This window comes from Equus asinus, chromosome 6 (assembly GCF_041296235.1).
Source record: "Equus asinus isolate D_3611 breed Donkey chromosome 6, EquAss-T2T_v2, whole genome shotgun sequence".
Taxonomy (NCBI): domain Eukaryota; kingdom Metazoa; phylum Chordata; class Mammalia; order Perissodactyla; family Equidae; genus Equus; species Equus asinus.
Genome location: NC_091795.1, coordinates 99,894,786 through 100,183,143, shown reverse-complemented (window position 1 = coordinate 100,183,143; position 288,358 = coordinate 99,894,786). Strand labels below are relative to the sequence as shown.

The following is a 288,358-nucleotide window of genomic DNA, read 5'->3' as shown; positions in this document are numbered from 1 at the left end:
ACAATCAATTATATTTCTGAAACAATCAAGCATCCTACAATTAAAAATAATTGATTCATTAGCACACCCCCTTACTTGACAATTACACAAATGCATTATTTATGTAATTAGACACATTTACAGTTCATTATTCCACATTTTATGCTATTGTTACAAAGCTACGAAACTCTCCAGCTTACTTTTTCATCTTCGTTTGGCTAATACTGAGATGGAACCCAAAGTTTATTCAAATGGATCCAGTTAAAAATTGGAAGTTACCTAAAGCAGCACAATTAAGTTATAAATCAAAAGCCTGCATAGCACATCAATTCAAAAACAATAATTAACTAATTTACCTCCCATATTTTCAGAGGAAAACGTGAGGGCCCATATTAGTTGGAATTCAACAATGTATTTTACCAGTTAAGCAAACATTTTCATGATGTGGAGCTGGGGAAGGGATATTAACGAAACAAGAAACAAGGTTAACACGAGTGGCACCTGGTTCTGGGCCAGGACAAGGGGTACAATCTGTCTTTGGACCCTTTCTACCCCTCCCTTCAGGGCCCTCCAACGTCTTTCCCCCAAATAGAATGACTCATTCTGTTGGGTGACATCAAAGTTCAAGCACTTTCCTGTTCTCCAAATGCTTTCTCTCTGTCTCTCCCAATTACCCTGCCCCACCAAGTTTTCTTTTCAAAATGGTAAAACTGGCATGTGCTTTTTCCTTGTTCATTCCCAAAATTCTATTGCATGATAATAAGAACTCATTGAAGTACATGAATCCACACTACAGCCAAGACCTGGGAACTGGAGCCATAGCAGGCCAGAGATTTGGATGGCTTTCTGGAAGACAATGTAGATGAAGCTGCACTGGTAGACGAGCTGGAGCAGATGCGGCAACGGCTCCAACCGCACCTGAGAGAAACGGCCTGAAGGTGGAAGGCTTTCCTCCCACCAGGGCAGCAGGAGCTCCAGCCAGCACGGCAAGCTGCAGGGGCAACTGGGCTATAACCTGGGCAGTTAATCAAAGGAACACCTATGCCCTGAAACCACTCCTTCTGCCTACAGAGTCCCTGGCAGCAGCGGCATAGCCCCAGAGAAAACCAAAGAGCTAAAGAAATCAACCAAGCACGTAGGAAGCCGTGGATCTCCTACTTGGGGTGCAGCAGCTAAGAGAGACAAACAGCAGAGATTGGGTGAATCCCACACCTTCAAACAGACAGGTGAGAGGCCGGGGGGAGGGACGAGTCGTGTCTAGGAGGTAAGTGTTTTCAAATACACAGGACACAGCATTCATTTAGGCCATGTGCTCCCTGTAACACACCCTCCCAATCAGTTTACCCACCCCCTCCCCAATAGAGGCTGTGGTCATCCCCATCAAGGGAGAGGCCACCTGGGGAAACAGACATCAAAAGTGATGAGAGACCCAGGAGAACAATTTATATTAATTAGTCTAGTTTTTCACTTGTAAATAGAAAAACACAACCAAGGTCATCAGACACTCGAAGAAAATCAACATCAAGAAAGGAAAGAAACAAGAAAAACAAATTTCCCCAGGGGAGAAAAGAAAAGGACCATTCAGGAAACAGAAGATAACTTTTTAAAAAACACTGATTTCAGGGGCCATCCTGTGGCCGAGTGGTTGAGTTCACGCACTCTGCTTCAGTGACCCAGGGTTTAGCCGGTTCAGATAATGGGCGCAGGCATGGCACTGCTCATCAGGCCATACTGAGGCAGCGTCCCACACGGCACAACCAGAGGCCCTCACAACTAGAATCTACGACTATGTACTGAGGGGCTTTGGGGAGAAGAATTAAAAAAAAAAAATTGGCAACAGTTGTTAGCTCAGGTGCCAATCTTTAAAAAGAAAAAGCAAAACACTGATTTCATAAGAGAAATTCAACATGGTATTGCATTCATTTAATAAGAATAGTCTGCTGTGGAAAATGAGCAATAAGAGAACACGGAAATATAACTGCGAAAGTAAACAAATTCCACCAAAGACGTGCAAAATAGAACACAAAATATCACGTGGCTAAAGCTAAATTAGCTTTCTAGAAGACAGAAGTGAGGGAAAATCCAAAACACAAAACAAAAGGGAAAGATACAGAAAACATGAGGAAAAAGTCACGACATAGAGGACCAACCCAGAGTGTTTTGAAGGATGAGCTACATAAAGAGGAAACAGAGACAGAGGTGATGAAATGCCTTTTAAATATTATAATAATTCTTGAGAGTTGAATAAAGCAAGAAACTTTAGATTGAGAGAGTCTACAAGGTGCCTGAAAGTATAAAAAAAAATAACACGAGGATCCATACTTACATATATTCTATGGTGAAATTTCAAGATTTCAAAGATAAAACTTCATACATAAATTATGGTACAGCTATAAGTGGAATACTATGTAGCTGTAAAATTAATGAAAAATCTTGACACATAAAGATCTCCAAAATATGTTAAAATTAAAAAGCCATATGCAAACAATAACCAAAAGAGAGCTGGAGAGGCTGCACTTACGCCAGGCAAAATAGACTACAAGAAAAATGGTTATTAGAGACAAAGAAGGACACTTTATAATGCACCAGAATAGAAACATTGATCAATGGAATAGAATTGAGAGTCCAAAAATAAACCCTTACATTTATGGTTAATTGACATTTGCAAGAGTGCCAAAGGATTCAGTGGGGGAAAGAATAGTCTTCTCAATAAGCAGGGCTGGGACAACTGGGTATCCACATGCGAAAGAGTGAATGTGGACCTCTACTTCACATCATACACGAAATTTAACTCAAAATGTATCACACATCTCAATGTGAGAACTAAAAAACATAAAATTCCTAGTAAAAATCATAGGAGTAAATTTTCATGACCTCGTATTGGGTAATGGTTTCTTAGATATAACATCAAAAGAGTAAGTGATTTAAAAAATTGATAAATGGGACTTCATTAAAAACTGGTATGCCTCAAAGGACACTACCAAAAAAATGAAAAGATAGCCTGTGAAATTGGAGAAAATTTGCAAATCACATATCTGATAAAGGGTTGGTATACAGAACACATGAAGAACTCTTACAACTCAACAATAAAAAAACAATGTCCCAACCAAAAAATGAGCAAAAGAATGAATACAGTCATGTGTCACTTAATGACAGGGATATGTTCTGAGAAATGTGTCATTAGGCCATTTTTGTCATTGTGTGAACATCACAGAGTGTACACAAACCCAGACGGTATATCCTACTACACATCTAGGCTGTACCGTACTAGTCTTATGGGACCACCATTATATACGCAGCCCATAATTGACCAAAATGTCATTATGCCATGCATGACTGTAAATATTTTTCCAAAGAAGATATACAAAGGGCCAATAAGCATATGAAAAGATGCTCAACATCATTGGACATTAAAGAAATACAAATCCAAACCACAATGAGATACCACTTCTCATTCACTAGGATGGCTAAAATACAAAAGATGGACCATAACAAGTGTTGACAAGGACGTGGACAAATTGGACCCTAGTACATTGCTGGTGGGAATGTAAAATGGTACATCCACTTTGGAAAATATTTTAGCAGCTCCTCGAAATGTTAAAGATAGAGTTACCACATAACCCAGCCATTCCACTCCAAGGTATATACCCAAGAGAATCGTAAATATTGATCCACATACTGTACACAATGTACACAAATAGTCATAGCAGCAATATTTACAATGGTCAAAAAGTGAAAATAGTCAGCATGTCCATCACTGACATGGTCCATCCATACAACGGAATATTAGTCAGCAATAAAAAGGAATGCAGTACTGCTACATGCTACAGCATGAAGGAAGCTTGAAAATATTGCTAAGTGAAAAAGTCAGTCATGAAAGATCATATATTGTATGATTCCATTTATATGAAATGTTCAGAATAGTAAATCCACAGAAATAGAAGGTAGATTAGTGGTTGCCAAGGGGTGGAGGGAGGAGAGAATAGGGAGTGACTGCTAATGGATACAGTGTTTCTTCTTGGAGTGATGAAAATATTCTGAAATTTGTGGTGATAGTTGCACAACTCTGTGAATATACTAAAAAATCACTGAATTGCACACTTTAAAAGAGTGAATTTTATGATATGTGACTTACATCTCAATAAAGCTGTAATTTAAATAAAAGAAAATGTGGACTCTAGACAACAGAAATTGAAATATGAGTTAATAAGATACCAAACTGATAGAAAAGAGGAATAGGCTTACTTAAAGAAATAATTTAAGGCAATGAATAATGCAACAGAGGAATTAAAAACACCTCCAGAAGTATCACCAGATAGAAATAACTCTATAGAAAAATCAAATACATAATGTGGAAGGCAGACTTGGGAAGTTACACAAGGATGCATGATAAAAGAACAAAGAGCCAGAAGTGATGAGGAGGGGGATGCTGAACATACGAGACACACGTGGGAGAAATCAGAACAAAGGGAAGAGAAGTCATATGGTACCAGCAGCTGTCCTAGAAGAAATGTCCTTGAAATAAATAAACAAACAAATCTGGACACTTAATAGATATTTCACATGCCATTTAATATTGATGATAAGACTCCAATAACCAAGTCAAAATCTGGTGAAATTTTTTACTTTTGTGGATAAAGCTTCCTTCAAAAATCCAGTAAGAAAAATAGATTTCTTTTTACAAATAAGTATCAGCCTGGCCTCAATTTCCCTTCCACAACACTAAATACTAGAAAACAATGAAACAGAGACTTCAGAGTTAAAGGGAAAGCTCATGACCCCAAAATTCTATACCCAGCTAAGGTTTCAGCGCTGCCAGGCACCTGCCCTCAGGAATGCACTCTGGGCCATCAACAAAGAAATAAAGGAAAAGTCCCTCAAAGACGGGGAAGTCACAGCATAAAAGACTGGCAAAGGGTATTAAAGTCATGTCATCAAGCAAATCTGGATAATTGTTACAAATTTAGATGCATCTGTCATGCGTAATTCTTGAAAGTGAAAACACTTAATGTAAAAAAGTAGCCTCGTGACAATGTAAGGAGAAAAACACACAGCAGATAGAAGGAGAGGTAAAAGAAAATAAACGTACCAATTTCCTCAATTTATATAAGGAAGATCAATAAATATGTTTCATCCTTGATGATATTTAGACAAAATATGTTTTTCTCTTCTCTTGGAAAATTGGTCACCATAATTGAATCGATAAGCAATAGACAAAAAAGCTATGTATGAAATTGAAAATGTTGTTCAAGAATTATGTCTCACAAGGTGGCAGCCCCAGACATTGCACAGGCTAGGCTTTCAGACTGTCGTGGAACAGATCACTTCCATGCCAGATAAATGTTTCCAGAGAACACAAAAAGAGTGGATGCATCCCAGTAATTCATTTCCCAAAGCCAGCACAACCTCGAAACCCCAGCAAGCACAGGGTGCAAAGGAAACGAAAGGCAGATGCCATTTGTTACTACAGATGCAAATATTACATATGTAATACTGTAGTGGTAAATTTTTTTTCAAAGATTGGCACCTGAGCTAACATCTGTTGCCAATCTCTTTTCCTCTTCTTCTTCTCCCCAAAGCCCCCCAGTACATAGTTGTATATTCTAGTTGCAGAATATGTGGGACACCACCTCATCATGGCTTGATGAAGGATGCTGGGTCCACGCCCAGAATCTGAACCCATGAAACCCCAAGCCGCCCAAGTGGAGCACACGAACTTCACTGCTCAGCCCCTAGGCCAGCCCCTGCAGCAGTAATTTAAAGACAGCACATGTGGTACACACCCTGAAACAAGGCGAGACTTACTGCACGAACAGGATCCTTCCACACGATGACGTCGCCTCACCACAGGCACAAACCAAGAAAGAAGAGCATTATGATTGTGTCACCTGATGCTGAAAAGACGTGTCCTGAAACTTTTTAATAGGCTAAGAAAGAAGAATACTTTCTCAACATGATTAAAAATATCTACTCAGACCACACAGCTGATAGCCAATCCCCAACAGCGAGTCAGTGGGAGCATTCTCGCTGAAACCGTGGAAGAGATAAGGCAGCCCACCACGGCCAGCATCCTCCCGCCCGAGAACAAGGTAAGAAAATGGGAAAATTCAAACACATACATATGTATATGTGTGTGTGTGCATATACAAAATTATTGGGAAGGAGGGGGCAAAGTTGACATTATTCAAACATGATATGATTGCTTACCTGAAAAAAATAATCTAAAAGGACACTAATTTTTAAAATTCCATTAATATGAATATAAAAATGTTAGGGCAAAAGTGGAAAAAAAATCCTATTCACAATAGTACAATTGAATATCTAGAAATTAACCTGACAAAAAGTAGGTCAGGCTCAAATGATTAAAGCCACAGGCCCGACAGAGTGCCATGAGAAAAGAATTGAACTAATGGATAAATACAGTCTATTGCAGATCAGAAGATCAATGTTAGGAAGACATAGGCTTTCACCACACTAATTTGTGAATTTGATGCCACTCAATCAAAATTCCGATAGAATTATTTATGTAGAATTGATGATAAAGACCATATAGAAGAATGAAACACAGGAAAAGGCAAAGAAATATTTTAACAGAATAATCTCTTGGACTCACACAGGACGCTTCACGTTGAAATAAAGCTGCAATAAATAAATGGGTGAGGCTCTAGGGCGAAAATACACACAACAATTGCTAGAATAGAACAGAGACCCAGAAGTGTGCCCAAACATGTCTAAGCAGTCAGCACATAATAGAGCGTGGCATTCAAATTTGCGGGGCAGCCCACAGTGGTCAAGAGCCCAGACTGCGCCTGGCCGCCTGGTCAGAATCCCGCTTCCACATTTTAGTAGCTGCGGGACCCTGAGCAAGTTACCTAACTTCTCTTTGCCTTCTCTTCTTTATCAGTAAAGTGAGGATAATAGTACCTACCTCATAGGTCTGTTGTGAGGAGTAAATAAGTTGATGTACGTAAAGCCCTTAATAGAGGACTTGGCACATAGTAAGTTCTATATAAGAATGTATTAAATTAAACATAAGTTATATTAGGAAATTAGTTATTGGGGGGACAGTGAACAAGATCCACACACGCTCACACCACACACCTACTTAAGGGGAAGATGGGACACAAAGTTAAGTTACAAAATGTAATCATTAAGTAACTGGTAGAAAGTGTAGATAGATATATGATCTTGGGGGAGTAAAGTGTTTCTAATCTGGGGTGGGGGGGGAGAAGATGTCAGATGGTAAAACGCAAAACGCTGGAAAATTGGGAGAGGCAGCAATTCCTGTAGCCAGAAGCCCTCAACGAGCCAAGAGAGCTGAGCCTGCGTTCGGGTAAATGTGATAGGATGGAGCATCTATACAAACTTCCAGTGAAAATAAACAGGTCGGGGCAAACATAATTTCTGGCGTAAGATTAGGTACTCTACACTCTCAGTCGTTAGTCCAAGGGAATCTTTAGAAAACAAAACCAGGAAACCTAAAACGTCTCCAATAAATGTCATCTTTCTTTTATTACATTAAAAAAATTTTTTTTCTAAGAAACAGAGTCTCCTCATTACAGCTACAAAATCCACACAAATACCAAAGAATATGTTTTGTCTGAAACGAGCATGTGCCTGAACACAAAATGGCAGGCACGCTGTGATCAGCCGGGAGCGCCATCTCGGCTTTGTGCATAGCCACTGCTTCAAAGACCGGAAGAGCCGGGAATTGGGCAAATCAAACTGCACGACATGAAGCACTGTCACCATCGCACTGTTAGCTTACCGCTATCATCTGTAGGAAATATGAGGCACTAAAATTCTGACACCACATTCCTCAGAAAGAATGGCGACAAGAAGAAGAAATGGCACAACATGAATCCAGTCTCTCAAATGAGTCGGCCAAACCTTGACAATTGATTGAGTGCGGCTGTGATTTATCCCATGAGATGCTGACCCCAGAGTCAAGTAGATACCCAGACAATCCCGAGAGCGCAGTGCACGCGCTGGCAGACTGGGGACTGCAAAGGGAGCCATGCCCTTGGCAAGGACTTGAAGGATTTTTATCACCAAACAGCAGCATCCGTCACAGAGTCTATCCCCAGGCAAAACGGAGAAGCGGGAGAAGTTTGTTTCTGGTGCCCTGGACACCAGCCCCGATCGCTCCCTCCCTCAGGTCCACTCCCGCCTGAGCAGCAGTTTGCTCTCTACCCAAAATGGCTTGTTTCGCAGCTGAAGACTTGCCACTAGAACAAGGATAACTGCACGATAGGTCCTTTACGAACATTATAACCACAGCTGTCCTCAAGACACTGCCGTGGGCCCCATTTTACAGAACAGGAAATGAAAGCTCTACAAACCGGTGATTTGCCAAAGGTGGCTCAGCATCTCGCCCCAGGTTTGTCGTGCTCCAGAGCCCGGGAATCAGAGGTCTACAGAAAGGCAGGCAGAGCCCTCACCACTGACCACGGAGGAAGGAACCCATGCCCCCAGGGGCCCAGCACCGCCTGTGCCTCCAGTCTGGACCGCAGGTACACTGCCTTCTCCCTTCTGCCTCCCCCCTGCCCTGGACCTGGCAGAGACTCTCCCCCATTCAAACGTGACCATCCTCTTCCCTCTCTGTCAGGACCCCATTGTCTGTAAGATTACAGTGCCACGAAGGCTGAGGCAGCGTGGACGGATAAGGGAGTCACTCATTCATGCTGCTCACTCAGCAAGGGCCACGGAGGGCCTGGGACTAGACGGGCGGGCACTGCTCCCATGTGAAAGGGAGGCGAGGCCACGAGCTGCCTAAATTCTAGGGGACAGCAGGAAGCAGGGAGGGAGGACAGTTGTGTGTCCTAGTGTCAAAGGATTTGGACAAGAAGACTGAGTTTCCCTCTTGCCTCTTCCACCCACTGTCTAAAGATCCTGGCCTGGACAAATTACACAAATTTATTGAAACCCTTCACCTGTAAAATGGGCTGATGCCCACCCACATTGCTACTGCGGTCTCTTCTCAACAAGGAGGTTGCACAGGTCAGAGAGGGAGATTGTTCATATCAGAGAGAGAGGTTGTGCAGGTCATGAAGGTTGTGCGGATCAGAGGGAGGTTGTGCAGGTCACACACAGGGCTTGTGAGGATCACAACCTGAATTATGGGAGCCGGGGAATACGAACAGACAGAGAGGAAATGAAAGGCTGCTCCAGGTTTCGAGAGGACCGGAAACATAAAATGCTTGATTCATGCTGGAGATGGGGTCGAGTGAGATTACAATATTATTTTCCCAGAGATATGACTCTTTTAATTTCGCTGGAGTACCCAGCTTTGGACAGGAAATCAATTGTCTATTGTTATCAGCCTAGGAGAGGAAATCAGGGTCCACATCCACGGGCTGCTGTCCTGACGTGATTTATTTGAAACAAAGGCTGACTCATGGCTGATCAAGACGACTGAGTTGGCCCTGGAAGCTGCTCTGGTCTGAGCTCAGGGCAGAGCCAGGTGAGTGCCTGGCCTTGCAGGGACAGCTGAGGGCACGCGGCCTCAGCCAGGGCCAGCTGCACAGAAGAACCCAAATGCCCAGAGGGGCAGGCCCAGCATCCTTCCTCATCACACTGGGCTGAAAGCCTTCAGGCTGTGAAGTCACAAAGACGTGTCCAAACGCCTTTCCCAGAGTCAGGGATGTGCCAGGAGACACGCAGGCCTTGCAAACGCCTGGACAGAGACACGCGGACAGCTGTCGCTCTTTCTGGAGCTTCGTACAGGCACTGCCACACCAGCCAGCAAAATGGACACTTGCGGGCCAGACATCTGCCACTGTGCCCCTAATCACCACTTCATGTATACGCTCACATGGAGCAGAACACACATAAAATATACACATTTTGCAGAACAATTTTATCTGGGTTTTCTCAACAGAGCGCACGTTGTTTTTTAGCTTGCGTAATTTCATCTTTTGGAAGGCAAAAATCGTCCCTCCGCAGAATTGGTTTTTGATTTGCTAGTGTTTACCTGACAGGGAGCATTTCCCGGGAAGAAATAGCACTCTATTCCGTGCTGCCGATGTGTCTTGTCTCTCCTACATTCCAACGCATCTGCTTTTTTTAATCCCGTGGAGAGCATCCAGACGCCAGACATCACTCTACCTCTGAAATTACTCCCCGGGCTGCCTCCAAAGGAGAAGAAAACGGTGAGTGCCCGCTGCTGCGAGGGCGACGGCTGGGAGAAAGGAAACGCGTCAGGCACAGGGCGCTTGCAGGCGGGTCCCACGACGCGGCTGCAGCCACGAGCAAAGAGCCGGCCGGCATCCTTTCATTAGCGCAGACAGCTTCCCAGCTACCCACCCACTCCCCCACGGTCTGCAATTACAGGCCCCCAGGAAAAAATGAAGACCTCAGAGGAGCCAAGATCACCAAGACAGGGTCACAGCGCGGAGTGGGACCCCCACCAGCCCCGCCAGAGGCAACACAGGCAGATGAGCAGGAGATGTGCGAGCGCAGTGGGCCCGCCGCCCACCAGAGGCCAAAGGGCTGTCCCGGGGCGCGCTCATGCCCACCTGGTCTGTGGACCCTCTCCCCCTCCATACCGCCGCTAAGGAAGCGGTCCCTGGACAGGGTGACTGCATTCTGAACAGTGAGACACAGGTTTTGACAAAAAACAAAAAAGTTTCACTCGTGAATTTATTTATTTGGGACATGTGGTAAAGAGGTTTAACAAATCCTATGTATTTATGTTAATGAATCAGTTTTATTACAAACATTAAATTTCACGCAATCAGAAAGCAGCCATCCTCCGCGGCGCTCGCTCCTAGCTGTGCACGCGCCCCGGGGCGGGCCGGGGCCTCCGCGAGCCCACCGCTTAGTCCTAGTCCGGGGCTGGGAGCAGCTGGGAGCCCGGCAGGTCCACGGGACGCTCGCTTCATTTCAGACGACAGGAGCCAGGAAGAAAACAGTCGGCGCTGTGATTAGAAGGCCGCAGACTGTGTGGGTTCCCACGCCCTAACACGGTACCCCAGACAGAGCGGCTGCAGCCACGGAAGGCGTCGGGCATCCCAGTGGCGCGGCTTGGAGGTCTGCCACAAGTGCACCGGCAAGACCCCGGTGTGGGGGGCTGCGCTCCTCGCTCCGAGGACCGCTTCCCTTGCTCATGGGGTGTAGGACCCGGAGGCCGCTCGCAGCTCCAGAGACGGCCCGTGTCCCTCCAGCCTCAAAGCCAGCAAAGTAGGTTGAGTCCTTTCCACAGCATCTGACTCACCCTCCTGCCCCCTTTCCACTTTCCAGAACACATGGTTACCTTGGGCCCGCCCGGGGAATCCAGGAAGATCTCTGTCTTCCTTTCTGTAACCTTCATTCCTTCTGCAAGGCCCCTGATGCCATGGAACACCTTCACAGGTCCAGGGTGCAGCGTGGGCATCTTTGGGGCTACCATTCTGCCGTCCGCAGCAGCCACCTTCCAGCCGGCCATCAGGGAAGGGCTCCTTGGGGTCCCGTGATATTTAAACTCTGACCTGGCCGCTGACACAGAGCTGGCCACATGGGAAGGCGTCCCTGCAAAGAGACCCCCGCCCAGCCCCAGGGCAGGGTGACCCAGGCCTGGCCCCGGGGACTGGACGAAGGCCCGTGCTCGGAGGAGCTCGCACGAGAGCCGGGTAGAGCTGAGGGCAGGATGGGGGCCTGGACGCAGGGCACCCTTGGGGGGGTGCTGGAAGTGCGATCAGAAACATTAAAGGTTTTAAGCGCGAGAAGGACATGATCTGATTTATATTTTTTAAAGATCACTCCGTTATTTGACATTTGAAATGATATTTGAGAGGTATCTTGAGAGTCCAGGTAGGATTTAGACAGATGAGGAGGGCCGAGAAATGTGTTTCGGGTACACAAAGAGCAGGCGCGCAGGCCTGGAGCAGGGAACATAGGGGGCCCTAGATACACCCACACACAGACTGTGGGGGTGGAGGGGGGAGGCAGAGCTGGAAGGATGGGGACCCCAGGAGGAGGGGGCAGAGATGGAAGGATGGGAGGACCCTTGGAGGGGGGTCCTGGGTGCCAGGGAGCAGGAATCTGCAGTGACTTCGGTCCTGGCATGTGTGCAGATAGGTTCATCCCTCGTGGCTCTTTAATAAGCGATCAATAGCACTGAGGCTCTGAGCAGGCAACTTCCTTACATCATCATTAGATGCCATTAAAGAATCAATAATTGGAATAGAGCAGAATCTTTGCAAAAGGTCAGATACAGACCTGCAGGGACCGGTCGGCACTCGGAGACCCTGTTCAGGGCACCAGATGACTCTCCTTATGAACGTTCTCTGCCTGACCTGGGAGTTTAGTGGGAAGCTCGTTAACTTGGAAATCTTGAAGAAAGTGCAACCGTTGCCTTTCTCCCTGCCCTTCCTTTTTTAATTTTTCTTGTTCCCAGCATGTAGGAAATTCCACCTCAGACAATCAGCTGGTCCGTGGAGCGGCAGGCAGCTGAGGTGGCGGTTCTAAGGTGCTGGGGGACAGAGCAGGGACATGCCCGAGGCAGTGTGTGGACCTTCAGCCTGGCCCAAGGAACCCCGTCAGAAGGAGGCTCCCAAGTCTTTGTCTCTGCCTTTGGGTGTCCCCAAAACCATGAGGCACGCACACGTTCCCACTCTTGTTAGCAACCCAGACTGTGTGCTCCCGGCTGGAACTGAGTACCAGGGGGGATTTGTTAAAAGGGTAAAATGGAAAATAGAGAGAAAACGGTCAAGTGGAAATACGAACTCTGCCTCTTTGAGTCTGGTCCTCCCAGAGCACAGTCAGTATCCACTTCACACACACAGCTTACTGGACCCCCGGAACAACTCCAGTTTGCTCAGAGGTGTCAGCCATCCAGCCCCACGGTGCCCACCTTATTTGGAGAAAAAATAAAATAGGAAACCCTCCGCTGTGACCCAGAGGCTTTTCTGTACTTCGTGGAGCTCTTCACACCCTGAATGGAGTGAGCAGCTTGTGTAGAGCAGCACCTCCGAAGGCTCTGTGCCTGCCCTGCACCAGAGTGCTCCGGCTGGCGCAGTGTTTGTCTTTCTTATTAAACGGAAGGATGGAGAAATGACTGAGGACGTACCCAGTTCTCAGCAGACAAAGCAGTATTTTAACCCCTCCTTTCTTTCCAAAGACACAGACGACACCACAGCCCCAGACACTGTGTCCTTGGCAAGGGCGCTGGGACGGCACCCTGCCGGCCCCGTAGGGCGGTTCTAAGCGGCTTCCTTGCCGGGAAGTGGTATTGGCTCACTCTGCCCTGGCCTGCCGGGCCCTCGTCCTGGCCTCTGAAAGGGAGTCCAGGGCAGACTCTGCGATCCTAGTGTCAACCCTGCTAATCCATCTTCCACACATCACACCCTGCAAGAGCCATTTGTCGTCCAGGCCTCCCTGGGCCTCCCCCAGCCTGGAGGTGGGGTGGGGACACTTGGCCCTGCCACAGGGAGGGGATGGGTGTGGGCACAGGCAGGCCAGGGGCTGAAGGGTGCAACATGGGCAGCCAGTGAGCAGGGACGTCTGGGCATACGTCTGAACAAAACTGCAGTTCTGTTAGGAAGGAGAAGGGGGAGGTAAACATCAGGCAGGCAATGACTAGGATCGGCACAGGCAATGGGCTAAACTTTCCATTACAGATGGCTGGCTCAGAGCTGGCCGGCACGGGACACTGCGTGACACTCCCGTGCTCTCACGCCCATTGTCATCCCAGGGAAGCCCAGGAGCAGCGTGCCTTGCCTTTGAGGCCTCATGGGCCCTCAGTGGAGGCCTTGAGCTCACGGGGTTGATCTCAGACTACGGATCCTGGACACCTTAAGTCCTGGGATGGGGCTGTTTCAATCTTTGATTCCACTTTTAAAAAGAAAGCCAGGTCTGGATCCCCGCGCACTGCTGATGGGAACGTAAACCGGGGCAGCTGCTGGGGGAACAGTGTGGAGGTTCCTCTAAAATAGACAGAAGGACCACATGATCCAGCAGTTCCACTTCCAAGGACATGCCAAAGAATTGAAGGCAGGGTCTCAAAGAGATATCTCTTTGCACACCCATGTTCACGGCACCATTATTCACAACAGCCAAGAGGGAGAAGCAACCCACTTGTCCATTGATAAATGAGTGGATAAAGAAGATGTGGTCTAGCCATACAATCGAATATTGTTTATCCTTAAAAAGGAAGGAAAGTCTGACACATGTGACAAGATAGATGAACCCTGAAGACATTATGCTAAGAAAAATAACAGTCACAAGAAGACAGATACTGTGTGATTCCTCTTACTTGAGGTTCCAAGAGTCGTCAAATTCACAGAGACGAAGTAGGATGGTGAGTGCCAGGGGCTGGGGAGGGGGAATGGGGAGTTGCTGTTCAATGGGGACAGAGGTTCAGTTCTGCAAGATGGGAAGAGTCATGGAGATGGATGGTGGTGATGGTTGCACAACAATGTGAATGTACTTAGTACCACCGGCCTATACATCTAAACATGGTTAAAATGCTAAATTGTATTAAGCATATTTTACCATGATAAAAATACTGAAAAAAAGAAAAAGAAGCTCAGGTGTCACAAGCAGACCCATGGAGGAAGGTGCTTATGCTGTTAGAACCCTTGATCTTACAAGGTCTCTGGACACCAGCAATGAGAAGGATGTGGGGTCTGAGTCAGGTCCTGGGCCCACCACTTGTTTGTTGAGCAAACTTGGACAAGCTCCAGTTTCCTCCTTTACAAAATTGGTGAGAATCCTACCTACCTTACAGGCCTATTAAGAAATCCAGAGGATGACGTGTGTGGGAAATCACCATTATGTGTCCAGGTGGGAGAGGGCGCACAGCCAAGCCCACCACTCCCTTCTCTCCATAAAGGACAGCAGAGCATCTCAGCCAGATGCACCACCAGCTCCAGCGGGCAGGTGAGCCCTGCCATGGAGAAGGAGCCAGCTGAGCAGTGGTGGCAGCCTTTCTGCATCCACAGCCAGTCGGGAAACACCACCATGCTAGGGGTGAAGGACACATGTCATGGAACTTTTAAAGAGGAAATCTGACCGAGGACGACATGCGAATGGCCAACGAGCACATGAAGAGATGCTCACCATCGCCAGGCATCAGAGAGACACAAACCAAAATCAGTGAGATACCACTGCACACCTGCTGGGACAGCTATTATCCAAAAAATTGGATACTCACAGGTGTTGGCGAGGATGTGGAAAAATTGAACCCTCCTCATAAATTGTTGGAGAAATGTAAATGGTGTGGCGACTTCAGGAGACTTTGGCAGTTTCTTAAAATACTAAGCATATAGTTATGATATAACCCAGCAATTCCACTCCCAGTTATATACCTAAGAGACAAGAAAACATGTGTCCACACAAAACCTTGTACACAAACGTGGAGAGCAGCATTACCCACAATATCCCCAAAGTGGAGACAACTCAAATATCCATCAAATGGTGAACTGATAAGCAAATATGGTATATTCATACAATGGAGTATTACTTGGCAATAAAAAGGAACAAATGCTGACACATGCTACAACATGGATGAACCTTGAAAATATTGTACAAAGTAAAGGAAGTCAGACAAAAAAGAAGACATGTTGTGTAGCTTCATTTATATGAAACGTCAAAAAAACAAAAAGGCAAATATAGAGAGACAAAAAAGTAGATTACTAATTGCCTGGGGCTGGGGTCGAACGGGGGAATGTCTTTAAAATGCATGAGGGTGCTTCCCAGGGTGACAGCAACGTCCTAAAATTAGATTCTGGGGCTGATGTCTAACTCTGTAAGCCTACTAGGATGCACTGAGTTGTACGCCTAAAAGAGGTGAACTCTACGGTATGCAAATTACGTCTCAGGAAAGCTGTGTTTTAACAGCAATCTAAATGGAGGGGTCAGGACTGAAACGGCCCACGATTGAACCAGGTCCAGGCACACACTCCACCTCATTTCCCATCTCCTTTCTGCCTGTCACACACGACAGTTGAGATGGACGGACATGAGGACAGGACCCTATTCTTGATCCAGTAGCCACATGTTCCAAAAATTAATCAACACTCACTGGGGAATCCTTCCTCAGCTTTGACCATGAATATTTCTTGTGAACTAAATCAGGATAATTTACCAAACAAACACAAGTCTAGCAACAAGTTATGCTTCTTTTTTCTCTAGTTTTTCCCTTGATGAAGCCTCAAGAAACGAAAATGCATCACACCCTGAGAACCAGCATTTTAAATATTGTATCAAATTATAATTTTAAAACAGAAGCTGGAATCTCAGGCTCCTATATTCTTCCATTCTCCTCCGGGAGGAACCAGCCTCACCCGGGGGCGTGGGCTCCTGCACACATCTGTGAGCCTTCAACACTCAGGTCTCCCCCGAGAGCCGTCGGTGCCTCTCCCCAGAACCTGAAACGAGGAGAGAGAGCAGGTGTTGGTCACCTTCTCCCAGGTGGGAGGGGACACTGCTCACGTGGGGTTGGGGGAAGAACGTGCCAGTGCCAAGAAGAGAGAGCCAGCATCTCTGAGCACCTGCCATGTTCTGGGTCCCGCGCTCTCGGGGTTTGACATACCTTACTTCACGTCACCTCACGTCAACGCTGTGAGGAAGAGTTCTCAACCTCTCTCTAAATGGGGAAAGTGAGCCAGGAAGAGGGTGAGGGCTCCTGCAGATCCCCAGCCAGGAGCTGTCCCCCCAGGGTCTGGTCCCGGCCGGCTCTCCCTGAGTTTGAAGCCCGTTTTCCCAGGTTCTGGCTAGGTGCCCCATATTCGTTAGCCCTTATGTCCTCACCACCTGTTTCTTATTATTCCCATCTTACAGATGACAGCTGGAGCCGCTGGTCATGGGTGAAAGGACCCGACCCAAGGAAACCCTGAAAGAGCTCCAGGGAGCACGAAGCCACATGGGCAGACTGGGGGCCAGAGCAGGGGCACAGCTGCAGGGGCTCCAGCCACCCCAAGTTTGCAGGCTTTGCTCTGACAACAACCCAAGAAATACCAAAACAGGAATTTAAAATGGTGGCGTATTTTAAATGTTTACATTAATAAATAAATGTTTTAACACAAAATAATTGATTCAATGCGATAATTGTGCTGTTTAAAAGAAAACTGTAGAATTTATTTCCTAAAGTATCAACTCATAGGGTTCTGTTGGTGATGTGGCCGTTGCAAGACACACATTTAAAGCGGTGTCTGTCATCTTTCAAGGCTGCTGTGTATCACTGTGACTCGTTTTACGTTATCTGAAGATGAGAGCAACGGTCTAAATTTAAGGCCTGTGGGTGGGTCAAAAGAACCCCCTTCCCATGACACCGCCCTGCACACACATTCACATATACAGGCATGCCCACGTGTTCATATACATATTACACATTTGCACACATGCACACTCTCACACAGACATTCTCACAATTCCCACACATTCATACACACATTTTCACACACCTTCCATCCATCCACACATTTACACACACATGCACACATGCACATCCATACACACATTTATTTGCACACTCATCCACACACACATCCACACACGTTGCATTCACATATACACATCTTTACACACACATTCACTCATACACACATTCTCACAAACACGTACATTCACACATAATTTTCACACAAACACATTCACACAGAATGCACACGCTTACATTCATTCATAAAAACACATATTCACATATACACACTCATTCATAAAAATACACATGCACACATAAATCCACACACACACATTCACACATTCATATTCACACACATTCACAAATTCAGACACATTCATATACATTCACAAACATATTCACAATACACATACAGAATTCACACACCTTCACACACATGCATTCGACACACACACTCACTCATAAAAACTGACATTCACACTCAGAACACACACACACCCCTCCCCATCCGCTGCGATGGGCTGTGGGATACATAGAATGAGACAGTGCCCTCCTAGCCCCACAACAATTTCACGGGCTGCTCAGACCCGGAATTGGCCCTGCGGTGTTCAGTTCAGCCTGTTCACTTCTCGGGTGTGGGCAGACTTTGAGATCTCCAGCTGGTGGCACGTAACACACAGCTTCCTTGGGTTTTCGCTTGGTGCAGCCTTCCTGCATGACCGCAGCAAACCCGTGTGCCCTCCATCGGATGGCAGGCCTCTCTGTCAGATGGGAACAGCACTACAGCAGCAAAAACAAAGCAAAGCCAACGTCGTGAACCCACACGTCTCGTCGGATCTGAGGAGCTCTGACGAAAGTGCTGAGCTCGGCAGAATCTTCCGGCTCCAACTGCTCTCCTCGTCACTCATCATTTTCATCCTTTCTTTCTTGGCTGTCACGTGAAATGCATCTTTTATGAAAGAAGAGAAAAAAAAGTGAGTCAAAATCATGCAACTGGCTGCAGCCAGGGAACTGGGGAGGTCTGGCTCCTGACTCACAGATACGCCCTCAAAGGTGTTGAGGGTGCGGTGTCAGCAGACCCCCGCACTGCTCTCTTATCTCTTTAGTATGGCTCGCCTCTGACAGGGTCAATGCTGTAAGATTTAGATGTAGGACCACCTCTGGGATAGGACACACCTTGTGCAGCATCACTAGCAAAAGCAGACAGATCCATTAGGAAGAGCAACAAGACAAAGTATGCACTGAGTACTATGCTGTGTCGAGGATAGCACAGAGGGCTTTCCATGCACTGATTGAGTTAGCTTCATTTAAACCTCAGACAGCCTGTGCTGTAGTCAGCATTTCCCCATTTTACAGATGAGGAAATTGAGGGTTAACTATCTGGCTCAAGGTGATAAGGCTGCACTCAAGGTCAAATGCGAGTGGCGTGGAGCCTAACCTTCCGTGACGTGGCAGCTCCACATCCAGTGCTGGGAAAAGCTGAGGCAGAGGAGCCGAGAGAGAGCAGCAGGCGCTGCTGAGATGCTGCCGAAGGAACTGCTGCCTCACAAAGGCCAGGCCAGCCGAATTCCTGGGAGAGAGATTCTGAAAGGAGCAGGGACCAGACCAAGGACGCAGCTCAGCTCCCCAGCAGGCAGACGTCTACAACACTTTTAAGATGATAACGAACTACGCTTCACAAAAGGAAAAAGACCCGAAACGCTAAGACATCATAATCTAGAATTTCTTAGCAAATTTACACTGTTACACTGGGTTTCACTGAGTTACTCTGGGGTTTCAGGGTTCAGATGCTGGGCGTAGACATGCCACCGCTCATCAAGCCATGCTGAGGCGGCGTCCCACATAGCAGAGCCAGGAGGACCTGCAGTTAGAGTATACAACTATGTGCTGGGGGGCTTTGGGGAGAAGAAAAAAAAAGAGGGAGATTGGCAACAGATATTAGCTCAGGGTCAATCTTAAAAAAAAAAAAACCTGTCCCTCTTCCGCAATGACCACTGCAGACGCCTCCCGAGTGCCGTCTCAGTGAGACCTTGTCTACATGAGAACAAGCAGCTGAACCCCCTCTCCGTGGTCCTTCCTCGTCTCTAACCCGCTGCCGGCAGCACCTTGAGGAGTCTCCTGACTCACCTTGCTGACGGGACCACCCACACTGTCTGGCGTCTGACAGCCGCCTTCATTCAAACATGTGTGAAGTCCCTCAAATAACCTGCCTCCTGCTGTGAAGTCAAATGGCTTCTTAAGGAGGATCATTTACACGATTTTTTCCCCTCCCAGAGCATCACCATGGTTAGTGAACAACAACTTTAAAAAAAATCAAATAAAGAATGTTTCACTTTTCCTTTCTACGACGCAATAGTCATGCAAGAAAGCTCCTTGCTCAATAGCTCGTGGGAACTATGTCTTGCCCCTCTCAGGCACGCTTCCCACGGAGCAAGGCCACCTGTCCCTGGCGACTGGCAGGAGCTGGGAGGAGCTCACATTCCCCCGTCATGAGGAGAAGGCTCCCAGAAGCAGCCTGTGGGTGACCGAGCAGGCCCACGTGCTCTTTGTGCTTCACCTCTCGCACACGTCAGGGACAGCTTGTCATCCCTCTGGACACCCAGACACCATTTCACCTGCTCACCTCGGCCCACAGGCCCCTCAGCTCAGCCTGCCCCCAGCCTGCTTCTCCTCACTTCCCCATCTCGGTGAGTCCTCGGGCCAGAAACCCATCAGTCACACTGCGCTTCCTCGTGCCCCACACCGAATGTGACCAGTCCTCAGAAATGTCCTTCCGATCCCGTCCCTCCTCGGTCCCCTCACTGCCCCCAACTCAGCTGGGCTCCATCTCCCCCTGGGAGGTCACAGCGGCCTCCTAACTCTGGACCGAGCTGCTATCTGAGGGTTCTGAACAGCAGCCCACCGTGTGCAGCACGTGCCCCTCTGGACAGCGAGCTCCCAGGGCAGGGCTGTGTCCCCTTCATCTTGGCGTGGCTGGCACCCAGTGACAGCTGTGGTTGGTTACTGTTGCTGTCATTCTTGTAAATTCTTGCAGGACACAGTGAAAAGGTCTGAGTAAGTCTAAATAACAGGAGGTAACAGGTCTGCTCAACAATAAGTTACAAATTTATTGAAACTTCCCAAAAATACTGCCTTCATATACCATTGTATACCACCCTTGTATCATTTCCGGGGTGACCAACTTTGTGAGATGGCCGTGAGAGTCTCATCATTCAGATCGACTCCCTCAGAAGATCTTTCTTGGATTGATAACTTGAAAACCAGGAAAATGTAGTTGAGAACTGCTTAGGGAAGGTTCTCTTGAGAGGCCAGCTAGCTAAGGTGAAAAGACACCCAGAGGACCCGAGAAGCTGGCGTGGAGGAGAGCTGCCCGAATGGCTGCCCTGGCGCAGACACACTGAGCCCAGCTGGAGGACCCCGGGCGGCGGGCAGGGTGTGGCGTTCAGGACGGTGGCTAAGGAGAGGTGCGCAGGACGGCTCTCTGGCTCCCGTCCCGACCGCAGTGGGGCAGAGGGAGGGCAATGTGACATCAAGGGACCTGCAGGGCCCAGGACAGGGGACACTCCTGGCAAGGGGACTCAGGGCGGCCCCTGGAAGCTGTGGGCACATGGCTCTGGGGCATTTGTTCTCACGCCCGGGGGCCTTCCCTGGAAACCAGGTATTCAGAGGACAGAACCGCTCAGCATGGGGCCGCGTGGCAGAGAGACACGCGGGGCCCGGCTGCTTCTGCGGCTGCCTCTCGATCGCCGGCCGGGCTGAAGGGCGTCCTACAAAATGCCCCTCCTGAGATGCAGCCCCACGGACACGACCACCGCCGGCCCCCTGGGCAACTCGGGGCGCGGGCTGCAGTGGCCGGGGCAGGCTCTCTGCTGAGCTCAGGACCACACAGCCCAGGACAGTGGGGCGGAGCCACGACCCCCTTCCCACACCGTGCGTGCGTGCACACACACTCAGCACATGCCACTCACACACGTGCACACACTCACTACACACCCACACACCACTCACATGTGTGCACACACACCACTCACACGCATGCACACACGCTCACCACACACATACTCCACATCACACACACACCCTCGGGGGACACTTCTCAGCACAGCCGGGAGGGTGGTTTTCCCGGGGGAGGACAGGAGGCCTGGAGGTGGAAGGCAGAGAAGCCCACCTCTCCGGGGTCCGGGGACCTGCTGGGTTTCTGCCTCAGCTCCCTGCCGGCTCAGCAAGGATGACGACCTCACGCTCCCTGCCCCACGGATGGCTGAGGAGGAGTGGAACGCTGAGTGCTGGGAATGCCCTGTGACAGCTGAGGGCGCTAACTAGTTTCCAGGGGCTCTGGTGAAGGGACGCTGTGACCTTGGCAAGGTCGCTCCATCGTGCTGCTCCGGGAGGAGGAGCAGGGGCTCTGGAGCCCTGGCACCCAGGAGGAGGAAGAGAAAGAAGCCCCCTGGCCTCTGCCAAACCCGCTCCGTCCTCAAGAGTCAGGCTCAGCCCCCGGCAGCCACACTGCTCTATTTGTGTGGGTGTCACTGGGAAAGGGAACAAATGAAAAGGCAGTAAATTGGAGCCACCAGAGAAGATGCAGCACTGACATCTGAGTGGGAATTATCTTCCCTAGGGCTCTCATCCTTCCCCCTCATTCCAGGGTTCCCGTGCTTGCGGCAGCACACACATGTGCACCCACCACCCACACATGTCCATGCACATGCACATACACAAATGAGCGTGCATGCACACACTAGATGCACACACTAGCAGACACACATGCACTTCATACTTTTTCACGGCTGGAGAGACCCCGTCATGGCTCTCCCTGCCCTGCCCCACTGGCGGCCCGCTGCTGTGGGTGGGACTTCCTCTGCAGCCACCCAGAAGAAAGGTGGGACCATAATCACACCATTCACTGAGAGTTAACGGGCCAGGTCCTCACCCCTCTTCCTGATGAGATGCAACCGCATGAGCCTATTGGACCCAAACTCGGACTCCTCAGCCGTGATGACGAGGCAGCATCGATGGACAAAGGAAAAGGCAGGAACGCAGCCCGCGCCGGGCGTCAGGGAGGACCGGGAGCTGGTCCAATGTGTCAGAAACCAGACCTCACATTTTCCAAAGCAAAGAAAGTCTATGCTGGACCAGAGCTTCATATAAAGTTACTGAACAAGAATGGAATTGTAAACCATCCTTGCCAACCGTGTGACCTTGGCTCCCGGGCAGGTCTCCATCACTCTCTAAGCTTCTGTCTCCTCAACCGTAAAAAGGTCAATGAAATAACTGCCTTGTGGAGTTGCTGAGATAAGTAAATAAATTAGGTAACACAGCCGAGGTCCCGGCACAATTTGTGTCACGCTGGAGGTGCTCAAAGTCTCTTCCCTCCGCGTTCTTTGCAGAAACACAGGTTCTGATTCTTCCCATGGTCGCCCCACTGCAGTCAAGCCCAGTCACCACGGAGGCAGGTGCTGGTGGCCACACGAGGGGCGAGGGGACGGGAGGAGACCAGCCAGGCAACCGTGGGGGCAGATCCATCCAGGAGTGAGTCAGGCTGGATTTGGAAGAAGGTGGCAGACACATGGTGGTAGAAAACAGGGTGAAATTTTTTTTGAGATTTTCAATATGCGTCAGGCAAATGAAAAGGAGAAAAAGGTAAAGAGAAAGGCTCATGTTGAGAAATAATTAGGTAGAGAATTAGATACAATAAAATCTATGGCAGAGAGGAGGCTGAGATTGTCAACTGACTTCAGAAAACACACAAGCCTTTGAAGGACACACTGAGGGTCCTCCTTCCTGTGGCTGACCATCAGTCAGAGTGACGGTGGCCGTGGGGAAAGGAGGTGGTGAGATCAGACAAAGGGCAGACAAGGGAAGGGGTCGGAGGAAGCACAGAGCAGCAGGTGCTGGCACTGAAAACACTGGTCTGCACTCCCTCTTCTTCCCATCAGGAGCCTGGAGCCATGAAGGCACAAGTGGCACAGCCATGATGTGCTGGAGCTGGGACTGGAGCCAGCCATCTGGCTTCCAGGAACTGGAGTGATTCTGGATGGAAACATGTTCTCCCCACCTTGCGCCCCAGGCCACTGAGGACATCCCAAGACCCTGCTGCCCAACAGCAGTGGACTCGCTGGCCCTCTTGGTCTGTGGCCAAGGTGGCTGGGTGGGGACGGTGTGAAAGCACGTGCCCGTGCTCATCTGGAATGTCCACTCTCAGCCAGAGCCTGGTTTTCCACTTTTCCATGATAAACAAACAGTAATTGGAAGCTGGACTCTATTCTTTCCCTTGATCCTTTGGGTTCAGAGAAAGGGCCAGGAGGATGTGTTCTTGCTGTTCTTCTGAAGTTCCCATCACTCTTTCCAGGCCTGTGGATCTGACTTAACCTGTACTCACCTCTGAAAGCACAACCGGCCACACACAGATTTAGCCGTGGTTCTGGCCTGCTTGCCTCCGCCCCCCCATCCGGACTCTACAAGTCCCCAGCCCTGCAGGTGCGAATCTTCGGGCTGTCCTCCTGTTAGTCAACTAACAGTGGTAGGCTGGTGGCCCAGCCATCTATCACAACCACTCCACAACGTAGTGGCTTAATTAACAACCGACTATGCTTACGATGCCCTGGGTCAGGGATTTTGGCCGGGTCCACTGGGGAGGCTCGTCTCCCCTTCTCATGGTGTTCGCCGGTGGCTTCACTGGGCTGGAGGGTCCTGGGTGGCTCCCTCCCATCTGTGGAGTTTTGAAGGGATGGTCCCTGCAGCACATCCATCCTCCAGATGGCGTCTCTCTTTCCGTGTGGTGTCATTCTCTGGAGCCACTCTCCAGCAGGACAGACTGGACATTTTATATGGCAGCCAGGACCCAAGAGCAAAACAGGGCTGCCAGGCCACATATGACCGGGGCTCCAACTGACACAGCATCCTTTCCACCACGCTGCTGGTCTAAGCAATCCTGAGTCCGGCCCGGATTCAAAGGGAGAGACTTTAGGCTCCACCCTGCAATCGGAGAACAGCGTGGGCATTTGGGAACGGGCTGCGTGGGGCCACTCTGCAGATCAGCCTCCATGCTGGCCCTTCACACTGTGCATGGCGCCATATCCCCATGGGGTCCTTGTCTCCTGGTGACATGCGGCCTGAAGCCGACTGAAGACAGGATCCTCCACACGGACTCAGCCCTGGAGGGCACCCAAATGCTAAACCGCAGTGCCAGACGCACGCAATTCCCAGCTCTGCCACTTACCAGTGACATGACCTGAACCTCCGTGAGCCTCGGTTTCCCCAGCTGTAAAAGGAGTAAGACTGGATGCAGTCCCAGAGCTGTGGAGGAAACTAATTGAACAGCAGACCCTCAGTAACAGAAGCTCTCTTGAGTAGTAGTGCTGTCCCCCCACAATCTCAGCCGGCGTCACTCCAAACCCTCACCCTGATTCCACAGGGTGAGTCACTTCCTCTGTGAGTCACTTAGCTGAATAGGGTTACCTCGGGAAGGTGGTGCAGACTCTGGAGTCATGCGATGTGTGGCCCCACGTGTGACAGCCCTGTATGCCTCTGTGTGCCTCCACTGAAGATGGAATGATACCCAGCCCTTTGGGCCATCGCAAGGATGAAATCAGGTAATGGACACGAAGAGCTTAGAACGGTGCCAGGCACATACAAATGCTTCCTATGCACTTGCCATCACCTCGTCGCTGTGTAATCAGGAGGATGACAGGATGCTCTCCCTCCTCCTCACTTACCCCTCCCAGGCCTGGTGCTTCCTCACTTATCTATACCACGTTGTGTACACGTTCTCCATCCACCAAGCTGATAAATGAACACACACTCAACAGTGCCTTCATGTGCACGGACATTACCATGCACTCCCGCCCCGCAGGAGCCTCATTGATCAGCACAGGGTGCCCTCTGACCCCCGGCTCCTGACTTCTGCCCTTGAGAGGACGGATGGAGTCAGCAACTTTCCCGGCTGCTCACAGACTCTGCTGAGCCAGACCCCCGGTTCCTCCTCCCGGTCAGGCCTTCCACTCGGTTTCCATCTGGAAAACGCCACGCGTTCTGGTGATTTACTTCACTGAATCTGTCGAGCCGCCCCATAACCTTGCTCCCGGGGACTTCAATCTCTCAAAGCCTGACTCGGATGTACTGTGAGAAGTGTCCCTGGAATAGGAATTGCCTCATCACCCTTCCAGGAAGATCGATGTCCAGGGAGCTGTCGCCCCAGTGCAGACCCTCTTCAGCCTGGGCCCCGCCCAGCCCACTGGAGGCCCCGTCCCACCACTGGCTCCTTAGTGCCTTGGGGATGGTCCTTGGATGCAGGAGGCAGGGTGGCACCTCTGGACCACAGAACGACAGGATTGAGAGCCGGAGCGGATGCAGGCACCCAGCCCCCTTACAGCTGAGAAACCCAGGCCCCCACCAGGGCATGGTCACCTGCAGGGCTGGTGGGAGGTGAACCTCACTGCCCCTGTCTCACTTCCCAGATGGCCCCCAGGCGTTCCACCCCATGCCCCTGGGCTTACAGAATGCCTGCTGGCAGCTAACAGGTCAGGGCCCTTTTCCCATGCTGAAGGCCCTTCCTCTCATCTCCCTGGCACCCACACCTTCTGAGCACCTGGCTGTTGGTCCGTGCGTCCCTGGCACACAGCGTGAGGCCCAGCCCTCAGTCCCTCTAACATTCACTGATGGACAGAGGGACAGAGATATGGCAGGTGTTTTAAGGTTGATGAAAACATATGCAAACATCTTTTCCATTTTCTCTAAGAAATAATCACAGATTGTGTGCTAATTCTCCGTGGTTTCTCCCTGTTCCTGCCTTCCTTCCCTCTGGTTATCATCGCTGCTCACGGGCAGAACCTGAGAAGACTCGGGAATTTGTGGAGTTACCACAGAGCAGGACCATGGGGTCTGCATTCTTCTAATCCCAGAGGACACCCCAGAAGTGTCCCTGGAACCCTGCCCAGTCCCCTGTCCCGTGGCCTTGGGCAACCTCAGACCCATCTGTAATGGAGACAGTCGTATGCCCCATCGCACACGTTCACTATGAGGAGTAAACGAAATAACCCATGAAGAGCACGTGGTTTAGCGCCCGGCACAGACCAGCCTCCCCAGAGAGGTTTGTGATGCTGCCGGCCATCACCAGCCCGGGCAGCCCAGCCCGAGCACTGAGCACAGACGCAGGGGACACGCGGGGCTCGGCCAGGCAGGTGCCGCGCACAGAGGCTGAGGCGAGTGGAAACTGAGGTCTCTGCCTGAGGGGGCACATCCTCTGGGGGAGGAAGGAGGATGCAGGACGGTGAAACCAGGGCAGGGGGACAGTGAGTGTCTGCGGGAGAGCGTGCGACTGGTGAGGGCCCCAGGGCGCCCCGACGTCAAGCCTGCACACTCAAGACGAGCATCGCCCCAACGCTGACCCCACAGCGGTTCTAACCTCCTGCTTGTTAATCTGACCAGAACAGGGCTTTTCCAGAGTTGGTTCCTGCCTCTTGAATTTTTAAAGACCAAAGACATGTTCTTCTTTTCCATTAAAACAGCAGCCAAGTAACCTTCAGACGCACCCTGTATGCACTTTCCTGTGCTCAGGGGAAGGCCACACGTCGAAGGCTAAAAGAGAAAGAGAAAGCGAGCTTTATTAAATATGCATGTGCATCCAGTAATGATTTTCCACTCCACCTGCAGCAACACGAGCCACGGGTTTCCAGCAGACTTCCCTCACGCGCGTCCTAGCGGAAGTTTTCTCAATTAAGATCGCAAGTGCTCACTTACGTGTTCAGCCAATAGGAAGAGACTTTCCTGAAAACTTCTTTTCTTCCTCAAACTTACTTTGACTCAGTGCCTAAGGCCTGCTGGGGTCTGGGCCCCTCCGTCCTCACCCACATGTGTTCTGTGCCTCGGCCTGCAGAGCCTCACGCAGCCCCGAGGGTGCTGGCCGGACCTCAAGGTCCCTCCACATGCCCTCCCGCCTCCTCCAGCCCCGGGTCCACTCTCCCTTTCCAGATAGACCCGAACCTGCGGGCTTCTGTCCCCCACCTTTTTCCCCTGGTGACATCCACCACTCCTTTGGAGGACAATCTCATGTCACTGATGTGACCTTCTCCGCCTGCTCTGAAAGGTGACTAGAGCAGTCACAGCCTTGCTACATTTGTGAGAAAAATCCATAGGACTTGGAAGTGATCACTGACAACCATGTCATCCCACAGGCTGGCTTGCAAAGGCCAACACAACAGAAGCTGACAGGACATCACAGTCCTGGGAAGAGGGACAGAGGGAGGACCATGAGGTCGGGGGCTGCCATCATCACTGTAGTTGAGCACCGACCCCAAAGGGTGCCATAGTGACACTCCTGCACGTTGGGAAGTGTTCCAAAGAGGAAATGACTGTCTCGCAGGAGCTTACAGTTGGCTGAGGAGACGAGCAGCCATGCGTGAAACACTCAGTCCTGCAAAGCATGTGCTCCACATGCAGGAGGCCACTTCGTGGGGCTGCGGGGGAGCCTCCAACAAGGGGCTCGAGCCAGCCTGGAGGGGAGTGGGCTTCAGTGAGGCGGGGACGGGAGAGTCCAGGCAGGAAACCCGCGGCCAATGGGGAGGCAGGCCGGCGGACCCGGGCTGAAGGCAGGGGTGCCTGTGAATGGGGCTCTTCCTGGGACAGCCGAGACCCCAAGAGTGCGCAGCAGAGGGGGACACACGTCATTTTGTCCCCCAAGAAAATATTTGCCTTGATGCATAACATCAACTAAATAGTCACCCTTGTTGAGCAAAACATTAATTATAAATGGGATTTTATACCTCATTCCAAAGATACCGCAATTTTTTGTAAACTAGAAATAAGTTGCTGACATTCACATCTTGATAAATTACGAGAGCCCCTCCCCACCTCTCTTCGTCAGCTTGGCTGCCGTAACAAATTACCACCGACTCGGGGCTTAAACAACAGTTATTCTCACAGGTCCGGAGGCTGCACGTCTGAGGTCAAGGCCCCGGCAGGTTCGCTGGGCCAGCTTCCTGGATCATAGACGGCATCTTCTCACTGTGTCCTCACATGGCGGAGAGGGTGAGGGAGCTCTCTGCGGTCCCTTTTATAAGGCCACTAATCCTATGATGAGGCTCCACCCTCCTGACCTGGTCACCGACAAACACCATCACCTTGGGGGTTAGGGTCCAACCTACGGATTTCGGGGGGCACAGACATTCAGTCCACAGCACCCCCCACTCACATCTCCGGTGTTCCTCCCACCAAGTCAGGCCGTGAGGGAGGCTTCACTTCCTGAGCCAGCGTGGATCAGTCCCAGGCAGGGGCACATGGAGCGTGCAGACCCACCCTGCAGCCAAGACGCACGTCCCGAGCTGGGCGAGGCAGGAGGAAGGCCCTGCTCTCTTCCTCTGCTGGGAAATGTGCTGTGACTCTGTGAAAACCTTTTCCTGGGAGATGTGTGGTGGGCGGGAGGGAGAGGCGCCCTGTGTTTGGAATGGTGGGGGTCCTCTGGGGCATGCCTGGTCCATTAGCGCGTCAATGCATAGCCAGCACGAGGTCTCTCTGGAAGCTGCTGGCCAGGGCGTCTCGCAGCCTGTGGGAGCCCAGGACGGCAGGCAGGCTGGGAGATGCTCTGGGCAGCTGGCAGAAGGCTTTTCTGCCACAGGATGCTGGGATTGTGTGCAATACTCCTCACCTCCTACAGATGCCAGATGGCCCATGTGGCCACACGTCAGGGCCAGGACAGAGCTGTGGCACAGGCTGGGGAAGGCTGGCTGTCTACTGTTTTCAGATACACCTGGACACCGACACCCTGGTGACCAGCAAGTACGGTGGCTTCTTTCATGGAGATGTTTCTGTTCAAATGTGAGGCTGGTGACATAAAACGGGTCTGCATTTCCTTCCTCCCTGGGACCCAGTGAAGAGAATTCATTCCAAATTTGGTTCACTGATCTGTAAACATTATTTTTCCTGGTTTGGCCCTCCTGCCGAGAAGGACTCCTCACCACTTCCGCCCCTCCCCACTCTGTACCCCATCAATTTGTTTACGGGTCCACTTAAACTTTCTAAAATCTGGTGGGTGGTTGGGGCCTGGAGGGGAGCAGGAGAGGAGTGTGAGAGTGGGTGTGAAGAGCTGAACTGTGATCACTCATTATATTCCAAGGACCAACAATGACCCCCGACAACGAACATTAGGAACATCCCGAGACCAGGGACATGGGGGCCGGCTTTAATAAACAGATAAGAGAGGTGTGTAAGTCATATCAATTATTAATACCTGAGCGCCCTGCAAGTGTTAAAAGAAAACCTCTTGTTCTCTTGAGTAACCTAATTTCTAATGTTTACTTACTTAGCAAATCTTTGAGTGTTTTAAATTTCAACAAAAGCAATAAATGCACATGTTTAGCATAAAATAGTACAGGAAGGCTGATATGAGAGAGAGAGCTAAGGAGGAAGGGAAAGGAAGAGGGAGAGCGAGGGAGGAGGGGTGGAAGGAGAGAGGGGGAAGAGAGCAGGTATAGGGAGAGGGAGGAGGGATGGAGGGAGGGATGGAGGGAGGGATGGAGGGAGGGATGGAGGGAGAGAGGGGGAAGAGAGCAGGTATAGGGAGAGGGAGGAGGGATGGAGGGAGGGTTGGAGGGAGGGTTGGAGGGAGGGATGGAGGGAGGGATGGAGGGAGGGATGGAGGGAGAGAGGGGGAAGAGAGCAGGTATAGGGAGAGGGAGGAGGGATGGAGGGAGGGATGGAGGGAGGGTTGGAGGGAGGGATGGAGGGAGGGATGGAGGGAGGGATGGAGGGAGGGTTGGAGGGAGGGATGGAGGGAGGGATGGAGGGAGGGTTGGAGGAAGGGGGTGAAGGGAGGGGGAGCGGGGACGGGGGCGCTAACCTGCCCTCCCACCTCGAGACCTGCTGCTAGGAGGTAACCACTGTAACTGGTTCTGACTCCAGTTCTGTCGTCACTTCCCTCCCTTTCCATAAGGTTAAACGGCGAGTTCTTGATCAGCTTTGGCGCCGATTTTCCAACTATAATGGACAAGGACTTGGTTCCCTTCACCACGGCTGCCACCAATATGGCCATGTCCATGTTTCCCACTGTATTTTCGACGGCATCTAACTGCAGCCATAATCAATTCACTTAAAGCTCTCCCCCAATGATGGAGAGACCCCCTAACCCCCACCATGCGGGAGGGTGTCGGCATCTTTGCCTCCTCCCCGCTCCTCTCTTCCTTCTCTGACGTTGACAGCGATGCTTAGCCTTGTTAGGGCTGGTAACACCTATGTTCTATTTTTAGTCATAAGGAAGTCTCCTACGCTTTGTCTACAGAGTCTAAAAAGTTGAAAACCAATTAACCTGAATTAGTTAGCATTGCTAATCCCTGTAACAGATAAACCCCAAAACATAAAATGACACAAACAACTATTTGTTTTCCGCGTACCTGCACGTGCGGGTAGGCAGGGCCACGGCGCAGCCACTCGGGACCCCAGGTGCCGAGGCTCTGGCGTCCTGATCCTGTGACTTCCACTTCCACACCCTCCTCAGTTGTACCATTTCAGCCAGGGCGAGGGGCCAGACCCGGAGGACCCCTTGCGGGGTCACTCAGCTGTTGGACAGCACCCGCTCACAGGGACCTCCCTCCCCCGCCACCCCCACCCCGAGGCCAGTGCCTACGCAAATAATCCATAACCAATCTATAAATGAAAATTTGGGTGAGTTTATTCTGAGCTGAAGTCTGAGGACCATGGCCCGGGGCCTTTCTTCCCAAAGGAAGAAAGGGCACCAAAGAAGTGAGGTATACAGAGTGGTTATATACCCCCAAACAGGACGTTTCACATATGATTGAAATGTCCCTTTTACAACAGTCGCGAGACTGCTCTGTCGGCACGGCGATTGATGGACACAGCAGGTAGCTCTGCTGTCTCAGTGGACACAGCAGGGTGGCAGGTCTGTTGTCTCCAACTGGGTGGTCACAGGTGAGCTGGGTGGTCAAAGGTGAGTGCAGCAATCAGTTCCTAGCCTAAGGAAAGATGCTTATCCCTAAGGAAATGCCAATGTGGGGGGAAGTTGCACCTTTATCTCAAGGGCCTTTGTTCTTGCCATAGGAAATGTCTAAGCAGATATACAATGCGTGCTCAACGGCCACAGTCAGGCCCTTTTGGAAAAAACAAAATCAGGCCGAATTAGGTTCATACCAAATGTCTTCCTCATATACTCCAATATATCCTATTGCTTGCCATTTTTATTTGTCACCAGGAAGGTGGGAAGTCGCCCTGGCCGGCAGCCTCAGCCACTGGTCTCACCCACACCCCTGCATCAGCCGACAGCGTGAGCACTGTGACCGCGACGCCAGCGACCACCTCAGTGTCAGACTTTTTCCACATATAGGAGAGGGTCCGAGCGCCGGGCTCAGGTGAATTTTCCTTCTCGCACTTTACCAAGTATTCAAAAGCAAGCCTGGTCTTCACTGAACCATATTTGGGCCACGCATTTATCACAGAATTTTCTTCCCCTGGGATCTCCAATTGCCATTTCCTAGTCGAGGTAGAAGAAATCAGAACCACCTTCCCCATTCTCCAACTCTATTTGACATGCCTGTGCACTGCAAGCGTGCCGAGCCCCTGTTCCCTCTGCAGCCTGGGTTGTGCAGTCACGCTGCCCTGCTTGGACTCCAACCGGCCACTCCATACTTGGGCCACAACTCCTCATCTTGCTCTGATGGGTCAGTGGGTTTTTTCCTTCATTCCCTGCCTTTCGCAGCCTCGCAGTCTTCACCCTCTCAGCTCACTCCCAAGTCTGCTTGGCCCCCTCCCCCAGGAACATCTCTCCCAGACCCCCGGGCAGCACGCTTCTGTGTGGACAGCTGCCATCCTGCCAGCTGCATGCCTGCCACCAGACATCCCCCTGCTCGGCCTGTGGACCCCAGTACCTTGGGCTCTGTCGCTCCCTCTTTCTTTGTTTGCTGCCTCATTTCACATCCCCAGGTCACTCCTTAACAAAGGGTGCTTGGTTAATGACGCTCAATGACAGCGGTGGTGGCCAGCATGGCGGGTAGGGCCTGGGAGGCGCATGGAGCCGGGGCCTCCGGACTCTTGGTCTGGATACTTACTGCTTCCTCAGCTCAGCCCACTTTCTGCACTTTTCTGCAGATACGTTTACTACAATGAAAAAGTTCTTGAAAGTGAGCGAGGGTTTCTGGACCCTTGAAGGTCACTGCATGTCTGAAAATCATACCTGATAAAAGTCTGCATGTAGAATTCTAGATTGAAAAACTTTGTTCCCTCAGAACTTGAAAAACATCACTTTATTGTCCTCCAGAATGCTGTCGAGTTCTCTTGCTTTTCTTTGTAGCTGAATCATTCTTTTCTTTAAGTAATATGTTAGTATCTTCTCTTTAAACCAGATGTCCTGCTTTTTTTACCATAGCGTATCCAAGTACTTTTGGAAATCCACCATGCTTTCAGCAGTTCGCAGCCTCTCTCGGTTTGAACACACGACTCTGGGAAGTTTTCTAGTGTGATTTCTTTGAAAATTTCTCTCCTCCATTTTCTCTTCCTGAGACTTCCATTAGCCAGATGTTGTGTCTTCTGTACTGACCCTTTAGCTTCCTGCATCTTTTCTTTTATAATTTCTGTCTCTCTTTTGTTCTACTTTCCAGAAATTTTCCCCAGCTTTACCCTTTTTTATTGATTTTTTAAAATTTCAGCAGTTACATTTCCGGTTTCCAGGCGGCTTTTCGAGGTATAATTGTTCCTTTCTTCTAGCAAACTGTTCATGTTTTATGACTACATTACATTCTTAAATCTTTCCAAAGATATAGTGGGAGTTCTTTCCTAAGTTGTCTCTGTTTCCTCCTAGGTCACTTTTATTCTACTTGTTTATTCCGGATTTTCTTAAATGTTTCAAGTCACATTTAAGCATGAAGCTTAATAACTCAGAGCTTTGTGGGTTGTCAACAGGAGAAGGGACCTTGACATCTAGAGTGCCCCGGACCACACACGCTGCCCCAGGTTCCCCCCAGAGACTGTGCCTGACAGTGAAGCTCGGGAGCCCTCACTGCAGGCCTGACCGGGGCCAGCTGGCCCAGACACATCCGACTAAACCATGCTCAGCCCCACCATATGGTGGCTACTCCCCAACGGCCCTCTCCCCTGGCACCCGCACATGCACCCACTCACCCAGCCCAGAACACAACTCTGCTGCACCAGGGGGTCCTCCTCCACCCACAGACCATTGTCCAGAAACGTGTTTCAAACACTCATATTCCCATGACTCCTGGCCCAGCTGCTTCCACCTGGTTGGTCGTTTCACCACGTTACCGTGAAGGGCTCTTAGGAGGAGAGGGGAGAAAGCTGTGCTCAGCCACTCACCTGGACCCAGCAGGCCAGCAGTCTTCCAAACAGAACTGGCGAGGAGGCAGCCCGAGGGAGCGTGCGGGTACAGGCGGGTGAAGCTAGCCTCCTTGGGGCTGCACAGAGGCTACAGCAACATTCACGTTGGGTGGGTCGTAAGAGATGTGAAGCCCAGCTGGAGGGGAGAGCCTGAGCAGCCGGGGTCGTCCAGCTCAGGGGAAGAAGGATTTGTGACATCCCTGCTTCGCTTCTGCATAGTTGGCTCCAGACCATATTGAGGTTTTGTTGCAGCTTTTTATTGAGAGAATCTGGAAAATTGCGTTATACAATAATCCTCATCTGTGCAATGTCTCAACCCTTCAAACCCCTTTCCCACCCATCCCAACGTCTGACGCCTCCACAGCAAGACCCGTATCGTCCCCCTGTTTGGAGATGCAGTCTGAGATGAGGGAGGGGCAGTGGCTGACTCGGTCACACGCGTTTCAGCAAATGCACAGCGGTACCCGCTGCAGCCTTGAGCCCTGGGGCCCGCGCTCTGTAACGTGCTGCCCCTGAGATGGCTCACACCCCTGGGAGCCACTGATACCGTCGGTGTCCCGCCACAGATGGATGCAGCTGTCAGATGCAGGCCTTGGCAGGGAGAAGCAGGGCATCTTTCGGTTCCTGTCAGTCAAGGGTCAAAAAACTTGTTGAACTCTTCTACCTAGAAACCAAGCACTGCACTGACACTTTCATAAACTCTCTCATTAGTGCTACTGAGTAAAGGAGGGAGCGTCACAAAGGAAACAACCCACAGAGTTTGTGACCATGGGAGGAGTGATGTAACCAAGATGTGACTCTGGGTCTGCTGGGCTCCGAAGCCTGCGCTGTCAAGCACATCACAGCTGTCTCTAAGAGCACGCTGCCCCCACAATAATACCACACTGCCCCACGCTAATACCACATGCCCCAGATAACACCATGCTTCCCCCATGATAATACCACGCTGCCCCATGCTAATACCACATGCCCCAGATAATACCACACTTTCCCATGATAAAACCATGCTGCCCCATGCTAATACCATGTGCCCCCATGCTAATACCACGCTGTCACACGCTAATACCATGCTGCCCCACGCTAATAGCACGCTGCCCCCATGATAATACCACACTGACCCACACTAATACCATGTGCCCCTGATAATACCACACTGCGCCCATGATGATACCATGCTGCCTCATGCTAATACCGTGTGCCCCCATGATAATACCATGCTGCCCCATGTTAACACCACACTGCCCCATGCTAATAGCACACTGCCCCATGATAATACCATGCTTCCCCCATGCTGCCCCCATGATAACACCACACTGCTCTCATGCTGCCCCCATGATAATACCACGCTGCCCCCAGGCTGCCCCCATGATAATACCATACTGCCCCCTGCTGCCCCCATGATAATACCACACTGCCCTCATGCTGCCCCCATGATAATACCACGCTGCCCCAAGGCTGCCCCCATGATAATACCATGCTGGCCTCATGCTACACCCATGATAATACCACGTTGCCCCCTGCTGCCGCCATGATAATACCACGCTGCCCTCATGCTGCCCCCATGATAATACCATGCTGCCCCCAGGCTGCCCCCATGATAATACCATACTGCCCCCTGCTGCCCCCATGATAATACCACGCTGCCCTCATGCTGCCCCCATGATAATACCACGCTGCCCCAAGGCTGCCCCCATGATAATACCACGCTGCTGCCTGCTGCCCCCATGATAATACCACGCTGCTGCCTGCTGCCCCCATGATAATACCACACTGCCCTCATGCTGCCCCCATAATACCATGCTGCCCCCATGATAATACCAAGCTGCCCTCATGCTGCCCCCATAATACCAAGCTGCCCTCATGCTGCCCCCATGATAATACCATGCTGCCCTCATGCTGCCTCCACGATAATACCACACTGCCCTCATGCTGCTCCCATGATAATATCATACTGCCCTCATGCTGCCCCTATGATAATACCGTGCTGCCCTCATGCTGCACCCATGCTAATACCAGCAACCGGCGCCCCCTCATGGCAGCAGTGATGGAGTACACTGTAAGTGACCACATAGAGGATATTGGCCCCATAATACCAAGCCCCATGCTCTGTTCTACCATGATCTATGTCCGATCTGTTTTTGGTACAAACCCACATGAGGCCAGTGTGGTTAAATGTGCCTCTCACCAGTGTCCCAGAAGTCCCCTTTCCAAGACTGTGGCATGTGGAGACTAAATCCTACAGGGTCCCTAAACATCACCCTGGTACCACAAGAAGACTTCTGCCAGCTGCCACCACGCTTCAACTAACCCAGCAAAGTAGCCCAGTGACAGCCATCGCAAAGACACCTTCAATATTTTTAAATTTGATGATTTAATGACAGGCCCACCTTTCTCTTTCCCATTCCATGCATCGACGTGCCCCAATAGAGCACCACCATTGCAACACCCTCCTCACCACACTCTATTTTCATAGCTTTTCACCTGACTTGATTTCCCCCATGTCTCATGTATTTTGGCAAATATTTCCTTATCACATCTCTGAGTCGGCACGAATATCCTACAGTCCTGTCAACAGGGAGTCGAACAGTCCACTCAACCAAGATTTATGGAGCCTGTACCACGTTCCTGGCAATGATCTAAGCGCTGGAGACGCAGTGATGGGAAGCTCTGGTCTGGACGGTGGAGGCGGACACACAGGTGATAAAACTGCACAGAACCAAATACACACAAGCACAAATGAGCACAGACCAGCCCAGGGAATCTGACCGGTGGTTTGCATCAACGGCCACACCCTGGTGGTGAGATTTACTATGGTTTTGCAAGAGTTGTTATTGAGGGAAACCAGGTAAAGAGCATGTGGGCTCTCTCTGCATTATTTCCTACAACCAATGTGAATACGATTATATCAAAATAAAAAGTTAAAATAAAAGGGGAAAATAACCCAGGTTTCTTTGCCTTACCCTCAGAGATCCAGACCGATCGGTCTGGCTGGGGCCTAGAGCTGGGTATACCATGGACTCCCCAGGGGACCTGGGAGTCAGCCAGGATGGAGGGTCCACACCCAGAGCACTGACCTGCCGCAGCTCTCTCCTCTCCTCCCATCTGGAAAGTTAGAGGCAGCTGGTACCCAGCAACACCTTCCATAAGGCTGAGTGTGTCTCAGCTGCTTCTAATGTGATCACTCAGGTGAATGACTCCCTTCATTTCTACCACCTGGTTTCTTAAAGGGGCTTCCAAACACGGTAACCATCTCACAAATCAAAACGTGGGCAGAGCAGGCTTCCCCGTGGTGACCCTCCTTGCTTAATTAAACCACATCTAACAAGTGACACGGACAGGCCGTGAGCGCCGTTTCCTGCAACATGATGCCAGGAAATCCTGTAGACGGAGCGAGCTCCCCCCAAGCAGATTTACTTCTCAGGCTCCTCGGCTGGATCCTGACGGCTGTCACAGGCACAATGCCAGTGAGTGATGCTATTCAAGGGCACCGTGATCATCAAGAGGGAAGGTGGCAATGGTAGGCAGAAGCACTGTGCTTTTTAATTATCTGCAGATCTCAATTGCAGAAATGATACTTATGTTCTGTCAAAGTTAAGGGATGATTAATAATTTTTCTCTGGGTACTTGGCAGAGTGGTGCTCAAAATTATGATAATAATAATACCTTGTCTTTACATACTCTCTTTCCTCCAAAGAGTTCAAAATCTTCCAAAGATTGCTTCAATTCATCTTTCAGCATTGCTGTGAGAAGAAAAGAGGAATTCCGGCGGGTTAGATTAACATACCCTCCTTGATGAAAATGCCTCATCAAAAGTGCGACCTTCTGCTCAGTGGTCAAGCCGGGGGAGACTCCACTCACCCATTCAGGACTGTATCTGTTAGGAGAATGCCATCCAGCTGCCATAACAGGCATTTCAGTGTTTTAACCCAATGTCTCAAACCATTCATGTCACATGCTGATGTGGACCAGGCAGCCACCACGGACACATCCTCTCCACACGGTGACTCAGGGCTCCAGGGTTTCTCCCACGTGCGGCTCCGCCAGAGCAGCCACAGAGGCCTGCTGACCCTTCGCATTGCGCTGGCGATGAGCACAGACTGAGGTTGTGAAGGACAGCACAGGAGGTCTTCAGGCAGGGCCGGGGAGGGGCACAAACAGTGCTGCGGTCGCTTCGGGCCAGAGCTCCCTCACACGGCCACAGCTCAGCAAGAGCGGCTCAGCGATGGGGCAGACGCGTGAACACCGGGGAGTCTCTGAGCCTGAGCAGCACGTCTACCCTCTCGTCTCCATCTGTGCTGCCGGCTCCACCCACCTTCTTCAGGAAGACTATCGAAGGAGAAAGTAAAATAAAAAATCCCTCGTGCCAACCAACACGGCACCTCAAAGCGCTATGAGAAAAGAAAACACTGTCCACTTACTTCCTACCTACTACCACCCGGACTCACTTTCTTCCCTCCCTTTCTCCTTCTTAAAAAGAAAACGAACCCCTTGTCGTGCCAGCCAAGATGGAGTGGGGCCACTACAAGCCGACCCTTGCACCGTGAGAACCCAAAGCTCTGGGCAGAACACAGAAAGCTGGTGTCTGAGGACTCTGACAAGTCGGCACCAGCAGGCAGATGGGGAAGGGAAGTCAGACGTAAGGCGTGCCCAGGAGGGTGGGGGGCTGGTCGGTTTTTTCTCTGCTTTCTCTCTCAGCCTTGTCCTGACGGCCGTCAGGGCCTCAGGACTGCTCAGCGAGCAGGACAGAAATAACTCAGAGAGGATCCCCCTCTTTCCAGAGGACGTGAAAAGGGCCTCCGAGGGCCTGAGAGTGCTGGGGGAAGCACCAGGTGATCCGGTCCTTCCATTTCTCTCCTGGCCTTGCTCTGAGGCCTCCTCCAATCATGCAGCTGCAGCCATGGCTGTGGTGGAAGCTTCTAAAACACCAAGAAGAACCATCTCTCTGGTGGGGAACTGGGAAAATAGGCCCCTGTGCCCCAATGAATTTGGGGGAATGCTGCTTATTTTTTTCCTCTTGCCAATTTCCCCTAAAAACCACCCCAGTTATGTAAAACTGCAATACAGCACAGGAGGGAGGATGAAGCTAAGATTCTGAGAGAAATCGGAACTTTCCAGCCAAAGGACAAGGAAAAGGTGCCCGTGTGATCCAGAGAGTACTGGGGAAGTCCTGAGGGGAGAGAGTTCAAAGAGGAGATCCCCTCATTATGTGGGGAGTTGACACAAATCCCGGGCTCGCCTCCGGGCTGTGCACGCATGGAACGCATCCAGGGAGGCAGAGCAAGGCTTTGGAAACTGAACTGATCCTGCAATCACTTCCCACAGACGGTGAAACAGAACTTGTGGTCCGAACCGCATATTCTCCCTAAGATTTAAACAAGGGTTTCTCAACCTATGCACTGTTGATATTTTGGACTGAATATTTCTTTTCCGGGGGAATGGGGGCTGTCCCATGGACTATAGGATGTTTAGCAGCATCCCTGGAATCTGTCCACCGGATGCAGTAGCACTCCACAGTCGAGAAAAATCGAAGTGATCTCCAGACATCACCACACGTCCTCTGTGGGGCAAAACCCTCTCTGGTTGAGAACCACTGATTCAAACAGAACTCAGCACTTCGCAATAGAATATTCAGTGAATCCAGGATACAACCCAAATCTGCTCAGCATACCCAAACCAGGAAAATCCGACCGGCTCACCAGGGTAAAGGCAACCAACCCACGCCGACCTTGAGCTGGCCCAGGTGTCTGAGGTCGGACAAAGGCTTCGAGCAGCGTTCATAACCACGCTCTACGAGACAGAGGCGAGCACTCTCGAAACAAAGGGGAAAACAGACACCTCAGCAGAGAAGGAGAAACTGTAAAAAAAGAACCAAATAAAAATTTGAGAACTGAAAAATAAAATATTAGAAGTAAAATAAAAAGTCACAAGGAGGCTTCAAGAGTAGAATGGAGGTAACAAAAAACAGTCAGAGAACTCGAAGATAGAGGAGTACAAACTACCCCATCTGAAGAACAGAGAAACCAAAGGAGTAGGAAAAAAAGGACGCAGTCTCAGAAACGTATGTCTCAGTTAACAACAAAGAAAGCCCCCAGTCCAGAAGATTTCACAGGCGGATTCCGCCAGACACTTAAGGGAGGAAGAAAACCAATTCTACACAATTGCTTCCTGAAAACAGAAAAAAAGAGAACACTTTACAACGCATTTTATGAGGCCAGTATTACTCTGATGCTAACACTGGACAAAGATATTACAGTAAAAGAAAACAGCACACCAATAGCCTTCGTGAACATAGATGCAAAAATCCTCAACAACACGCTAGCAAATAAAATCTAGCAATATTTTAAAAAGATAAAAAATCATGACCAGTGGCTTTATTCTACAATGTAAGCTGGTGAACATTAAAAATCAATCCGTATGATTCACCACATTAACAGACCACAGAAGAAAAATACATAATCATGTCTACAGACCCAGAAAAAGGATTCAACAAAATTCAAACTCCATTCATGATAAAAACTCTCAGACACGTAGGAACAGAAGAGAGCTTCCTAAACCTGCTTTAGACCGTCTGCAAAACCCCCGGTCACCACCCCACTTCACAAAGACTGAATGATTTATCCCAGCATCAGGCACAACGCAAGCAGATCATATCCCAGCACTCCTTCTCAACGCTATACGGTGGGCCTAACCCCCAGTGCAATGCAGTAAGATACTTCAGAAAGAAAAGGCATACAGAACGGAAAGGGAGAAACAAAACTGTCTCTGTTTCGCACAGAACACAATTGTCCACCTGGAAAAATCCCAGGATTCTACCAAGAAAAAGGCTCCTAGAACTAATGACTGAGTTTGGCATGTGCGGTACCAGTGAAACGATAGACACATAGATCAATGGAACAGAATAGAGAGTCCAATAGTCCCACACAAATTTGCTCAATTGATTTTTTTACAAAGTTGTACAGGCAATTCAAAGGATCATCTTTTCAACAAATGCTGCTCAAAAATTGAGATGCACATGCAACCAAATGCGCTTCAATATACCTTACATAGCACATGAAAACAAACTCAAGAGGATCATAGCCCTGAATGTAAAATGTGCATCTGTGAGATTTCAAATAAAAAAGAGGAGAAAACCTTTTAGACTTTGGGTTCGGCAGTTAGGTTTCAGTATGACACAAAAAGCCTGATCCAAGAAGAAAAATTAATAAATTAGACCTCAAGCAAAATTTAAAAACTGTTGCTCTTTGGAAGAAATTGTTAAAAGAATGAAAACCAAGCCACAGATTGGGAGCAAATATTTGCAAATCACATATCTGACACAGAACTTGCATTCAGAATTCTAAAGAACTCTCAAAACTCAACAACGAGAAAACATACAACCAGATTTTTTTAAATGGACAAAAATGTGAACAGATACTTCACCAAAGACATAGGATGGAAAATATACACATGAAAAGACACTCAGCACCATCAGGCATTAGGGAAATGTAAACTAAAACCTCAAGGAGATACCTCTAGATACATACCAGCGTGGCTCAAACTGAAACGGTGGATCACAGTAATGTTGGCAAGGATGCAGGTCATCTGGAACTCTCTGCCGGTGTGAAGGCAGATGGTAAAGCCACCACCTCAGGAAGCTGGTTAGCAGTCTCATAAAGTTAAAGACACGCTTCACACACAGCCTAGAATCCTCTTCAAGGCAGGAGAGTAATGCAGATGGTAATCGCACTGAAACCCGTATGAAATGCTTACCACAGCTTTATTCATACTCACCCAAAGACAGAAACAACCCAAATGTCCATCAGCGGGTGGATGGATAACAGATCCGTCCACACAGTGGAGTCCTTCTCAGCAAAAAAAAGGAGTGAACTACTGATACACACATCGACATGGATGGATGTCAAATGCATTGTGCTAAGTGGAAGGAGCCAGCCTGAGAGGCTATGTACTGTGTGATTCTGGAAAAGGCCCAGTGTCGGGATGAAGATCCATCAGTGTTGTCCAAGGTCAGGGTGGGGATTTGACTACAAGGGGCAGTGCGAGGGAATTGAGGGGACACGGATTCTGCATTTGATTGTGGTGGTGGCCACACAACTATGCATTTGCCAAAAACTCATAGATTGGACACTAGAAAGAGTAATGCAAATATAAAAACCAGATTTTAAAAAAAGAAAACAAACGTTAAGATGTCCACATAGAGGCAGCAATATACTGGCTAAAGAAGTCCAAAGAGAGGAAATCCTGTGCATTCAAACGGTTGCAGAAGGGCCCATGGATGGGTAAAACTTCAAGGGCCTTACAAGACGAGGTACGTGGAGGCAAAGGGTGGGGGTAGGCCAGCATGAGAAAGGCACTGGGCAGAAAATCTGGATTGTGGGCATGGCCAGAAGTATGTGAGGAGCCAGTGTGCTGGGTGGGAAGTGGCCCCATGGACACATCGGGGCTGAGGCCAGCTTTAGGTCAGGACGTGGAGGGTCTTCGGTGTGAGGTTCCGGAGCGTGAGTCTTCCTTCATTCACTTGACCTCTGTGCCTATCTAAATTCTTTTGTTCTTTCTCCATCCAAACTTCAGTTGAAGCTAGCGACGCACTGCCCTTACTGGATGGGGTCCCATAGTCTGTCTTTCCACAACTGAACAGCATGTGGGGAAGGTTTTAGTGGTGGTTGTAACATAAGAACAGGAGAGCGACCCTTACAAATCCATTATCCGCTACCCCTTCAGCTGACATCACCTGCCTTCAGGGAAGCCCTCACCTCCTGTTCCATGCCGCGACCGGCAGAAGTTTGGGAACTCAACCAAGGGCTTGCCCTGGGTCCCCAGTCATCTCTCGGCCACACTGTGACTTAGTTATCACCTCAGCCCTGTGTGAAGGACCAATATAAGAATCATTCGTCCGAAATGCATTTCTATCTTTTGGAAAACTGGGTTGAGTATGTTGTCTACCATGTTGCTCAAAGTCCATCAGAGTGGAATTTAGTTGAGAGAACTGGATTTCAGTTCTGAGAATAAGTTCGTTTTTGCAAATAAATGTTTTGGTTTTGTGTTTTAATTTAATCCTTAATTAAATCCTTTAATCCTTTAATTAAACATAATCCTATGTTGTAGTCAAAGACTAAATTTCTTATCTGAAAGGTAGAAATCAGTATGTCATGATTCCTCTAAACAAGTGGGCCCTTTCACAGAGACCACAGATTTACACCAGATATGAGGAAGAAAGGAGGAAGCTGGAGTGCTAACCCCTACGACCCTCCAACCCAGAGACAGTCCCCAGCCAGGACTTGTGCTGGAGCAGGCAGACGTTCAGGGCTGAGCTGTGAGCGATGACCTGCATGGTGGCCCTCCCTGCATGGTGGCCCGGAGGGGTGTGCTAATTCAACAGCAAGTTTCGATGAGCGGAAAGGCAACAGCCTGGACAGGAGCCTCCGTCCTTGACCTCAGAGTGTCCCTGAGAGATCCACAGCTTGGTTTTCTGCAGGTAACCAGGTGAGGTCAGGTGAGCAGGGGTTGGTCTGTGCATGCCACGCAGACCACCAATCATCTGGATCCAAATGGCTCACTGTGCAGAGAGGGCACCTTGACCAAATGCACGCCCCCGCGCACAATCGTGGTTAGCACCTGCTTTAACTCATGTGGGCGTCACCTAACTTATCAGACATCCCGACAGCTAAAGGGAGAGATTCCGTTACAGTCATCATCTGGGGGTAGGGACAGGCCTGGTGGACAGGCCTCCAGAGGGAACCGTCCCAAGAACCCCCCTCAACACCTCACCTTCCAGGATCAGTAGAATACAGCTTAGTGTCGAATTATACTCAGTGCTAGGAATTCGGTAACCCCTGATGCTCACTCATAGGTCCTTGTTTCTGCTCTTCTTCCCATGGCCCTACTCTGCATTATCACTTATTCCATAGGGCACCTCAAATGCCTATGGGTGGGATGGAAATAAAAGACAGAAAGACAAGAGGAGAGAAAGAAAAAGGAGAAGTGGGAAGTCTTAGCCTTCTCCATAAGCTCAGAATACTCATAATCTGCTGGGAGAAAAGACCAGCACTTTCTGCGAGATTTCACTCTATTTTAAGGCATTTATATAAGTATGTCATATTTGACCAGCTTATTAAAACCCCCAGCTCATTTGCAATTTACTCACCTCCGGGTCATCCCACAGCAGGATTTCTATTCTGTGCATTGTGTCATTTAGTGAGTAAAACCATCAGTGGCCTGTGGGTACAGGAGTACCAGACAAAATGACCTCAGATTAAAAGGAAAACAACATCAACCCTCCTAAATGTGTCTTGACATTCAGCCCGCCTCTTCCTACACACAGGTCTTACTGCAGAAAACGGTAACGTTATTTCCTAAAAGGCAATTCTCTGGACTTTATCACCCTTACCCCTGCCCCTGTCAAACGACCAGAGAAATATGAACTGTCACCACCTTGGAGCACCTTTCTGATGACCAGCGTCCAATGTGGAAGCTCAGACATGACAGATTTCAGGGAAAAGCAGGCCACAAGCCCCCTTGCATAGGACGGGCTGCAGGAGCGATGGGCTAAGTGGTTTTCACTTAACAGACCCCCAATGCCGCCCAGCACCATTCCGAACGTCCTTTAAGCACAACTGCTTAATTTATTGCTGTTGGCAGTTTAAGTGGCCTGCAGCTTAATTTGTGGCGTGAGGTCAGCAGCGCCTCACTCTGTAATTGCCACACTCCCCTCCCATACCTAGGTTCTGTTCTTCGGCTTGTTCCAAGGCAGAAAATTAGAATTCTCTTTCCTTTATAAGAAAAAAAAATTAGTTTCTACACAGAGGAAAAGAGAAATAAATTAGAATTCTCTGTCTTCCTTACAGAAGGGGGAGAAGGGAAAGCTATTGGTTTATATATGAGAACAATTTACACTATGCAGGGAACTGTTTTGTGGTTATAATTTTAAAAGTCGCTTTAGTAAACTCTGATGACTGGGATGGCGTGGGGAAGGGGCTCAGCCAGTTGGATGATCTTGAGAGAGTTAACTCAGCTGCTTGCACAAGGTCCTGATTTCCATATATTAGAAAGCAGATGAGCATACGTAAAAGTGACATTTTATTGAACTTGAATTATTTCCTTCTCCCGAGTCTTGGCCGTAATCACCAACATCAATTATCAATGTTATGCAGATGGGGGGGCGGGGGGAGACACTAGTATGAAATTCTGACCAGCAAAGATCGAATTCTGACGCATTTTTACAGTTAACAAAAGTAGCTGAGGAGAGTGTCTCCTTGGGAGAGGAGGTCCAAGGCTTGGTTAGACAGGTTTCTCAGAGTAATTCCCTGGTATCTCCTTCTCCATCTCATTTCCTCTTCTGCTCCATGCCCAGGAGAAATGCTTCATCTCCTCTCTAATCCTACAAATGAACCCGAATGGACTAAACCATTTACCCGTAATTATTAAAACAGCTGCCTGGCTAGTCTCCTTTTTCCAGGCAGCCCTGGACGGGTGTTGAGGTGCTGTTCCCCTAATTTATGTTCCTGTGCATGGCATGCACACACACAAGAACTCTCTCATTCCCCCTCAGCTGGAGAGACCCCCGTCGACTCGCCTGCCCAGTGTCCCAGACCCCGTTAGCATCCTCCATTCCTCTGGCTGCATCTTGTGAAACTCCCCAGCTGAAGCTCTATTTCTGGCCAAACATGTACCAGAGTTATTTCTAGCGCCACAGTTTCCCAGCTTTTCAATGTCTCATTTGCCTCTTTCCCAGTCTTTCACCTCTTTTGAAACCCTTGATATCCTACCTTTATTTTAATTCTACTGAGGATTAAATGACCTGCTCACCAGTCTGCCACTCTCATCTAGTCTCAAAGAAAAAACAGAGCTGGACAGAAGTTATGGTGATAAAAAGAGATTTTATTCAAGAGTAAAGTAGGAGAAAGGAAACCTCAGGATAGAATCGGGCTCAGCTCCAAGTTGGGCGGGGGCGTAAGCACCTGCAGCCGAGGAGCAGGTGGGGCCGTGGATGGAAAACGACCCGGGGAAGCCTCAGGCGGCGGGGCTCTGGGCTCCGGGTAAACTAGTGTGGGATTCCTGCTGGAGGCAGGTCACCTGCAGGACCGTGGGGAATGTGAAGTGGGAGATTCCAGCTAAACCAACCTAGGAGGATTCTTGCTAAAACTGGGCAATGCAGAGACGAACATGGAAGCCCCAAAGTCGAGGCCTCGCTGAAAAGTTGAGGGGAGCCTGCGTAGAGCTTGGCCCTGGAGGGTCTCTGTCAGGAGACTGCGAGCTCCTAAGGACAGGGACTATGCCACATTCTTCTGCCCCCCAAGCCTAACCAGTGCCTGGCACAGGCTACCCGCTATGAATCTGTGAAGGCCTAGGGTGTGGGCTGCAGGAGCTCCAGCAGAGCCCAGAGCATGCTGTGACACGCCAGGTGTCTGTGCTCTGTCCCTTAGCTCAATGGCACTGCATCTAGTTTCCCCGACTGAGCAGGCAGGACCCACTGCCCTCCCCTCCTGCAGGCCTGGGGGCAGAGCTCTTCCACAGGGGGGCCCAGCACTGGCTGCTGGCTGGTGTTGCCCACGCTGCGGGGTGGCCGGCACGGGACACATGTTGGCGGAGGTGAATGAATGATCGCGCTAACTCACGAAGAAGAATGAAGCTAAGGTGAGGGTGGAGCGTGCAAGACAAGAAGGGTGGAGCGGAGGCCGGCCCAGTGGTGCAGCGGTTAAGCTCGCACTTTCCCTTTGATGGCCCGGGGTTTGCAGTTCAGATCCTGGGTGCAGACCTACACACTGCTTGGCAAGCCATGCTGTGGCAGGCATCCCACACAGAACAGAGGAAGATGGGCACAGATGTTAGCTCAGGGCCATTATTTCTCAGCAAAAAAGGGGAGGATTGGCAGTGGATGTTAGCTCAGGGGTAATCTTCCTCAAAAAAAAAAAAAACGGAGGAGCGGAATGGGGCCCATCTGGGAGAAGTAAGAGACACTTCTCAGGAATAGCTTGAGAGGAAGGGAAGCCGTGTCCACACATGCCTCCTGGCCGGCCCGAGCAGCAACTGTGTGCACGCCGACATGCCAGCACAACCACAAATACAAACCCACGCTTGCATCACAGCAGAGACTGGGGAGAGGCCCAGTCATTTCAATCCTGAAATAGATTCTGCTTCACAACAGGCCGGGCCATGACAGCGCCACTTCCGAGGAACCCCATCAGAGTTGTTTTATGATGCACGACGTTAAAAGCTCCAAGTGGCTGTTCTGTGAGAGGCAGGGGCAGGAGAGACCAACAGCAAGTTCTGGTAAGTGCAGACCTTGCTCAGGATGTCTAGACTCTCCCCAGGAAGAACCCTCCCATCGCACAGGGCTGTGTGGGCTACAGTGTGCTGTCCACGCCGTGCACTGGAGTGACGGCAACAGGAGGGGTGGGGGAAGTGACAATAATACTGTCACGGTGATAACTTGTAAAATAGCTACTGTTTCTTGAGGTTCTCCTTTAGGCCAGGTTATAACTCTCTTTTCATGAATTATAACACTAAGCCTGAGAACACCGTTGTATGAATAGATACTATCGTCCCTACTTTACAATGAAGAAACTGAGGCACGTGGAAGGTGCGTCATTCGCCACAACGAGCCGACAGTTAGTGGCAGAGGTGAACCCGAGGCCCAGGTCTGTCTCCAGAGCCCCAGCTCGGCAAGGCCTCTCTCAACGAGCAGGGTCTGACTCGGCGCTCACGGTGCCCTGCTAGGAGGGCAGCTAGTTTTCTCCTTCTGGTACCAATCAGAGAAGTCACACAATGAGGAAATGGAGAAGTGGACTGAAAAACAAACAAACAACAACTTCTCTCTCCGAACCCACTTGTCTCTGCTTTGTGACTGGCCCTCTTTTGGAGTGGGGCCCGGGTGGATTCATCCTGAGAGACGACTGGACTGAGAACTGCGCCTTCCTGAACTGGGACGTCGCATGCATGAGGAGGAAGGTTAAGGATAAGGATTTTGCAAAATGGCAAATGGTGTCAGATGGAACGTCTCCTCTTTAAAGCTGGTCTGCCAGCCACTTTGGCCACTGGCTGGGGACACAGTGTGAGGAGGAAAGGGTCAAAGAGCCTGAAAGAAAGAGTGGCTCAAGAGCCCCCATGCCTTAACCACCAAACACACGTTCCCACGTGCTCCTCCAGGATGCTCAGGATGCGTCTTTAGGAGGTAATTTGATTGGCTAGGCTCCTGTCCACACCTTGACAGGATGCCTGCCTCATGGTGTCCTGTAACAGATCCCACCCTTGATCGCAATACATCACTTCTTGATCCCCAGCATACTCTTTGCCCTACGGGATTTTCAAGCACTTCCAGTCCCTTCCCTTAACAAGACCACCCCAACAAGCTAAAGTTTAAAAACAGCAGTAACTCACCTTAATCTTTCTTCAGTTTAATCACACCCAACATCTTGAATATTTCAAAAGGAGCACACTTTGCAGTTTTTGAACAAGGATGCATGAGGGTCCCAGGATTTATCCCCTCAGCAGGATGATGGACTCGGCCTGACTGTCATGAAGACAGAGTGCTCTGCGCTGCAGACGCCCGAGAGGCTCCATCCCTGTCAGGCCCCACTGTCTCCTGGGGGTGGGGTCTGCACGGCCTTCAGAGCATAATGACTCTCAGATCCTCCATCCCCTCAGGGTTTTGATGGCAGTTGAGGTGATCTCAGTCATCCAGGGCATGAGAGCTGCAGGCGCCAGCCCTGGAATCTTCCGGAAGCTGCAGGGAACTGCCTTTGCTGCAGGTGGACCCACGGCAGCTGGAAGGAAGAGCAGAGCCCTGGAGCTGCACTCTCCCGTGTCCTCTCCCAGGGTCTCCATGAGGACCATCGCTGCCGGGAAATGGGGTCGCTGGATGTGAACGCCCTTCACTGACATCCCTCCTCCATTGTCTGAAGTGAGCAGACTAACTCTGTGCTCTTCGGGGGAAGGACAACGTTTCACTGCTTTATGTCCTGGTGCTTAGCACAGCACCTGAAGCCCAGCATGTGTTTGCTGGAGGACTGACCTCAGATACTACTTCACCACGACCCCGTGTGGTAGATCAGATACCACTCTGCCAGGAAGACCCCCAATAGATCAAGCTTTAAGAATAAACCTCATTGTTGTCATTCTATTGTTTAACAATATCCTCTTAAAATTTCTTACAGTTTTGTATAAGACACAGATGATTTTGGGGATGAAGTCCATATATTTATTTACTTAATAACAACAGCCATTAGAGGGCTATGGCCCAACCACTGTGCTGGGTACAGAGAATTCTGTTGGAACAGAAAACATCTGCATTGAGAAAAAAGAAAGATCTCACACACAGGACCTAACTTTCTGGAAAAGAACAGACTAAGCTCAAAGTTAGCAGAAGGAAGGAAATAATAGAGCAGAGCAGAAATAAATGAAATAGAAACCAGAAAAAGAACAGAAAACATCAATGAAACGAAGAGTTGGTTCTTGAAAAAATAAACAAAATTGACAAACCTTTAGCTAGACTAACCAAGAAAAGAAGAGAGAAAACTCAAATAAATAAAATCAGAAATGAAAGAGGGGGCATTACAACTGACACCACAAAATACAAAGGATTGTGAGAGACTATTGTGAACAATTATGCCAACAAATTAGACAACCTAGAAGAAACAGATAAATTCCTAGAAACATACAAGCTGCCAAGAATGAAGAAATAGAAAATCTGAACAGACCAATTTCTAGTAAGGAGATTGAATCAGTAATCAAAAACTTCCCAACAAAGAAAACTCCAGGACCAGATGACCTCACTGGTTAATTCTACCAAACATTCAAAGAAGAATTAACACCAATCTTTCTCAAGTTCTTCCAAAAAATTGAAAAGGAGAGAACACTCCCAAACTCGTCTAATGAGGCCAGCATCATGCTGATACCAAAGTCAGATGAGGACGCTATGAGATAAAACTACAGGCTGATATCCCTAATGCATATAGATGCAAAAATTCTCAATAAAATACAAGCAAACTGAATTCAGCAGCACATTAAAGAGATCTTTCATTGTGATCAAGTGGGATTTATCCCTGAAAATCAATAAATGATACACCACATTAACAGAATAAAAGATAAAAATCATAGGATCATCTCAATAGATGCAGAAAAAGCATTTGACAAAATTCAACAACTTTCATGATAAAACTCTCAACAAATTAGGTACAGAACATACTTCAACATAAAAAGGCCATATATGACAAGCCCACAGCTAACATTACACTCAATGGTGAAAAGCTGAAAGTATTTCCCTAAGATCAGGAGGCAAGACAAGGATGTCCACTCTCACCATGCCTATTCAACACGGTATTGGAAATCCTAGCCACAGCAATTAGGCAAGAAAAAGAAATAAAAGACATTCAAGAGTGACATCAGTATCATGGCAGAGTGAGCCATTCCCTTAGTCTCTCCCCAACAAGTTACACCCAACTGGACATTCACTAACCAACAGAGAATCCCGACAAAGTACAATAGGATGTCTGAGAGATCCATGCATCTGATACATCTGAAGGTGGGGGTACTGGATCCCTGGGAAGCAGTGGGAGGAGATGAGTGGATCCCATCCCCCTCCCCAGCAGAAGTGATCCAGGTTGCGGGTCCTCACACAGCAGCTGGCACAGGACTGTAAGAGGAGGTGGGGGAGTGATTCTTTAGAAATAGCCAACTCAATTAGGAAATGCAACATAAGGATTATAGGTATTCCAGAGGGAGAAGCGAGGGAGAAAGGAGCAGAGAGCTTGTTCAAAGAAATAATAGCTGAGAACTTCCCAAACCTGGAGAAGGAACTAGACTTACAAGTACATGAAGTCAATAGAACTCCTAATTACATGAATGCAAAAAGACTTTCTCCAAGGCATATAATATTAAAACTGGCAAAAGTCAATGAAAAAGAAAAAATATTAGAGGCATTAAGGCAGAAGAGAATAATCTACAAAGGAACCCAAATCGGGCTTTCATTATATTTCTCAGCAGAAACCTTGCAGGCAGGGAGAGAATGGAATGATACATTCAATATACTGAAAGACAAGAACTTCCAGCTAAGAATACTCTATCCAGTGAAACCATCCTTCAGATACGATGGAGAAATAAAAGCGTTCCCAGATAAACAAAAGCTGAGGGAGTTCATCACACTAGATCTCCCTTACAAGAAATGATCAAGGATCCAGCACCCATTTATGATAAAACCTCTCAATAAAATTGGTATAGAAGGAAAGTATCTCAGTGTTATAAAGGCCATATATGACAAACCCACACCCAACATCATACTCAACAGGGAAAAACTGAAAGCCATCCCACTGAGAACAAGAACAAGACAAGGGTGCCCACTCTCAATACGACTATTCAACATAGTACTGGAGGTTTCTGTCAGAGCAATTAAGCAGGAAAAAGAAATAAAAGGAATCCAAATTGGAAAGGAACAAGTGAAATTCTTGCTGTTTGTGGACAACATGATCCTCTACATAGAAAACCCTAAAGAATCCACCAGAAAACTATTAGAAACAATCAACTACTACAGAAAGTTGCAGGGTATAAAATCAACTTACAAAAATCAGTGGCATTTCTATACAATGCCATTTACAATCACAACAAAAAGAATAAAATATCTAGGAATAAATTTAACCAAGGAACTGAAAGACCTATACACTGGAAACTATAAAACATTATTGAAAGAAATTGAAGACGACATAAAGAAATAGAAAGATATTCCACGCACATGGATTAGAAGAACAAAAATAGTTAAAATGTTCATACTTCCTAAAGCAATCTACAGATTCAAGGCAATCTCAATCAGAATCCCAATGCCATTCTTCATGGAAACAGAACAGAGAATCCTAAAATTTATATGGAACAACAGAAGACCTCAAATAGCTAAAGCAATCCTGAGAAAAAGAACAAAGCTGGAGGTATTACCATCCCTGACTTCAAAATATACTATAATGCTATAGTAATCAAAACAGCATGATACTGGCACAAAAACAGATACACAGATCAATGGAACAGAATCGAGAGCCCAGAAATAAGCCAGCACATCTACGGACAACTAATTTTCAACAAGAGTGCCAAGAACATACACGGGAGAAAGGAAAGTCTCTTCAACAAATAGTGCTGAGAAAATTGGACAGCGACATGCAAAAGAATGGATTATCTTACACCATAATCTTACACAAAAATGGTAGACCTTTACCATACATGAAAATTAACTCAAAATGGATTAAAGACTTGAATCTAATACCTGAAACTGTAAAACTTCTAGAAGAAAATGTAGGCAGTACACTCTTTGACATTGGTCTTAGCAGTATCTGTTTGAATATCATATCTACCTAGGAAAGGGAAACGACAAAAAAATATACAAACAGGACTACATCAGACTAAAGAGTTTCTGCACAGCAAAGGAAACTACCATCAAAACAAAAAGACAACCCACCAACTTGGAGAAAATATTTGCAAGTCATATATCCAACAAGAGGTTAATTTCCAAAACATATAAAGAACTCATACAACTCAACAACAAAAAACAAACCGCCCAATCAAAAAATGGGCAGAGGATATGAACAGACATTTTTCCAAAGATGATTTACAGATGGCTAACAGGCACATGAAAATATGTTCAACATCACTAATTATTAGGGAAGTGCAAATCAAAAATACAATGACATATCAGCTCACACCTGTCAGTATGGCCATTATTAAAAAGAGAAGAAATAACAAGTGTTAGAGAGGACATGGAGAAAAGGTAACCCTCATACACTGCTGGTGGGAATGCAAACTGGTGCAGCCACTATGAAAACCAGTATGGAGACTTTTCAAAAAATTTAAAATAGAAATATAGTATGATCCAGCTACCCCACTACTGGGTCTTTATCCAAAGAACATGAAATCAACAATTCAAAGAGATTTATGCACCCCTATGTTCATTGTAGCATTATTCACAACAGCCAAGATGGAAACAGCCCAAGTGCCCATCAACTGATAAACAGATAAAGAAGATGTGGTGTATATATATATATATATATATATATATACATATATACAATGGAATACCACTCATCCATAAAAAAAGACAAAATCATCCCATTTGCAACAACATGGATGGAGCTTGAGGGTATTATGTTAAGTGTAATAAGCCAGACAGAAAAAGACAAACATCGCACGATTTCACTCATATGTGGAAGAAAAACAAACACCTGGATTAAGAGAACAGATTAGTGGTTACCAGTTGGGAAAGGGTTGGGTGATGGGCGAAAGGGGTAAAGGGGCACATATGTATGGCGACGGATAAAAATTAGTGGTGAGCATGATGCTGTCTATACAGATACTGATAAATAATAACGTACTCCTGAAATCACACAATGTTATAAATCATTATGACCTCAATAAAATAATTGAAAAAATAAATAAAAGGCATTAGATTTGGAAAGGAAGAAGTAAACCTGTCACTATTCACAGATGACATGATACTTTATGTAGAACAGACTAAAGACTCCAACGAAAACCTGTTAGAACTAACAAACAAATTCAGTGAAGCTGCAGGATACAAAATCAGCATACAAAAATCAATTGCGTTTCTACACACTAAAAGCAAACTATCTGAAAAAGAAACAAATAAAGCAATCTCATTTACAACAGCATCAAAAAGAATAAAATACTTAGAAATAAATTTAACTAAGGAGGTGAACGATTAGTACACTAAAAACTATAAAACACTGATGAAAGAGATTGGAGAAGACACCAATAATGGAAAGAAATCTCATTCACACATTGGAGGAATTAATATTTAAAGTGTCCATACTACCCAAAGTGATCTACAGATTCAAGGAAATCCCTAGAAAAATTCCAGCGTCATTTTTCACAAAAAAATAGGAAAAATAATCCTAAAATTCAAGTGGAACCATAAAAGACCCTGAATAACCAAAGCAAACTTGAGCAAGGACAAAGCTGGAGGCATCATACTCCCTCATTTCAAATTGTATTACAAAGCTATAGTAATCAAAACAGTATAGTACTGGCGTAAAAAACAGACTCATAGACCAGTGGGACAGAAATAAACCCACATGTATATCATTAACTAATCTTCGACAAGGCCACCAAAAATACACAATGTGGAAAAGATAGTTTCTTCAATAAACGGTGTTGAGAAAACTGGACAACCACATCCAGAAGAGTGAAACTGGGCTCAGCTTACACCGCTCACAAAAAACTCCTTGATATTGATCTAGACAATGATTTTTTGGATATGACCCCAAAAGCACAAAAAAGACAACAAAAGCAAAGATAAACAAGTGGGACTATATCACACTAAAAAGCTTCTTTCAGCAAAGAAAGCAATCCACAAAATGAAAAGGCAACCTACAGAATGGGAGGGAATATGTGCAAACCATATGTCTAATGGGTTAATATCTAAAATATATAAGGAACTCACACAACTCAACAGCAAAAAGAAAAGCCAGATAACCTGATTAAAAAATCACTCAAGTACCTAAATAGACATTTCTTCAGAGGAGACATACAAATGGCCGACGGGCATATGAAAAGCTGTCCAGTGTCACTAATGCAACTCAAAACCATAATGAGATATCAACTCCCACTTGTTACGATGGCCATTATCACAAAGACGAGAAATAACGTGTGTCGGCAGGATGTGGAGAAAAGAGAACCCTTCTACACTGTTGGTGGGAATGTAAGTTGATACAGCCAATACAGAAAGCATCATGGAGATTGCTCAAAACATTAAAAATAGAACTACCATATGATCCAGCAATCCTACCTCTGGGTATTTATCCAAAAGACCTGAAATCAGGAGCTCAAATAGGAATCTGCACCCCCGTGTTCACTGCGGCCTCATTCACAACAGCCAAGACACAGAAATAACCTAATGCCGTTCACCAAGAAACGGATAAAGAAAACGTGGTACGTACATATGATGAACTATTATTCAGCCTTAAAAAAAGAAGATAATCCTGTTGTTTGTGACAACATGGATGCACCGGAGGACATTAGGCTAAGTGAAATAAGCCAGACACAGAAAGACAAATGCTGTATGATCTCACTCATATGTGGAATCTAAAATAGTCAAACTCATAGCAACAGGGAGTAGAAAGGCGGTTGCCAGCAGCTGGGGGAGGGGGAATGGGAGAGGTTGGTCAAGGGCACAAAGTTTGAGTGATGCAGGATGAACAAGTTCTGGGGATCTGCAGTTCGGTTCAGGGCCTGTGGCTAACAACACTGTATTGGACGCTTATTCTGCTAAGACGGCAGGTCTCAGGTTAAATGCTCTTAACACACACACACACACACACACACACTAATAATAATAATAAAGGGGTAAGAGGAAAGCCTGGGAGGACTGGACGTGTCTGTGGCCTTTCTGGTGGTGATGGTTTCACGGGTGAACACTTACTCCCAAACTCACGGGGTCGTGTACCTTAGAATGTATGGTTTTACCCGTCATGCCTCGGTAAAGAGGTTTAACACAACAAAGGTTAACATAAATCAACTTGTCCTCTCTTCCTGTTTTGGTCTCAAACCTCTGAATATCAGGCAAGAAATGAGATAGTTGCTATAAACTTAACATATTAAGAATGAAGTAGAAGTCTGAATCCAAACTGAACTCAGGCACAACCACGTGCATTGCTCTGCACCATCTGCACAAACGCACACGAGGGAGGCAGCACCAACGCCCTTTGTCTTCCTGGTGCAGGAGCAGGGCCCCGGGCTCCAACACCGCCCGACTCTGAGCTAGTTAGCTGTGCGGTCTGTGCCACTCATGTCCCCTCCCAGTGTGACAAGGGGGCTGGGCCCCTTGAGTTCCTAGGTGCCTGCCGGCTTGTGGCCATGACTCAGCCTGTGTGTCCTGGTTACAGAAGGTCCTTTCCAGGAGAAAAGGGATGGAGGAGCCAGCCCCACAGATGGGTCAGTGCAGAGAAAATTTATAGAGAATGCACCAGTAAGTCAGGAGGAAACCAGCCACTTCTACCCACCGTGCTGGCTGTAGAGTCACAGAGATGTCAATTGTCGCCCCACACAGGAACCCCGAGGAACCCGGCCAGCTCAGAGCCCCACAGCCTTGTCCACATATGCACACATCACAGGGCACGTTTTTCTAAGCATGATTCTCAGGACCAAAGTGTTATTTTTCTTATCAAACTAAAATCTGCCTCCCTTTAACTTTAGACATTAGTATTTTCTGGTGTCTTAAATTTCAAAAAATAAATTCATCTCCACTTCCCAAGCAGCCCCCGAAATGAGAGGGCACTGTCTCCCCGTTCTGAGCTTCCTCTCCCAGGTCTTGGGTTCCAGTCCTTCCTTTGTTCCGGACGCGAGGCCACAGAGAAGAGTGCTCAGGTTAGGGGGAGAACCAAGCCCCAAGCATGAACGTGTGCATGTTCACGCTCGTATCGGGGGAGGTGTTAAAACAACTGGGCAGTTAGGAAACAAGGTACGCAGGGCAAAGGGGAGGGGTGGTGTTCGGCCAGCCAGGTGGGATTCCTTTCCCACCGTGGGACTGCCAAATCCAACAGCTTCTCGGGGTCCAGCCCCCACTTCCTCAACTACAAAATGAGAAAAGTGGTCTCGGCTTACGAGCTGCCAGAAGCTTTCACGAGACGAGGTATGCAGCATGCCCAGCGCGACGTCCCCTCCCTGGCTGAGACCAGGGGCAAGGAAGCGGCAGCTACTCTGATCACTTGAAGTCAGTCTGACATGTCTGAATACCTCTCAGTAAGCAAGAGGCTCCTCTGAGGAGCCCTCAAGGATGAAAATCATCTAGATGGACACGTTCGGTATCCTCAAGGACACGGAACAAGATGCCCTCCCTGCTTGGAACCAAGCGCCTCGGGCCTCAGCCCCGAGGTCCACCAGCAGGCGTCTGGGGAAGCCGGCTGCTCCTCGTTTTCTGTAGGTTTGTCCGCCTGCTCAGGGTGCTAATGCAGCAGCTGCTCATGTGTGGCTGGCCGGTTCACAATTGTGCTGGGGCTTTTCCTCGTCTGGCAGCCCCACGTCACGTCTGGGCCCTCCTGACCCAAAGTTCCATATATTGGCATGACTTCCACACGGCATACAGTCCAGCTCTCCCAGATTTCAGGTGTGCAAGAGATCCTCCTGCGGCCCACAGCGGCAGCCTCGTCAGGACACATTGGGAAGTGACAGATGGATCCCCACAGACCAGCAATAATCCAGATCTTTCCCTCACAGGTCTCACAGCCAGCAGCTGTGGAAGTCACCATTCTCTGCCACTTAACAGCCTCAGGCACTTGAGAAACATCATTTAACTTCATGCAACCACTTCACAGAGGAGAAGACTATGGCCCAGAGAAGCTCAGTGACTGTCAAGGTCCTGGGGCAGAACCAGGTGAAAGCCATGTCACAGAGTTCAAGCCTTCTGCTCTGCGCCTCCCTGCTGGGGGAGCTGGCCAGGGGGCCAGCCAGGTGGGCAGGGCCAGGTGAAATGGGCCAGGTGGGTAGGTCAAGTGAGCAAGGCTAGTTGGGCAGGCCGGGTGGGCCCTGCCAGGTGAGCAGGGCCAGGTGGGCTAGGCCAAGTGGGCAAGGCCAGGTGAGCAGGGCCAGGTGGGTGGGCCAGGTGGGTAGGGCAAGTGGGCAAGGCTAGGTGGGCAGGCCAGGTGGGCAGTGCCAGGTGAGCTGGGTGAGGTGGGTGGGCCAGGTTGCCTCGTTGCCTCCCGAGGCAACTTGCACAGAGGGAGTCCAAGCTTGTCCCTTCTCTCCACGGTATCTGGGCCTCCTGTCACCCTCATGTCACCAGATCTTCCACATGGGTTTCTGGGGGACCTCTCAGGAGTCCACAGAGGATGGGCTAGATTCTCCAGGCCAACAGAGAGCACTGACCCTCACAGCCAGCTGCTGAGCTCATGATAATACCCGGGGCTAACTCCCACCCAGCCAGAATGTCACTCCGTCACCCTGCTTGCCAGCGGGACACACTGCAGAGATAAAACGCTAGCTTGCCAGGGAGGCTGCAGGGCACAGCTCTGAGTGATGCCACGCCAGTTAATCCATGTTGCAGAGCTTGTCCCAGTTCCGTGGGGATCGTCCCGAAGAGGCTGGGGCAGACCCTTGAGGGAACTCATCCGCCTGGCCAGCTGGTCTGCCTTGCTTTCAGTGTGCACTCGGAAGTGCCCTGCACAGGACACCTGCCAGCGGGGAGCCAAGTCTGATGATCTAGTCAGGCAGGTGAGGAGGCCTCCGTCAGCCAGAGAGGAGCGAGCACACGAGTGCTTTTGGAAACAGGAAGGGAATTAGCCATTTATGAATGTCTGCTTCTGCTGGGCACCTCGTGTACGTCACGCAGTTTAACTCGCACCTTTGGGGCGAGGGCGTTGTTATCTCTTCACACATGAGGGAACGATCACCCAGAGCAATAGGGAGATGCCCCAAGTCTCCCGGTCAGGAAAGGGGCCTATCATGACTCGAACCCAGGCTCTCTGGCTACAAAACCATAAACCCCATTCCAGGCACTAAATGATGCTGAAAAAAAAAAGGTGAGGATTAAAGACAACAGCATCCTCCAGGCATGTACGACGAGCCCAAGGGTGGGGAAGCAGGTGCTGGCCGGGTGGAGCAGGCCGTAGGGTCATCACTGGAGTCTGGCTCAATTCGGGCAAGCTGAGGGAGGGAGGGCACCGCCAGCCCTGGAGGGGCAGGTGGGCCTGGGCCTGTGCTTTGTTGATAAGCAGCGTTAGGGACCTAGGCGACGTGCCCATCCTCAGCACCTGAATTTGTCGGGTGCTGCTCTGCAGTTGGCACAGTCTGTCTGATTACAAATTAAACAAAACGAATTTTCCCCCATGGCCAACTGCAGAGTTTCTCCCCCATATAAACACATGCACACGAGCCGCTGGTTAAAAACAAACCCAACTCAAGCCCTCTCCACTGCATCAGTTCAAGGGGGCAGTGAGACAGCCACCCCGGCTTCGGGAGGGTCCTCCAGGAAGTCTGTGCAGAGTCACCGCTCACCCAGGAGCAATCCAGGGGCTGCCAGAGGGAGCCAGGGAAACCCTTGGCTCTGCCTCAGGTCACTGTCAGAGCTTGGAGAGGGCAGCCAGAGGGGCAGCTGGCAACACCCTGCCCTGCACGCCACTAACTCTGAGCGCCCTGGGGGACAGGCCCAGGAGCATCCAGCCGTGAGCTCCTGGCCATGGGCTCAGGAGTCGGAGCTGGAAGAGCCTTGAGGTCATAGGTCAGCTTCCCTGTGTTGTACACAAAGGCCCAGAGAGAGAAGGGACTTGATCCATGTCATCTAGCCAGAAAGTGACCAAGGGACAGAGGACCGGGAACACCACTATTTCATGACTGCACAATGGCGACGTGGCCACATCCTGGCCATGAGCTCCTTGGCCTCTCGGAGCCTCTTTTCCTTCCTGGGTACTTCAGGAACCAGGGAGCCCACATGTCCCTGGCCCACGGCTGGTCTGCTCAGCATCAGGAACAATGACTCCATCCCTGTGTCCACATGGGCACTGCTCCCGGCCTGGCGGCTGCCGTTGACAGAAAAACCACCGGTGCATCCCTGCCTCGCTGGCTTGGAGAACATCCCTCGTGAGTCAGGAACCAGTATGAGTGCCCACACTGCAGGACGTTAATCTGCACTTTCCGGGCACCCCCGTTCCCAGTAGAGACGTGGCCGTGAGTCCAGACCCGGGCATTTACAGCAAATCATGGGCTGAGATCAAGAGTCTCTGTTCCAATGGAGCTCAGGGCCGCGTCAGAAGACAAGGCACGTGTGCCAAGGCATGATAAGGAAAGAGGGATGGATTCCAGAAAAGAGCACCCGGGATGGCCGGGGAAAGGGGCTGCATCCAGTGTGGGAAGACGAGAAACGCCGAGTGGGGAGGGATCCATGCGGGCCGGGCGGGTGGCCTGTCCTGAGCCGGACCACAAGCCAAGGTGACATCGGTCGACACCAGGCAAGGAGGGTGGCTGCTTCCACCTGGGAAATGATGTCGGCTTCGACCGAGTCTGACAGATAAATGCCCATGGAGGCTGACATTCCCGAGGGGAGAGGAGCCAGGAGCTACAGCCAACACGGAATCCCTGCCTCTGGGGTGGGCCTTATGCCCACACAGCTGTGTTTTCTGGTCTGGGGCTGTGGGCCCTGCCCGGCCCCTCTGGTGGGCACCTGGAGGGCTTCATCACTTGGGCCCAGCCCTCCCCTCAGCCAGTGCCCAAGCACAGTCAAACAGTACCAAATGACAATATTGAGGCAATTCCGACATAACGGGTTTCCACACGCTTATTAAGCAGTAAGACACAACAGGCATGAATTATTATGCAATAACTCATGCCTAGAAGCAATTTTAGACACAAAAGTCGAAAGATTCATCATTATCATATATTCAGTTCTATTTTTCTTTTTCACGCTATAAAAAAATCATGTCTAAATCTCCTAAAACCATCATAGCTACATCAAAAAGCGGATTGGGCCATCAACTTCGACAGTTTAAAATAAACCAGCTGCTGAGCAGGAAAAGCTCTTATGAGTGCTTTACTTTAGGTTTGAGTTCTGTTATTCTGTTATTGGGAGATGATGATAAATAGCCTGTTTCTCATTGCTTCTTAAAAACAAAAAAAGAAGGAAACTGCCCTCGAGGGGCCAAGTATGCCTCGGAGCAAGACCTCCCTGGAGCTGTGGGTACCTCTGCATTAAGGAGTGTGGCTCCCAGCCCATGGCCCTCTCCCACACAGACCCTTTCCTGGGAGGCTAACCATGGCCCGAGCCAGCCAGAGGGCGGTGGCTCCTTACCCTGGGCATCCTGGCTGGGGGCTGCTCTCTGGGCCCAGCTGGGAGACTCATTAGCTGGGCAGAGAGCACAGTGATGCTAGAGAAATGGGTTCCAAGTCCTACCCACCTCACAGAGAGGGCACTTGCGCCCCCAACTTGGCCCAGGCCCCTTCAACCCAGCATGAGGACCCCAAGGTGCAGAGAACCACGGCTCAACCGCAGCATTGCTGATGCTGACACCCCAGCCCCACGAGCCCCTCTGGAGCCCCCTCGGGTGGAAGAGTCTTGTCCTCTTCTGAGAAGGTCAGAGACAACCCTGCCCCCGCCCCAGAACCACCCCAGTACCAGCTCGTGCCCGCCCCATACCTGCCCCAGCGCCCGCCTCAGATAAAGGGTTTGATAAGCTGCAGTGTTTAGGGGAGGGGGGGAGTTGCAAGGTCAGATCTGCATTTCAGCAAGATTGCTCTGAGCAGGAGAGAAGATGGTTGGAGGGGGATAGAGCAGAGGGGCCGGAGATGGGGGCAGTGGGAGATGGCAGGGTGCTTTGGGGCTGGAAGGAGTTGGGGCTCCCTTGGGTGTGGGTGAAGGATGGGGAGAATCAGAATGATGCATTCACTCATCTGTGCAGTAATGGATCTGCTGGGTGCCCAACAACACGGAGCAAAGGAAACTGGGCATTTGCCCAAAGGAGCTGAGAACTTGTGTCCACACAAACACCTCCACACGGATGTTCACAGCAGCTTCATTCATCATCGCCAAAACCTGGAAGCAGGATGGCCTTCAGGAGGAGAATGCATTAATAAACGGTGGTGCATCCAGACAAGGGAATATTATTCAGCACTAAAAAGAAATGACCTATTGACCCATGAAAAGACATAAGGGAAATTTAACGCTTATTACTAAGTGAAAGCAGCCCATATAAAAAGGCCACATACTGTATGATTCCAACTACACGACATCCTGGAAAAGGAAAAACTATGGAGAGAGTGAAAAGATCAGAGGTTGTCAGGGCTTGGGGGAGGGAGGGGCGGACAGGCAGAGCACAGAGGAATTTTAGGGCAGTGACAATACTCTGTAACACTGAAATGGGGGATACATGTCATTATACATTTGTCCAAACCCACAGGACATACAACACCAAGAGTGAACCCCAATGTAAACGATGGACTTTAGGTAATAATAATGTATCAGTATCGGCTCATCAGCTGTGATGAGCTGTAACACTCTAACGGAGATGTTCATAATGGTAAAATTATTAGGGGAAGGGAGCATATGGGAACCGCCTGTACTTTGCTCAATTTTTCCGTGAACCAACTGCCTTAAATGTTTTAAATTTTTAATTAATAGACTTTTAAGTCTATAAACTGAAAAAAAAAAAAAAAAAAAAAAGCCAGAAAAATGGTGGGGGCTGGCCATGGCTCCTGCCCCAGGGCCAGAGCACCTCACAGGGGCCTGCTCATTGCTCTCACTTGTCCTCTCTGTCCTGGCGAGGTGGCCTCGGTGCATCTTCCTCCTTCTGAGGACATGGTTCCTGGGAAGCCACCCACTGCGGGGTCGGAAGATGGCGCGCCCTCTCTCCGCTGGGCATAGGGCCACCAATGGAAGGAGGCGCAGTGGCTGTGGTCCGGCCCGCGGCCTGCCGCATCCCCGAGGGGATCTGGCTGGCTGGAGGCCACAGGGCATCAGAGCCCAGTGTTCACCGCCTGCAGTCATCCAGAACAGACCTGCAGATCCTCAGGAGGTGGGACAGGCAAGAGCCGAGTGACCAGTGCTTTAGGATCACCAAGAGTGGGATGAGACCACAGTGCACGGTTTCAGTGAGGAAGAGTGCTGGGTGAGCCAGGAGCACAAGCGTGACTTTGGGTGACAAGGAGCCACACCTCCCATGCCATTGGCATGACAGGAGTGGGAGCCAGCACAATCAGCGCACGAGGACAGCCCGAGGCTGACAGAGACACCTGGTCATGAACATGGCCAGGGCTCCCCATCTCGCCGGCCCAGACACCACAGTCGCAGAACACAACCCAGGACGCAGCCTGGCTCCTGTGAGCTGTGCGCGAGTGGAGCCGGCGGGGATGGCCCCTCGGCCCCTCTTCTGGGCCAGGATAGAGAAAGTGAACAGACACCAGGTGACGAGGCCGTACAGGGGCAGAGTTCCTGGAAGAACAAGCCAGGAGCCCGGGCAGCAGTGTCTTACTCGTTTATTTCATGTTTAATCTCAAGAGAAAGGTAAGTTAATTTATGGAAACAGATTTTATTTTTGAAGTGAAACTCACAACATCCTGAAAGGAGAGAAGAGAAAGTAAGCAGCGACTAGGCAGGCACCAAGTCACGTAGCAACAGGGCCACAGCCCCAGCACGGTGTGGAGGACGATGCTTCCACGTGGAGCCGGGGGAGACAACGCAGGTGTCCGGTGTGCAGTCGGCAGGAGCTCCACCATCACTCATAGACACTGGTGCTAGAGGACGGCAATGCTGGTTCTCCCGGAGAGGGAGCCAGCTGGCAAACCGCCTGCCTCCAAACAGTGGCCTGTCCCCGAGCCCCGCCTGAGGATGAACCGGGCGGGTCAGAGCAGTATGTGATACTTCAGAGCCCTGGGCACCCTGTTGATGACCAGCCTCCCATCGTAACTCAGGGAGGCGAAGAGCCAGGGGTCGGCCGAGGACCAGTCCACAGCATACACGCTGTCCTCGTGCTCCTCGTAGGTCGCGATGACGCTGTCCTGCGGGGGCTCCTGACTCCTGCAAGGCACCAGAGACCCACGTGAGTGAGGCAGGGCGGCCTGCACGGCCAGCGGCACGAGCCTCGGCGTCCGCATCCGCAGGGCAGGAAGAACCCCAGTGGCCCATGTTGGGCTGATGGTGCACTCTGCAAGAGCACATAAACCCCCCACAGCCATGAAGAGCGGTGTTCGCAAGTGGCTGATGGAAATCCACGTTCCACCTGTCTTCTCTGGCTTTGGAGCAGTGGGTACTTGGGGGGATCTACGAGGCACCTCTTTGCTTCATGGGGCAGTGACGTTCACAGGGCTGAGTAAAGAATGAGGAGAAGCCCCTGTGACGTCTGAGCGGAAGGGAGCTTGGGGACTGGCCTGTGCAGCCCCTCAGCACGTGGAGGAGCAGGGGCCGGGCGTAGGGAGCCCGCTCAGGGCCAGGCAGTACAGAGCTGGCATGACACCTGCCTGTGAACACAAGCATTGCAGGCCTTGCCTGCCTGCTGACTGGACATGACAGGCTCTCAGTTCCGGGGCCTGACACCCAAACTGCCCAGGGGCAGGGGCCACTCTCCACCTGGCCTGGGCTCCGCGGGCCCTTTCCTTCCCATCTCACAGACAGTGTCTACTCTGGGAGCACATGGAGCCCTCCATGCCCTTGGATTCTCTGGAGGGAGACACGGCTTCTCCCTGAGCCCTGCCCACCATCCGCTCCTGCCCTGGAGTCAGCTCTGTGCTCCACCCGACCCCAAAACGCATCACCCTGGGAGGGGCCGTCAGCGTCAGCTAGGGCTTTGCTACCAACACCACATAAAATCCTCTCAGTTCTGGTCTCCTGAACTCAGTGAGACCTGTGGACAAGCCACAGGAGCAGGCCTGCAAGAAATCCGGGGACACCAGGTGTTGGTGTCATGGCACCAGGCACATCCGCCAGCCACAAGCTCCCTCCTTCTTCACATGCTTCTCTGCACCGCCTGCGTGGGGCAGCGCCCGTGAATCACACAGGTGCCACTGAGGGGCAACCAGCCTCCACCCAACAGGGACGGGACACGGACTCCGCCTGGCTCTGAGCAGAGGACAGTAAAGAACACCAAAGCCAGCTGCGCGACGGGAGACCGCTGGACTGACCCACTGCAATTCTGTCTGAATATGTGTTTCTAGGTGTTGGAACAGAAAGGCAGTTGAGTCAAAAGACACAAATTGGCAGACTGCCACCGTGGAGGGGGCTCCAAACACAGATATCTTCTCATGAAGTGATTCTGGGCTACGCTCAGGTGGCAGAGGAAGGATTCAGACAGAACGGTGGACAGAACCTCAGAAGGACAAACTCCTGCTGTACTCAGGGCTCAAATGCTCCACTTGACTGCGTTTGCTCCAGAAGCTGCTCCTCTGGAATCCGGGAGACGTGACTCCGTGGTGGCGTCTGAGCCATGCTCACTCACAATGGAGGAGGCAGCTGCCACACACGAAAAGGAATCCACTCCAGAAGCCAGCGGCATCTCCTTCCGATACCCACAGGGCCAACAAAAAGACCCCGGGCCCTCTCCACTTCTTTCTCTCACCTGGGGCAGCCACAGCCGCGCTTGGCTCACAGCCAGGAGCCCCAACGAGGGATAGGTTGCCCTGCTCTGCACTAACCAAGAGTGTGACCTGCCTGAGGCCCGAATCCCTGGGACCCCTATGTGTCTCAGGGATGCAAGCCCTGATTTGAAGAGCAAGCCCTTGAGTGGATGCAATTAGGATCGGAACACTGTGCACAGGAAAGAGACTTTGGAAAATATACAACCAGGATGGTGGGACCGTGGAAACATGCATTGGAGTTTGGCACACTCTGTGTGAGCAGACACAGGGCTGGGGCTGAGGGGGCTGGCTTGGGTTCCCAGTGCACCACTGGCCAGCGAGGGCCAGCAGGCCTCACCTCTGAACCACACACCTTGAGTCCATGACAGCAAGGAAGGATGCCAATAGTGAGCTCTCTCATGGGACTATTATGAGGATCAATGAAGGTTAGTTTTCATGACCACTCAAGTTTAAGTTTAAAGACTAGTGACAGTCTTTAAAATCTTATGTACACTGTTCAATAAGGCAATGGAAAGACATTGAATAGACACTGATCTTAGAAACCACACCAGAAGGCGTCAGCTAACCTAACCCAACTCCAGCGCCCCATGTCTGGCTGCTAATCAGCTCTAGAACCGTGACTCCGTGCCTGCAGGGGGGTGCCATCTGACCACACACCGTGTGACATCAGCCACCCGGATGCATCGACGGTTTGTGAGAAAAGGAAGCCCTGGACCACAGAGCCACCCGTGAAGGTGAGTGCTCTTACTTCTCCTCCGGACGGCGCTCCTCCTGGTCACTCAGGTCGTCGTCATCCACCAGATGGCCGAAGGGCTCGGAGGAGATGGACACCATGTTGGAAAGGATGACCCTGCTGTCACTGCTGCCGGTGAGGACGAGCTGGTCGTGTGAGTGGTTGTAGCGGACACTCCACACCCTGGAAGGCAAGGAGACGATTCTAACACACCGACAACTGACCCCAAATTGCACAGCCTGACGTGAGGTAGTTCCCAGCAGATGGGCAGGCTTATTGTCTGTTTCTCTAAAATCCTCTCTGAAATCCCAACAAACAGAGATGAGACCAAAAGGCAGCACAGACCTCAGAGGGAGAAGGAGGCTTACTGCTCAATATTCCAGACCAGCTTTCTAAAATTCTGAAAACAAAAACTGCCCAGAAGCAAAACATGGCTTAGGGATAACCTGTGCCATGAAGCCAAACCCCAGTCAGCCTCCCAGAACAGCTGCCATGGGCTCAGGAGGGCATCTCGGGGCTGGGTCACGGGGCCCAGGCTTCCTCTGACACACACGCCCAGGGAGCTCAGGGAGCAGAGTCGCCCGCCATGCAGCAGGTCTGCAGGCCCAGCGGGCAGTGGAGAGGGCCCACATAGCCTGCAGGCAGAGGCAGGGAGGGTGGGTGCTTCTCCTCGGACTGCAGTAATTACAGTAACTTACTGAATTCGTCCAAACTGTATACTAGCATTCTGGGTTTTTCAAATTTTCTGAACTCAGAACAATATCGCTTCTGGTAAGGAATGGAAAGAATTCAGAGCCGTAGACCACAGAAGGTCTATGATGTGCCCCCTTGGCCTGAGCGAGGACTCCTGAGCACAGCCTGGCTCTTACTCTTCTAAAGGTTCCTCTGTGTGCACACACACACACAACCACGCACACACATGCACACAAGCATAGACACACACACTCACAGACACACAAGCATGCACACACACATGCACACAAGCATGCACACAGACACAGGCACATATGCAAAAGCACCCACTTTATGTGAATAAAAACTGGCTCATACTATGCACACTATTCTGCGACTTGAGCCCTTCACTTAGCAAAAAGTACCCGCTATATAGTAAACATTCAGATATTTTGGGAAGAATGACTGATCTTGGGCACTCCCCATATCTGTACACATGGTTCTTCCTCATTCTCTTGCACAGCAGCACAATCCCCATTGCATGGATGTCACTGGATTGACCTAACCAATCCCCTATTGATGGGCACTCGGGCAGTTTCCAGCCTTCCTGCATTGCAAACGATGTCGCGTGAACATCTGTGCACATTTATTTTTGCATATTTGAACCAGCGCTATTTCAAGAGAAAACAGAATCTAATGTTTTTCTTCTTTTCTCACGTTTATAAATCACAAACATTCAGATTTGGAATTAGTGTTTCTTTAGGAAAAATAAAACTGGTTGATTGAATGATTCAGAGCAGCACAAACTAAGCTGGTTTGTGCCTTTCCGAATGGAAGAGTAATTAGCAAAATAAATTACATAATCCCCTCTTCCCCAAAGCAGCAGGCGAGAAGTCACTACCAGTGGGAATGCTCCTCCAGGGTCTTCACAGGCTCAGTGACGTTCCGGGTGTCCCAGAACTTCACCTTGCAGTCGTCCCCACAGCTGGCTAAGTAGTACTGCTTGTTGGGGTTGAAGTCGAGGTCCCGCACCAGCTGCCCGTGGGCGTTCTCTATGCAGTATATCTGGCTGAGGGAGAAAGAGAAGAGCACACATGGCAGGAAGTGGGTTACGATAGGCCGCCGACTCCGCAGACTCGCACATTTCCCAGACCCCACATAACGCCCAGCCCTGGCGGACCACCTGTCCCCCGCTGGCATCCAGCCGGGGGCTCCCCTGCTCAGTGAGGCTGGGCTCAGGCGCCAGAAGTGGCTGCAGACACCAGGGAGCCTGGCGCGCCATCCGCGCCTCTCGCAGTGGTGACGCAGGCTGCGCTTTCTCCCAGAGCGCATCTGTGATCCTTGGCAGGCCATGCAAGTGACGCTGGTTTGTGGCTGTCAGAAACGTGACTCGGTGTCTCAAGACTGACAGTGAGCCAGAGGGACGGTGATGCCAGGGAGAGGCAGAGACAGATTTTGGGATTGGACACCCAACAAATTTCTGGAAGGATGCAGTGAGAAGAGAAAAGAAAAGAAGAACGGACAGGGGGTAGGCAGAACACAATGCTGCTGGAAAAGCTGTAACAACAACTAAGAAGCCGGTGCTCATTATGGCCAGGCTGCTCCTTCATCCATTCACCTACCTCGGATGCCCACAACGGGGGCACCTTCGCCACACCCCAGCACAACCCACGCCATCCACATACCAGACATGGACGGGGGGTTGGAAGCAGCCACACGGCTGTTTAAGGTACATGCGCACACACACACAAACATGGGCACAAATGCACAAGCACACACATGTGCATGCACACACACAGCTAGCTGAAGCCCTAACCCCCTTGGCTCCGGGCTGCTCCTTGCAGGATCTGAACTCAGTCAGCCCGTCCACCATGTCCACTCCTTCTGATGCCACAAACCCAACAGAGCAGTGGGCCATCCGTGAGGCTGGACAGTGGCTAAAAACAGAAGCCTGCACCGGGTCAGGGCCCGCCGTCCGCCCCAGCGTGATGTCCCATCCGCACTGCCCTCTCCACTTCCTCCCTCAGGTGGAACTTCTCTCTCCCGCAATCACTTACTCTCTTCTCGAGTCTGAAGGCCATCACCGGGTGTTGCCTTCATGTTTCTCTGCTCTCCAAGGCAGACAAGCTCAGCCCCCTTCATTTTTCTCCCCCGCATTGGATTTTCCAGCCCTAAACCACTTATAAATCCTGAACCAGTTTTTATATCCTTCGCCTTTCCAATATCCTAATATTTTTTCCTAAAATAAGACACCTCAAACCTTAAGAGTTTCCAAGCGAAAAAGGAAAACGTATAAAATTTAAAATCTGTCAAAGTCCTAAGGAACTAAGTCCTAAGGCAGTCACACACGCACAGAGTATTTACTGCGGGTTACTGCATGCTTTAATACAAAAGCATAGTACATTCTAGAAGAAACATTAAAAACACCCTGGCTAAATAAAAACCAAAGCTGTTTGCAGAAGCAGCAGCAACAGCCAATGACAGGAGCCATGGCGCCCCTTTGTTGCCCATCATCCCAAAGAGATGACCAGGCACAAGGAGGTGACCACAGGACGTCACCCCCAAAGACACGTCTGTTATCTTTGTGACAGGGTCTGTGATGTCAGTCTTCGAGTTTCTTGTCTTTAGATACTGAAATTCTTCACATCCTGGAGAAATGGACTCCAGTCAGGATGCTCTTCATGGTCTGAGTCCATGGCTTCCAGCTTCTGATTGTGAAACCACACAACCCTTTGTGCACATATGTACACACTAGAAGTGGCGATTATTTATTAGCCCAGAGTTTTCAGAGGGGCCACAGAACTAAATTTAAAGTTGTGCCCCTACCCTTGAAGGCAATACGGTTATTTCATGACATCCGTCTTTGCAGCTTAGTGATAAATTATGGTGTGCTGAGGGGATAAACTGTATCTTAAAAAAGCTTGCACGGGCTCCCGTTGCCATGACAACAGAAGTGCACACCATCATTCCTCTGCCTATCAAAACCACACCTGGAACAGAAAAATCACTCTTATTTGTTCCATTAGAACTGCTGGCTGTTGCATATAATGACTTAAATGACAAACTATGATTACCCAATAGGTGTGTATCTTGAAGGCACAGAAATGGGCACAGACCACTCCACCGCCTAACCAGAGGACTGCAGCTCTCAGCTCGTGGGCGCTAACCCCAGAGACCAAGAACTGGCGGTCCCCATCTCATCGTGAGGTGCTGCGAAAGCTTGATCTTCACCCTGATTATAAACTGCCACCGCTGAAGGGGCGGCTACACAGAACATTAAACAACCACCTGAGGAATGACGGTCCCACAGCAAAGCACACACCAGCTCAAGCTGGGAAAGAGAAACAAAACAAGATTATGATTTTCTATAAAAATGAGAGGAAGCGAGACAAGCCAGGTGTCCCCAGACACATCTGACCTGCGGAAGAGGAGGGGACAGAGAGAGCAGAAGGCACCCAGGGCGCGTCTGAGGGGTTGCACCGTTCACTGACCTCATGCTCCGCGTGTCCCACCCTCGGACAGCTGTGTCGTTCGCTGTGGCCACCTGGGTGCAGTTGTGATGCGGGCTCCACCGTCCCGAGGTGAACTTCAGCTGGCCCTTCCCTTCCAGCGACGCCGAACTGGCCAGCTGGGAATTTGGTGATGTTTTCAAAGGAGGAAGAAAAGAAAAGTAACTGGAACTCTTTTCTGAAAATTTAAGAGGATATCCTGTTCTCAGAGGATATTATTGAAAATAATTACTGAAAATGATTAGGAAGCTCTGTCTTTGTTTCCTTCCCTTAAAAGGCTAGAATGTTGGAACCTTATTTGGAAAAACCTATAAAACTGGGGACAGAAAAACCCAGAAAGCATATTAATAGAGCCTCTATGACAGAGGGCTTGCGGGTGTGTGCTTGGAGGTGATCTGCTCAGACTCGAAGGCAACAAGACGACATGACTCACACATCTGGCTTCTCCCCAGGACAGAGACCCAGCGATTCCAGACAAGAGAAGGACGAACAGGTGCGACCTGATCAGACATCGTCTCACCTCGGTCCTGAGGCCTCTAAATCCGCCACAGGGAGTTAATTAACCTCACAGGTAACGAGAAGACCCCCAGACACCCACCGGGACTGTCTCGGGCAGAAGCCTCCACCTCTGCAGAGTTGGAGAGGCTCTTGGCTATACGCCTGGGAGACGAGCTCCTTCTGGATCTCATTCGTCTCCCGCCCCACCCACATGCCCACTGGGATTTTATGCACAAAAGCACATCACACTGGCTACGTCACTTCCATTTTTGGTCTGAAAACCTATCCGCATAGCAAGTTCTAAAAGCAAGGAGAGTGCTCCAGGCCTGTGCACGTGCTAGTCCCCCACACGGCCCCTCAGATCCCAGCGTACATGAGTCCAGCATCACTTCAACACTGGCCTTGCTCTTAGGAGCCCTCAGAGAGGGGACCTGGAGCAGGCCACCGCAGCTCTGGAGAGAGGCCAGAGGGACGTTTAAAGGAGTTGCTGGGGCAGTTGAGCACCCCCTGTGAGCATCCTGGGTCCTGCGGCCCCATCTCAGAGCATTATGGGGCCCCTGCAGCGCAGGGGCAGTAGGAGCGCCCAGAACCAAGATGGACAGGCCTGGGGCAGCCCCATGGAGCGGCCGGTCAGGGCAAGGGGATTTGACTAGAAACTCAGGGGAAAACATCCCATTTCCTCTCCAGGGAGTCTGGCCTAGGTGAAAAATATGACAGTGGTAACATTTTTAAAAAACGATTTTTCAGGGTGAATTCCTTTCATTCTAGTAACGTTGCAGGGAGAGATCACAGGCCAAGGACATGCTGACCGCCCAGCAGAAGAAGTGCTTCACCTCTTCTTCAACTTGTCCCAGAAAACCTTTCCCCAGAACCACCAACGTGCCTGCCTTACTGACTTAGTATATCACACAGATGACGAGTCTCTAGTCTCAGCACACCTCGGCCCTCGCTCCACTCCTCCTGCCCGCACGTGTCCCCTCTCACGGGGACTGAAAGGCTGAGGTTGATGAGAACGACGGGTGTGTCTGTGCGGGCCAGCACCTGGGCAAAGGGCAGCCACACTGGGGCATCAAGCAAGGCAGTGACAGCGTCTCTAAGGAGATGCACAGGGGGTGGCCTGAGGACTGGGCGAGGCCAGGAGTGCATGCTGACGCTGCTACCACATGCCTTCCCAGGCGCGAGGGTGCCCTCCCGGGCCCAGCCCGCTGCCCACAGCCCCACGATGTGCTGGGCAGTCAAAGCAGGTCTCCCTGGAAAAGCGGGGCTTCTGTTTTATAACACCCCAGTCCCAATGTCCGGTGCCGTTCCACAGATGAAGCGCGACTTACTAGTCCTCCCTCCACAGAAAGTTAAAGGGCGATTTCTGGTCCACGCCAGAAATATGCACCATGTTCCTGCCCGTGGGGGACACGGCGCTGGGCGTGGCGGCGACAGGGAGAATGAAACAGGAATGATCACTAGAATGCCAAGTGGGCGGAAAGCACAGGCCCAGCACCTGGGGACTGGAGGGGATCATATCCATGCCGCCGAGGACAGGGCAGCTCCCGGGAGCAGTTGTCATGGGAGACAGGCCTGGGGGTGACTGGAATACGGAAGGCACAAAAGGCAGGCAGCGCAGCAAGGGCAGAGGCAGCAACCAACAATGAGGACATGTCAGGGAGCAGAGCCCCCCAGCCCCCCGGCCAAGGACGGCAGGGTCAGTGGAAAAGTGGGCTGTGGCCATGAGCCAGCCCACACGAGTGCAGGGAGTCCTCAGGAACAGAGAGCCAGGCGCAGCACCTGCCGGGGAAGATGCGGCAGAAGTGGAGGGCAGTGCCGGAGGCCGGGAGAGATGTCAGGAAGGACAGAGCAGCTGCAGGAATGGGAAGGAGGCCACCGGCTGAGCCAGAGCCTGGGTGTCCCCAGCTCTCAGCAGGAGGACCACGGAACACGAGAACCCAGGGGTCTCAGGGCAACCTCAGGAACCACGCGCCCCAGAGCCTGCCCTCTCCTCCTCCTGCCCCTGTCCACCCACTCCAGGCCTCCTCTCACCCTCAAGGCCGCCCCCAGGCAGGGCAACAGGGCCCAGAGCACCTGAGCTTGACCCTCCAAGGGCAGCACTCACAGAAGGCAGAGCTGATCCGAGACTCACCCCAAAATTCCTCAAGAAGGACACTGACAGCTCAGCTGGGTCAGGAGCCCATCAGGACCAGCCAGCAACACTCAAGCGGAGGGGTAACAAAGAACCAGTGGGTTGTGTGGACTGTGCGGGGCAGGGCAGCATAAGAGGGGAAGCTGTGTGGATAAAATGGGGGCGGCTGCAGCCCTCTCCTCCCCAGCACCAGGTTTCACAGCTGCTCTTTCTTTGTTTTTGCAGCAGGGGAAATTCAGTCCAGGCACAGGGTGCACGGCGAGGGAAGCTTAGCCTGGATCATCACGGAGACCCTGAGTACTGGCGACTCCAGGGGAGGCCTGGTCCCGACGTGCAGCTCAGAGGGGACCACAGAGCATGCAGGCCACCACACCAGAGCCACCACCGCAGCCACAGAGGAGAAAGAAATGGCGGGGGAGCCTCATGACCTGGGACCTAAGTTGTCAGCCACAAGAGGCGGGTCAGTGAGAGCCCATCTGAGAGGAGGTCAAAACAGATCCTTCCAACAGCTGTGAGGGAATGTGGTCAGCTAAGGAGGAGGGTCAGTGGCAACATTATCTCAAATACTGACACGGTGCCAAAACAGGCATTACTACAGGCAAAGGAGAGCTCACCCCGGCTTTACCTTCTCCAACTTACTCTCAGGTTCAATGTTATAACCTCCACAGAGACAGTGAACTAAGAAATATTTTTGCAGTATATCCCCTTAAGGAACAAAATTAGTCAAACATAATTCTCCAGGTGCTATTTCAGTTTTCTGAAGACCTACTCATCAAGTTAATGACTATTCATTGATGACACCACAACACTAAAATATATATGTACAAGATCAACAAGCTGGAACATAAAACGGTTGAATAGATATTTCTAATTAATGTTCTATTAAACAAATTGATTCATTATCAAACTCTTCAGAAAGATAAAACATAAACGCCATGGCTTTAGGAGACAGGTAAGAGAAATCCAACAGAGTGAATTCTCCAAGAGGCTGCAGTGGGAAGAGAACATAAAGCCGTCCCATACTGGACAATCTGTAACCTTGAGCGCAGCAACCCACGTGACTCCTCAACAGGACGGCGCTGTCGCCTAGCTCTCTGCATTTAGATCTCCTCCTAACTCCATCGGGACTCCTCGGAGAGGTTACATTGGCAAAACGAACCACTGCTTCCAAAACCCACAGTGCGTAAAGGGGTTCTGAACTCTAGCTTGTGGACTAGGCCAGACTTCGAAACAGTAAATTAGTTAATTAACTAATCCATCAACCACTCATGCAACTAACAAGTATTTACTGAGTGGGCCACGCAGAGTCCTACGGGGGAGGGGGAGGAGGAGGAGGGCTGCACAGGTCTCCTCCGGCTCACCTCCCCTCCCGCTCACCCCCCCTCCCGCTCACCCCCCCTCCCGCTCAACCTCCCCCCTCCCACTCACCCCCCCTCCCACTCACCCCCCTCTCCCACTCACCCCCCTCCCACTCACCCCCCCACTCGCCCCCCTCCCACTCACCCCCCTCCCACTCACCTCCCCTCCCACTCACCTCCCCTCCCACTCACCCCCCCTCTCCCACTCACCTCCCCTCCCACTCACCCCCCTCTCCCACTCACCTCCCCTCCCACTCACCTGCCCTCCCACTCACCCTCCCCTCCCACTCACCCCCCTCTCCCACTCACCTCCCCTCCCACTCACCTGCCCTCCCACTCACCCTCCCCTCCCACTCACCCCCCTCACCTCCCCTCCCACTCACCTCCCCTCCCACTCACCTCCCCTCCCACTCACCCCCCTCTCCCACTCACCTCCCCTCCCACTCACCTCCCCCCACTCACCTCCCCTCCCACTCACCCTCCCCTCCCACTCACCCCCCCTCCCACTCACCTCCCCCAGCTCACCCCCCTCCCACTCACCTCCCCTCCCACTTACCCTACCCTCCCACTTACCCTCCCCTCCAACTCACGCCCCTCTCCCATTCCCCCTCCCCTCCCGCTCACCCCGTGGCTGCAGAGGCAAATGCACTCAACAAAGGAAACGCTTAACTTGGGCGGTAAAACCAAGAGAACTGGTTATCAGCCACTGCATGTTCATGTCCTAGTTAAATCATCACAGTCACATGATATACACATTAATATCCCCATTTTACAGATGAGGAAACCGAGGCACAGAGAGATTAAAGTATTGCACAATAGAAAAACAGCTAGTGAGTGGCAAGGCCAGAATAAAATAATAATGTTAAGTTTAGAGAAATTTCAGAAAAGCAAAACTCATCCCCAGCTGGAGGAACGAGAGAAAGATTTAATGAGGACTCAGAACTGGAGACGGGCGTTAAGGCTCAACAGAACTCAAGAACGAGGTATTCCCGCAAAGACAAAGGCATCAACAAAGCAGAGTGACAGGAAACACAAACACATGACTGGACGGGGCACATGCTGGGGAGTCAGAGACCAACAAACAGGCAAGGTGGTGTCGGCCGCCCGAGTCGGGCAGGGCAATTGGCAATCGGCATGTCCTGGAGCTGGGGAGTGGAGTAAAGAAAGCCGAGCTTGTGGAAGACGGACCTGTCCACTGAGGCGGCAAGAGGCAGAAGTGCCAGTGGCAGGCAGCGTCTAGAGTGGCCCCAGGGCACCACCCCTGGTCTCCACAGCCTGCACGATCCCCTCCCCTGGGTAACCAGCTTCTAACCAAAACAATTCCTCGATGCTGAGGGCGTCTCATAATTGGATTATACAAGACTCTGACGTCTGTCTCGCTGGCTTTCATGCAGCAAGTTGCCGCATACCGATGCCCACGTGGCAGGGAACCGAGGGCGGTCTCTGGCCAACAGCCCACGAAGAACCTGGGCCCTCGGGCCACCTGCATCCTGCCACAGCCTCGTCCGTGAGCTTGGCAGCAGAACGCGCCCCCCCAGGCCTCAGCTGAGACCCTGGCCCCACTGACACCCGGACCACAGCCTCATAAGAGACCTGAACTGCGCCCAGATTCCCAACTCCTGACCATCCACACAGAAGCTGAGCGATGACAAACGTGGGCCATGCGAAGCAGCTGACTTGGGGTCATCTGTTAGAGAGCAGTAGCCAGCTGACACGAGGCGCTGACCAGAGGGAAGGGGAGACCTCCACGAATCTCGACACTCACAGACAGGCCTGGTCCTGCCCCCTTACTAGATGGGGGGGAAAACCAGGACCAGAGAGGATAAGTGACTGACCCATGGTCACACAGCTAGCAGTGCAGACACAGGACCGGGCTCCTGCTGTGACTCCCTTGCTCACTCTGATGTGTGAACCACCGTGACGATGGAAACCCCATGCCCGCAGGTGCAGAGGAGTCTGCAAGGCCCATTTCAGTGAAGCCTGCAGGAGACGTGGCGTCAGCTCTCGAGGTCTACTCAGGGCAGCAGCAGGGTGGGCACTGCCAGGCAGCCAGTCCCGTTTCTTGGCTGCCTGGTGACAGGAGACAGAACTTGGCGAGAACTCCAGAGAGGGCAGTGCACACGGCCTCAGGTCACGTTCCTAGCCCTAGACGTGAACAAAAGAACACGCCTTCCAATGAAGCAATGCCGTGGCCCACGCCGCCAGGAGCGATTTGCGCAACACGTCTAGGAAGGGTCTCAGCACGAGGCTCCCAAGGCAAAGGTGGCTCTCCCTGCAGCCAAGCCCAGAGCAGCTGGCGCACAGAGCTGGGGGCACCACACGGACTGAACATGCGCCTGCTGCACCACGGGGGATGGAGGACCAGCTGAGAAATGCATGCGCCGCCTTCCCACCTTTCGAAGGAGAATAGCCAGGCCGGGCAACGGCAGGGCTGTGGTGCAGAGCGTAAGAGGCATGAAGCACCCACGCAGACAGGTCCCACCTGTGCGCCCGTGCCCCTCCACTGCCAGGTGGAAGCAGCTGGCCTGTGCAACAGCATGACCACCTCCCCAAGCCCCTCTTCCACCTGTCAGACTCTGCACAGCCACAGGCTCTGCATTGCAAGTCCCTCCCCACCTCCAGGAAATGAGACTGCTCCAGGCCAAGGATGAGAGCTTGCTTGCCTTGCCAATGACTGATTTAGGCAGGGACATGTGGTCGTGTCTGACAAGGGCACAGAGGGACTTCCAGGAAAAGCTTTCCTTACAAATGAAGGGAGACACAAGAAAGAAATCTGCTTTCTCTCTGTTGATGTTGTGGGAGTCTGGATGTGATGGCTGGAACCACTGCAGTCACCCTGCAGTCATGACAGGAGTTAGCAGTGACAAATGGACATGACAGCAGCTGGGTCCTTGATGCTGTGGAGACACTGAACTAACCAATCCTGGAGTTGCTTTATTTCCATGTTTTCTCTCACATCAGATAATAAAACCGCCTCATCCTTTAAGTCATTTCTTGTGATGTGTGGGAACGCTACAGATGTAGAACACTCCTTGCCTCTCTCAGGCTAGGAATTCCAGCCCCAGCTTTGAACATGAACCCCTTCCAGCTGTGCTTCCTCGTGAGCAACCTGACTTAGTCTCTTTGAGCCTGGCTTTCTCTCATGTAACTTCGAGATGTTACAGAACCCGCCCAGCGGGGTTATGAGAATTAACTGAGATATTATCCCTAAAGAGTCCAGACAGCCCCTGGAGCTCTGATCCGCCTCTAGGGATAAGAACAGAGGGGAGGGGGCTGCCGCTGTGTTCTGGAGCAGAAGGTGAGCCCACAACTATCTGCTGGAGTGGTGGTGGGAAGGGGATTCGGCAGGACAGCCCCTGAGACCCACTGCTGCCCTAGGACACGGGAGGACAGGAAGAAGGAGGATATGATGGAGAACTGGGTCCACCACGGCAGGACAGCTGGCTGCCCAGGCTTCTGCTCCCGGATGGCAGGAGGCGGCACACAAGGGCCTAGAGGAAAGACGGAGGTGGACACCCAGGCCCCACGACGCCCAGGGTCACAGGGACCGGCCGGCACCTTGGCCCCCAAGCGTAGCTCACACTGGACCCACAGGCCCAGTGGTGCTGGTGGGCTCCCACACACCATCAAGGACTCTGTCCACTGGGAAGAAGCATTCCAGGTTCCAGAGAGCTGACGCATGAGGGTTTTGAGGGCAGATTCAAGCTCTCTTTGTAGAGAAAAATTTATGCCTTACACACGTAACTGTGGGCTTGACCTCAGCTCTACGCTCAAAACTAGGAAGGTGGTGAGTGCAGATTTAAGTTTTGTAACCAAAACGGATGACATGACAAATATTTCTGTCACACCAATTAGAGATTAGTGATCTGCTGGAGAGACAGATCTAATTATGGTTGATTCTTTGGAGAGGGAAAAAGATCTTTTTTGAAGAATAATGAGGGCTGGAAACACTGAGAGCCTGCAGTAACTAAAGCCCACCGTGTCCTTCATGTATGAATTGTGATCACCACCAGCAGACCTTGGGGAGAGCAATTTAATTATGAAGCGAACACAGATTGCTTTTTGGTATCTCAGTTTCTCTCCTCTGTACCTCTTGCCTCTGCACTAGGATCCTACTGGATCCAACCCTCATTCATAATCCAGTTTTGAAGATCACGTATTCTAGCCTCTCCATCCCTCCTTGCATTCATCCTTCCCTCCCTTCTTTGATTTCTCCCTCCATCCCTCCATCCACCCATCCACTCACCCATCCACTCATCCACACATCCACCCCTTCATTCATCTGTCTATCCATCCATCCACCCATTCATCCATCCATCCATCCATCCACCCACCCATCCATCCATCCACCCAACAGGTATATATCAAGTGCTTGCCATGCACCAGACACTGCGGGTGATGTTGTCCTCACATAATGTCCACTGTTAAATGGTCCTACTCTATAGAGTGGACATTGATCTCTACCTTACAGATGTGGACATTGAGGCTCAGACAGGCCAAGCAACTTGCTCAAGGTCACACTGTGAGTGAGTGGCAGAAATGGGACTTGATTCTGGAGCTTGGAATGCTGCCTGGACTCCCGGAGGACTCACGGCCTTTAGCCTCTCCCTCTTATGTCTCATGTCCTCCAGTACTCCCCTCACCTTAGCCACTGGCCCCCGCCTGTCCCAGCCTATTCGAGTGAAACCGGAAAATTTAAATTAAAGGCATCATCTATACATTATAACTGAATGGCAAATTACAAAAAGTCAGAGGCTATATCTGCGCTCAAAGCTCCAGCCGCAAGTCATACTTCAAGCAGCCCTTGGACGCAGCAAGAATTCAAACCCTGGTGCCGATGACGTGCGTGCATCAAACCTCCCAGGTTTAGCAGCTGATTTTTCTTACATAGACTTAATTTTTAAGACGTATGATTACTCTTTATTACCAGAAAGAAGTCTTTGGAGAGCCTGGGATGCAAATACTCACTTGCTGGACACCAACATCTAACCAATTTCAACTTTTAATGATTTTTTCCAAGATTTAACTGCAAGATTAAAAAAATAGTAGTTGTCTTCAATATTTACAAAATCAAAAGAAACATGGAGGTATTATGCTGTGATATTAGATATGCAACTCAGTAAATTACTTACCTCCATTTTTTTCTTAAAGATCATGGCTTTTAAAAAAAAGTATCTTAAAACATAAAATGACTGCTGTCTGAAAGCTGTGGTTCTAAAGGTTCTATTTATTTTAATGATGCAGACACTTCTCAAAATGTTTTAGAATGCCTTTTTGTGAGTCTTACAAGAAAACTCTTTCATTGAGTTTTAACGTTTTCCACTAACCAGCTTTACAAAGCTTGGTTAACTATCTTATTTACCAGATTTTGCTCCAAATAACTTTTGACTGTTTCCAGAAATCAAATCTGCCCCCACAGGACAAAATGGTCCTGGCCGTCTAAGATACTCAGATACCGAGCCGGGAGTTCTGAGCAGGCGAGCACGGTGTGTGGCGCACAGGAGACCCCAGGAAATTCCTTTGTGGATGATGGGGTGGAATCAGACCTCAACTGCAGTCCCAGATCTGTCACGCAACCCATGCCACCTTCAGAAAGCCCCTTAGCTTCCTTGAGCTTTACTCTTCTGTCAAGTGGCCTTGGGGTCTGTGTCCTTGTTTAAAGGGACTACTTTAAAATTAGTGAGGAATGACGACGTGTTGAAAGACTTTATGAGTCCTGGTTACACACAGGGTTAGGTACAAGGCACGGTCTAGGTGTCGTGGGGAATCCCAATGAGCCCCCTTACTGTCTCCTCGTCAACAGGGGCCATCTGCCCTTGCTGAGTGACAGCAAATGTACAGGACAGATTCCACGCTGACCAGGCACTTAGAGCACTAGGACTTTTCTCTCTAATTAGACAGTGAAAGAGCTGCCATATTCTCAAAGATCTCAAAGATCTTCAGACACCGTAGATGGGAAGGAGGACACCTAGTGGAGGGGCAGTGACCTTCAAATTCTCTTCAGGGACGCCTGCTGCCGGGAGTGGCGGGGGTAGATGCCCTTTTCTCTGTTGCTCCCACTAAGTACAACAAAAACCCTGGACTTCATACACAAAACAAATATAAGCAGACTCTGGAGGGTGGAGAGACGGCAACCAGCGAGGGGCCTGGGGCCCGAGGACCCCCGATGCTGAGGGTCGAAGGCCTGCACCTCCTCTCCCGCACGTCCCAGACTTGGGCTGAAGAAGCCTGCAGCCCAGAAAAACCACAGGTGCAGACCCCAGAAGCTGCACAAATGCCACTCCCTCTAGCCAAGGTCCAGGAAGGGCAGCCAGCAACACAGAGAACTTCCAGACAATACCCGCCCTGCTCCAGCCAAACCACAGAAAATCGTGTCTGCACGCCACCGGAGACAGCCAACACGCCCAGCCTCCCATCCTCACCTGGCCCAGCCAGGGATGACCACGGGGATCTTCCACAAACATTCACTCAAAATGGACTGAAATGGACCGAAATGCAAAATGCAAACTATAAAACTCTCAGAAAAAAACACAGGAGAAAATCTGCAAGATCCAAGGCTACTCACAGAGTTCTCAGACCTGACACCAAAGGCGTGATCCATAGAAGGGAAACTGATAACTGGACTGTGTCAAAGTGAAACCCTTCCGGACATGGGAATATTACCCAGTGCTGAAAACAAATGAGCTATCAAACCATGCAAAGATGGGGAGGAAACGTAAACTACGGAGACAATAAAAAGATCAGTAGTTGCCAGGGGCTGGGGGAGGGATCCGTAAGAGGAGCACCGAGGAGTTTTAGTCAGTGAAAACACTCTGTATGACACTATAATGACGACACGCGTCATTAAACATTTACCCAAACCCATGGAGAGAAGACCACCAACAGTGAACCCCACCACAAGCTGTGGACTCTGGGCGATGACGACGTGTCCGTGGAGGGTCACCAGTTGCAACAAATGTTCCATCTGGCGGGCGATGCTGGTAACAGGGGAGGCTGTGGGAATGTGGGAACAGGGAGGTATGGGAAATCCCTGTACCTTCCTCTCAATTCTGCTGTGAACCTAAAACTGCTCTGAAAAATAAAGCCTACTTAAAACAAAAAAGGGCAATCAAAACTTCTTCTCTGTGAAAGACCCTGCTGAGAAGCTGAAAAGAGAAAAGGGAGAATGGGGAAAATCTTCACACGCTACTTCCACATCCCAGGAGCAGGAACTTAAAAGTGAAGGAGACGGCCTCTCATTCAGGGACACTGCCCAGAAGCCGAGGAGGCCACTTCCACCCAAGTCCCTTTGTCCAGATCCACTGTGCTGCAAGGGAGGCTGGGAACACGGCCTCTGTCCAAGGTGGTGTCACCACAGATGACAGAAGGGCCGGGCACTGTCCCTGTGACAGTCTCGACAATGCAGGGACTGGCCCTCTTGACTCCAGACAGGGACTGGCGCCCGATGCAAGCTGGTTTCCATGGCCACCCTGCAGGTAGATGGCAGGCCAACACCTGAACCAGCCTGTGAGGCCTCAGGCTTTAAGTTTTAAACTTCAACACTAAGTAAAGAGATTACACTCACTAAACAAGCCTCTTGCTTTCTGCCCTGCCACACGTCAATGACAAGGAAGCTGAGAGTAGGGTGGGCTCCAGCCTGTGACGAGGGGTGAGGGGCAACAACCAGCCCGCACTCCGGGGAGGGGGAGCAAGAGGCCGAAGTCTCTAGGGCCCCGACCCACCGCCTCCACTAGGCCTCAGGGTAGCTCAGCTTCCACCCAGGGCTCCCTCTTGTCCCCAAACCACGCTTTCATATTTCCAGGCACAGTGGACACAACTCCAGCTGCATTTAATGATCTTCCTTCTCTACTAGTTTCTCTCCCTTTTTGTGTATTTGATCCTCTTGTGGAACGTTTTAAACTTCAGATTTGAAATTTCTGAAAAACACTGTGTCCTTGCAGCCCATTCTCTTCCCTCAAAGAGGCGTTCCTGTACATACACATCTCTGGCCCTGTTCCGCGGAGTGGGTGGCACTCAGGATTCATCTTCCAGAAGCTCCTACACTGATTCGTGCGCAGAAGGAAGAGGGCAGCCGATTCGCACGGCAACCTTCCCCCTTCCCACTTTTGCCCTGCCGCTCGCTGCACCTTGAAAGAAGCTATTTATTTCCACAGCCAGTGAAAGCTGCCAGAACCAAGAGATGAATGAGCACAGATCGAAACAGGGAGGCATCCCCTCTGCCTTCACTGGGGTCTGGGACCCCATGGAACCACCCCCTCCAGACTTCCCCTGGGCTCTGCTAATGATTATAAATGGCAAAGAACCTCCAATTTAATTGCAAAAGGTAATGATGCAGTGAGCATAAGATTAGATTCAGTACAGAAGACAATATCCTCAAACGATTAAAAAAAAAAAATTGAGGAGCTGGGTGTGAAGATGGGCGAAATCGATAGGAAGGTTTTGGTATGAAATCCTGCGGCAGAGGGTCACAAAGTGATATTGACAGAACTGCTGACAGTGGATAAAAAAGGGAGAGCGAAAACTAAATTGGTCTCTGCAGAAAATAAGTTACAGATTAATCACCCCACCGTAAAATCATTCTGAGATGGCCGAGGGTCTGAAGACGCGTCCACAGTTTGATTACAGGATGGGACTGCAGAGCCGGGCCACCAGGGCCTGCTGAATTCTAATACACGCGACTGGACATTCATCTTCTGCCTGGCATTCTCCCCTGAGCAGAGCAGGGTCAGTGCTCACACGGCTCCTCGCGGCATCTTCTCAGACCAGGAGGGGAGCCCCCACCCCAAGGACCTCCCACAAGACTGCCAGGAGGCCAGGCACTTTAACAGGAAGGTGTTTCTCCCTTCTGTCTTAAGCTGACAGTTGGCAGAACGGCCCACTGAAGTCCAAGCTGGAGAAGGCGGGCAGGAGAGGGATTCCCTTCGCCTCTGACCAGACTCCCCAACGAGTCCCCCTAATGGCGGGGGATCGTGAAGGTGTCTCAACTTGGACCTGCCGGGGCCCAGGGAACAAGCTTAGGCATGAAGTTCTCTTCAAGTCCCCTGTTTTAGCCTAAAATTTGCATTCTACTCCATGATACAGAGATATGTCTTATTTTTTTAAATTTTAATAAAAATAGTGACTTTTTCCCTTAAATATTATTTATTTGCTCTGAAAATAAGCCAATTCTTAATTTCACACTGAAGCCTATGAGACTCTCTTCTGATCATGCAGAGCTGTAAAACTTTAACAGGGCACTTCATATTTTAAAAAGTCTGACTTCTATATCACATGTTGATAATGATAAATCATGATTCATGCCATTTCTTCAACTCAGAGGGGTGAAGAAAGGATTTATTAATATTGTAAGGGACCATGAGGGTTGAAAGAGCTAAATAAGCATCTCAGGAACAGATAAATATAGGACAAGGTCACCACGAAGAAATGCGTGCCCAGACACTACTCTCGACTCCCCTCGACCGGGCGCAGCCACTGCGCCTCCCTCGGTGTGACTGACATTGTGTGCTTTTTCGTTTCAAATTTATTTTTCTCTGTAAAGTTATTACTTTGGCATAAACAAATGTAATGAAATTATTAACACATGTAAAAATCACATTTTAAGAGAGGCAATTTTAAGGAATCAAATATAAAAATGTATCTCTACCAATCAATAGAATATTTACACTGTGAAAGAAAAAGTACTCAAAGCGATGAATATTTGAAAGCACGGCGGCTTCCAGAGAAAGTCACTGCCAAACATTAAACAGGCCTGAGGGTGAGCAGCCCTGGGATAGAGACGTGATCTCCCTCGGGAACTGTGAAAACCCAGCGACTCCGCGTCCTGGCTAACTGAACCCTGAAGGCGGCTCAGGGGCCGCCTGGCGGGACACTGAGATGGCCTCCCGTGGGTCACACAATGTACAGGAACAGCTGATCCGTCTGACGACTGAAACCCTTAGACCTGTGCACACATGAGTGAAAGGAAGATTAGCTGAACAGTCACCGGGTCAGTCGATCGCCATTTTTATAACTCACTTCATAACTAATGTCAAAATTCTAAACATATATAAATCAAGAAGTGTATTTGGAAAGCAGCCGAAAGGTACAACAGAAAAAGTACAGAAAACTATCACTGTGTAATTCTCATTACTTACCACGGCCTGGCTGGAGCTTTCCTGCAAATCCCACAGCAGGATGTGGTTATCCGCCAAGGAGATGACTTTCTTCCCGTCTCCCGTGGGCTCCCAAGAGACACTGAGAGAAGGAGAAGTGTCAAATATCAACATGGACAGTTGAGATTCCCAAATGTGTGGCTACGAGCTTTTACACACATCCTTCATAAACCAGCAAGGCCTTTTCCTAGCCCATCACCCGTCACCAGCAGTGTTTATCAACATTATTCGATGACACTGTGCAGGCAGTGTTCTCTCTGCTGAGGACCGGATGTCTGTGTCCTTCCCCAGATTCACCTGGGGTTAGGAGGTGGGCTTTGGGGAGGTGATTAGGGTTAGATGAGCTTGGGGCCCCATATGGGATTACTGCTCTTATTAAGGATCGACGCCAAAGTATGAGAGCTCTCTCACTCTCTCTCTCTGTTTCCCTGTCTCTCTCTCTGTTTCTCTCTCTGTCTCTCTTTCTCTCCTCCTGCCATGTGAACACAAGCAAAAAGCCACTGTCTGTAAACTGGGAAGAGAGTCTTCACCAGAACTTGACCATGCCGACCCCTGATCTCAGACTTCCAGCCCCCAGAATTGCGAGAAACAAACGTTTCTGTTGTTTAGGCCCCCAGTCTGTGGTGCTTTGTGACGGCAGCCCAGGCAGACTGAGACACTCGCCCATCTGTCTTCCCATGACTGCCTGAGGAACGGAGAGCTGACCAGTTCCAGACAATGAGACGTGAAGGGGCCTGTGTGGGCTGGGTCCTAAGGAGGCACAGGAGAGATGCTGCGATTTTGGAGAGGATGCCCACATGTTCTGTAGCCACCTCCTCACCAGCCCAAGGATGCGGCCAACGTCCTGGTGGAGATGGGAGGGCAGAACTGAGAGCAGAGCAGAGAAGGAGTGTCATAGCCCCGAGGTACCAGGCTCAGAGTCGGCCTGCCTGTGCTATCACATAATTTCCTTACATTTCAGCCAGTTTGAGTCATGTTTCCCATTATCTGCAGCCAAAACCATCCTAACTGATACAATGCATATTTGAATAACAAAAGACCAAAAATCATAACACCTCTGCAGTAAAGCTGTGAAGAGATCAAGAAGTTTTCAGTCTGGTCACAAGTATGGATTTCTGTCTTCCTTGATGAAATTCTTCAAGCGCTTATAAAGAGGAGAATTTCATTTCATGTACTCGAACCCGTGAGTCACTGAAGACATCAGTAAGGACCCGCACGACTTCTTTTTCAAACAGAACACAATACTAATTGATTGGGGGGCGTCCTCAGGTGCACCTCCCTCATACCATCTTTTCAAGACTGTCAATGGAGCTATTATTACTTTTAATCACAACATTAATACAATTCAAAACCACAATTTCTTTCTCATTTATAGTTTAAGAAACGCACACAGAGTTCATAGCACTATGACCACAGGTACATCACTCCTACATCAGACAAAGAGCTTACTCTATCTTTCTAATAATAGCAATGAAAAACGACAACATCCAGGAAACAAAATCAAAACACAACACCTGGAAGAGAGGTCAAGAAGTTTGGTTCTGAAATCTGCTGCTCCTATTTTGTTAAAATAACAGCCAATTCTAATTTTGAAGTCCTCTCTTTAGAGGGAGATGAGCAGACGTCTCTCAGTAGCCTGTTTTCACAGGTACACTTACTCGGAGTTCAGGCCGCCGACAAGAACACCCCAGGGAAATGCAGACGGGGGAGGAGGAGGAGGACAAGGGCAGTCTCGTCCTGGAGAGGACAACGTGTCTGCCTGACACTTTCTGTCTTGGCCCGCTCAGGCTGCCATAACAAAATACCAGGACCAGGCGGCCTGAACAGCGGACATTGATCTCTCACAGTCTGGAGGCAGGAAGTCCAAGACGGAGGCGCCAGCACAGCTCTGGGAGCCCCTTCCTGTGTTCTCACACGTCAGAGAGCAGGGAGAGGAAGCTCTCGTGTCCCTTTGATAAGGGCACCACTCCTCGCGAGAGATCCACCCTCGTGACCTAATTACCCCCCAAAAGCCCCATCGCCAAATTGGAGATGAAGGTTTCAACAAGTGAATTCGGAGGGGACCAAAAAATGCAGTCCATACGCTATATATTAGGGGCAATAGATTTAGACTGGTTTATAGGCTTCTCATCAGGTCTCATTTAGAAGTTATGCACGCCCCCACCCCCAACACACACACCCGAAACCAGGACGAGGGATATCTACAAGGCTATGGCCATGAATCCAGGGACAGCGAGTGCCCAACACAGTGTGAGCAAGAGTGCGGTCATTGCACGGATACACGGAATTTTTAACAGAAACTCCAGAAAGCCAGAGATTCCCATGTAACTAACAAATCACAGGATAAGAATTAGCCAGTTTGATGACAAAGACTGAAGACCTACTTGTGAAACAAAGTGAACAGCTTATGGATCATCCACGCCTTTCCCACAGACAATTTTTAATGACGCACAAACATTCATCTCGGCTACCTTCTTTGGTACCATGAATATCTGAAAACGGCTTCTCCAGCCGGATTAAAGGACTCTGGAGGGTAGAATCAATTTATCAAAACTCCTATATTCTCCACAGTGACGAGCAACATTTCGGGTCCATGGCACTTAACACTTGCTCATGAATCCTAAGGGAGAGGGAAGAATTCCATCTAAGATTAGAGAAGCTGCATTAAAAAATGAGACCACTTAAGTACATTTAGTTAACCATTAGTAAATTAGGGTTTGGAAAATAGCCAACAACCCTAAAATAAGAACAATGAGAAAAAGCTTTAAAGACTTCTGAACAATCAAACTCCACGCAAGAAGGCTCAGGTGCTGGTTTCGTATTTTAAGTCGCAGCATCCATCAAGCTGTCCTCAGAAGTTTCCTTTACCCTGCCATTTGCCCACAGTTCTAACATATTTGGTTATTTGACTTCTAAGTCTACAGGAGAACAAAATCGCGGATTGTAAGAGGAGAGGGGCTGTTTTAAGCAGGAATGTGGGTAACGGGGCAGCCGTCACACCTCTTTGCACCCTGCTTACATCCGTGCTCTTGGCTTGGAAGGACTCACAGAAGGAAAATGTCCACACTTCCTAAAGCAACCTACAGATTCAACACACTCCCTATCAAAGTCCCAGCAAGACTCTTCACAGAAATAGAACAAAGAATCCTAAAATTTACATGGAACAACAAAAGACCCTGAATAGTCAAAGTGATCCTGAGAAAAAAGAACAAAGCTGGAGGTATCGCACTCCCTGATTTCAAAATATAGTACGAAGCTACAGTAATCAAACAACATGGTACTGGCAGAAAAGAGACACAGATCAATGGAACAGAACTGAGAGCCCAGAAATAAAACCACACATCTACAGACAGCTAATTTTCAACAAAAGAGCCAAAAACATACAATGCAGAAAGGAAAGTCTCTTCAGTAAATGGTGTTGGAAAAATTGGACAGCCACATGCAAAAGAATGAAAGTAGATCATTATCTTATACCATACATAAAAATTGATTCAAAATGGATTAAAGACTTGAATCTAAGACCTGGAACTGTAAAACTTCTTGAAAACATAGGCAGCATGCTCTTTGACATCAGTCTTAGCAATATCTTTTTGAACAGCACGTCTACTCAGGCAAGGGAAACAAAGAAAAATAAAGAAATGGGACTATATCAGACTAAAAAGCTTCTACACGGCAAAGGAAATCATCAACAAAACAAAAAGACAACCCACCAACTGGGAGAAAATATTTGCAAATCATATATCCAATAAGGGGTTAATTTCCAAAATATATACAGAACTCACACAACTCAACAACAAAAAAACAACCTGATCAAAAACTGGGCAGAGGATACAAACATTTTTCCAAAGATAATTTACAGATGGCCAACAGGCGCATGAAAACATGTTCAGCATCACTAATTATTAGGGAAATACAAATCAAAACTACAATGAGATATCACCTCACCCCATCAGAGTGGCTATTATTAAAAACATAAGAAATAAGAAGTGTTAGAGAGGATGTGGAAAAAAGGGAACCCACATACACTGTTGGTGGGAATGCAAAATGGTGCAGCCACTATGGAAAAGAGTATGGAGATTTCACAAAAAATTAAAAATATAAATAACATATGATCCAGCTATTCCACCTCTGGGTATTTATCCAAATAACATGAAAACACTAATTCAAAAGACATCTGCACCCCTATGTTCATCGCAGCATTACTCACAACAGCCAAGACTTGGAAGCAACCCAAGTGCCCATCGACAGCTGACTGGATAAAGACGTGGCACACATATACACAACGGAATGCTACTCAGCCACAAAAAAAGACAGAATCGTCCCATTTGCAACAACATGGACAGACCTTGAGTATATTACACTAAGCAAAATAAATCAGACAGAGAAAGACAAATATCATATGATTTCACTCACATATGGAAGATAAACAAACACATGGACGACGACAACAGATCAGCGCTTACCAGAGGGGAACGGGTGGGGGGAGGGTGAAAGGGATGAGGGAGGGAAACCAGGTGATGGTGGTGAACATGATGCAGTCTATACAGAAGCCAAAGTATAATGATGTACACCTGAAATTTATACAATTATAAACCAATGTGACCTTAGTAAAATAAAAATTTAAAAAGCCATTTCATGGCAGATACCCAGGCTCTGAACGTCACAGGAAGGGCGACAGAGGCAAACACCACGCACACTGCCAGCAGGCAGGATGGCCTCTCCAGCCCACTCCCAAATCCCCACAGGCCCCGCTGGCTGCCAGGATACATCCCCAGGAGAGTGGGCTCCACCACAGCTGAGAAATCCTCTCCCTCCACTCCCAGACGGTGGGGGGTTACACCCTCCAACCCCCTGAGCAATGCCGGAGACATGGGGGGTCAGGGGCACACGTACATGATGGCCCAGGTACATTCTCAAGCATTTATAGAGTCAGGTGCACATGCACACAACAGCCGTGGTACATTCAAGAGCATCTGCACTGAGTCAGGTCCACGCGCACGTGATGGCCCCAGTTCATCCTAGATCATCTGTGGAGAGGCAGGTGACATGCACATGACGGCCCCAGTACATTCTGGAGCATGTGTGACGGGGACTAGGGAGTTTCAGGTCAATGCCAGGTGCCCACGAAAACCCGTTTCCTCTCATGTCTTTTTGCTTAGTAGGACGCATGCATGCACATTTGCGTGACTATCGATTCCAAAGTTATAGAGAATCCAAACTGATTCACACGCTCGCCTCCGAAACCAAATCAAACAGCCACAGACGTTCTGAGGAAGTGGCGTGCTTCCACCAACACTCTTCCTCCAGACACAACCACGGGCAATTACACCTTCTTCCCCCGACTCTAAGAAAATGGGTCATTTTCGTCTAGTTTCGTTCCAGGAGTGGAAGGAAAGGAGTGAAGAGGGGGTAAAGGATTTCCCTCAGGAAATCATGGTTCTCTATTCCTCTCATTTTCTTTTCTCCTCATCCAACAGATTTTCTTTCTGCTTTTGAATGGGCCAAGGGATGTATTTCTCTGAGAGAAAGCTTATGCTTCTCAATAACATTATCAGAGGAAACAATCAAATGAATTTCAAGTGGCTGTGGAAGTAACTTTGTATCTAAAAAGGGAAAATATATAATAATTCAAAGAGAAGCAAAAAAAAAGCTTAAAGAACACAGGAGATAACAGTGATTTGCTTTAGAAAATAACTTGGCTTTAAGTTCTTACAGGTGAAGATTTTAAGAAATGCTTCATTTCCGGGGGAACAAAGTTTCTTGCCACTTCTGAAGGTCACAGTGAATATATAAGGTTGTAACAACAACTGCAAGGAACACAGGAGAATGGAAGGTAAGGTTCTTGGGAGGCACCACCTGCGACTTCTGGCCTGAGGCCCCAGACCACCACACACTGAAAACCCGGGGCCTGGGGGCCTGGGGGCACAGTGGTATCACGGTTGGGGCCTTTGGAGAGACCGGGTAAGACTTACTCTTGCTAGCGGTCTATGAAACCAACTGCCCAGAAAAGGTGTGCTGAGTTTCCAGAAAAACAGTCAAGTGTGGCTATGTGTTTTCAGAGTGGTAACAGGCAATTCCCTAACAATCACGGCTCTGTAATGCCCAGTTTCCCAGTGGAGATGCATGTCAGGCAAAGAGGGGTGGGTCCAGAGAGAAAACTCACAAGGACCTGAACACGAGAATATTGGGATCCTATGACTTCCAGCAACCTGAGGCTGCAGGAGGAGGGCTATCCTCTGCAAGGACCAGGGCTGAAGCTGGAAGCACTTCAGTCTCTTCAACAAAATAAATTGTCTGTGGATTAGGGTAAAGAGATACAGGCTTCTGGAAGGCAGCACCTACTTCTTACTCTACCTAGTACATCCGTTGGGGCTTCACTGAAACACCACTTCCTCCAGGGAGCTGTCCCAATCCCCTAAGACCACACGGACTGCTCCTCGTCTGTCACAGCACCAGCCTGCACTGCCCCTCATACTTGCTGCCTACTGGTCATCAGTCATGTCTGGCTTTCTGGCTAGACTATCAATTCTCCATGAGCACAGACTCTCCTGCTGGGACATGCCAAGCACCCAGCACAGGATCTGACCGGCACTTGAGAGGCACATGAGAGGCACTCATTAAACAAGTGCTGAAAGAAGAATTAATTATGGTTCCTCTTAGTGTGGGTCCTGTGCATTCTATAATGCATGAAATATAAAATTGGAAAAAGATTCTATTTATCAAGTATACTCAGTGAAGATTGGTCCATTGTAGAACCCATTCAAGAGGGTTTGCTACTTAGTATCAAAAGGACCTCACTATGAAGAGGTCTTGCTTGTTAATCAAGTCTCGCGAGGACCGCTGAAGACAGATTAGAGCACTAAAGCGGAGCACAGAAGGAGCCTCCGCAGACGCCCTCTCTGCCCGTTGTTCTCTCTCTCTATTCATCCTGACCCTCTGAAATCCACCCACTGCTGTCTTTGGGCAGGAAACCGCACCGCGGCGACGAAGCCACAACTGAAATGTCCAGCTTGGACCCCCGTGCCACGTGTACCGCCAAGGGCTTCTCTAACTGTATGGCCCTTTCACCCTAAACTCTAAATGCACCAAAGAGAATGCCGCTGCACCCTGCCCCATCTTTTCTGTCAATGGTGTTGCAATTCTCCTGGCAATAAAAACTCTGGAGTAATTTTTTCACATTTCTCTATCATTCTCAAACTCTATATACAAACCAATAAAGCTTGTTGAATGTTATGTCTAAGGTCTCTCTGACTTTACTTCAGTCTAACCCACAATTTGCCCTCGGCTCATTATTTTCTACAGCTCGTCTGAAACAGTCTTCCTCGGTCCACCTCCAAGCGTCTGCCATATGCCAGGTTTACACAGGACACTGTCACGTCCACCCTATTTTATGATGTGGTCACTCAACTGGAAGGATTCATATTTGGGTTGTGAGCTCTTGTCTCTCCAACCAGCCTCTGTTCCTAACCGTCTGGTGGGGGCGCTCAGTGTAAAGGGCTGGACCGCAGTGGGGAAGGATCCAGGCCCTGCTGGCAGTCACATGACCCATTAACAAACCTGCTGTGCATGTGAAACAAAAGGGTGTCACAACACAGAACCCATCTGGCGTGCACACCGAGGCCATTCTGCCTGCTGCCTGCTCGCACACACAGCCCTTCAGCTGGCCAAGTGTGGCAGCGCCCTCACTGACAGTCAGCTCCTGAAGTCAGTGCACGGGACCTGCCCACTCACAAGACCCCAACATCAGAGGTCCCAAGTCCTTAGGAGCTGGCATTGCCAGCATCGTGACTCTCGAGACCCCTTTCCTCCATCAGGAAGGTGGACTTGCCCACTCTGAGGGTTGCTGTAAGAGTGACACGACTTACTCCTGAGTTCCAGCAAATCAGCGCTCCTCAAGCGGAGGCTGCAATCCACCAACGGGCCACGAGGCCACCTCAGGGAGCGTGAGCAGAATGGGGTAGACACCGTGCTGGCACGTTTTCAGGGTAAACAGTGCTGTGTGAGACTTTCATTTCAGCCATGTCCATATATGTTTACGGGGGTCATGAGGTGAAACTCTCTCCTTCTGTAGGTGCCGCCAAGAGAAATCTGGAGACTAGTGCTGTCAGCCACCGACACTGGTCTGTTTTAGTTATTTAAGCACTTCGACTAGAACTTCCTTTAGAGTGCCTTGCATTCTTTTTGCCTTTTTCGGGAATGACTGAGCACACAGCCTGCCTGATGACCCATTCCCACACTCTGCTCCAGCACAGGGTGCATTCACGCTCCTCCAGGGATACAGAGCTGTTGCTGCGTGAAATGGCCCTGAGTTGTTGGCCTCTTTTACTGGGGTGGGCTTTGTGATAACGGAGTCTGCAACAGCGCCGACGGCTGTCTACTACCCCTCGGCTACTGCACGTGTCCTGGCAGCACCGGCCTCACTGCCTTGTAACTGAGCTTGAGCAGCACGTCCACTCCTGACGGACAAGTATTAACAATAAGTAGTCCTACGTGGTCACTGGAGGAGCAATCCTGAGTAAAATACACGAAGCCATAGCCCTTGCCTTCGTGAAATCTTGTTTTAAGCTGTATTATTTATATTCTAATTTAAAGTCATATATGCTCATTAGAAATTTTTAAACTTTAGAAAATCCAAAGTCTCTTGTATTCCCACCGAGTGGAGATAACTGCTGTCCAGGTCTTTTCTACACACAGACTGACATGAGTAATAGGATCATAAGTGTTACTTATGGAAATGTGGTCACAAGACTGCAACTTGCCTTTTTTACTTAAAATATATCCTGAGTAACTTTCCATGTCAAATAGATCCAACTCTTTCCAAAGGCTACACTGAATTAATTAAAGGATTTCCCTGACTTTTTAATCCAAGCCCCGGCTGTCGGACATTTCAGCTGCTCCCAATTGTTCACCACGAAACACATGAAGCCCTGGGGTCCTGGAGGGTACTTCCGGCGGGGGTTAGGATACCCTCTTACAGCAGTGACTCTGGGTCAAAGAGAACACATGGTCCCAAGCGTCTTCCCCAAGAGCACCTTTCCCCACGTTCTCATTGGCGCTAGCTTTTAGCCATAATTGGATCTTGGCCTTTCTGACAAGAACTCCCCACCCCCACCCCAAAGGCCTATCTCTGATGCTTTAATTTGCATTTCCTTGATGTACATCCTGGCAAATGTGAATTGGCTGCTACTATTTCTTGTTCACCTATGACATTTTTTGGAAGTCAAGCTAAGGAGCCTTCGAAGGAAAATTTGCTGACTTAAAACGACCAGTTCTTCATCATGTTCCCTCTGGTTCCTTCCAAAACACGAGTCCAGGATGGGGGAAGAGGGACAGTCACCAGAGAAATCACTGACTTTTCATTTAGAACTTCATCAAATATACTGAAATGGAAAACAGACTCATAAAATTACTCACAATATTAAGCAAAATACATCATTTGTCCAACAAAATTTAAAAATTTTCATTAAAGTCAGGAGTCAATATTCTAAGCACTCTGAGCAGGCGTCAGCAAACTTTTCTGTAAACGGCTAGATATACGGGCCATTTTAGGGTGAACTACTCTGCTCTGTCATGTAGCACAAACGCAACCACAGACAAGACATAACCACGTGGTTGTGGCTGTGATCCAGAGAAACTTTATTTACAAAAATAGACAAGAGGCTGGATGAGGCCCAGGGGCCATGGTGGGCACAGGCCGGGTGCTGGCCCATGTTATTGCTAGACCAACAAAACAACATTAGCAGGAATGAGGAACCCTTCATTTATTTAGAATGACATATTTTTGTTGAGTCTTTTACCAATAAACTGTGGTTTATGCTGCTGAGAGTCAGACTGAAAGTATCCAATACATGGTAAATTTATTCTGAAACTGAAAAGCTGATTCCACTCTAACCCACTGGCTCCAAACCTGTCCACCGCACCATTCAGAATCCCCACTTTTCCCTCTATTGTCTTTCTTTATTTAACGACTGGCGTGGATGCCCAAAGTGGGCAGGTGCTCCCTGTGAGGGGAAGATACCACGTGGGAGGTAGTGTAGCACAGTGCCACCAGCCAAGGCCATGTATCGAGATGCTCAGATCAGGGTGGAGAATCCCAACATGAGGGTCACAGAAAGCCAAGGCCCAAAGGCAGCCTGTGACCCAGTCTAGGGACAGGATGGTCAATGCCCAAGATGGGAGAAAAGAGAGGGCCCCTCCGTCACCTTGCATCACACTTGGTCAACCCTGTACAAGCGTAATGTGTTGTAGTAAAAATAAAAACTAAGAAAGAAAAGAAATTTTAAAAGGCAGCGTTCCCAAAGCCAAGGCTGCTCCCTGTGAGCAGAGCTGAGAGCCCAGCGTCTGCAGCCTCTTCTCAAGTGCTGCCTGTGGCCGCTGAGACTCCCACCTAGGAGAAGACAGCTCTGGGTATGGAAACCCAGGGCCTGGGAGAAGGGGTCACTCCTGCAGCCAGAGGTCCACATGCTCCAGAAGAGAGCCTGAAACCTCAGAGTTTAGCTGACCAGCAGGTACCTGGCCTGAGAGACTTGAATCCTCATAAAAACAGCTTTCTCTTTCATAAAATGTGAGCTAAGAATTTCAGCAAAGTAATTCTTATGCAATTTAAGTGCATGTATGCTTTGTTTTGTTTTGTTTTGTCTCCTGCTGAGGAAGATTTGCCCTGAGCTAACATCTCCTGCCAACCTTCCTCTTTTTTTTGTATGTGAGCCACCACCACAGCATGGCCACTGACGAGTGGTGTAAGTCTGCGCCCAGGAACTGAACCCGGGATGCTGAAGCAGAGGGCACTGAACTTAACCACTAGGCCACTGGGGCTGGCCCACATGTATGTTTTCCACTGGCAACTTAGAACATCTTAAGGCTGACACACGAATCCAAAATTCAGCTTGGGAAACGTCAATCAAGAAAGGAAAAAGAAATGAACATCTTTGATGACCATTTACCTGTTAATAACTCACTTCTCTCTTCAAAGACTTCCAAGCAAACTGAGCATCACAATGACTTTTAAAAAGCCGGCACTTCGGGCACGACAGGCAGCATCCCTCCGGCTCTTCCTTCCCATCACCCCAGCCATTCTCCGTCTGCAGACCAGGAGGTGCTTGCACCTGCGCACCAGCAGGTGGTCCTTAGTTTACACAGCCTGTTTCACCAAAGGCATCCTTTACACACACACACACACACACACCAAACAACAAAACCTCTCTGTGACTTGTGGAGGTAACTGGCAAGAGGCTTGAGCGGGAAAGTTCTTCGGGTTCCTGCCACGGAACTGCCTAAATTTTTAAGGTACCTGAGAAGAATAGAAAACTTCTAGTGCTTCTGTAACTAAAGCTCTTCGAATTAGGCTCAAAATGGACTTCTTGTTTCAGGTCCAAGTGATGGCAAATTTTAAGTAAAGATTTGATGCATTATAAGGTAATTTTAAAAGGTTTATAACAGACACAAATGAACAAAGTTACCAGAAAGTAAATAAAAATCCTCTTTTGAGCAATAATCCTTGGCATCAGCCAGAATTCCTGGTAGACACGGCCCACGTCGGCCTTTGGTCCACATGTACAGAACGCCCACCGGAAAAGGAAGAGCCTTTTGCTGCTCTCATCTGACCCACGCACCCGAGCTGAGTCTAAGGCTGGGCTTTCACAGCAGACCTTCCTCTGGCGAGAACTGGGTGAAGACTTGTGTGGAGGAAAGGCCCTCTTTGCCAGATGAGCACTGGGGATCGGTTCGGCGACCCTGCCACTCCTGGGACGTGGCCGTGGAGCTCCAACAGCGCTGCAGGCAGCTCGGGCCATGCTCAGCAGGTGCAGCCCTGGCGAACCTTCGCGGGCACTCTCCTCCCCACTGCACCAGAGCCGACCGACAGGTGGGCCCTTGTGCCTTCCTCCATTCACAACTGGGAAACAGACATGGGAAGGTGAGCAACCTGCCCAAAACTGCATGGCTGCAAATGGCAGAGCCGAGCGTCAAGACAAGGGCTAGACTCTAGAACCTCAGATCTTAATAAGGCCTGAAAGTTCATCAGTTTCAAGAAGCTTCTTAGCTTCAGTATCACAATTAGGCAAAATAAATAAGGGAATGTTATCTGACACCGTAAGAGTTAAGAGCAGCTAATGATACTGACTATTGCTATGATGACACCTTTGAGAAAAGCACAGCCAGGTAATCGTTATTTCCTTCCAGTGTCTTGGCCCCTGTGACTGCCCTTTATAAAGACACATGCAAATGCATCTGAGAAGTGGTTCCATGAAGCGATCCCTACGCACACCCACAGGGAGAAGGAGCTTGAGGAAGAACCTCCCAGAAAGGTAAAGCAATGAATCATTAGCCCAAAGAAACAACATCTAACTTTCCAGCATGAAGAGATTTTTAGACTAAACACACTCACACATGCAAGTAAAAACCCGAGTGCATCTAAGGTCGACGGTCGAGAGCAGTGACATGTAATGGATCAGCAAGGTCTGTGGCTAGCTTGCCAGAGTCTGAATCCAGCTCTTGGTGCCTTAATCCTCATGCTCTGATTTCCTCCTCTGTCCAGTGGGGATCATAGTCGTGTGCCAACATGATAGGTTTGTGAAGATCAAACGAATCAATATTTAGAACACTGCCTGCACATGCCATAGGTTTTATTGGATGCAATCAGATCTGTGCTTCTGAGAATGGGCAGGGTGCTGCCCTGCAGGGGGATTTGGGAAAGGGGGGGCATCTTCTGGTTTCCAGTGACTGGGAGGGCAGTATGTTGGCAGGTGCAGGCTAGATGTCCCACATTGTGCAGACAGTCTCAACAATAGACTTGTCCCATCCCAAATGTCAACAGCCTTCCTTTGAAAAACCACCAAACCTACTTCGAAATTTGGCTGGAACATGAAAATTTCCACCTTCACATGCACCAAAAGAATTCCATGGAGATTTTATTTTAAGAAACAAACCCTCCAGGAGAAGTCAGAAACTCGACTCTATCTGCTCTGAAAGGCATCAAGACCTCCTCACGTTTTGTGTCCCACCCACTTCACACCAGCAGCTTGGCTCCGGGATCGGCAGCATTCCTTTCTGTAGCACTGGGTTTTCCTTTGGTGAACTTCCATCCAAGTTACCAGGCCTTACAGGACTTCCCCCCAGAGGTCTGACAACACTCCAGAACTCAGGACTTACTGCCACATGCGCCAGAGATTCGGCTCCAGAACCCGGTACCCCAGGGCCTGCGGATGAGGTTTCTCGCTCTGGATTGTTTTTAAGGTTAACACACAAAATGGGAAACCTGCCTCATGTTCTCATTCTCTCTCTGTCTCTTGCCATCTTAGTCCCAGGGACGTTAGGTCCCTACATGGCCGGCCAGAAAGCATCTGATCAGACGCTGGCCTTGGGGTGCGGCAGCGTCGGCCTCCTCCTCCCACCCTGGGCAGGACAGCCTTGCTCAGGGCATGGTGCTGCTCCCTGCCGGGCACGCGGGACAGGGTGAGCGTCAGAGACTGAGGCAAACCCCAGAGGAGGGACCTTAAGCCAAGCTTCAAAATAAGCTGACGAAGGAACAGATGAGGACAAGTCGGGAAGATGCCAGTTTACTGTGAAGCTCGCTTCACTGGTTCCCAATGACACACACACACAAACAATGATGCCAGGTGAGCTGGAGCTGAAGCCTTTATCTGGAACCTAATGCCACACGTGCCCGAGAGTCGAGCCTTCATGCTCAGCGTCCTCTGTGCTGTGAGGAAGGTGCTATGAAGAATTTTCTTCTTCTCAGAGGAAATGCCCCATTTGGAAAGTTGACTGAATAACTTCAAGACATGAACTAAGGCATGTCTTTAAATATTTGCTATTTATTTCCAAGGCGATTTAAATTTGTAATCTCTGATTTATATGAATTTACAGACAAAAGGAACAAACTCGCCTTTTACACGTTGCAAGAGTTAATCTTCCCATATTTATTAGATGACCCAGAGAGTCCTAAAGCAAAAAAGAGGAGGAAATACTAGGTACCTCAGAAAACTTAGATTAACCTGTCTCTAACAGTCTGTTAGCTTGCCTTGAGAAACACCAGATGAAGGAGAAGGCCGCCAAGCATCCTCGCATGATGACAAAGTCCACGGCTATTTCCCTCTGCGGTCAGTCTCAACTAGGTTTAGGATGCGGGCAGAGCACCGAAGGAGAGTTTGGAGAGGTTCTAAAAGGAAAAGACAAAAACCAACACAGACAGCACACAAAACACACTGTTTCCAAGTGAGAGACACAGTCTAGTCTCTCACCGCCACCTCACACCCTCACTTTCCACTACAGAGCAATGAGAGATGCTACAAGAAGACGAGCAATGGGGTCCAGCATCTACACTCGTCTGCCTCACACCCTCACTTCCCACTACAGATCAATGAGAGATGCTACAAGAAGACGAGCAATGGGGTCCAGCATCCACACATGTCTGCCTCACACCCTCACTTCCCGCTACAGAGCGATGAGAGATGCTCTAAGAAGACGAGCCATGAGGTCCAGCATCTGCACACGTCCGCCTCACACTCTCACTTCCCACTACAGAGCGATGAGAGATGCGATAAGAAGACAAGCCATGGGGTCCAGCATCTGCCTACTTCTGGTGAAGGCTCTGATCAGGACACGCATCTTCCAAACCCAACACCACAGGTGAGTCTGGCCAGCTCACTATTAAAAACTATAAGAAGAGCAAACAAAACCCCACACGTACAAACAAAGAAGAGTGGATAAAAGCTGCCATCAAACAAAAAATAGGATTAGAGGATCTACAAGTAAAACCAGAATGCCCAAGTGTACTTTCTTGGCCATTACGCGAGGTGACTGCATGTCCTGATCTGCTGGACAGGCCAGCAAGATTACCACCACACCCCTTTTGCTCGTGATTTGCTCCATATCCCAGTCCCCGTGCCAGCCTTGGGCACGCCTTCCTGTCTGTCAACCTACCCTTGGCTTCCCAGCTCTAGTTCTCTCACCTTATTCCTTTCATACACTTGCCTTTTGTCCTGTAACTTATATTCATGTAAGATGCTTCGATAAACAAACCAAGTCTTTTGTTTTCTCTAGGGTGGTGTAAAACCAAACACTGAACAAAGCTCCCTCCTGAGGAGAAGCATTCTAAGACGCTCACGCAGACTGTCTGTAAACGAGACTGCATACTGAGTGGGGGCCCCGTCAGCGAGGAAAGCTACCATGCATGGGGGCCCCATCAGTGAGGAAAGGTACTGTGGATGGGGGCCTGTCGGTAAGGAAAGCTACTGTGGATGGGGCCCGTCAGTGAGGAAAGCTACTGTGGATGGGGGCCTGTCGGTGAGGAAAGCTACTGTGGATGGGGACCCGTCGGTGAGGAAAGCTACTGTGGATGGGGGCCTGTCGGTGAGGAAAGCTACTGTGGATGGGGCCCGTCAGTGAGGAAAGCTACTGTGGGGAGGGCAAGTTCCCTGGTATCTCATTATCTATCCACAGTGACACATCTGAAAATAACCCGTTACTTTATGGTAGCAATCCTACAACCACATGCGTCTGTAACAGACCTTGGAATAACTGGAGTATGCAAAGTGCAATAAAAGGAGAAATTCCATTTTATCATGGATCATCACCATGGAACTAGTGCTATCAACACAAGAAAATAACCTAGAATTCTGCCATACTGCTACTCTAAACTAAGTTTATTTCTTTGTTCATAAAAATCATCCACTTTTCTACTTTCTCACACTCCACCAGTGAATTTGGAGGACATAAAATTATATTAACAAGTCAAGACCAAGCAGCTATAGCTAATATAAGTGTGCTATGTTCCTTCAAAATCACTGAGACAAAAATCTAAGAAAAGGGACGGCTCTGTAAATAAACCCGAATAAAAAATCTAAACTTCTTTGAGGCCCGTAATAGCAGGAACAATGGTTCTAATTTGGCAGGTTTCACGCTGATCAAACAAAATACCTACTTCTTGTCTTCAGTTAAATGACTCCACAATGAAGGATTCACACTCTGGATTCTGGCACCTGGGGTGAGGACGGCTCGACGGACACTAGGAATTCTTAAAACAACCTCAATGTGGAACTAATTTAAATTCATACAATCTGCCCATCTTATCTATTGCCCACAGCCTTGTAGGGTGGGAATGGGGGTGCCTTGATTCCACCAACAGGGTGGTACAACTCCTACAACGATGGAAACCACCACAACATGACACGCACGAGGCAGCTGCTTGAAAATAAACATTTCAGTACAAAAGAAATAAATGCTCATGTTGAGATGATTCGCTCCAATTCCATTCTAAAACTCATCAAGTTTACTATTTTACTGAAAAAGGGAAAACCTTAAGGAAGAAACATATCTATTAAGTCATTGGTGATTAAGTCCCTGGTTACCAGTCAAATTTTGAAAACCATCTAAAGAAAGAATGTAACAAATTATTTCCCCAGCTTATATCTCCCTCTCTTAAAACATACAGATATGGCAATCTAGTTAATTTCTTCTTGCTTGAAAATTCACAATAGAACGCAGGATAGCCTCTCACGAGTGCCACACAGATTACGAAAAAAAGACTTTCCCTGAGTTCCACCATTACATCAAGAAGCATACTGATCAAATCTGTGGATGTAAAAGTTCTTGGTGGCTGTGCCATGTGGAAGATTTCCAGCGACAACTGCGCTATGTGCTTCCTGGTACCCCTTTCTGAGATGAGTCTCTGCAACTTTTGGCCCTCGGTGACTTAGTTATTAAAAGTCTGTGTTTATTCTGACATCTCCCACCTGCACAAACTTGCAGCTCCATCAACCAAATGACTCTATTTACAGTCAGACAAACGGCACAGGGCAGATTCAGGCTGGACATGAGGGGAAAGGTATTTTTTTCTTTTGGGGGGAGGCTAACATCAGTAGTTAACAGGCTAAGGGAACGCTCTGTGGTGTATGTGCACAGCTCCACAGAAATAAGCACTGTGACATCTGGAATGCAGAAGTGGAAAGAGACCTGTTCATAGAGCAGAAACACAATGGCGCTCACCACCGAGACCTCTACTCCTCAGAAGCTTCCCTCCGGTGGGAAATGCTGGAGGGTCGGCATCTATCGCAATCTTGGGGCAGATGTGGGTGGTGAGGGACACACCTGTACTGGCCAACCCCCGGAGCAGAGCTCCGTGCCAGAGCCACCACTGTCCTGTCCTCCAGCCCTAGAGACAGCCAGGGCAGAGCTGGGACCCAAATGATGAATTTGGGTCCTCTGAATGATAAATTTGTGCCAGCCCTAGTCCAGAGGTCCCAGCCGCTCCTCCTCAAGGCAGACGTCATCCTGACCCATGGAGGAGAGCAGGCTGACTGCCCACAAGCTCTGCACCCCTCTCCTCGGCCAGTTCAGCAAGTGCAACCTTCTGCTCCCTGGGTCTTCCTGGCAACTCAGAGAGAGCTTGAAACCAGAATATCTTTTGAAATAAAATTCTGAATAGAAGTTGGGGCTTTCCTCTTCTTCTCCTCCTCCCCACCCCTTGGTTTTTAAACAAAAGAAGAAAAACCAACTATAGTCAAAAATTCTCATACATGGAGTTAGTACACCTTCAAGTTTAAACTTTTAAAATTATTTAAACCTCAAGGTTAAATAATCACCAATAAAACCTTACAAAACAAATTCTCCTAAACTCTTCCATTGGATACACTGGTATGTCTCTCTGTCCAACATGTTCTGGGAAACACCCATGTGGTTCATAAGAGGATTGAATGAAACATACTTTGAACCATATTATTTAAAGGAAAGGTGGACTAAAATCTTAGAAAAGATATGAATTTCTCCTGTAACATAAATGACTATCTACACTTTCTGCACCGTACGTTCAGATTTTCGTATCTGAATCTTCCTAGAGTAAGTCATATCTGCATATTGCATTTTACTTTTTTCCCATCATCACCCTTTCTCACTTAATTTAATAACATTTACATAGGGCAAGGGAGACTCTGACAACCACTCCCCATTTTACAATGGAGACTTTAAACAAACTTGAACGAAGAAGACATTTTAATATTATCCTATAATACCAGAAGATTGTTCCTTTCCTACACAAAAGAAGGGATGTTAGGCATCCTTCTGGGCTTCTTTAAAGCTAATGGACAACTTCAGTGGTGAGCTAGGACCCAGGGAAACCGCTGCTGGGTGCAGTTTTAAAAACCTCACATCTTCGTACATCTAGGCTGGGTGAAAGCAAAGAGCACATCCACGAACCTTGTAAAGTCTGATAAATCTTCAGAGATGGCGCTTCATAATCACTGAGAATTGTCTACCATCATTAACAGTAGAATCGTATCAAAGGGTCTCTGAAAACTTCAAACATATTTTCTTAATTATCCTCAACGACAACTTTCGCAAGATGTCAAGGATAACTATGAATTTACTCTGTAACATTCACCTAAGTCAATTTCCACTGTTCTATCCTACTGAACTAAAAAGGAGGAAGACAAAAAGAGACATGAGGCCAAATCCTTTTTTTTTTCCTGGACAAAAGACCTCAAGTATTCGGTGGACCCACACTCACTGCTCTTCTTTCACCTCCTCTCCAGTCTCAACACCACGGTTTATGCCGTTTTCTTTCTTCTAATCATAATCTTAACAGGTACACCCACTTTCCCAAGTATCCCTAAATACCTCAGACTGCCTAGCATTTCAGTTTGATATTTATCTCTACCTACAACAAAGAACTTTCCCCTCAAGAGCTGGCTTAGGAAGCAAGGTCAGCCGGCCACTGTGTGCAAGTGTCATGGGCATTTGGAACGCCATTAGAGAAATACTCAGTGTGTCCAATGCAGTGGGGCTAACCCCAGCCCATCACGGGCTCCTCCACACTCTGGGTGGTGGCGGTGTGAGCGGGGAGGAGGCTGCAGTGGGGCTAACCCCAGCCCATCACGAGCTCCTCCACACTCTGGGTGGTGGCAGTGTGAGCGGGGAGGAGGCTGCAGTGGGGCTAACCCCAGCCCATCACGGGCTCCTCCACACTCTGGGTGGTGGCAGTGTGAGCGGGGAGGAGGCTGCAGTGGGGCTAACCCCAGCCCATCACGGGCTCCTCCACACTCTGGGTGGTGGCGGTGTGAGCGGGGAGGAGGCTGCAGTGGGGCTAACCCCAGCCCATCACGGGCTCCTCCACACTCTGGGTGGTGGCGGTGTGAGCGGGGAGGAGGCTGCAATGGAGCTAACCCCATCCCACCACGGACTCCTCCACACTCTGGGTGGTGGTGGTGTGAGTGGGGAGGAGGCTGCAGCTAACTGTTGTTAAATTTGTTTCCATCCCTTGAAAGTCTCATTTTCGTAACTTCTCCTTTAAAGGAGATTTCCATCATCCATGAAACACAGCAGTTCGTGCGACTACTCTCGATGCACCACTTGGGCAATGGAGCACACCAAGAATATACTGGAGTTTCTATTATTTTGACTTTGCTTCCACTTGCTGGCAGGGAGCATTAATCCTCAGCTAAGGTGCATCACTCTTTAACAGCTGGAAAGCCTCTTCATCATCAAAGGGCGATGGAGAACCATAAAATTACCCTGTTGTGGCTAATCAGCCCTGGAGCCAACAGCGATGAGGGTGCACTGCGGAGACTCGACCTCACAGCCTCACGGTGAGCTGACACAAGAGAACGGCACTCTCAGAGAATCATTGTCTCCTTCCTCCCTCCTCTGTAGACTTCCTAGAAACTTCTCCTTTATCAGGGCTCCCAAAGCCGCTGGTATGCAGAGGAGACAGTACGTGCAGTGCCAGGGGGCAGCAGAGAATCTGGTGGGCCTGCAGCCCCCTGCTCACTATCGATGCACATACCACATATGTTGGTAAAACGCATTACCTGTCAGGCTAATCACCGACCCACGGAGAAGCCTACTCCTTTACAGAATGACCACACAATGCAAAAGGGAGAGCTGTAGAAGGCTCTTCAGAGTCCTTCCTCACTCACTCCTGAGAAGCAAAAGTGTCAGCTACGTGTGTGACACGGGATTAACTCTTCTCCCCCTTTTACCTCAGCTTCTTTAACAAAATAAGGTAGAATTTTATTAATTTTACTTACTCATCTAGATCTCATCTTATTCCAGAAAGAATTTAAGGCAGCTAACAGATATAACCTGAAGTACGATGGGATGGACACACTGAAAATGGCTGAAACACCACAGTTTGGTAAAAGCATCCCCAAGGTCAGTCCAATGCCCATGCATCCAGCCGTGGCTGAAGGGATGTCACCCCAGGAGGCCTCATCTGAATGATGCCACATGGCCATGTCCCAGGTGAGGTGCTGCCTGGGCAGAGCAGTGGTGCCACTCACTTCAGTGCTCAGGCACAGCGCACAGAGGGTCACGAGTTATTACATGGTTTATTAAGGAAAAAGGTATGTGGCACTAAGCAAGTACGAAAGAGAGGCCCTGCATCTAATGAATTTAGAGCTGGAAAGAAGATCTGAGATCCCTCACCATCACCCCCATCTCACACATGAGAAAACAAGGCCCAAACAGACATGACTCGCCCAAAGACAGCGAGAACAAGCTACAGATCTGCGGGCAGGGCCCAGGCCCACCTTTTCTTCCACAGTCACCACACACTGCCCCAAGGAGCAAACCAAGAGTGGAGAGGAGAGAGGATGCTAGAACATAAGGTGGCTTTGTTATCTGAAAAATGAGGAATTCTCCTAAAAAAGCACAATTTATTTATATCATCCAGAAAGAACTTGCTAGGAGATGTGTGAACATTCTTAAAACGTATTCTGGTGAAGATGTGTTTATACTCCCAAATCAGAGTGTGATGACTACAAATGGGTCCTTTTGCTTATTCAGAAGGGAGGTAATTCTGGGGGCATGTGTGGGGTTCTGGGGTCAGACCGCCTGGCTATGAATCCCAATTACACCATTGAGGAGGAACTAACCCTGGATGCATTCTCTTTACTCTCTCTGGACTGCAGGTACCTTATCGGCAACAATCCCTACTTTATAGGGTCATTGTGGGAAATAAACAAGGAGAGGCATGTAAATCCTCAGAACGAACCCATAGTCACGGCTCAACATCATTACTGTGGCTGCAGTTCATTCCTTGTCTCTCTCAAACACACAAGTGCCTGCTGTGTGCCAGGCACTGTCCTTGGTGCTGAGGATGCAGCCTGTAAACTGACAAGGCCTCCGCCCCAGGAAATCAACCTACAGAGAAAGAGAGCATGAAAGCAGAGAGTGGAGGGTCAGGCAGTGATAACTACCATTAAGAGAGATAAAATTGGGTAAAATGACAGGAAGGCGTGGGTGGGGTGGAGCAGTGATTATTTAGAGAGAATAAGAAGTGATACTGAGCCAAGACACTGACAGCTCTTTCATCATCACAGGAGCTAGGTGGCGCGGGCATGGAAGGCCCCTCTAATTCAGCCAGGGACCTGCATCCCCACAGAGTAGAACTGAGAGAATTAGGCCAACAAGGGGCTGAGAAGTATGTCACACCCACCCCTTTGCTGCCTTATTTTTATTACGTATCCTAACTAATATGGTAAGTACCACAGAGATCCTGCCATGGGACCATCATGACAACTGTGCAACATTATCTCCTTTTCAGGAATAACAGAAAGAAAAAATAAACAAACAGGACTACATCAGTCTACAAAGCTTCTGTAAGGCAAAGGGAACCATCAACAAAATGAAAAAACAATCCACCAACTGGGAGAAAATATTTGCAAATCATCTATCTGATAAGAAGTTAATTTCCAAAATATATAAAGAATACATACAACTCATCAACAAAAAAACAAACAACCCAATCAAAAAATGGGCAGAGGATGTGAGCAAACATTTTTCCAAAGAAGATTTACAGATGGTCAACAGGCACATGAAAAGATGTTCAACATCACTAATTATCAGTAAAATACAAATCAAAACTAGAATGAGATATCACCTCATGCCCATCAGAATGGCTATAATTAACTAGACAAGAAATAACAAGTGTTGGAGAGGATGTGGAGAAAAGGGAACCCCCATATACTGCTGGTGGGAATGCAAACTGGTGCAGCCTCTATGGAAAACAGTATGGAGATTTCCCAAAAAAGTAAATATAGAACTACCAAGAGATACTCTACTTCTGGGTACTTATCCAAAGAACATGAAATCAACAATTCAAAAAGATACATGCACCCCGATGTTCATCACAGCATCATCCACAATAGCCAAGACATGGAAGCAACTCAACTGCCTATCAATGATGAATGGATAAAGATGTGGTATATATGCATACAATGGAATGTTACTCAGCCATAAAAAAAAAAAAAATCCTGCCATTTGTGACAACACGGATAGACTCTGAGGGTATTACGCTAAGCAAAATAAATCAGATGGAAAAAAGGCAAATACCATATGAGTTCACTCACATGTGGAATATAAACAAACAAACATATAGACACAGAGAACAGACTGGTAGTTACCAGAGGGGTAGGGGTGGAGGGAGGGAAAAAGGGGTTAAGGGGCACATATGTATGGTGATTAATAAAGAAACTAGAGTATTTGTGGTGAACAGGATGCAGTCTATTGCAGAAACTGAAATATGATGTGCATCTGAAATTTACACAGTGTTATAACACTTTGAACAATGGCAGCAATTCCAGAAAAACAGCATTCCAAGGTGAATTTGAGAAGGACAGTTTAATTTGGATGGTTTAAATATCAACAATTAGTTCCTAACAAGTTCATAGGTGTGTGACACAGGGATATGATCAGACGTAACATTTCCCTCTGACATTCATTTCCCTGAAACACACATGGACAGGCATGGCTTGCTTTTCTGAAGGCACATTTGATGGAGTATTTGAACCTAAGTGGGCAGTTGGGCAAGCAGACCAACAGCCCCTCCCGTAGCTTTGCGTTCATGCAGAGAGTTCCCTCCTCTGAGCACACACATGCTCTTGCACCCAGACACATACACGTGCAAATGTTTGCTAGGAAATGACGTTACTGTTTGAAACGTGGAACTCTTAATAGTGTCATGTCATTTGCAGGGACATGCTCTGCACTCAGGGGGTCCAGACAACCCCACCCAGGGACTGTAGGACTCTTCATCTGCGTGCCCTTACTCTGCAGGATGGTGCCTGACACGTGGGCAAGGAGAACTCACCACTGCCCTAGCGGCAGTCTGACAATCACGAGCATACACCTACTACAAACTAATACACAAAAGGCCTTCCAGAGCCACGAACCACATGGGCCTGCGGCTCTGCTCTCCTCCATCACTCAAGACCCACAGCTGGTGACGGAAACTGGCATCAGTCCCAGCTCCAAATGTCACCTCCTAAGTGAATCCCTCTTCAATTCCTCTAGTAAAAATTAATTACTCCTTCCTCAGGGGGCCTGCAGCACACAGTTCATAATGATTTCAGTGAATGCACAGCCTACCCTGTGTCTCGGTTAGATGTTTACACCATGGGTCTCCCACAAGAGATCACGACTCCTTGAGGCCGGGTCCCCCGACCTGTCACCTTGGCGTCCCTGGAGCCTGGCAGGTGTGAGTAGCAGGTGCTTAATAAGTATCTGTTGGATTAAATTTATTTAATTGGTAGAGCTGACTATGACAGAATTGACTGTAGAGGAGATGTGGCTCTCTTTCTCATGCACACACACACACACAGAGAAATGTTACTGTATTAAATGAAACAATAATCACTGTTGTATTTGTAAACACCCATAACAACATTATGTTTCCACAGTCCCTTCTAGAAAGCACGGCTTCTTGAATTTGCTGAGGCTTCAATGACTTGAGAGATGAGCTGTGAGCGTTCTGAGGAGGGTCCCTGGGTACCACAGTGGGTACAGCAAACCCTCCATCACAACACACAGGCAGCGACTGGCCAGGGAGCCCTAATGAATGGTGGTGGCATCTCTCTGCCCTCGATACTGCACGTGACATTTGGGGGAAATAAATACAAGATGAAGACATGGCAGGACTGGGGACAGCAGCACACATGCACAGTGCATCCATATTTAGTCCACAGAAGAAGAATTATAAGCTTCCAGCCTGAAGTCACAGTGTCTTTACAAGCTAAGAAGCAACCTGACACAGCAGTGCCGCACAGGGCCCGCCTGCTGTCATCCTGGCAGGGACTGGCGCAACACTGACTCTGGAAGAAAAGGAAAACGGACGCAGGCCCTTCACTATACATGCAGCAGGGTTTCTGTAAATGTGGCGAATCTAGAAAACAACTGGGACTACAAAGAAAAGCAAGCAAGCAAGCAATTTATACCACCATTTTAAAAGAAAGGAGAGGTTTCAGTGTGCACCACGGCTTCTGCAGTGTGAATCTGCACAACTCCACACTGTCTAACCTTCAGGCTCGTGCTGGGCGTATGAAATATGCAGAAGCCTACCAGGCCATGCTGCCGTGGGCTGTGTTGTCAAGGTGACAGAGCAGCTCCAGGGTATGCGCAGTGCTGGATGAATCGTCAGGGGACTCGTGGCTGCCTGGTTCCAATTCCTTCGGCATCCTCCACACAGCCGCACACGTCAGGACTTTGCTGTCTGAAGCTAAGCAACAGAGGATAATGTCAGCAGAGCATGGTGTGCGGCACATTCCGCAGACAGCGCACCAACACCCACCCAGATCCAGAGGCAGGGCACATCTGCTCTGTAAAATATCTAACATTGCGGGGAGCAGAGAGAGCAGAGAGAGGGCCATGGGCCCGGGGTCAGCCAGCAGAACATGCACTGCTCACAGTCAGCGACCGCTTAACCTGCTGCTTCCTTGTTTGAAACCATCTTTCTGTTTCAGAAGAAAATTTAATTTCCTCAAAATCGATTTCCTTTCATTCTTCTTCAAACGTTTTTCAAAACAGCCAGCAAAATGGGAGAAGGGGTGCACTAAAGATATACAGTCATGCGCCGCTAACAACTTTCCGGTCAACGACGGACCACATACACGACTGTGGTCCCATAAGATTGGTCCCACACAGCCTAGGTGTGCAGTAGGCTATGCCATCTAGGCTTGTGTAAGTACAAAATATGCTGTTCACACTATGATGAAATCACCTAACAACGCCTTTCTCAGAACGCGTCCCTGTCATTACGTGACGCACGACTGTAGTCACCACAAATGCAGCTCGGGTCAGTCTAAGGTTGGCACTGAACGGATTTTTCCTTACGGTTCTGTGAGAGCATCGTACACAGGTACTAATAAGCACCCTGAGCAGCACTCCCTTTGGAAACAGTGTCCAAGGTGGTGAGTCTACAAGGCCCCGCAGGCTGAGCACGCATGGCGGTCTGGCCGCGCCCTGCCTTGCCTGGCAGAGAGTAGCCCAGTGCCCAGTGTGACACTTTGCACTGCTCCACCAGCCACACAGGCACAGCGTCTCCTCCAAACATCAGTATCCTTGCACGCTCCTGCTGGTGGCTGCCCAGTAGCCCCTCAGAGTCCTGATACTCTTGATTTTTAAGATGTTCTGGGAATATGTGCATTCTTAGAGCACCCTGAAAAGCCACTTCATGGATAAAGAGACCAAACTTAGATGAGAAAGCCTGGGGTCACTTGTTTCCAGGGAACGGGCCAGGCTCTGGGTCTCTGTCCCTCTAGAAAACTTTTCAATAAGACAAAAAGACAAAGACACAAAAATCAGATTTAATATTAGGTGATAAAAACTGAATCATAAATTCCTAAATCTAAATGCTTTCAAGTTTGCTTTCCAGTTAGTTCCAAACTGCATATGTGCTAATAAACATCTTCTCCTTTTAAACACGGCATTAATAAATGACGATAAAACAATGAACAGTTTTCAACGTTAAGATAAAAAGAATTGTAGAACAAGAAAGAACACCTCGTGAGTACTATTTCCTACACACAAAATAAGAAACAACAAGGGACCAGACGCTGCATTAGAAAACGCCCCACTTATTAGCTACAATGTCCTTCATTCTGAACACCAACAAGTCAACCAGGAAATACGGCAGCAAAGACCACGGGCAAAACTCCTGGCTTCACGGGTAACATTATTATTACTGTGATCACCACGACTATATAACAAGTGGAAGGATAAGGAATTCAACCGTGGCTTCCGGATCCAATCTCAGTGCTCAGGTCATGCACCTCGTAGGGTCTGAACGATATGGAACCGTGGCTAAAAGAAAAAGAATCACGTGTGCCATATATATACACTTAATGTAACATTTCCATTTTAACTATGAAAATGTAGCACACAATGGCTTCTGTCTACATGAGAAATTAATTTTTTGCTGAAATTTTCAGTTACATAGTCTTTTTGCAGAGCCTCTGAGATTGGCAATGGCACTCTCAAAAACATGAGAATAACCAAAGAGAGAACTGGCAACTTTGAGTGGAAAGAAGAAATGAATGCCGGAAACTTTTACCCAACAGATGCACAGGTTATACTGATCTTCCCAAATGACAAAAAAAGAAATGTCTAATCCGAAAAGTGATGGAACTAACAAAAGTGAGACCTAAACTGTGGCTTTACTGCAAAATGAATGAAATGCACAAAATGACAGAAGGTATGGGATAGTAAAAATAGCTATTATATGGAAAAAATAACTAGTGGCAGATTCCCCTTGAACAAATTCCTTCTTTGGAGAATTTGGTTCAGGTGTCAGGAAAATAGCTCTCTTCATGTAACCGCCTGCTCCCCCAGCAAATGTAATAGTTAAAGGTGAAATATTAAATGCTTTCCCCTTGAGAAGAGGAAGGAGACAAGCACGCTTTGTATTACCACTTCTAGCTAACATTATACTAGAGGTCCCAAAGACTTCAGGATGGCAAGGAAAAAAAACAAAGGTATAAGAATAGAAAAGGAGAAATAAAAATACCATAACTTGCTAAGGATTCTGTGTGTAGAAAAGTTAAGATAATCTAGACTATACTATTAGAAATAAAACGGAATTTAGCAAAATTGTAAACACAAAGGTGATATATAAAAATCAATTGCATATTCGTAGATTAGCAACAAAAACTTAGAAGATGAAATTTGAAAAAATATCAATACTAGCATTAAAAAATCAAATATCCAATAATATCTCAAACTAAAGATGTGAAAGACCTGTACATGGCAAAACATGCTGACAGACAGTACAGACCAAAATAAATGGACAGGTATACCACGTTCATGGATTGGAAGCTTCACTACTGTAGAGCCCGTGAGCCTCAATCAAAGTTCACCAAGCTCTTGGGTAGAAATCAACAACCTGCTTCTGAAGTCGTAAAATTTACATGGAAGTGTAAACTGCCCAGATAGGCAAGAGAGTCATGAAGAAGAAGACTAAAAGTGGACGATTTACAGATCCGGTGCCAGTTTAGCACTGGTACACAAATAGATAAACAGCCCAGAGAAAGGAAAGGAAGCCCAGATAGACCTTACAAAGACGGTCACTTGATTTACAAGGAAAATGCCACTGCATTAGAGTGGACAAAGGATGGTCTTTTCAATAAAAAATGCTGGATAAATTATATATCCATATGAAAAAATGAATTTGTATCCTACCTCACAACACACTCAAAAAATCCAGATAGACTGAAGATCAAAGTGTAAAAGATAAATAACACAAACTTTTTCTAGAATACATAGTAGAATATCCTCACAACCTCGGGAGAAGCAAAGATTTCCTAAACAGGGCAGAAAAAACACTAATCACAGAGGAGAAGATTGACAACATAGGCCTCATTCAAATTAAGAACTTCTATTCACCAAAAGACACTAAACTGCATCAAAATTAAAGACTTCTGCTCTTGGAAAAACATTGTTTAAAAAATGAAGGAAAACTGGGAGAAAATATTCATAATACATATGTCTAACAAAGGATTTGTATCCAGAATATTTAAGGAACTCTTACAACTTAATAATAAGACAAATAACTCAATTTTTTTAAATGGGCAGAAGACTGAATCAGACACTTCACAAAAGAAACATATAAATGCTCACAAGGTCTGAGACCTAAAGTGTCATCACACCCCGTTAAAGTGGGGACATTTGGGGGCTAGCTAATAAATGAATTCCTGGACAAAGCCTGGTCACAGTAGATCCACTGGGTCTGTGGATCCAGCAGGTGGTCATTTCCATGGTCCATGAATGCAAAATGGAACCGACATATGGCAGGTGGCAAAATGCCCCTATTGGGTCCGTGGTCTGTGGGGTTAGTGGGAAGGTCACGTGGTAGCCTCTGACACTGGCCTCCCATCCTCACCCTGTCAAAGAGCAGTGGAGACACGTGCCTACTTTAAGGGTCTAGGGCATGAAGGGCTGGGGCCTTGTTTAATTCGCTGTCTGGCCTCTGCAGAAAGTGACTGGGTCCTGGTCAATGACTGTGAGCTGGTATAAACTCAACTCAGTGGAGGCCCCACTCACAGCTGTGGCGCCAGGAACCAGATATTCCTACATGGTCCTGTGTCCCCAACAGGAGAACACATGGCCCTGGGAACCAGATACATCCTACGTGGTCCTGTGTCCCCAACAGGAGAACACATGGGCCTGGGGTCAGGGGTGAGAGTAGGACTGAGCCCACTTATCACCATTCCCCAGGACCCCCAGGGCTCTATGTTTCCTGTGTCCCCACTCCTGGGCTCTGCAGGGTTGGAGGTCCTGATCCCCAAAGAGGGTGCCCTTGCCAGGGACACAGCAAGGATCCCCTCAAACCACAAGTGACAACTGCCACCTTGGCCACCTCTTGTCCAGGGACTGCAGGGAGTGGAGTCCCCACCTTGGTGGAGAAGAGGCTGCTTCCCGACAAGGCAGAAAGTGTGCAGGACGCAGGTGTGCGCTGAAGCAGCTTTTGTCTCTGTTGCCCAACCACGAGTGGGCCTCAGAGGGTGTGTACAGTTAACCAGGGCTCAGGCTGGGGCCCCCTAATAGGAGGACCACTGAGAGCAGCAGAGGGGACAGCTGAGGGAGGGGGGACTTAGGGAGGACAGTGGAGGAGAGGGATGATGGGTCCAGCTGTGGTCCTGAGGCCAACTGCAACAGTGGGCTGTAGCTCACGCCACTCACCTCCTCCTGGTGAGTCCCCACTCAAGAAGAGAGGCCCCTGGGGCCCTGGAGGGACTGAGAGGAGAACAAGGTCTGAGTGGCATGAGGGTTGACTATGGCAGCCATGGAGGTGCCCCTCAGACCTCCCCTCAGGAAAGGACATGCAGGTCAGCTGCAAGCAGTGCTGCCAGTGGACAGCCTCCAGCTTCCAGCCCAGCAGGATCCCCCTCCCTTTCAAGCAGAGGCCATGCTCTCCCAGGCACCCCCACTAATGGCCAGGCGTGGCAGACACAGCGACGCTGGCTACAGCGGCCTCCGCAGGCAGCGGAGGCTCCGTGCTGTCTGCATTGGGGTCTGCAGCTCTCTCTGCCCACCCCGCCTCCTCTACTTCCATCTCTCCCAGCCCGGCCAGCCAGCAAGCCCACTGCACCCCACCCGCCTCAGCACTGTTTCCCCCCACAATGAGGGCGATCACTGCCTGGCACTTTAGACACATGTTTTACTCACATTTTATCATTTGTTTTAAGAAATAATCTTTTATTTTCAATAAATAACCTCAGTCTCAAAACTTAAAAACAGGGCACCACTCTCCTTACTTCATACTCCTGCTATACGCTATACCCATGCCCTTTGCCACATGACTACAGCCCTTCCCACCAGGGGGAAATGCTTCTTCCCTATTCTTGGCTCTGGTTTAGGCCCTACTGCTCGCACTGCCAATGGGATGTCAGCAGATGAGAAGCAAGCAGAGAAAATGGCCTGGACAGCCACTGTCCACAGAGGAGGGACCCAACTTGCAGCTTGGAACTAAGCCCAGACACGTCCAGCGTAGATCAACCAACCTCCAGCCAGCTTACAGATAGTAAGAGAGAAATAAATGCTTCTGGTGTGTCCCTGAGGTTCTGTGGGTGTCTGTTATGCAGCAATAAAGTGACTTACAAAATCATCCAGCACTAACTATAGTCATCTGTGTGTGTGCTTGCCTCCATTTGGTTATGAAAACACACAAAGTTGAGTCAGATACAGACGCTGCCCACAGGATGCAAACCCAATCAGATGGTTAAATCACATGAGGTCAGGATTGGAAGGTGCCCAAAGAGAGATCCAGGTACAATCCTAAAGCAAAGAGGGGTGCCTTCCCTTGGGGAGAGAATTATGAGGAAAGAGTGTAGGGAAGAGGCACCATTTAACCTAAGTTCCGAGGAAGATCTGGGCACATGGAAATGGACGCAGAGGCATGCCAGAAGTAGGATTAAGGGCCCAGAGGTCTGGGAGGATAAAGAATGGCCAAGAGTTCAGTCTGGGATACAGAAAGTGAGGCCATAAGAAATGAGACTGAAGCCCTCCTAGAACCAGACCGGGAAGGGTCTTGAAGACCAGAGGGGTGATGTGGATTAAGGCTGCCCCAGGTAGAGAAGCCCAAGGTGACCTGGCCTACATGCCGATCTATACCACCTGGTAGATTTTTATGGTATGAATTAGGGCTGCCCCAGGGAGAGAAGCCCAGGGCATCCTCACCTACATGCCGATCTATATGACCAGATTTGTATCTAAAGTCGTACGACCACACAATAACCAGACCCCATCTGCACTGAAACCATTTAATGACTTTTTACATCATCTTTTCTTTTTCCAGTAAAAATAAGTCACGTACCCATGCCTTATAAATTTAGCCCTAACCCTCAACTCAGGGCAGCAGCTCTTTACTGCCCATGGGTCCTGTCCCCATGATATTCCGTACTATTGTCTAAATAAAAGAGCACTACTGCCAGACCTTGAGAGTCCAAGAAATCTTTCTTTCGACTCTTCGGCTCGCCGTCCCCGCATCATGGGGAGTGTGGAGTCTGCTCTGCATCATGGTGGGGAGGGGAGGGAGGCTGGTAATTTTGAACGAGGACACAAGTGTCTAGCAGAGAGTAAGAATTCAGTCAACGCAAAAAAGAAACAAAGGCTGAGTGTCGTCTTTTAGACTGGACAATCTGGCGTCAGCAAGTAAGATGGACTGAATCAGAAAAGAGGCTGGCAGAGGGGACACAAGCCAGGAGCACTGACCATGGGCAAGAAGGGATAATGCTCAGGAAAGCACAAGGTGGACGGCTGGAGAAGACCCTTCATTTCTGCATTCTAGAACCCCTGAATGCACACTTTGCTGTGTGGTCCCCATGACACGCGTCTGGCTCCCATGTTTGCTCAGAGGGGACGTGGCCTCCAGAAGTCCCTTGGCTCACCACTGGGAAGCACAAGGCACGTGTCCTGGATGACCTGGATAAACTGTGAACAAAGACTCTGTGGGGTGGGCACACAAGGACACCCTGAACATGACTGAGGGCACCAAAGGACAGAGAGGCCAGAGGGGGACCCCACCGAGCAGTCGCATGCAGACAAACAACGACCATAGCAATGGAACCGTCATCTCTGTCAGCAACGGACGAGCTCATGTAACAAAAACAAAGACCACACCAGGTATGTTTGCAAAATGTAGTCAACCAATACATTTTTCTAAAAATTGGTAAATAAAAGGAAAAAAGTTTTAAGGAGTTTCTGGCGTACAGAAAATTTATTTGGATTTTCTGAAAGATTATAAAACTTTCTTTCCAGAACTTACTCTGACTTCTTGGTAGGTACAAGGTGAGTCCAAAGTCTCTCAATGAAAAACATATACACTAGAAGTCACCCTGAGGAAGACCCAGAAGTCAGAGCCATGTGCACAGAGGAGGCTCCCGCCAACATCACCAACCTAGAAGTGTGCAAAGATGCAAAACTTGCTGAATAAACAGTGCGCTTCAGGTCCAAGGAATATGGTAGGCATTATCAGAATCCCTCCAAATCTTCAGAAGCAGATGAAATTGAAGGTAAACAGTACTGAATAAGAAATGCAGGAATATACCCATCGAGACATGCTAATTGGTTCTGAAACTCTGAGGATTTCCATATCTGTATGAATCTCAACAGAGCATTCAACGCACATCCAGCAGCTATCAAAGAAACTAAGGTGCTTTTACGAAGGAAAACCCAATCTTTAGAAGGAAAATGCTGTAATAACCAGTGAGGCATCCTTCTTTTATCTCTGTTTTTAAAGCTATCCTGAAGATCAGTCCTGTAAGGTAACTGCCTGTGCCAAATGTGTGTAATGACGGGAGCCCGCAAGGGCAGGGCCCGTGGCCTCCACGTGAACCAAGACAACAGCAGAAACCGCAGTGCAGCTTCACCCAGCAGAGTCAGAGCCACGGACATCCGAGCTAGAAGGGCACGCAGACATCACCCGAAATGAACCGCACCCCTTCATCCTACAAAGGAGGAAACTGAGGCCCAGTGAAGTGAACTGCCTTCCCCAAGCTCACACAGCTCATTAGCACCAGAGTCAGAAATGAAATGAAGTCTCTTGACTCACATAACAGTCCATTGCTTTGAAGGAAAAAATACCAAGTTGCGTCTTTAAGGCCAATTTGATGCCACTGTCTTTTACATGTTACCACATAAGCTAAAGGCACTTAATGAGATAAACAGATAATTGGGGCAAATGAATGGAAGAGGCATCCTCGGGGCTGCCAGCTGTACCCTCAGAGCAGAGCGTGCTGCTGCTGTAAGGGATTACTGAGTCCAAGGCTTAGAGGAATTCAAAGGAGATTAGAGCCTTTGTAAGCCTGAATAGCCGCTCCAGTCAGCTCGCTAAAGGGCTAACAGTGCCCTGGCTGGGGACATAATCTGATCCCCAGCTGGAGGGGGAGGAGGCTTCTGGGGGCACTGCAACACAGACAGCACATTCAGAATCCGAGGGCTATTTTTAGAGACTTCAGCCATCTCTGAGTCTGGCACAGGCTGTGCAGGATGAATGAAGTGCAATCCAGTCCACTGGCAATCACCTGACGGGGGAGAACTCGGTGTGCACAACAGTAAGCCGAAGAGCTGTGCCTAAAAGTGCTTTTCCACACAGGCCTTTCAAACGCTTCAGGACAGCATCGGGTGCTAATTATACAGCCTGGTGTGCAGCAAGTCGAGGCTGACTACAGAGAGGGAACAAAGACGAGAGAGGCCTCTCACCGAGCAGGTCCTGCCTGCCGTCTCATCTCCCAGCACTCGTGCAGGGAGCCCCTGCACCCGAGAAGCTCTGAGGGCGGTGGCAGGGGAGATGCCATCGCCAGAACAGGCTCCCTGACTGCAGTGACAAGGATGGATGCAGGGGACCGGCCACGACCTCCAGAGACAAGGCAGGCGTGAAAACGATGCCAGTCAGAACGTTCTACCCAGGTGTACTCTGGCGATGGTTAAGAGAGAAGAGATCAGGGCAGGTACTCAATAGTCCTGCTCTACGTGACCCGCACGTCTCAGGCCTGGGGTGGAAACCTGCCTTGAGTCACAACGGTGAAGAGTCAGGGCCTCTCAGTCAGTTCCTGACCTAGTTCAGACTCAGAGCCCCCTGATTTTAGGAGCACCCCAGTCCCCTGGGGAAGGACCCTATAACAACGCCACAAGAATAACAGTAAGTCTTCCTCGCAGCCCTCCCTAAAAGGACCCAGGAACGGTCTAGGATGGCTGCATTGTGGGGAAAGGGCAGAGTACAGACCTGTGAGAGCTGATGCTGAGCCCGGGGAGCTCCACGCACCACCCGGTCTCACAGCCACACCTGGAGTCGTGGCCCAAACCTGCCTCCCGGAGGGCAGGGCTAGTGGGCCAGTGTGTCCCAACTGTGATGACCTCCCCAACTCCTGAATGTGTAATGGAAGGGACAGACTAGGCCCTGCCAGGATCCCCACACAGCACCCACTCCATGGGCAGCAGGGCCAGCGATGACACGAAGGAGATGGAAGCCTCTGGAAGTCCCCTTCCTTATCAAGACGGCAAGCCAAGGCAGCACAGCCACACTGCTGGGAGGGGAGAGCAGGGATGCCAGCAGAGTCTTGAAAGGCACTGGCCTGCTGACTTCACCAGATCCCACTACACTCACCGCCCGGCCCGGGTGGCAGATCCCACTACACTCACCGCCCGGCCCGGGTGGCAGATCCCACTACACTCACCGCCCGGCCCGGGTGGCAGATCCCACTACACTCACTGCCCGGCCCGGGTGGCAGGCCAAAGGCTCCTGGAGAATGACAGGGACTGTCACAGACTTCACCAGGCCCACGACGCCAACTGTGCTGCTATTTCTGATGTGCTGCCGTTACAGAGGCATAACAACGCAGCCCCTGGCTTCAGACACGCACAGATTGATCCAGCACTTTCAGTCACAACACCAACCTGGAAGGGTCAGCAGCACCAGCCACCATCACCAGCAGGGACAGGGGTTCACAGCCCCGGCAAGCCCACATCAGCACTCTTAGCTCTCGCTCCCCATCAGAATCTCGTCCAGGGTGGGCACACCCTGCCGCTGGCCAAAATGGCCCACTGCCTATTTCTGAGCAGCCCTTGAGCTGAGAACAGTTTTGCATTTTAAAAGATATGAAAGGGGGGCCAGCCTGGTGGTGCAGTGGTTAAATGCACACGTCCCGCTTCGGCGGCCTGGGGTTCGCCGGTTCGGATCCCGGGTGCAGACATGGCATCGCTTGGCAAGCCATGCTGTGGTAGGCATCCCACATATAAAGTGGAGGAAGATGGGCATGGATGTTAGCTCAGGGCCAGTCTTCCTCAGCAAAAAGAGGAGGATTGGCAGCAGATGTTAGCTCAGGACTAATCTTCCTCAAAAAAAAAAAAGATATGAAAGGAAACAAGGAAGAGTATGAGAAAGAGACTGTATGGCGCACAAAACCTGAAAGAGCTACCGCCTGGCCCTTCACAGAAAACAACTGTGCCCCTTCCTGTCTCGGCTCCGAATGCGCCCTTTACACCTGCTCTGTGACAAACCACCCAGTCCTCAAGCATCTCTCCATACTGACCTTCTCAGTCAAGGACTCTGAGGGGCACTGCAGGAGGAAGGGGCTTCTGCAGTGGGGTCCCCTGAGAGGTGTGGTGTGAAGGTGTCCAGTGAGCTTGGACCCCGAATAGGCCCAAGACCCCCATCCCTCTGTGATCCCACTGCCTGGGCCTGCCAATAACCTTTCCATGGCCCTCTCAACACAGAACCCGACACCCCGAGGCTTCCTGCCCACACCAGCTCCAGAAGGCCCCACACCCAGGCCAGCATTCTAGTTCCTTCTGTAGGCCCCTGCATGGCCCATCTGCACCCTGCCCACAGCCCCGAGGGTTCCCATCCCTTCCGCCCTCCCAGGGCACACCACACCACCGCCGTGACCTGCACTCAAGGGTGGCCGACTGCCTGCCCAGCAACTGCAGACCAGCTCCCGCCTGGCCAAAGCAGCCAACCTGTCTGCTGACCAGCGGGCTGAGCCACACTTTCTCCAACATGGTCTGCCCCCCTGCATGTCCCCCTCCTTGAGTGCCCCACTGAGTCCTAGGGACCAGAGTGAGCTGCCTTCTGTCAGGTATCAGTTACTCTTCTGTCATGGTTAGTAATTCCCTATCCCAAACTTCCCTACTGGCCCTGCTGCCTGGTTTCCAGTCCGTGACCCAGACCACACACCATGACGGCATCCAGACACCGGATCACATGAACAGGACAGCCTGCTGCCTGGGCCTGCTGGTTAAGAAGCATCAGGAGCCTCAGACGCCCGCGTAAAAGGAGGTGCAGGGGTGCGGAGCAAGGCCATGGAGGTCCAAGGCCACTGCTCAGTGACATTCCCCAGGCTCTGGCTGGTCATCTGGAGCATGCTGGGGTATCTTCGTCACTGGCGGCCTAACGCTTGGTGGCAACATACGACACACTGACCATGGGGCTCTAACCCAGCAATCTGTCAGGTTGCCAGCTGAGTGGAACTTGGATCAGGAGAGGTTCTGCTGCAGGTCCAGGCATTAGGCACCCCCACTGGTACTCAGAGTGTCTGAGGCAAATAAGATTGCTGTACGGAGCCACTGACGACCCCGGGTGGGAGGGTCACAGGCCAGACCTAGGGTCTTGTTGCCAAGCAATGCCTGTTTTGCATATAAGTGCTCTGCTGTCAGGAACAGCTCCTGGCAGCTCCTGAACCCCAGTAGGCACGAGTGGACTGCCTAACCATGGGACACAAGTACTACACACCCTGAGTACAGCGCATCGTGAAATGGGGGTTGTCCAATCCACCAAGCCATAAGGAGAGGCAGACACATCTAACACCGAGGGGGAATTTTGTTTATTCCAAACAAACTGGGTACAAACAGGTCCTGAAAGCACAGCAGGTTCCTAATCCAGTGGCCACATTGCCTCTACTCTGGGGATACTCTTCTGATCCCATAGGAGGAACATCAGCCCTCAGCTTACAGATGAATCTGCCCAGACACCGCGCCAACCGGAAGTGCCTTACACAGAAGTATCTGAAAGGAGACGAAACCCTGAGCATGTGCCTGGTGGTCCATGTTGCCCCAGGGGGTAGATGGTCAGAGACATGATCAGATTGGCGTCTGGAGAGTGGCGTCCATCCTAGCCATGTGATCCGGCTTGGAAAGATGGAACAGAAGCAAAGCAAGGAAGGATGCAGGTGGACTGCTCAGAACAAGTACAGAGCATGAGTCTATCTGCTCCCATGAAGGCATTTCGTCTACAAAGGAGGCTCCCAAGAAGACCTACTGTAAGGGCACCAGCCATTCCTCCAGCGCCCCAGTGTGCAGTGTGTGCTGCGCAGGGCTCCTTCAAGCTCCTGTTCCAGTAACATCCCCTGTACCGTCGGACCCTCCACGTAGGGATGGAGTCACTTCCGTAGTAACCAAGATGGATGTCACGTCAGCACCCCCCTTGCTGCCTGTACCCCACTTTGCTGTAGTGAATCCCCTCTCCCAAATACCTGATGTGGTTTCTTGACCCCGACTGATAAACTCACCCAGATGTCCACAGGGATGGCAGTATCACTCATCAAAACGAGTCATTCAGAGGAAACCACAGTTTAGACTGTGCTGCTTTTGAGATGCTCAAGAGATATCTAGGTGAAATGGCTACTCAGGTAATTTGATATTTCTATCTGAAGCCCAGGATGGAGGTAAAGGTTTAAGATTATTTTTCTCCTCCAGTATGTTCATTAACATTTCCTTTCATTTATCAACTTAACAGAGTCTAGGACTTCCGATTCTAGCAGTGCAGCTAATTATACTTTCTGAAAAAAGTTATACCTTCTACAAAGTACTCATATGTATTTTCAAATGCATAGCTATGTTTTCAGGAAAGTAAAGAAGCAGGATGCAAATGACCAGGAGCAAAAAATAAAGCTGTTGTTGAAACCAGAGCAGTAAGCTACAGCTGCCCTTTCCATATTTGTCTCTACTAGAATCTAAAGACGCCATATAGAACAGGAAATTAAGCTTTAGGTGCACAAAAGGTAGAGAATTGGAACTGAGACCTGTACAAAAATCTAGGCTCCAGAAGGGCCACACTCGCATTAAAAGAGCAAGCTGAAAAAAATTATTCTCCAGCTGGCATAGGGACATGCCAAGAAAACTCGTTTATCTCAGCTACGGGTCTGGGCAGAGAAGAGTCTACCCCAGGAACCTGTAACCTGCCTTGGTCCTTACAAAAGTCTGGGTTTGAATTTACACTACCAGCTTGTTGTTGTTAGTGCCATCGAGTGGATTCTGACCCCTAGCAACCCTCTGGACAGCAGAGTGGAACCCTGCCCAATTTTTTGCACCATCCTCTCATCTTCTAGCACTGTACCAGACACCGCTCTGCTGCTGTTCATAGGGTTCTCATGGCCAGGTTCTTCTTCCTAATCTGTCTTAGTCCAGAAGTTCTGCTGAAACCTGTCCGCTATGGGTGACCCTGCTGGTGTTTGCAATCCCAGTGGCATAGCTTTCAGCATCACAGCAACACACAGCCGCGACAGTATGACAACCGACAGACGAGAAGCGTGGTTCCCTGACCAGGAAACAAACGGAGGCTGTAGCAGTGAGAGTGCTGGATCTTAACCACTAGACCACCAACACCAAACCTGGTTTGGTCCAGGAAATCCTAAAGCAAGCATTTAACTTAAAGAAGTCCCTGAATTGCCAAGTGAGATTTTGTTTCGACAATCATAATGTTTATTCCTAGGCATCTTATTAAGTCCCGTCGTTGGCAGCCCCAGGCATTGTCCGGACGATGCAAATCATCTCCGGAATAATGCACCCACAGCCCAGCCCCTCAGGGTGCCCACAGGTTCAGAGCAGCCCAACAGGAGCTTATCATAAAACAGGATAAAATTCACAAAGACAACAGTGACTCTGAGTGAGAGGTGGCCAGAAAAACAAATCACAGAATTACAATTCCAATGACTTCAGATATTGGAATCTTTAGAATGTTTAAAGAAATAAAAGTTGGAATCAAAAATATGAGCAAGCAACAGAAGACTATCAAAATTTACCACCAATATTTTCAAAAGAACAAAATAAGATAGCTAGAAATAAAAATTATGATTGTTAAAATAAAATCTCAGTTGTCAATTTAATACTAGATTAGAAATAACTGGTAGGAATTAATCATTGGACTAAAGATGTAAAGAAAGTACCCAGAATGCAGCACAGAATGACAAAGACAGAGAAATATGGTGGAAAAACTGAGATGGCCCACCATACGTCTAGGTGAAGGAGCAGAGGGAAACAGAGACTACGGATATATAACATCTTAAGGGAGATTATAAACAGGGGGCATCCAGACTTCTTCCCTCCAACTGGGCCACCTGCAGACAACCAGAATGGTTCGCCCATTTCTGAAACCCAACTTCGCACAGACTCAGCTATTTCCCGAAGCTGTGGCTGCATGCCTGTGTCAGACCCAGCGCCAGCACCCTGAGAACTGCCAAGACAGAGGGGGCCTGCACAGCACACCACCCAACCTCACACCTCAGCCTAATGGCCTCATCACCAACCACCCAAGGTGCTCTGGGACCTAATGCATTGCTGACATGTGCATTACCTTGCACTCTGCATGCAGCCACCCATTGCACCTACTTGCTTGACACCCAAGTGTTTGCTTTCTGGACAGTGACCCATCCATGTTCTCATTAAAACAGAGAACGCGGTGATTCATCAGCATTAGTTGGAGCAAAAACAGCATGTGTCACCTTAAGAGATGGGTTTTTTTAAAATCACCATTATAAACTACTCTGGCACCCACTCACATCAGAGTGCAACAAAAACCTTCATACCTTCATCTTTGATAATCTAGTAATTTGCTGATTGATGTGTTTAGGTTTCTAATATTCTTCTCCAGGCTGAAACATCAAAAATGCCCACCTATAAAAATATCCAGTCAACATGATTTATATATAAAAGCACTTTTTTGAGTCAACACTGGGGAGGGGTGGGAACAGTCTTTACATTAAGAGCCCAAGGAGACAGCACAGGGTCCACGTGGACGTCAGAGCAATGCTGAGATTCTGGCAGGCTACTTAGAGCTGTGCGACCTGGGGCGGGTCATTGCTGAAACCCTCAGCCTCAGTCTCCGTAGCTGTAAAACGGAGACAGCCACCAAAGCCCAGCTTCTGGGGATTCCGAGGTTAAATGAGACGGAAAATGGAGCATATTTATTGCAGAGTCCATAAAAGACGGCAATACTGGGTGACAGATGTGAATCTGCAGAGGCTGTAGGACAGTGATCGAGCTTTCCAGGCGGGTCGGTAAACAGGCTTCAGATCCCGTAGAAAGGAAAGTCCCTTGTTTTGCAGCTGGTACATAAGGCTGTGAAGTCAGTCAGTGCCACACAGTTTTACATACACGACTCGGAAAGTTTAGATTTGTGTTACGTCACACGCCACATGATTCACTGGAATGAAATACCACCTCTTGCTGGTCTCAACCTCTCTGGCTAAAAGAAGTAACAGGATCTCGCCTGGCTTACTAGTCGTCATGAGGTGGCCTGTGGTCAATCAGCTAGACTTCTGCAAGTAGCTTGTTGTAAGGAGGGTGAGAAGAAAAATATCCTTTAACTGATTCTAGAAAGTCCATCCTGGTATCCTGGTTCACCATTTCTTAGAAATTACCTTAAAATAGGAAAGGGAAGTGTTGTGGTTTATTGGTTCGTTCTTTTCTTTCTTACTTTTTTAACTTTCAGGGGGGTGAGGAATGAGGGAGTATTTGGCCATAATTCCCAAACTTTTTCTTTCCACCTGAGGTGGCAAACTCCCCTTTCAGCCTGTCAGTACCCCAGCATTTGCAGAGCACCCTCGTGCGTCCATCCCTCTGTGCATTTTGTACCTTTATCACCCATGTCTGCGGGTAAGTTAAACACTTACCCGGGACCCCCCAGAGGGACTCGGACCCCGCTCCTAACTCTGCATGCGCCCCTTCCCCTCCCCACGCTGCCTCTAGGCTGCAGCTCAGGATTGTGAGCTGCCAGGGCTGGAAGGAGCACCAAGGGCCGCAGATGGATGGGCAAGCAGTTAACTGTGCACCATCTCCCGGCTTATCTGCCCTTATGACCAGGGTTTCTGCTGGAGAACTGCTTTAATGTGTGGACCCTGTCTCACTCATCTGAATCTGAGCTCTGGAGAGTAGGGCTGTGGCTGTCTGACTCACCCCTATATGTGGCTGGTAGGCAGTAAGAACTCAGTGCATGCTTGTTGGATAAATGAGTTCACTTTCCAAGTGAGGGCAAATGTCCCATCTGATTTCAATATTAGCAAGCAAGCCCTTTTGGGGAGGAAGGGGGGCGCTCTTTTTTTTCCGTTAAAGGCCACCTGGTGTGGCTCCTTGAATGAGACTGCTCAGTAGAACGACCAGACACGCTTCCTCCAGCCCCACAAACAAATCCAGCACAGTGTTGCATGCAGGGCCGGAGTGCTGAGGACACAAGGTCTCTTTCAGCTTCCCAGTTACTGCAGCCACTGCGCGCCCCCTAGTCATTCCTAAGAGCAGCCTGCAAGGCTGCCGCTGCCCCCTTTCCTTGGCTCCTTCTTCCTCTTCTGCACTTTCTGCAAAAATCCACTCAACCTGAAAACATGAGAAGTCAGATTTCTCTGCTTTGCCCCTAAGTGTCCTCCAGTTTGCAGTGGGCTTGCCCCTGCTTCTCAGCATCCCTCCAGGAGGCAGTGGGTGTCTGTGAGCATCACCAGCCAGAGTGCACGGTGGTGAGGAGGAAGGAAAGGGTAGAAAGCAAGTCTAAGAAAAAGAAACCTTCATTATGAAAGGCAAAACAGACCTGGAACTAGTCACTAGAAATGTTTTTTTTTTTTTTAAAGATTGGCACCTGAGCTAACATCTGTTGCCAATCTTTTTTTTCTCTTCTCCCGAAAGTCCCCCAGCACATAGTTGTATATTCTAGTTGCAGGTCTTTCTGGTTCTATGTGGGACACTGCCTCAGCATGGCCTGATGAGTGGTGCCAAGTCCGCTCCGAGGAGCCAAACGGGTGAAACCCTGGGCCACCGAAGCAGAGTGCACCAACTCGGCCACAGGGCTGGCCCCCAGAAATGTTTATATCATTTTTATGAAAAGAAAAAATAAAACAAAACAAAATGATGAGAAAAGGCAAATGGAAGGGAGCAGTTCAAGTGACAAGATGAAAAAATGAGGAAAACTTCAACAATTTCGTAAGTTCTTCCAAACGTCACTCTTACCAAATAAGGTTTGTGAGCAACTCTTGTGTGTACAGACGGCCTTAGCAAACAGTGCCCTTTCAAGTGATTAATGAAAGTTCTCTGTAGATGGCCAGTTCAAAAATACAATCTAAATTCACTGTTACAACACTTACTGTTGAATAATTCTTATTTTTACCTGTCCAACCACTCCAAATTAAAATTCCCTGTTGAAACCTGATTCCAAAATAAATAAATTAATTGAATTTTCAGTATCTTTTCAAAAGTAATTGTGATTATTTCAAATTCCTACAGATGGGTCAAAAAGGGAGAAAAAAATAGAAGCAACAAATACTTTTAACAGAAATGAGAGATTAAAACCAAAAATTCTATGGGACTGTGCAGGGCCCCTTTATTAAACACCAGAGGATCTGGTACTAATTAAATCGAGTTAGTGTCAGGTGGAAAGGCCAAATTCAAATACTAGAAGGCTTTCAAAGGTGAAATGCTTGAAAATGGGATTTTTATATTCAACGTTGCAAGATAAACCAGTGAGAGCCAGTGGTGCAGCATCATTTGAAGGGGGAACTCCCAGCCAAGTCAACCAAGTAAGGTTATGGAAATTCCAGGACAAACCCCAGAGACACTGTGGTCCATTGAGCCGCGTGCTGGACTTGTGTGAGCAGCCGTCACCACGGCCCGCTGGCCCTTCCCACTTTCATCCTCTGTGCATGAGCTGGGGAGACCCTCCCCACACAGCCCTCCTGTGGTGGCCAGGCCAGGCATGCCCTGCAGCCACGTGCAGCTCATACAGCCCTGCACAGGGCTGACAGCTGCTCTGGATCAAGTGTGCTTTCACCCTGGACAAAGTGAGGGAGTCGGTTCTCTCTGCCTTTGTCTGCAGCAAACTTAAAACACCATCCCACAGGCTCCAACAAGCTATTGTGCATATCTAAACATACCCCAAATCGCGGTTCCTGTCTATTTAGTGCCCTCATTCATTCCCTCGTGTTTAACCTTGAAACCTGATTGCAAATGCTCCGACATCAGAGCCTACAGACGGTCGCAGGCTGCAGCTCCCACTCCTTGCGGGTGTGCGCTTTGATGGGCTTGCTGGCAGAGCCAGCTGGCTGTACAACGCCGTTGCCCGGGGAACGGCCACTGAAGTGTGTGCTCAAGTCCTCACACACAGAGGCCCACTGCAGCCTGCCACGGCCGCGGCCGTGCATGGGAAGCCCAGCTGGTGCCCATTAATGCTCTTGGTCTGGTAGGGACGAGGAGCTAGTCCCAGAAGCCTTATTCTTCCACTGACAAATAGGCTTCTCTCGCTGCCTTGCTAATGAACATGGCATCCTCACCCATCCAAACTAAACACAGAGCATAAAGAAAGAACTATCTCAAGGATGTGCTCTTACTGAATAATGCGTCGACTACAATGAGAGGGCAGCCCCACAGCCCCAGGAAGTGGTCCATCCTTTTACTTGCTGTAAACTTTTCTCTTTCCTCTCTTTATTTTCCTTAAAATGGCTCAAAATGTAGGAAGCAGGTGGGAGTGGATTCTGAATACACAAAAGTAAAGGACTAATTTTAAACATATCTATTTGATCATCAATCTTTTTAAAATGCTAGGGCAACTGTTCTGAAATTCTGGATCTCTCCACGAACTGTAAAAAAAGAAAAAGTTACTTGGGGGGCTTAATAACATTCTACATATTTATAGCACTTTTCATTTGACAATCTCCAAGTGCTCAGATCTTTACAAATACCAAAGGTGGCTGAACTTGGTCAAACTGTGCAATTTTCATTTGATGGCCTGCCAAAAAGCCCATGAAAAGGAGGGGTCCCAGGAAGTGGGCTGGGCAGCTCATTTTGTGTGCAACAGATCCCAAAATAACATTGCTTCCTCCACACCTGACCACCACAAGCCAGATAAAACACAGTCATGTTACAAACTTTCCATACGGAATTGAAGTAAAAGGCATAATGCAATGGGAAAAAACAGACTCTGAAGCTGGACAGACCTGAGTTTGAATCCTAGCTCTGGTTTAGTTGCTCTGTGATCCTAGGAAAGCATCTCTCACCAACAGAATGAGAATAACTTCTCCTGCCCAGAGGGAGATTAAGTGGGTTGAGGACCCCAAAGTGCAGTCACGACACAGAGATACGTGAAGATGAGTTCCAGGCCTTCCTGGTGCTGTGGTCTGCAGGGTGGATGCTGGGCAGACGGTGCCAGCCTCAGGCCCACACCCCCATCTCGCACCAGTCTGTGCGCTGGTGCATCAGCCTTCACTCTTGCTTTTCCTTGCCCTGTCTTCAGGGCCTGCCATCTCCTTCCTAACCTGGGTCTTGGGGAGCCTCTGGACTCCATGGAGCCCTGCCTCTGCCTGCTCCCTTTCCACATCCTCCTCTGTGGTTTCCGGTTTCTTTTTCTTCCCCTCCTTAACATGTGGCAGTCTTCAGTTAGTATTGCTCATGGGAATCTGGTTGTCCATCCTGTGAGCGATACCAGCTCAACACAAGGTTGACATTAGGGAAGCCATATTATAGAAAGGAAGCCAAGTGTAACTTTGAATGACCTCTGATTAACTAACCCAGCTGGATCTGCACCCTCCAGGAGATATACATGCTCTGTAGATTTTACGGCCCCTGCTTGCATATATACCTCCCGGCTGCAATAAGACAATAATTGTTTAAGTCCCCTAGGAATGTAATGGCCCCCGGATGGAGAGTCTACACTAGTATCCATCATCGATGACAGTTGAAAGGTCTGGCGTGGTGACTCCCAGTCTGCAATGCCAGGGGGTCAACATTGCTAACCCCCTCCTCTATAGCCCACTAGACCTGTCTAACTGCTTCGAAAATCTGTACACCTTCAAGAAGGTTCTTTAGGACGCTGGTTGATCATCTTCCAATCAGCTAGCTCATGACTTATTAAAATTCCTTTCTCTATCACCATCTTGCCTCTTGCCGGATTGGCTTTTGTCTTGCAGTGAGCAGATCCGGCCCTTTGCATGATAATATAAGCATCCTTTATGGTTGGGGGAGCCACAGGACTCATTTGGCCAGTGTGTGGTGAGTAAAAGTGACATACATCCCCTCTGGGACAGGACCTCTGGGCAGGACCTCTATCCCCTGTACTGCAGGTGACACCCCAAGCAGTGGCTTCTCTCAGCTTGGGCAGCAGGATGAGGAGACAGGAGAGGGCCCAGATAACCCGCAGGGACATGCAGCCTGAGCACAGGTGGCAGGAGAGAGAAGAAGGAGGAGGGACATGCAGCAGGACCAGAGGGATGGGTCCCTGCGCTCCCACCGTGGAGAGACTGAGCGCCCGCCACGGCTACATGAAAATACCGAGACCTGGGTTTCTTCCTCGAGAAATTCATCCAAAAGACTAACTCAGACAAGAACAAAAGACGTATATGTACAGATTTCCAATATAGCTCTGTTTATACGAGCAAAATATTGAAAATAAATGACTGCCAAAGGAGAACTGGTTAAATACACCAGGACACTTCAAACCAACACTGAAAATGACCTGGTAAGAGAACCATTTCTACCTCCCATCCAGTTCTACAAGCAGGTGGTCCTCCTATGCCTCCCGGCTCCATGTCCGTCTTCACACACGCCAGCGACCCCAGCCCAGAAAGGAGGGCTGCGGAGAAGGGGAAGAGAGGAGCGGGCTCTAAGCACACTCTGGGATTCAGGGCAGACGGGGCCAGATGATGGAGCCAGAGCCCCCAACACAGCATGACTGCTGAGATGGGCGGGGGGCAGCAGTGCCCTCCACCCGCTGACCTGCATTACAAACACTGCCCTCAGTCTCAGCCTGAGTCAAGACTCGGGGTCAATTGGAGCCCAACATGGGGGGCTGAGTGCTTCCACCTCAAAACAGGAGTTTGCCTGTTTCCTCCCAGAAATGCTCCGTGTGAACTGAAAAAAGTGTTCTGAGTTCCAAAAGAGAAAGGTTGCTGCCAACCACAAGGAAACAAGGTTTAGGAAGCTCCGAGCTTCTGTCCTTACACAAATGCTACCAATCAGAGCTCTCAGAGGTTAACCTGCTCTTGGTTCTCTCACTCTTGGAACCTAGCGCATGGCGTGCGGAGCCGAGCAGCCATGCTGAGGGACCACAAGTGGGTGCTCTAGCTCCTGTGGTTCAAGCCTTTCCAGTCAAGAGCCAACACCAACTCCTACACATAGGAGCGGATGAACCTTCCGGGGATCCCAACTCCCTCCTTCCAGCCCAGCCTCCAGGGATTATGGAGTAGAAAGGAGCCAATCCTGCTCTGTCCTGCCTGATTCCCAACCCAAGAACCCACACACATGATAAAGGGTTGTTTCCACTACTAAAAAAAAGTCAGCCTTATGTACAAGCCAAAGGGTATTTTATAACTGCTGTCATTACATATACCTGCATATGATGTCCATATGCACCCCAATGACACTGAAAATGCTTTCCCATGGTGGACTTTCTCTCAATCTCCAGCTGGTAGATGCTAAACTTCAGAAAGCCCTAGGAGAGGAGCACAGAAGGAGCAGGACAAAGGATCTCCAGGAGTTCGTCCTGCCAGGTGTGTCCCAGGAATATGGGAAGGCCTAGAGGTGAGGGACATTCTGGTGTTCAAATCCAGAAACGCCGTGACAGCCAAGCTTCCAGTGTGCGTCCTCTGAGATATATTTTCACTTCAGTAATTCAAGAAAGTATTTCTGTAAGCATATATAAAAGGCAGCGTGCTCCGGGGAGCAGTGGGTGCCCTGTATTCCCAGATATCCCCCAGAGTACCTCACAGAGCACAGGCACTGAAACCCCACTGATTATAACCGACAGAGCCCCCCGGTATTATTGTGTCCATCTGCCCAGTAGTCCCACGGCCAGGTGATCAAACTCACGTGCAGGTAGGGAAAGCAAAGCTCAGACAGAGGCATCCTGCCCAAGGACACACCAGCAGCGAGGAGCAGATCGAGCCCAGACCTGACTTCAAAACCAAGCTGGTGACACCAGGTTCCAGGGCCTCAGCACTGGGTCTGCTGAAGGGCAGGGTCTGGGCATGGAGGCCACCCAGTGAAGAATCGCTGAGCTGCTTCCACTGAAATGTAAGCTCCCTGTGGGCAGGGGGTCTAAGTAACTCTTGTTTTCCCAACACCAAGAGACTTGCCTGGCATATGGCATATACTTGATGGTATTTGTTGAGTGGATGAAAGGACAGATGAGCAGATGGACAGATGGACAAATGGACAGACTCATGCTCTGGTACCCATCCAGCACGGGATCACTGACTGCCTGACAGTAGCCAAGCTTTCTGTTTTCCTAAGGGGAAAAGAAAACTAAGAAGAGCCTTCCTGCAGGGTGTGACTAGGAAGGTGTGAAGGACTTTCGTCTCCTCCCCAACGACTCTCTGTTCCCCCCCAGCTTGGTTTACTTGCCCCTTTCTTTTAAATATTTCCCCTTTTTCTCCCCAAAGCCCCCCAGTACATAGTTGTATATTCTTCGTTGTGGGTCCTTCTAGTTGTGGCATGTGGGACGCTGCCTCAGCGTGGTTTGATGAGCAGTGCCATGTCCGTGCCCAGGATTCGAACCCACGAAACACTGGGCCGCCTGCAGCGGAGCACGCGAACTTAACCACTCGGCCACGGGGTCAGCCCCTACTTGCCCCTTTCTTGATTCTCCAATGCATTATCTGCATTCTCATGGCCACCCCTTAGTCTCTTATTTTTCTTTTCCCCGGGAATCATTCTTATGAAGCTACCTGCACATGTCTGTGGGGTTTATACAGGATGCACTATCTCCTGGGGGTCGCTCAGTGGTGTTCCTCATGGAGGCTTTCTGAGGAGTGCATGCCTCTCTTCTCCTGGCTCCCACGTGGTGCATGTTGGACATGATTAGAGACTCGGGACATGAGAAGCAGTGCCCTTGAGGAGGAGCAGGCAGGAGAAGCAGGCCTCCGCGACCTGGAGCCGCTGCTTTTCTGTCTGTCTTTTGGGCTCCTCACTGGGAAACGAGGGGTGCTATCTGTCAGCCACTCCTACTTCTATTAATGGGCACAGAGGTCCTCTAAAATACACATCACTGTCTCATCTCAGAGCAAAACAATCAAACACTGAATTTGAAGTGTATTTTGGGACCCTTCAGAAGTTTCAGAAATTTTCATTAAAATTATTCAACTCCCTCGAAAGTTAGCCCAGGGTAGATAAACGGATGACTGTGAAAGGCCAGAAGTCATGGCTGAAGAAAACTCTTCCCTCCTCCAGTCTGCCAGGGCGTCTAGGCAGGGCTTTCACTTATCTCACTGGCAGTGTACATAAATAACAGTCATTAATGATGGAGGAATACTAACAATAAAAAACAAAAAGTACTTCCCATTGCAAAGCCAGGCCATCCTTGCAGTCCTTGAAAGAACAGATGCAGACTGGAACCCGTTGCTAAGCAACAGAGCCCTCCCCGCCCTCCCTCTCCCCCTCCTCCGCTCCTTCTCAGTTCCTCAGGTGTCGCTGGTGGACCTATCAGCCAGTGTCAGGGGTGGCAGCCACTTGATGCGAGTCCAAATGTGCGGTTCCCAGTGGACCACACCGACCCTTCACTGTCTCCAACAAAAGCTTCTGCCCAAAAGCGCGGCCAGGCACCACAGCACAGTCAAGGCATATGTTCACGTTGGCACACCCCACCTTTGAAAATACATGCGTCTTATTCAAAACACGCAATGTAGGGATGTGCACTCACTGAAAGTCTACGAGGAGGGCGCTTTTTAAATGAGACTCCGGTCAGGTGGTTCTTCTCTCACAAGGCGGGAGCATGGGCACTCACAGACGGCTCTCAGGGGAGCAGCTGGCTGTGTCCAGCAGCGTGCCACCAACTTCATCCCAGCCACACGGCCAGCGTCTGTGTGCGCAGGAACACCAATGCGCCCACTGCTAGGGCACGGTGCTTTCTCCAAGTGCTTCCACATCCATGATCCCCTTCCACTAAACAGCAGTCTTTCAGATCCATGATGTTCACATACTCCTTGGCTTTCTGGAGTTTTAACTGCCCCCTCTGCTTCCTTCCTCGAAGTGTGGCGAGGAAGGACGAGGGAAATCCGTCTTCCTTTCACTGGCAGATCTCTGCTCTCCTCCCTGGGCTCTCGGCTCACTGTGTTTGTCTCCTCTGTCTCCATCACCCCTGTCACTCCCTTCTTCCATCAGGATTATCTCCCAAATTGCAGTTTTAAACAAAGAATGCCAGCCTCAGAACGTTCTTTCCCTGTGCAGACAGAAGCTGTGGAGTGACATGACCCGGAGATCCAGAGTCTCCTCTACAACCAACAGCAGGAACTGAGAAAGGGGATGGAGGGATGGCAAGGCCGGCGAGTCCCAAGAGCAACCCTCGGTCCTCGCTCACCCAATCTCAGGTGACCCGGGACACGGGGAACCAGCCCTTCCTGCTCCCTACTCTGCACCGGCTTCCTCAGTTTCCCCCAACCCGCAGGCGCTGCAGCCTCGGCTGATCATGACCCCTCGACTCCATGAACAGCGAGTCCAGAGGTGAGTCCCTCAGCTCTGACTCCCGCAGAAATGCTGACTGCACCCATTTCCATCCGCAGGATCTTCCTGCCCTCACGCCAGGCTCCCGCAGCCCTGCTTGCCCAGATGTGGGACAAGCAATTCACACTTTCACGTGCAACCCTGAACCCTCATCTCTCCCTGCCTGGTCCTCTCGGTCTCCTTGGCGTCCCATCGCCAAGCACCAAGACCACTGTGGCTGCTCTCCTCTCACACGGGCTATCACATACATCCAGAGCAGTGCCATTTCCCGCTGCCACTGGCTAGTACCCGCTCAGGCTGCCACCACTTCTAAAAGGACTGCCCCAAAGGCCTCTGCCAGCCCTGCCACAGCTCTGCCCTCTGCCAGGGTTTCATCTCCCCTTCTCCCCAGCCCACAGCACTGACTACAGGCTGACACGTGCCAGCTGACTTGTGGTTGAGTTCCCCTTGGGTCCCCTGCCTCTCAAGACGGCAGGCTACGAGGGCAGCGCACAGTGCACAAATGTGGTGCACGCACACACACACATACACACACAACGCACTCGCATTTACGCATCCTCTGTTCTGCAGGTACTCAAAGAAGCCTACCCCGACTAAAACAGCACCCTGTGCTCATAGTATGGATGCCTTTAACTTGCCTTAATTTTCCCTCATAACACTCTTCTCTACTCTCGCTACATGATGTATTGTTTATCTTCCTCCCTCGAATGCAGCTCCATGAGGGCATTGTCTGGTTCACTGCCGTGTCCCAGGTCTAGAACGTTGCTGGCACGCAGTCAAAGCTCCATGACAGATGCCGAATGAATGACTATGACATCATATGAAACACACAGAAGATGAGATGCAAAATACTTTTTAAATGCAAAAGGATACAAACTCCCTTATTAAAGATGCTAATTTACCACTAATGTGATGAGAGGTTGGGAATAGAGGGTTGTAATCTGGGAAGTCAAATGTTCCAGGAACCTAAGCCACAGTCAAGAGAAAATCTTTGCCCCTAAGACCCGGCCACAGCAATCAGCTACAGCTTACACTTCTTCAGGAATTTTTCCTAAAGGTTATTAATCCCGACTCAGTCTTTATAACAGCTCCTGCCTTCTGGCCATTTGTACTGAATTTAAGGTGCCCCAGCACTCCCCAAGGAGGAAAGGGATGAGGGCAGAGAGCAAATCAGGACAGAGGGAAGGAGGAAATGGAAAGAGGAGGACAAATGTCCTCAAAATGCAGGGGCAGGCGTGTTTGGAATGCAGAACAGATGTCCCCCTCAGTGGGAGCGAGCAGATCGGCAGTGACAAGGAGAGGCACGGTGGACGTGGGGCATGGGCCATTTGGGGTCCTTCTCTAACCAATCAAGCTAACTGCCATCGGGTCACATGTATCAGCAGGTATAGATGTGGTTCTGGTTCTGTCTGAACAAAGCCAGGGGGATACAGAGAAAACCTATCTCATCTACTAGTGCTGTAGGCCAGGCCCAGGAGCTAAGAAAAAGGCCAGAGCTGGGCGAGCTGCTCCACACTCTAGGAGCCAACCCTCAGTCTTCTGATCAGGAAGAACAACAGGTTTAAACTTTGGCTCTGCCCAAGTTCCTGAGAGATTCCCCAGCCCTGGCGCTGATGAGAACACCTGGTGGACCTGAAACCCAAACTCCATGTCAAGGAACACACCTCCAGCCAGGTCTGAACACCAGCGCCCAGGTGAACTCCTGTACGCACCTGAGCGCCAGCCCCTACCTAAACGTCAGGGCCCACCTGAGCACCAGCACCCACCTGAGCACCAGCCCCCACCCCCGAATGTCAGGGACCACCTGAACGCCAGTTCCCACCTGAATGTCAGGGACCACCTGAGCACCAGCCCCGACCTGAATGTCAGGGACCACCTGAGCGCCAGTCCCCACCTGAACAACAGCGCCCACCTGAGCAGCAGCATCCACCTGAGCAGCAGCATCCACCTGAGCAACAGCACCACCTGAGCGCCAGCACCCACCTGAGGGCCAGCATACACAGGAGTGAGGGATGGCTGGGAGCAGGAGAAGACCGCTCAGAGTGGAGTCACAGTCACACCCAGAATCACTATACAGACACTTGGAGGTCAAGAATTCAATTTTTTTGTAATTAGGATTCATACCGATGCAAAATGGGATGTCATCTTATGTGAATAGTACACAGTTCATTACATACCTGAATGCTTTCTCCGTATCAGATTCTGCTAGGCTTTGAATATTTATAATTTATAACCTATCTGCTTTCAAAAGGATCGAGGAAAGATGGCTACTTGCTAAATGCATTATGATGGAAATCAAAATTATATTATAAAAAATAAGATACGTCATATTTAAAAAAACAGTTTTATCTAAATACAATGCATATCTGCTAAGACAATAGTTTTAAAAATAACCAGCATGGATGATATTTAGTAGGTAACATTTAAAACGTATATAGGGTGACACCATGAGGCATCTGGGCACAGAGCTGCACCACGCACTTTCCATACCTTCTCTCGTTTAATCGATACAACAGATCTGCAAGCTATTACCTTTTTATATCACGGTATTATTATCATTTTATAAACAGCAAAAACAAAGTTCTAAAATATCAAGCATTTTCCAGACTTTCTTGGAGGGAATAAATATAATTGGACATTACACAGGAGTAGATGACCGGCTGCATGCCCACAGCCTACGTCGCACAGCTAGTAAGGGGCACAGGCAGGATTCAGATGGATCTCTGCCGGACTCCAAAGCCTGTCTGTGCCCTTGTCTCATAGCCACCCCAGGGGCACCATCCCAGGCCCCCACTGCCAGACAACGCGGGAGCCTTGGGCTCACTGTGTCCTGCTCTCTGAGAAGGTCTGAAGTCAACAGTTTCCGTTCTGGCTACCTGTTAAAATCACTCAGGGATGGTTTAAAACTCCCAATGCCGGGGCCCGCTGCTAACAGTCTGGTTCAAGGCAAGGCCAGGGCATTGGGACTTGTACAAGGAACTCAGGGGATTCCAATGTACAGCCAGGCTGAGGACCTGCCACTTATTTTATGTTAATGGTTTGTCATCTTCAAGCGTGCTCCAAAAACTATGCATCCAGTAAAGGTCACGTGCCGACTCTGTCCTAGACACTCCTGCTTACCACGATGGCGAGGATGACAGCGTGCCTTTGTTTACAGCTGGCCTCCTACGCGAACCCCCACAAGGACCTCCTTAGTCTCTATGACAACCTGTCCAAGGAGGTATTATTATCCCTCTTTTACAGAGAGTGATCCTAAGCCTCTAAGGACCTAAGAAACTTCCCAAGGTCACACAGCCTCATGAAGAGCCGGGATCCACACCCAGGTGGGTCTGATTCTAACACCTGCCCTTCCTCTGACATCGCCAGCCTCTGCTGGTGCACAAGTAACAAGCTCCAAGAAGCCCTCAGCTGCGTAACAGCAACTTCTGCCAAGATGCTAACAACGGCAGGCGGAAGATTGAAAGAATGCCGATTTCTTCTTTATAATGGATTCTACATACCGAATGTTTGTGTCCACCTCCCCAAATTCCTATGTTGAAATCCTAATCCTCAAGGTGAGGGTATTAGGAAGTGGGGCCTTTGGGAGGTGATCAGGTCATGAGGGAGGAGACCTCAGGACGGGCTTAGTGCCTTACAGCAGAGACCCCAGGGAGCTCCCTCGCCCTCCCCAGGGAGGACACAGCGAGAAGACGGCCGTCTGTGGATGAAGTGGGCTCACAGACGCTGAATGTGCCAGCACCTTGATTTGGACTGCCAACTTCCTGAACTGTGAGAAATAAATGTCTGCTGTTTGGAAGCCACCCAGTCTGTGGCATTTTCTTATAGCTGCCTGAATGGACTAGGACAGGACTCAACTCTTACTGAAAATAATAAAATATGAGGCAGAAATGGAAGGGTCAATGTTTTGTCAAAAAAACGAAAACCACATATAAACCTTAGTGGCTAGATCTAGAAAAAAGTTGCCATTAGTAGGAAAAAAAAAACCCACAGAGTCATGTTATCACATTAAATAAGATAAGCCATTCTAAACCAAGATAAAACCTTTCAGTTCAAGTGCAGGCTTCCAGGCTAATAAAAGTCATATTATTCTCCAACTGTGTGAGTCTTCCTAAGTCCCCTCACCCTTTCTCAGTGCTGCTTTTGTTTCTTTTCATCTCATCACAGAAACAGTCTTTGAGAAATTATCACATCACAAATCTATGGACTGATGACATGAACTGCTGAAGACTTGAGCTCAGAACATTCTAGTATACACATGAGCCTCGCCACTAGCCTCCATCACAACCAGCTCACCACTCTAACGGGAACTCCCAGGACGGCTCAGTGGACACTCAGTAGAGGGGCCATAACTGGGGCAGTGGAGTCCTCCACCGTGGGACCCCAGCAAGGCCTTCGGAGGGCCCCGCAGCCTATGCAGGCCTGATGAAGAGGATGCTGGCGAGATTAGAAATGTCCCCCAGGCTCTCTATTGCACGGCAAGGCTGCGTGCTCCAGAGCCAGCACTGCCTCCCGGGGGCCCTGACATCAGAAACAGCGTTTGGGCTGCAAGAAGAGCAAGCACAAAGCCCGCTGCAAAGCCGAGTCGATCGCGGCTGGGGGACTGGTCTCCACGCACCTCAACTCTGCAACCTCCACTCGGCCCCGTCCCACGCCCCACACACTCGCTGTGACACCCTCCCGGGCTGACAGGGAGGTGACAGTCCTCACAGGTGTTAGAGGCAGGTGTCTCCAGGCAGTGGGTAGACCTTCTTAATATACTCCAGGGCAGACCTACGCGCAGAAACGAGAAATCAGCTGCTATTTTAAGGTAGGGATCGAGTCATCTTCACCTTCCTCACAGGCAACTGCAACTTTGCCCAGAACGCCATCATTCTGCTATCTCAAGACCTCCTGTGATGCGGTCTACAGTAACAAACCGCACAAACTGTTTAATGAGAAAGATGTTTCTTTGAATTTAATCAGATGAAATAGTGGCTATTTGAACATGACAGGCTCAAAACACTTGGACAAATATCAATCTTAATAATTCTTTGATGATATCCAAAGTACAAATGAAATTTTCACTCTTCTACTTTAAAAACTCAATAAACAAGTAATTAATATACCATTTGACAAATATTTTTTAAAAACAAATAAAAATTAATATTATTATATAATGGTGATTGTTTTCATCCATCTAGTGTCGACCACACGAGGGACCATTATAACCATACGATTGCTTTCAATCAGCTCAGATGACCTTGTTGACCTGGGTTTGGCCATCACCATGATTTGATCTGTGGCCTCCTCCCTCAGACACTCACACCCTCCTCCCTCTGAAACTCACTCCCTCCATCCAGGGCCCCCGACCTTTGTCCCCTCTCAGCTTTCTGGGTCCAAGCCTCTCGCAGTCTCTGACTTCCCTTCCTGGGGGGCTTCCAATTTGGGAACCAACTTTGTTCTTCTACCTGAACCACAGCTGTCAGCCTCTCCCAGCACCGTCTGGCAGGCAGAGGGTGGCAGTGAGAATGCCCTTCTCTCGCGCATTCCCTGGGTGGGAGTGCAACAAGCTCGCCTTGTCCATGATCCTGGGACGGCAGGCACCAGGTGGGGCCTTACTGGTCCCTATGACCACAGCATCTGGGTCAGTGTGGCCCACACCAGGAGCTCAGCATGTATGGCGACAATAAAGGAAGGGGTGTGAGAGATGTGGGAGGACAGAATCTGTGGAATCTGATAACTGAATAAAGGGGTGGGGTGACGGGAAACAGATGACACTGGAAGCGCGGGGAGAGGGTACCCAGGCCGAGAGCCAGACTCACCAGATTCAGGCCCCAGGTGCACACCCACTGAGCACTGCTGAGTACGTCCGGCCTCGCTCCCCTAGCCCACCAGGGAGATCACCTCTCCCATCGCACACTCTCCAGGGGACAGAGGCCAGTGAGCCATGGGTGTTCAACAAACAACAGTGCCTGCCCGCACAGTCACAGCAGGGGTCCTGATGAGCTGGTCCCTGCAGCCCTTCTGCAAGGGACAGTCTCCTGCCATGTGGTGAGTGGAGCTCTGGGCTGCTCACCCTGAGTTACTGGGATGGGATCAACCTTCCCGGATGGCCTCACACATGTGAGGAAAAACCAGACTCTCCCTTGCCTTCTAGTCCAGGGACAGCAAACTTTATCTAGAAAGGGGCAGACAGTAAATATTTTTCACTTTTTGGGCCATACAGTCCTTGTCTCAACCAGGACAAGCCACTGTCACTGTAGCACGAAGCAGTCATGAGACCACGTGAATGCGGCAGTGTGGCTGTGTCAATAAAACTTTACTGACAAAACCAGGCCATGGCCAGATCTGGCACGTTGGCTGTGGTTTGTGCTGTCCTAGACCATGAAAGAGTCTTGTTTTGTTTTGAAGTAGACCCAGGGCAAACCCTTCATTCATCTGCTCATTCGCTACATGCAACAAACATTTTTCCAGTGCCAACTATGGGCCAGGCCCGCTCACATGAGTGGGGCCACGCAGCGGGTAACACTGAGTCATTTGCCACATCAGATGGCAGCGGCTCATGGATAACTCTCTGGGTGCCTTGCTCTATTGACATCCATAACAGATGCTGCTGGCAGAGAGAGGCCGCGTGGTCAGACTTCACAAAGCCCAACTTCTGACCAGATCAGCAGCTCTGGTCTTAGCCATTTTACAGATTGGGGTTCCTTGTAACATGAGAAAAAGGGCTCTATGCCTTTAAAAAAGAAAAGCCTGAAAATAACTGTCTGGACTAGATATTACCATTTCACTGGTGGCTGGGTGTGGTGACAGAATCCACATCAGATTACATCTACCGTTCCCTGATCTATCTATTAGGCCTCTCACTGTGTCACAGGACACAGAATTAATCTGAGGGGACTTAACAGCTTCGAAAATCATCCTGGTATTACACAGGGTCTCACCATCTTTACAGTGTTTGCAAACTGGTTCTGTAATAATGATTCTCCCTGGCTGCATGTTCAAGGGCCACAACAAGCACATTCAGTGTCCTCAGCATAGCTTTGTGGGTTCCTTGACCTGCTCTACTAGGAGCACACTCAGATGTTCAAACTGCATCACACTGTGACTAACCATGGCGGCAGGGGACAAGAGGACCCCGACAAACACACTCCATCCACCACGAGATGGACACCCCCCTACAGAGGGCATCCCGATGTCCATGTGAATGCGGCATGTGAGAAGATGCACACTGCTTGGGGGCAGCATCAGGGTCAGGCCCGTCCTCACGCAGGACGTCATCGAGCTCGGTGTCAATCGCTCCCTCCCCGGCTGCATCCCAGATCTTCCCTCTGAGTCAGGAAGGGAAGCCCCAATCGTCTTCTGCTGAACTTCAATACACTAAGACCCACCACAGCGCTATTAGCAAGGTCCCAACACTCAAACACTTAAAGTGTGGGCTCTCCTTGTTCAAAATGGACGGGATGAGGGGTGAGCACATGGAGCTGCCTGGCTGGGGGTCCTGGCGCCTGAAGCCTAGACAGCCACACTGAGCCCTAGTCGGCATTGTCCCCCACTGCAGTCACGGAGTTCTGTTGTATTTGAAACAGCCACCGCATCTCTTGGAATGTCCTCCCCAGGAAGCTCCATGAAGCTCCCCGCTTTCCTATGGTGCTGCCCCTGAGCCAGTGCCACCCACTGGCCCTGCTCTGAGCCGCTCTGGCTACACAGCACTCCTCCCACAGCTCTGCAGGCTGAATGCCACAGACGGAAGTGATCTGACCAAGTACTTCCTTTGTTATAAACATTTCCTTTTCTTAGAATAGGGCGCCAAGATCATATTAGCTTTTTTTTTAAATAGGCAAATCATATTGTTTTTACGCTATGGCCAGTTAAAATCACCGTGTGTGCGTGCTTTAAATTTCAGAAATGAAATTCTCCCCCTCCCTCCCTCCCTCCCTCACACACACACACACACACACACACACACACAGGTTGCAGCCATATGTATAGCACAGCTCTTCTCTGGTCCTGCCACCTCATGAAGGACAGACACTCAGACAGTTTATATGAAATCTTACATGTCCCTCGGATGTCATTCAGCAAGCAGTGTTCCTCACTTTGACAAGCTGTCGCAAGTTTGGTTCAGCGTGGCTCCTAGAGCAGTGACAAAAAGGACCTGGACCCCAAAGCTCAGCTCCAGCACTCACGGTCGATGACCCTGGCCACCCTCAGGGCTCAGAGCCCACGTCCCACACACACAACAGACAGGCCAGACACCATGGTCTCCACGGCGCCTTTCGACTAAACTCCTCCAACTTACCAACACCAGACGAAGCCTGAGGCATGGCCGCGCACCACCTTCAGCTCTTGGACAGTTTCGGCTGGAGCACTAAATGAGCAGTCGGAACCACATGAAACTGCCATTTATACAGATCTGAAACGGTCCAATTTCAGCAATTTCAAGTGGTTCAACCTATTACCTGTGGATTCTCAACCAAGACCCTTCACCTCTCAGTTTTCACATCTGCAAAATGATTACCCTGGATTAGGCTAAGGCAGTTTTAAAAAGTCAAAATTCCAAAATCCAACTTGGTCTGCCCAAAAGACTGTCATCCCTACAACACATGCATCTTCTATTTGTACACGAATGGTGGCTGACAGTGTGAATGACTGACTTCAGGTCATCCTGCCAGGGTTTCTTTGACCTCCCAGCCACCCCTCTCTGCCCCTTCTCCTTTCCGCTAGCGGGCTCAGCGGCAGGCACATCCCCTCACTCCACTCTTACAGTGTCTTCATAAGCGGTTCCTAAAACCTTGCCTGGGTGTCATCCACGGTCCAGACCTGTATCCTTCCCTCAGGCTCTCTGAGGTGCACGTTTTAACTACTTCCTACAGATTGGCGTCAAATGGACTTTACATATTTACCTAAAGATCCTGTCATAGCCCCTGCTTGCCAATACCAAGTTCCATGAAGAAAAGAATCAAGCAGACAAAAACAAGAAGCTGAGTACCAGCCTCTCCTTCTAGGCCTACGGGAGAAAGTCTCACACAAACATCTGATGACCCAACAGTGTGCGTGTGAACCAGTCATCAGCCAAAGCACACGCCCATAAAACACAAACGGCCTAGGCTACAACAACGAGTGAGTGACACAGCCGATAAACCCGTAACGTAGTGGCAAGCCCTGCAGACTTGCCCCAGAACATTCATCTGTATATCCTTCACTGTGAGATCTTGGTCTTCAGGGCACAGTTGAGTTTTCAAAACAGTCAAAAGTCTCAAAGTGCAGCCTGACGAACAAGAAAGGCAATTAAGCAGGACAAAACCACCAGGAGCCAAACACTATTGATCACGTCAAGAGAAAGATTTTCTCAGGTGGCATGAAGCTGACTCTTGAAGCAGTTCCCAAACAGGGGTTCCAAAAATGCCTTGGGCGTGGTGTTTTCCCGGGACAAGCAGAGGTCAGCACGCACCGGATGTGCAGGCTCTGCTTCACCTGTTTAAGAGAATACAACTGCCTTGTTTTGTAAGCACTCCTCTGGGACTGGCAGCTCGGCTTCTAGAAAGATGAGTGGATGACGGCGGACACACGCCTCCTTCCTCACCAAGCACTCGGACTCTGAGGAGCACCGGCCTTTGCCCCGAGCGCTGGCCAAGGGACCAACACTGAAACATCAGGGACCCCCCCTAAGCCAGGCTGCTGGGTCAGAGACCGCTTTACTCCTCCCGGCCGGGCTGGGCTAATCACTGAGTAACTGGTAATGACCTGGGGACGCACAATGGCCAGTGTGAGCAGCGAGTAAACACATCTGAATGGCGTTAGCCTACAAACAAAACTTTGGGGAAAGTAGTTCTGCTCTTATAACACTGGTCTGACAACTCACACTTTACTTTCAATTCAAAGATTGACCAAACGGAAACCCAGAGTGATAAAATAAGATGACAGGATAACAATACAGTTACAAGTGGCGAGGAATGATCTCGGAGCTTCGATCCCGTTGGATCCTCAAATTCACCCTTAAAACATCCCAGGTGTTGGATGTGACAGGTGTTTCCCTCAGGAACACAAGGGAATAGGAACAAACACAGAAGCTCCCGTATGAACTCCTTGCTCTGAAACGAGGGGGCAGAAGCCACACCACTTGGGACTTCACGGGCCCTCATGGGGGCTGAGGGGAGAGACAGCCAGGCTCACTAAAGCAGAACCCAAGGAGACCTTTCAATAGGGCTCCCGAGTCCACGCCAGCCGCAGCAAAATCTCCAGCGTGGAAAGGAACTCACAAAAACCCTTGCAAAGAATATTCCCACAGAGACTTGAGGGGATTCCACATCCAGCCATTGGAAAACTTCTTGGCACACAGCAAAATCTAATTTCCCTGAACTGGGTCAGCATTGAGTTTGGCGAGGGGACCAGTGGACAAACCTCTAGTGAATGCATCACAGACCTGAGCCCTAGAGGGGACCTCCACCTGTCACTCTGCAACTCCTCGAGAAGCACAGCGGTGCAGCTCTCTTGAATCAAATAGAAGGCTGATTTTAAAAGCACAGAAAAAAATTAAAATTAATATTTGGGAACTCTTTTTCCTTGGTTATTTCTAGAAGAATCTCCTTTCAAGTCACTCACAAAAATGAGCTATTAAAATGCGTAATAAACGGGGAACTGTGGTCCACAAACTTCCAAAGAAACCAGAAGGCCTCCCTCTCCTGACTTAGAGCCCCTGGGCTTTGTCAGCCCGGCTCAGCCCGCCTCCTGGCTCTTGGGTCTTCTTTTTCTCTCCCTCGATTTTTTTCTATGTGGACTTCTTCTCAGAGCACCAACTGGCTTTAGGAAGTCTGTGAAATGACGACACACTAACTGAAAGAGCAGCGAGGACAATGAGACACGCCAGTAAGGACAAGAAGCAGGAGGCCTGTGCTTTGTCAGCGTCGCTGTCAGGAGAGCTCAGTGCTGGTCCCTCAGGGACTCATCCAATCTCTGACATTCCTCCCCTCACCACACTTGCCACGGGGCCATGTCACTTTGGGTGGATCTTAGTTTAGTGTCTGTCTTCCCCAACCAGTGAGAGCTCCTGAGGGTCAGGCTCTTCCTCGGGACACCAGCACAGGGTCTGGCACATGATGGACAGGTAATCAGTACTGTGGGAGGGAGCGAGCAAGAAGAGCTGGACTGCCAGGTACCCAGGGCAGGAAGGGAGAGCCAGGGTGGACACAACCAGGACATGAACCCACAGTGTGCCTCAGTTTCTTCACCTGTGGAACTGGGGTAATAAGTGGAGATGAACTATCAAGGCTCACAGAAAGCGGTGCAGCACCGGCTCGGAGACGCCCTCGGTCAGTGCTGACTGCTGTCACATCATGCTACCTGACATAAAGATGCACACTTTGGGGTCTTCTACAGCCCAACATCGTGCACATCCATCACATTTCACTCACAATCCACAAAAGCTGACTCCGCTGATTAAAAGAGATGATTCTAGGATACAGGGGAAGGAGAGGGCATGTCTGTCGTGCCAGAGAACCAGCTAAGGCTCGGCGTCTGGAAAAGTGCTGGAAACCACACCAAGGCCCTGGCCTGATGGGAAACTCTGTGGGCCCCGCCAAGCACCAAGGAGGCCAGCCCCACAGCTGCTGCTGCTGTGCTTGGCCACTGGTATGCAGGAACTTTCCACCACCTGGAGGTCACCACCTGGAGGTGACTGCACTGCCACCACGACTACTCCCTCTCCAAAGCAGACAGTACTGTAACCACGCACACCAGCCACGGTGGGAGCCCCCACTGTCGCCTCATGTGGCCAATTCTGACTGGCGGGGCCTAGGCCACATACTGGGTCCTTGTCACAAGACAAAGTAGAAACCTCAATTCTTATTTCCATAATGGGAAATGGGACTAATAACCTAGGAATTTCCCCCAAATATAAAGAGGCTGTCCAAAACATGATAAGCAGCCACAAATAAGTCAGATGTCCCGGACTTGATTTGAGTGTTCCCCCAGGCACACTGAAAACAAGGTGAGACAGTGATTAATACCACGGCCTCAGAATCCCACAAAAGCTTCGCCCTCTGCTGGCTAAGCACACCATTCCATCACATCACCAGAAGGCGGCTTTTATTCTTCTTCAAAATAGTCTGACTTTAGCCAACACAGAAACACAGCTATAATTAATAATAGACAAGTATGAGACCCAAATACTGACTGTTTGTAAGTGAAAGATTTTTTAAGACCGTATATAATTACATTAGCTTGAATAACTGAGATTCATTATCATAAAATCCCATCATTCGAAATTGTGATTCTCAGAAACTGTTTCATGGTTTAAAATAAAGACTTGTGAATTGTCCTACCTCCCCCATTTTGTAACTCTGAAACTCTGATGTGAGCAAACATACACTGTACCCAAGCGTGCAGGTGAGGACATCAACCCAAGCGGCTGAGGAAGCCCCAGGGATGAGGCGAGGAGCACTGGAGGTCGAGTCAGATGACTTTGCTAGACTGTCACGGAGCCCACGCAAGGCCAGAGATCCCAGGGAAGAGCTGTGTGTGGCAGGACATGGTCTGGACAAACCAGAGTGAGACAGACCGAAGGACAGAGTGTCCACTGTTGCCCAGGATTTCTCAGAATCACCTGCCCCTCCAGCCTAGGTCAGTGATCCTGATACCCGCAATTCAACTTCCCATTCCATCCTCCCCCATCCACTAACAACCGGGGCTGGAGTCTGAGGTCTAGCTACCCCCAGGCAGGGGCAGCCCTCTGAAAAGGCTCTATCACCATCGACAACACCGACACCATCTTTCCAACAACCAGGCTGAAAATGATCTGATGGTTTCCATCCATCCCTGGCCTTTATTTCTGCATCCAGACTATATGCTAAATGTCTGCCATATCCACTCTTGTAAATTCCCATTCCCTCTGAGGTGATGCAACTCGAGCCTCCTCTCCTTGTCCTCATCTATTCCTGCAGGATGACTCTTCCTTAAATATTCCCATCATCATGCCAATTCTACTACCAGGAAACTTCAAATTGTTCTTTCAGACTTTATATGGAGTCCCTATGCAGCCACTTGGGTACAAGTCCACCACAATGCAAAACGAAGCCGTTTATAAATGGAATTATGCAGAACTCACTGAAGGACCAGAAAATGAGACTGTGGTGAGCAGTGCTGGGCACTCATCCAACCAGCCTAAGGGACAGAGGCCTATAATCACCAGAATATTGGAACCAGCATGGGCCTGAACCCTCCCTCCCTTGGTTCTCTGAAAGGTGCTTTATGAGCTTCTTACATCCTTACTGCTATGGACACTCCATGTGAGCTCCCCAATCCTTACTGCTATGGACACTCGGTGTGTGCTCCCCAATCCTTACTGCTACGGACACTCCGTGTGAGCTCCCCAATCCTTACTGCTATGGACACTCGGTGTGTGCTCCTCACATCGTTACTTCTATGGACGCTCAGTGTGAACTCCCACATCCTTACTCCTAGGGACAGTCAGTGTGAACTCCCACATCCTTACTTCTACTCATACTCAGTGTGAGCCCCACACATCATTACTCCTAGGGACACTCAGTGTGAGCTCCCCAATCCTTACTTCTATGGACACTTGGTGTGTGCTCCTCACATCGTTACTTCTGTGGACACTCAGTGTGAGCTCCACACATCCTTACTTCTATGGACATTCAGTGTGAACTCCCACATCCTTACTCCTAGGGACACTCAGTGTGAACTCCCACATCCTTACTTCTATGGACACTTGGTGTGTGCTCCTCACATCGTTACTTCTGTGGACACTCAGTGTGAGCTCCACACATCCTTACTTCTATGGACATTCAGTGTGAACTCCCACATCCTTACTCCTAGGGACACTCAGTGTGAACTCCCACATCCTTACTTCTATGGACACTTGGTGTGTGCTCCTCACATCGTTACTTCTGTGGACACTCAGTGTGAGCTCCACACATCCTTACTTCTATGGACATTCAGTGTGAACTCCCACATCCTTACTCCTAGGGACACTCAGTGTGAACTCCCACATCCTTACTTCTATGGACACTTGGTGTGTGCTCCTCACATCGTTACTTCTGTGGACACTCAGTGTGAGCTCCACACATCCTTACTTCTATGGACACTCAGTGTGAACTCCCACGTCCTTACTCCTAGGGACAGTTAGTGTGAATTCCCACATCTTTACTTCTATGGACACTCAGTGTGAACTCCCCACATCCTCACTTCTATGGACACAGTGTGCATCTCCACACATCCTTACTTCTATTGGACACTCAGTGTGAACTCCCCACATCCTTACCTCTATGGACACTCAGTGTGAACTCCCCACATCCTTACCTCTATGGACACTCAGTGTGAACTCTGACATCCTTACCTCTATGGACACTCAGTGTGAACTTCCACATCCTTACCTCTATGGACACACTGTGCACTCCACACATCCTTATTTTTATGGACACTCGGTTAGATCTGCTCTCTTTCCCTTTCCATCTCTCTAGCCAGTGCTTCCTGCAGGACACATTGTCTAACCTTCCTTTACTTTTCCACATTTACTAACTTCTGATGAACCCACATATTCTTTGTTGTTAAAACTTCACTTCCCCTTGAAATTACTTTTGTTAGAAAGCCAGCAACAGAACCTTGTACTTTTCCCATATTTGCTATTCAGGATTTATGTAAGTTTTTGGTTTCAACTTCCCTATCTCTTGACACCCGAAATTGGAGACTATGAACGAATACCAGGCATCAAAGACTCCAGACGCCACCTCCCAGCTCCTACCCTGCCGCCCCTACCCCAGGGCCCCCACCCCACAGCACAGGGTGGCCTAGGTAGGTGCTTTCCTCCCTCGGAGCACAGGCCCTGCCTGAATGCCCAGCCCCGAGTGCAGGCATGCAAGTGCTATCAGCACCCCACGCCAACCTAGCCGTCCCAGGGAAGAAGGCTCCACCCCGTGGTTGGCACTATAAGGATAAGTGGCAGTTCCAGAGACACCAAGAAAGGAACCAGGCCAGAACGACACTGTGAGGGCCCCAAAAACGGATTTCTACTGGATCCACATTCCATGGAAGTAGGCCAAGCCCTCTTCACTAAACCTAAACAGGGTGAGTTCCTGTAAAATAAGATCCAGAGAGGCCGGCCCTGTGGCCAAGTGGTTAAGTTCGTGCGCTCCGCTGCAGGCGGCCCAGTGTTTCATCAGTTCGAATCCTGGGTGCAGACATGACACCGCTCATCGAGCCATACTGAGGCAGCGTCCCACATGCCACAACTAGAAGGACCCACAACTAAGAAGATACAACTATGTACCAGGGGGCTTTGGGGAGAAAAAGGAAAAAAATAAAATCTTAAAAAAAATAAACAAACAAATAAATAAGATCCAGAGTTTCCCCAGAACCAGGAAAATCACAGTGTGAGTAAGGAAGACAATCAACAGACGCCAACACCAAGATGAAGCAACGCTGGAATTGTCTGATGGGGTTTTAAAGCAGCCATCACAAAAATGCTTCAGTGAGTAACCACAAATACCCTTGAAACCAATGAAGAAGAAAAAAAAACAGAAAATCTCACCAAAGAAATAGAAGATATAAAAAAGAACCAAATGGAAACAATAACTAAAAAGATAAATAAAAATTCAGTGGATGGGTTCAATAGCAGAATGATTATGACAGAGGAAAGAATCCATGAATTTGAAGATACAACAGTAGAAAATACCCCGTTTGAACACCAGAGAGAAAACAGACAAAAAAAATAAAACAGAGTCTCAGGAACCTGTGGGACAGCAGCAATGAGCTAACATTCATCTCAGTAAAGTCTCAGGACAGGAGAATGGGGCTGAAAAAGTACTTAAAGAAACAATGGCTGGAAACTTCCCAAATTTGGTAAAAGACACAGCCTACAGATTCAAGAAGCTGAGAAAATCCAAATAGGATAACCCCAAAGAAATCCATTCCAAGACACATCATAATTAGTCATGTGAAAACTAAAGACAAAGAACAAATAAAGAAAGCAGCGAGAGAAACAATGCATTGCTTACAGGATCACCAGCTCCAGTTACAGATTTCTCATCTGAAACCATGGAGGCCAGAAGGCAGTGGCACAATACTTTTCAAATACTGAAAGAAATGAACTGTCAGCTGTGAATTCTACATTTAGTGAAAGTACCCTTCAGGAATGAAGGGAAAATAAAGACATTCTCAGAAGGAAGACTAAGAGAAATTTGGCCAGTAGACCTACACCTAGAGAATGGCTAAAGAAAGAAAGAAACAGAAAGAAAACGATAAGAAAGAGGCTTGGGACTTCAGAAAGGAAATTAGAACAACAGAACGGGTAACATCAGAATATAATGGACTATCCTTCTCCCTAAGATTCTTAAATCATGTTTGATGGTTGACGAAAAAACTGTAAGCTAGTACAGAGGGAAGCCCACAGGAGGACACAGAGAAGACGGCCATGTGCAAGCCAAGGAGAGGCCTCAGAAGGAACTAGCCCTGCTGACACCTTGATATGGGACACCTAGCCTCCAGAACTGTGAGAAGATAAATTTCTATCGTTACGCAAAAAAAATATAATAATATATATATAAACACCACCTCTGATGGTCAATGTACATAGAGAAAACACTTAAGATAATTCTATTTTAAAAGTGGGGAAGGGAAAGGTTTCTATACATCTCTCAAAGTAGACTTAGTAAGTTCTGTATGTAAATTGTAATATCTAGAGCAAACACTAAGAAACTATACAAAGCAATATATTCAAAAACACTGTAAATAAATCAAAATGGAATTTTACAAATGTTCAAGTAACTCACAGGAAGACAACAAAAGAGAAGCAGAGCAACAAGAAACAAAGAGAACAAACAGAAAACAAATAATAAAATGGCACAATTCATCCCTACGTATCAATAATTTAAATGTAAATGGTCTAAATACATCAATTAAAAGAGATTGGTAGAGTGAATAAAAAAACATACACACACATACAACTCAACTATATACTGTCTACAAAAACCTCATCTCCCAAAATCCGCAGCGTCCTGGCTAAAAGAGGCAGGGAGAGAGCATGCACATGGCTGGGGCCTGCCCAGGACCAGAGGAAGACCCCCCCAAAGGACAGACATCTCCAACCGGGTGCAGAGTAAACGCATTGGCTCACACCTCCCTTCTCTTCTAATAACGCTTGTACTACTTTTTAACAGGAGGTGAATTGTGATGGAGACGGTGGAAGCAAACCAGGAGCAGATCAGGAAAGAGTCTACAGCATGAGTGAAAGCTTCCACACGCACACACACCTTTAGCTTTAAAAGTCTGCTCCCTTGAACTGGCCTTAAGATGTGTGACCGCACATTCTTGTGGTTGCAGCTTGCCCACCGGGAGGTCAGAGAAGCTTCCTGTGATTCCTCAAACTGGAATATTCTGTCTTTAGCACAGCTCCTCTGGGAAGAGGGGAGGACGCAGCTACCACCCTATACAAGTAAAGGTGTCCAGTGAGGGCAGGTGTCAACCAGCAGATCACCACATTCTGTCAGAGAGCAGGAACGAGGAGTTATTTTGATATTAGGAGTACGTCCTTAGTTCAGAACTAAGGTCAGAAAACAGCATTTCAGGGTCACTGAAGACTGACTACAGCAAACCAGTGTGTGTTATGTTTTCTTCCCAAGAACCCAAAGAAGACAAGTGGCTTCCAAAAATTAAGATATTTAGGATATCGTAAAAATCTTCTCTTTTTAAAGTTTTCGATAGAAAGAGCAGAAATATCAGTAAGTCCTCAAAGGCTTTTAAAAGTCTTGATAATTAAAAATAAAAAATTAATACACACTCTATAGTAAATTTGTAATTCATTACATATAACAAAAAATTGTAGGGCACACCTGCACTTGGGTATGATGTCTCTCATAGTTATACAAATATTTAAAAATTATTTTATCTATTAAATTTCGATGGCCAAATTTTTTATTATTCTTTCCCCCCCAAAAATCAGATTTTTTTTCAAATAAACAAATGAGCCTAGTTTTCTATACATTAAGGGAAATAATCACTGGGGGGAAAAATAGTAGATTTCTCTCGGAAACTTGATTCTGATAAGTTATCTACAAGACCCTGAGCAAATGAATTCCTCTGAACCTCTGTTTTCTTATCTATAACATGGGGCATATGAAAATGTTACACTCAGAAGATGACCAGGAATATCAAGTTGAAACAGCTTGAGGAGTACTTTGAAAACTGTAAAACACTATGAAATGCAATAAGGTTGCCATCTGTGTATAGGTACAAGGGTGTCTACCTTATATGCTTTAATCTCTGAAAGACCAGATTAGTATACTAATTACTAATTCTATATCTTTTAGGAATAACTCTTCCCTACACACAGTTTATTAATTCTTTAGATGAATAATCTGGGCTCTGTAATTTATATAGATTTTTACACATAATTTATATAGGTTTGGAAAACCTATATAGATTTTTCCCTGGTGCCATTCCATTTGAGATCAGGTCCCTTCAACAGTCAAGGTGTCTATCATACATAAGACTAATTAAGCAAGATTCTTTACTGATTCTTCTTTCAAAATCAAATGGAAAATTCATGCAGAGACCCCAAATTCCTAAATTCTTCACCATATCATCAATTTCATATGAAGGCAACTTGGCAATTCTGACATAGGTCGGTAACCAAAGGCATGAGTTATGAATATGGCAACCTCAACATACTTTCAACAATTGGGGATTCTGGAAATGATTTGTTTTCACATTAAAAAAAGATTTTTAGAAATTAATTATAAGCAAGAGGAGTTTTTTAAGGGGAGGATGTAACTAAAAACAAAGCCCATGAGGTTGAGGACTTTGTTTTGGTCACACTTAGAACATACAGGAGGCAGTCAAATATTTTAAATCTGGAAGCGATCAGACATTCTCTTATAAGAGTTTCTTTCTCTTCCTTCCACTTACTTAATTCAACAAACACTGAGACTGAGGAACAGGCAGACAAGTCTCCCACTAACTCATATTTCACCACCACCCTCTACAAAGAACACGAGTAGGCTCACCATGGAATTGCAGAAACCCAGGGCTGGCTAGGAATGAAGGACCACGGGGTCCAGTCACCCGACAGACACAGGACCCCTGCAGCACTGCTGTGAGTGGCCATCAGCGTCTGCTGGACATCTCCGGAGGAGCAGAGACCCAACTTCCTCAGGGGTGGTCCACAGTATCTCTGGTGCAGCAGGAACTCCTCACCCTGTAGCTTTCATTGATTGACCTGAGATCACCCTGCTCGGGGCCATGAAACACAGCCATTCCCTCTCAAACACCTGAACAGAGTCCCATGACCCTCCCAATTCTCTCTCAGTTGGCCCCTGCCCCAGTCTGTCAATCACGCCATGCATGCCAAGGACTGGGGCCATTTCAGTCTGCTCTCTGTCTGCTCTGTGGCAGCGGACGTCGACATCCCAGGTGTGCTCATCCCAGGTGAGCAGACCTTTCGTCCGCCATCAGCAACCACATCCTGGGCAGTGGCTAAGCTTGCACCATGGTTAGGTGTCTGCAGCATACAAGGAGATTACTCGAAAAGATGGCCCCTAGTCACGCCATGTCCTCGCTAAGGAGAGGAGGCTTATTTCTGGACCCAATCACAGTACTTTCTGGGAATCCCCTTCAAAATGTACTGTCATATTCCAACTCCAGTTTTCCAAGATCCTCCCAAATGCTAACCTCTGCCATTCAGCACATGTTCATCCTTTTCAGTGCATATTTTTAACATACTATTAGATTTGAAGATTTATCCCCGGCATAGGTGAAGCCCCCGGGGAAGGATGAGAGAGCCATTGGATCTTGGGGTGGAAGAGCCGGAAACTTAACCCCTTCTAGACGCCAAGGCAAGTCACTGGACGAGACAAAGCACAGCCTGGTGGCACCTACGCAGCAGCCTCCTGTCAGAGGGGGACAGCACCCCTCAGAGAAGTCAGCTCCACCCTTCACAAGTTAACTGGGGTGAACTTCTCCACACCCTAGACGTGAACACCAGCACCCCGTCCACAGTGAGGCCTGGGGGGGGGGGCGGCAGGGAGGCTGGCCTCAGGTTACACAAGAACAGAGATCCTTTTCCTTCTGAGTTTTCCAGGGTAACTCCTTGCAAGGACTCCAAGGGAAGGCTTTAATGAGGACATGTCAAGTATCCAGGGCAGATGGCGGTGGGGTCTCCTGTTCACCTTACATCTCACCACCTCCTTCCCCACCTGCCGAGCCCTGGTCTTACCAGAGCTGTGGAGTCATGGGAAAGTGCAGAGTTCTGTGGGTTTTGTTCTTGCCCACATACTCAGACCCAACAACATGCACCCCACTTAAAGTCTCAGGTGGAATGAGGTAGGTATCATTCTAGAACCAAAAATGCTTCTTTCACTTGCATATTCATTTCCAGGTGTAATAAAGCATTTTATTTGTAAAATATCTTACACGCTCTATGCATGGTTCTATGTCCTTTCCAGAACACTGGCATACAAGCTGACACGGCTACCTTAGATTAACCCTACTCTGTAACTCTGAATTACTAAAATCCCGGGGTAACTGGCTGTCTCTGGGAGGGAACCTACGGGTCTGGTGGTTAGGGCTGGAGGGAAGATTTAATTTTTATTATATAGCCCTCTGTGCAGTGTGATCTGTTAAGCAGGTATATGATCACCTTTACAAAAATGCATTTTTACATAAAACAAAAAAACCTAGACATCAGGGCCTCTCAAGAGCCCTTCCAAGGTGAGTGCCAGTGTAGCTGCCTGTCCAAGTGGAGGCTGAGCAGCTCCAGCATCAACAGGACCACGCCCATTCAGCCAACAATGTCTGTCCCTGGATGCAGGGACACAGCACTGAGATGGGACTCCTCCGTCAGGGCCCTCCAAGGAGTAGGGGAAACAGGCAAGCTGACCGCCAACTCTAGGCAAGGGGGACAGGCGATAGAAGGGACAAATTAAATGGTGCAGATGGGAGAAGCAGGCCAGCCTTGAGACGCGGCTTCCCCAAGGAGGTGCCTCTGACTGACAGAGGGAGCCGGAGGCAGGACATGCCACTTCCTGGGCTCTGGGAACACTGCAGAGGGGGAGGGGACTTCTGCCGATTATCTCAGCTGGATCTCTGGTGCCCCAGGCTTAAGTTGCTCTGGCCACCTTTCTCAGTCAGATGGAGGATGGCATCTAAGCCTTGTGTTCGGGGCATGTACTCTGACTAGGTTTGCCAGATAGAACAATAGAAACATTTCGCACAGGACATACAACACTGAAAAGTATTCCTTGGGTATCTGAAATTCAAGTTTAATGAGATGTCCTGTGTTTTCTCTGGCAACCCTACTTCTGATGTACTCCCGTCTTAGCTTCATCGCAAGTCAGTAAGAAAGGTGAATATACTCCCTCTCTGCCCAGTGGAGACCAGTGACCCAGGGAGGCGGGGGGACTGGCTCTCAGTCACAGAGTCTACAAGCGGCAGAGCTGGAGCGAGGGCTCCACCCGCGGGGGCCCACAATGGCCCCTTCTGCACACACACAGTCCGGTGCACGCTGGAGGCGAGGAAGAGCGTTAGTGGGGACAGTGAGGATGAGACGGGTGACAGGCGGGTCCCTGAAGGATGAGTAGACTGCCAGGCAGAGATCTGGAGGAAGAATGTTTAAGGCGGAGAACGCAGCATGAATTGTAAAAGTGCACGGAGGAACTCGGGGTGGAAACAGAGCCCCAGGACCTGGAGCGACGCAGCAGGAGATGAGGGCAGAAAGGCAGCCGGGGCAAGCGCACAGAGGATGAGGACACGGTGCCAGCACTCTATACATCAGGGCATTTAACAGTCACCGCAATCCCCACATTAGATTCCCAGTGTGACAGAAACAAATGGAGGCTTAGAGAGGTCCATCACGGCTCAAGGTCACAAAGGCGGTAAGTGTCAGGGCCAGGACACGGCCCCACTGCCTAGACCGGGAGGCACTGCCCTGGGCTTTGTCACCCAGCTCACGGGGAAGCCCCACTGGCTTCTAAGCAGCAGAGTTGAGAGCCAAGATCTGTTTTAGGGAAATCAGTTGTAGGAGGGGAATTATAACAGTTGAGGTGAGAAGCTGAAGGCCCAAGCTGGGGCCTGGGCAGGAGAGCATGGAGAAAGTGCACTTCCTATGGGGGGGTGGGGGATGTGCAGAAGTCCAATCACCCTAGGGTCTTAATCAGCAGGGACCACAGAGCCCATCCAGCTGCCTCCCACTCCCGCCCCCACACAGCCACAGCAACAGCCTGGGCTGCCCCACACGGCGGGCCTGGGTCAGTGGCCCTGAGCCGCTGGGACCCAGGAAGGCTCCTGCTCAGTGGGGGAGCTGAGCTCCAGGCTGCCTGGGAGCAGGAGGATTCAGGAGTGCAGGGCAAGCACAGGGCTGTATTTCACCGCCCCGCTGCTCTGTCAGCTCTTCATTGTTCTAATTTCCTGAGGACCCTGTGCTGGCGTGATCTACAGTCTTCCTGACATTTCACCTTCCTCTGCTGAAAAATTCATCCCAGTCCTAATGTGGGATGCTCTCTCCTGAATGCGGGGGCGAGAGATTGATTCCGGCTGCCGGTAATACCAGCTGCCACTCACCCACCCTTTCATGGGGTCAGGGATGAGTCAAGCAAGTCACCAATTACAGAAAAGACATCTACAAATCTTAATTTATCAACCCTTCTGCCATATCTTTTCACCCTTATTCTCCATCTTGGGTTTATGTTTATTATTTTTAAAGACCCTCCTTTGGTCTTCCTGAGATTTACCAGCATACTGAGGCGGCTTTCTCATTTTCAGAGCACTTGCATGTTTTTTTAAAGATTATTTTCACATACTTCTATGTCTAGTGAGTCAGGGACCATGGAGAGACAAGAGTGACACTGACGGGCAGATGAGAGGCAGCAGGGCATCCGCGAGCAGGGCTTGCCAAGGCCCTCAGTGCTCCATAGCCGGCGAGCCTGTCCCCTCTCCTTGATCCCCTCTCCGCCCCTCGGGGATCTTCCAACCCTGAAACTCCCCTGGCTGTGGGGCTGATGAATTGCTCCGACCTGCCCTTTGAGTTGCTGATCCCCAGCCAGCTCAGGCTAAGGGATCCTAACTCCAGCCTTGGCCTGAAATGCGCCCCCCGCCTGGGAAGTCCTGCTCTTTCCGGGCCCCGCACACCAAGTGTGTCACCGCCCTGGCCCCACTGTTCAGCCGCTGCCTGCACAGCACCTGTCCCCCGCGCTGTACCAGCTGCATGCCCCCCACACCCCAGCCTGCTATGTTTTTATCCTGGAACCCCCAACACCTCCAGCAGAGCAGGCACAGGACAGAGAGCTGCACATACTTCAGCCACGTCCCGGTCACACCCGGACCATGCCTCCCCAGGCCACGCCTCCCCAGCCACGCCTCCCAGGCCGCGTCCCAAACAAGGCCTCAACAGTGAGTGACTCAAAATGCTTTGGCAAAATAAGTCACAGACCTTTAAGGTCTCACTCAAAGTCAAAAACACAAATGCAAAGTGTGTGCCAGCTTAGGGTCTACTGTGCTGCCTTACAAGGTGAACTGAATGACGAAACAGCAGGAATATATTACGTGATAGCAGGCTGGTTACCTAACATTTGGTCTGAGAACCTAGTCAAGATGGAACTCTCCCCAAATCTCCTGCAGAAATAAACAAATCAAAGAATCCATAACTGTTATGGGCTGAATTGTATCCCCCCAAAATTCACATATTGAAGTCCTAACCCCCAGCACCTCAGAACGTGACTGCATTTGGAGGTGGGGCCTTTAAAGAGACGATTAAGTTAAAAGGAAATCACTAGGGTGGGCCCTAATCCAACAGGACAGGTGTCCTTACAAGAAGAGGACCTTAAGACACAGACACGCACAGAAAGAAGACCACATGAGGAAGACCACATGAGGATACCGGGAGAAGGCGGCCTCAGAGAAACCAACGGTGCTGACTCCCAGATCTCGAATTTCCAGCCTCCAGAACTGTGAGAAAATACACTTCTATTGCCTAAGGCACCCCATCTGTGGTATCTGTCATGGCGACCCGAGCAGAATAAGACAACGGCTGGGCACCTTTATGCAAGATGCACAGCAGCTCAGACACAAATCACTGAGGCTGGGACCTGGCCTCACAAAGACACAGCAGCTAACTGCTTCCTCTCTGCATCCCCAAAAAGAACTGCCAGGCATGGGGAGAGGGCGAGGGCCAAGGGCAGAGAGCAATTCACTAGGCCGTGGAAGAACACAGCAAATAACACATCGGGGTTGAGGGAGGAATCTGGCATAGAGCTTTTTACAGTCTTACTGGAAAAATTAATCCAAATTGGGCTTTGTCTAAGCACCCCCGCGTGGCCTGAAAACCTGGAGAAAGGACCATAAAGCAAGCGCCTGATAAACGACAGGAGATGAAGCTGTGGGGAGGTGTCCAGCGGGTGCTCTGAGGATCAAGTCTTAGTTAACATCTTCATTAGTGATCTGGAAGGAGCAGTAAACAGCACATTAATTAAATTTCCAGATGATACTAAATTTGCAGGTGCTACAGAAAAGTCAATGAGGACAGAGAAATGATACAGATGGGATCCAAGGAGGTTAGGAGTATAAGAAACAATGCAGGATTCAATCTCCAAAAAGAGAAGCTAATTAAAAACTTTTCCTATATTCTGGAACTCCATCTAATTTCTGAGATGACTGTATAGGAACAAGGCAGGGGTCCCTTGTGAGAACTCTCGCTATGCAAGCCCTCAATATCCAAAATCAGGAATCTAACAGATTCAGCAATGCTCAGATGAACTCCTTGGCAATCAGAATTCTCCTTACCTGCTATTCAAAACTCAGAAGCCAAAGCAGATTCTGGTATGGTACACACTGATCCTCAAACTTGCAATCCAAACTCGAGAAAGGTGCTCATACAGATAGGCACCTCTGAGCTCATCTGTGACGCATACAGCCCAACTGGGAAAGGGAGAAAGCCAGGGTGCAAAGTTTACAGAGACAATCACGGAACTCTGTGCCGAGAGGAATAATGCCAAAGGAATGAGGACACTTGGGACTTGCCCAAGCAACAAAATATTTGGGTCCATAAAATATAATTATATTTCTAAAGAGACAAAGGGGACCTGTGCTTAAGATCTGTGATCTCACTGGCCTCTAAACTCCTCTGAACGTCATTACAGACATCACTCAGAAGTGGTTACCGTTATATCTCTATTCTTCGTGACAAAAATCAATAAGAAAACATTTTTATAACCAAGTATATTTACAAAATTCTTGCCCCAGAAAAAACATCCTTGAAGCCTAAGAATGTATGTCAGATGCTCTGGAACCGAGCTACAGGTTCAAATCCCGGCTCCACTGCCAACTAGTGCTGCTCGCCTGGCAAACTGCTTCAACAAACTCCTTGTTGGGAAAACGCAAATAATAACAGGGGATTCAACTAGATACTCTGCTGCACCCCCGTGTTCACTGCAGCATTGTTCACAACAGCCAAGACATGGAAACAAGCTAAGCGTCCACTGACTGACAGGTGAATGGATAAAAGAAATGTGCACATACACAATGGAACATTATTCCACCATAAAAAAGAAGGAACATTTTTTTTCATGTTTGCAACAATATGGATGGACCTTGAGGGCATTATTTAAGCGAAATGAGTCAGAGAAAGACAAATACCATATGATCTCACTTATATGGGAAATCTAAAACAAACAAACAAAAAGAACAAGCTCATAGAAAGAGAGAACAGATTGATGGTGGCCAGAGGCGGGGCTGGGGTTTGGGAGAATTGGGTGAAGGGGGTCAAAAGGTACACACTTCCAGTGTAAGATAAATAAGTTCTGGGGATGTGATGTACAGTTTGATGACTAGAGTCAACAATACTGTACTGTATATTTGAAAGTTCCTAAGAGAGTAGATCTTAAAATTTCTCATCACGAGAAGAAAACATTGTAACTATGTGAGGTAATGGATGTTAACTAAACTTCTTGTGGTGATCATTTCACAAAATATACATACATCAAATCATTATGTTGTTAAACTAATGTTAAACTAATACAATGTTATGTCAATTATATCTCAATAAAACTGGGAAAAAAATTTTTAATAAATAAAAAACTAGATAATTTGCATAAAGCGCTTATCCCAGCACCAGGTACGTAAGCACTCACTGGTAGACGTCATTATCATCATCATCATCACATTTCCTCATGTATACAATAGGGATGATGATAAGGATGGTGATGAAAGCCAAAATCGCTAAATGACTTGCCCAAATACCCACCATTAGCAATGGAGTTGGGGCCTAAACCCAAGTCTTCTGAGTGTGTATCTCCTGCTCCCTCATCACGCCCCACGCCGCCCAGCCCTGGCCTCCATCCAGGCTGCGTCATCTACGCCAGGCCCTCCAACGGATCACACCGCACCCTGCACACCCTAGGTCCAGGCCCGCCAGCAACTCCGCTTCCTCTTCAGCAGGAAGGCAGGTGTGTGAACAAGTGGGAGGTGGGTAGAGAATGTGTTTCTCTTTGCTAGGCTGCCTTGTATTTATTACTAACAAATAAACCATTAATTGGAACAGGCAGCAAAGAAACTTGCACTTTTTGGCAAATAAGACACCCTCCACACACTTCACACACAGCACACACACTCCACACACTCCACACACACTATACACACACAGCACACACACTCCACAATGCATGCACACTCCACACACTCCACACACACTATACACACACAGCACACACACTCCACATGCACTGCACACTCCACACACTCCACACACACTATACACACACAGCACACACACTCCACATGCACTGCACACTCCACACACTCCACACACACTATACACACACAGCACACACACTCCACATGCACTGCACACTCCACACCCTCCACACACACTATACACACACAGCACACACACTCCACAATGCATGCACACTCCATACACTCCACACACACTATACACACACAGCACACACACTCCACACACTCCACACACACTATACACACACAGCACACACACTCCACAATGCATGCACACTCCACACACTCCACACACACTATACACACACAGCACACACACTCCACACACTCCACACACACTATACACACACAGCACACACACTCCACATGCACTGCACGCACACTGCACACACTCCACACACTCTACACAGAGCACACACACTCCACAATGCATGCACACTCCACACACTCCACACACACTATACACACACAGCACACACACTCCACATGCACTGCACGCACACTGCACACACTCCACACACACTATACACACACAGCACACACACTCCACATGCACTGCATGCACACTCCACACACTCCACACACACTATACACACACAGCACACACACTCCGCATGCACTGCATGCACACTCCACAAGCACTCCACACACTCCACACAGAGCACACACGCTCCACACACTTCACACACACTCCACATGCACTGCACGCACACTGCACACACACAGCACATGCACTCCACACACAGAGCATGCATGCTCCACACACGTCACACACACAGCATGCACACTCCACATGCACAGCACACAACTCCACATGCTCCATACACACAGCACACATGCTCAACAGACACAGCACGCACACTCCAAAAACACGGCATGCACATTCCACACACCTCACACAGCACACACATACAAAGCATGCACACTCCACACACAGCATGCATACTCCACACACGTCACACACACAGCACGCACACTCCACATACCTCACACGGCACACTCATAATTCACACACACAGCATGCACACTCCACATATAGCACACACATTCCACACGCACAGTGTGCACGCTCCACACACATTGTATGCACGCTCCACAGGCAGTGAGTGCACACTCCACACACACAGTGCACACACTCCACATGCACTGCGCACACACTCCACTGCTGGCCTATCCAGGCTTCAGCCTCCAGAGTGAGACCGTCTTCAGCTGAGACTCTGCTCAGCGCAGAGCTGTTGCAGCAACAACAGGTCCATCATCTCTATTTTTGTTAGTCACATGAAATACGTAAGCTAAAACGGAATACAAAATGTTTTCATTTCAAAACAAGTTGTGTGTGTACGGTATGGAAATGAAAGATGGACTGGCATGGTCAAGGGGCTTTTACATAAAGGGGAGGGGTCTGACCAAAGCTTGCGTCAGGCAGTCACAGGCAGCCATGCACCTCCCCACCGGCCGAGAGCCCCTCGGAGCTGCTCCACAGCGACAGGCTCCTGCGACAATCTCCCAACTCCTTCTTCACAAGGTGCTATTTCTTGGCACCAGGATCATGAGAAAGCTTAACTCTCACCTTTCCCAGCTGAGCCCCTATACCCTGAAAAAAAGAAAGCGCTCAATCCTTCCATATCTGCACAGAAGACACAAAGGAAGTTTTTTTTTTTTTTTAAAGATTTTAATTTTTTCCTTTTTCTCCCCAAAGCCCCCCAGTACATAGTTGTATATTCTTCGTTGTGGGTCCTTTTAGTTGTGGCATGTGGGATGCTGCCTCAGCGTGGTTTGATGAGCAGTGCTATGTCTGCGCCCAGGATTCGAACCCACGAAACACTGGGCCGCCTGCAGCGGAGCACGCAAACTTAACCACTCGGCCATGGGGGCCAGCCCCGACACAAAGGAAGTTTTAACCAGAGACACAGCCAGTGTGTTTCAGAGCCAGAGGCTTCTGTGGGCGCAAAGCATTTCCCTGGTTCCATTCTTTAATTAGCAGACCACTTGACACTGATTTCGACGACTTCTCATTTTCCTCCCTGCCTCTCATGCACTCCATTCTTCCGAGGAATCTCAATCATTTTATCTCAGAAATTATGGTTTCATAAAGAGGGGCCTTAAAATAGTTCTTTTCCAAGGAAAACCATCTCCTCTCTTAGTTTATTTTCACAAAGTAACCATTTAAACCCCAAAATGCAATTTTCTTCTAATTTGGTGCAGAGATAACGGGAAACTGCAGCTTTAAACAGAAACACCGCACCCTGCTCCACTGCCACAATCAGAGAAGCCTAGACTGGCAGCTATGCAGAGTCTCAGGAATCGTCTAGCTCAGCATCCCAACACAGGCGACACCGTGAGGTCCCAGAAGAATGTAAAAGGTGACACCTGGAGCCAGGAGGGCTCAAAACATCACCTGACAGTTCCCAGGGATGGCGGCTGGCGCCCAAGGAATGGAACGAATGGAAGCCACACTGATTAATTTACCTATCCAGAGTGAAAATCTCAACAAAGCCCCACCACGTCATCCTAGGCCATATTTCACGGAGTCCTCATACAAGCACAAAGGATTCCTCTTAAAGGTGAAGTGTGTTCACAGGCAATCACGGGCAGTATCCATATTCCAGGGAGCCAGCGGGGCATCCCACCCTCATTTATGGGAGATGTCCAAAGACCCAGCCGCAGGGCCGCCCACAGTGGGCCCAGGCCAGGGTCAGGGATCTGAGACCACCATGGTTCCTCTCCCTTTCCACTGCTCTCCTCCATGCCTGGCTTCAGGACTGGCACAGACTTCAGACTGTGCACACACTGAAAGGATCTTGACATGGCCTTCAGCTGCACTAACTGAACAGGCTAATGTCAGTGTTGTCTCTGTGTCTGTCCCCATGGAACATGGTTCCTGGAGTCTGGTATCCTGTCTCTCATTTTTTCATCCTCAGCACTTAGTGCCATGTCTTAAGCACAACAGAAATTTGAAAAGTTTATTTATTTATTTTTTTTTTTGGTGAGGAAGATTGTCCAATCTGTGCCAATCTTCCTCTATTTTGTATGTGGGATGCCACCACAGCACGGCTTGATGAGTGGTGCTAGGTCCATGCCTGGGATACGAACCTGTGAACCCCAGGAAGCCAAAGCAGAGTGCACGAACTTAACTACTACACCACCAGGCTGGCCCCGAAAAAATAACAGCTTTAAAATGTGGAATGAGAATGAGCCTCTAAAGCTGGAAACTGGTGGTAAGTTGGTCCTGGGCCCCAGCATCAATCAGGTAGGTTTAAATAGCCCCTCTTGTAGTGCTGAACTCTGACTGAAGAGAAGCCTATCTGGCACAGTTAGGGGCACAGCCTGGAACTGGAATCCATGGCCCAAATCCCATATCTGCCCCGTTAGACATGTGACCCTGAGGAAGTCACTTAGCCTTCCGATGCCTCAGTTTCTTCATCACTAAAGTGGGAACTCAGTGAGCGAGTGCCCATCAAAGTGTTCAAACAGGGTCTGACACCCCGTAAGCCATCTGCATGGCAGCCCCTGTTGCTTCCATGGCTGCTGACAAAGCAGGGGTAACATGGCTGTGAGGATTTCCATGAGCTTTGATGCAAGTCACCACCACACCACACCAAATCTATATCCTAAAAGTGGCAAATGTTGTTAAAACACAAGAACGGGGCTGGCCCCGTGGCCGAGTGGTTAAGTTTGCGCGCTCCACTGCAGGCGGCCCAGTGTTTCGTTGGTTCAAATCCTGGGCGCGGACATGGCACTGCTCATCAAGCCACGCTGAGGCAGTGTCCCATATGCCACAGCTAGAAGGACCCACAATGAAGAATATACAACTATGTACCGGGGGGCTTTGGAGAGAAAAAGGAAAAAAATAAAATCTTTAAAAAAAAAAAAAAAAATGCTTCTTTAAAAAAAAAAAAACACAAGAACGTTAAAGCCCACATAACCTCTGGCTCCTTCGGGGGATTGAGAAACTGGTAGATGAGCTAAAGTAGCCACAGTTCCATTCTAGGTCTAAAACAAGGAAGAAAAGAAACCCTAGGCACCAAAGACCACAAATAATCTCTCAGCACGATACAATTTCATCCCATAATTGCAAGAATTCTATATGGGCTTGTCAGGAAGTCTGAAATGAAAAGTTTTAGGCCTAAGAAATGGCCCCCGACCAGACCAGTGGTGCACTGGGTCAGGTGCCCTAGAGACAGGCCACCACAGGAAGGACGTGGGAGCCCTGGCTTCTCGGGACAGCCCACTACAGAGCTGACCTCCCAGAGGAACCTGAGTGCTTCCTTGTCTGTCTGCATTTTCAGCTGTTTCATCACTGAGGGTAAAGAGGTCCAGGAATTCACTCCTAGCACCAGGCCCGACACTGCCCTCATGCTGCATTCTCTCCTTCCAGCCTCAGGGCACTGGTCTCCTGATGAGCAAGAGAACAGGCTCACCCTGCTCCTGGCTGCCATGAAAGGGGACAGAACCAGTCTCCCCCCAGTCGCAGTTTTCTCCTGGATGCTGGGTCTGTTTAAGTCCATCCTTATGGAGAGGGCAGAGCCATGTGTGAGAGGGTCTGGGATGGCCTCCAGGAGGGTGGCCTCCACCGCCAGTCCACCAGGGCGAGTCAGGTGACCTCTGCAAGCCTGTTTTCTCATCTATAAAACGGGACAGTGAGAGTCTGCCTCTCAGTCTTGCTGTGAGTTAGAAACCATTGTGTAAAGAGCCCAGCACCGTGCTCAGCCCCTGGAAAGTGCCAGGTGATCACAGCACACAGGATGGGTCAGCCTGAACATTCTCGCCAGATTTGGAGTCAAGGCACAAACACATAAGAAAATCAGATTAACAGCACGAGGGCTAAAACAACAACGGACAGAAAAACAGTGTAAGAAACCACGTAATAAAAATATCATCACAAATCCTACAATTCTCCGGGCCTTCCCGGTATACAGTCTTCCTATGAATCCCAACAACGCTGTGGACAAGGCAGACGAAATTCCTCCCATTTAGAGATGAGAAAATGGAGGCTTGGAGACATTCCACAGCTGTGCTGGCAACACATGGTGACAGGGAAACCAGACACAGGCCTCCTGGCCCCCAGCTCCCAGGACCCTTCCCCCACAGCTTGCTGCCGCTGGGGATGTGATCAGATGCCCCTAAGAGGGATCCTCCGTAAGCGCCAGAGACAAGCATCATGAACCACTGTTCCCGGACCGTTTCCAGCCTCACCACCTCCTTGAGGTGCAGCGGACCCAAAATGGAGACATTATTTCAAGTGTTTACACTGAGACTCTGAGCATTTCCAAATATTCTTCCTCCAGGCTGGAATCCTGGGCCACGCCACACAGACCAGACATCTTTACACAGCTGTCTGCAACCTCTGGAGAACTCCTCCCTTAGATTACAACCAAAGCTCAGAGCAGGCCAGCACCTCAGGGTACCCCACACTGATGCATGAAATTCTTCTTGCTCACAGGGACCCCCACCCCCACGCTGTCCATTCACTCAGCCATGCTGCAGACAGTTTCCGACTGCTTCTCTCCTGACCGGACTGGGAACTGCCTCCATGAAGCACTCCAGGACCCTCTCCCTGCTATAATTTACCAGGTCCGCCTATGTCCCTCAGGCCCAGAAATGACCTCCATCAGACTCTCTTGTGGATGCTACACCAGGAGACCCCTCAGGTCCACCTACAGTCAGGCCCATGGAGCCCAGAGTCAGGGCAGGCTCCTGAAGGGGCCCACTTGGCTACCGGTCACACCTGCCCTGTGCCTTCTGGAGGCCACTGCAGGTGTGAGGGCACCTGACTCTCTCCAGGCCAGCGTGGTGGCTCTTGGTTTCAAGGCCTCCCACCTCTCAGGTGCCCACCACGACAACCACTTCCCCCGAGGGACAGGACCTGCTGGAAGAACTGCCCCCACTGGGGAGCCCAAAGAATGGCCCATGGGGTTACAGAGCCGGACGCCCCCGTCAGATGCAGTGACCATCGGGTCACTGTTTTTCACCACAAGCAACAGTGCCTGGTAACACATTTGAATACGGCCCCCATCTGAATCCCAAGTACTCAGAGCCAGAAACGTAACCAGAGGCCAAACTCTCCCGCAGACCGGCTGACAGGTGAGGTCGTGGCTTGAGGTTGACAGCACTGCCAGGGTGCTAAGATCACCCTGGGATCCCAAAGTGAATCACCAACATGCAGTCCCCAAGACGACCCACCGAGGGCCTAGTGAGCTGTCGTGGCTCATTCACAGGGGTCGGGCAGGACGCTGATCCACAGACATGGTGGTTCTCTCAGAGGAGAGAGAGGTCGAGGCAGAGAGGAGGCCGGGCTCGGGAGAGGAACGCCACCTGACCCACTTGGGGCACTCTGGATTTGACCAGGCAAGTGAAGGCAGGTGACGGTGCCGGGGCGCCCAGCGGAAGGGCCTCTGTCATCACGAAGTCTTTCTTGTTACACGAAGGCTTCCTATGTACCCCGTCTCTCAGAAGAGAGCCTCCACCTTCATCTTCACTGGGCCACGCCAACAGCCAAGCAGAGAGCGCACGTCCTGACAGGTGAACGCACTCTGCAAACTGCTACGTGTCCGCCTAACAGCATCTGGGGACATCATCTGAAGGGACCCTCAGCCAGTCTCACGTGTTATCATGAGATTCATGTGAATTTTGCATTCCACTTGAGAACAGATCTACATCCATTTTAGACTACACGAAACGCTTTCATCAAATGAAACTGACACTACAGAAAGACAGCCACATTCATCCTGTGGCCTCAAGCACACCGGCTCCCATCCCTGAAGGTTCTGTACCCCAAACTGAGAAGCTCCGTGTGACAGGAAGGCTGGAGCGCTAAGCTGTGAGTGGCGACGAAGTCTGTGCTAAGGCTGTGTCTGAGGAGCTCGGCTGGCTGGGTGCCCGAGCTCCTACGGCAGCTGCCTGCCAAAGAGCGGCCGCAGCTGCAGCCAGGTCTGGGCACCGCACCCATCCCTGCAGAGCTGGGCCAGGCGAGGTGCACTCAGGACGCGCAGTCTCCTCCATCTGTGCCTGGGCACAACTCCGGCTCTGACCGCGGCTGCAGAGGGCACAACTGCCACACTCACACACATCCTCTCCCAGGGCCCGAGGCTCCTCACGCTTTCCTTTCCAACAGTCGCAAGGGTCCAATCGTGCCCGTTTTACAGATGACAGCCCCAGAGGTTACTGAGTGGTCCAGGATCAGAGAGGCGAGGAACAGCAGGGGAAAGCAGAGCCTGAGCCTGGGCTCCCTCCACCACACCGTTCCTGGCAGGAGAGCCGCCTCTCCTCGCCACCGCTGTCCCTGCTCCACTGAGAAATACTGGAAAATGGCCGGGGACAATCTGGCAGAAATTACTGGACCATTCTGTATCTAGTGCGCTTTTTAATTTTTCAATGCACTTTGACACTGGACCTCACTAACTCGCACACCACCTACCACAGAAGAGAAACCTTTTTGGGGTCACATCCACCTCCTCGCCTCCAGAATCCGCTCTTCCATGGAGCGCAAACACTGAGATTAATTCGGTGTTCGGCACCACGTCAGCTGAGGTCTCCTCCTGCTGACCTGCTCATTACATCTCAGCATCCTCGCTCCTAAGAAAGTCCACTACGTCGTTTTAAATCTCACTGAGACTAGCATTTCAATTCAGTTTAAATTAGGCAACTCCATCTGTCAATATTTTTGAGTAGCTATTGCACAGCTATGTGACTTACCTCCCACACGGGGCCATTTCTAAGGAAAGCAGGTACCAGCTGGGAGGGCGCCAGGACAAGAGGCATAGACCTCACCATCTCAGCAAGGCTGAGCACTCAGGTGCAGAGGTAAATGGCATACGTGCCAGGGCCCTAGGGTGTCCAGTCCGTAAGGGAGAAGCCACGCAAACAGAGGCAGAAATGTCACGTGGGTGAGACCAAACAGTGAGTCCGGCTGGAGGCTGGGCGGTGGGAAGAGAGGGCTTGCAGGAGGAGGCCTTCTCAAGGGTAAGCGAGAGCTCGGGGTGTGTGGACAGGAGGGAGAGTGCGAGAAGGACAAATACGTGGGAAGGCAGGGCACAGAGGTGGCGCGTGCTGGGGAAGCAGGGTAGTTCACGCACTGGGCTTCATACCCTGGGACTCCGGGATCGAGATCCAACATCCTGCACTCAAGGCTTGTCATGACAAGCACCCTGGGGGGAACACATGGAGATGTCCCCCTGTAAGGACCCTTGCTCCTGGGTCCCCACTGTCTGCTGACCACAGGGCATCCACAGTTATCCTATCACTGGGGTCCAGCCAGGCTCCCCGCCACATCGGGGGTCCCAGGGGCTGAGAGGGTCCCACTGGAGCCTGGGTGCGGGGGTCAGGAAACTGAACTCAGGACTCACGCCCCCAGAGAAACCCACAGACCACTGAGGTAGGACTACTCGTCCCCTAGGTCGTCTTTGCTAGAGGCCAGCAGTGGACCCGATTCTGTGATGTGCTTTCAAGCAGGACGTTGGTGTCCGTGACAATGTTTAGAGAAAGGCCTCAGAAGTGGAAGGAAGCTTTCACAGTGGCGTCAGGCTAAGGAAATGGCCACAGGGACCCAGGAGGGAAGGAGGCGGGAAGGAGCAGAGACAAGGCACAGAGGAGGACGCTGGTGCCCCCTGCTGCCAGAGAGCGGACACGAGGGAGCATCGGCCACCACAGGTGCATACACACCAGACACACACGTGTGACAGACACACGCACACAACAGACACACACACACCACATGTGACACACACAACACACATGATGGACACAGCACACAGACACACAACGGTGTGAGTCAACACAAAAACAGACACTTTAATTCAGAAAAAAAGGAAATTAAAGCAGCAAAGTCATAATTTTTAAGAATAACCTAACTACTAGCATTCATCTGAAGCATACTTTTTTCTCAAGGAACCTTGGAAACTGTGTGAGAGGAGTCTGAACGCGGGAATCGGATGTGTACAGGAGAAGCCCATTTTGAGAAGGAGCACCGTGGGGCAGGAGGAGATTAACACCTGGGAGCCCCAGGGGCAGAACTCGCGTGGGAAATGTAACCCCGGGGTGGGTTCCTTGAGGGAGCAGGACACGTCCAGGTCACAGCAACACAACCTTTCAGGGGCGAGCAGCAGGGCAAGAACCGCTGGTTCTGCTCTTGGTGACAGTATGTACAGGCCTTCTCCCAGGGAGGCCCCGTCACCCGTCACCAGCCCAGCGCCACATCCGACCAGCCGTGTGCCCAGTCGCTGCACAGACCCCCGCTGCCCCGGGCTGCAGGGACCACTGAGACAGCCTCCGCCCGCCCACAGGCCTCCATTTTGCTTCTGCAGTGATGCATTTTCCTTTCAAAATCGTCAGAAAGAAAAGCTAGAGTTTTTTAACATCTTCATCCACATAGAAAAAGTTCCAAAAGAGCTTATTGTACATACAGCTCCCCTCTCACCACCCTGACTCCGAGGACATATTTTTCACAATTGTCACAGGTGATGGCTACTATCAGATCAACGGCAGTTATAGGTCTCTACCAATGATCTGCGACAACTGTGTCTGTTCCTTGCTCCTTGCATGACAGATACGTAAGCCAGGATAGATGAGCGTATAGTTTGATCTGAAAAACAGTCTGAATTTTCAGGTTACTTTAACCTACCGCAAATTCACAACCATTTCTAAGACAATGTGAAGACAATATAACTCTGCGAGAAGCTTTTTGCCCGCGAGGAGTTGCTGCTTAGGCTGTACAGGGGATTTAACACTGCCTGTACGCACTGTGCCTCCTAAGCACGACAATAAAAGGTAGAGGGGGAGGCTTTCTCATTTGCATTTTCAGAAACAAGTTGTGAGTTAATCCAATTCTCCATAGTATACACAAGGCCACTGTGATATTTATTCCAGTGTGTGTGTGTGTGTGTGTGTGCGTGTGTAGGCACAGAGTTCTATCACAGGGCAGACTTCCATGAACTTGTAGAGATCCTTTTGCACGTTGCAATAAATGGATATAATTTAAACACGGTGGTTTAGAACAAATATGAATTCCATGAATTTCACAATGTCTCAAGAAGAGCAGACCACTCAAAATGGATTTTTTATAAACACTCCACAGAGAAGCCCACTTTTCTACGGTTCTTTTCTCCTTTCCTCCCAATAAGATCCATAAAGAAGAGTTTCAGGACACATGTGAAGGGGGACACGCAAACAGCTCTAAAAGAGGACAGTTCTCTGATGGAAGTAGGTCCCTCCTACAAGTCCCCGGAGGTTGGTCCTAGGACCTGCTCCACCCATCCACCCTCCTTCCTGCTCTCTGCCCTCGGCAGCCCCTCCACTGTACAGACATGGGATGTGAGACACAGGGTACCACTATCCAAAATATCATGCAAATCAACGGAAATGAAAAGAAGTATGGGCTGCGGCAGAGCAAGGACCCAGGAAACACACGAGGTGCATCAGGAGCGTCCTTGCCACGCTTACAAACACACACCAGGAAACGAGCAGGACGGGGAGGACGTGGCAACCCCTGCACAGAGCCTGCACCCAGCCCAGACCAGCAGGGGAAAAGCACGATTCCAGAAAACACACAGGAAGGAAGAGGACACAGTGAAATTCTGGTCTTCACAAAAGGATCTGTTATAATGAGACAACAATTCAAGCCATACGTTTTAACTTAAGTTTGTGATGCTTTGGGTTTAGTTCATATATAGTTTACTGTAGTGTGGAAACCTCACGATTGGTGGAGAGCTCAGTGCAAAACACAGACCACAAGTACCCGTTTGCAAACTATGTTCAGTTGCTCTAAAACGTCCTTTCTGCGTGAAGGTATGTGTGGTGAGTGTGGATCTTTAAGCTTTTCTGGAGGCACCTGAACTAGAGCAGTCTGGGACCTGTGACCACCTGGTGCAGATCAGGTGTAAAGCATGCGAAGCTTCAGAGGGCGAGGAGCTGAGGCAAAGCCCAGCAGGCGCTGGGCAGCTCCCTCCAGGTCAGGGAAGGCAGAAGAGCTAGAAAACAGCCTTCAGTGCAGGACCAAATTCCTTCAGTTCTGCCTGGGCAGGAAGAAAGTGGAGTTCTTAGAACTTAGCCACAAATGCTACGAAACTATCATATCTTTCTTCCTACAGAGGTTCCTACAGATGAGGAAAATTTTAAGAGGAGGCCTGTGCTGCCTTCAAAGGCTGGTGGCAAGAGCGAGCAGGGGGTCTCTGGAAGCCCTGGCTGGAAATGAAGCGATGCAGGGTAACTTGAAGGAAGCTGTGGACATCAGAACAAGACTGCCACAAGCTTGGAGGCTTAACCCACGCCCACCCCCAGCCTCCAGGAGCCAACAGCAGTCCCAGCTGACAGCCAGCAAGCACAAGGGGGCCGAGCCCACAGCCCGGGACCGAGTTCTGCCACCAACCAGCGAGCTTGGAAGAGGACTCAGATCCAGATGGAAGGTAGCCTGGCCGACACCCAGGAGGCAGGCCTGAGACCAGACAGAGGACCCCACTGGGCCGTCCCAACCCAGGACCACTGGGATGGTGAGAAAAGAGGAATGTGTTGTTTTTAGTCACTGCATTTATGGTACTGATAAATAAATGACAAGCAATAGGGTATACTGAGTAAACGAGGAAGCCATTTGGTGTAAAACTAATTCGTCCTGAAGTCGTTTTTCCAAAGGACCTGACACAGCCGTTGAGCATGCACTGTACATCTGCTTTAAGTATTTACTGTGTCCCAAAGATCAGAACAGTGCCCTTAAGGATAAGGATGTCACTTCCCCCATGTCAGCATTTCGTTAAAGATTAGCATCTCTCCCTAAATTAAGGATTGATTGTTGACTTGCTGCACTCACCTTGTGACCACCCACTTTGAGACCACCGACCTGCTGTGTGCACCAAAGTGCTGTGCTGGCAAAGCAATGTCGTGACTATTGCAAAAGGGGCATTCCAATCACATGTGATATGTGCTCTCTGACGGTATATAACCACTGTGTACACCCCACTTCCTTGGAGTGCTCCTTCCTCTGGGAAAGGACTCCCCTGGGCTATATGGTCCTCAGATCTGGCTCATAATAAACTCACCCCAATTTCAATTTATATAGATTGGTTACGGACTATTTGCATTGACAGTACTTTCCTATGCAGCATGTAAAACTAAGATAGAATCAGGTGCCTAGAAGGGGGGTGCAGCTGTAACAAATTCCTAATGTGTGGGAGCGGCTTTGGAGCCAGGCAGTGGGTGGAACCTTCAAGAATTCTGAGGTGCAAGATAGAAAAGCCTCGTCTGCCCTGAAAAGACTGTCAGAAGACACAGGAACTTAGAGGATGCTGCCAGGGAAGGCTCAGAGTGAAGGAGAAAAGTTCTGGAAACAGGAGGACGAGGGTCCTTGCTATGAGGTGACAGAAGGCTAGCAGAACAGGCCCTGCAGTGCTGTGGAGGCAGAGCCGTGAGTGGTGAAATGGGCTGCACACTCCAGAGACCACCAGGCAAGAGGGAGCAAGGGGGCGCCCAGCTCCTCTCTCACTGCTGATCTCAGAAGGTGAGAGGAGAGAGGAAAGTTGAGGAAGATAGGGTGAGCAAAAAGGAGCCTGGACTCGATGACTTCAAAACCCTCCACCTCTCCAGATGGCAAGAGATGCTAAAATTAAGAGTCACTGGCAGGAAAGGTGCTCTAGAGAAAAGGGCAGGTTGGCCTCAGGAAGATCAAAAGGTCAGAGTACCAGTTTGAGGAAGGGTCTGTTCCACAGTTGGAGCGAGTGCCTCTCATGTCCTCAAACAGAGCGGGGGTGGGGGGTGAGAGAGCGTAAGGGTCAAGGTGAAAGGGTGAGGGTCAAGTGTAAGGTCCTTCCCATCCCAGCAGGAGCCAAGGTGGAGAAGAGACCATCTCAGGAAGACCTATGCGCACAGCTTTGTCTGACGGAGCAGACATTCATGGAAGACCTACGAGATCCCTGAGGAATCTGTTTCACAAGACACTGCCAGCTTGGCCTGAGGGGCGGAGAGAGGACCAAACTCCGTGGCCACACGGCCTACACCGGCCCCCGCAGGAGCGGCTGGCAGCAGTTCGCGGCACGCACGCACGCCTGCTGCTCCACGAAGAAGGGAGGACGACTCAGAGCGGAGCCAAGAGCCGCAGGGCGGAGACCCACTCGAGGCACTCTGGCAGGGTCTGCCTTTCAGCATCGCCATAGCCGGGGGCTCCTCTCTCCACCCAGTCTCCCCTTTTGGGCGGAACGTCTAAGGCAGTTACCCCTGTCCCACCACTGTGTGGGGGTGTGTGGGGGCAGATGACCTCACAGATGTAGAGGAACTGGCCCGAGGCGCTGGCCTCAGAGCAGATTTCGCCCCGAAGCCGGGTGCACACCTGACTCGGATGAGGAGCTGATGCCATCGTGGGCTCAGACTCCACAGCGGCAACGCCTGTTCTGCACTGGGGAGGGACACAGCTCCCGGGGCAGCCGGTGCTGCTCAGACACTCTCCAGTCTCTGGCCGTCACAGCTTTCTGCAGTCTCCTCCTCGTGAGTGCAGGCAGGACTGATGACCTGCTTCGAACCGACAGAATGTGGTCTAGGGGACGGGCTGTCATCCCGTGATTTGCTGTTACACGGCAGAGAGGAAGGCATTCTGAGCTGGAATCAGGTCAGCTGACCTTGAGTTAACCTAAAGGGCAATCGGTCAGAAAGTTTTAAAGTTGCTTTTCTAGAAGAGGATACCTCTAATTTCACATGTAGGAACTTCTGGTCATCTCCAACCAAGGCTGCCAAGCTCCCTAAAAGGGGGTGGAGGTAGACACGCTTAAGGCAAGTGAGGGCAGAAGAGCCAGCAAAGCCAGGCCGTGGGGAGCGTGTGCAGGGACAGTCGACCTTACACAGAACAGCATGGTGGGGGATGGACACTTACATGACAAATCAGTTAATGTTTACTCTTAGCTGTTGAACAAATAGTTATTTATACAAAAGTATAAAAGTATTTTACCACCCCAAGTATGCTATGGGAAGATTTAGGGTGGAACCACGAGGCCGTCACCATCCACTGGATGGCAGCTGACTTTCCTCAGAGATAAGGTGACAAAGAAGAAAGAAATCTCGCCTTCACGAGCAGCTCTGCTCTAATGCTGATGACAGGAGTGAGAAAAGAAAGTTCAAGGGGATTCACTGGAGGGCTCTTCTCAATAATTGGAATAACGCAATTAAAAGCTAAGAATAAGAGATGAAGAACATAGCAGGGAAAAGACTTTCCAGAAAATAAATTTTTTGCCCTGAAGAAGAGGAGTGTTAAAAAAGGTTGGGGGGTGGGGCATGGGCAGAGGCTGGCCCGTTGGCGTAGTGGTTAAGTTCACGCACTCCACTTCGGCAGCCTAGGCTTTGCAGGTTCGGATCCCAGTGTGGACCTAGCACCCCTTATCAAGCCATGCTGTGGCAGCGTCCCACAAAGAAGAATAGAGGAAGATGGACACAGATGTTAGCTCAGGGCCAATCTTCCTCACAGAAAAAAGGCGGGGGGGGGGGGTGGTACATGTGAAGTTAAAGTAGAAACATGCAGAATTCTGTGAAAGCAGAGAGTCTAATCACCAAATTCTAGAAACAGGGCCCCCTGGTAACCAAACTAATAACAGAAGGAAGATGATCCCTACATAATAATACTTTGAAGCTAAAGTATGAAAGGAAAGATGAGATAGAATGTGTCACAACTAAGTGTCTAAAACTTTTAGAATGCTAAAAACATCCCAACATATTGGATAAATGAAAGAAACATTTTAGAAACTACATAGCAAAGAAATACAAAGACTTTATTCTGGCTTATGTAACGGAAAAAGATAGAATGTGAGGTTTTTCCCCAAAGCCAGAATTTAAACACTGATTACTGACAATGACAGAGAAAGGAGAATTAAGGAGGATGCGTGGCCAGTTCAGTGTGACAGAGTTTCACTGACACAAATGTAAAAGGTCCCAGGGACTGGAGAGCGAAACAGCAGGCTGGGACGAAGGGCACTAAGGAACAGGAACATCTCACACGTGTCCGTGGAGAAGCTGTTACTAAGGAGTACTGAACGATCGCAGACTCTCCCGATCTTTCAACTAGTATCACACATACTTACAGGCAACGAGAAAGAGGCAAATCCAGCTACCCGCCTGAGTGGTGTGCTTGAGTAGCGGATGAGGACACCTGTGTCCACCATTCGAAAACCTCGGGCACATTCGCTCCCACACCCTAAGGGGTCACAGTTCCCGGAGGAGCTGAGCGTCCAGCTTCGAGCCTATTAAGTGCTGCGAGCATCCGCCGACAATATCACAACTTCTCTGTGAACGCAGCACCTCCATTGATCAAACCCTATCAATCATGTGTCAAACCAGTAGCAACATACGACCCATCTTATGCTAGCCCTCCAGCTGGTGTACCCGAATCCCTGCGAATACTCACTGTTATTGTAGCAGGTGGCCAGCACACCTCTGTCTGCAGGACTGGCACTAATGTGCCAGATTTCACCCACTTGATGCAGGAGGACATTTTTATTTATAATGTTATTTTCGTCATCAAAATCTATGATGTGGATCTACAAATACAATAAAAGAGCACATCAGGATCGTAAACTCTCTCCAGGTACCTTAAACAGTGACTACAAATAAGCAAATGCATCTTTAACAGCTTTACTGACTGTTATTATACTAACAGTACAACCTCTGTAAGGTCATCTTACTGTGCTCCTCTCAGAAGACAAGCAGGAAACCCCTGTGGAGGACTGTTAGACTGCAAGCTCTGTAACACTGCCCCGGGCCAGATCCAGTCCGCAAACTGGACACCAAACCAGACACCAAAGCTCTGTCCCCAAGCGGCTCAGTGAGGCCACCGCCGGTGTTAGGGCCAAAGGCGACCAGGGTTGTGTAAGTCAGCCCCGAGCCTCTCAGATCTGTGCGAACTGTGGGGCGGAGAGGGCGGATGGCGCAGCTGCCCGAGAGGGACAGGAGTGACCACACGGCGCCCACTCCGCAACAGGCATTCCTCAACTCACACGTCAGCAGGGCCTGGTGGGAGGGAGGAGCAAGGACTGGGCGTGAACACATCTTTTAACACTTTAAAAATGAGACCAACAGCTGTCACCAATTATCATCATGGACTATTAAGGAGAATAGTATCACATTTTAGCCACTAAATGAAAAGTTAAATATCCTATGTCCACGCTTTTCTGGAAAATTTTTAGAGGAATTAAAATGATGTTCACATTCACTCTCTTACCAGTACCCAAGTCAATGAGAAAAATAAAACACTTATTTTAAAAATAAATTTATACTAAGAAAATATTCATGGATCTGCAGAGAGATTTATATCTCAGAATGTTCACTATGTCATTGATTACCATAATGAAAACTTTGAAGTCACCTAAATTTCTGATAACAGGGAACTGTTCAAATAAACTGTAGTATCTGCCTGTAACATAACCCTACGGAGCCATTCGATGTACTAGGAAAGACCACTTCGTACCAGGAAAAGGGTCCACAGTATACACCGAAGGGGAAAAGAACAAAGAAAAGAGCTGCGCAAATGCGACATGACTGTTTCTTTAAGGAGGCACGCCCGTCCAAGGAGAGGACAGTGGAAGGCGGCCGGTTCTCTCTGGACAGCAGGACTGCAGCAGCTTACCTCTTTGTGGCTCATTTGTACTTTTAACATTTTTTCATGATTAATATGTATTACTTTGCAATCAGAACAAACACTAAATGCTATTTTAAAAAATGTCTCCATGATACCCAAAAGCATCCACACTGGACGAGCCTCAGAGGCTCCGGTTTGAGTCCTACGGCTCCTCTTGCGCAGTGTCTCTGTCGGAATCACTCCAGGCCCCTGAAGGGGTCGCTTTGGACTCAGAGTAGAATTCAAATCCCACCACTGCCACTTGAAACCTGTGTGACTCTGAACCTCAATTTCCCCAAGTGAAAGATGAAGACAAAGGTACTGTCGACGAAAATAATGCATAACCAAACTATAAATGAAAATTCGGGAGAGTTTATTCTGAGCTATAATCTGAGGACCATGGCCTGGGGCCTTTCTTCCCGAAGGAAGAAAGGGCACTGAAGAAGTGGGGTGCACAGAGTAGTTATATACCCCCAAACAGAACGTTTCACATATGATTGAAATGTCCCTTTTACAATAGTCGCGAGACTGCTCTGTCGGCACAGCGATTGATGGACACAGCAGGTAGCTCTGCTGTCTCGGTGAACACAGCAGGGTGGCAGGTCTGCTGTCTCGAGCTGGGTGGTTACAGGTGAGCTGGGTGGTCAAAGGTGAGCACAGCAATCAGTTCCTAGCCTAAGGAAAGATGCTTATCCTTAAGGAAATGCCCATGTTGGGGGAAGTTGCACCTTTATCTTAAGGGCGTTTGTTCTTGTCATGGGAAATGTTTAAAGCAGATATACAACACGTGCTCAACAGCCAAAGTCAGGCCCTTTTGGAAAAACAAAGTCAGGCCGAATTAGGTTCACACCAAATGTCTTCCTCATATTCTCCAATATATCCTATTGCTTGCCATTTTTATTTGTCAGTAAGAATGTCCTAGGATTAGGAGAAACCAAAAGCAGTGTGGGGGAGTGGCATTGGCCACCCCAAGATATATCTCTTTGGCATGAGGATTATTTGGGGCTGGTTACTTTTAATAAACTGGGACAGGGAAGGAGGCTCTGAGGAGTGGAACTTGCTTACCCTTTGTTAAGAAACATTTACATTTGTAACATTTACTGTAAAATTGTCTCCCTCTGTACCAGGAAGAAGGGGGATGACCTTATCTCTAGAAACTCCTATCAATACAGAATGCAAGGACTTAAATCTGCATAATAATCTCATTCCTGTTTCTGGTAACCTCCTGTAACTGACTTCCCCCACCCCCAACATCCTCCTTTGTCTTTAGCTGGATATGATATTTCAGGTGGGGGCTTCAGCCATTTTGGTGAGTTGCTCAGCTTGCCTGAGCCTCTCCCATGTGTACATGTTATAAAGCTTTGTTTACTTTTCTTCTGCTATTCTGTCTCATGTGAATTTAATTCATTCTCCAGCCAGACGAATCCAGAGAGAGTAGAGGAAATGTCTTCCTCCCCTACAGCAGGAACACACAGCTTCCCATAGGGTAAGAGCCTGAAAACACTGTTACACCCATTCTCTTCTGGGGAGAGATTAAAAATCATTACTATTATTTTTACCTTTAAAACTATTTTCAGTGAGTTTCCCCCAGCACTCACAGCCCAATGCCCTTTCACACTGGGTTCAGAAATACTCCTTGTGGGCAGCTTCGACATCACAAATTACGTATCTAAGAACTAGGCGACTATAACGTGGCACTATTTTTAAGTGAAGGTTTAATGTGCTTTTTCCTTTCCCTATGTGAGGGGATTTTACCTGTCAACCGCCTTTCCCTCTGAGACATGCTAGTCATTTAAAAATCTATTGATAATTTATCATTAGATGATTATTGAGAAAAATATTTGGCAGTACTTACTAAAGCTAAACACACATATGTCCGATTGTCACTGGCTAATTGCCCCAAAGAACGCAAGGGTGGGTTTGGAAGCATCTAATTGTTTTTCCAAATTGGTTTTTTTCCCTTTTGTTATGTCAAGGAGATCCAATCACCAACCACCCTGAACCAGACCGAGCCTCCCCACAGAGCTATGTCTATGACCTTTGCCTTATTTTAAATGCTAAGATCACTTCAGGAGGAGCATAGGCCTTATTACCATCAGCCGCAGTGTGTGTGGAAGCGTGTTTTCCAACTAAGCCTGCACAAGCAAATATCCACCTCTTCCTTTTGAATATTCATTCCCCTCCAAAATAAAAGGTCCCTGCTTCCCTTTGTTCAGGGACACCATGACTTTGGAAATGATTCCTCATCGTCTCCTATTTGCTGCAAATACATACTTTATTGTGTGAGACTACTTCTCGTGGAGAGTCTGATTTAATTCACCAGGAGGGAACCCACTTCGGTTTCGGTAACACGATGACCCAGCAATTCTACTGCTGGGTACGTGCCCACCAGACACTAAAACAAAGATGTGCTGCTGGGCACATACCCAACAAACTCCAAAACAAAGACAGGTGCAAGGATGTTCATAGCAGCCTTATTCATGGCAGCCAAAAATGGTACACAGCCCAGACGTCCATCAACAGTAGAATGGGTAAATAAATCGTGGGCTATTCATAAAATGGCATACTTACAGTAATGAAAACTAACAAGTGACAGATACACAGAACAATGGTGATGAAACTCACAGACAGTATCGAATGAGAAAAATCAAATATCAGAGCCACATATGGTGTAATTCCATTTATACAAAGTTAAAAAGCAGGCAGAACAAACCTAGGGTGAGATAGCAGTGGCCACCCCCAACGGGGACTAGGGCTGGAGCTGGTTCAGACTCGGAGACTCTCGAGGGGCTGCGGGTGCTGGAGTTGACGTTGACAGCAGTTATACGGGTGTGAGATGGGTGTGAGCATGGGGGGATGAATGTGTGAGGGTGTAAACACGTATCAAGCCGTATACTTTAGATACGTGTACTCCAACGTATGTAGCAAAACAAAAGTGAGGAAATTCATTCTGTATTATAACCAATGACTTAAACATTTAAAAATAAGAATTCTGTGATGCAAATTTCTATTTATTACATTAGCCAACTTTTTTAAGTGGTGACAACTTTCGACACAAAATAATCAATAACTATTCTACAGATAAGAGAAATCGGGTGAGTTTATTATGAGCCAGAGTGAGGATTATAACCCGGGAAGGCCTTAGAAAGCGTTCCGGAGAAGCATGGGTTTCAGTACGGTCTTCCATCTTTTTAGAACATACATTCAACACACCCAGGATACATTTTCATGAAAGTTTCAAAGAAGTATTTAGTTGCAAATTAGCCAGTCAACATGACCTGGGTGTGGGGAAAGGGACGAATCCAGGGCATTACCAATAGGGCGTAGGAGAGGAGTCTGCATTCTTATCTCAAGAGAGTGTGTTCTTTCATTCAATGGTTAAGCAGACCTACAATGTGTGTTTGATAGGCCGTAAGTCAGGCTTTTGAATTCAAGCCGAATCAGTTTTGAACCTGAATAGTTACCCTGTATACCTCAATATGTGGAAATCTCCAATACTGGCAAGGCTATGGTAAAACTGGCAGTTGTTATGTGCCGTCAGGTTGGCTCCAACTCCTGACAACCCTATGAATGAGTGACGTCCACAGCGTCCTGTCTTCAACAGCCCTGCTCAGCTCCTGCAGACTCACGCCTGTGGCTTCCTTTACGGACTCAATCCATCTCGTATTTGGTTCCTCTTTTCCTGCTGCTTCCACTTTTCCCAGCATTATGGTCTTTTCCAAAGAATCCTGCATCTCACGATGGGCCCGCAGTAGGACAGCCTTGGTTTTATCATTTTTGCCTCCAGTGACAGTTCAGGCTCAATTTGCTCCGGGACCCACTTGTTCATCTTTCTGGCAGTCCAGGGTATCCGCAGAGCTCTCCTCCGATGCCACATTTCAAGTGAATCCGTTTTTTTCCTGTCACTTTTTCATTGTCCAGCTTTCGCACCCATACACAGTAATGGGGACTACGACGGTGTGGATAACCTTGGCCTTGGTCTCTAACAACACCTCCTTGCACCTGATGATCTTTCCTAATTCTTTCATTGCTGTTTCCCAGTCTCAGTCTCCTCTTGATTTCTTGGCTGCAGTCTCCATTTAAATTGATGACTGAACCACGGTAAACAAATCTTTAACAATTCACCTTGGTTCGGTCATCAATTTAAATGGTAAAACTGGTACACATTGTAAATGTAGGTAATACTTTTAGAAGATTTCTTATAATATGTAAATAAGAACTACATAAGTGTTAAAATTGAAAGAGTAATTTGATTTCTTGAAAGTTGTCCCAAAGAATAAATGAACAAAAAAAGTTATGGAATTATTATGTAGCTTTAAAAATCATGATTAAGAGCAATTATAAATACCAAAAATGCTATGAAAGCATTAAATTTTAAAAGCAGAATATAAAATGGCATGCAATTATATAAAAGTCACATGTGAACACAGACTAAGAGGTAATATACAAAATGAGGAATAATTTTTGTGTTGTTAGGATGAACAGGGAACTTCTTCAGTGTTTGACACCCTCTCTACTTGTCAGGTAATCCATCAACACTGAACAGAAGCACTTAAATACGCCAGTTTTCTGTTCCCCAGATCCATCCCCCTGCAACGCACTGAAGCATGAGGAGCACCGCAAGGTGGGAGCACTAGAGCTCTGGTTTCAGAATTCCTCACTTGCTGGCTCTGCCGACCCATCCATCAAGAAAGCACACCGTCCTCCCTGCATCCTCCCCTGCTCACCATCCTCCCCGCTCACCATCCCCCTGCACATCATCCTCCCTGCTGTCATCCCTGCAACCTCCCCTGCACACCATCCTCCCTGCACCCTCCCATGCACATCATCCTTCCCACTCACCATCCTCCCCGCTCGCCATCCTCCCTGCATCCTCCCCTGCACATCATCCTCCCTGAGCACCGTCCTCCCCGCTCCTCGTCCTCCCTGCACACTGTCCCCCTACACACCATCCTCCATGCTCACCGTCCTCCCTGCATCCTCCCCTGCACATCATCCTCCCTGCTCGCCATCCTCCCCACACACCATCCTCCCTGCACACTGGCTCCCCAGCCACCCTCCAAGCCTGACCTCTCCCTCTGCACAAGTCCCCGTACCTGTCCAGTGCTCCTGCTGTGCCCACATCTCCTGCTCCCCCAGAGTCCTTGCTCTCATCTGGGGGAGAGTCTTTCTTCTCTCCACTTTGACAGAAAGCTCTTTTCTTTCTTGTGCAGACACAAGCGCATGCTGTCCAGCCAGGCTCTATCACTTGATCCAAACAGATCTTCTCTAGGTTCCTTCCTTGCCCACTCAGGCATGGAAGCCAGCCTCCTCCCCGCTCAGTAGCGAGAAAAGAGGAGTCTAAGACCCCCCCAGTCCCATCTCTCCTAAGCAGATACACTCTAATAATGTGCCTCTTAACCTTCATCTTTAAGTTTGTGAGTCCTAAGATTCTTCCGTATATCCTCACTTACAGCAGGTTCACGAACAGGTCCAAAGGACACATCTTCATGAAGTGTTATTAATTAATCTGGGTGTGTTACACCATCGTGGCACGTGGAGATCCCCACCCTCCACAACACTGGGCTCTGCATTGCAGCAGGTTAGCAAAAGAATACCAGAGAGTTCCTGACTCTGAAGAAGGAGACTGTATCTTAACTGTCTATTCTCAGGCAACCATCTTTTGGCGCCACTCACCTAAACAGTGATCTTTACTATACATATTGAAGATTTTATTATTTTTATTTTTAAACTAAATCAGGGTATGGGGGTTGCTGCAGTCTCCGATGCATATCCAGTAAAACAAAAGACTATCAGGAACTAAGACCAGACGGCTGCCCCAGCTGGAGACCAGCCCCCTATATAACTGGCCTGCAGTCTTCGTTCTGTAAGTTGTTCTTTCAGACATGAGTTGGTCATCTTCCCCCTTGCTAGCAAGCTGTAATAAAACCCTTTCTCTCCTATCACCTTGCCCCTCAAGTATTGGCATGTCTTGCCACAGGCAGATGACCCCACCTTGGGCAGTAACACACCTTCCACCCAGCTCACACTGGAAGTACAAAGAAATGTTCTGTTGAATAAATATATGTAGTTACAGGCCTACTACAAAAAACAAGTGAATACAATGGAGAAAACACTATAATTCAGGTGAGTACAAAAGACTATAGGGGCACAAAAGAAAGACCAGTTAATATTGGCTCAGAGGGTCGGGAAAACATGTGGTCGTCTGGGCAGTGCTTAAACGTTGCTTTAAATTCTTCATGCCATGTCTGAGTTTTTGAAATGTTTTTAACAGCTTATAATGAAGATCAAACTCATATATTTTGAATTACCATTATTAAAATTTTTAAAGTTGGACTTACCAGTGGAGGTCTATAAAAATTTAGGAGTGAGAGTTATAAAATTTATTAGGAAGCCCGTAAAGATGATGTTAATCAATCCTCCTCACTTTCCTGGAGAATCAGGGCTGAGAGAGAGGTGTCCCTTGTCCACAGCTGCCCCCACTCCTCAGAGCCCCAGGACCAGGTTTGAGCGCGTGACTCCACTGCCCTGTCTTTCCATTTCATCTTTCTTATTGAAGTGAAGGTAAACAAACTCTTGAAAATTCAAAAGAAAATGTGGATAAAATCAGAAATGGAAAATCAAAAGCTCCCCTCTTAGGGGAAGTTAAAGATCCAACGGCTTCCCCCTGGGCAAGATTCCTCTGGCCACTGACTGCAGCCCTCCCCAGGGTCACTGGACAGCCCTGGCTAGAAGATTCTAGGTCCACAGCAGACTCTAGCCCATGGCCTCACCTGTCCTGGCTTTATTATCCATCCAAAAAGTACCCTTGGGCTGGCACTTCCTTAAGAGGAATCCAGACTGCAGGCCGCCAGATCCTGGCGAAGCCATGCTCAGGGGCTCACATCAGCAGTCTTCTTCTTCACCCCAGTCCAGGTGGCATCCCTGAAAACTCACTCTCCATGCAGCCGTTTTGCTTCAGCGTGATAAGCCAAAGGCAAAGTGATACGGGGTCAGGAGGCCTGGGTTCCAGTTTTGGTGCTGCCACTTCCTGCCTGTGTTACCGGGGGCAGGCCACTAACTCTTTCTGGGCTCCTGCTTTGCATCTATAAATTCAGGGAACGTGATTGCTAAGATCTCTTTGTTCTAATTGAATCACATACTGGTCCTTCAGCTAGGACTTTAAACGGCAAGCAACAGTGCTGTTATGAAACGTGCTACACATTCCAGTACTTTTATGCCCAGAGTGTGACTACCGTCTACCCATCCATATTCGCACTCTTCACCTGAGCAAATAAGCCCCAGCACAGGAACATCCATGAAGCCCAAACTATGTTTGGCAGCCCAGGAAAAAAGACCCCATATTCCACATTCCACAGCTCTCAGCGCCCAGCGAGGGCATTTCCTGGAACAGTGGTGGCTTAGTCCATTCAGGCTGCTATAACAGAACACCACAGACCGGGTGGCTTATAAACAACAGAGATTTACTTCCCACAGTCATGGGGTCTGGAAGTGCAAGATCAAGGAGCTGGCAGACTCTGCGTCTGGTAAGAGCTGCTTCCTGGATCACAGACGGCATCTTCCCACTGTGTCCTCACAAGGAGGAAGGGGAGAGGGAGCCCTGTGGGGCCTAACAGAGGAGCGCTAATCCCATTAATGAGAGCTCCACCCTCACGACTGAGCAGCTTCCAAAGGCCGCACCTAATCCCATCATCCCATCACCTTGGAGGTTAGGGTCCAACACGTGAACCTGGGGGAGACGCGCACTCGGACCACAGCAAGGGGACAAGATGGAGGCTCCCCTGCAGCATCGCGTCAAGGGCCACGGAAAAGCTGGAACCTAAACAGGTCACTGGAATGCCACCAGCTTCTCTTTATCATCACACTTCTGGATATAAATCTAAAAAGTAGAAAAACACAATGTAGAATTCTATTTTTTAAGAAAGAAAACTAAAGGGCATGTTCCATACCATAAGAATTCTCAGACAAAGAAGAGGAGAACAATTCATAGAAGCAAGAAAGGAAGGACACACATGCACGAGGGAGGCGGCACTCGGTCTACTCGTGTTCATGTTCATCTTCACAGAGGGGCACCCCTCTGACTCGCTCCAGGCGCAGGATTCGCATGAAGAACAACCAGCACAGTCAGGAAGGTGCTGCAGGGAAACCCCCGTGAGACAGACTGTCGGGAAAACCTCTAAGACACAAGCACAAGCACACCTCTCCCGGCACAGTTTCAATCAGAAGCAGAGACGGACACCCGCCATGAAACCGCAGCAGGGCTCCACGGAAGGCTCCAGGCATCTACTTCTCATGATTCCAGCGGGATAAACTGGCAAGGGGTTTTGATCTGATTCTCCTTGATATCCAGACCAACAGATCTGATGGAACTTACCTGCACAAAAACAGAATTGGATGCCCAGGCATGGGATTCGTGAATAGCATAACTTCTTTAGACAGAAAAAAAACCACCAGAAGAAATATGGTTTGTTTGCCTGAAGATATAAGAGGATACCAAAAAAACACATCACAGGGCATCATAACATTCCCGTGTGAAAAGTAAGTGCATCTGCTAAATTGGACCTAATTATTGCAAGGCTTGTGACCTTCCTTAAAATACGTCCATCCAATGACAACCTACTCAGGGCCAGACATCAAAAGGACCCAATGGTGCCTGGCCCTTGTCCTCAGAACACTGACAATACACATCGGGGATGGAGAGGCATAATAGTAACTGGGAGAATAAATATAAGATGAAAATAACTGGAACACTATGCATTAAATCCTACACAGAGGTACGTGTTCACAGAGACAGACAAGAGTGGAGGAAAGAGGGCAGTTACTTCCCAGATGGGGAACCAGAAGAAGGGTGACAGGAAGACTTCACATAAAAGCTGACATGAGGGACTGGCCCAGTGGCGTAGTGGTTAAGTTTGCATACTCAGTTTTGGCAGCCCAAGGTTCACAGGTTTGGATCCAGGCAGGGATCTACACACCGCTCATCATGCCACGCTGTGGCGGCATAACATATACAAAATGGAGGAAAATTGGCAACAGATGTTAACTCAGGGCCACTCTTCCTCACTCAAAAAAAAAAGGTGCCGTGAGCCACATGTGGGGGAGAGGAGTCTCAAAACATGCCCAGAAGAGTATCAATTTCACCCCAAGCCTGAAGAGTGAGCACCCCAGCCAGACTCCTCCTCACGCCATAGGGAGAGATTTCAGGGATGCCCACCAACCTGGCAGTCACACCTGGGCTGCCAGAGAGTAGATGCCAGGGACACATGGACCCCAGAGAGCGCCTTGGGCAACTCGCCTTTGACGCTGAAAAGAACATACTAGCCTCCCCAAATTCAGCAGGCCATCTGGGACCCACCGTAGAAATAGAGGGCCCCTGAGGGTAAAGCCCACCCTGAAGAAAGTAAAATACAGAAATGAGAAGGATGGGTTCTCAGCACTATTGCTGCGCCACCAACCCAGCCTCACCCAAAACCACGCTCCTCGAGAACCTTCTGTGACATGAATTCCCGTCATCATTAGTGGGGTGGGTAGGGGAGGGAAGAAGGGAAGGGAGGGGGGAGAAATGGAGGCTCAGTTAGTCTGGAGTGGGGCCAGGAATCTGAATTTCTAACAAATCCCCAGGTGATTCTGAGGGCAGCCAAGGAGGGGACTTGCAGGCAGAGGGGGCACATGACAAAGCTATCCTTATCAAAATACAAACACAGAACAATGGGGCTTACAAGTTAAAAAGGAGAACAGCTCCGAGGGAAAGAAGCCAGCTGTGCTGTCACCCCCTTCATGACCTTGACCACAATGTCAGGGCTATGTTGAGAAAGAACAAGCCATAGTCCTCTTTGTCACCCTGGCATTCACCCCATCAACATAAGAAATAGGGGGCTAGCAATAAGCAAAGAAAACCTGCAGGAAAAGCACAATGCGAAAGCAAAGAAATCCCTCGGATCTGGAATCCCCGGTTCCCAGGCTCTGCCCAAGCTTCCCCACAGGGCCACCAACAGCACACACCTTCCAAGAAAAAAATGCACCTTCCTCATGAAGGAGAACCCAGGAGAGGACAGACTCCAGAAATGCTCATCCTGCTCCTAACACAGACAGAGTCCTGAGCAAAATTAAGGGCACAAAAAATAGCGCGCAGTTCATCTGACAAAGAAAGGCCAGCAACTGTGACAGCTCCTAAAATTGTCAGTGAAATGGCGCAGCTGAATTAAGTAGTAATGATGCAGGTGCCAGGCACTTTCTAGGGAATTAATGACTGCCTGGGAGGAGCTGATGGCCTGAGGCAAAGCCAGGGGCCATTAACCCCAACCAGCCAGCCATGATTCCCCAGGAAGGGCCAGGGAGCTCAGGCACTCAAACGGGGAGGGGCTGGGGCTTCAGAGCCTGCTGGAGGAGACAGGATTCTATTGTCACAGTCCCCGCATGCAGCACTGCAGCCACAGCCAGCCATGAGCAGTACCACACGGCAGGGGCCCCAGGCTTGGGCCTGGGCAGAGCCGTCCTGATCTTGGGACATCTCTTCTCACAGAGATGCTGCATGGCAAGAGCACTAGCACCCCGTCCGCGTGGGTGTCTGCGCATAAGTGTAAACAGAGTAGGTCTTTAGGGCACACATTCGTACTGTAAAAGATGACACGAGTAGAGCCATATTAAAACAGAGCCAGGACAGCCATTTCAGAGGAACTGCCTTGCATGTCTTGTTTCCCTTATCTTCCAAATTGGACCAAACCACCAACACGCCAAGAAGTCAGTAAAGACAAGAATGCCCTTTTTTTTGTAAGGACTGATGAAACTGGACTTCTCTGATGATGGAATCTCCTGCCAATCTGTGAAGTACAAACGCAGCCTTACCTCACCTAGCACCCATGAACTCTTCTTTAATACAACTCACCTCATCTTCCTCCCTTTGTCCCATAAAAACTCTGAGCCCCTCTCCTGTAACTGGGACACTATTTGGGTTTCTACCTGAATCTGAGCTGCCTGAACTCCAATCCTTTGATCCCAAATAAACATTTTGCGTCTTAAACCGGTTTCTGGTTTCGCAGGTTGACAGTACCACACATGCTCATGGCTAAAGTGCAAAACGAAACAAGATGAGGAGGGAAGAGAGCAGCAGTGTGTTATGGTCACAGTTCTGCCACATTCCAGCTGGGTCACCTTGGGGAAACCACGTGACTGCTTAGGGCCAACTGCCTCATCTGTTTAGAAATGGGGTCAATGAGCACCTGTTCTGTCCACTGAGGTAGCAGTTTGGGAATTGCCTGGACCCGGCTGACCCCGGGGTGAGTTGCCTCCTCCAGCCAGCTCCCCCACCCCCACCCTGGACACGTGCAATGACCTCTCTGGCCCTCAGTCCCCTGGGATCCCGCCTCATTCATCTCCACACCAGATCCTGGCTGTCAACTCGAAGTGTGCTCCGAAGTGGGTCCTCACCAGACAGCTGCTAGAGAACCACACCAGTCACACTGCCTGGTGGTGACACAGACACCACCGAAGACAGAGGCACCAGAGGGGAATGCCTATGCTCAGAGGCTGTCAAAGAAGAAGCTGGAGTCTGGTCACCCTCACTGGAGACAGGTAAGCTCAGGAGGGCCTAAAGGAGACGGGTAGTCAGTGACGAGTTTTTCATCACTTTACAACACACTTGATAATCATATAATAACGCTGCTGCAAAACACAGGGACACTGCACTTCTTCTGGAGAGAGCAGCAGAACTGCCAATGCCGTGCTCACCCTCCCAGGGTGGGGGTCTCCTACCCACAAGGGGACAGTTACCAGACCCAGGACAGGACACAGCAGGCACCCGAGGCAGCCTAGCTGACAGCGAGCCTCAGGAAACGTGCATGTCACACGTGGGAGGAAACACGTGTGTCACATGTGAGGAAACGTGTCACATGTGAGAGGAACACACATGCCACATACAAGAGGAACACGCATGTCAGGTGTGGGAGGGAGCTCACGTATGGCATATGAGAGGAAGCAGGTGTGCTATGTGTGGGAGGGAGCACTGTGTCATGTGTGAGCAAGGTGTGTGTCAGGTGTGAGAGGAAGCACACACCACTTATAAGAGGAACATACGTGTCACAAGAGAGAAAATGCATGTCTCATGTGAGTGAGAGGGACTTACGTGTCCTCATGTGAGGGGAAACATGCATGTTGAGTGTGAGGGCTGACTGTTTCCAGAAGTACATGTGAGCACAGCATGCATGTCTGACCCTCCTCCTTCCTCTCGCCTCTCCCTCCTCCCCAGGGCTCCCCGCCCAGGAGTGAACCAAAGGACTATGAAAACACAGGGTCATCGGCAAGTGACACACATTTCATCGGAGTCTGAAGGCCTCAGCTCAAATGCCACCTTCTCTGTGACGCTGGCCCTAATGCCACTAGGAAGAAATAAGTGCCCCTTCTGGTCACACACCTCTCTTACAATTATTACTGCAATTATCTCCAAGTCTGTTTCACCGTTTCACTGAAAGCTCAACTTGAGCGTGAGTGTATCTGCTCATTTTTTGTGTATCTAATACATAACAGAGCGAGGGGAATTAGAATCAGAAATGCTACATAAGCATTTGATGAATGAATGAATGAATGTCCCAACAAGGTCACACACCCTTCCCAGAAACAGAAAAGGAAACACTAGCACTTGGAAAACACTCTTTCATACCTATCATTTGGATTCACAGACAAAAGACCACGACAGGTGAAGGGTGGAAACAGGAAGTTCTAAAACCCATCCTTTAACTCAGCCATGGCTAGGAAAATGTAACTGAGGCCAGGGGCTGCAAGCCTGAACTGACAGTTTAATGAGGAAGTTTGAAAGGAATGAGACAATAATGCAGCAGTTCTGCAAGAAAAGCACTCGAGCAGCAATTACATATTGGAGGATATGGAAAAGGTTTCCAAATGGTTACATACTTGTTACCATAAAATTTAAGCTGGATGTATAACTTTTCTATACCTTAGGACTGGAAAGTTGAGTTTCTAAGACTGATTATTAAGAAGGTCAAAAGTTGGGTGCCAGCCCCGTGGCCTAGCGGTTAAGTTCTACGTGCTCCCCTTTGGCAGCCCGGGTTCCCAGGTTCGGATCCCTGGCATGGACCTACACAAAAAAGGGAGGAAGACTGGCACAGATGTTAGCTCAGGGCAAATCCTCCTCAGCAAAAAAAAGTCAAAAGTCTCTAATATAATGAGAAAATGTCTCTTTCACTATGTCCAATGACTGATGATTTGCATTGTAGAAATGAAGACTGTTTGCCCCAAGAAACCAAATTTGATAAAGCTAGGTAGAGAATTGCAAACTACGTTTATCCTGGAAGGGTGACTTCACCAGCCCACCTGGGATAACTACAGCTCACTACGACAGTGCCACTCATGGCCACTCAGCAGGTAGTCCCGAAGCCTGCAAGAAATGCAAATGATTGGGCCCACACCAGCATTATCTTGCTCAAAAAGGATATAAGTCAGGTCAAGGCACTTTTCATTATTTGGAGCTGATCCTTTCATAACCAAATGGTTTGTAATTTTGGCTGATAAAACCAGGTACAATGTAACATTAATAATGCCTTACATTGCCTCATTTTGTTTTTAATTCATGTGTTTCTGTTAGCTTTTAATATTTTTTGAGAAAAATTATATAAGTATCTCTCATTAAATAATCATAATGGTAATAATAATTTCTTCCTTATTCTCAGAAAGTTGAAAAACTGATGCTCAGGGGCCAGCCCAGTGGCACAGCAGTTAGCTTTGCACATTCTGCTTCAGCCATCCAGGGTTCACTGGTTTGGACCCTGGGTATGCACCTATGCACCGCTTGGCACACCATGCTGTGGCAGGCGTCCCACACATAAAGAAGAGGAAGATGGGCACGGATGTTAGCTCAGGGCTGATCTTCCTCAGCAAAAAGAGGAGGACTGGCAGCAGATGTTAGCTCAGGGCTAATCTTCCTCAAAAAAAAAAAAACAAAACAAAACTGATGCTCAACCAAAAATGTCACTGGTACAGCCTCAGAATTGGGTGAAATTAAAAAGCAAGCAGACGAGAAGAAGGCTCTTAGAAGCCTGGGGACAAAGCCAGGTAGAACACTCTAACACTGCCCTGTGACAGATTCTGCACAAAGCCGATCACCAGACAAAAGCCCCGTGCCTGACTTCAGACTCCTACCCACTGGGCTCCTTTGTGCCAGGCTTTGTGGTCGGGGCAGGGGGGCATGTTGTGGGGGGGCTCCACACTGCGGGCGGCTGAGCTGCCTCAGGGGAAGCAGCTGTGCCTCCATCACCAGCTGTCTGTGCTGCCACCTGGTTAGTCTTCCTCCCTCTCCCCTTCAAGCAGCATCCCCCAGGCGGCATGGTGTCATTATGGGGACTCCTCTTGGCCCGCGAGACAGCCACTGGTAACTATTTTTACAAATCAACCATTCTCACCTGACATTTCCCAGGAGAAAAGTAACACAGACACACAGACACACACACGCACACGCACGCACACGCACACGCACGTTCAGAAAACTGAAAACTAGAAACAAAACAATTTACATCACAACCATTCACGTCACCTGAAGATAACCATGGCTCAAACTTGGAGCCCTCTTGACCTAGTTCCTTCTAGTCTTTATTCTACGTAGAGATTCAATTTTATACTTTATCTACTTTTTTTTATTGTGGTATAACTGACATTATATTAGTCTCAGGTGTACAATGTAGTAATTCAATATTAGTATATATTGAAAAATTATCTTTTTTTACACAATAGTCATCATATAGTATACACAGTTTTAACATTTCGCTGAATCACCTAACAATTCTTAAGTTGTGATGTTTATGAGGACTTAATAACTTATAATGAGCACAGTGTGTGAATACTACTCCACCAACAGTAACCACAGTCAACCAGGATGAGTCATAGGAACCTGCCATTATAAACAACAATTTCATATTATCCAAACTGTTATTTGCACATTTTGACTGCTTCTAATTTTTTACGATTATATGCACCATTATAATACTACTCCTTGTAAATAAAGGTTTTTCTATGTTTTGGGCATAGGAATTACAGGTTAAACAATATGAACATTAACTTATAAAGCTCTAGATGTATATCACCAAATTAGCTGCCAAAATGACTATGCCCATCTAAAACCCCTCATCAACATATGACAGTGACAATTTCATCATACTCCATGCAGTACCGAATATTCTCTGACTACTTTAATGTCATTTCCCCTGTGTGACCATGGTAACTGGGTAGGGGCCCTGCCCCATTCGACATGGCCTTATGTGCATCTCCCCAGGGTCAAAGCCAGTGCACACCTTCACTACACCCACTGCACCTGTGGTGTACAGAAAGTGCACGGCTTTATCCCTATTTTAGCGATGAGGAAAATGAAGTCCAGGAAGCTTAATCCATTTGCTCAAGGTCACACGCTTACGTCAAGCATGAACTAACCCCCAATCTCATGAATATCCAATATTCACCCAACATTCTTTCTATGACAGTGGCCAGAACAGCAAATGGGTCACATCCTATATGTCTACCTGGATCAACTGGCAGTGACAGCCTGGAGCTCTCTGTTGACACAGGACTATGGCCTCGTCCAGGCTCAGCTACAGAGAGTGCTGAGAGCTCTGAAAGAGGTCATCCACTGGCCCGGGGAGATGGGGAGGCTGCCCACGTGCCCGGATGCCTCTCAATCACTTACAGTAAATCCTGTACACGCACAAGACCAAAACAGAAAACTACGACAGCACTGCTACGCAGAGTAAGTTTAAATTGTGGAACTCAATCAGTATATACAGTTGGATATTTAAATCCCAACGAAAGTTTTATTTTGTTTGTGTGGCATTAATCTTCTCAAATGTTGCTTCAAAAACCAAGAGCAAAGTGGTTATAAAACTAAGAATAGGCTTAGTAATTAACATGTATACATTTGTCAAAAATAGTTACCTGATTATCATATTTAAGAGACTGCGTCCCAACCAAAAACCGAATGGCATCTGTTTCTGCAGTCTGAGGTGTAAGAGCACGTGCCTGCAGGAGAGAAGGAAAATACACACCCATTTATGATGTTAGATTTAACAGACAAATTAAAAGGGCAGTTACCTCCTCCATGCTGATGGAGCATCAATTAGCACAAAGATCTGCAAGGCAATTTAGAAATATGTATGAAAAGCCTTCAACTTTTGTACACTGTGTGACACAACGATTCCACTTCAAATGTGTATATGGAAGCAATGTAAATGGGCACGAAAATTAAGCGATAAAGATGTACATTGTGTTTTTTAATAAAACCATAATTTTCAACAGTAATAGACTGGTTGAACGTATTATTCTTCAACAAAACAACAGAAAACAGCTCCCAGCAATGGCAGAGTGGGCAGTTTAAACCAAGTCTGCTGCAGGGGCAACTGGAAAACTAAACAAAACACTGAATTTGTTTCAAGGCCTCAGAAAGCCACCACAGCAATGAAGAAACACCAGGATCTGGGGAAGGAAGTTTAGAGAGGCACGGCCGACCTCTGGCCCACGTTCACCCAGAGGCATCCATCAATCTGGAAAGTGCGGTGAAGCAGCTGAGGCAGAGACAGCGTCTGACAGCCATGGGCTGGGGCACAAACACAAGGGGAAGAGCCCACCTTGGAGAAGGGGCCAGCAACACATGAGGCCTAGGAGTGAAGTGCACTAGAACGAGACCAACGGCATGACTAACGCTCCAACCTTCTGTCCCCAGTCAGATTCAAGGCCATCTGAGCCGGCGGTCTCCCGTTCCTCGCCCACTCTGCTTTGGCTGCCTGTGGCAGATGTTGTCTGCCCTCTTTTCTCACACCCCGAGTGCAACCAGCCCTATCTTTCAGCAAAAAGCTCACCTCACATTCAGCAGGGAAACAGCCATCCAGGCCTCCTGCCTGGAGGAGGAGCGCTCCCTGGCTCCCCAGCTCCCTGGCTGGCCTGCGGCACAAAAAACCCGAGCCCTCTCTCTCCGTTCCCTCTCCTCTCCTCTGGTTCTTCCCTTTAATGGGAAAGGCAGCCCACATCTCCCCTTGTCCTGTGAAAACATCTTACCTTGACTCATTTCCCTCTCAAGCTACTGCCGGATCTTTGTTCCTCCATTCACTGCAGAACTTAACAGTGGCGTGGATACAGAAAGCCTGCCTCAACGCCACCAGTTCCTCCCTCTGCCACCGAATGGCACAGCCCTCCCTGTGGTCAGACCCAAGGGCCTGCCTCCAGCCCCCCGCCAGAGCTCCATACTCCCCTGACACAGGACCCTCCTTCCCTTTGCCTCAAGGACCCCTTTGTGTCTCAGCGCCAGTCCTCTCCCTGCCCCCTCCTCAGGCTGTGGGTTCGCTCCCATGGTCCCTTCCTTACTCTTCTCAGTCCACACTTTCTCCCCAGGCAAGCTCCCTTTCCCACAGGTACACTGTCATGGCTTGGCTGATGATTTCCAAATGTGAATCTGGTGCCCACTAACCAGCTCCAGGCAGTGCTGCCTAACCAAACTGATCCCGAGTGCCCTCCACACACCTGCTCACCTTTCAGCTAACAAGGCCCCTGCCACCCTCCTCTCCTAACCCATCCCACCTAGTAACTGCACATCTGGCCTTCCACATCTCCTCTCCATCCCCCTGCCACACCTCCCCAGTTCTCCCTTAAATCACATTTCCACAACCTCTTAAGCAACGTTCCTGACTTTCTATATTCCAGCTCATCCTCCACCTGGCCACCTCGTCAAGTTACTCTGGACCTCAGGTTTTCAAACAGTGGGCTTAACAATTCATTTCTCTCTTCCCAAACTCTGGGAAATCATACAAAGCAAGAAGGAGAATGAAAAGCAGAAACATAGACTGTCTTCAGTGGAACGCGGAAATATCTATAACCCAGAAGCACAATACAAAAAGTCTCAAAGATGGAGAAGATTTGGGGCCAGCCCGGTGGCGTAGCTGTTAAGTTCACGCATTCCACTTAGTTGGCCCGGGGTTCTCCCGTTCAGATCCCAGGCACGGACCTACACATCACTTAACAAGCCATGCTGTGGCAGGCATCCCACATATAAAGTAGAGGAGGATGGGCACGGATGTTAGCTCAGGGCCAATCTTCCTCACAAAAAAGCATACTGTAAAAAATAAATAAATAAATATCAACAAAAACTTCGAAGTAAAATATTTAAAAGAACCCAGCAGAGTCCTGTTTCATGATCAAATGGAATTCTTCCCAAGAATGCATTTAGAAAGTTAGGTCCAACATTTAAAGTTAGGACTACAACTGACCAAAGAAATCAAAAAGAAAAATCATATGATTGTATGATCAGTTCCATGGATACCAAAAGCATTTGAAAAACTGAATCTCTCTCTTTGACTGTAAACTCCTAACAGGTAAACCCTGTGAGCCCTCCAGAGGTGAGCCTGGTGCCACAGGGATTTCCTGCCCTGGCAGCAGGCAGACCCTCCCCTCAGCCGGCGGAGGGTAGAAAAGCCCGGAGCCTGCTCCTCTCCCGTGGCTGCACTGACCACAGGACTCCAGGTGAACCTCCAAGACCACCAGGCAGGTACCAGGAAGCCGGCCTCCCAGTCGCTCCTACCTTTACATGGCTCATGTAATTTCCACTGCTGGCTTTCTAGCCTGGTAGGAATTCCAGGGAAAGTCATCATTCTCGCCAGGCTTCAAACCCACATGGTCCTTTCTGGCCTTGCCGAGGTCACATCCTTAACTTCTAAGAAGGGCAGCACTGGGCTCAAATAGGAGCCACGGGACATGCCCCTACGTTGTTCACACCCCTATTGCCCCATCCACAGCACTGGGCACTCTAAGTCACATGCCTGCCTCTCCCACCTAGGTATGCAGGACGCCACCACTAGCTGAAGCCACACTCCTCCCCCTATGCCCTCAGAGCTGACACAAGGGATCACTCGGTGTGTCTGTTAAATTATTAGTGGCCCTCACAACTAATGAAGGTCTTCAAAGGTTCAAAGAAATAAGCTTGCAAGAGAGAAACAATTCTGGAGAAATATTTATAATAAAGATCATAATAATTAACAAAGAACAATGTATATGATATTTGAACATGCAAAAAATCTATAAAATGAAACTATAAGATGGCTTTGTGCTGAAATGCAATGTCTTCATGCATCAGTTTGGAAGCAGCAAATCCATTTACTGTTTGATCACGGTTACTGTAAGTCCAGTAAAATAATTCTCCTCCCTTTAAGAAAAAGAGTTCTGAAACTCCCCCAAGAAATGATAGTATTACGTGTCTTATTAACGTAAACAGATTTTCAGCCATCCTCTTGCAAGGCAAACATGATAGGAACGCCATGCCCTAGATCACCCAGCCATGAAAATGGAGACACACACACTTAAAAACAGCGCAGGGGACACGACGTCAGGAACTGGAACCCCCAGAAGAGAAACCTGCACTTTACAGGGACACAAATAAATCATATATACACACACATACATATATATCCATCCTGAGCCATGTATGTTTTGAGGAAGAAAAATAAAAATGAGAAACGCAAGCAAGCGAGAGCCAGCTCTGATGGCCTAGCAGCTAAAGTTCAGTGCACTCCACTTCGGCAGCCCTCATTTGGTTCCCAGGCACGGAACCACACCACTTGTCTGTCAGCAGCCATGCTGTGGTGGCAGTTCACACAGAAGATGCAGAAGAACTTACAACTATACACAACTATGTACTAGGGCTTTCGGTTGGGGGGGGCAGGAAGGAAGAGGGAGGAAGATTGGCAACAGATGTTAGTGTAGGGTGAATCTTCCCCTGCAAAAAAAAAAAAAACCAGCAAGTGAGTAGTAAGCTAGAACCAAAAACATGTCTGAGGTTTCCAACTAAATCTACAACATAAACAAACAAATAATAATAAAAACAAAGCATCAAAATATTCTCCAAATTGAAGTTACACTTTTATTTCACTTGGTTGAACTCTCTGGGCTTCTCCTAAGCCTTGCTATTTCCCAGGAAAACATTCAGATCTATTTCCTTTAACCACTTAGGCAAACGTATGACATTCACTTGAAGACCAATCCCTGTCAGGTGCCTGATTCATATCACTAGGCCCCACGTTGAATTTACATGGTGTGGCCTTAAAATTCATTTCTCTCTTCCCAAACTAGGAAATCATGCAAAGCAAGAAGGAGAATGAAAAGCAGAAACATAAACCCTGTCTTCAATGAAACTCGGAAACATCTATAATCCAAAAGTACACTACAAGAAGAAGGCTCAAAAATGGAGATTAGAGCTGAGAGAAGACGCTGAAGAGGACGCAGGCGGTGACATCCCCAGACACAGGCAGAGGAGCACAGTTCTCTGAGTCAAGTGTGTGCCTGGAAGGGCAATGCCTAAACAATGCCTGGGACCTGCTTGTGACTAAGACTGCAGCCTGATTTTGGTTTAGGCTGCCCTGCTCCCATCTTCCAATTACCTTGACTGACTCAGTGATCCAACAAACAGGTATTATGCAGCTTCTAGGGGACAGAAGAGAAATAAGATGTCTTTCTCAGCCCTGCTGTCCACCGAGAGGAAGGTGGGCCTGCTCTTGAACGTCTGCTTCTGACAGCATCAATACTCTAAATGAGGACCTAAACATGTAGGAGCCAGGGGGTCTTGTTCTGAACAAAAGGACTCACAAAGCAAACAGAGCACTGATCAGGAGGAACCCAGGCCTGAAGCAGCTTCTCTAAGATCCACAAGAGGTTTCACTGCTCTAAAGCCAAGTGTCCTCAATTTTTAAATGGGAAAGAATAATACCCACTCCCAGGGCTGTTGTGACAATTAAATGCCCTGTCATATGACTGTCACAAAGTATCTACTCAGAAAAATCTACCAAAATGAAACAAAAAACAAAACCGGACACAGGACAAAAGCTGGGGTGGAGAGTTTGTGAGAAAGCAGAACGGAGTGGAGCAAGAAGGGAGGGGAGGGAGCCCCAGGAGGGATGTTTCCAAGAAAACAAAACAAGAGAACTGATGAGTAACGGGACAGGTCAACCTCACAGAAAAGCATCTCGCACAGCATCTACAGAGCTGTTGATGGGAAGGTCAAGGCTCACGACTACCACACAAGCAAAACTAAACAAAGGAAAAAAGGAGGCATTTAACAACTATGGGAAAAATGAAAAGTTGCACAAGAAAAAAAATGAAATCATAGTACCCTACTTGAATCAGCAGTCAACAAAATTCATACAATTACAAAAACGAAAACCCTGAATACGGATTTGGCAAAAATTTGTGATATAACTATACTAGGAGTCTAAAGGAAGGCAAGGAGAGAGCATTAAAAAAGCCAAAAATCCTCGTGTGACATGACATGCAGTTACCAGATTACGTCCAAGAGATAAAAGCAGGTAAGGTAAAGACTAGAAGAAACCATTTTTAAAAAGTTGAAAGTGCTTGTTCCCAGGGAATCAGAATAGATGGAAAGGGAGTGTTTAGAGCCTGCTGATTTTAATCAGATTTTCAGGAATTTTACTTCTTAAACGACTCAAAAGAATTACTTGGGTTTTTAAAAAGTTTTAAATATACAAAAATAAAAAGAACCAAAATTGTGAACACAAGTCCACAGTCCCTTCCTATGAGCTCAAAGATGGCAGTCATATGATCCCCAAATGCCCATAAACACTAACGTGCTCAGCATTTTCTTCTTTTATTGAGCCCTTTGTGCGGGTCTTCTGCCTTTTACTTACTGTAGTAGCACCTCACTTTCCCCTCCAAACCTCATCACCCCCAGTCAATGGTCAACAGTCAGACCCCCGTCGATCTGAACGGCACTGAAACCAAACCTCCACTATAATTTTCAGTTTTTGACGTTTACCTCAGTAATGGTTCTTCAAACGCAAGAAAGTCATGGCTCGCGAAGTTGTTTAAAGAACTACAAAACCAGCTACTTCTCTCAAGATAAAGAAATTCAGATAAAATAGTTGACGCCCAAGGCAAGGATCCATTCCATCGATTTGTCAAATCCCAGGAAACAACATTTAATTATCTCAAAGATCCAACCCTGAAGATCAAACCCTCTGGGTTATTTAGGAGATTTCTTAAGGAGATCAAAAAGTTAATAAGTACACAGGCGAAAGATGCACCCACCTGTGTCACGCAGGACCCCAGCCCGTCCTGGGTGACCAAGTGATGTCACCCAGGACCCTGGCCCGTTTTGGGTGACCAACTGATGTCACGCAGGACCCCGGCCCGTCATGGATGACCAGGCCCTTTAGCCCCACAAAGCCCCAGTGTCCTCGGCTGCGCAGAGGGAACCGGGGACCTCGCTCTGCAAACCGCGCGACGCCGTAGGGCCCTCCTGTGACCCACCTGGAACTCCAGCCCGTAAATCACCGGCGCGTCGTCCTCCATGCTGCGGCCGCTCAGACGCCTAAGGTCAGTCCCTAGAGCCGACACACCCCTACCTCAACGCCCATTCATTCCCTCCCGGCCAGGCGGCGCCGAACCAGATACTTTCTGGCCCATCCCACCTCCCGTAGGGCTCACTTCCTGTGTTTTTCTGACGCGTCATCACTACGCTCCTCGCCGGCAGCCAATGGCAGCGGCGCCGGGCTGGTGAGCATGCCCAGTTGGCTCCCATCCGGGCTCCCAACTCCGCTGACCCTGGGAGAGGAGGACCCGGCAGGGAAGAGCTGGGCGGGGGGTGGGGGCCACGGCCTTCCTCGCTTCGTCCAGGTTGTCGCTCCGCCCCCAGGTTGCAGTTACGGGCCCTCAGGTGTCTCCTGCTTGGAGGCCTCTCTGCTCCATGGCCGGAGAGAATCGCTTACCTAGGCTGTGACTCTGTCGTTTGTTATCGTGGGTACTTTCCCGAGCGCCGGGACAAACCCTTTCCATGCGCTGTCTAAAGTTCTTCGGTCCAACCTTACGACTAGGGTACCACACTTCCATTTCACGGAGGAGAGGCTGCAAAATTCAGTAACGATAGAGGGCGCGAAGATAGTAAATTGGGGAACTAGGATGTGTGCCTGATCTGTCAGACTCAATTTGGCTCAGCCCAGGATCCTTATGTCAGAGGCCGTGTCAATTCTGTCCGCAGGCGCCCAGCTCTGTGTGTAGCAGAAGGATGCACTGCAAAAGCTGGGGTGATGAGGGCCGCCTGGCACCGCACTGCTGGCGGTATTTGACCAGCATTTGACTCTGAATGGGAATCTGCTGGGAAGACCCTACGTTCCCCTGAGGTCTCCAAGGACTGTCATGATGGAGAGGTTGACCCTCTTAGGCAGTACTCCCCAAGTGCATGCCTTGACATTAGGCAGTGCCCTTGGCAGAGAGGAATGACATTGCATGGAATCCCAAAATGCCATAGCTGACCCCCTTCACTAATCTGGGTACCCACCGGGTTCCAGGACCACACACCTGTCCTCTGTGTGATTGTTTAACTTTTCTCTATACCCTTAATCCATCTTAATGACGAATGGCAGAGTTTGGAACACATATGTGAAAAGATGCTCAACATCACTAATCATCGGGGAATGCAAATCAAAACCACAATGAGATATCACCTCATACCTGTTGGGATTGCTATTATCAAAAAAGTCAATAGTGTTGGCAGGATGTGGAGGAAAGCAAACCCTTATACACTGTTGGCGGGAATGTATATTGGTACAGCCACTATGGAAAACAGTATGGAGGTTCCTCAAAAAATTAAAAATAGAACTACATTATAATCCAGTAGTCCCACTTCTGGGATCCAAAGGAAATAAAATCACTATCTAGATGAGATATCTGCACCCTCATGGTTACTGCAGCATTATTCACAGTAGCCAATACATGGAAACAACTTGTGTCCATAGACAGACGAGTCGATAAACAAAATATTATATATATGTATGTACACACACACAATGGAATATTATTCAACCTTAAAAAAGGAAAGAAATCCTGTCGTTTGTGACAACGTAGATGAACATGGACAACATTGTGCTAAGTGAAATAAGCCAGACACAGAAAGACAGATACTCTATGATTCCACTTACATGTGGAATCTGAAAAAAAAAGGTTGAATTCATTCTAACAGTAGAGTGACCATTACCAGACACTGAGAGGTGGGGAAAAGTGAGATGTTGTCAAAGGATACAAACTTTCAATTGTAAGATGAACAAGTTCTGAACACCTAAGGTACAGCATAGTGACTATAGTTATTAATAATGTACCCTGTACCTGAAACTTGCCAGAGTAGATCTCAAGTGTTCTCACCACACACACACACAAAATCGTAACTGAGTGGGGTGATGGTTATCTTAATTACTTCGATTTTGGTAATCATTTCACAATGGGTGTATATATATACAAAAAATCACATCATATACATTAAATACATACTATTTTTGTCAAAAATGAATAAAAATTTTTAAATCATTTAAAAAAAGAAGACAGGAATGGTCGGGTTTGGTTTTGCTCAGTTGAACCCAGTGCCTAGCGTCATGCCAGGCACAGAGTTAAGGCTTCATGGATATCCTTTGGATGAATGAGGAGACCTCACTGATTGATTTGAAATCTAGCAAGCAGAGGCACTGACATGAGCATCCGTTTGCCCGAGATTAAGTTTTGGAGTTAAGAGAATGCAGGATCTTCATACTGCTACATTTAACCCACCCACTTATTATTGATATTATTATTACTACCATCTTTATCATTAATGTTATTATTACACAAACACTACAGATGCGTGGCAGGAAAAGTAGAAAATATACATAGGCACAGAGAAAAATCTAAAAATAAATATTTTGGGGGTGCTTTGGCCAGGAAGAAAAAGAGCCTAACCGTCACTCTTCCACCGGCCCCTCTGTCAGATGTTTGCGGGTAGCCTCTGAGCGTCAGAATAATTTCCCCCTCTGTTCCCAGTGATGGGGGCGGTTCCCCGCCCCCTTCCCCGCCCCTTCCCCGCCCCTCCCCCGCCCCCTGTCCGCACCTTGGGGCTCTGGCCCCGCCCACCGCGGCACGAACCGGAAACACACTGGGCTGCCGGCTCCCCCACTGGGCATGCGCAGGAGCCGGCGCGCGCAGGCGCAGAAGCTGCGGGGGCGGGGCGGGAAGCGCAGAGCCGGGTATCTTTTTCCCGGCTTCCTCTACCTTCTCGCCTGACCGTGGTCCTGGCCACAGGTGACTCCTTCCCCAGCCGCAGTGGGCGGGTGGCAGGTGAGGATCGGGATCCCGGCTGCAGGGAGCGGGGCGTCCCTCACCGCAGCCCCGCCGGCCTCAGCCGCAGCCCCTCGGGGCCCCTCCCCGAGTGGGCTCCTCTCCGGGCCTTCCTCTCGCTAGTTCCTCGTTGAGCTGGTGTGGGCTGATGTTCACAGCGACCTGGCCGACGAAGCTCGGTATTATGGGGTGAAATGCCGTGGTTTGTGTAAAAGCTTTGAAGTCACGGTGGAAATGTTGGCTGTTACGCGTCCTGATCCCTTAGAAAGCGACATCCAGGACGGAACTGATCGTAGAGCATGTATACTGGGAAGAGTGAAAATGTGTTTATTTAAAAAGAAGCGTCAGGCTCAACGATGTGTTCTAAAATAGGTCTGTTTTTCTCAGTCTCCGCTGCAAGAGTTTAACCCCAGTGAAAGATTTCCTTGGACCTACAGTTTCTACCTTTTTTTTTGGCTGAGGAAGATCGTCCCTGAGCTAACATCTGTGCCAGTCTTCCTCTATTTGTATGTGGGTCATGGCCCCAGCACCACCACTGACCAGGGGTCTAGGTCCGTGCCTGGGGTCCCAACCCGGGCGCTGAAGCAGACAGCACCAAACTTAACCACCAGGCCACAGGCGACCCCAGTTTCTACCTTTTTATGGCTCCTTGAAGACGCTATATCTTTTAGGTTGAAATACTGTACTTCCTGCTTGTTTTCATAAATTCAGAAGATGGTCTTGAGTGGCAGGCAATGAGCCAGGCCCGTTATGACTGAGGGGGACAGGGAGAGGGGATGCAAATAGGAGAGTATAGTCTCAGCATTATTGTTTAAGTCGTCACGTTCTGTGATTTCTAACAGGATCTTTGCGGGTCCAAGACACTGTGTTACCACTCTGCTTCATCATTAAGGTTGTAATTGCTATGCTTGAATATGTACAGCTCAGCACAGTTTAAAAAGTGCCTGTGCATCAGTTACTGTTTAATCCTCATTATCCCATTTTACAGACGAGGAAACCAAGAGTAAAAGATGACGTCATTTTTCACAGGTGATGTTGCTTAGTAGTGAAGCTAAGATTCAAGCAGTTACTCAGACCTGCCTTCAGGGCTCCTCCTGTCGCCCCTGCTGCTCTGAATCATCGTCCATCCTAGCAGCCTAACAAGGGGAGCAAAACAGGAAAACCTGCGTTAGGATCCTGTCAACATCGAGTATTGACACTGTGACTTTGGCCAGATCTCTTGGCTTTTTCTGCTGTACGGTGGAGGTAGTAATACTTTATAAGTGGGTCCTGAGGATTAAGTGGGATAATACTTGTGAAATGCTTGATCTGCAGTAAGTTTTCCTTTGTAAATATATGCTAATTAGATTTCTACTACATGACATAGTACTGTCATGGAAATAGTGTTTACGTTATTGCAATCTGATAAAAGATTTGTAATTCCAAAGCTTTATGTCCAGAAAGGGAACCGGAACGGCTGTAGTTTTAGTTGTCCTTAGTGAATTTAAATCATTTAAAGTTAGTACTTAAAAAAATTTTTTTTTTAAAGATTTTTTATTATTTTTTTCCTTTTTCTCCCCAAAGCCCCCCGCCGTTACATAGTTGTATATTCTTCGTTGTGGGTCCACCTAGTTGTAGCATGTGGGATGGTGCCTCAGCGTGGTTTGATGAGCAGTGCCATGTCTGCGCCCAGGATTCGAACCAACGAAACACTGGGCCGCCTGCAGCGGAGCGCGCGAACTTAACCACTCGGCCACGGGGCCAGCCCCAGTACTTAAAAAATTTTTGAGGCATTAATTAATCTCATTGTGCAAAGCACTCACCTGGACAGAGAGAAAGATTTCTTTGCTAGCATTTTGACGATGACATGTTTAGAATCATATTCATGGTATAATAAAAATCATTAAGCCAATAGTAGGAGGCGTAAAGATTTATGTCATACACAAATGAAGAACAGATGTGTAAAGACTGCATGTAACATACATGGAAGAAAAAATATCACGTGCAAACCCAACCCAGTCTTCTCCCACCTGCGTAAGATGTGGACCATTGCCAGCGGCTTTGAAACTCTTCATGGGTCCCTCCCCAATCAAACCTTCCCTTGCTGTCACCAGCTGAATTGGGTATTATTATTATTACCTTGTTTTTGTGTTTGTATTCCTAAAACAATATATTGTTTAATTTACATGTTTTGAACTTTATATAGAGAATCATACTGTTTAATTTTCTACTCGTTCTTCATGAAAAATTAGATTTGTGAGAGTCAAACAGATGAATGCATTCCATATGGGATGGGTTCATTTGTTTTCACTGCCACTTCATATTCCAGTTTTGAATGTACTGCTATTTATTATTGTGTCTATGGCAGTAGTTGTTTACAGATTTTTTATTTTTTGGCCTTTGGACGGGGGGTATTTTGTTTGGATTTGCTGTTTATAAACATTCACGGTCATAGCTTATGGTGCCAGTGTGCAGAGTTCCTCTATGACACATAGGTAGTGAGACTGTTTGTTGTCTCAACCAGGGCTCTTGGGAGAGTGAAAAGAGGCGCTTCATTTTACTGCAGCCATGGGTATAAAATGGAATCGTTCTGAACCAATGAAGATGTGTGGCTTTTGGAATCGTAGGATACATGCGTGTGAAATGTGTGTCCCTTTCAGCCTGTTCAAATCTTTGTTCTATTTTTCTTTTTTTTTTGAGGAAGATTAGCCCTGAGCTAACATCATGCCCATCTTCCTCTACTTTCTATGTGGGATGCCTGCCACAGCATGGCTTGATAAGCAGTGTGTAGGTCTCTGCCCAGGATCCAGGCCAGGCCGCCGAAGCGGAACGTGCGAACTTAACTGCTGCACCACCAGGCCAGCCCCCTGTTCTGTTTTTCTATTGGGCCATTTATTGTCCTATTGATTTGCAGGAATTTTTTATACATTCTTGATATGAATTAAGAAGTCTGACACTATCAAGTGTATGTGAGTGTGTTGAACAGTAATACTTAATCCATTGTTACTAAGTTTTAAACTGGTACAACCACTTAGTAAAGCAACTGGGCGTTCTCCAGTAAAGATAGAGATGTTCTCTATTATCCAATACACGTACACACACACTTGTAATAACATCGTGAAGACAGCTGCACCTGTGCACCAGGAGACACGTACGCGAATGTTCGTAACAGCGCTGTTTGTAGTACCAGAAACCAAATACCCACCGACAGTAGAATAGATAGGATGTTTTGGCGCCATCACACAAGAGAGACCATCACCAGTGAAGATGACTGAAATCTTGCTTCACACCACTTATAAGGTTGAATCTCCAGGTTAACAGTAGGAAGGGAAATAAGTCAAAAACTGAAAATGTAAGTAACTTGTTTGAGGAAATCCATGTGGAAAATTAAAGAAAAATGAGTATGACAAATTTCAGAATATTACCTCTGAAAGAGGAGGGAAGTAGGTACTAGGGTGTATTGTCTTAGCAACAGGTTATAGATATTGTTTTGTATCCACTCAGTATTTAATAAAAACTGTTGATGGAAAGTGCACCTTTAGGAGAGAAGAGGGAGAGTAACGAACTTTCTAAGGTCTTCTAATGAAAGAAGTAAGAAAGCTTACATGTGATTTCCACAGACTCTCGCTTTCCATCAGGAGTTGGTGTGTCATATTTCTACTTAGCTCTGTGTATGTGTTACAGTTCCTCAGTTTCTTCTCTGCCATTCCCTGACTGTGGCTTGGCTCCTTGAGAGCAGGATGATGTTGCCTTATCTTGCTGTCTAAGGCAGTAGCTCTCAGCAAGTGGTCCCTGGTTTGCAGGACATTTCAATCCAGCTCTTTGGCAGTGGCTTTTAGTAAACATGTAGTTTCTATTCAGAAATCGAGATTAACTATACTTTTTATCTGAATTGGGCAGCATTTTTGTAAATTTTATCACTAGGAAAAGGTAGAAGTTTATTTTCTAAATTGTATTAGAAACAGGATTTCTGAAGAGAATCAAAACATAGTTACAAATAAGCATTGACTTGAGAAAATGTTGCTCTTTACTTGGCATCCTTCCTATCAGAAGATGATTTCTTTAAAAATATATTTTAGGGACTGGCCCGGTGGTGTAGTGGTTAAGTTCACATGCTCTGCTTTGGTGGCCCGGGGTTCGTGGGTTCAGATCCTCGGTTTGGACCTACACACTACTCATCATTCATGCTGTGGAGGCATCCCATGCACAAAACAGAGGAAGATTGGCACGGGTGTTAGCTCAGGGCCAATCTTCCTCACCAAAAAAATATGTGTTTTAGGTAAGTCGGTAAGCACAGAGTTGCTCTCAGAGAGTTTTTCCTTTGTCTGCAGAAAAGTTACATTCCCATTATCACTAAATAAATTTTCCCCCAAATTCCCTATGAACTGTCACTTCTAAAAATTTTTGCCTGTTTCATAGGCCGGATAAAAAAATGGTCATTTTCCCCTGGGTTTCTTTGAGTATGGCTGCAGCAGTCGCTCCTTGCTGTAACCATGCGCTCCGCGTACCGAGTGGGTCTTGCGCAGTGACCCCCTGTCCTCCCCGGGTCCTGTGGCTATAGCTAAGGGCCATCTGTGGACAGCCTTCTGGGTACCCTCATTTTAGCCCAGCTTCCCACGAGTGTCTTGTAATACAGACAAGTTAACCTCAACTGGCAGCTATTTCTGCTTATTTTAAGAGTAGGCTTTTCTCTACCTACAAAGAAAACACTCTGATTTTGCCAGTTCTGATGTTCTTTACCTTTCCTGTAATTGCATGTGTTGGAGCTTTTCTTATAGCCTGTATCATTCCACAGTTGTCCATTACTGTAGTGTTGGAATTTCTGGAGTTATCATCTGGACTGTTCTTATTCCGAGAAGGGCTTGTAAGCAGCAGTAGTTACTGGCATCTCCCAGGTACCAGGCACTGTGCTAGGGGCTCGCGGTACTTCAGTCCTCAGAGGTTTAGTCAGAAGGCCCGAATTCATCCCTGGCCGTGTCATTTACTGGCAGCGATTTGACACGAGTCCTGTCACTGCTCTGATCCTCAGCGTCCTCACCTGCAGAGTCAGGCAGTTGATACCTGTCTCGTTCAGCTGTTGTGGAGGTTCAGTGAAGGCAGTCTTGTTGTTTCCATGGCATCATGCCCAGGCTCCGTTTCCTGCAAGGGGAGGACCCGGGGGCGCATCCACTCTGATGTTCCTGAGGCAGCCTCCACTCTGGACTCGCTATGAAACAGTGCAAGAAAAAAGGCTTTTGTTCCTTTTCATTGTATTTTTGACTCATTTATAACTAATAATTGTTAGACAAATATGTATTAAATGGGGAGTTAGTAGCTAACTGTCCTGGACGAGACAGTTCTCCAAAATGTTTCACCTTGATGATGTACTTTAAAATAGTCTTGTTTTTGGCTCTCAGAGTGATCCAGGCTATAAAAGGGATGGATGGCCAATTTGGAGTACTGTGACACAAGTGTTGACAGCGAGGAAAACGTAGTCTTACTGAGAAATCAGCTTAAGTATAGCTTTTAAAGATCAGAAAGGTATTGTTTTTTTCTGGACAAACCCTCATCTTTTATCATAGTCTTAGTTTCTTTAACTTGAATTTGTTCACTATGAGAGTAGAACTATATAAAGTAACTTTTTGCTCCAAAAAAGGTTGTTTGAGAAAAGGAGCAAAGGGGCCAGCCCAGTGGTGTGGTTAAGTTCCCATGCTCCACTTGGGCAGCCCAGGGTTTGTAGGTTTGGATCTCGGGTGCAGACCTGCACACCACTCATCCAGCCATGCTGTGGCTGCATCCCACATGCCAAGTGGAGGAAGATTGGTACAGATGTTAGCACAGGGCCAATCTTCCTCACCAAAACAAATTTTTTAGTTAAAAACAGAAAGTGTTAATAAAAAGAAAAGGAGCAAATAATTTTTTTTAGAGTTCAAACTCCTTGTTTCATTCTGTGGCCTCCTCCAGCCAGTGTCAACCCAGGATTTCAGCTGTAACTGTCCTGGTTTCTCAACTGGCTGTATGATTTTGAGTAAGCTACATAACCTCTCCAAGCCTCAGTTTCCTCATCTGCAAAGTGACAGCAATGGTAGCAGCCGGATCAAGGGTTGTTCTGGGGATAAAGTAAGGAGAAACTTAGAACAATGCCTGCTACAGAGTAAGTGCCAGTAAGTGTCATCTCGCCCCTTGTCGTCAGCCTCAGCCATCAGCCTGCCTCAACAAGCGTGCCTTGGCTTTCTTACTGTTTCTCTTACTCATGCCGTCTCTCTGTCTCAGATTCTCAGAATTAAGCAAACAACATTATAAGCTCAGGGGAGGATTCAGAGATATTATAGGTTGGAGTGTCTTGGGAAGGCTTTGTGGAAAAGGGGGGACTTCAACTGAGTCTTAAAGAGTATGTAGGGTTTAAAAGGCTGGAAACCTCACACTCATCAGGGTGACTATGATCAAAAATACAGAAAATAACAAGTGTTGTCAAGGATGTGGAAAAATTAGAACCTTTGGTGCTGGTGATATATGGTGGGAATGTAAAATGGTGCAACCACTATGGAAAATAGTTTGGGTCGTTCCTCAAAAAATCTAAAATAGAATTACCATATGATCCAGCAATCCCACTTCAGGGTGTACACCCAAAAGAATTGAAATTAGGGTCTCAAAGAGATAGCTGTTCACCCATGTTCACAGCAGCAGTACTCACAATAGCCAAAACGTGGAAGCAACCCAAGTGTCAATCAATGGATAAATGGATAAGCTAATGTGGGATCTATACATGATAAAATATTATTCAGCCTTAAAGAATTCTGACATATGCTACAACATGGGTAAACCTTGAGGATATTATGCTGAGTGAAATAGGCCAGACACAAAAGGACGAGTACTGTGTGATGCCTTTTATGTGAGGTACCCCGAGTAGTCAAATTCATAGTCATAAAGTAGAACGGTGGTTGCCAGGGCCTGGGGTTGAGGAGGGAATGGGGAGTTGTTGTTTAAGGAGTACAGAGTTTTCAGTTTTGCAAGGTGAGAAGAATTCTGGAGATGGATGGTTGTGATGCTTTCACAACAACACGAATATACTTAATACCAGTGAACTGCACACTTAAAAATGATTAAGATGGTAAATTCTATGTGTCCTTTACTGCAATAATAAATACATAAATGGCTGGAGAAATGGAATCTTTTGAATTTTGAACTGTTTGTCTATATAGCTAATAAACATTTTTTAATAGACTTTTATTTTTTAGAGCAGTTTTAGGTTCACTGCAAAATTGAGCAGAAGGTACAGAGATTTCCTGTATAGTCTCTGTCTGCCACATTATCAATATCCCCCACCAGAGTGGCACATTTGTTACCAGTGATGGACCTACGTTGAAACATTATCATCACCCAAAATCCATGGTCTCTATTAGGGTCCACTCTCGGTGTTGTGCATCCTGTGGGTTTGGGCAAATGTGTAATGGCATGTAATTACCTTAAAATGACATGTATTCACCATTTTTATAAATTAAAAAAACCAGATAAAATCAGCTTGATAGTAACTGAGATAAAAAGCTGATGAGGTTGACTTAGGTTTGTCTTTGTTTCAGGTGACCATGGACAGTGCTGCAGGTGCCAACCAGAGCACGACTGAGTCCCCACCCACCGAGGGGCAAGTGGAGAGCATCGCTCGGCAGTTGCCTCAGGAAGAACAGGGGCCACTTCTTTATCATGAGGAAACCATTGATCTTGGTGGAGACGAATTTGAGTCTGAGGAGAACGAGACCATATCAGAAGATTCTAATAATTTCATAGATAAACTTAATGAGCACATGATGGAGAGTGTCCTCATTTCTGACTCTCCTAATAATAGCGAAGATGACGCGGCTGACCTTGGTTGTTTGCAGGATGTCTCAGAATCTACAGAAGGCAACACTGATCACAGGCTGGAAAATATTGTAGATAAAGGAGCAGTTGACACTCTGAGTAATGACAGTGACAGTGACGGAGAGGAAACGACCAAAGATGTCTCAGACATGACCTCTGACAGAGCGTCATTGAAGGAAGACCCAGAGCAAGGAGTGAAAGATGTGCCCGCCTCTGAAGATGAAGATGCAGAGGACTCAGGCCCCAGGGACAGAGACACTCCCCCAGAGGGGCCGTCAGAGCTGTCCTCCAGACAGGCCTCTCTCAAAGACGAGCCGGTACCCGTGTGCACCATCTTCAGCCAGGCCCAGCCCGCACACTCCCAGCCACCCCTGTTTCCACGGGATGGCTTTGAGTCTCAGATGGTGAAGTCTCCTAGTTTCAGCGGCACAAGTGAGGCAGCAGCCAAGACCCCTCCTCAGGTGGTCCAGCCAAGCCCCAGCCTGAGTAAATTTTTTGGGGATTCAACCAACACTAATTCCTTGGCCTCAGACTTCTTTGATTCCTTCACAACTTCCAGTTTCATTTCCGTCAGTAATCCCAATGCAGGCTCTTCAGTTCCAGAAAAACTGTCTTCTCTCGCTACTCCGATAGGAGAAAAATCCCCAGGTTCTGCTGACCCTTCTTACTCCCCAGGAATTGAAAGATCAGAATCCGATGTTTCCACGGCTTCTGTAGAAATTCCTCAGTCTCCAAAACCGTTTTCACAGATCCAGGCTGTGTTTGCAGGGAGCGAGGACCCCTTTGCCACCGCTCTGAGCATGAGCGAGATGGACAGGAGAAACGATGCCTGGCTTCCCGGGCAGGGGACCAGGGACGTCTTGATTTCAGTAGCAACCCAACAGTACAGCACAGTGTTCGTAGACAAAGAGAACCTCACCATGCCTGGCCTTAAGTTCGACAACATCCAGGTAAGACGGAGTGTTTTTAACGCAGATGTTTGCCAGCAGAATTCTTCTCAATGAAATAGATAATTCTAGGTCCACATCTCGTTCCTTTTCATCTATTTCTGTTTTATATATATATAAAGACCCTTTGAGGGTTAAAAAATCCTTATTTTTCAGCAGTTCCTGAGATTCTGATTCTGAGATTTTATGATATTATGTCACTAGGTCATTTGGAACCCTGTTGATTTCCCTAATATAATGTATTTAATATATTAAATAATTAATGTATTTAATATAATGTATTAATGTATGTAATTAATTTAATTTAATATAATGTAATTAATCTGAATCTTAGAACTAAATACCAGTAAGGTAGGATAGTTACATCATAATTCTCTGAAGTAGCTCTAAACATTGTGTGATCCGTTTATTTGTGACATTTGAGTTCCAGCAAATGTTAAATACCCTATTCCTTTTTTTAAATCTGGAAAATATATTTGTATTACATATAACATGCTTGATGTAGAAAGAGTTTTTATAGATTCGTTAAGAAAAATATGAACAGCCCCCCAAAATAATAAATCACAAAAATGTGTTATATATAGTAAATAGTAATATAGAAAAGTTCAGTCTCACTAGTCTTTTATCAAAGATGATGAAATTATTTCCATTTTCCGTTATCTAATGAGTTTTATTTATAATTATTTCATGCTTATTTAGAGTGTGGGAAATAGCCTGTCTCATGCAGCCCTGACAGGACCATAAATTGGTATAGACTTTTTTAAGTAAAATTTTTAAATGCTCATCTACATGTGCATATCTTTTGACTCAAAAATCCCAGTCTTGGGAATTTTTTATCAGGAAATAATCTCACCAGTATACAAATACCCAGGTTGGGATGTCCATCAGAGTGTGGTTTATAACTGTAAAGAATCTGAGCTCATTGTCAGGGGTCTGGGTGAATACATTTGACTCATCTTTACAATGGAATGTTTATGTAGGTATTAAAAATGATGATATAGCAGAATTTTTAATGAGGTTCACATAGTATTGTTAAGTTTGAAAAACTGGATATAAGATAGCATGTAACGTATACTCTGATAAGCATTTTTGTAGATATATGTATACATGCCTATAAAATGAATTCATTTGCATGTCATTTGCGCCAGACTGCAGGTAGGATCAGGGTTTCTGTGGCACAGTGCATGGGGGCACCACTCTGACCAGCCTGCTGGCCTCGAGGCCTGTGCATGTCTGTCCTCCTGGAACTGAAAGTAGGACCTGCCGTCTGCAGCAGCCCCTCTTGGAGGAAGGATCCACCCTTCCCCCTCACCCCCCCCCCCCACGAACCGGTCAGCAGGCCCGCTGCCTGGAATGACCATTGTCTTTGACTGTCCACTGGATCAGGAGGCTGCTCAGCCCTGTGAGGGCTGGATTCTGTAGAAAAAGAAAAGTGATAGGCTAGAAAAGTGAGGTCGGTTAATTTTTCTAGGTAACTGAAGTGTAAGCCTGTAGATTTTGGATACTTTGCATGGCAGCCTTTCAGCATATTCATTTACTAAACGTGTATTTATTGTGGGCTTACTGTTTATCAGACATTGTTCTGGGCATCCTTCTCTACCCTCTTTTTTTTTATTTTTTATTTTTTTCCCTTCTTCTCCCCAAAGCCCCCCAGTACATAGGTGTGTATTTTGGTTGTGGGTCCTTCTATTTGTGGCATGTGGGATGCCGCCTCAGCGTGGCCCGATGAGTGTGGTGCCAAGTCCATGCTGAGGATCCGAACCAGCCAAACCCCGGGCTGCCGAAGCAGAGTGCGCCAACCCAACCTCTCGTCCACGGGGCCGGCCCCTTTCTGTACCCTCTTAAGCAGAATATACTGAACATAAATTTACCTTTGTGGGATCTTTTTAATGAATTCCAGTTATGAACTCTGACTTCAGGGGATCTTGGGTGTTTAGGATTTGGTTTATGTTTTCACCCCCTGCTTAGCTGACCCTCCCTGGCCTTGTCTCCATCCCCTGCATCCCGACCTGCCTCAGTGTCCGCTTCACATTTCCTCCCTTCTCTTCCTTCCCTCCCTTCCTGGGGCCTTTGTACTCTGCCATTACGTTCCTTCACCTCAGGGGTCTGGCCCTTAGCACTTCCTTTCCAGACTATCTGTTGTTGGCAGTTTGCTTCCCCCTCTGACTGTAGTTCAGCGGAAAATTGAAGGTTGCTGTGGAAATGACTTAACCTCGTGGGTCCCAAGAGGGTGCTGGGGCACAGGGGTTCTAGGGGTGCTTCTCTTTGGTTGCCGAAAGGGTTGGGTGAGCACATGACACTTAGTGGGTGGGTCCAAGAATGCCCAATACCCTGCAGTGGCTGGGTGGTATCCTACAATAAAAATATCCGTCATCCTTGAGAAACACAAGTGGTCGGTTAACCTAGATTGAACCATAGAAGGAGGCCCTGGCTGCAGGTGAAGGGCATCGGCCTGTGGCAGGTCTGCTGTGGCTTTACAGTCTGTTACTCACCTCCCCACTCGCAGGCGGCTGAGATGAGTCGGGCGTCCTGAGAGTCAGCAAGGACAAGGGAGCGCCCATTGCAAGGACAGAGCATGTACCTAGTGGCCAGCCAGAAGAAGTGTTTTTTCTTCTTGTTTCCTTTAAGTCCTTAGGTAATGTCTTCCATACCTCTTGCAATTCACAGTGGTTGTTTTGGAAACCTCATGGTAGATTGAAATTTGAACTAAGAATAGTTCCCCAAATACCTTTGACTTTCCATCTAACAAATGTAGTAGGCGTGCGCTCACTCGTGTCTCTTCACTTGTGTGTTATCCTCCAAAGAACCGTTCATTCCCAGGACGGGAAAGAAAAACTGTGCAGTTAACCTTGACTGGAAATGCCATGTTGATTTGCAGGAGGACTTAAGATTGGTAGAACAAAGAAGAGTTTCTCTATCAACTCTCTGTGCACAGCAAGCTTTTAAGATGTCAACCAACCATTTCTTGGATTTATCTGTTAACATGTTTCTGGCTGTGCCCCTGTCACTGTTGCAGTGTTATTCCTTCTAAATCAGCTTTCTAAAACACTTACATTGACATTTTTCCAAGTTGCCCACCTGCTGGTACCTAATGAAAAATTCCCTGCCTATGGAATAAAATTTGAAAAAAAAATTAAATTGTTTCTTTATAGAATGACTTTAATGTCAGTCTAAATTAAGTTAGAGACCTTCAAGGTGAATGTGTAACATTTCACCCAACTACAGTAGCATCAAAAGCAGAACATCGGCATTTTCAACTAATTGCACTTGTAGATGGCCTGTGTTCCTGAGAAGTAAACAGAAAGTTTGTGGGGAAATGATAATTCAGAAATTTTCAGAACCAGGAAAGAATGGAAGTTGGAGAATTATTTGTATGAAGCGTGTTCAGTAGAGAGAAAGAGGGAGAGAGGGAGAGAGGCGGGAATAAGTAAAGTAGAAGCAGCGGGAGTTCAGGACTAAAGGTACTGCGATGGGGCCTCATCTCCGGCATCGGAACCCTCTGGCCTGCACTGGTGGATCTAGAAACCTGACGTACAGACTCGAAGGCTGGATCTGTCCACACTCCTTTCTCATTCTGTTCCCTAATTCTCTCCTTCCCCCTTGCCCTTCCCACAGTTTGGATTTGACACGAGTCCCGTCAGGGAAGCCCACACAGTCTATGTTAAAACCACGCTCCTGGGCGTTCCAAGTCCTTGGGTCAGAAACCTCCAGAAAGCCAAAAATGTGCCTGTTACTTCAGGTCTGCTAGCCACAAATTCTCTCAGCTTTAGTTAGTCTGAAAAAATTATTTATTTCATCTTCATTATTAAAGGTTGTTTCTGCTGGATGTGCAATATGTTGACAATGTATGGAACTCTAGGTTGACAGTTTCATTTCCATTCGGCACTTCATGTTTGTTTTTTAAGATTGGCCCTGAGCTAGCATTTGTTGCCAATCTTTTTTTTTCTTCTTCTTCTCCTCCCAAAGCCCCCCAGTACATGGTTGTATGTTCTAGCTGTGGGTCCTTCTAGTTGTGGCATGTGGGACACTGCCTCAGCATGGCCTGATGAGCAGTGCCATGTTCACCCCCATGATCCAAACTGGCAAAACCCTGGGCCGCCGGAGCAGAGTGCACAAGCTTAACCACTCGGCCACAGGGCCAGCCCCCCCGTTCAGCACTTGAAAGGTGCCCTTCCATTGTCTTCTGGCTTGTATCATTGCTGATGGCAGGTCTATAGTAATCTTTATCTGTGTTCTTCTGCCTAATGAATATTTTGCCCCTGGTTGGTGTTAAGATGTGATCAGCGGTTTTCAGCGGTTTGGTTCTCATGTGCCTTCGAGTGGTTTTCTTTCATGTTTTTCTTGCTTGGGATTCATTGACCTGATTATATCTGTGAATTTATCGTTTTCATCAGTTTGGGAACATTTTTAGTCAGTCATTACTTCTTCAAATTGCTTTTCAGTTTTTACCTCTCCTCTCTACTTCTGGCACCTCCTTGACGTTGCTAATTAAGTTACAGAGGATCTATTTTTGTTTTTGTTTTCAGTCTTTTTTCTCTCTGTGGCTAAGTTTGGCATTCTGCTGTGTCCTTCAGTCCCTTTATCATCTTTCCCTCTGCACTTTGTAGTCTGCGGCTGATGCTGTTCACTGAAATTTCTCATATTTTTTGTCTCCAGAATTTCCATTGGTTCTTTTTTATATCTCTGTCTTTCCTCATTGGGTTCAAGTTTTACTTCAGATCCTTGAGCACATTTATAATAGCTATCTTAAGATTCTCTTCTGAGAATTCCAACGTCTCTGTAATTTCTGGTTCTATTTGTATTTAATTTTTCTCTTGGTTATGAGCCACATGTGCCTGCTTTTTCACATGCCCAGTAATTTTTGATTAGAGGCTGGACATTGTGTATTTCATGTTGTTGAGTGTCTGTATTTTGTCATCTTCCTTCAGAAAGACTTGCACTTTGTTCTGGCAGGTAGGTAAGTTATATGCAGATTTATTTGACCCTTTTCAGGTTTGTTTTTAAGCTTTTTGGGGGTGAATTTAGAGTAGCTTTGACTCCCTGTGAGCTTCCTGAAGTCTGTACTGAAAGCCTCAGTGTTCAGCGAGAGCCCCCCACAACAGCTGGCCTGCTCCACCTCTCCCATTGCTGCTTGCGCAAGGGGGTGGGCCAGCTCGTACTCCCCTTTTGTTTCGCGCCATTTTCTAGAGCTTCCAGTCTCTGCGAGTGCCGCTTGTGCTCAGCAGAGGACTCGAGGCTCCTCCAGGGATTTCCAGAGCCCTTTCTTTGCAGAGCTCCCCCATTGCCAGGACTGCAGCCTGCAAATTCCAGCCACCTCGACCTCTCGGACTCCCAGCTTTGCCTCCTCACCTCAGCGCATTCACCATGTTCTGCTCGGGACTCCCCTCCTGTGCTGTGGTCCACAGAGTGCCTCTGGGTTCAGGAGCTCAACTCATTTTTTCCCTTCTCTTAGATCACAGTCCTTTTCTGTATGTGCAAGCTGTTGTTTCACCTATTTTTCCCAGCGTTCTAGTTGTTTACATTAGGACAAAAGTGGACTTGACTAAATGGAAACGTGAGACGGAAGACCTGGAGAGGCCAGCCCAGGCCATTTGTGACAGTCCTGCAGCTGATTTACCTGTCAAAGCACTGTCCTAAATTCTTTTTTTTTTTTAAAGATTAGCACCTGAGCTAACATCTGTTGCCAGTCTTCTGTCTTTTTTTTCCCCTTCTTCTCCCCAAAGCCCCCCAGTACATAGTTGCATATTCAAGCTGTAGGTCCTTCTGGCTCTGCTATGTGGGACGCCGCCTCAGCATGGCTTGATGAGCAGTGCCATGTCCACACCCAGGATCTGTACTGGCAAAACCCTGGGACACTGAAGTGGAGCCTGTGAACTTAACCACTTGGCCATGGGGCCAGCTCCATCTTAAATTCTGATTTGTTTAGGACATCTTAAGAAAAGGGGTTTAGGATTATTTTTGTTTTTACAGCTTTACTGAGATTCATATAACATACAGTCCACACATTTAACTTACAAGTCAGTGCTTTTTAGCATTTTGAAAGAATCGTGCAACCATCACCACAGTCAATTTCTAGAACATTTTCATCACCCCAGAAGAAGCCCCAGACTCTTTGACATTCACGTCCCATCTGCCCCACCCTCACCTCAGCCCATGGCAACCTCTAATCTACTTTCTTTCTCTACGGATTCTCCTGTTCTGGACATTTCATACAAATGGAGTCATACAGTATGTGGTAATCCATGACTGGCTTCTTTCACTTAGAAGAACATTTTCTAGAGTCATCCACGTTGTCACGTATATCAGTCCATCATTCCTTTATATTGTCAAATAATATCCCATTGTGTAGACAGTCCACATTTTATTTATCCGTTCATCAGTTGATGCATATTTGAGTTGTTTCCACTTTTTGGTGGTCGTGAATAATGGTGCTGTGAACATTCATATGCAAGTTTTTGTGTGGACATATGTTTCCAGTTATCCTGGGTACACACCTAGAAGTGGAATTGCCCCGTTACATGGTAACTCTGTGTTTAGCATTTTGAGGGATGTCCAGATGCCTTCCAAAATGGCTGCACATCTGCATTCTGCCAGCGATGTGTGAGGATTCTGATTTGCCACGACCTTGAGTTTGGAGTTTTGTTTTTCTTCATTTGTATGTTGTTGGTTCGTTCACTCTGTTTCACTTCCTCTGGGAGAAAGCAAACACCAGAGCGAAAAGATCGAATGCTCCTGGGATAGGCAGCCGTGTTTCTCCAGTGGAACTGAGACGGGAAGCTCTGCGCATCCTGGGCGGGTACAGGTGCTGCTGTCCATTCAGCACCTCTGCGCTGTGATCCCTGGCCAGTAGGTTTCCCAGGCAGAAAAGCCCATACACTGTGAGTCAGCCTCTGAGTTCTGTTTGTCTGGTCTGTCGTTCCCATACTGTAGAAGGGGCAGCAGGCCCATGACCGTCTGCGAGCTGAGATCCAGCCACTTGCTGTTCCATAAACGCATCTGACCTGGGGAACAGGAATCCTCCCCGTAGCCAGACTGCGAGTGAGTGAGTCCCGGCTCATTCACATGGTAGCTCACCACGACCCTGCCGTGGCCTCGGATACAGTAGGCCCTCACCTGAAGGTTTGCTGAGCTGAAGGAATCTACTGGGTTCCAGGGGGATCCCATCCCAGGTGCAGCAACATAGCTCTCAGACACCCCCGGGGGGAGGAACTGGCTCCGCTCTCCCCAGTAACCATGGGAGGGTCTGCAGTATAGCTGCTCTGACCCCCGTGCCCTCATTGCCTTCAGCTTAGGGACATAGCAAGTGTTAGGTTTATATTAAGACGTGTCCCATCTTTGGGCTTTCACAGGTGAGAGGTTTGTTAGTCATACGTATGCTCCTGTCTCAGGAACTTCCTGTGGTAACTGAAACATTCACTAACGGAGAATTTTAAGGGCACCAGATTTCTGCAGGGTGGTCCAATTAACCGAGAATGTTGCAATGGAGGGGGAGTTAAATTGGCCGTCCCTCCACAGCATTAAGATGTGATTTTGCACTTTCCTGGTTCAGGCTCCTCTCGCTCGGATAGAGCTCTTGTCTGATAGGAGTTGCATCGTGCAAAGCTTTATGGAGCCATGTGGCTGAGCCCTTTTTATGCTGCGCTCTAATTATCCTCCTAGATCATGAGCTGCTTTTGTGGCTCTGGCACTGGAAATATGTCACCTTACTCTCTGAAAGTAAAACCCCAGAACTGCTGCCTCTAGACCTCTGTCCCGCATATTGAGAGGTGTGGCTTGGCCCCTTGAGCCCCAGGCTTCGCACCCAGGCCAGAACCAGGTGTTTGGTCCAGTGTCCCTCCACCCCACGGTCACTCTGCCCTCAGGAGAAGGTGCAGCAGATGCAGCAGCAGCCCCTGTTCCGCATCTCCTGCTCTCATTGTCTGCATGGTGGTGTGTTTTTTAAGTGTGACCTTTTGGGATGATAGTGAAAGATTAAAGCAACCTTGCTTATAAGTGGAACTACTCTTTGCCCTTATTTTCCCCAAAGAAGAGTAGGAAAACCACAGGGAGCTGAGACAGTGGTGGAGTCTGTGCAGGACACATGCCTACATCAGTTTCCTCTCCATCCTCAGTCTCAGTCTGCTCCCATGTCCCTTACAGTATTAGCATCCACCGGTCTGCGACTCATGGAGATGGAGAGATGTGGGCCTTGTTTCTCACCAGCCCTCAGCTTGGCCTAGGTTTTACTTCTCCCGGCAGCTCACCGGGAAGTTCTCGGGGGGCCTTTGTGCTATGCTCCTTAGCCATGGGGGTTCTCTGGCCCAGTCCTGCTGCCCCACAGGACCCCAAGAGCGTGTCAGAGAAGGCGAGGCCGGCTTTCACTTCAGTGACCTCAGAGCTGCTGGTCTCGTCCCAGCGCCTTCCCCAGGCAGCGGTACCCTAAAGGGAGAGGGGTGGTTCAGAGCTCTCCCCCAGCATAGCTCCTTCCCGGACCCTGGGTCACCCTGCTTCGTTGCTGTGACCTCTGATGACTCCTTGGTGGGTGGGCCTCACAGCAGTGGGCTCAGGCCATGGTGAGTGTTCCCCGTGCTGACCTCAGCCTGTGGCACAGCTACCAAGCAGCTCTGAGTCCTGCCAGTCTTGCTGCTTTCTCAGCATGCATCTGTCCTGGGACCCCTGTTCCCACAGTGGTTGGACTTGGCGGCCCCAGCTCAGATAGGCTTTGCCCTTCTTCACCTGCAGGGATTGTGCTGGCAGACACCCTGAGAGCCTGAGCCTCTGTCCTTGGCTCATCCCCATGTCTCACCAGCTTAAGAGGTTTCCCCTGGTCATTCCTGGCCATTGATAATCCCTTCTTGCTCTGTCCTTGCCAAAGCCCCTTCTCCCCTGCCCCTTGCCCTTCCATCTTCTCTTTAAAGTAACATGCTTCGGATTCCACTTTTAATATCCTTCAGCCCTGAATGCAGGCGGGTCTAACCTGAGGAGTCAGGTTGTGAGACAGCAGGTCCCCATGCAGAGGCTCGTGTGGGCCCTTCCCTGGCGAGCAGCGTTACTCCCGTGAGCAGAGGGCCTGGCCGAGCAGGGTTGCAAAGGATGTGCAAGGGAAGGGACTGTTCCGTTTTTCTCCAGCTAAGGAGTGACCTTAGCATTGGAAGGAAGGTGGCACCCTATGCCACTGGGAACTTTTCTAGGTGGGACCTAGAGACTTTTCCAGAGGCCCAGGCAAGCTGGCAGAATCCTGGGATTTGAGCAGAGCGCTGCTCAGGCCTGCCCACCTCAGCTTGGGTACTCTTCCCAGTGACTGCCAGTCCCTCGTCCCCAGCGGTGTCACCGCACACCTAAGAGGCCTCCCCAAGCCTCTCACCTGAATCCCCTCCTGGCTTGATGTGCCGCTTATGTAAGCCTGGTACAGGTGGTGGCGATTTACCACTTCCTCTCCAAAGGAAAGAGCTATTCTAAAATACGCATTTTGTTAAAGATCATGATACTTTAGTACCTGGTTAATTGAAGTTTTACTGTACTATAACCACATTTTAACCTCCATATACCAATGAAGAAAGAAGAAATTTTGGTTAGTTATGGGTTCCAGTTAGCTGAGTTTAATTAACATTTTATTGTCTTGATATATTTTTCTTATATTCTTTTAAGGGAGATGCAGTTAAAGACTTAATGCTCCGCTTCCTGGGTGAAAAAGCTGCGGCAAAGAGACAGGTCTTAAATGCCAACTCAGTGGAACAGTCTTTCGTTGGACTGAAGCAGCTAATTGTAAGTAACAGTGTACGTGATTTTCACGATTGCTGTTTTGTAAGTCCTGCCTTCCTTCATAATATTTTCCCTAGAGTTAATTACTTTGAATACATTATCCAAAGCCCTTGCACATCGATAGAATTTTGTTGGATTAGATAGGAGTCCTGTGCAGCAAAAAGCATCACATTAACATACTTTTAATTTTAAGTCCAATTAGTTAAAAAAAGTTATTTTAAATCATCAGATTACTTGAAGCAGCAGCATATACTTGATTAAGTATGCTTCATCAACTGTAATAACTAGAGATAAATAATTTTATGTCGACTTTTTTTAAATACCCTGTTTTCTCCACTTGGTATAGGAGGTTTGTTAGTGAATGGGTGGGTCACCAGAAGTGCACATAGCGGTCTGCCTTATTTGTTAACGGGAGTGAGTGGGAACCGCCAGCAGAGGCACTGCCCTGAAGTGAGGCAGGGAGCTGTCTGCACTGCAGGCATTTTCACAGGGTGCACGCAGATGCTTCTGGGGGTCTGCGCGCTGGAAATTGTATACCCCTACAATTGTCTTTTTTCTCAGCTGGTTTTATTACAGAAGGGTGTGTCCTCAAATAGATAAATAAGAAGAAGCACTTGCTTGCGTGGTTAGCAGACATTTTGTGTGTAAACTGATTAAAATTTAATGTTCAGTAAACGTAGATCAAATGCTTCATGGAGTTTCTTTTACTGAAGTGATTCTAGAATTGTTCCTATGATTAAGAAGCTTTGGGAAGGAAAGATCAGGAAATGTTCTGTTTTTATAAGGGAGGAAGAGCAACTAATTTTTAAATATCTGTATATCTTGTCATTTGCTCATGAAGTTGTAGGTCTTAGAAGGTAGCCGTTTCCGTGGCCGTGTGAGACTGGTGCAGTGAACAGACTCTTCCGTTGTTTGGAGGGTTGTCATTCCCTTTATCTGGCCTTGAAACACCTGTTCTAATGCATCATCAGGAGTAAAAGGCCGTGTTTGATGTGTGATGAGTTTAACAAGGACACACACGGCCATACACAAACAAATTGTAATTAATTTGTTCCACAGGCTATCTTTTTACCTTCTCTGATTATTCCTAGTGTTACTAAATATATACAGGTTTGATTTTTTCCATGCACCAAAACTACTTGAGGCCAGTAGAGATTTTATTACAGTCCTAATAAGGAGACCTGTTTAAGGTGGGAAATGTATTTATAAAAAGATCGTTGCCTTGCCCTGGTATTTTAATTATGTCCCAAAATAATTCCTGTCGTCTTTGAGACTAGGAAAGAGTGTCTAAATGTATTTTCCTAAGTAATGTCAGCGTGCTCTAAGATTGTAATTTACAGGGAAATGAGTGTCGTAGCCTGTGGAGAAGGACATTTTAATCACTTTAATGGTGTCATATATAGAATTAACGATTCCCTTTGAGTCGTAGATGGGGAAAAGTTATAGATGTACTATTAGTTACTTGAGCGATTTTTATTGGACTATTTTTCTCATCTTTTGAAAGTTGTTGAATGTCTACGTGCAGTTTTTCAAATAGAGTCTATGTCTTTTTTATTAGTTTAAAATAATAATATTTATTTAAATTTGGGTCTTTTTCTCATATCAAACTGACTTCATTATCGGGGTTTTACATGTCATATACACTAATTATGAGATTTTTTTAAAGATTTCCTCCCTGGAGCTTAAAGTTTTACGTGGTATACTTTAAATTCTAATTTTAAAAATAATTTCTTCACCAGACATTTCTGACTTCTGATATTGAAAATGGTGGTCCAGGAAGAGGAACTAGAAGGTAGAAAACAATGAGATAAAAATAGCAAGAAACACTCTGAACAAATCTAATTATAATTTCAAATAGCAGCGGCATGCAATCCTAAGCTCTGGCGCTCCAGGCTGCTGCAGCGAGGTTCCGCAGCTCAGAAGGAAGGGAGTGCCTGGCCTTGCAACACGACACCCCGGCCTGTCCTTCACCCCCCTCAGATCTCCTGTCTGGCTCACCAGTCAGGCCACAGAGCTGTGCAGGTAGAGTGGAAGGAGGAGGACACAGGACAGCCCAAGTCTCCTCCGGCGTTTTTCTGTTAACAGAGAGGCCGTGGCCCTGCTGGGTCCACGGCACCTCTCAGGCAAGGGCGAAGAGCAAAAAGGACCATCAGAAAGCTGAAGGCCATGCTCTTTCAAGGCTGGAGAAATAAACCCACCACAAACACACACACACGCGCACGCACACACATGTTCACACATGTGCGAACGAGGAAATGTTCCCTATGTCTTCTAATTGGAAGTTCATGCCAGGACAAAAGCTGGGGAAGGTGAAATGAAACAGGAACCACTTACTGCCACAGCAGAGGACAGGAACCAAAGGCAATTACAGCCTGTCCTGTCCCCACAACGAGCGGTCAGGTCAGAGGAGGAACAGGGACCATATTGGCACAGGGCGGGTCATGGGGCAGAGTGGAGCCTGAGACACACACCTGTGTGGAAAGAACGATCTTACAGGTTATCAGGGAGAGGATGAGCCCAGCAATGAATAGCACAGAATTAATTGGATATTCAAGTGGGAAAAATTTAAAAGATCTCTACCTCTTAGCACACACAAAAATAAATTCCAAATGAATTAAAGCAAAATTTCTTAAATTTCAGAAAATAGTGGAGACTCTTAGCCACTCAGAGTAGAGAAGCATTTCTTAAACAAGATACGAAAGACTAAACCTTTCAGGAAAAGATTGATAAGTTTGACTACTTTGAAACTTAAAACTTCAATACAACAAAAACACCATAAACAGCATTAAACAAGCCACAGAAAGAGAGAACAGTTTTGAAGTACACATTAAGACTTTCCTCTAATTAGAAAGAAACAGAAATAGCCCAATAGAAGAACAGGCTAAAGGTATGAAGAGGCAGTTCACGGAAACCAAATAGCTGATAAACGTGGAAAAATAATGTTCAGCCTCATTGGGAATCACAGAAATGTAAATAAAACAAGAATGTCCTACATTTCAACTGCATCAAATTGGCAACACCACATGCGGACAAGGGTGTGTATGGCAGCATGCGTCGTTGGTGGGAGAGTGCATTGGAATAACCGCTTTGCAGAGCAATTTAACAATAATTGATAAAATAAATGTTGGTGTCACCTTTGATCCAACAGTTCCATTTATGATTATATACTTTAGAAAAACCCCTGTACATGTACCTAAAAAGACATGTTTAAGAGTGTTTGTTGCTGAATTATTTGTATTAGCCAAAAATTTTATTAAAAACCTTACTATCCAACAACAAGAAAAAGAAAATTATATTACACTATCAATTAAATCCTCTGGAGCAAGTGAAATACATGAACAAGAGCCACATTCAACACGGATAAATTTCCAAAGCAGTGTTGAACAATAGAAGCAAAGTGCGAAGCCTGCCTGTAGGGTGCCAGCTTGCACTGATGCTTGAAAACAAGCCACAATCCCTCAGCCAGGATCCCTCAGAGATCTCAGTCTCTGAAATCCAGGGGGGCCCCGAAAACTGGAAGTCATTTTTGGCAGCAAAATCTGGCCTGACCAAACTCATCTGGCGCCTGCCCCTGACGTTCTCCACGCTTCTCTCTACACTCCTCCTTGCCTGCCCTCGCCTCCCGCCCTGCTCCCGTTTGGAGGGGAGGCAGCGGGAGCTCCCTTCCTCCGAGACCCACAGCTCTCCTGCCAGCTGTCACCTCTGGCCTGGGCACACTGATGCCTCGCTCTCTTGCCAGGCCTTGGGTCACCACTGTCCCTTTGTGGTTCTCCTGTCCCTGCCTACACCTTTGCAGGTAGCGCCTTCACCCAACTCCTCAGGCGCCCCTGGGAATGGTTGGTAGCGCAGTGCCACCAGGCCCCTGATGGAGAGCCAGTGACAATCTTTGTTGACCCCACCGGGTGTGAAGGAAAATATTCCTGTGCCTGGAAATGTTTGGGAAATACAAAATAAACTGTAGCCAAGTGAATATTTTATGTTCTCTCATCAGGAAAATAAATTATTTGGGGTAAGTATAAACTGTAAATGGTAAACTTTTCTAACAACTTCTTTGTGCTCTTTACTCTCTTCTTTTTAAATTATGATACATTATTATGAGACATCCTTGTCTCTCTGTTTCCTCTGCTAGCTTGTCTGACTCTCAAACCAGAAGATAATCCGAATCTACCGTAGGGATTAGAGGAGCTGAGTCACCTCTGGTCCTGCATGGCAGTGGCCCTGAGTGGAACAGAATGAATTTTGGGTCTGAGCCTGGCTTCGTGTGTCTACCCCATGGACCCGTGTCCTCAAACAGGGAAGGAGGCACCCAGACTCCCTGACACTTACTGTTTTGTTAGTGTCTCATGGAGTTAGGTCATCCTGACTTGTAGAAATGTGGCTGTCAGGTTAGCGTAAGTTTGTTTAGATATGACTACGTGTCATTTATAGACCAGCGATATTATCATGAAAGGGCTTAGTACTGATGGCGCACACAGTCCACAGTGGCAAGTATCACAGGAAATCTTTTATATTCAGTCATCTGTGAGAAAATTATATTGGGAGAAACAGTAAGAGAAGCATAAACATTTCTACTTTCTATTTTCAGTTAGGGAAGAAGCCACTTTTTAAAATATTTACATTTACTTAAAAGATAATTAAGATGATAGGTTTTACTTCATTTTTAATAGTGATCTGGTTTGAAATATAGAAAACACATCTTAGTATGTGAAATCATAGCAAGGGCTGAAGGCTTTTTATATGACACATTTTTCTATTTTTAATCATTTATGGAACGCTTCATATTTGCAAAGTACTTGCAAATAATTTTATTACACATTTAAATGTTTTATTAGTGGTGGGTATCTATACATAGTGGATATAAAATAAGATAGGAGTCTTACTGTATAATAAGTATTTCTTATTTGTTTCAAAAATATGCAGATGTCCATGATCAGATTTTCTGATATATATTTTTTTCGCCCGCACACGCTCTCTCTGCCTTTGAGGTCTGTCAAATAGATCAGCAGTGGGGCTCCCTAGGGGTGTACCGTGTCAGGGCGCTCCTCATCTACTGTAGCTAAATCTTTATTTTTCTTTCTTTTTTTTCAGAAGAAAACCTCTTTCCTCATGGTTTAACTGTCATACTTAGTAGTAACTTACACCTTCATGCTTGGTAAAAAATAATGTCTTATTTCAACAAGCATTACTTTGGCTCCTGCGTATCAAGCACTGCTCTAGTTAAGAGACAGGGTGGGTGTCCCCTCTGGGGCCCCCACTGCGTGGATGCAGGTGGACATGCATGCCATCCGTTTGCAGACAGCCAGGACAGAAAAGCCTCGTCTGCAAGCAGGCTCTTCCCGTAGGTGTGCAGCCCGCCCTGTAATTCACAAACCGCTGTCTCCTCACTTTACGAACAGCATGCTCTTACTTCAGGAATACTGGAAAGAAATTGTTTATGTAACCACTGTGGGTTAACATTTTAGTATGTGTGTCTGTATAGGCGGTTTGTCTGTGTGAGTATGGATAGATAGGTATGTATTTGGGTATATATATACATAAAACTTCATATTATATTTATTCATAATTTTGTATCTTTTTATTACGTAACATCATATCTGAAGCATGTTCCAATATTAAAGTCTTTAAAAACATATTTTACTAGCTGTGTAATCTGAAACTGGTATCAGTAATCTTGGGGTGAACCATTTTGTACAGAAATCTTTTCTATGTATGTGATGATTTCTTTAGGATAAATCCTAGGAGGAGAATCACTAGGTAGAGTATGGACAGTTTTGAAGCTATTAAAACACACTCGGTTACTTTTCAGAAAGGTTATGACAGCGCACATTTGCCAGCAGCATGTGAATGCACTTGCTTTTGTGTTTCCTGTGCGCCCTGATGTATATCTTTTTTAGAAATTGTTTTTTCTCGTTTCTTAGGCTCAGGATGGCGTTTGCTTTATTGTTGTTGTTTTTTTGTTTTGGCTAGTGAAGATCACCTCACTGGTAAAGTGCATAATTTGTATTTCTTTCGTTACTAGTGTAGTTAGCATTTTTTTAATGTCTTTTTGTAGTTAGATGAATAAACTATTTCACAATTTTTTGAACATCTACACATGATAGATGCCATACTAAGTAGGTACTTTTAGAAGTTAAAAGACCATACACTGGGGCTGGCCCCGTGGCCAAGCAGTTAAGTTTGTGTGCTCTGCTTTGGCGGCCCGGGGTTTCACCATTTTGGACCTGGGTGCGGACATGGCACTGCTCATCAGGCCATGCTGAGGTGCCATCCTACATAGCACAACCAGAAGGACCTACAACTAGAATATACAACTATGTACTGGGGGCTTTGGGGAGAAGAAGGAAAAGAAAAAGATTGGCAACAGATATTAGCTCAGGTGCCAATCTTTAAAAAAAAAAAAAGCAGTGTACTACATAAGGTCATTGCCCTGAGAGCTTACCCAGAAGGAAAGAAGGACACTGTCACAGTTCAGAGTTAATTTGGATGCCTCAATACGTGTACAGAACAGATGAGACGGATCGTCTCCCAGGGCAGTATTTCTTAGCCCGTTTTTCATTATTGGCCCCCTGAGGAGCATTTTTAGACAGCTTTTCCTAATTGCCCGCTCGCACCCTTAGCCCTGCATCAAATTAAAAACTAAGGAGGAAGATTTTGTTGGTTAGGGTTAACCTTTGGAGGGCAACTAATCATTGTTGTCCACCAGGAACCAAATTCCATCCCCTCTGAGAATGTGTGCTGGGGGAATAAGAATAGGGTGCCTTCACCAGGGCGGGAAAGGCATCATTATGATCAGATGTGAGCTGGGTTTTGAGGATAGTCATCTTTGCAGGCATTTCTGGCTGGAGGCATTGTAGAGTGAGCATATGTGACAGGTGTGAACACAGACAGCTGACTAGGGGAGAAGGGTAATAGGAGGAGAGATTAGTTATATCTTCATCAAAAGCAGATTGCACCAGGGGCTGGCCTGGTAGTGTAGTGGTTAAGTTCCCATGCTCTGCTTCAGTGGCTGAGGTTCACAGGTTCAGATCCCAAGTGCAGATCTATACCACTCGTCAGCCATGCTGTGGCGGCATCCCACATATAAAGTGGAAGAGGATTGGCACAGGTGTTAGCTCAGGGCTAATCTTCCTCAAGCAAGAAATGAGGAAGATTAGCAACAGATGTTAACTTAGGACTACTCTTCCTCAGAAAAAAGTTTGAAACAGAACATCGCACTCTCATTTCCAGCTCTGGGGCTGCCAACTGCCAGACTTTGAGGTTACATGAGATAACTGAGGCACAGGTAGTAACTTGCCTGAGGTCGCATGGCCAGTAGTAGCTAACGAGCATACCTGAGCATCCTCTGCCAAACCTTTGCCCTCGTCTGATGACCTCAGCATCCGCTGAGATGGCCTGATCAGCCCCACAGCCCTCAGTTCCTAAAGCCCCTCGTCTCCACTGACTGTCTCTCCTGGACTCTGTTTCAGCCGCTTTCTCCCGTGGCCACAGTTAGAGTCTATGATCGGCCACACCACCCCACCTCCACATTCACTAATTGCCACACACCGCCCTCCTGTCACAGCACCCTCTTCTGCCAGCCAGCATGTTTGGCCACTCCCACAGCGTCATTCTTCTCCTTGATTGCACATCCAGCCCATTAATCCTGCTCTCATTGTGTGTATCAAAACCCCATTTCTTCACTTCCTTCTTTGTCAAGCTTGGTTTCCATGGTCCACATTTCAGAAATGCTCTTGTCAAAATCCCACCCAAGCTTGCTCTTTCATTCTCTCATGGCATGTGTCTCAGAAAACCCCGGCTTGCTCTGTGCTGACACCCAGGCTGCTGAGCCTGCTGGAGAAGTCCCACATCCAGCTTAGTGCAGCATGGTGACACTGTAAACTTAGGGTTATCAGCTTCCGGTGGGCCTTCAGCCCTGCAGGACTGTCCATCCTGCTGGCTTCCTTGCTTGCTCCAGTGCCTTTTAAACTCTTTACTTCTTTCAGACCTCACACCCTACCCCTCCTCCTCGCCCATAAAGATGAATGACTTTCCCCCAGCTCGAGAGCAGAAATGGAGGCCTCACGCCCAATGCCAGATACACCTGCTGAGGTTAGTGTCCAGAATCCCTCCCTGACACTCCCCTCAGACTTCGTTCCCTCCTTTCTTCCTGTCATGCAGTAAGCCTTTTTCCAGCCAGATCCTTCTCCTTTGTTTTTTAACACACTCAAGTGTTTGGTTAGAAACGAGCTCTTAGTCTCTCCCTCAACAGCTGGGTGACTCAGGCTTCCCTCTCCTTGATTCCATGCATTTCATTCAGCCGGCCTGCCCACCCAGTCTCTCTGTGGGACGAGCTCTCGATGAGGCCACTGGTGATCCTCCTGTTGCTCAGTCCACCTCGGCTGGCCTCTCAGCAGCACGGCGGCCTCCTCCTGCCCCCGGGACACACAGCCGTCCTCTGCTTCTCACTCCTCGTCCTCGTGAGATTCCTCAGGCTGCGTGTCCCGACAGTCTCCTCTTCGTCCTCCAGGCTTTCATCCACGCCGTCTGCCCCTCGCCCTCCATGCGCACGCTCTCCCACATTCCGTCTCAGGCACAGGCCTCTTGCAAACGTCAGTCCCACGTGGCCAGCTGTTTATTTTTCTTTTTTTCTTGAATATCTCAAAGGTCCCTCAAATTCAACATTGTCCAGAGTCAGATTGAATCAAATTTCAGATTCCAAGCTCTGATCCTTTCTCCTCTTCCCTGTCTCAGAGCTTGCGTGGGATTTTGACAAGAGCACCTCTGCCACCTGGTTGCGCAAGTCAGACTCGAGTCTGTCCTACAGCTGGCTGTCTCCCCACATCAGAGCGTCACCTGCCTTGTCACTCCCCCACTTCTGCACTGCTACGCTGCTGCACGCCACCTACAGCGATGCCCTTCAAGCTTGGTGCTGGAGGGATGGGGACTTTTTAAAATTTTCCAATCCTATAGCCTATTGAAACTTGTGTAAAATTCCACATAAATTAACTAATAATGAGGAAAATGAAATGAGAAACGTGTACCAAGCACAAGCCACCTCTTTGTTATTATTGTATGCAACAGACATAGAATACTCTGTCAGATTGCTATGGCAGTTTCTCGGTTTCTAAGCCTTTCTTATTGTGGACCAGTCTCAAGCCTTTGAAGGGACATCCCGCTTGAAGTAGAGGTGGCCAGGCCCAGGTGGCTGTGGGTCCTCTCAGGGCCCAGGGGAGTATCTTAGGCCTTGTGGGCCACGAGGTTCTCTGGGGCAGCTCCACAGCTCTGCTGTGACCACCCACCTCTTCTGTGGGAGCCCAGAACCAGCCTTAGACAACATGAAACGAGGGAGGGAGGCTGGGCTCCTGGCCTCTGTGTGCAGCCCGGGCACTGCGCAGATCTCCAACACCAGGCCCAGACGGCTGGGCGTCTTCCTCATGCTTTGTCTACATCTGCTCAGCCGCTCGGACTCATTTTCCGTCTCTGCAGGGGACTGATGATTCTAGAATGTGATCATGACACGTGCATGGTCTTGGGAGCCTGCAAAGGCTGACCTGGCCTTACCTGCTTCCTGCATCCTCACCTGCAGGGCCCACCCCTGCCTGCCCTCATCCTCACCTGCAGGGCCCACCCCTGCCTGCCCTCATCCTCACCTGCAGGGCCCACCCTTCTCTGCCCTCATCCTCACCTGCAGGGGCCACCCCTACCTGCCCTCATCCTCACCTGCCGGGTCCACCCCTACCTGCCCTCATCCTCACCTGTAGGGTCCACCCCTACCTGCCCTCATCCTCACCTGCCGGGTCCACCCCTACCTGCCCTCATCCTCACCTGCCGGGTCCACCCCTACCTGCCCTCATCCTCACCTGCAGGGCCCACCTTTCTCTGCCCTCATCCTCACCTGTAGGGTCCACCCCTACCTGCCCTCATCCTCACCTGCAGGGCCCACCCTTCTCTGCCCCACCTCTCCTGTGCCTCTGGCCGATGTGCACCAGGGCTTTGCACACAGGAACTCCCCTCCTGCCCTCTTCACTGGATTCTCTCTTACTTGTCCTCAATTTAGGTCATTTCCTGGGAGGAAGACTGCCCTGAGAACTCTGTTTAGAAAAGCCGGCATGTGTGGCCTATGCAGTCAGGGAAGAGAGCAGTAATTCATTGCCCCTGCATACAGAATCTGCTTAGATCCATACACAGAAGTGGTTCAAACTTGGCAGAATATCTTTCCCTCTCACTTTTCTACATTTGCAATTCAAGAAGAATATGCATAGCCACTTTTATTATATAAAGTGATTATTGTGTTGAATGTAGACCAGAGAAGGCATTTGAAGATAGTTTTAGTAAATTATCTTAACCAGCCTAAAAACATTTCTGAGCTATCAACCAGAACATGGAAATCCTATATTACTTGAAATCATTGCTGTCGCAATTTGGACTATTTGGGGGAAGTGGCTCCAATTTCATCTTCATAGTTGACAGGCAGCTCTCAGACTTGTTTGAGGGACTGCAAACAGGATAATGAAGAGCACAGACTCTCAGTGCACGTGGATATCATGCGGTCTAAGGACGGTTTTACTAGCAAGAAACCTAACCGTAATATATGTGTGCTCGTCTCCTCAGCTCAAGAAAGAAAAGCCACGAGATATATTCTAAGAAATCACATTTGTGTTGTCCTATTGTATTTGCAGTTCTGGCATGTGTTGTGTAGCTCACTGTCAGGCTGTAGCAGGTACAAGGATAAGAGGAAATATTGAAAAAAGTCCATCCAACACAGAGACCACTACACACCTATTAGAATGGCCAAGATCCAGAACACTGACAACGCCACTTGCTGGTGAGGATGTGGAGAAACAGAACTCTCATTCATTGCTGGTGGATGTGCACATGGTACAGCCACTTTGGAAGGCAGTTTTTCGGTTTTTTACAAAACTCAACATACTCTTACCATATGATCCAGCAGTCGTGTTTCTTGGTATTTACCCAGAGGACTTGAAACTTATGTCCATACAAACACCTGCACGCAGATGCTTATAGCAGCTTTTTTCATAATTGCCAAAACTTGGAAGCAACCAAGGTTTCCTTCAGTAGGTGAATGGATGAATAGACTGTGGTTCATCCAGACAATGGAATATTGTTCAGCACTAAAAAGTCATGAGCTGGAGGCCGGCCCTGTGACCAAGTGGTTGGGTTCACACACTCCACTTCAGTGGCCCAAGGTTCGCTGGTTCAGATTCTGGGCATGGACCTACACACCGCTCATCAGGCCATGTTATGGCAGCATCCCACATAGAAGAACTAGAATGACCTACAACTAGGATATACAACTATGTACTGGGGCTTTGAGGAAGAAATAAAAAAGAGGGAGATTGGCAACAGATGTTAGCTCAGGGCCAATCTTACTCATCAAAAAGCATTAAAAGAAAGCCATCAGCAGTTGACCAGGAGAAGACCTGGAGGATCCTGAGATGCATGTAGCCAGGGAGGGTTTCTGACTTGCATCAGGTCACATGACCTGATCATCCTTGTTTATCGTCCTTGTTCACTTTTCATTGCTTCCTAGCTCGCACTGTGCTGAATGCTTTCCTATACGTTGTTTTATTTAATCCTCACAGCCATCAGCTGGGATAGTTCCCTTCAGCATTTGCCAATTCGAGATGTCGTGAGTCTGCCAGCCCCTCAAGGTTAGCTGGCATGCCAGCGCTCTTAAAAAGTAAAAGGCTGGCTGGGGCTGGTCCAGTGGCATAGTGGTTAAGTTCACACGCTCTGGTTTGGTGGTCCTGGGTTCAGCTCCTGAGTGTGGACCTAGCACCACTCGTCAAGTTATGTTATGGCAGCTGTCCACATAAAATAGGGGAAGATTGGCAGTGATGTTAGCCACCATCTTTCTCAGGCAAAAAGAGGAAGATTGGCAACAGATGTTAGCTCAGGGCCAGTCTTCCTCACCAAAAAAAAATAAAAAAGTAAAAGCCTGCGGCCTGGCTCCCACTCTGCTGCAGCTGCTTCTCCAGCAGAGCGTCTGCGTCGGCTGTGCCCCAGGGAGCTCCAGGTCCGGGCCTGCGGGCCTGTGACAGTGGAAGCTGAGAGTCAGTTCCCTCTCCAGTTCTCAGTAACAGGGCCAAGTTCTGTGTCCTCACACTTGGGACTCTGCCTGGCAGGGGGGAGGTGCTGGCGGAACGGTGCATGAGGAGCAAGTGAGTACCTGACGCACTCTGGTGTACATCTGTCAAACAGTGTCATGTCCATCCCCTGCCTCAAACCCGTCTGAGGCTTCCTGTCACCTGTGCAGTGGGGCTGGATCTCGCGGCTGAGGGCCTGCCTGCGTTTTCAGTCCACCTCCTCATGCGCCCTCTCACCGCCCGTCTCCAGCCACGCTGGCATGCCCGTCACTCACACTCCATCCTTGGAGGCACCCCCGGGACTCGTTCATGCGGCTCCTCAGCTGGAGGGCCTTCCCCTCTTGACCCAGCTCTTCCTCTTCAGCTCTCAGCTTCGCACACTCCCCTGAGATTAAGTCAGCCCACCTGGTGACATGCTCCCACAGCGTCCTAGGCTTCTTGTTCAAGAAGCACTTTGCGGAGTGACATCAGCATCATGGCAGAGTGAACTTGTCCGGGATTCACTCTCCTCCAACATACAACAAATAAGGGCAACCCTACTCCAACAGAGGACATCTTAACACAACACGAAAACCTCGGAGACCCACAGCAGCCACACGACCGAGGGCAGAGAGGCTGGAGCCCCCATCGGAGGAGCTGGAATGGGGTAAGAGAGAACTGCGCTCCCTCCCCTAAAGACTGCAGTTGCTCCCGTGGGAGGCTCCATGAGGGAGGGAGCAGGGGAGGGGTCGCTCATTCGCAGGATCACCAAGGACGCCGTGGGGCCCTTGTACCCTAGAGGGAAGCCCTCTAACGGGGTGAAAGCTTTGGCGCAGGGTGACCTCATCAAGCCAAGACCCAGGAGACCAGATAGCAAGAGCAGAGCGAGAAAACCTTGAGCACACACAGGAGATAGCGCCCCTCCCCACACCCGCCTTGTGCCGCCCCACTGCTTGAGATCTCGGCTGAAGGTGGAGGGCCCAGAATATGCTGCTCTCAACCCCCACCCAGTGGTGATAGGCAGTAACTACAACCGAATAGTCTCAGAATGAGAAAGACCTGACCTACCTCCTCTTAACAACATCAGACACTACATCAAATCTCCAGACCGGAGAGAAAATGACAAGTACCCAGCATGCAGTCCTGAGGACACAGAAATATGTAAGATAAACAACAATGAATTCAAAACAGCTATCATCAAAAAACTCAACGAGGTAAAAGAGAATGTATAGAAGCAATTCAACGAGTTCAGGAGCTACTTCACAAAAGAGATGGAAACTATAAAGAAGAATCAATCAGAAATATTAGAGATGAAAGACACAACGGAAGAGATAAAACAAAATGCGGATTCCCTGAATGCTCGAGTGGACGTCATAGAGGAGCATATCAGCATTAATCGAAGATAGACATGTTGAAATGCTCCAGACAGGGGAGGAGAGAGAACAAAGACTAAAAAGAAATGAAGAAAGTCTCCGAGAAATATCCAACTCAGTGAGGAAATGCAACATAAGAATTATAGATATTCGGGGCTGGCCCCGTGGCCGAGTGGTTAAGTTCGCGCGCTCCGCTGCAGGTGGCCCAGTGTTTCATTGGTTCGGATCCTGGGCGCGGACATGGCACTGCTCATCAAACCACGCTGAGGCAGCGTCCCACATGCCACAACTAGAAGGACCCACAGTGAAGAATATACAACTATGTACTGGGGGGCTTTGGGGAGAAAAAGGGAAAAAAATAAAATCTTAAAAAAAAAAAAAGAATTATAGATATTCAAGAAGGAGAAGAGAAGGAGAGTGGCACAGAGAGTGTGTTCAAAGAAATAATAGCAGAGAACTTCTCAAACCTAGTGAAAGAAAGGGAAATCTATGTGGAAGAGTCTTCCAGCTCTCCTATATTTGCCAATGTAAAAAGACCTACTGCAAGACATTCAGTAGTAAAACTGGCAAAAATGAATGACAAAGAAAGAATACTCAGGTCAGCAAGGCAGAAGAAAATAACTTACAAAGGAACCCCTGTCAGGCTTTCAGTGGATTTCTCTGCAGAAACCTTACAAGCTAGGAGAGAAGGGAACAACATATTCAAATCTTTAAAAAACAAAAATCTTCAGCCAAAAATACTCTATCCAGCAAAAATATCCTTTAGATATGAAGGAGAAAAAGCTTCCCCAGACAAACAAAAGCTAAGAGACTCCATAGCCATGAGACATCCCACACACATGCAAGAAATCCTCAAGAAGGCCCTCATACCCGAAAAAAAAAAAGGGAGAAAGGTATCACAAAACAGAGTAAGGAGATAAAAAGATAGACAGGATCAGATTAGGATAGCAAATACTCAAGTATAGCATTAAGCTAAAGGGAAGGAAAACACCAAAAACAGATAATCCTCTCATTTTAACCACAAACTCACAACACGAGATGGAATAAGATATGAGAAAAACAACTTAGGAGGGGAGGAGGAAAGGGACTGAATCAGTTGAGACTAAGGAAATGAGACCATCAGAAAATGGACTATCTTGTACACGAGATTCTGAAAACAAACCTCAGGGTAACCACTAAACAAAAAAGAACAGAGACACAAAGAATAAATAAGGAGAAAACAAAGAAACACATCATAAAAAACTACATAATTCAGTGGGTAGACCAAAACACACAGGACAAGACACAAAGGAAATGCAGGAAAACTGGAAAACAAATGATAGAATGACAGACAGCATTAAGCCCTCATATACATCAGTAATCACCCCAAATGTAAATGGACTGAATTCTACAATAAAAAAGAAACAGAGTGGCGAGGTGGATTAAAGAACAAGACCCAACAATATGCTGCCTCCAGGAAACATATCTCAGCTCCAATGACAAACACAGGCTCAGAGTGAAGGGATGAAAGATGATACTCCAAGCCAATGGCAATAAAAAAAAGCAGGTGTCACAATACTTATATCAGACAAAGTAGACTTCAAGATGAGACAGGTAAAGAGAGACAAAGAGGGGCAGTATATAATGATCAAAGGGACACTCCATCAGGAAGAAGTAACACTTATAAATATCTCTGCACCCAACACAGGAACACCGAAGTTCATAAAGCAACTATTAACCTAAAAGAAGATATTAATAATAACACAATAATAGTAGGGGACCTCAATACTCCAGTCACATCAATGGATAGATCACCCAGACAGAAAATCAACAAGGAAACAGTGGAATTAAATGAAAAGTTAAACCAATTGGACTTAATAAACATATATAGAACACTCCATCCAAAAAAATCCCAAATACGTAATCACAAATTACACCCAGCTCAATTAGAAAAAGAAGAACAAACGAAGCCCAAAGTCAGCAGGAGGAGAGAAATAATAAAAATCAGAGCGGAAGTAAATGCTATTGAAACAAAAAAGGCAGTAGAAAGGATCGGTGAAACAAAGAGCTGGTTCTTTGAGAAGATAGATAAAATTGACAAACCCCTAACCAGACTTACAAAGAAAAAAGAGAGAAAGCTCAGATAAACAAAATTAGAAGTGAAAGAAGAGACATAACAGACACCACAGAAATACAACGGATTATAAGAGAATACTACGAAAAACTATATGCCAACAGAATGGATAATTGAGAGGAAATGGATAAATTCTTAGACTCTTACAACCTCCCAAAGCTGAATCAATAAGAAACAGACAATCTGAATAGACCAATCACAAGGAAAGAGATTGAAACAGTAATCAAAAGCATCCCAAAGAATAAAACCCCAAGACTAGACAGCTTCCCTAGGGAATTCTACCAGACTTTCAGAGAGGATTTACTACCTATCCTTCTCAAGCTATTCCAGAAAATTAGGGAAGATGGAACACTTCCTAACGCATTCTACAAGGTCAACATCCCTCTGATAGCAAAGCCTGACAAGGGCAATGCAAAAAAGGAACACTACAGGCCAATATTGTTGATGAACATAGATGCAAAAATCCTCAACAAAATTTTGGCAACCCGAATTTAGCAATACATCAAAAGGTTCATACATCATGATCAAGTGGGATTTATAACACACAGCAGTGGTTCAACATCTGCAAATCAATCAACGTGATACACCACATCAACAAATTTAGGATTAAAAACCACATGATCATCTCAATAGATGCAGAGAAAGCTTTTGACAAGATCCAACAGCTTTTATGATAAAAACTCTTAACAAAATGGGGATAGAAGGAAATTACCTCGACATAATAAAGGCCATATATGACAGACTCACAGCCAACATCATACTCAGTGGGCAAAAACTAAATGCCATCCCCTGGAGAATGGGAACAAGACAAAGATGTCCACTATCATCACTCTTATTCAACATAGTACTGGAGGTTTCAGCCGGAGCAATTAGGCAAGAGACGGGAATAAAAGGAATTCAAATAGAGAGTGAAGAAGTGAAACTCTCACTGCTTGCTGACGACATGACTTATATATAGAAAACCCCAAAGAATCCATCAGAAAACTAATAGAAATAATTAACGACTACAGTGAAGTTGCAGGGTACAAAATCAAGTTAGAAAAATCAATTGCTTTTCTATACTCCAATAGCAAATTTACAGAAAGAGAACTCAAGAATACAATTCCATTTACAGTCACAACTAAAAGAATAAATCAAACAACCTGATCAAAAAATGGGCAGAGGATACGAACAGACATTTTTCCAAAGAAGATATACAGTTGGCTGATAAACACATGAAAATATGTCCAACATCACTAATCATCAGGGAAATGCAAATCAAAACTACACTAAGATACCACCTTATGCCTGTTAAAATGGCTATAATCACTAAGACTAAAAATAACAAATGTTGGAGAAGGTGTGGAGAAAAGGGAACCCTCATACACTGCTGGTGGGAATGCAAACTGGTGCAGCCACTATGGAAAACAGTATGGAGATTCCTCAAAAAACTAAAAATAGAACTACCATATGACCCAGCTATCCCACTATTGGGTATCTACCCAAACAACTTGAAATCAACAATCCAAGGTAACATATGCACCCCTGTGTTTGTTGCAGCACTATTCACAATAGCTAAGACATGGAAACAATCCAAGTGCCCACTGACCAATGATTGGATAAAGAAAATGTGGTGTATATACACAATGGAACACTACTAAGCCATAAAAAAGACGGATTCATGCCATTTGCAACAACATGGAAGAACCTGGAGGGAATTATGCTAAGCGAAATAAGCCAGACTGAGAAAGACAAACACCAGATGATTTCGCTCATATGTGGAATATAAACAAACATATGGACAAAGAAAACCGTTCAGTGGTTACCAGGGGAAGGGGGGTGGGGGTTGGGCACAGGGGGTGAAGGGGAGCACTTATGTGGTGACAGTCAAGAAATAACCTACAACTCAAATCTCATATTGATGTAAACTATTATGAACTCAATTAAAATTTTTAAAAAGCACTTTGCATACACACAAAATCATTTAATTAATTCTTGAAAAAAATACTGTTTAATGTCTACCTTCTTTGCTAGATCCTCAGAGTAATGTGTGCAAGGATGTGTGTTCACTCGCCACTTTGCCCATGGAGCCTGGTCTCTGCCATGGTCTGCAGAGACTTCAAGCCCATTTGGCGACTGACTATATAAACAAGTACATCTATAGCGTCCAAAAGTAGTGCCTGTTAAATTGAGACAGTCTATATTGAGCATCTACTTTTAGCTTCTTAAGGGGTTTGTACATTCTCTGTGATAATATTTTCCCATTCATTTGCCTACCAACGCTTCTTTGTTTATTGCATTATGGCAAAGATAAACACAGTAAGCCCAAATTGGTGAGCCAATATGTCAATGTCAGCCAGGGTTTCTATGGTTCAAGTTGTAACATGAAATAATATGAAAGTACGCTGTGTGTTGATAGACTGGCTTATAAAATGTCATGCTAGCATACTTCAGTGATTTTTTTTATATTGATAAAATTGAATCACCTTAAACATACAAAACCACTTTTTTATGTATTTTGTGTGTGTGTGTGTGAGAGGAAGATTGGCCCTGAGCTGACATGTGTTGCCGATCTTCCTCTTTTTGCTTGAGGAAGATTGTCGCTGAGCTAACAACTGTGCCAAGCTGCCTCTATTTTGTATGTGGGATGCCACCGCAGCACGGCTTGACGAGCAGTGTGTAGGACCACACGGAGCATCTGAACCCTCACACCCCAGGCCACCGCAGTGGAGTGCACAAACTTAACCACGACGCCACCAGGCTGGCCCTCCAAAATGACTTATTTATACTCACATGCAGATCTTACAGATACAAATAAATGTATTTAACACGGCATCAAATTAAATTATTGATTTTAAATTGATAAAATTCACAAGATAGAGTTATCTTGCTAAATAAAAAGGAAAGCAGTCTTATAGACTTAAGGGCAGGGGAGAGTTTTCCAACAAAAATTCTCCTCCCCATGTCCTCTCAGTTGTTAAATTTTAGTGGTTTGATGATTTGCTTATCTTGAACTGCACCTCATGCTTGGCATCCTTCTTGCCTAATTGCACATGCAACGTTGACGAAAGGCATTCTCGGTGCTGGCAGCTGTCTGGCCTCGTCCTTGTCACAGATGGCAATGGAGCTGCGTCCAGCACAGCGAGCACCGCGTGTTTGGGTGGTGGTGTTTTTGGTTATGCGTTCCACTATGTCTTACAGAGCTGCAGAAACTGGAGGGCAGCAGTGGACCTGTGCGGGCGCCTCCTCACGGCCCACGGCCAAGGCTACGGCAAGAGCGGGCTGCCTACCAGCCATACGGCAGACTCACTGCAGGTACAGCCCCTGACCTGTTCTCTGGGTTATCATCCTTTGGGGAATGGAAGGGACCATGGCCTTTCATGCCAGTAAGAACAACTTGAGAACAAAAAGTGGATTTTCGTATCCCAGATTTAGTCTCAGCCTGAGATTGCTCTAGTTCTTCCTTCCTGACCAACCTAGAGTGAACTAGAGTTCTCACTCCGCCCTGTGGCCAAGTGGCCTCCACACCCCAGAGGCTCAGCCGTGCTCATAGTGAGCCCACGAGGGGCTGCCCTTGTGATGGCGAGGACCCTGAGCTGTGAAGGGTTCCAAGGCCTGTCTGGGCCTGGAGAAACAGTGACAGGTGCCACCCACGAGGGGATGGGCGCTGGGCCATGTGTCTGCGCTCCCCAGTCGTTGTGATAGCACTTGCTCTTAAATTTAAAAAAAAAAAGGAAGGTAGGAAATAGAGTTGTGAGTGAAAGGAAACCCTCTGACAGGGAGGAAGAGCTGTAGGAATCCTCCAGTTCTTCCCTCCAGGGGGAGTTTTCTAAGTGTTACTTTGACTCACCCGGGAGCCTCCAGACTCCAGAACCAGGAAGAGCTTGGAGAGGACTGACTGGGTGCAAGCTCCTGTTCCCCCCACTTCTGCACCGCCATGACCGTGGGCGGGGGTCAGAGGAGCAGCGCCGACCGTCGCTGTGCTGTGTCCTCCTCACCTCTCCCGCAGTGGGGCTAAATCCTAGCGGGTTTTCCTTCCACATCTCTCAAGCCCATCACTACCCAGTCCAGGCCCTCACGGGAGTGTTGCTTCAGCCTCCTGCGTGAACTGGATTCAGCCTCTGTTCACAGTAGTTCAGTAAACTGCCGCCAGAGTAATCTTCATAGAGCACAGCTTTGACCCCCCCACCCCGCTGTCCTGCTCAGAACCTCTGAGCAGCTTCCCGTTGCCCGCCCACTCAAATGTAGTCTCCTCGCCTGTGACAAGCCCTGACAGAGGGCTCTCGGCAGCAAGGCGTGTCACAGAGGACGTCTCCCTGATGCCCACCTCCAGTTCTGCTCCAGGCTCTGTGATCTGGAGCAGCCCCTCTTGCTGAGCCTCGTTTTCTTGTTAGTAAAATGAGATTGAGCTGGGGCATTTCTGAGGCACCTTCTGGTTCTCAAAGGCTCTGATTCTGGAACTCTCTCCTTTGACTTCCGTCATTTCTTGAAGGTGCTCTGTGTTCTGGCCGCGTGGAGCTGACTGCTCACACACGTCGACTTCCTCTCTGCCTGCGTCCTGCCCCTGTTGCTGCACGCCCCTCCTCGGCCTCTGCCTTTGGAGATTCCATACTCTTCCCCGGCCCTTCCCCAGACACAGCCCTGTCCACTGCGCTCGTGGCCTTCCTTGCTGTCCCTTCCCTCCCTGCTTGATTCGTTCCTGTGTCCTCACTTCACCATCCTCCCCACCCCCTACATTGTACTCTCTTCTGGGGAGGGGATGGTCTGTTCTTACCGTCCTGATACCTAGCATAGTACTTTGCACACACACCCTGCTCAATAACTATTGTTGAATTAAGTTGAAGCAAACAAAATCATTTACGTTGTTGTTGTTAAGCTCGAGTATTTTTATAAACAAGTAGCTATGCAAATGTGCAAAGAAAGTTACTTTAGCCCTGGTTTCAATATATTAGAAATCTAGCTCTGATAAATTAACAGGAAATAAGAATTTCTGAATGTGATGTACATGGATAACCTGTTGTTTCCATTATGTTTTGTGTTTTCAGCTTTGGTTTGTGAGGCTGGCACTGCTGGTCAAGTTGGGCCTCTTCCAGAATGCCGAAATGGAGTTTGAGCCTTTTGGAAATCTAGATCAGCCCGACCTCTATTATGAATACTACCCTCACGTGTACCCTGGGCGCAGGGGTAAGACAGTGTTGGTTGTCTTTGTGCCTTGGCATGTATTTTGCTTTCCTTTGCACATAATTCAGTATCCTCTGTTTTCCTTATTTGTCCAGCCCTGAAAAATCAAATACGTGGCTTAACAACAAGACTGACTCCCAGAATGACCTTGCTCAGTTTTCTAAATACACCAATCAGGATGTACTCACAGACACATCCATTTGTCCTTTAACAAGCGTTTCTCAAGCACCTGCTGTGGAGCAGCAGTGGGATTTGGTATAAGGGCTGAGCGGTGGACGTTCAGACTTGTTGACTGTCCTCCAGAGTGAAGAAGAATCTTATCTCCTGACTTAGTACAAATACACTCACAGAAACGAAACAGAAGCAGCTGTGCAGCAATACTTGTTCTGAGCCTTTTTCTGCTAGTCTCTGTTCTGATTTAACTTACTTAAAAGTCTGGTTGCATCCCACTAACAGGTCACGCCACTGTTTGGAAACTGAGGCTCCAGCATGGGGTGGTTGTCGGAGCGTGGCAAGAAATAAGGGGAAGGGAGAGGGCTGGGTATGATGGGCCTCCTGGGGTGTAGCAGCTTGAGGTAGAATGAACGTCTCTCAGTGGAGAACTTTGTAAATATGTTTGAAACCCATCACATGTTTGTATGAAATAGACAGCAATTTTGGAAGGACTTGTGCTGAGAGGCAGCATCAGCAGCGTTACTGAAAGCTGGTCTTTCAGACTTCCGGGAGATCCTGGAGGCTCCACTTTTCTCGTGTGGGACCTGGGCAGGCGATTCAGCATCTCTGTGCCCCAGTGTCCTTGTCAGTATAACAGGGGTGATAACGCCTCCTTCCCACGTGTCCGGAAGGTTACACGAGGTCACGTATGTAGTTGCTTAGAGCCGTGGTGGGGCGCAGTAGTTACTGCATTGGCTGTTTTCTCATTCTCTTCTTACTCATCAGTAACATGCTATAGAGTGCTGCCGTCTTTCGTAAGATCAACTGGTCAACATCTGTGGGCTGCAGCAGCGCAGCTACAAAACGGTTCCTGGTTGTCAGGAAATGCAGAGCCTGTTCGAGGCAGAAAATATGGAATAGTACAATCGAGTACAGTCCTGATTAATAATAAAGATAATAATTGTCGTAGAAGTTTCAAAAAATAAGTCAAGATCTTAACTTGGTTGATGTTAGTAGGTAAATAGAGAAGACTGGAAGTAAAAACAAATTTCTCAACTTCCTTTTGTGGTGTTCTTCCTTAAAATTCAGATCCCGCTTCTGCGGAGGGAGCATGGAGCGGGGAAGCTCTCTTTCTTCTCAGCGCCTTGTTCCGCAGCACCTTTACCTTCACAGGTGGGGCTGGCAGGCATTCTCTGCGTCACCTGGGCTTTCCCAGACTTGAAGGAGGGTTTTTAGCACAGGGTACTCCTAGACCTTTAGCCTTACCACTATTAATATTCTGTTTATTCCTTCTGACTGAGGGAACTTACTCCTGTAGAAAAAAAATAGAAAAAGGTAGATTTTAATCCCTAAAACAGGACAGAAATCAGAGCGATTATCTTGACTGGGCTGCGTAATTGAGTGGAAGTGAAGCAGCGAGGCAGGGTACACTCAGGGTCAGGGCCCTAGTCCTGGCTTCGTGAAGCTCGTGGCCGCCCAGTGGCTGTCAGGTGCAGCTAGCCTCCCCAGGAGGAGGGGGAGGGCCAGCACACCCAGCCTCCTCGGCGCGGCCCCTCAGGTCGAGGGAGTGAGTTGGGGGCTCCCAGGCTTGCTCGCCCAGCCTGGCTGCTGCTGCTCCAGGGGTCCAACTTGTGTCTGCTTAGGTCAGGTAGACACATCTTGAGCTCCTCTCTCAGAAAGTTTCTCCTCCCACACTGCAGTCCAGGAAGCCCCCAGGGGGTCCTGAGCTCGGTCAGTGGGGTGTAGGGCTGGGTGCATCCTCCCTCTTCTTGAGGACATCTCATCTGTCCCTAGGCATGTGGGTGAGTCCCACGTCCACCTGCGCACTGGAAATGTGAAATGTGGCGTGTGGAGAGGCACAGCCATCTCCTGGTTCTTCAGGGGATACTTCTCCAGCTCATAAATCAACGGTGTTCCTTTCTCATATCACTTTCTAGCCTTGGAGGTCTACCCCTTCCATAGAAGGCGGTGGGCAGACTTCCGCCCCAGAAGGTTTCTTCCCTCTCTGCCTGACTGCAGCCGAGCTCCCCGCCACCCCCTGCCCTCCCGCCTGATCCTGCTCGAGGCCTGGGGGGTGGCCCCCAGCACTGAGGCTATTTTGTCTGCTGCTGACAAAAACTCAGACCTTTGAGCACACAGGCCCTTGTTTCAGTGGCTCTAAACCAGCAGGCACCTAAGCACACAGCTGCGCGAAAGGCTCTGGTTTCTCTCCCTGTTGCCATCCACCTGAATCGTAGGCTCAGAGTGACTATCCATACATCAGCTGCTTCTGAATTTACCACACATGTTTTAAGAATGAATAAGAGACTCAAAAGCAGGTATTCCCTGTGGCCCTCGCTGATTTCTAACCGTTGCCACTCAGAACACCTAACATCACCTGGTCAGTCCCATTTTATGATCCTGTACTGTGTGTGTGATAGGGTCCTGTAGACTCTGGCGCACTGTTCACTCATCTGTAAGGAGAGAGGTTTGATGGAGATGATGCTGAACTTCCTGTAAAATAAAGAATAAAATCACTGGATTCAGGTATAGAATTCCCTGTCATCCTTCCCAACTCTGAGGACATTTTTTTCCTAAGGATGCTCAGACTAGAAAGCGCGCTTCTGATTCCACCTGAGATTAAATTGCATTGGGATACAGAGAAAGAGAAGACAGTAGCCGTGTATCATTAAGCAGCTAATTTAAATTATGAAATAGACACAAATCATACATATACTTTAGCTAAAGTGTGTTAACATTCATCCACAATGCTATGCTGAATGTTTACTGATTTTCTTCTCATTTTTTGTGTAACAAGCATCAATGTAACATTTTGATTCATTCATTTCATTTTATTTTGTAATATATAAGCTCAGCAAGTCATTAAAATGTGCTTTAAAAAGGAGGCTATAACTATACAAATGAATAAATAACTTTTATGAATGAGCTTTAATATATTTTATTTAAATATTGGGCATAATTTTTACCCATTCAGAATATTCATAATGAGACATGTAATGAATCTTGAGTAAAAATCATGAAGTGTTTTGTTTTTTTAATTTTCATCCAAGAGAGGAATTAGTATTGTGGTATTATGTATTTCTCTGACATTTCCAGCCATTTCCTACAATTACTTTCAGCCTCTCTCAGAGGACAAAGTTGTGCGTGTTTCCACATGCACAGCACTGTCTTTTTTTTTTTTAAGATTATGATAGTTAACAACCTTGTGAAATTACAGTTGTACATTATTATTAGTCATGTTGTAGGTACACCACTTCACCCTTAGTGCCCTCCCCCCACCCACCCTTTCCCCTGGTAACCACCGATCAGTTCTCTTTGTCCATATGTTAACTACCACCTATGAGTGGAGTCATACAGAGTTCATCTTTCTCTGTCTGGCTTATTTCACTCAACATAATACCCTCAAGGTCTATCCATGTTGTTGTGAATGGGACGACTTTGTCCTTTTTTATGGCTGAGTAGTCTTCCATTGTGTATATATGCCATATCTTCTTTATCCAATCATCAGTTGCTGGGCACTTAGGTTGGTTCCATGACTTGGCTATCGTGAATAATGCTGCAATGAACATAGGGGTGCATGGGACTTTTGGAATTGCTGATTTCAGGTTCTTAGGATAGATACCCAGTAGTGGGATGGCTGGGTCATAAGGTATTTCTATTTTCAACTTTTTGAGGAATCTCCATACTGTTTTCCATAGTGGCTGCACCAGTTTGCATTCCCACCAACAGTGTATGAGGGTTCCTTTTTCTCCACAGCCTCTCCAACATTTGTCACTCTTGGTTTTGGATATTTTTGCCATTCTAACAGGTGTAAGGTGATATCTTAGTGTCGTTTTGATTTCCATTTCCCTGATGATTAGTGATGATGAGCATCTTTTCATGTGTCTATTGGCCATCCGTATATCTTCTTTGGGGAAATGTCTGTTCATGTCTCCTGCCCATTTTTTGATCGGGTTGTTTGATTTTTTTGTTGTTGAGCTGTGTGAGTTCTTTATATATTATGGAGATTAACCCTTTGTTGGATAAATAACTTGTAAATATTTTTTCCCAATTAGTGGGCTGTGTTTTTGTTTCAATCCTGTTTTCCCTTGCCTTGAAGAAGCTCTTTAGTCTGATGAAGTCCCATTTGTTTATTCTTTCTATTGTTTCCCTCATCTGAGGGGTTATGGTGTCCGAAAAGATTCTTTTGAAACTGATGTCAAAGAGTGTACTGCCTGTATTCTCTTCTAGAAGACTTATTGTTTCAGGCCTAATCTTTAGGTCTTTGATCCATTTTGAGTTTATTTTTGTAAATGGTGAAAAAGAATGGTCAATTTTCATTCTTTTACATGTGGCTGTCCAGTTTTCCCAGCACCATTTGTTGAAGAGACTTTCTTTCCTCCATTGTAGGCCCTCAGCTCCTTTGTCAAAGATTAGCTGTCCATGGATGTGTGGTTTTATTTCTGGGCTTTCAATTCTGTTCCATTGATGTGTGCACCTGTTTTTGTACCAGTACCATGCTGTTTTGATTACTGTAGCTTTGTAGTATGTTTTGAAGTCAGGGATTGTGATGCCTCCAGCTTTGTTCTTCTTTCTCAGGATTGCTTTAGCAATTCGGGATCTTTTGTTGCCCTGCACAGCACTGTCTTTAATCAGTTGTTTGGAATTCCCCCTCTTGTTCACAAGGAAGAACGATGACAGTGAGCACTGAACAGACCCAGGCCCGCCTCCCTGAGTTCTGAGTGGTTTGGGGGAGTCCACAATGCCACTGAAAGCCTGAGGACACAGGCCCTTTAATCTGCTCTTGTCCTTTCTCATCCCTCCCCCTCTGTCCTCCCTTTGCTTGTGCTCTTCTTCCACTGCATGTATTGCTTCCTCCCTTCTTAAGCTGTGTGTCCATCCCTAGTACTCAGGGTAGGAGCTGCTTGCATCAAGCTTTTGCTCAGACTTCATACAGTGGGGTGAGAAGAGGTTCTTCAAAGCTCAGATTCTTATTTAGAAAACAGCAGGCAGTGAGCCGACCGCCTGCATCCTCTCGTTAACTTGAAGGCCCCCACGCCTTCAGGACACCCCTATGGGACACACCGCAGATTTGGCACGTTAGGTTACACTTGGCCGCTGAGCTTTTCCACCTGTAATTGTCACACATCATTGCTGGCTGTGCAGGTAGAAGGTGTCAAAAGCACAAGAATGGAACTGGAGCCTCAGTTGTACAGCCCAGGGAGTGTCCAGCCCTGTCTGGAAGCCTACAGCCACCCCAACTTCCAGGGTAGGGGTGGGAATGGCAGGGGGTCGTACACGCCAGCTTTTTTCCCAAAATTGAGTGTTTTTGTTTTTCCTTATTGTTGACAACTTCAGAATTACTGTTCTTAGGGCTTTAAGATCTTCCTCCAAACCCTACACGTTGTTTTCCTTTGGAGAGTCATTCTTCATATGCCTGTAATAAATAGCCTTCTTTCTTTAATTTTAAGGAAAATTAAACTTTTAACTTAATTATTTTTGATTATGTAATTATCACGCTAGAACAGATTGCTTCTTCCCCTGTAGGATTTGTATTCACGAGAAGTGTTGACAGGGATTATATCCATGGATAATATTGCTAGATCGTTCATATATTTTTTTATTAACATTCTTGCTTTGGTGTCATACATTTGTTGTTATATGGATGAACCAGTTTTGATAAGTTATTGTTAACAAATGTTCATAGTTTACCTTCAAAAGATAATGAAATGTCCGTTCCTGACGTAGGTAGTGTGTCCGTTCCTGAGAGCGCTCATTTCTGTCTCTTGTGGGACAGTTAGATTTTCCCACGCTCCCAGCACCATCTTTCTACTCTGTTGTTTGGAATTCTCTCTCTTGTTGCAAAGAAAAGACAATGATGAAAGTGGGCATGTAAAACTCATGTAGTGCTCTGGATTTTCAGAGTACTGCTCTGCATTAAACAGTTCACTTCAACTTTCTGTGCCGCTCGAGCAAAATCATGAAGCCAGAAGATCTTTCCGTTGGACATAAAATATGTTTTGATTATCTTCAATATGTTGTTTAAGAACTGCATTGCCTCTTCTAATACTAAATTCAGATCTGTGTTTAGTTTAAGTTATTAGAGCTATAATGGTTTCATGTGAAGTGTTATTTCAGAACTTAATCCTTATGGATTACCAAATCAAACTAGAATTGATGAGACAAACCCTTTAATTGGATCTAAATCTCCACCCTTCCTTCAGTTGTCTGCTCCTCTGTTTCAGTAAAGGTTGATTGTCACTGAGTCTATATTCCTTTTCTCCCCTCCCTCCAAAATCATGTATTTCTCATTTCTAGTTCTCAACTAAATTTGGAAACTTTTTATCAGCACGTAATCACACATGATGCTCAAAATTAAATGTTCATATTTCAAATGTCTTATTTTCTTTTTGTAGGGGAGGAAGACATTTCGTTTACCCGCTGTGGGTTCTTTTGGCCAGAGAACGAATTAAATTCATATGAGACAGAATAACAGGAGAAAATTAAAGCTTTTTAACATGTATACATGGGAGAGGCTCAGGCAAACTGAGCAGCTCACCAAAATAGCTGAAGCTACCACCTTAAATATCATCTTCAGCTAAAGACAAAGGAGGATGTTGGGGGCAGGGGGGAGTCAGCTACAGGAGGTTACCAGACATGTACAGTAAACAAGAGTCAGGTTATTATGCAGACTTGAGTCCTTGCCTTCTGTATTGATGAGAGTTTCTAGAGATAAGGTCATCCCTCCTGCTTCCTGTACAGAGAGGAGACACCTTTACAGAGGGAGATTTCCTTTACAAATGTAAATGTCTCTTAACAAAGGGTAAGTAAATCCTACTTTTCAGTTTCTTTCCTGTCTGCAGTTTTTAAAAGTAACCAGACCCAAATAATCCTCATACCAAAGAGACATATCTTGGGGTGGCCAATTCAAGTCCCCCACATTTTCCATTACAAAATTAATTCACCTCTGAGTTAACATGTTCTGCTAAGGTTACATTTCCAATTTACATTACTCTGTGCCAGAACTCTTAGGCATTTATCATTTGAAGCATATTTTCCTCAATATGAGAAGACTAGTTAGTTAATCTTACTGCTCTTCATTTTGCTCACCATTTTTATGAACTTTGACATTCCAGTCTTTTCTTAGAACAGATTATTAAAGATATGGAAATGTTCTGTTTTGGGTTCCATGTCTACAGTAGAACACCCGAGTGGAGGCCTCTTCTGAACCTGTCTACACGAGAAGCTCTGCACGGATCAGTCCTTTACCAGCCGTGCCTTCTGAGACGCAACCGTTTCAGTCGCGCACAGAGGCAGTGTGGTCCAGTCCTAAATTTCCCGTCATGCTTCGTAGCTCTAGGAGCTCCCCTGAATTGCCCCTTAAATAATAAGGATCTGGGATAGCTTAGGGTTCACTCCGTCTGTTTCTGTCTTACACATGCAGCACTGAAGTCGAAGGTAGTTTTGGTGAGGGCTGTTTCCAGCAAAGGTGAATGGCACTGTGTTCTTCGTCAGGCACAGACGTCCGCTGACCTGTGTCCTGACGATCCAACGATACGGCACCTCTGTGGCCTCCCATGCACATCAGAGAATAGGGAAAGGCGTGCCGAGACCAGCAAGGCAGAGGGAGGTGTCAAGGGAAACAAGTGCAGAGCTGTGGTCCCAGCAGAGCATCCTCCGTGACTTGGAAGTGAGACGGGCAGGCCCGGGCACACTGCCTTTGAACGTGTACCTTGTGGGGGGAAGAGCAAACCTGTTAACATCGGCAGAGAGTCTGTGGGGTCGATCCTACAGCATGCCCCCTGCTGGTCAAGGGTCGTGTGCCATTGCCTCAGCCCACTTGGGCCTCACGGCAGCGTGGCCATGTCCCAGTACCCCTGCCCTGTTGTGCTGGTGACAGAAAAGATTCAGAGAAGACGCCATCCACCCAGCACACACAGCGAGGATGTGACGGAAGGCCCAGACTATCTCCACACTACAGAAAAGTCCTGCTCCTGCTGAAGAAAGTGGCGTGCCCCGCTGAAGTTAGGCTGAACTCGCTTCTTTTTTCTTTGGTTTTTCACTGCCCCACGCGGAGGCCTGGTTGATTTCTCTGCATCCCTCACTGACTCTCTGTGCTTGCAGTGTGGATTTGCAGCACTCCAGGGGACTGTATAAAATGAATTTTGTAGGAGTATTTTCATTTAATGTTTCCTAAATGATTAATGAGAACACTTCTACAGTATTCATACCAACCTAGATTTTGGCAGGTCATGACTGTATGTGGGAACTTTCCAGAAAAACAGATCCGCTAGGAATTATTTTTTCTTGCAGATTTTGACTAGCCCTTTTTTTCAAGCCGTGCTCTCCCTGCAGGAGACAGGCCCCCGGGCTAGCGTGAAAGCTGTGCATATTTCATCTCGCTCGAGACTCCTTGGCATTAAGGATTTCACTGACTGCCCGTGTGACTTCAGACGTGGGGAGGTGCATTTGGCAGGTCCGAGAGAATTAGTTTCAAGGTACTTTTATTTGCATTTCTTAAAACAAACAAACAAAGCTAGGTATATACAGCATTGTTAGGAAAAGCCTGGATTACGTTGAAGCAGGCTCTGTCTGTATTGAAGGTGTTGAGCAGTTTGTTTGGGGACAGTGGTCGTATCGCCTTCATTTTGTATACCCAGTGCCTCACCTCGCGTTTAGCAACTAAAACCCGCTAGGTAAATGTCTGTTAACTGAACGTGTTCAAGCTGCAGTTAATGGGCACTGCTTCTGCAGCTGCTTCTCCTCTTGCTTTGACTCTGTGCACAGTGTATTCCTTCCGGGAAGGAGTGTTTTCTCTCTGATGGAACTTGTTTCATTTCTCTTTCACATGAGACTGCGTGTGCTTGCCTCTTGATTTTCTTTCTTTGAGATGTTCGAGCTGTACAAGACCTTTTCAGTGCAACCAGGAGAGAAGGGAAGGAGGCCTTTGTCCTCCTTGAGTCCCAGCTTTCTTCCAGATCTCTCTGAGAGTCTCAGGAAAGACGGTGTGTTTGAAGAAGAGGCTAGCACTGGCTCTTTCTCACCCACACTCTTTCTGTTGGCAGCTGCCTGGGTGGAGCCGCGGGGAGGCACTTTGGGTGTCACCTGCCACCTGCATGTGTTCTGCATGCATGCCGCCCGGAGCTCCCCATGGGCACTCTGGTGCGGGTGCTGCGGAGGGCCGTGTTGGCAAGGCTGAAGAACGGCCCAGGGCTGGCTCTCTGCCTCAGACTATGCACGCAGAGAAGACCCCGAGAGGGGCCGGTGCAGTCAGCACGGGGAGCAGCAGTGCCTCCCCACACAGAGCTCCCAGCAGATTCTTCCAGGCTTCCCTCTTCCACCTAGACAGGAGAACCGAAGGGCTGAATGGAGGAGCAGGAACAAGGAATCCAGAAGTTTTGTGGAGTTTCAGCTTTTTACTGTTACATCGGGGGCTGGGGAGGACACCTTAGTATTTTAAAAATAACATTAAATATTTTTCTTTTTTAAAAACATGTTAAAATTTAATTCTAAACGAATTTCGCTACATTAATATTAGTTGTATTTGTGATTTTATTCACCATGTCCCCCCATCCAAGGAAGAAACGGGTAAATTTTGTTCACCAATATAGTTTCCCTCCTGAAAAGCAGCAAAGAGCTGCTCTGCTCCCAAAATCGAAGGGAGCTGAGAAATCTTGTGTTGAAAGAAGTGTTGAACCACGATTCTTCTCTGCCCGCCTTGGGCTTCTGGCAGGGGCTGTTCACCACTGTCCTCAGCAGAGGCAGGCACAGACTCAGCTGCTTCAGTTTGCTTTCTCTTAGCCCCGATTAGTCTTGAAGTGCCTGTGTTGTTTTAAAAAGGGTAGGAGATAGCAAGGAAACTGTGTGCAACTGAGGAGGGAGGGTTTTCTCACATGACACACAGTCCTCCCTCCCTCGGTATCTGGGGGTTGGGGACATTTGCTTCAGGACCCCTGCAGATACCAAAATCATAGATGCTCAAGTCCCTTCTACCAGATGGCATAGTATTTACATATAACCTACTCACATCCTCCCGTATACTTTAAATCATTTCTAGATTACTTATAGTACCTGATACAATGTAAATAGCTGTTATACTGTATTGTTTAGGGAATAATAACAAGAAAAACATCTGCATGATCAGTACAGATGCAACCATCGTAGACCTTTCCATACTCAGATGCAGAACCCACTGATACAGAGGGCTGGCCGTCTAATGAATATTCTATATAACACTGATTCCGAGTTTTAATTTGATCCTGATGAACTAGGTTACACATTTTGAGACATGTTTATAAAACTATAAATCATATTGCTTGAGAGGCTTTGGCTTAGTAAATTTTAATTTCATGTCAGTGAGGTCATGGTTCAGAGCAGTGCTTCTCAAACTTCAGTGCGCTCACCGTCCCCCAGGATCTCGTCAGGTGCAGGCTCTGGTGTGCTCCATCTGCATGGGGCCTGAGACTGCATCTCTGGCGAGGTCGCAGGGGTGAGGTTGCAGCTGCGCAAGGACCACTTTGAGAAGCGAGGTGTCGGATTCCGTAGCATTCCCTGTTATCTGTTATCTCTGAGTTCACCTTATGTGTATAACTGCTTTCCAAAATTTACTGGTATCTTCCTCAAACCCCTTGTATATTTTTATGCAATTAATTAAAATAGCTTTCCTTGAATCTACTCTTCATCTCTTTTGGATGAAAATAAGTATTTCATTCAAAGCTGTGAACTTTGAAGCCATACATACCATATAGAAAATTCTGTTTTTATAACATCATCAAACTACAGAGCACTTTTCCATGGTTTAACTGAACAAACCACATGCTCTAAGTAGTAATATTCCAGCAGTTCACGTACGGAGTAGTTGGTACTTGGAAAGTATTTTCCATAGAATTAACGCTTACACAGTTAAATCCTTAGGGCAGCTCACAGAAGCCTATTTAACTATTCAATGTACCTTGGATGCAGTATTAATATTACTCTTTCAGCTATAGCTGGCCACCATATTTAATATTTCTAAGAAAAAAAATATTTTAAGTTCCAATTTGAGACCACAAGAACACAATTCTTTTTTTTTTCCCTAGGACACAGATCTGATTTTATCTTTTTTCATGTGGCCATCCACATCTGCCAATAGTGCTTATTAAAAATTACATTTTCCTTCCAATAATTTGGGGATACTGTCTTTGTTGTATGCTAAATTTTATTTGTAGTTGGGTTTATATTCTCTTTCTTTTTAATTAATATTCTTTATTTTTAAAACTCTTTCAGATTTACAGAAAAGTTGAACACGTACAGAAAGGTGCATATACCCTCTCTCCTCCTACACACAGTTTTTGTTAACATCTTGCATTATTAACATCTATTAACATTTTTAATTCATGTGGTACATTTGTTATAATAGACGAACCAATATTGATTGGCATATTATTGATAAAATCCACAGTTTAGAATCTACTCTTGGTATTGTACATTCTGTGGGTTTGGACAAATGTATAATGATATGTATCTGCCATTACTGCATCATGCAGAGAAGTTTCACTGCCCTAAAAATCCTCTCTGCTTTGCCCGTTCATCCCTCCCTCCCCCTGACCTCTGGCAACCTTTGATCTTTTTAGTGTCTTCAAAGTTGGCCTTTTCCAGATTGTCTTATTGTTGGAATCGTACAATATGAAGCCTTTTCATGCTGGCTTCTCTTACTGAGCAATGTGTGTTTAACGTTCCTCTGTGGTTTGATAGCACTTTTCTTTATATTATTGAAAAATAGTTGTATGGACGTTCCACAGTTTGTTTATCCATTCACCTATTAAAAGACATCTTGGTTGCTTCCACTTTGGGGCAATTATGAATAAAATTGCTATAAACATTCTTGTGCAAGTTTTTGTGTGGACGTAAGTTTTCAAGGTACTTGGATAAATACCAAGGAGCACGATTGCTGGACCGTATGGTAAGCCTATGTTTAGTTTTGTAAGTAACTGCCAGGCTATCTTCCAAAATGGCTGTACCATTTTGCATTCCCACCAGCAAGGAACAAGAGTTCATGTTGCTCCACATCTTCACCAGCATTTGGTGTTCTCTGTTTTGGATTTTAGCTAGTCCAGTAAATGTCCAGTGGCCTTGCATTGTTGTTTTAATTTGCAGTTTCCTGTTCCCTAATGACCTATAATATGGAGCATCTTTTCACAGTCGTTTGTGTGTCTTTGGTGAGGTGCCTGTTCAGATCTGCTGCCCATTTATTAATTGAGTTGTTTGTTTTCTTATTAGTGATTTTTGAGTTATTTGCATATTTTGGATACAGATCCCTTGTCAGATATGTGCTATGAGTACTTCCCCCAGCTTGTGGCTTGTCTTCTCATTCTCTTAATAGTGTCTTTCACAGAGCAGTTTTTAATTTTAATGAAGTCCAATTTTTTCTTTCATGGATGTTGTTTTTGTTGTTGTACCTAGAAAGTTATCACCAAACCCACATCACCTAGCTCTCCTCTTATGTTCTCTTCTAAAAGTTTCATAGTTGTTTTTTTTTTTTTAAGATTTTATTTTTTCCTTTTTCTCCCCAAAGCCCCCCGGTACATAGTTGTGTATTCTTTGTTGTGGGTTCTTCTAGTTGTGGCATGTGGGACGCTGCCTCAGCGTGGTCTGATGAGCAGTGCCATGTCCGCGCCCAGGATTCGAACTAACGAAACACTGGGCCGCCTGCAGCGGAGCACGCGAACTTAACCACTCGGCCACGGGGCCAGCCCCATAAAAGTTTCATAGTTTTGCATTTTATATTTAGGTCTCTTATCCATTTTGAGTTAATTTTTGTGAAAGATGTAAGGTCTATGTTTAGATTCATTTTTTTCCACGTGGCTTTCTAGTTTCCTCAGCACCGTTTATTGAAAACTCTATCCTTTCTCCATTGAATTACCTTTACTCCTTTGTCAAAGATGAATTGACTGTATTCTGAGGGCTATATTTGGGTCTCTATTCTGTTCCATTGATGTATTTTTCTTTTCTTTTCCCAGTATCACACAATCTTTATTACAGTAGTACGGGTCTTAAAGTTGGGTAGTGTCTGTTCTCCAACTTTGTTCTTCTCTTCAGTGTTGTGTTGGATATTTATGGTCTTTTGCCTCTCCACATAAACTTTAGAATCAGTATGTTGATATCCAAAAAATAACATGGGAATTTTGATTGTCATTCCTTTGAATCTATAGATCAAGTTGTGAAGAACTGACATCTTGGCAATATTGAGTCTTTATATCCATTAACGTGGATACCTCTCCATTTATTCAGATCATGCCTGATTTCTTTCATCAGAGCTTTATAGTTTTCCTCATATAGATCTTGTGCCATATTTTTCCAGATTTATATCTAGCTATGTCATTTCTTTTAATGTTAATATAAATGGTATTGTGTTTTTACTTTCAAATTCCAGTTATTCATTGCTGGTATCTTGGAAACCAGTTGACTTTTGTATGGTAACCTTGTATCCTGTGACCTTTAATTGTTTATCAGTTTAGGAGTTTTTTTGTCACTCCTTTGGGATTTTCTACATACACAATCTTGTCATCCGCAAAGACAGTTTTATTTCTTTCTTCCCAATCTGTATACCTTTTTCCTTTTCTTGTCTTATTATTATGACTTCTGGGATGATGTTCAATAGGAGTGGTAAAAAGAGGACATCCTTACCTTATTCTTGATCTTAGGGAGAAAGCATGTAGTTTCTCACCGTTAAGTATGTTGTTAGCTATAGGTTTTTGTAGATATTCTTTATCAAATTGTGGAAGTTTCTCTCTGTTTCTAGTTTGCTGAGAGTTTTTATGAATGGGTGTTGTATTTTGTCAAATGCTTTTTCTGCATCTATTGATATATCATGTAATTTTTCTCCTTTAGCCTGTTTGATGTGATGGGTTACATTCATTGATTTTTTTTAATGTTGGACCAGCCTTGCATACCTGGAATGAATCCCACTTGGTCATAGTGTATAGTTCCTTCCATACACTCTTAGATTTGGTTTGCTGGTGTTTTTGTTGGATTTGATTTAGTTGGATTGGATTTGATAATTTTGTTGATTTTTGTATCTATGTTTATGAGCCATATAGTTTTCCTTTCTTGTAATGTCTTTGTCTGGTTTTGGTATTATGGTAATGCTGGCCTCGCAGAGTGAATTAGGAAGTATCCCCTCTGCTTCTGTTTTCTGGCAGAAATTGTAAAGAATTGGCATCATTTCTTCCTTAAATGTTTGGTAGAATTCACCTGTGAAACCATCTGGGCTTGGTGCTTTCAAATAAGCTTCCAAAAAAGGAAGGTTGTTACCTATTGATTTAATTTTTTAAATAGATATTGGCCTGTTCAGATTATCTATTTCCTGTCATATGAGTTGTAGTAAAAGTGTGTTTCAAGGAATTTGTCCATTTCATCTAAGTTATAAAATTTGCAGACATGGAGTTGTTCATAATATTTCTTTATTGTCCTTTTAATGTCCGTGTGATCAGTAGTGATGACCCTTCTTTCATTTTTGATATTTGTAGTTGATGTCTTCTCTCTTTTTTTCTTGGTCAGCCTGGTTAGAAATTTATAAATTTTACTGATTTGTCAAAGAACCAGCTTTGGGTTTTGTTGGTTTTTCTCTGTTGATTTCCTGTTTTCAATGTCATTGATTTCTGCTCTAATTTTTACTCTTTTCTTCTGCTTTTATATTGCTTGTCTTTCTGTAGCATTCTAGGGTGAGAGATTAGAGGGTTGATTTTAGATTTTTCTTTTCAAATATATGCTTTTAATGCTGTAAAATTCCCTCTTAGCACTGCTTTTGCTGCATCTCACAGATTTCGTGGAGGTTTTTTTGGTGAGGAAGATTGGCCCTGAGCTAACATCTTTGCCAGTCTTCTTCTATTTTGTATGTGGGGTGGAACCACAGCATGGCTTGGTGAGTTGTGTGTAGGTCCATGCCAGGGATCTGAACCTGCAAACCCTGGGCCAGCGAAGCAGAGCACGTGAACTTAACTTCTACACCACTGAGGTGGTGCCCCCACAAATTTTCTTAAGTTATATTTTCATTGTCATTCAAAATATTTTCACATGCTTTTTCATTTTGTTTATTTATTTAGCTGAGAAAGGTTTGCCCTGAGCTAACGTCTGTTGCCAGTCTTCCTCTTTTTTTTTAATGTGGGCCACCACCACAGCAAGGCCACTAACACATGAGTAGTGTGGTTCTGCTACTGGGAACTGAACCCTGGCCACCAAAACAGAGAGTGCCAAACGTTAACTACTAAGCCATCAGGGCTGGCCCTTTCAGGTGTTTCTTTTTAATGCAGAAGCTCCCCAGGTCCATGGGCAGTTGCCAGGGTAAAGAGCAAGTAACTCTCTGCCACTTTGTTGTATATTCAGCTCATTTATAAATTGGGTGTTGGAACTTCCAGTAGAAGTTTTGTTTCTGTGCTTATCTTTTAGAGCTTAAGAGGTTCTAGAAATATTCTCTCCCTACAGGTAAATTCTAAACCATATAGGGACCGTTATTGCCGTTATTTCTACTTGAAATGTAGGGATGAAAATGACCAGCTTATGTACAACTTACTGTGTTAGCCTAATCCCATGTTTAGTGATGCTGACGGTCAAGAAATTTTTCTTGAAGGGGATGGGGGGATGGCAAAAGGGGTAAAGGGGCACGACTATATAGTGAAAAACTAGACCATTTGTGGTGAGTACGACGTAGTCTATACAGAAACCAATATATAATAATGTACACCTGAAATTTACACACTGTTGTAAGCCAATATGACATCAATAAAATTTTTTTTTAAAGTTCCCCTTTCTCAGAGAACTGCCCTCATTCCCCTTGGCACACTGATGGAGCTGGAAGTACCTGGGAATCGTTCTCTCTGGGGCAGCCCTGGGGGTGGCATTTTGAAGTCCAGCTCCCTTGCCTCCTGTTGGGACAGCTCTCAGGTAGAACTTTGACTGCAGAGTGCGCATGTGTGCACACATCACCGAACCAGGTTGATGCTCCGTCCTCGCGACCTGGGCCTGAGATGCTCCCTTGCTGGATTTCCTCCCCTAGTTCTGCATCCCCACGCCCTTGCTTGCTCACAGATCCTCCTTTCAGGGTTTCCGTCTGGGGAACCCAACCTGAGCGTCCTTCAGTTTGAGCTTGCCATACCAAGGAAATGTAAAGAACCCATGAGTGTTCTGTGTTTTCTTTTATTGGAGAAAGGGGCAGTCTCTCTACCTTTTCATTCATTTTGTGATAGTTTCTCCATGATTGAAGCATAATTACGGAAATAGTCATGACAGCCACCTGTCTCCTTTGATAATTGCCTAGAAGATACGTACAGCTTTGCAGAGAAAACTAATATAGCCTGCACCACTGCATCCCTTTTAGAGGGATTCTGTCATCCCTTCTCCTAGGACTTCTGCAGACCCCTCCGTCAAGTGCTAAGTATGAAAGTGTGTCTAGTTATAGCAAACTAACTCACCTTTGACTTGATTCCAGGCTCCATGGTGCCCTTCTCAATGCGGATCTTACATGCGGAGCTTCAGCAGTACCTGGGGAGTCCCCAGGAGTCCCTGGACAGGCTGCACCGAGTGAAGGCCGTCTGCAGCAAGGTAACAGTCGCTCCAGGTGGCCTGCTCTGCCGTCTTCCCCGGGATGGAGAATGCATTCTTAATTTCCTTCTCTCGCGAGAAGCATACCACGTTGCTCTCTGCCCATCCCACCCCACAGACCATCATCACCACTTCCTCCTCCAGGAAGGCTAGGTGACCTGATTCGGTGTGACCATGGTATTCATTGTTCTCACTGAAATTATTTTTGGGGAGGTGGATGGTTTTTGCAAAGCTTGAGTCCTGAAATCCTTCTTCCTTTGTATGATTGGTAGATCAAAATCAGGAAGGTTTTTTCTTGGGTAGAAATCACACATGTGAACATGTGCCCATACTGCCAGTGGAAGCCCTTCAATGTGCCAGACCACTCACACGTCCTCCAAGGACTGTACACACCTGCTGGTGTCAGAGAGGCACGGGAGCAATCTTTAAAGGGATAATGGCTTCACATGTTCCAGAATCAAAGCAAATTGTACTGTATCATGACAACTGTCATCATAATACTGACCTTGAAGGCAGATGGGCTCAGAAGAGCCTTCTGATTGATTCTTGGTTGTGAAGTAACACTTGTATGGGAGGCACCAAACTGGCACATCAACAGAAGACGAAGTTATCCCATGAAGTGATCTTAGGGAGAAATGTGGGAATGCGAGTCTCCGTTTCCCACTAAGTAATGTTAGGAAGAAACATGGGATTGCAGGTCTCTGTTTCCAGGCTGTGGACAACCCTACCCTCTGATCCTTCGTCTTCAGAATGGAAGTAAAACCACCTTTCCTACTTGCCTCACAGTGTTGCTGTGCAGGCCAAATGAAGTAATGTCTGCGGAAGTGCTTCCAAAGCTAGTAACAGGCAGTTAGGAGCCACAGCGTAGTATGATTTTTTGAATTAGATTGTATTTGTGAGTTTCCTCCTTTCAGGTCAGCTATGCTTGATGGAGGTTTTACGGAGTTTCAAGTTGTTGTTCTCTGTCTTCCCAGCAGGGAAGCAGGTGCGCTAGCTTCCTGTGCACAGGGGGCCTTGCTCACACATCACAGCAGCCCTTCCTGGACACCTCACACCCTCAAGCTTCGTATCAGCTTCCATTTTTTATGTCATAACTTAAAAGATAAAAAGAAGAACTGTTTGCTTTCTTGTACTTTGATCAGTTGATGGGGAAATTGTGTTATCAACTTTTTTAGATTCTAACACTTTTTTCCTTAAATCTTAAAACATGGTTAAAATAATTATTTTCAGAAGTAGGAAACACATAACTTGTTATTGAGAAATGCCAAATCAATGATTTTATAAACTGTACACCGATGATCTTTTAATTATGTTTTTTACCTCCATATCACATTGGGGGAAGTTTTTATGTATTTGAGAGAGAAAATTCTGAGTTTTAGGATCTCTTGGGGGTAGAAAAGTCAGGTCGGTTGAAACAGCTTTGCAAGTCAGTTTTCCTGGTCCTAAATTATTTCGTACCTTCAGTATTAAGCTCCTTAAATGCATAATACAGCATAACAATTAGAGATGAGAGGTGAGAGAGTGGAGTATTCTCCCCATTAGTGTTCTGGCCACTTGTCCTCTTCCTTCTTAAATACTGTGTCATGTTCATTATGAATTAGCCTCTGTCCCTAAGCATTTTTCAAGTAACTCATTTAATTCTCATAACAGCCCTATGAAGTAGGGGTTATTATCCCAGTTCAGTTTACAGATGGGGAAACTGAGTCACAGAAAGGTTAACTGACTTGCCCAAGGTCACGTGATTGGGCCCAAGAAGCCTGGCTCTGGGGTCCCTGCCCCTAATCACTCGCCTGCACTTGTCACTGTAATGCGTCCCGATTTAAGTGAGAAAGACCTAGGAGGCTCTCTCCTCTTCCACCCTGCGGCAGCGTCTGTGCTCCGGCCATAGGAAAGGGTCTTGCTGTGTTTGGTGGTGGATCAAACAGACTCAGCAGATCCCTGTGATGAGTATCTGACATACCCGCTCCCTGTGCTCTGTTGGACCGGGTCCCTCCTGAGACTCATGGGTGGTTTCATCCCGAAGCGGCAGGTGGTGACAGCTGACAGCTCGGAGGCGGGAGGAGAGAGAAACAAGAGCTCTAGTGCAGTCACATGACAAGAGCGTTTCTCTCCGGCTGACTTGGCTTTACAGGGAGATGAGAATGTAAACATGCAGGGACCCACTGACAGTGTGCGAGCACGACTTGAGTCTCTCGAGTGCTGCCTGCTTCTCACAGTGTGAACCTGTCACCACAGGTGGTATAACTGCGCCGTGTATGGGTAGCTGTTTTTCTTATGGTGTGACCCGAATGTAAGCCAGTCCCTCTCGTGGTGCTTAGTGGGCAAAACGGAAGGAAAACAAGCACTTGGTGCTGGAGGAGACACTGTGGTCTCCAGCTGAAAGGGTTTTCCTGGATAATTTCAACATGTAATTTCTGTGTGCTCCTTAATGTGTGGACTTAAAACTTGGCCCTTCTGCAAAGAAAGGGTTAACCCCATGTGGCATGACTAGTTGATGCTGAAAGAGAGAAAGGGAAAGACCTGGAGCAGGAGCGTACCTGGAGCTTCCTCCACTGTTAGCCCTGAAAATAAGAAATACAGGCCTTGAACCTCCCTGCTATCTTCCTGTCACATTGGGGCCCCATGGCTCCCTTGGGGGCGTGGTTACCTTCCCGAGCTGCTTCCATGTTTATTTAAAGCTGGTTTCAGCTGGATCCCAGTACCTAGCCTTGTGAAGCACGGAGAGGCTTGTCTGCCCCACAGGTGTCCTCTCAGGACAGCTCTATCTGGGCTTGTTCATTTGCTCGTGCAGCAAATTTTTACTGAGCACCTGCTGTACCACATGCTGCAGTTCAGGGGCAAACACAAAACTGCCCGTGGTGAGTGTGCGCTTCAGTGGGCAGTGCATGTCTCCCCCAGTTGTTTTCTGTTTGAGTCGTTCATCAATACATCATGATCATCCAGAATTAAAAAATAGAAAGTTTGTGTTCATGCTAAAATTTATTTACAAATTGCAAAATCGAGAAATAATAGAAGCTGGCACACCACTCTTGTGACAGCAGTGATTTGGTGGCTTAAAAGGAGAGGCCTGGATATGTTACTTCCACGCAGGTCTGCCCAGGGGCATGGCTGTGGATCCTCTCTGCTTTCCACTTGTAAATGAGAGGTGGGAGGATAGACTGAAGAATTCCATGGTTCCGTCCAACACCAACATTCTGGGTTTTTGAGTCGGTCACAACAAATGGGAAACGCGAGGAAAGCTTGAAAGCTAAGTCTGTTTACCAAGACCTTTCCCTGCATTGTCTATACTCCCTCCTGTATCATTCACACACTTGGCATGCCTGCCCTCACGCAACTGCAAAGGCAGTTCTGTTCTTGACTCGGCATGCTGGACGGGCAAATACTGATGGTGGTGCTGAGGGAGCTCGTGAGGGTCGTGGTGGTAAGGGTGGTAAAGGTCACCATCAACACGTGTTTGATGCTCGTACTGCAACAGGTGCCGTGCGTAATGCTTGCGTTAATTACCTCCATCAGTGCTCACAGCAGCTGTATGAGGTGATGTTACCCCCAATTTACAGATGAGGAACCTGAGCCTCAGAGGAGTTAATATCACCAGCCTACAACGGTGAGGCCGTGGAGGAGCTAGATGAGAACGCGTCACCCAGCTCCAAAAACCTGCTCCCTAACTGCCACTGCGCAGCTCTCTGTGGAGTCAAACCACCAGTCATTCCTTCTCTCCCAGATACAGTACATTCCCTGATGCTGTGGGAAAGCAGCAGTCCTAAACTCCAGTCTCATGTTTCACTTTGACAGCACCAGGAATTGTAGTGAGTCCCTGCTGCACTTGCTTCCACCAAAAATTCGTCTCAGAAGGTACAGGAAACTGTAACTCACACTCGTGAGGAGAGTCCAGCCAGGGAGGAAACGAGTCAAGAAAGTGAAATAGTATCTCCTTGGGTGACGTTTTCCAGCAGTTCCTTCTCCCTCCATTTTCCTTCCTTGGCCTGCACCCCTGTCCCAGCCTCCTGCCTAAGCCCACAGGTGGCGGTGTTGCACTCTGGGTCATGCACTCACCCAGGCTGCTCGGCAGAGCCGCTCAGCGAAGCCATGGCAAGCACAACTTTGCCTGGTGTCCACTTGCACATATTGAGCTGGCCACACCCAGACCACTCTCTCACGTGTTCCGAGGGGGACTGGAACAGGCAGGAGACCGGCACAAAGGCTGCACTCTGTGGCCGCCGACTGGCCAGTAGCCTGAACATTGATCTGAAATGCTTAACTCAAGGACATTCTCCGAAACCAGAGTTGTTTCCAGAAAGAAGGCAGAAGTTACGTGGTTCGTGTTCCCAAAGAGGTCTCCATCCCATTTGTTTTCATTGCTTGCGTGCCATTAGTTCTTGGTCTTCAAGGTCGTTTTTCCAGGCTGGAGGTCAGGAATGATTGTAGAATCAGATGCTTTGGAAGGGGCTAGATAACAGAGCAAGAAGCCAAACTGGGGTGGTGGAATGTTTTCATCCTTTAGTAAGAAAGTCAGCTGAGGCCTTTCAGGATGCTAGAAAATGAGCCCGCGTGCCATTTTTGTAGACGTGCTCTGAGCCCTGCTGTGTGATAATTGCTGCTCCAGCAAAAGTCAGATCTTGGCAGTTCAGTCCCAGCACGGATTTCCCAAACAAAAAGAAACAACCTTATGTGACAGCTAACGTGGGGTGCAGGAGGGGGTCCGAGAGCAGCTGGGGGCAGATGAGGAGCAGGACACTTGCCAGCCAATAGCACTCAGTCCACTTGGCCCCGTGTCCTCCCTTCAGTTTTGAGCTCTGTCGCCCAGCTTCTTAGGGGACATGCCGAGATACAGGTCTCCTGTTTTTTCTAGTCTGTGCCACCCTAACCAAAGAAGCAGGGCACCAGACCTGGGTATCCCAGAGCACCCGTCCTGGGATGTCGAGGCATGATGTGGTTTCCTAATGGTTGTTTCAGCTCCACTGCCGTAACGTGGAGGATCTTTATGATGCAATATTAATTTTCAAAGCCAGCCTACAGAGTTATAATTACAGTATGATCTCAAGAAAGTAAAAAATATGCAGTGAAGGAAAAATCCAGCAGTATGTTAGTGATGTGGATGATGAGATTAAAGCCCTTTTTATTCTTTTCCTTTCCCAGGTCTTATACAGCACATGCATGAGTTTTATAATTAGACTTTTTCCTATTGAAAAAAATTAAATGAGGTCTGTGGGGCAAAGGGAAGATACGGTTAATACAGCAGGACTGTTTGTAACGTCGGAGGTGTGCCAAAAGCAAGTTTGGTGCTGAGACTTCTGGGACCAAAGCAGAGTGGGAAAACAGTTGGTTGAAGAATTCTTGGTACCTGCAGACCGGTCATTTGTTCAGAAGAAGACGAGCTTTTCCTAACGTGGAAGGTTTGCCAAAGGATGACTAGAGTCTGTGTGTTCAGCCGTGAAACTTAGATTAGAATGACGTTGGGAATTTCTACATGGGGCCCAGTCTTAGCAGGGCATCACTCACGATCTTTACGAAGTGGTCCTGGCTACTGGTTTCTCGGCTATCTTTGACTTAGTGGGGGACAAGAAAGAACCTTGTAGTGAAGTAGCAAATGTTTGGTTCACATGTAATTGTATCAATGAAGAGTAAAAAATACTACAGTTTAAAATAAATTTCCCACGCTGCTGTGGCTTGGGAAAACTATGACCCTGACACCAGGGAGCAGATGCATCTGTCCTCTGGTCCCTGCTGCTCTGGCTTCTCTGCAGGCTGTCTCCACCTCCAGGTCCCAAGAGAGCTTTGGAGACCAGGTGGGAAAGAGCCAAGTGAACTAATTTCTGAAGGTCATTTGCATAAACAGATAAGAATCTGTAAATCACGATGGCAAATTAGCTTGAGGTTTGGGTCCTCGCTGATATGGACGTGCCCAGCGTGGGCTTCAGTTCAGCTCTGTCCCACCCTATAATTTAATTTCGGTAGTCTCACCTGCCCCAGGGTAGCCTGGCTGCGGGTACCAGGTAAAGAAGTGCTTCTTTAGAGACCCCTGCACCTGAAGGAGCCAGAGGGTAATTTTAGTGTGCTCTGGAAAAGAAATATATTCAACAATGTCGATATGGTTTGTTCTCTATCAATGATTGCTAATAAGGCAGTGATGAGAGCTTTGTTTCCAGGAAGGGTTAATATTTTTCTAAAAAGGATTTCAAACACTTACTCTATTTCACTCGTAAACAAAGTTAAAAATAGGAGAGAGAACAGCCCTTGTTAGCCCTCTCACTGGCCAGCTGCTCAGGGAAACACTCAGGTAGGCTGGCCATCAGCATGCTGACAGCGGCCACTGCCAGGCCTTGCCTGACCCAGGCGGTTCAGCTGCCCTGCTCTCCTGCTGCTCCAGCAGAGAGCAAGTTGACTGTGGCTTAACCAGATAAGATGCGAGTGATTGGCAAGTGGAGAGAGGTAATTGAAAGATTAAGGATCGCTCTTGCTTCCTTGGTTGAGGTGGCGTCTCTACCCTTTGCCACTGATGCTCATGCTCCTGGGCCTCTGCATGCTGAGAGTGTACAGCGGGAGGAGACGACAGAAGTGTCCCCATCATCAGGGATCAGGGTGGGAGAGGCTCACTCTCCTGGGTCTGTGCGTGCTCAGAGTGCACAGTAGGAGCCCACCAAGCATCCTGTCATCAGCGTTTGCAACAAGATTTGTATGTTGACTCAGCTCACAGTGGTAATTCACACCTTTAGAAACTCTAGATTGCATCGTGCAAATCTCAGGACGTGGACTTGGGATTGTCAGCCGTGCCCCTTTACAGCTCCAACCCAGTATAAAATCTGATGCACCAACGGTGAACCACAAGGTCACAGAAGTTAGCAAACAATCCAGCCTCGATATGTGCCTGAGAGCCCAGCAAAAAGTGGGCCCTCGATGGAATAAGGACATCTGGAATTCTGCCGTCTTCGCCTTAGCTTGGCAGTGTATATTCTCTTACTCTGTGATCTGGTAGAAAGAGCGTTTTTTCTAGGTGTGAAGTCCCAAAGCACAGTCTCTCCTCAGGCAGTGGTTGGGAGGCGCTTTGGAGTCAGGCAGACGAAATTTCCGTCTCCCATTCTGACACTTCCTGGCACTGTGACCGGCCTGTGGAAGCCTCAAGCTCCCCACCTGTGCTGGGGCGTGTTGCCAACTGCCTCTGGGCTGCCATGCAGGTTAGATCAGGGATGCAGACAGGCGACTTGGCACAGGGAGTACCTGGTCTGTGGGAGTGTTTAACCTTCTCTAAGTGGCTGGGAGCAGCTCCAGAAACCTCTTCACTTTGGACAGCCTCTTTTGCAAAAGGTCCACTAAAAGACTGTGGTTGGGATGGGAATGTCCCAGGACTTTCCAGAGACGTCTAAGCCCCTCTAGGCAGACCTGTTCTCCCCTTAGTCTGGACTCAAGTAGGTCATTAGTGAGTCCTCGGGTCCTTGAATTGGGGCCAGCGCCCTGTGGTCTGTACACTGATGCCTCGTACGTAAAACCCATTCCCTAAACCTACCCAAGCCCACCCCACCCACAAGCTGTAGCAGCTCACCAAAGGGACAGGCACGAGGCTCCTTCTGCTAGAGCTCTCCTGCAAACCATCGTCTCCAGACATCAGCACTCGTGTCACCTGGACCTCGTCAGAGGTCAGGGCTGGGCTCACACCCCAGGCATACAAATCAGAACCTGAAGTTTAAAATGCCAGATTCCAAGGTCATGTGCATGCACCAATGTCCAGGAACTTGTAGGATTTCTGGAGGCAGGTGTACATGTATTCCTTGTGGCCTACTGAAGTTTGCCAGGAACGCAAAAGTGTTTGTAACTGAGCTAGCAAAAGCGTCAGGTATTCGGTTAGAGCTCTCCCACCTCCTCCTGAGATAGCTGCAGAGGATTCAGAACATGGATTTTGGCATGTCTAAATGTGAATAGGTTATAAATTGTCTTTTTAAGTACTGTTTGAGATGAAGTGGTGTTGGTTACGTGTGGAATCAGACAGATGGGATGTTTGACAGGGCATATAGTTTTCTTTGGACAAAGCACAACCAAGCTTGGCTCTTGAATACTCTCCCTTCCCTCCCCGCTGTGCAGGTGTTGGTGCTTGTCTGCACCGCGGGACTGAGACTGCCTGTCTCAGAACCAGTCCAGGATGCACCCCGTCCCCACGGTGGGGGCTGAGAGGCAGCCTCGCCTCTCCGGTCACACCCGCCCACTGGCTCGGAACAGCCCGAGTCCAGAATCCTCTCCCAGCCCCATGGCCATTACTTTTGTTTCCCTCCTGACTCCTCCCCATTCATCTCCGAGCAGCCTCTTCACTCTTTCAAAACCATTGTTATTTCAGTATTGCAGCTGCTTTCAGAGAGGAGCTCATGCTAAGATTCCCAGTGAGAAACCCATTTCGAAATGTCCAAATTAACACTAAACGCCAAGGCATCTCGGTATGCCAGCCTTGGCGCACTGGCTCCTCACAGGGAGCCTTCAGTAAGTGCTGCTAACTTTGACTGACACCTGCGTGTTAGGCATCTGTGGCTGCATAACCAGCCACTCCAAACTCTGTGGCTTAGAGCAGCAATGATTTATTGTCTCCCCATGTCTGTGGGTCAGAGTTGTGACTCTGGGCCTCTCATGGGGAGCAGTCAAGGAGTAGGGGAAGCTGCACCAGCAGAAGGTTCGACTGGCGCTGGAGAGTTGCCTCCCCAGGAGGTCCCTGTACGGCTCACACACTGCACACCTCATACCTCACACACTACACACCTCATACAGTTCACACCCCACACACCTCATACAGTTCACACACCACACACCTCATACCTCACACTATACAGCCCATACCTCATACCTCACACCACACAACTTATACCTCACACACCACACACCTCACACCCTATACCTCATACTTCACACTATACAGCCCATACCTCACACCTCATACCTCACACACCTCACACCCTATACCTCATACCTCACACACCACACACCTCATACATCACACACCATCCACCTCACACTGCACAGCTCATACCTCACACAGCTCACACTCACACACCTTAGACACCTTACCCCTCACACACCAGACACTTCACACGTATGGCACACCTCACACAGCTCACACACCTCCATGACATGAAGGCTGTCTGCATAGTGTGAGGCAGGCACACAGCGGTGCTCAGCAGCGTAAATGGAAGGAGAAAGCGGAGGACACGCCCCAGGAGCACAGAGAGGAGGATGAAGGAGCCCCTGAGGGGAGGCCTGCTGGGAGCCCACAGAGGAGGGTGACAGAGCCGCTGAGGGATGAGTCCGGGGAACCTGCAGAGGGGGGACCAAGGAGCCCCTGAGGGGAGGCCTGCTGGGAGCCCTCAGAAGGGGGAAGTCACAGAGCAGGGATTGAACCCACGGGAGTCAGCCGTGTCAGGATCATAGGGCCGAGGACCGTGGAGAGAAGGCACAGGTGCATTTACACTTCTCAACTGAATTTTTCATAAGCATATTATTACTTTTTTAACACTAATTAAAAAAGAATCACTGCCAAGACACTTTGCTTGTCCTCTGCTGTCCTCTTTGAGTCTCCTGTTGGCTGCAGAATCCACCATTCGCTGTCAGACCTCGAAGACTTCTTGTCTGAGGCCTTTCTCTAGAGGATTAAAAACACTGATCTGTTCACAGGACTTTGTCTTAAAAATACATACTATTTTTTCCATTTTTTAAAATTACAAAATAACTATAGAAGTCATACATTTCCTACCCTACAGTTCACGATTACCTGTTGCACCTTGACAGCTTACCATCGTCAGGCCGAGTCGTCAGGCAAAGCCAGCCCAAGGGGGAGCCTGGTCTCCTCTGCCCCAGCGCTCAGCTGGCAGCCCGATGTTGCCCCTCACGGCTCGGGACCCAGCAGGGGACACTGGCGCTAACCGCCGCCTCTCCAGGAGCAGTGTATGCTCTTCAGTCGCTGAGCAGCCCTCCTGCATCAGAAATGCTGGGTGCGGGGCAGACAGAGAGGGGTGAGGCCGCTGGGGCTGGCGGTTTAGTGAGGGGCACAACCAGTCTCCGTGCCTCACGACTGGGCGTGCTCAGCCATAGTGCCCCGTCTCTTTGGGCCGCGAAGTCCTTTACTTAGATTTGGTGGAGCTGAGACACCCTGATGGCTGGGGTTCACACCAAGTAAAGGAGGAATGGCAGCGTCTCCCCCTTTGCCTGGGTGATGTCATTCTGCTACCGCAAGTTCAAAAGTGTGCCTCTACTTTTGGGAGCATCTTCCAGATTGAGCAGATGGTGCAGCATGACTTCATAGCCCTGGGCAGCAGACCTGGGACTGCTCATGGGTGTCCGACCTGGACTCAGACCTCAGTTGTTTCATCTGGGACAGACAGACGGGAAGAAATGCCCCACACCATGTTTGCAAACTCAGCAGTTCAGGCTCTGGGTTGGGAATGTTTCTGTCACTTTCCTTTACGTAGAAATAAGCTTTTGTAGATCAATGTACTGTTACTTTATAAAGCCAGACAGCTGTCTCTAGATAGACAGCAATAGAAGTACTAACAGTGAGCCAGCATTTCTGCTCAGGGCGCTCAGGGATGCGCTGCCCAGGCAGACGGGACCTATGAATTGATGTCATGAAGTAATGTACCCTAGAAATAAGACACAGACACCAAGGATCAGAAAGTTGTATTAAACATGGTCATGCTCACTTCTGTCACATGCTCACTTCTGCCGTTCCTTGCTGTCCCTCTCTGGCAGTGCAGACATCCAGGCCGTCCCTGTGCGTCCCTCACCCAAGCTCTTCTGTTGTGATTGGTTTTGCTCTTAGATCCCCATGCCTTCCCCTGTGTCCCCTCTGTTGATCTTGGTCATCAAAGCCAGGGTGCGCGGCCATCTGAGCTTGTGTGGGCCCTGCTGGTCAGGAAGACACCAGGCCACCTGTGTCTGTTCTTCAGTAACCCTTATCTCTTCTCTTTTTTTCCTGTCCTCCCTCTGTTCTAGCTGAGGGGATTTAATGGTACCATCAAGACTTTCTTTCCTGGTCAGTTTCTGTTTTTATGATTATTTATCAGAAGACAGGTTAGCTAGAAATCGCATTTAAACTGGTTTAGACCAACTAGATAATCTTCACGGTTACAGTTTTGAACCCCAGTGTGTCCTGAGTCATCACGGTAGGACAGGCCTTCGTGTTCCCAGCAAACCGTTCTCGAGCTTGCATGCAGCAGTGACTTGCAGCTGAGGAGGCTGGTGAGGCTCTGGCTGTGTGGACGGGGCCCAAGTGGGTGAAGGCCCAGGCAGCTGCTGCTACGGGTTGTGAGCTTGCCTCTCGGGGCCCGTCGTTCGGGAAGTGCTCACTGGCACGGTGATCTAATGAGTGAGAAGGTTTTTCCCCAAAGCATGTGGCCTCAAGTCAGTAATCACAGAACTCGACGTAACCTTTTTTCAATTAATACTTTATTTTTCTCCCTAAGCAAATAGTCTTTACACTTAAGACTTTTTTTCCTGCTCATGTAGCCCCTCAAAAAAATACATTCTCAGGGCTGGCCCCCTGGCCGAGTGGTTAAGTTCACGTGCTCCGCTGCAGGCGGCCCAGTGTTTCGTTGGTTCGAGTCCTGGGCGTGGACATGGCACTGCTCATCAAACCACGCTGAGGCAGCGTCCCACATGCCACAACTAGAAGGACCCACAACGAAGAATATACAACTATGTACTGGGGGGCTTTGGGGAGAAAAAGGAAAAATAAAATCTTAAAAAAAAAAAAAAAATACGTTCTCTTCCCAAATTAACAGTGGCACAGCTTCTTTTCTTTCAAAGAAAACCGAAATACAAAAGAAGCAATCCAAAGTTATTAACAAATGATATAAACTGTGTACACTGACAGTTCAGAATTTATTTGATATGTTAAAAAAGGCCACATAAATCATGCTGCCCCAGAGGAATAAGACGGGTATTTTCAGAGAAGTTAATTATCATCCTCATGTGTAATGTACTTGATGCTTTTCTTAAAAAGAAGCAAGACCTACCCTCTGTCTGATGTCTGAATGCTTTATGAGCGTCATACGCCCAGACGCCACCGTCAGCTTCCCCTCTGCCACCATCACCTGCATCTCTACTAGCTGCGATGTTTAAAATGTGTCCGTGTGAAACATCCCTGACAAATTGCTTTTTGTACAGAGAAATCTGCTTCTCCAAGAATATATTACGACCAAGTCTAGAAGCAAATTCATTTTTTATGACTTTGTGTTCTTACTTGAAATTACTGCAGATCCTAACAAATTTGGAGCAAGGCTTAGCCGAAGACGGGAGCATGAGCAGCATTTCACAGGAGAACAGACGAGGTCAGTGGTCCGCCTTTCCTTGGTTAAATGATTATCGAGGCTTATCAAAAGACTCAGCCTCAGAAGTTTCGTCTCTGTCTCATTCTCTCTTTCTTCTTACACAATAATGCGTTCGTCCTCTCTTGCGTTCATTTCCTTATTCTTTTTTTGGGAAGCAAGCACCATGCTTGGCGCTGTTGATACGTGAAGAGCAAGATTAGACATGAGACCCGCTCACAGGGAGCCCCGTCAGGTGGAGAAGACCCACCCTGCCCAGATAAGCCCACAGATCCATGGGGGCTCCCGCGCTCCAATGGGTGCTGTGGAGGAGAGGAGCCGGGCCTTGCCCGACATGGTCCTGTATTGGGGACTGCCCCCCGGAGAGCAGCAGCCTGTGGCAGGAAGGAGGGTGAGGCCATGAGGAGCCAGAGGGGAGAGGAAGCTGGGCACTGCATGCCTTGGGGGCCAGGCTCACGCTGTGGGTCTCTATGCTGAGTCCTGGGCTGACACAGGCCAATTTGCATTTTGAGAAGATCATCGTGGCTGCAATTTCTTAAGAACATTAGAGAGATGAACTTCAAAACCCAGCTCAGTTGGTGCCTCCTAGAGAGGCCCCCCGCCGACTCATTCCTTAGGGCAGCACCTCTCCACATAGGCCTGTGGTTGCCCAGTCATCTCCTTGTTCCCAGAGCCTCTGTCCCGCTCTGTGTCACCTCCTGGGTCCAGGGGCTCGGCAGTCTCCACCTCCGTGTGCCTGACTCAAAGTAAGTTCTTGGTGACTGCTGGCTGGCACAGATTATGCTGGAAAGCATGGTCTTCCTCCAAAGTCACTGTCTGAGGACACTAACGTACCAAAAGCAGAAGAGGTGGCCTGGAGAGGGAAACGCTCCAGGTGGAGAGCTGTGCAGGACCTCAGTACAGGGAGGCCCCGGCCCATACACCCCAGACGATGGGGCTGGGGAGAGTGACATGGGCAGGAGATATTTGCCCTCAGGAGCCAACAGAGCTGGGCTGCATTTTTGTTTGAAATACAGATTCCTTTGTTTGCAAAACCCCAAATGACCACCAGAGTTGTAAGTGTGCCTATGTGTACCCGCATCCTCCTCAGTCATTAAGTGCAGACAAATTAGCAAAGTCTGAAGGAGGGAAGTTTCCACTCACCCTTGGACATCCCCTTCTCCAGCACTTTCCACACCCTGGGGCACCTGCTGTAGTGGGAATGAGCAGATAGTTATTAGATCTCAGAAAGCAGTTTCTGGAAATCTAGCAGAGTCACGACAGATGAACAGATTTATAAGGTGACGAAGGGAAGAAGGAGAGCCAGAAAGAAGTCTGGAAAGATGATCAGAATGAATCTGCAGCTCACCGAGACGATCCACAGTTTACATTCATTAAGAAAAGGCATTGCTCAGAATGGTCTTTTCACAAAAATGATGTTATAGAGAGAATATAAGCAGCTAATGTATTTTTAATTGCTGAAAGGCAAAGTAAGTTAAATTCTTAATTCTAGCAATTAAGTGTTTTGTGTTGTTCTTAAGCACTCCAAGATAAGCGTAATTTCTATGTGGTTGTTATCCCAAAATACCGTTGTCCAGGCAGCCAAAGAAAGGTCAGTTTCAGCGAGGGGGCAGGTTGGTGTAGGGCAGGCTCACCCGATTACCATCGTTCAGATACGAGAGGACCTGCACGTCCCTCATCCTCAGCTGGATGGCCTTCACATCTGCCTCTCCCTCCCGCTGTGCTCCCGTGTCCTCTCCACTCTTGCCTGCTCCTCATCCCACTGTGCTCTGTGTCCTCTCCACTCTCGCCTGCTCCTCATCCCGCTGTGCTCCCGTGTCCACTCCACTCTCGCCTGCTCCTCATCCCGCTGTGCTCCCGTGTCCACTCCACTCTCGCCTGCTCCTCATCCTGCTGTGCTCCCGTGTCCACTCCACTCTCGCCTACTCCTCATCCCGCTGTGCTCTGTGTCCTCTCCACTCTCGCCTGCTCCTCATCCTGCTGTGCTCCCGTGTCCACTCCACTTTCGCCTACTCCTCATCCCGCTGTGCTCCCACGTCCACTTCACTCTCACCTGCTCCTCGTCCCACTGTGCTCCCATGTCCACTCCACTCTCACCTGCTCCTCGTCCCACTGTGCTCCCGTGTCCTCTGCTGTCTCCCTTCTTCCTCGTCTCACTGTGCTCCATGTCCTCTCCACTCTCCCCTGCTCCTCATCCCACTGTGCTCCTGTGTCCTCTCACTCTCCCCTGCCCCTCATCCCACTGTGCTCCCATGTCCTGTGCTCTCTCACCTGCTCCTTGTCCCACTGTGCTCTGTGTCCTATGCTCTCTGCCCTGCTACTCATCCTGCTGTGCTTCTCGTCTCTTCCCCACTCTCATCTGTTCCTCATGCCGCTGTGCTCCCGTGTCCTTTCCACTCTCACCTGCTCCTCATCTGGTAGTGCTCCCTGTGTCCTGGAGTTTCTGAGTCTTGGATGCTGGTTCCTCTTGGAGGAAGTAGCAGAGCAGAGGAGCACTGAAGTGGGGTCAGGATGGACAGCCCCCTGCCCTCTCTGGGCCTCAGCGCATTAATCAACAAAATATCGGGTTTAAAATCAGCTTGGTCTCCAAAGCAGACCTTACTCCTGACAATCCCACATATAAACAGATGAAGGGCAGCCAGGGGGCAGGCAGGGAGCCATTGGTCAGCCCGCTCTTCTCCACAAGGCCCCTCCTAGGGAACCTTCAGGCTGGGCATCAGCAGAGCAGTGGCTGATGCCTCATGGAGAGACGGGAGAACGGGGCAGGGCCACGCCAGTCACTGTGAGTGGCGGCGGATGCTCCAGGGAGAAAGCAGCTGCAGAGGAGTTTGGAAATACCCTGGTGGGGTATGTGTAACATCATGCCACCGTAAAGCAGACGCCCCACAGGGAGTCAGCTTTGATCTGTATTGTCCTCCTCACCACCCTCGCATCTCCCAGGGGAGGGTGCTTGGGACCTTTTAGGTAGCACTTCTGTGCCCTTTTGCCTGTTCAGTAGGGAGGATAGGCATTACTGTTTCCATTTAGAAGGTCAGGAAACTGGGGCCTTGAGAAGCAGACGGCAGTAACCATGGCACAGCCTGCTGACCTCCAGGGGAGTGAGCTGTCCACTAGCCCTGCAGCCGGGAGGCCAGGGAAGGCCTTGTAGCTACTGGGTTTGCCACCCCCGGGCAGGTGGTAGGCACCCCCCCGGGTCTGCTGGAGAAGCTGTCCAGCTACCCTGGCAGTGGCCCTCCCACGGATTCACTTTCACACCATTAGGTGACCCAGCTGCAGACCAGGGCTGCATCTTCATCAGATTCGCTCATTTTATTAGGTTGCTAACTTCGGAACATGGCCTTGGTGGGTTATGAGCAGTTACCCTCCTGTTTTCACTGCTGCATCCCTCTGTAGCCATTGTCTTCCCAGAGCCAAGAGCACGGGCCTGAGGTTGTGTGCTCAGCAGTGCAGTGACATCTGGGCAAGGCCTGGCCGTGGTGACAGGGCTCTTCTAACTCAGAACTCACGTGACCCGTAACTGACTTCTGTGGTGCACCTCCGACTCATGCGCACACTCACTGGCCTCTCCTCTATTGCAGCCTCCATCCAGCTGTGGAGGTCCCGCCTGGGCCGGGTCATGTGCTCCATGGCCAACTGCCTGCTCCTCATGAAGGTGGGTGTCACTGCAAACTGCACAGGGACCACTGGGACACTGATCGGAAACGCCCCATGGTCAGCGGGAGGGATCACCCAAGCAGAGGGTTCAGTGACACACTTGGGGCTAAATTTACTTTAATTTCTACTAAAAGAAATTTCAACAGAATGTAGAATTTACTTTGTCAAGTTTAATTGTTCGAACACAGGTCTAGATGATTTAATTAAAATCATTATTCGTATTCTTGTCTCTTGCTCCCCCGCTCACGCTCTCACTTTTCTCTGAACTCCATCTCAGAAAGGTCGCCTTTGTTCTCCCTGTGTGAACGGGTGTTTTTCCTCACCCTGGTTTGACTTGACTGATGCTCATGGCATCTGACGACCTGCTTCTCAGGGCCTCACCCAGAGCTTTCAGCCCCAAGGAGACAGCTGATGGATCAAGAGTCTGCACTGAGGGCCACGGTCCTTTGTTCTGGTCCATTACCCTCTAGCAGCCCCTCTCTAGCTTACACAGCAGGGTCTCCAGCTTCTCCCTTTCTTGGGAACCTGCAACACCCCAGCCCAGCTCAGTGCTCGCCCAGGGCAGGGTGACCGCGTGAGCTGGTGGCCTTGTTGCCAGCTGCAGGGGCTGAAAGCTGCTGCAGGAATCAGTTAGCTGCTATTATCACCTTCTGGGCTATTGTGAGCCAGGCGTAACTCCCCCACGGGCTAGCCCAGGGTCCTTCCTGAACTCGACCTGCCGCGTGCAGAAATGTGCCTGCGGGCTCTGTGTTTAACCTGACGTGGAGCCGGGTTGCACAGTGACCCACCCCTGTGGGAGGGTCGTGTCCTAGGCATGGCGCAGGGCTTGGGTGCAGGGGTAAGTTCATAGCCCTAAGGAGCCTGCCCATTTGGTCAGGAAGACGTATGGCCTGAAGTGGCTTTAGAGCAGCCCACACTGGGTGTGCAGGCAGTTCCCGTGCTGGTGGCCTGCCTTCTGTGCACCCGTGTAGTGAAACAACACTGGGGTACACACAGTGACCTTGCAGCACCCTGTCACTTTCCTGAGCTCCAGGCGCCTCCTCTAAGACAAGGCACATGCTGGTCTTTGACGTCCTCCAGCTGCAGCGTTCACACAGCTCTCTCCTCTCAACACACTAGATGGCAGACGGTAGGGGATTAAAGAGCTCTGTGTTTCACCCAGAGCACTTTTTCCTCTGATATCCACATCTAACGTATTTCCCACATGGCAGCCTGCCCCTGTAGCGAGCGTGTCCCTCATCCTCTCACACCTTAACCCTGTGCCTGCCCCGGGCACACGCTTGGGCAGGAGGGAGGTGGTTCCCCCAGAGCAGGGGCCTTGTCCCCTCTGCCCCTCCAAACAGGCCTTTCTCCCCAGCCGCCAAGCAATGGTGGCCTGCTCAGAAACCCCCACGGTCCGACCTCCAGCCCTGGGGCCACTGTCAGCCAGACCTGAAATTCACCTGCACTTGCAAAGAAATGAAGAACAAATTGTGAATTCATAGGGCTGATGTTTCGTTAATCATGGGGCTAAAACTCCTCAGAAAGGAAGTTCCCTGTTCCACTGGTGGGTTTTCATTTGCGCTTTTAAGACACAATAGAAAATTATGGGATAAAAATGCTTTCCTTTGTCGTAATGTAGTAGTAATAATACCACCAGGCCCCCAGCATAAGTCTTGCACCCACATTGTTGGGGCTCAGTACAGGACATAGTATTATGTCTCAAAAATACTTGTATGGTGAGTGCAGTTTAATTTGAAATTTTAGATTGATCTTCCATTATCATGAGTTAAAAAAAGGAATTGACAATTTTCCGGTCAAGGCCACCACAAGTGTGTGCATTCTGTTGCCACCTAGTGAGTGTGCCCAGCATTGCGACAGTGTGGTCTTCACATGTGAGGTAGCATGTTAATTAAATTACGTGTATGGACTAACAATGATGATTTAATCAGCCATTTAATTATTTTGAATAACATTTGTATTACAGTGAAATAAATATTAATTTAACTTTTTAATGATGAGAAGTCTGTTCATAGGCTTCAGCCCCGAACATCTGCATAATACAACCAGGCACCATTGTGTGTTACAGAGCCTGGGGCATCTCACCAGTCCCGCTCCTTCAGTGTCGCATCCTCTCCTTAGCCCACAGGAACCCCAAGGCACCGGCCGGCAGACCACAGGGATGCAGGTGCTCACTGCCTCAGTGCCTGCCCTGGGCCTGGAATGCCCCCAGCTCCCCGCCCTGCACAGGCCGCCAGCTGTGGCTTCTCCTGTCATTCAAAGGACCCTGTGCCACTAAACCACCTTCTCTCTGGCTTAACTCACGCTGCATAAGGCCTTTCTGTCGCAGGTGGTTGTGAATCTAGTTTCACAGCTACCTGGCAAGCGTGGCTGCTGACAGGACAAGGGTAAAGATGGAGTTAAAGTAGGTTCGTCCCTGTAAGCAAGCCATGCTGCTCTTTGCAAGGTCACATCTGTGTGAGCTGCAGAGTGGGTTAAGCTCTCTCTGAAGAGCTCATTTTAGCCATTTGCCTTACAGAGGCCAGGTTTCCTCCACCGCCAGTAAATAAACAATTTCATTAACTAGCAGTCAACTTATAGAAGCTCTCTGACACACTCCTGCTGTGGCTTATTTGATGAGAGGCTCCTTGAAACCAGCCAGAGTCCCTCCCCATGGCTGCAGCAGCTCCTGGGCCGTGACCACAGCTGATCTTATGGGGGCCAAGTGGCTGCCCCATGCTCCTTCCTCCTGTCAGACCCCTTGCCTAGAATCTAGCTTTCTCTCGTGGCTCCCATGCCTGCAGATCTGCCCAGAAGTATTCTCCTGGGAGAACTGTGTTTTAACAGATCTCTAGTAAAATAACTGTCCATCAAGGATCATTGCTGAATTTTTTAAAATCTGTCCTTTCTATATCGAATTACCTTCAGCAACATTGACTCCTGACCATGAGCACTGGACAGGAAATTGTAAGGCAGTGACAGTGGCAGAAGCCATCCTGGAAGGGAGGCTGCCATGGCCTTGTAGCCAGGTGTGGACACATCACTGCCCTCCACATCTGGTCATCCCTGGCCTCTTCGGTGCTGGCTCAGCCAGGAGCGTCAGTAAAGTGGGTGACGCAGGGGCCAAGATTTGGGGTACATGCACTGGCATGACCCAGTGACACTTGAGTGATAAAATCAAAACTCCCTTTCGTTCACTCTGAACCAAAGTTAGGGGTAGGTGTTAAATTATAGCAGGTGATTCCCAGTGTGACAGGTGCTCCAAGGTGCCCCCCACCCCCCGGAGCTCAGGCCATGGCCTAACCCCACAGCCCCTGGGCGCCCCGCCCCTCAGCTGGGCCTCAGCTTCCCCAGGGTTCTGCCGGCCACCAAGCTGTGGGAGCCACTGCCTCCTCCAGGAGCGGCGCCTCTCGGCGTGCACTCATGCTTGCACACTCGTGTGAGCATGGCACACACAACACTGGATGCGGCATGGCCCTGCCACCGGCAGTGGTGACAGGCAGTAAGAAGCCATGGGGAGGGACAAGGCAGGTGCTGTCAGGCTCCCATGTGCATCACGCCTTTAATGAAATCCTTTAATGAGCTGCACTTGAAGGTGTCACACTAGAGAGCGCTGCTCATTTTTTCCCTGCTGAACTGGAATTTTACTTGTCATCTGTCTTTCTTTGCAACATCCCAATTAGCAAACTAGTAACTCCAGTTCCAGTTTGGATGAGATTGAAAATGTAGAAGAATAAAGAAAGAAAAGTCCCTTCTGGGTGACCTGCTTTCTTACCCCCGATAGAGGCGCCTGGTTCTGCCTGTCTTGCTGGTGGACCAGGAAGGCTTTCCTTACTCAGCGTCAGCCGAGTGCCCACAATGGTGGCGCTGGCCAAGTGGGCAGGGGACTGTGGAGGTCAGTCATATGAGGGCAGGTGTTGCCCAGTCACTGCAGGGCAGAGTGGAGGGCGCCCCACTGAGGGCACAGGAGAATCGAGTGGGTGAGTGAGAGGCAGAGGACTTGGCGCCGTAGCTCCAGAGCCTTTCTCAGCATCCGTGTGTGAATGTCTCTAAAGTGGTAAGAACTTCTGGTGTCACAGTTGAGTTCTGCTGTTAGTCTGACCCAGAATCTTAAGCTCACTCTCTCAGCTAAGTTGTTTTGTGAGTTTTTTGTTCATTTACATTTGAAGACTTTACCTGCGTTTCTAGCATAGAAAATGTTTAAGAGATGCTGTTAGTAAACTTGGCTTATGTATTTGGTTGCTGGAGATGACAAAATTCGCCAGTTCACTTAATAATTTTGTCAGGAGCAAGAGAGAGTCCAGGTGAAAGACTGATTGCTCCTTAGAAGATGTAAGCAAGACCCTCAGCCTCATGCACGACTCCCAGCCTCAGACAGCCCTCGGGGACCGGAACCCGTCCCTGGACTAGTTGCACACAGAACTCAGGTCGTGGTGGGCGCTCCCCATGGCCAGTGTCTGGTGCTGGGCGTCCTGCCTCCACCGCCCATGTGTCCACGTCCTCTCTGCACACGTGAGTCTGCACATGCTCCAGCTCTTCCAGCTGCGCAAAACGGAGAGTGATCTTTTGAACTCTAAGACGTTCTTTGGGTGCTTCTTCCCGCAGGACTACGTGCTGGCCGTGGATGCGTACCATTCTGTCATCCAGTACCACCCCGAGCAGGAGCCGCAGCTGCTGAGCGGCATCGGCCGCATCTTCCTGCAGGTGTGTGCGGCGCTGACTCTCGAGCTTCGGGGCCTCCTGCTGGGGGCCCAGGACTGAGCGTTAATTCTGGTGATTGCAGAAGTAGCACAGAAGTATCTCAATTCAGATGTCTGTGCCTGTTGAAAGGTTTGGTTCTTTACAGTTGTTCTGGTTTGTATTGAGTATTTCATCTGGCTGGCTCCAACGTGATTATGAAGCCAATTACTAAATGTGAATTTACGTAGATTTTCATTGGTGACACGCGGAAACACTACTTTAGAAACTGTCCTGTTGCTGTTAAAAAGCATTGACGAAACCATGAAGAATCTTACTTCAGCTTGGCTGATAATATAGTAACTCACTGACATTTTGCTGGGAGGAGCACTTGACTCCACGTGGACTGGACAGAGGAAGTCCAGCTTGAAGCAGTGGTCCCAACAGTGCAGCAAGTGAGGGACAGCGCCCATCTGCCAAGAGCGACACCGAAGCCGGGATGCGTTTGTGTGGTGATGGGGAGTGACGCGCCCCCTCCTCACGGCTGTCCTCCAGGATGGTCATCTTGCGGGCTGAGCCTCATTGGCCTCTGCCCCTCCTGCCTCAGCCTCCGAGGGCTTCTGCATGACGTCCTCTGTCCTCCCGTGGCTCCTCTGCATTCCTCTGCCGGTGCCCTGGGGCCGGGCGGTCTGTTCAGCAGCCTGCCTGGGACGTCAGAGGACACGGGCCGGAGAAGGAGGGCCTTCCTGGCAGGGCAGTCTGCCCACCTGCCGTGGAGCAGGTCTCACACCGTCGCGGCTAGGGTCTAAAGCACGGGTCTCCTGGAGGAGCAGCACAGCACCTAGAATCCACGCATAGTTCCAGCTCTTTCTGGACCACAGACATGAGGAGCCAGTCCTAGGGTCCCATGGTCGGGGCACGGGATTCGGTCCACATCTCGCTCCCCCAGCTGGCCGGACAGCTCTGTCCTGAGGTGAAGCCCGGTCCCTGAAGCCCCACCCTGCCCTGCACCTCGCCCACCCCAGGAGCACCCTCGCCCACCCCCCAGGCCCGAGACCTGCTCCTGCCGAGCTGCAGCTTCTGTAAAGCTGCTCCAGCAGGCAGCTGAGGGCACCCAGGTTCGGAAACGGTCCTGGGAAGCGTCCTTGCGTGCCTGGGGCCAGCCCTGTCCAGGCCCATGTCCCCCCTGAGGACCGACATGCCTTGGCATCTGTGCGTCCTCCCCTCAGAGGGCACAGGGCGGCTGAGTGTTCATACAGCAGCACTGCTGGCCATGTCCCCCCGTTTCCCTCGTCTTCTCAGCCTCAGGCCTCAGCCTCAGCCCCCAATTCCCCCCAGACCACAGCGTTGGCCTCCTAAGTGCAGCTCTGTCGTGTTGTTGTCGGGCAGAGTTCCTGCGGGCCCTCATGGCTTACCTGTCAGGTCACCCCACATCTGGAGCCCACGTTCAGGGCTCTCCCAAATTTCGCCCTAGCCTGTGTCTTCCAACCTAGCTTTCTCTTTGCTTCAAGCTCCTTTTCCTCCCTCTGCCTGGCCAATCCCGCCCATCCTTCAGGGCTCGACAGAAGATGCCAGTAGGGTCGCCCTGCCCCTCGATAAGCTCTCTGCTCCCTTCTTTCCCAAGTCTTCTTTGGGGATGAACGCACAGGGCTCAGGAGCTGGGCTGGAAGGACACAGAGCCCTGGCTCAGGTTATAGAACCTTGCTCAGCCTCAGTTTCCCCCTCTGAAGAATGGTTCTAATCACAGCATGTAGAGGGTTTTTGTAGAGACTAAGCTAATCCATTAAAATATGTTGCACAGTGTGTGGGACAGAGCAAGAGCTCAGGAAATGGGACTTACTGGGTTTCCCCACATCTCACCCTTCTGTGGGACTTGAGGAACAAGGCGCACTTCATCCCGTTCCCACAGGTCCTGGTGGAAGGCTACACCCGGAAGTCCAATGGCCAAAGCCATACCCGGTCCGAAGTGCCCTTGAAACCCCTAACCACGTGCAGTCGGTGTTCAGCGCGTAGAGAGAAGCCGAAGCTCACTGGGGTTCTAGAGCCTGTGAGCTGGATGGTAGTAGGGAACAAAAGGAGTGTCCACATGCAAACTTGTGGACGTTCAGACCATGCTGCCCAGTCCCAGAGCTGTCCTACTGGGTGGGCTTGTCCGTTTCCAACCATGGGTCTCAGCACATTGAGTTGAGAGGAAAGGATCACAAGAGATGGCAGATTACATGGGTTACAGGATCACATAGGACAAGGCAGGGTGTGGTGTTCTGCTGTGGCGGCCCTAACAGCCTGGTAACCGTGAAGGAACCTGATCTAAAGGAACCACGACAGCACTAGGGACGGTCGAGCTGAGTGGAGATGAGGTGAATGAATGGGCGTTAAATCTCCAGACAACGCCACCCCGCTGGTATAGAACCTTGGCACTGCCTCGCTGTGTGTTTCAAATTCTGCATTGAATTCAGTCTTTAAGGTTTTCCTAAAATATTCTGTGAACTAGAAATAGGAGACGACCCGTGCTTCACAGCAACAGGACCGTGATGCTGGCTGTGAAAGAAGAGACGGGCCAGTGTGCAGAGGGCCCCCGTGGCCCCACTTTGTGCGAGCCCTCCTCATAACAGACACGTTCAGTATCTCAGAACCGAGTCTATGTTTGGAAAGCTGCCTCATTCTTTCCAAGAAGTTCATAACCTAATTCTGGTTACTGAGCAAAGGGTCGCCTATTCAGTCTGCACACCGTTCCCATCACAGGTGGAAACACCAGACTCAGACGCGCAGCAAGTTAAAGCACGTGACAGACGCGGTACCAGACAGACAGGAGTCAGTGCGTTGCTCACCACTGCCTCGGCTCACAGGCATGATTTCTTCTATCTACATGCGCACCCGCTGACTGCCAGGCACCCACAAACCCGGACCAGCGTCCATTTAGAAACTGAGGCCTGCTGGGGCCATTGCCACAGTCCTTGTCCCCTCGCCCTGCGGGGCGCCTTACAGCGCCTGCGGCCCAGCAAATGGGCGGCCGGTTAGGGGAGGTTCGGTTAGGGACGGCTCAGACGGAGCGGGATTTCTGCTTCAGAAGGGACGTCTGTTCTGAACAGGATTGAAGTGTTTGTTCTGAGGGAGTTTCTTGGAAACCTAAATTAAAGAAGGGCCGAATGAGCCAGATCTGTAAACCTAGAGAGGCCTTCACTTCTCCTCTTACACTTACTTCTGCTGACTGAGATCCACCCCTCAGAGGCTTTTTTGCCTGTGTTTTTTTCTGTCTTGGAAGCTGAGAGAGAATGCAAGGGAGCAGCTGGTCTGGGGGTTGTCCCTCATGCCAGGAAGGCAGCCTCTTGTGCCATCATGAAGTCCAGGGTCGAGTGCATGAGGACGACCTAGGCGGCTCCATACCACTGAGAGCGGCGGCTGGTCTCCACTGGACCACAGAGCAGGGGCCTTCACATCCTGGCCGGAAGCAGGACCCAGGCAGTGGGCAGGCAGGAAGCCTTCAGCACTGCAGGGGAGAGGAGCTGCTGGGCAACACTGGTCAGCACGGACCCAGGGGAAGGTGGTGCTCAGTCGTTTAGTTTTGCCCCTGAGGGTGTGGCCTATCTATCCTGGAGGGTGCAGAGGCAGCAGGGAGCAGGACTGGATGTGCTCTGGGCCGGGTGGAAATGCGGGGTTGGAGCCTGGAAGGCAGGTCGGGTCCAGAAGCGTGGTGGAGGGGGCCTCTGCAGGGGGCCACCTGATTTACTTATCCTGCCTCCTTCCGCTGGACCCGAGGTCCTGCCAAGAGCAGCTGAGGGAGGGAGTCAGGAGGAGAACAGAGAGCCAAGATCAGAGTCTTAGGACTTGTACATCCGGGACGTCCCAGGGGATGCTGGAGAGAGAGAACTCGAAGGAGGAAGAGAGAAAAGAGGAGCCAGGACACTGTGTAGTAGGTTACTTTTATTATTTTATGTATATTAACCAGGGGGATTTACCATTTGGAACATATCAGCTCATCTGATAAATTTCAAAGTATGAAAATTTTTATATACAAAAATTTAAGCTGATTTTTCTGTATGAATTTCAGGCCTATGTTTTCATAACTAAAGTTTATTGATAGTAAATATGAAAAGAACTAGGATTTTTAGCTGACTACAGATTTGTTATAAGCTAGTGACCTGCTGTGCTGTGCTGTCTTCAGATGCAGTTAACGTAACCTGATGCCACATCACAGAGCGAGCTCGTTCTTGCTGGCCTCTTCATCGAGCAGCTCACAACTGCAAGAACAGCTCACAACTGCAAGAACGTATAACATTCAGTCCTGAGAGGTGACCTCTGGTGGCTTCAGGCCCCTAAGCAGGTGAAGGGTCAAAAACTGCGACACAGGAGGAACAGCTGACAGAACTGAGAATCTTACCTCTTGTGGCAGGAACACGACCCAGGCAGGGTGGACTGAGAGCCAAGGGCCCAAGGTCCTGGGGCCTGAGCCCAGACAGCGGATCGCAGTCCAGCTCTGTGGGTCCAGCCACTCTGGGGGCCGCCCCCCCTGGAGTCTCTGCCCTCCCTGTGGCAGCAGGTGGGGAGGAGTGAGCTCACACCTGGTGCCACGGCCCCACCGAGGCTCTTTTCCAGGAAGGAGGGGAAAACAGGTAGTGAGAATTCTTGGTTTCTGCCATGGAAATACACTTAGGATTTGTTACTCCAAAGGCCAGAACTAACAGGTTGGCACTCCCTGGGGAGATTCCCTGACCTTGGCACCTATAAGTGAAATTGGTCTCAGGTTGTGCATGTGCGCATGAGCGCCCTTCTCAAAAGTGTTTGGCATCTGTTTTCATAAAAATAAGTTAGACGTGGGGCTGGCCCAGTGGCGCAGTGGTTAAGTTCACACGTACCACTTCTCGGCGGGCCAGGGTTCACCAGTTCAGATCCTGGGTGCGGACATGGCACCACTTGGCACGCCATGCTGTGGTAGGCATCCCACATATAAATAGTAGGGGAAGATGGGCATGGATGTTAGCTCAGGGCCAGTCTTCCTCAGCAAAAAGAGGAGGATTAGCAGTAGTTAGCTCAGGGCTAATCTTCCTCAAAAAAAAGAAAAACAAGCTAGACGCTTTCCTTCTTTCTCTGTTCACTAGAAAATTTTGGCTGTCTTGGAATTATCTGTTCCTTGAAGGTTTGAATAATTCACCTAAGAAATGCCTGTGCCAAGCTCTGGGGATTTGTGGGCAGGACAATGACCATTTTTCATAACTTATTGTTATGAATCTGCTTTCGTGTTATATGCTTGAAGATTTTTCTCCGTTTCTGGGATCAGTTTTGGTAATCAGCATGTCCTAGAAAATCACCTGTTTGGTCCATGTTTTCCCATGTATTTGCAAAGAGTTCTATAAAATGCAATCCTCTTTTATAATTATTTCAATTTCCTTTCTACCTATAGTTATTTCTCCTTTCACATTTATAATTCTGTTTGTTTATGCTTTCTTTTTCTTGATTTAATTCATCCACTTATTATCTGTTTTCTTCAAATAACTAGTTTGGGTTTGTCATTTATTTACTTACTAGATATTCTGCAATAATTTTAATTGCCTTTTTCTATTGTCTAATTTTTTAAGTTGCCTCTCTTACAGAATGAGTAGGATTTTTCAATCCTAACTACATTTTAATAATTATGAAGATGCAAACTTACTTTCTAATCACAAGAAAATCAGTAGGTGGCAAAGAATATTCCAAGATTTCTCTATTATCTTCGAATAGAAAAGTAGTTTCAGTCCAGCCCCACATCAGCCCCGTGAGACCTCGTGCACAGAGGGCCAGCACGTGGTCTGGAGTTGGGCAGACCTGGTTTTGAGCCTCGGGCTGTTAAATGTGAGCTGTGCGACCTGAGAAAACTGCCTAGCCTTTCTGAGCCTCATTTCCCCGTCTAGAGCATGAAGATGGTAAGAACGTCCACTTCACAGGTGGTGGTGTGAGCCGTGTTTGAAGCACTTGGCACAGGACCCTGCGTAAATGGAGGGCTCGACAGAGCTTTACTAGCGATAGTGATCTCCAGTGTACCCAGCAGTGTTCAGTGTGGTCCTCTTCAACAGGGCTTTAGTTGACGTGAACACACTGCAGGAAATTCACATGTCAGGCTGAGGCGTGGCACTGAGCCCACGCAGACTAGAGTTTCTTTCTAGGCAGTTAGCAAGTGAAAAGCCTTGGCATACTTCACACTGCTCCAGCTGTGCGTCCAGGAAAGGAGGCATGGATAAATCCATTGTTTTCTTCGTGTGTGTGTGTCTTATTTGTATGTTTTGTTTTGTTTTCCTTCCTCCTCATGTGGTATTTTTTTGTGGGGTCGTGTCAGTAACTGGGAAGGGCCTGAGACTTTCCTCCTTGCAAGCTGTGACATTAGCTGCCAGTTCATCGATGCTGACAGAAGACTCTGGATTCCCGGACCAGAGACACAGGATGTTTATTACTCACAGCAATAGCAGTATAGCCAGAGCGTCATTTTTGTCACCAAACACCGAACCCTGATTTCCCTAGGGTAATGCGAAGAGGGCCTGATGAAACCTGCAGTGGGTGCATTGCTGGAGATCACCTGAACTTCAGGGACCCACATCTTTGCTGCTGGACCCTGAGCCTGCGTGCCCTTGGCTTGAGAAGGAGATAATGTGGCCTCCAAAGCTGTGCACACCTCCCTGGGAAGACCTGTGGGACAGAGCAGTCAGTGCCTGACTCCCTGTGTCTCCCAGCAAGTGGCCGCAGAACTCATGCGGGTTTGGGTTCGCAAGTGACAGATGCTTGCCCCAAAGAGGGCGAGGTAACTAGTGCCCTCAGCTCGGCTCTAATTACTTGAATGCGACAGCACACATCCACTCGTCTTAGGATAATCCTGTGGACAAAGACAGTATTGTGTAGGGTTCTTGCTGTTTCTCTAGGCTAGCCCTGGAACATGTGGACATCTGTTTTTACCTCACTCTTGTGTGTAAGGTTTTGTTATAACAGGATCCTTCTTAATTTTTACGTATTTCTCATCATAAGCCTTGGACCTTTGATTTCCTTCCGTATGCTTTTGAAGGCAGAAAGAGACCCGAGTCTCCCTGAACAAAACCCCAAGCTGCAGCTCTCCAGCGATGGAGGGGCAGGAGATGTTAAGCCTTCAGGAGTCCCTGTGGATCGGCTTTGTTTTATTAAGGGAGCGGAGCGGGTTTTTCCTTATGTTTGTTTGATATGTCTGAGAAGAGTAGGGTGTGGGTGTTTTACAGAATTCTTTATTATTGAGTCAAAATATAACTTTGAAATTTGTAAGTTTGATGAACTCTATCATTTTACTGGTCACAAAAAACAAAATTGATTTGGGGCCTGCCATATTATTCCAAAATGTAATTTTTTTAGTCATTCATTTTATTTTATTTATTTATTTTGAGGAAGATTAGCCCTGAGCTAACATCTGCTGGCAATCCTCCTCTTTTTGCCAAGGAAGACTGGCCCTGAGCTCACATCCATGCCCATCTTCCTCTACTTTATATATGAGACACCTACCACAGCATGGCTTGCCAAGCGGTGCCATGTCCACACCCAGGATCTGAACCAGCGAACCCTGGGCTGCCAAAGCAGAACGTGGGAACTTAACCGCTGCGCCACCAGGCCGGCCCCAGTTTTTATTTTACTTAATGCTATGCCAGCATTCCTTTCAAAGGGTACAAATTAAAAACTTAAGACTTTTTTGGGGGCCAGCCCCATGGCCGAGTGCTTAATAAGTTCACGTGCTCTGCTTTGGCAGCCGAGGGTTTCTCCGGTTCAGATCCTGGGCGCAGACATGGCACCGCTCATCAGGCCATGCTGAGGTGGCGTCCCACATAGCAGAGCCAGAAGGACCTACAATTAGAATATGCAACTATGCACTGGGGGGCTTTGGGAAGAAGAAGAAAAAAAAAGGAAGATTGGCAATAGATGTTAGCTCAGGTGCCAATCTTTAAAAAAAAACAAAACTTAAGACTTTTTAACATGGCATGTGTATTAACAACTTAGTTTCTCACATATGATGTTGACATCCCACTATATCCTAAATGTGGCTCTTTTTTTACAAAAAGTAATGGTTAGTGAAATGGTTACCAAGGTTTGCCCCTGCCTGATCTGTAAATGTCTTATATCCTGACATGATACTAGGGAACTATATATGTAGATTTAATATTCCTTTTAATTCGTTACCTGAACTGACTAAACAATTTTGTCAAAGCAGATTGGAGACATAAAAACAGCTGAAAAGTATTTTCAAGACGTGGAGAAAGTAACACAGAAATTGGATGGACTACAGGGTAAAATAATGGTTTTAATGAACAGGTATATATTTTAAAATTGAATATTTTGTCCAGTTTCCCAAAAGAGTTTCAACTTCTCAGTGTGAGTTCTAAAGCCCGCTGGAGAAAATGCTCCCCTTCGCCCTTCCTCCTGTCCTGTCTCTCAGAGCTGACTGAATAAATCATAGACCCCAGAAGTATCCTGGCATTGTCTCGAATTGCAGTCGTGTTCTTCTAGTCATAACATCTGATTTAACATTTTTCCCCCTTGTTTTTCAAAGTACTGCTTATATGCCCCATTTTCAACATAAATTTGCATAGATGCTTACTGTCTCTGGTGCACCAGCCATTTTCAGGTCCTCTGTCTCGGTGCTCTGTGATTGGCCTGTGAGTAAAACGGTGCGGCACCGTGAGGCTCTGTGTGTGTCTGTTTATTACAGCGAAGCCCACACCCAGACAGGAAGCGTGGATGGAGCGGGTATCCGTTTTCATGACAGGAAATCATTGTAGGTGCAGTTATGTCTAAATCAATACAAAGTAGACCTACTTAATTTGCTAGCCAGATGCATAATGAGGTTCAGTCCAGGGAAGTGTCACCCGCTCCCTCTGGACAGCATGAGCACCAGACTGCGCAGAATTAAATGCTTGAGGAGCAAATGGCGCCCATGCCGTCTGGGTGGTTTGGGGGGCTGCCCTGTCAGTTTGGCTGGTACACATCAGCCCCTTGACTTTTCCCGGCTGACACTTTACATGTCGCTTACATTCCAGAGCTTTCCTTCACCTCGGTCAGAATAACTTTGCAGAAGCCCACAAGTTCTTCACAGAAATTTTGAAGATTGAACCAACAAATGCAGTGGTAAGCTTCCCCAGCAGCTTCAGCTCATGCTGTGCCTCTCCCAGGCCACTGGCCTCAGGCCGTTGCAGGGGTGGTTGGGGGAGGTTTCCAGCCCGGCTCAGCCCCCAGGCCCAGAGCCAAGCCAGGGCGCGCGGGGCCCAGGCCTGGCCCGGGAGCGGCAGCCGGGGCCGTCTGCCCAGTCCTGCGCGTGCGTCCCTCTCCCCAGGCCAACAACAACGCTGCGGTGTGCCTGCTGTACCTGGGCAGACTCAAGGACTCCCTGCGGCAGCTGGAGGCCATGGTGCAGCAGGACCCCAGGCACTACCTGCACGAGAGCGTGCTCTTCAACCTGACCACCATGTACGAGCTGGAGTCGTCCCGCAGCATGCAGAAGAAGCAGGGCCTGCTCGAGGCTGTGGCCGGCAGAGAAGGGGACAGCTTTAACACGCAGTGCCTCAAGCTGGCCTAGGCCACGCCTCCGGGCCCGGGCTCTTTGTGAACTGTGCGCATCGGAGCTGTATGTTAGTGTGACTGGCGGACTCATAAAGCCTCTTCCACTGGTGTCTGAGAGCCTGTCCCCTTGACCGGAGCCCTGGCCGAGGCCGCTCGGCAGGTGCTGAACTGCAGCCAGCTGGATGCCCGCAGCTCCGCCGCGCGTAAACGCCCCAGAACGGCGGCCACCGACGGGAGAGCCGCGTGACGGGTCGGGTCCCTTTCCCTTCCTCCTGGAAGCCACTCTGCTTCATTTATTAATTCTGAATATCCTCAGAAAAGCTGGAAAATGTGATATAAACCATCCCCACTATATGCCTGAATGTTCTAGAGGGTTTCCATACCAAACCTGGTTGCCATTCATTCCCTCATCCCCACACCCCCAAAAACGTCCATTTTATTCATCTGAATCTTTTGCAGCCGGTGCTGCACACCTCGGACAAGCGTGGTGACGGTGAAAGAATCTGTCATGTGCATCGCAGGCGGGGCGGCTGCATCCAGGGGAGTCAGCAGAGCAAAGGGGCGCTCCCTGCCCATGGGGGGATGGGGGCGGGGGGCTGGTGCGTCTGCAGCGGTGCCCACGCTGTCTGTCTGCTCATGTCTGAGTGTCAGGACATTGCTGTAAGGTGTACAACGTCATTCCTGCTTTTAAAAAACCTAAGGTACCTGAAAATTTCTTCACTTTTCTAAAGATCTTTTGGCAAATGTCCTTTAAATAGCTAGCTAGCTCTCCTAAAACATTCATTTTAAAGACTCTGATGTAAACATCTATTGCATAAAGCTAAGTGAAGCTATACTTCTATTCATTTTCATTTTTGTAATAAAGTAAAAACACAAACACAGCAACTACCTGACAGATAGTCTCAGCACATTTGTTGAAATTTAAATTACACATTAAAATAGGAGAAGATGAGATGACCAAAAGAACTGCTAGATACCAAGGAGGTTTTAAAATCTTTCTCTTCAAGAAGAAAGAAAAATAAGAAACGTGTTTCAGGAGCCAAAATATCTGATGATGTCATTTGAATCCCTTCACCTTGAGGGTTTTCCTGCACATCTGGCTTCGGGGTGAGACAAGGCCCAGCCTCCAGCTGGAGCCTGGCAGAGGCCGCGGGGGCGTCTCGTGGGGCCTGTCGTTTCCAGGTCAGTGGTTCAGAG

At 48.2% G+C, this 288,358-nt stretch overlaps 2 protein-coding genes across 17 annotated transcripts; one reads left to right on the top strand and one right to left on the bottom strand.

The window, feature by feature from the left end:
• Nucleotides 1-62,576: 62,576 nt before the first annotated feature.
• EIPR1 (EARP complex and GARP complex interacting protein 1) lies at nt 62,577-198,471 on the bottom strand. Of its 6 annotated transcripts, XM_014866799.3 has the most exons (9): nt 198,269-198,471; nt 191,903-191,986; nt 174,764-174,896; nt 108,070-108,226; nt 83,722-83,821; nt 69,584-69,720; nt 66,994-67,161; nt 65,436-65,603; nt 62,577-63,134 (listed from the first exon to the last, which is right to left on the bottom strand). In XM_014866799.3, exons 1-9 carry the CDS (start codon nt 198,308-198,310, stop codon nt 62,960-62,962), a joined length of 1,164 nt encoding a protein of 387 aa, XP_014722285.1. In that variant the 5' UTR covers nt 198,311-198,471; the 3' UTR covers nt 62,577-62,959. The 6 variants fall into 6 exon arrangements, with proteins under 6 accessions (XP_014722285.1, XP_070368767.1, XP_070368769.1 ...); XM_070512666.1 differs by lacking the exon at nt 174,764-174,896 and having other exon boundaries at nt 198,269-198,452; XM_070512668.1 differs by lacking the exons at nt 191,903-191,986; nt 198,269-198,471 and adding an exon at nt 175,022-175,350.
• A 2,486-nt stretch (nt 198,472-200,957) lies between these two features.
• TRAPPC12 (trafficking protein particle complex subunit 12) lies at nt 200,958-287,515 on the top strand. Of its 11 annotated transcripts, none has more exons than XM_014866796.3 (12): nt 200,958-201,097; nt 208,636-209,862; nt 219,487-219,603; nt 238,332-238,445; nt 240,176-240,314; nt 256,909-257,021; nt 269,248-269,320; nt 272,896-272,969; nt 277,556-277,654; nt 285,816-285,916; nt 286,642-286,729; nt 286,935-287,515. In XM_014866796.3, the coding sequence occupies exons 2-12, from the start codon at nt 208,642-208,644 to the stop codon at nt 287,175-287,177; spliced, it is 2,382 nt and encodes a 793-aa protein (XP_014722282.3). In that variant the 5' UTR covers nt 200,958-201,097; nt 208,636-208,641; the 3' UTR covers nt 287,178-287,515. The 11 variants fall into 11 exon arrangements, 6 of the variants coding, with proteins under 6 accessions (XP_014722282.3, XP_070368765.1, XP_014722284.3 ...); XR_011504235.1 differs by having other exon boundaries at nt 200,961-201,097; nt 277,556-278,600; XM_014866798.3 differs by having other exon boundaries at nt 200,964-201,061.
• The last annotated feature ends 843 nt before the right edge of the window (nt 287,516-288,358 follow it).

Coding starts and splice junctions, on each gene's coding strand:
- EIPR1 (XM_014866799.3), bottom strand. CDS start 198,310: ATGGAGGACGACGCGCCGGTGATTTACGGGCTGGAGTTCCAG. Junction 83,822..108,069: donor GCCCACGGCAGCATGGCCTG/GTAGGCTTCTGC, acceptor TCCTTCTCTCAG/TGTCTCTTGGGAGCCCACGG. Junction 65,604..66,993: donor CTGGAGGAGCATTCCCACTG/GTAGTGACTTCT, acceptor CTTGCCTTCCAG/GGTGTGGAGTGTCCGCTACA.
- TRAPPC12 (XM_044771868.2), top strand. CDS start 203,023: ATGAAGAACAGATGTGTAAAGACTGCATGTAACATACATGGAAGAAAA. Junction 238,446..240,175: donor ATACGGCAGACTCACTGCAG/GTACAGCCCCTG, acceptor TTGTGTTTTCAG/CTTTGGTTTGTGAGGCTGGC. Junction 240,315..256,908: donor CGTGTACCCTGGGCGCAGGG/GTAAGACAGTGT, acceptor ACTTGATTCCAG/GCTCCATGGTGCCCTTCTCA.